Source organism: Saccopteryx leptura, chromosome 11 (assembly GCF_036850995.1).
Source record: "Saccopteryx leptura isolate mSacLep1 chromosome 11, mSacLep1_pri_phased_curated, whole genome shotgun sequence".
NCBI lineage: Eukaryota > Metazoa > Chordata > Mammalia > Chiroptera > Emballonuridae > Saccopteryx > Saccopteryx leptura.
The window spans coordinates 19591531-19847901 of NC_089513.1; the positions used below are offsets into that span (position 1 = coordinate 19591531).

General features: G+C 46.8%; 2 protein-coding genes and 1 pseudogene across 13 annotated transcripts; 1 reads left to right on the top strand and 2 right to left on the bottom strand.

Moving 5' to 3' along the window:
- The first annotated feature begins 10571 nt into the window (after positions 1–10571).
- Positions 10572–40309, top strand: MRO (maestro). Of its 6 annotated transcripts, none has more exons than XM_066352729.1 (8): positions 10572–10664; positions 15603–15725; positions 32400–32502; positions 33899–34045; positions 35066–35248; positions 37572–37727; positions 38823–38930; positions 39293–40309. In XM_066352729.1, the coding sequence occupies exons 2-8, from the start codon at positions 15613–15615 to the stop codon at positions 39344–39346; spliced, it is 864 nt and encodes a 287-aa protein (XP_066208826.1). In that variant the 5' UTR covers positions 10572–10664; positions 15603–15612; the 3' UTR covers positions 39347–40309. The 6 variants fall into 6 exon arrangements, with proteins under 6 accessions (XP_066208826.1, XP_066208831.1, XP_066208827.1 ...); XM_066352732.1 differs by lacking the exons at positions 10572–10664; positions 15603–15725 and adding exons at positions 27915–27945; positions 29970–30154; XM_066352731.1 differs by lacking the exons at positions 10572–10664; positions 15603–15725 and adding exons at positions 27917–27945; positions 29967–30154.
- Positions 40310–56774: 16465 nt separating this feature from the next.
- On the bottom strand, positions 56775–201851 carry MAPK4 (mitogen-activated protein kinase 4). 7 transcript variants are annotated; one of them, XM_066352787.1, is made up of 7 exons: positions 201519–201697; positions 97752–98016; positions 96577–97439; positions 67798–67942; positions 66206–66367; positions 61365–61566; positions 56775–58836 (listed from the first exon to the last, which is right to left on the bottom strand). In XM_066352787.1, the coding sequence occupies exons 3-7, from the start codon at positions 97120–97122 to the stop codon at positions 58140–58142; spliced, it is 1752 nt and encodes a 583-aa protein (XP_066208884.1). In that variant the 5' UTR covers positions 97123–97439; positions 97752–98016; positions 201519–201697; the 3' UTR covers positions 56775–58139. The 7 variants fall into 7 exon arrangements, with proteins under 7 accessions (XP_066208884.1, XP_066208879.1, XP_066208880.1 ...); XM_066352782.1 differs by adding an exon at positions 130252–130275 and having other exon boundaries at positions 96577–98016; XM_066352783.1 differs by adding an exon at positions 197595–197738 and having other exon boundaries at positions 96577–98016.
- LOC136383688 (U2 spliceosomal RNA) lies at positions 199532–199777 on the bottom strand (annotated as a pseudogene).
- Positions 201852–256371: the final 54520 nt, after the last annotated feature.

Consider the following 256371-nt stretch of genomic DNA (forward strand, 5'->3'; position numbering starts at 1 on the left):
GAAGCACAGGGGTGCACACTGGTGGGCTGGGAAAATCCTCAGAGCCCTGGTCCCAGCTAAAAAGGCCCAGGTGTGCACTCCCCTTTGGAGCAGGGAGGGAGAGAGAGGAGGGGCCTTTGAGAGTCTTGCACAACTCCCAGGTTGCTCACATTTACAGTGCCGTAAACTTCACTGGCTGCGAGTAGGTCAGAGACTGGCTTGGTGACCGCTGCATTGATAACCTGCCCTTAACCCCACGTGGCCTCCTTGTCCAAGGCAGGCAGAGAACTTGGGAGTGTGTCTGAGGACCTGCCACACACCGGCAGGGAGGAGGAGCAGATGGTGGTGGCCACACCAGGCTGGGCCCAGCTGCGGCAGGGTGCAGCCTCCTGGGCATAGCCCGGGACCTTCAGGGGCACATCCTGGGCACTAAGAACTGTGATGGCTCTGGACAGAGGGAGCTCCGCCCACTGAGGGACAGTGAGAATGTACGTGGCTTCCAGGAAAAACAAAGCCTCTGGTGGTAGTGCTGGTGGGGGTGGGTCACTATAATTCTAAAAAAGGAATGCTAGGGCCAGGAACCTGTCACATCATCTGGGCTGGAGGAAGGACACTGTGCAGACCTGCTCTGACCGACTGGGGGAGGGGTTTGGACCAGATTGGATGGAGATGCATCTGAAGGGTCTTTTTTGACCCATTGCAACTCATGCTTTCATAGATTTTTTATGTGGACACCATTTAGAGACCTTAGGCTCCATTCTATACAGCAGGTGGGGGTTAAGCCAAATTACAGATTATAAAGCAGGCCTGGCAAATGGAATGATTTATGCCTAAAAAGGAACATTGACTGAGCCCTGGCCGGTTGGCTCAGCGGTAGAGCGTCAGCCTGGTGTGTGAAAGTCCCGGGTTCCATTCCTGGCCAGGGCACACAGGAGAAGTGCCCATCTGCTTCTCCACCCCTCCCCCTCTCCTTCATTTCTATCTCTCTCTTCCCTTCCCGCAGCCAAGGCTCCATGGGAGCAAAGTTGGCCCAGGCTCTGAGGATGGCTGCATGGCCTCCTCTTCAGACACTAGAATGGCTCTGGCCACAACAGAGCAATGCCCTAGATGGGCAAAGCATCGACCCCTGGTAGGCATGCGGGGTGGATCCCAGTTGGGTGCATGCAGGAGTCAGTCTGACTGCCTCCTCGCTTCTAACTTCTGAAAAAGAAATACAAAGAAGAAAAAAAAGAGAACATTGACTGAATCTGATTAAGATTTTGAGAGCTTGCTAGTATCCTGTGTTTCACAAAATTTAAATGAGAGATTGCTCTGGTCAATGTAGCATACACAGTGAAACTTAGTAAATATTTATTGAGTAAACCCACAGACACATCAATTTCATTCAATTCAGCAAATATTTGCTAGAAGGCTAATTAATCAATGCCTTCTTGGGGATTACAATCTAGTTCAGTGGCCTACTTTTCTCACTGTGACACAGTAAGAAATACATTTTAGCCCTGGTTTAGCACAGTGGATAGAGTGTTGGCCTAGAGCACCAAGGTTCCCGGTTTGATCCAGGGGTCACTGATCCCAGGGTTGTCGATCCCAAGGGCACCAGACAGTTTCTCAAGACATAGCTTGTTACCAAGGGCTCTGGCTCTATCTTGAGGTTGCCAGTTCGAGCCCCAGTCAGGGCATATATGAGAAGCAATTAATGGGTGCACAACTAAGTGGAACAATTAGTTGATTCTTCTCCCTCACTTGCTCCTTTCCCCTTCTCAAAAAAAAAAGAAAGAAAGAAAGAGAAATACATATTACACTCAATATACACACACACACAAAACTACAACAAACTTTCACTAATTTTTGTCTTACTAGATGAAATTCATTTTGATATTTCCTATTCTATTTTGTTCTGCTTTACTTCTTTTTAAAATTTTTTGTTTCTCTGGGTACAAAATACTGCTTTACTGGGATGTAAGCTGCTAGTGCCCATTTGTGTTCAGTGTGGTAAAAAAGCTACTGTAAGTTTGCACTGAACTGAATTCATGACCTGTTCATGAATCACAATCTACAGTTTGGAAAACTGCAGTTGATAAAGTTGATAAATAAAGTCGCTGAATTTCTAATTTTATCTTCACTTAGTGAAAGGCTGAGGGAGTAAATTCAGAAGCTGGTGATCAGCAGTAGCTGCCCACTCTCTCCCTAGTGTCATGTACAAACGTGTATCAGGGGAGCCAAGTGGTGGACAGGAGGCAAAAAATATCCTTCTTCTTCTTTTTATTAACCATTTTTACCCATTTACCCCAACCTCCACTCCCTGCCTCTGGCAAACACCACCCTGTTCTCTGTTTCTTGAGTTACTGTATTTCCTCATGTATAAGACTCACCCTTTTTTGAAAATTTTGGGCTCTAAAAACTAGGTGCATCTTATACAGTGGTTGTAGATTTTTTTACTTGCATTTCCTGCTTTTTTGACAGTGATGAGGAGTTACATGAATTTTATGATGAATAAAACTTGAGTTCAATAACTTTATGTAATAATTTTTTTTTCAAATTTCAGGTCCCAAAATTAAGGTATGTCTTATACATGGAAGTGTCTTATACATGGGAAAATACGGTACTTTTTTTTTTAGATTCTACTGTAATATTTAAGTGAAATCAAACAGTGCTTGCCTTTCTCTGTCTCACTTATTCAATTTAACCTAAGCCTCAAGGTCCATCTATGTCATTGTAAATGGTGGGATTTTCTTCTTCATAGCTGAATAATCTTTTATACATGTATATGTATATACACATATGTTTGCTCTATCCATCTGTCCATTGACAGGTTGTTTCCATGTCTTCGCTATTGTGAATAATGCTGCAATAGATAGGAGGGTGAAGATATCTCTTCAAGACAATGATTTTGTTTCCTTCTAATACATTTCAGAAGTGGGATTTCTGGATCATATGGTAGTTCCTTTTCTAATATTTTGAGGAACCTCCATACTTTTAGAAAGCCCTAAAGTTAAAAACTTGGAAGCAGATAAAATTGATCCTTCATTTATATATCCTTTAAAACAACCAACTCCTCATTAACTAATTTTAAAATCTTATTGATTTTATAGAATTTTAGTCTTTACACATGTTTTTGGAAGCATATTTATTGAACAATGTAAGTTCCTCTTGATTTACTCCTAAGCTGCAAACTTGCTACATTGTAAGGCACATCTCCTGAACGAGATGATATTAGGAGGTGGGGGGCCTTTCGGCAGTCATTGGCTCATGAGGGTGGAGCCCTCAGGAATTAAATTAGTGCCGTTATAAGAAGAGACAAGAGAGAGCTCATGTTCTATCCCTGAGTTCTGCCATATGAAGACTCAGTGAGAAGGCAGAAGTCTGCAAACCAGGAATCTGGCTCTCACCAGTTACTGCATCTGCTGGCACCTTGATCTTGGACTTCCTGGCTTTCAGAACTGTGAGAAAGATATGTTTATTGTTAAGCCACCCAGTGTATGGCAGCCTGAAAGACTAAGACACCTATCACATGCAAAGCACTGTGCTGGGTGTCACGGGTTTGGAGTGAGGTCCCACAGAAACAAACACAGGCTGTGCTTTTCCCAGGCTCACAGCCTAGGGTTAGGGAGAGAACTTCCTGTGTAAGCATTTGAATACAAATCAGCTACTGATAAAGGCCCTTGTAAGAGTGCAAGGCTTGGGAGACACTGATAAAGCTATTAGGTGGAGGGAGACCTTTCAGTGTGAGGTTTGAACCGGGTCTGGAAAAAGTGATTCCAAGGAGGGTTGCATTCTCCCAGGCAGAAAAATAGACACGGAGTGCAGACCTTTCTGAGGAAGTGAGAGGAGCTGACTGCGCAGAGATACAGTCTGTTTACGAGTTGGGAGAAAGGCAGCAGGAGGGAAGAGGAGGCCCGTAGAGAGGCTGGGCAGCAGCGTGGCCTGGGTAGGTAGGGTGCTGGCAGCCAGGATGTGGGTGAAGGGAGGAGCCCCGGAGCTCCACATTTACAGAGGCCCTCTTACTTACTTAGGTGCCCACCCTGCACTGGCCTGAGAGTAAGTGCCTCCAACCTAAAGGACATCTCTTCTGTCTGCAACGAGAAGCCACTGAAGTGGTACGATGGTCTTAGCACTCCTGAAAGATGGCCCGGAAGAAGCAAGTTGGTGGCTCAGGAAAAGAGATGGGTTAGGAAACTTCTGCAGGGATTGCGTAAGGAAGGGCCAGCGCTGCAGGAGAGGTGGGGAGAGGAATGGACTCAAGTCATGATGGAACAGGCAAAATGGCAAATGGACATGCAAAGACGAGCCATTAAGAATGATTGTCCTCAAATCCACGTGATGGCCATGTTAATGCATTTTGTTCCACGAGAAGGACTCCTGCCAGCAGACTGCCTTTGGGCTTCAGCTCTCCCTTCAGCCTCCAGTCTGCCAGCTGACCCCATCCCAGTCAGAAGCTTCCTCCACTGTGAGCCAGTTTCTTAAAATAAAGCGCGCTCTCTCTCTCTCCACACACACACACACACACACACACACACACACACACACACACACACACACACTGTTGGTTCTGCTGCCTTGGGGAACCCTGAAGGATACATATAACATCACTGAAGAAGTTGGGAGCCAGTGTCTTAGGCTTCAGTCCAGTTTCTGCCACTTACTATCCATGTCAACCTAGTTAAGTCTCTGAGTCTCTGTTTTGTCCACAAGTAAAATGATACAAAATGTCCTTGTTTTTCCTGCCAGTGAAAACTACTGCATTCAGAGCCAGGGCCAGGGCGAAGCTAGGAGCCTCAGAGCTCAACATTTCCTGAGACCCTCACTCCCAGGTGCCCACCCACATGACATACCCCTGAGAGTCTCTCCTAAAACTTCAACCTCGGTGTCTTCTTTGTCTTTCTTTAGCCCTGGCCCTGACTGTACAGAGGAAACAGAATGGACATTGGACGGAAGAGCCCATGGGTCGCCAGCTTGGGACTTCTCTGAGGGCAGGGAGCATATAGTTTTTATCTGTATATTTATCTTTACATCCCCTGCACCCTAGTATTGGGAAAAGAGCCTGGCACTGAGGAGAATCAATAAACTGTTTATTGAATGACTAAATATTTGTTTAATGACACAGTCAAGGCAAACAAGGCAAATGTAGTAAGCAAATAAATACTGGGGCTCCAAATAATCAATGTCCACACAGAACTTCATCAAGGTGTGAAAGAGCACTTGTTATATGGCTGTGTGGCGAGAAGAATGAGTTCAGTAGGCAACAGCTATTTTGTACCGTGTAGGAGAAAGGAGTGCAAGTAACATAATCACAATGTGTATAACTTGTAAGCAAAATCAAGGTCTGACACCCTTGACCCTGAAACAAATGCGTGACTCAAAATGCAAACCCTCAAAGTAAGAAAAACATCCTGTAAAGGTTATAACATTTAGAATACTCACCTCCTACATTCCCTCCTGAAGGGAATTAAAACAACAACAAAACCCAACAACAAATAATTCTTTTTTAAAAAAGGATGGAAATGTCACTCTATTGCTAGATTTGGGGTTACTATGTTACTTAATTATATTAAATGTAATTTCTACTCATCCAAGAAAAATCTTTCTTTTCATCATCTTGTTTTTGGAAATAATGTATGTGTAATAATGAAATAAATATTCATTTGGGGAAGTAAATTATTAGTAAAAAATCTGTACTAAGGAATTCAGTTTTACTTTTATTCTCCCAGAGGTTCAATTTGTAGGAAAATAAAAAGCTAGAATTCTCTTTTCTCTGGGGATAAAAGTCAAAGAAAGAAGGTCAGCTAACCTCTTTCTTCGACACCCACTGCAACCCATCAAATGAAGGAACCACGCAATTAGCAGCTTTCTAACAGGTCCCTGGGTTTTTTAATAATTTTATTTTTTTTAATGGGGTGACATCAATAAATCAGGATACATATATTCAAAGATAACAAGTCCAGGTTATCTTGTCGTTCAATTATGTTGCATACCCACCACCCAAAGTCAGATTGTCCTCTGTCACCTTCTATCTTGTTTTCTTTGTGCCCCTCCCCACCCCCTTTCCCTCTCCCATTCCCCCCTCCCCCCCGTAACCACCACACTCTTATCAATGTCTCTTAGTTTCACTTTTATGTCCTACCTACGTATGGAATAATGCAGTTCCTGGTTTTTTCTGATTTACTTATTTCGCTTCGTATCATGTTATCAAGATCCCACCATTTTGCTGTAAATGTTCCGATGTCATCATTTCTTATGGCTGAGTAGTATTCCATAGTGTATATGTGCCACATCATCTATTGATGGGATTTTTGGTTGTTTCCATGTCCTGGCCACTGTGAACAATGCTGCAATAAACATGGTGCTGCATGTGTCTTTATGTAACAATGTTTCTGAGTTTTGGGGATATATACCCAGTAGAGGGATTGCTGGGTCATAAGGTAGTTCTATTTTCAGTTTTTTGAGGAACCACCATACTTTCTTCCATAATGGTTGTACTACTTTACATTCCCACCAACAGTGTATGAGGGTTCCTTTTTCTCCACAGCCTCTCCAACATTTGCTATTACCTGTCTTGCTAATAATAGCTAATCGAACAGGTGTGAGGTGGTATCTCATTGCCGTTTTGATTTGCATTTCTCTAATAGCTAAAGAAGATGAGCATCTTTTCATATATCTGTTGGCCATTTGTATTTCTTCCTGGGAGAAGTGTCTATTCATATCCTCTTCCCATTTTTTTATTGGATGTTTGTTTGTTTGTTGTTGAGTTTTATGAGTTCTTTGTATATTTTGGTCCCTGGGTTTTTAAATGATGGCAACTCTGGGGGCACTAACTTCACTCTCAACTAGAACTGCATTATTAAAAAAAATGAGATTGTTGATACTTTTATTCTACAAATAAATATATTAGTTGTCTAATAGATAAATAAATTTAGTATTTGTTTGACTTCAGAAGCAAGACTTGAGGGGAGGAAATGCCCTAAGAGAATAGAGACAGAGAGGTCTCTGCCTTCACACCCCCACTTCCTCCTTCCCCTCCTCTGCCTTGTTGCTACAAAACAAAACAAAACACAACACAATAAAACCTTACAGTCTGTTTTAAAATGTATATTGTGGCAGGATGTGCACAGCAATTAAAAAATATTTGATTTATTTTTATGCCTAAAAGTATAAAAAAACAAAGACTTACAACTTCCTGTTTTGGTAATAATCCCTATAAATCTTTTCAATTGAAACAGCAAGTGCCTTGGTAAGAACATTCAATCAATGCATAGAGGCATGCACTTGAACTAAAAGCTTCCCTCCTCACCCAATTTCTCTCCTCACTGGAAACGTTTTTTGATGATTTCTTGAATGTCTTTTAAGAAAATAAATGGCTATCTCAGCATATATTTCTTTTTAAAATTTACATACATTAAATTATATATATTCTTCCCTGCATCTTGTTTTTGTCATGTAACAATATACTTTGAACATCTCTTTGTATCAGCACATCTGCTGTAGTCTTTCTATAATGCTCCCTAGTATTCACTGTATGAAGGCACCCTAATTTATTTACTTAGCCTGTCCCCTGCCACTAGACCTTTGCAACAATATTTTGCTACCACAAATAATGTTTCAATGAGGACCTTTTTACATTTACCTTGGCATAGTCCTTCATATGTATTCGTAAGTTAACTGGGGCCAACCCAGACAGTTGTAGAGGTTGAACACTATACAGAGTGCCTCGGCTGTTTGTAGACATCATAACATCAAGTATATTATGATAACTCTTTGGCAGATAGACATAAAATGTCTTGAGGAAGGAATTACTTTTTATAATTTGCATAGAATTATCATAGGCCTGGGTAAAGACTATCAACAGAGCTACCGATCTAAAGGGTATAAACGCATGACTTTTGATAGATATTGTCAACTTTCCCTCCAAAATTATTGTACCCATACACACCAGTTTTGACAAAGATAGTGATTGACTCTAAGATCTAAAACCTACTGTGTTGTTTTAAGCCAGGTGTAGTCAACCTTTTTATACCTACCACCCACTTTTGTGTCTCTGTTAGTAGTAAAATTTTCTAACTGCTCACCGGTTCCACAGTAATGGTGATTTATAAAGTAGGGAAGTAACTTTACTTTATAAAATTTATAAAGCAGAGTTACAGCAAGTTAAAGCATATAATAATAATTACTTACCAAGTACTTTATGTCGGATTTTCGCTAAGTTTGGCAGAACCAATCTTTATAAAACAACTTACTGGCCCTGGCGGGTTGGCTCAGCGGTAGAGCGTCGGCCTGGCGTGCGGGGGACCCGGGTTCGATTCCCGGCCAGGGCACATAGGAGAAGCGCCCATTTGCTTCTCCACCCCCCCCCTCCTTCCTCTCTGTCTCTCTCTTCCCCTCCCGCAGCCAAGGCTCCATTGGAGCAAAAGATGGCCCGGGTGCTGGGGATGGCTTCTTGGCCTCTGCCCCAGGCGCTAGAGTGGCTCTGGTCTCGGCAGAGCGATGCCCCGGAGGGGCAGAGCATCGCCCCCTGGTGGGCAGAGCATCGCCCCCTGGTGGGCAGAGCGTTGCCCCTGGTGGGCGTGCCGGGTGGATCCCGGTCGGGCGCATGCGGGAGTCTGTCTGACTGTCTCTCCCTGTTTCCAGCTTCAGAAAAAAAAAAAATACAAAAAAAAACAAACAACTTACTATAGTTAAATCTATCTTTTTATTTATACTTTGGTTGCTCTGCTACCGCCCACCATGAAAGCTGGAACGCCCACTAGTGGGCGGTAGGGACCAGGTTGACTACCACTGTAAGCCATGGTCAACTTTCATTTACCTAAGGTTATAAGAAAGAGTGAGAACAGGAATATATGAAAACTATCAAAAATTTTCCCAATGGGTAAAACAGATTGGCTTGTTACCTTCTTTTTCTTTCTTTCAGGGACCATCTGACGCACAGCCCTATGAGGAGCGGAGACCAGCAAGAGAGGGAGAGCCTGCTCTAGCCCAGAGCACGTACAGCCTGCAGAGTTGACTCCTGAACACATATGTGTTGATAAAATTGGCTTCTTTTGTTCTTTTTCTGGAGAAATGAAATGAGCAATATTGGGAAAGGTGCAGTGATGTTATGGAGTTATGGTGGGGGCTGACATTATGGGATCAAAGATGGGATTGTTGATATCTCTTGTGGGCCTTAGAAAGAATACCTTAACCCTGGCCAGGTAGCTCAGCTGGTTAGAGCATCATCCCAATATGCCAAAGTTGCAGTTTCTATCTCTAGTCAGGGCACATATAAGAATCAACCAATGAATGCATAAATAAAAGGGAACAACAAATTGATGTTTCTTCCTCTATCTCTCTCTTCCTTCTACTTTCTCTAAAAATAAATTAATTTTTGTTTTAATTTTCTTTTTTTTGTATTTTTCTGAAATGAGAAGCGGGGTGGGGGAGGAGGCGGCAGACTCCCACATGCTCCAGACCAGGATCCACCCAGCATGCCCACTAGGAGGCAATGTTCTGCCCACTTAGGGTGTTGCTCCACTGCAATTGGAGCCATTCTAGCACCTGAGGTGGAGGCCATGGAGCCATCTTCAGTGCCCAGGCCAACTTTTCTCCCATAGAGCCTTGGCTGCAGGAGGGGAAGAAAGAGATACAGAGGATGGAGAGGGGGAAGGGTGGAAAAGCACATGGGTGCTTCTCCTGTGTGCCCTGGCTGGGAATTGAACCTGGGACTTCCACATGCTGGGCTCTACCGCTGAGCCAACTGGCCAGAGCCTTAAATATTTTTTAAAAAAGAATACCCTACTACTATAGTCTTCTTCGATTCCTCATGGAAGAGTCAACTGTCCCAATAGTAGACTGTATTTTTAATGGCAGTGGCACATATTGTAAAGCACTTTTAGACACAGGTGTCTTGTTCTATTGGTCTAATTACACCTGACATCGTGCTCATTACCATAGAATTTCTACATGTTTGTCACACAGTGGAATTCTAGTTAGATGGAGAGGAAGGAACATGTTATGCAATGTCCACACCAAACAAACTTAAACAGAGATGAGGATGGTGGGGGAGAGCCCAGAGAGGAAAACAAAGTGAGAGGAGATAAAAGGGATTGGAGAAAGGAAGGCACAGAGAGTACGCATGGCCTTCCAGGTGGGTGACAGAATCCACAGAATGACTCTGCTGGTCAGAGCAGGAGAGGAAGCAGACCACTGAGACACAGTCTCATCAACTCACTTTGAGACTTTAGGCAAATCTCCCACTTACTCTACCTACCCCTTAGGTCCCCTACTGGTCAAAGAGGCATGAGAGTGGCCCCTCCTCCTCTAAAGATGGGGAGGACAAGATGACCAAATGGCATAAAAATACCCTGGGATGTTTAAAGCAGGGACAAAATGACACAGGGCCATGTCTGTGGGGTTCTCACTGGGCCCTTGCAGAAATAGGAACCTACATGAGTCTCCAAAGTTGGCAACATGATCTGTAGTGTATCTCTAGCCATTATCCGGGCCAGATAGCCTGACAAGGTCTTATTATGTGTTTTCCCCCTGATGACACTCTAATCTGTTCTATGTTTCATCTTCAAGGACAAAATGCAGTTTACAGCCTGCTCCAGCTTGTTTAAAGGACAGTGATGTTCCCGGGACTAGTCACACGCGCCCTTCATCAGGGTGAGTTCTGAGGCAGAGGCCAGCCGGACCACAGTCCTCATCGCCTAGCTCAGGTAACAGCATGGAGCATTTTCCGGGTTCAACTGATTCTGTTAAACATTGTAGTTCACAGCAGTTCATTGGTTACTATCGTTGTAACCAGTGGGGCTGAAAATGTTTACATAAGTTTATGATTATTTTTTAGAAATAGGGTATTGGTGATGGTGTGGGAGTAATTCATGTCTCAGATAGGAAAGGTGTTTCAGCCTGCACGTTTAAAATGAAAACTAAACTTTGGTTTGCGTTTATTTTGTGCTGAATTTATTCCTGGGCCATACATTTTTGTTTCTTCAGCTTTGGGGGGGTTATCTTCTGGTCAACAGTCTGCTCTTTTTCAGTAAGGGTCATCTCAGGGTGGCAGGAGGGGTGCATGTCGGGGTTAATCTGACCCTGAGCTCTGTAAGTCTGGGGTGCATACTGGGAACTTTCTTCACCTGGATGAGCTCAATGATCAGAGAGTTGACATCTAAATATTTTAAAATTAATTATTTATTTGTGTATTCTTTGGGGGGGGGGTATCTAAACTCCTAAGCTCAGTACCACTCTGCATTTTTAAACACGTGCAGCAAAGACTCAGCACTCTTTGGGGCCATTGACCTTGTGTCCTGCCCCATTGTTTGTGTAAGGCCCCTGACCATTGTAACAATGGAGTGGCAGGCGTTGCTTCTGCAAAGTGACATCTCTCAGAATGTTGGTGTCTTTTCAGATATGCATACCTTTGATGGTCTGGGCAGTTTCCCAGATGTTCACAAAGTAAACATGGAGATTTGAACCCCTTGATTTGTATGATTTTGTGGGGTTTTCTGGGTCAAATGAATAACCAAACACTTTTAGAGATCATTTCAGGCTACTTGTGAAAGAACTTGAACTCATTCTTGCATTCCGGTGCTAATAATGTCTGTCAAGGAGTGAAGTCAGGGAAGTAGAAGGCCAGGCATCCCGATGATGGGTTGGACAAGGACCTGGCTTTTTGTTCACAGAGTGGCAGAACCAAAGACCCTGTGGTCAGCTTCCCCATCTGGGCATTGGGAGGTGAGTCCCCAGGGAGCTCCTGCTTCCCTGGGCCAGAGGGGATTTGAAGCCAACAGATAAACCGGGTGCTTCCCCATGTGGCATCTACTTTATTCAAAGATTTGAGGCCAAAGACCATTGCTTTTACATTCAGCCGAACCAGATGTGTAATGGAGTGGGAAACAAAGGGGACCTGACATTTGAGAAGAGGACTGTCCACCAAGTGCGGACAGCTCTGGGCTCTGCCATCAGTGTGGGTGGCTAGGGAAAGAGTTTGGGGGCCCTGAGGTTACTAGCTCATCTGGGGTCACCTGTCCTGTGTCTGCCTCCTGGAATACCTTACTTCTCTGTCACTCCCTGCGAAGCTCTGTTTCCGGTAGCCCCAGGTACAGACGTTCTTTCCTTCATGAAGGATTTCCTCGTGGACCACCTGTTGACCCTACACTCTGTCAGTTCCTCTCTATGGCACGCATCAGTTTTTATGGACACATGACACCATGTCACAACCAGTTCTCCTGGAGGGCACAGTCTGAGTGTTGGGCACTTTGCCCTGTTGCAAGTTGGATCTCAATAAACATTTCGAGAATGAAGTGTGGATGAATGAGAGTTGGTATTCCTAATTTGTGGCTGAGGAGGCCGCCAATTTTTAATTTCTTTTTAAAATTCATTTATTTATTTTAGAGAGAGAGGAAGAGAAAAAAAATCAACGCGTTGTTACACTTATTTATGCATTCATTGGTTGATTCCTGTATGTGCTCTGAGCAGGGATCTAACCTGCAACCTTGGCATATTGGGATGATGCTCTAACCAACTGAGCTACTTGGCCAGGGACTGATTTTATTTCTTTTTGGAAGTAAAAAACAAAAGAAGGTTTGGTCTGGCTAGGTGGTATATCCATAAAGAAGATGAGAGGAAGAAGCTAAAAAGCATCCCTTTTAGACAAGTTTCCCAATTAGACAATGACCAATCACAGTAGGAAGGTCTTCTGAAAATCCTGACACAGAATAGAAACCATTTTGATGGGTGACTGTCATTTGTCTTCCTTTCACAAGTCTAAATCGGAAGTGAATTGTTGATTGGTTGACCCCTGCCCTTTTCATCAGGAAGGCAGACTAGATAGTTACCCTTTAAGACTTTTCCTGTTGTATCAGCCCCAGTCTACTTCTGACAATAAGAAAATATTAATTGCGAATGAAGAATCATTAAACAATAAAATGCATAGTTATGGTGAGTGAAGGACATCAGGTCATCTGTATATGTTGCAGTCAAATCATCAAAGACACTTCCCTCTGATTCTCAGAAGAATTCCCTAAGGCCATGTAACAAGAATTTTTGTTCTCGTGGCCTTCGTGACCTGGCTTGGATGTTTTCCAGGTTTGTGCTGTATTGGAGACTCTCTGGGCCATGAGCTATTTCCATGGCCTTGGTGGAAAGTGTTAATAGAGGTGAAGTTGGGTCAGAATGGCTCCTGGGTATCAATTCTCATTCTGTCCTGGTTTTATTTGTAGCTTTGAACCAAACAGGAAAACTTGTCTGTACTGTAGTTTTCCCATTTGGAAAATGAGAAAGACTCTACTTTTTGTCCAATGTCTCAACACCTGCATACAAAGAAACTTCAGACATAGAAGTTCATTTGTCGTGAATGAGGTAGTCCCACTCTTGGCAGATAACCCACTTCTGGTTTTACTGAAAAGATTAAGGCTAATTTCAGCTTGCACTTGCTCAGCCTTCTCATTTTCTGTTGATGTATCTTTGGCTCTGTGGTCGTCTCCCTGTTTCAGATAAAAAGGAAGGCATCTCTCTCCTTCCTCTCCAGAGCGAACTCTTCCCCTAACCCCTTGATCCCGTCCTTGACCTCTTCCTACCTCCCTCTTCACTACTTGCACCACCACATCGTAGGTCTCCCTTGTCACGTTTTTCTAATATGCCCGAACTTCAGTCTGTTGGAAAAAGCACACAAGAAAACCAAAGTGCCTTTGCTTGACCTTGCTGTCTCTTCGAGTCCATTTATTACTCTCCTTTTGCAGCATGACATCTCAGTTTCCTCTTTTGACATTGCCCCTTAGATTTGCTAGCTTCCTTTTCCTGTTGCTACTGAAATTGCACGCACAGAGGTCACCAGGGGGGCCCTGTGGGCTCAGTCCAAAGAGGGTATTGTTTTACCTTTATTCATGTTTTCTCAGAAGCTTTCTTTCTTTTTTTTTTTCTTATTGAATTTTTATTTATTGATTTGAGCAAGAGAGGAAGGGAGAGAAAAAGGACAAGAACATTAAGCTGCTCCTGTATGTACCCTGACCAGGGACTGGACTGGCAACCTCTGCATTTCAGGATGATGCAAGCTATCCCACTAGGGTGAAGCATCGGGGTTTTTTCCATCCACTTTCTTCTTTCTACCTCCCTTTCTGATATACTTGTCCGCTTCTCTCCTAGACAGAGTTCCCAAATTTGCCCACTGCATAGCATTGTGAGGAAGAATCTAAGCTCTGATACCAGTCTGCCTGTGGATGAATTCCAGCTCTGCCACTAATTAAATGCGTGGCCTTTGGCAAGGTCATCTCTCTGTCTGTTTCCCCATTCTTAAAATGGGTGTCCGAATAAGAGTACTTATCTCACCTTAGTTGTGAGACTTGAACAAGATAGTATAGGTAAGGCCCTGGCCGGTTGGCTCAGCGGTAGAGCGTCGGCCTGGCTTGCGGGGAACCCGGGTTCGATTCCCAGCCGGGGTACATATGAGAGGCGCCCATTTGCTTCTCCACCCTCCCCCATCCTCTCTGTCTCTCTCTTCCCCTCCCGTAGCCAAGGCTTCATTGGAGCAGGGATGCCCCGGGCTCTGGGGATGGCTCCTTGGCCTCTGCCCCAGGCGCTAGAGTGGGTCTGGTCTCTGCAGAGCGACGCCCCGGAGGGGCAGAGCATCGCCCCCTGGTGGGCAGAGCGTCCGCCCCTGGTGGGCGTGCCGGGTGGATCCCGGTCGGGCGCATGCGGGAGTCTGTCTGACTGTCTCTCCCCGTTTCCAGCTTCAGAAAAATACGAAAAAATAAAATAAAATAAAAAAGATAGTATAGGTAATATTTATCCCAATGTCTGAAATATTTAATACATATTACTATTAGCATAACACTATGCTTCTAGAGCTTTAAAAATGTAACTTTTTCCCCCATTAGGACATATTACCCACTTTACCCAGAACAGTGCCAGACAATAAGTAATTATTGATAAATGGATTTATGCACGTGTTTGGAGAGTCTAAAGAAGGCGGAGTGATAGGGAGGTAGGCTCCCAAATTCTGTATGTACCAATACATTGAGGTTTTTAGTTTGTTTTGTTTTACTGGTAAATTATTTATGTTGTTGAGAGTTTAAATCAGTCCTTTTGGGGCCTGTGGTGTTTGGTGAGCAGAAAGGAGCATCAACAGTTAAAGTCGTAGTTGTTGGTGCACCGATCAGTCCCAATGAAGCTGCTCCGCCTGGAACACAGTGTCCCATCCTCAGATTAAATGCTACTCTAACAGGATTAAGGAAGCAAGAGGCACAGCTGCGCCTTTGCGTTGGCGCTGCCTGGAACCCGTCCATTGAGTGATGCCGCCACTTAGTGGCGACACGGGGAACGGTACTGGGCAGAGCCGTTTCATTTCGTGCAGAAGAGCCTCAGAATTTCAGTTCTTTCTTTAGAGAGTGTGGGTGAGACCTGGAATGGGAGAATAAGGGGATAGCACAGCAAGGGGAAGGAGCAAAAGCACCTCAGCATAGTTTGGGGTGTAAAGGGCACAGGTGATGCTTGTGTCGCCTAGAACAACCTTGTCGGTATCAGAGGACAATTCCCTCCCTGCCCCCATACAATCTAAACTTTGAATTTTTCCCCCCCCTTCACTTTCCAACACTGTGCTGACCCATTATCCTGAACAGATCCTGTTTCACCTTCTCATTTCCCTTCCTCTGTGTTAGCAACGCAGAGATGGGGAGAACGAGCCGAGTGATCCGGTCCGGCTACCGTCCCCGCCCCCGGAGCGGCTCCTGGAGCCCGGCTCCAGCTCCTCGCGCCAGCAGCTCACCACGTGCCGGCCTCAGGTAAGGACAGCGCCCCGGTCTTTTCTGGGCTGTCATTCTGGTGACTGATATCAGAGCGAGTTGGTGATCTCCGTAAAGCTGAAGTGGGTGATGTTGACCATTTAGCCTCCCTCCCTTTTTGTCCTGTACACAAGCTATGCCAATCATCCAATCTTTATCAGTCCACCTGTGATCAATACATGGATCGTAGATCATTAGATTAGGTCAGCAAAGAGCTTTAGGATGGAGGGACTGAAGGGAAGACACTGATGCGTCCAACTGAAGTGTCTCTGTGGTATGTCAGCACCCAGGACACGGTCTAAGAGCAGGACCTGTCTCAGTGTACAGTGACGGAAAGTGCAGATTTTGGAGTCTGGCACTCTGCCGCTGCTGGTTACCTGACTTTGGGTGAATTGTTTCTATTTCTCTAAGCCCCCATATAATTATGCATTATAACATGTGCATAATTAAACTTACTTCTCAACATTATAGTGAAGATTAAATCAATTAAGACCTCTTATTTGAGAGATTGGGACTGGGTTTTAGAGAGTTAATGAAGAAGTTGGTTAAAGCAGAGACTTATAAAAGATGATACCTCAAATGTTTGATTTCACCTTAAACTATAGACTTTCCCCATCTTTAATGTAGGGCCATGGCCTTTTCTTTGCACATGGATCCGCTGATTGGTGTTTTTTGAGTTGCGTTTCTTGCATAAGCCACACACACTACTCCATCAATGAGTTCTAGTTTCGGTTTCTTTCAATGTAGTGAGAATGTAAAGACATCTGGAAGGATGCTTGTAAAGTCACGTCCTGCAGAATCATGCTAATTCCAGTAATCATTACAGATTATTAAAACTTTCCCCAAACTTTTACTGTCCCTGCCTCATTAGATAGCTTTTTTTTTTTTTTTTTTTTTTTTTAACAGCTTCTCATTGTTGAACTTTTTCTGGAGTTTTGTTCTGATCTTTCATTTGGGACATATGTCTTTGTCTCCTCATTTTGGCTGCCTCCCTGTGTTTGTTTCTATGTATCCAGTAGAGCTGCTTTATCTCCTGGTCTTGAGGGGGTGGCCTTACGTAGTAGGTGTCCAGGAGGGCCTATTTGCACCGAAGCTGGGTCACCGAAGCTGGGTGCTCCAGGTGCGCACCCTGTGTGGGCTGTGCGCACCGACCTGTTGTAGGTGAGTGTTGGCTGCTGTTGGCATGTCAATGGGAGGGGTTTCCCCTCCATTCAGTCGGCTGCAGGGACTGGCCATGGTCACTGAGGAGGATCTGTTCTGCCGGGCCCACTCCGTGGAGCAGGACCTGCTTCAACAGGAGGATCTGTTCTGCCGGGCCCACTCCGTGGAGCAGGACCTGCTTCAACAGGAGGATCTGTTCTGCCGGGCCCACTCCGTGGAGCAGGACCTGCTTCAACAGGAGGATCTGTTCTGCCGGGCCCACTCCGTGGAGCAGGACCTGCTTCAACAGGAGGATCTGTTCTGCTGGGCCCACTCCGTGGAGCAGGACCTGCTTCAACAGGGCTCTGTTGTCTGTTGAGTCCCCCCTTTTGGGTGTTGCTCATAGAGGTGGTTGGGTGGTGCTTCGGTGTGGTCTGAAGCCGACTACCAAGTAGACTGGCTCTGTGGTATCCTGGGAGGTGCAGGCCAAGGTCAGCCTCTGCCTGTGCCGTGCCCAGGGCCACCTGGTATGAGTTACAGAGCAATATGCAGATGGTGCTACTTGGGCTGGGATTGTAAGTGCCCAGAGAGATCAAGCTGTGAGCCAAAGCTGGCTGCCACTAATGCCAGCTCTGTGGCCACTAAGCAAGAGCTTCAAGGCATTTGGAGGCCAGATGCTGCTTGTCTGAGAGATTTTAGGAAAGTCTGAAGCATGAACCATGACAGGCAATTTGTATGGAAACGCTGCTGGAAATGGGCAGGTTATGTGGGGCAGGGTCTCAGGAAATCCTCAGGGTGGGGTGAACAGTGATAGCCAGGTTGATAAGAGTCTCAGGTGCCGCCTCTGCTGGCTCTCTGGAGGGAGGGCTCAGGGCTCAGCGAAGAAACAGTGGCCTCTGCCAGCACTTCTGTCTGGGAAAAAGCTGCCCGCAGGTCTCCTGTTTATTCCAGACAATTCAGTTCCTCCCCATATGTCCGTGGTGCCTGTCAAGCTGCTGCCCTAGCGCTGGAGCTCAGAGGGAGTGAGTCCGATGAAGTCCATGCTGGGGCCCTTTAAGAGAATCACCCGGGACTCCAGCAGCCCTCCTCAGTCAGCCTCAATCCCTGCTGGTATTTACAGCCAGAAGTTATGGGGACTTCTCTTCCTGGCACTGGAACCCTGAGCTTGGGAGTCTGATGTGGGGCTGGGACCCCTCACTCCTCAGGGGCACCCCTGCAGCTGAGAGAGCCTCCCTGATTTTTACCTGTGACATGTGGGTGTGAGGCCAGCCCATTTGTGTTTCTCCCAGTCTCCATGTGGCTGCTTCTTTATATCCTTAGTCGTAGGACTTCTGTTCAGCTAGGTTTCAGGTGGTTCTGAATGATGGTTGTTGTGTAGTTTAACTGTAATTTTGATGTGGTTTTGGGTGGATGCTAGTACCATGTTTACCTACACTGCCATCTTGACCAGAAGCTATTTTGTTTGATTTTTTAAAGACTAGCAGCTTTTATCTAAGAAGAGCATCCCAGAAGAGTGCACATATCATAGTCGGTACAGCTCAATGTGATTTTCATTTTATTTTGAAAGTGAGATTCAGTGTGCTTCCCAAACACATGCCTTCAGTCCCTTGTTCTCTGCAAAGACCCTGATGCTGTCCCCTCGCTCACCCTAGGCCCTGGCCACGCCCCTGACTTTAGGGCCTCCCCTGATGCGTGGCCTCAGGCTCACGGAGCATGCCAGTTCTGGGGTTGTTTCATTTCCAGTGCAGAGGTTCTTCTGTACCAACGTGTATGTAGCATCATCAGGCACCTTGTAAAAGCATGCAGTGTTCAGGCCCTAGGCTCCCTGTGATTCAGGTCCAATAATTACGGGGTAGGCCTGGAGTGTATAACAAGCGCTCCAGGGGACTCCGATCTAGGCGGTCCAGCCAGTTGTGAGATAGGCTTTTCCTGCACCAAAGATCAAGATGAGCCTGACAACCTGAGAGGTTGAACTAGATCGCAGATTAAATCTTGCGATGGAGAGATGGCGAGGTGGGGAGGTGTTCACTAGCTGAGGTGGTGAGCTGGAGGGGAAACCTGTGTGTGTCCCCAACCACACACGGGTTCTCCATGCAGAGCGCTAGCTCTCGTCCACTTTGCCCTGCTTGACAGACTTCCATGACATTAAATTCCAGATATGCCGTAAGAAATGACAAGCCAGGGTGCTTGGCTTTTTTTTTTTCCCCAACCATCAGTGGTATTTTATTTAGGAAGTTTCTATATATTACATAGGTATTAACTTCCTTTCTCTCATCATCCCCCTCAAAGTCAGAAAGATGAAAAGAAAACTTAACATATAAACTCTCTTAGTTTCTCTAAAGTCTTAAGTTTAAAAAATAACTTTAAATGGTACCTCTCCTTCATGGGATACTGCTTCCTAAGGAGAATTCACATTCTGTCCTTATGCTCACTACAGATTTCTTCTTCCTGGGGAAAAAATGGTCCATGTTTCTGCTTCCTTTTACTAAATTCATTTCTCGATTATTATACATTATCATTCCCTACTTGAGACCTTCTTAGACACTTGATTGTCGGATGCATTTCTCACGCGGTGAGCATCCAGCGTGGCTTTGCGCGGGATGTCTAAGTGTCAGCAGTAGCAGTGCTGGTGTTCTGGCTTTGAGGGGGGAAATGTACAGAGATGCAGACATTCCTGGGAAGAGCAAATGCAGGAGACGGAAACAGGGTGCAGTCAGGGTTCAGAAGGCTGATGCATCCTACTTGGCTTTGAGTTCTGTGGCCGTCAGCCACCAAAGACTGCAGTGCAGGCCGGAACATAAACCTTCGCAGAAGAAGTTTGGTTTAGACACTGAAGTGATGGAGTTGGCTTCGTGTTGTTCCAAGCGTCTGAGAGCAGGTGCACACAAGAAGGAGCAGGAGGGTCATCTGCCGTGAGCAGTAACCTGTGTATGTTTGTGTGTGGGCGTCTCTGCAAATGCACTGTCCACCTTGGCTGGGCGTCTCTGCAAATGCGCTGTCCACTTGGCTGGGCGTCTCTGCAAATGCGCTGTCCACCTTGGCTGGGCGTCTCTGCAAATGCACTGTCCACCTTGGCTGGGCGTCTCTGCAAATGCGCTGTCCACTTGGCTGGGGAGAAGCAGGAAGAGGCATCTTTCTAAAATACACTTCCATTTCTGATGCACCCAGGACCGCATGCCTTCTTAGCACCGTGATTTGCAAGGCCAAAAGGAAGTTCAGAGTCATGTGTCATTCTAGGTCACCTGGAGGCTGGTTCACTGAGCCATCGTAGAACACCTGGTGTGCCCATGAGAGCAGCGAGACCACCCAGAAGGGTAGGCTTTGACGGTCTTCACATCGCCCACAGGGTGGTCCTGGGTTGGTTTCCACCATTCCCACTCAATCCACCATTACTATGCCTTGGGGTGTTTGTTGTCAAGCCACTGGCTGGGAGCTAGGCTCACAAAGAACTGGCTGCCTTCAGTTTTGGCCCTGCATTGGCCATTGCAAGGATCCCAGTCCCCGTCAACTTAAGTCTGGATGAAGTACATCTTTAAATAGCTCGCACAGATAGGTAAATGCACCACCTCCACCTGTCTGCGTCAGGTCACCTCCCTGGATCATACAGTCTTTGATGGGTCTGTGGATGTGGGTGCCATTGTAGTAACCTTGATGAGCCAACTCAGCAGACAGGACTGTGCTGCAGATCCCAGGGCAGCTACAGTACAGTGACCCCGTGCTGGTCTCCAGGTGTACGCTGGGCGGCGGTCAGAAGTCCAGTGCACTGCCGCCATACTGGAGATGACGGGATCTGTCTCCCTGGATGCTTGGCTTCTGAAGCGTGGAAAGCCGCCTTGGAAGCCTGCAGCCCTCAGCTGCTGCTGCTCTTGCAAGAGAGCCCAGCACACAGGACAGGAGCACACAGGACCCCAGCACACAGGACAGGAGCACACAGGAGCCCAGCACACAGGACAGGGGCACACAGGAGCCCAGCACACAGGACAGGAGCACACAGGAGCCCAGCACACAGGACAGGAGCACACAGGAGCCCAGCACACAGGACGGGGAGCACACAGGAGCCCAGCACACAGGACAGGAGCACACAGGAGCCCAGCACACAGGACAGGAGCACACAGGAGCCCAGCACACAGGACGGGGAGCACACAGGACCCCAGCACACAGGACGGGGAGCACACAGGAGCTCAGCACACAGGACGGGGAGCACACAGGAGCCCAGCACACAGGACGGGGAGCACACAGGAGCCCAGCACACAGGACAGGAGCACACAGGAGCCCAGCACACAGGACAGGAGCACACAGGAGCCCAGCACACAGGAACCCAGCACACAGGAACCCAGCACACAGGACAGGAGCACACAGGAGCCCAGCACACAGGACAGGAGCACACAGGAGCCCAGCACACAGGACAGGGAGCACACAGGAGCCCAGCACACAGGACGGGGAGCACACAGGAGCCCAGCACACAGGACGGGGAGCACACAGGAGTCCAGCACACAGGACAGGAGCACACAGGAGCCCAGCACACAGGACAGGGAGCACACAGGAGCCCAGCACACAGGACAGGAGCACACAGGAGCCCAGCATGAAGGACGGGGAGCACACAGGACCCCAGCACACAGGAGCCCAGCACACAGGAACCCAGCACACAGGACGGGGAGCACACAGGAGACCAGCACACAGGAACCCAGCACACAGGAACCCAGCACACAGGACAGGGAGCACACAGGACCCCAGCACACAGGACGGGGAGCACACAGGAGCGCAGCACACAGGACGGGGAGCACACAGAACCCCAGCACACAGGACGGGGAGCACACAGGAGCCCAGCACACAGGACAGGAGCACACAGGAGCCCAGCACACAGGACAGGAGCACACAGGAGCCCAGCATACAGGACGGGGAGCACACAGGACCCCAGCACACAGGAACCCAGCACACAGGACGGGGAGCACACAGGACCCCAGCACACAGGACAGGAGCACACTGGAGCCCAGCACACAGGACAGGGAGCACACAGGAGCCCAGCACACAGGACAGGAGCACACAGGATCCCAGCACACAGGACAGGAGCACACAGGAGCCCAGCACACAGGACAGGAGCACACAGGAGCCCAGCACACAGGACAGGAGCACACAGGAGCCCAGCACACAGGACAGGAGCACACAGGAGCCCAGCATGAAGGATGGGGAGCACACAGGAGCCCAGCACACAGGACAGGAGCACACAGGAGCCCAGCACACAGGACAGGAGCACACAGGAGCCCAGCACACAGGACAGGAGCACACAGGAGCCCAGCATGAAGGATGGGGAGCACACAGGAGCCCAGCACACAGGACAGGAGCACACAGGAGCCCAGCACACAGGACAGGAGCACACAGGAGCCCAGCACACAGGACAGGAGCACAAAGGAGCCCAGCACACAGGACAGGAGCACACAGGAGCCCAGCACACAGGACGGGGAGCACACAGAAGCCCAGCACACAGGACAGGAGCACACAGGAGCCCAGCACACAGGACAGCAGCACACAGGAGCCCAGCACACAGGACAGGGAGCACACAGGACCCCAGCACACAGGACGGGGAGCACACAGGAGCCCAGCACACAGGACGGGGAGCACACAGGAGCCCAGCACACAGGACGGGGAGCACACAGGAGCCCAGCACACAGGACGGGGAGCACACAGGAGCCCAGCACACAGGACGGGGAGCACACAGGAGCCCAGCACACAGGACGGGGAGCACACAGGAGCCCAGCACACAGGACGGGGAGCACACAGGACCCCAGCACACAGGACGGGGAGCACACAGGAGCCCAGCACACAGGACGGGGAGCACACAGGAGCCCAGCACACAGGACGGGGAGCACACAGGAGCCCAGCACACAGGACGGGGAACACACAGGACCCCAGCACACAGAAGGGGAGCTCACAGGAGCCCAGCACACAGGACAGGATCACACAGGAGCCCAGCATGAAGGACGGGGAGCACACAGGAGCCCAGCACACAGGAGCCCAGCACACAGGAACCCAGCACACAGGACGGGGAGCACACAGGAGACCAGCACACAGGAACCCAGCACACAGGAACCCAGCACACAGGACAGGGAGCACACAGGACCCCAGCACACAGGACGGGGAGCACACAGGACCCCAGCACACAGGACGGGGAGCACACAGGAGCCCAGCACACAGGACGGGATGCACACAGAACCCCAGCACACAGGACGGGGAGCACACAGGAGCCCAGCACACAGGACAGGAGCACACAGGAGCCCAGCACACAGGACAGGAGCACACAGGAGCCCAGCATACAGGACGGGGAGCACACAGGACCCCAGCACACAGGAACCCAGCACACAGGACGGGGAGCACACAGGAGCCCAGCACATAGGACGGGGAGCACACAGGAGCCCAGCACACAGGACAGGAGCACACTGGAGCCCAGCACACAGGACAGGGAGCACACAGGAGCCCAGCACACAGGACAGGAGCACACAGGAGCCCAGCACACAGGACAGGAGCACACAGGAGCCCAGCACACAGGACAGGAGCACACAGGAGCCCAGCACACAGGACAGGAGCACACAGGAGCCCAGCACACAGGACAGGAGCACACAGGAGCCCAGCATGAAGGACGGGGAGCACATAGGACTCCAGCACACAGGACAGGGAGCACACAGGACCCCAGCACAAGGGACGAGGAGCACACAGGAGCCCAGCACACAGGACGGGGAGCACACAGGACCCCAGCACACAGGACGGGGAGCACACAGGACCCCAGCACACAGGACGGGGAGCACACAGGAGTCCAGCACACAGGACGGGGAGCACACAGGACGAGGAGCACACAGGACCCCAGCACACAGGACGGGGAGCACACAGGAGCCCAGCACACAGGAACCCAGCACACAGGAACCCAGCACACAGGACAGGGAGCACACAGGACCCCAGCACACAGGACGGGGAGCACACAGGAGCCCAGCACACAGGACGGGGAGCACACAGAACCCCAGCACACAGGACGGGGAGCACACAGGAGCCCAGCACACAGGACAGGAGCACACAGGAGCCCAGCACACAGGAACCCAGCACACAGGACGGGGAGCACACAGGAGCCCAGCACACAGGACGGGGAGCACACAGGAGCCCAGCACACAGGAGCCCAGCACACAGGACCCCAGCACACAGGACAGGAGCACACAGGAGCCCAGCACACAGGACAGGAGCACACAGGAGCCCATCACACAGGACAGGAGCACACAGGAGCCCAGCACACAGGACAGAGAGCACACAGGACCCCAGCACACAGAACGGGGAGCACACAGGACCCCAGCACACAGGATGGGGAGCACACAGGAGCCCAGCACACAGGACAGGAGCACACAGGAGCCCAGCACACAGACGGGGAGCACACAGGAGCCCAGCACAAAGGACAGGAGCACACAGGAGCCCAGCACACAGGACAGGAGCACACAGGAGCCCAGCATGAAGGACGGGGAGCACACAGGACCCCAGCACACAGGAGCCCAGCACACAGACGGGGAGCACACAGGAGCCCAGCACACAGGACAGGAGCACACAGGAGCCCAGCACACAGGACGGGGAGCACACAGGAGCCCAGCACACAGGAGCCCAGCACACAGGAACCCAGCACACAGGACAGGGAGCACACAGGACCCCAGCACACAGGACCCCAGCACACAGGAGCCCAGCACACAGGACGGGGAGCACACAGGAGCCTAGCACACCGGACGGGGAGCACACAGAACCCCAGCACACAGGACTGGGAGCACACAGGACCCCAGCACACAGGACAGGAGCACACAGGACCCCAGCACACAGGACAAGAGCACACAGGAGCCCAGCATACAGGACAGGGAGCACACAGGAGCCCAGCACACAGGAACCCAGCACACAGGAGCCCAGCACACAGGAACCCAGCACACAGGACGGGGAGCACACAGGAGACCAGCACACAGGAACCCAGCACACAGGAACCCAGCACACAGGACAGGGAGCACACAGGACCCCAGCACACAGGACGGGGAGCACACAGGACCCCAGCACACAGGACGGGGAGCACACAGGAGCCCAGCACACAGGACGGGGAGCACACAGAACCCCAGCACACAGGACGGGGAGCACACAGGAGCCCAGCACACAGGACAGGAGCACACAGGAGCCCAGCACACAGGACAGGAGCACACAGGAGCCCAGCATACAGGACGGGGAGCACACAGGACCCCAGCACACAGGAACCCAGCACACAGGACGGGGAGCACACAGGAGCCCAGCACATAGGACGGGGAGCACACAGGAGCCCAGCACACAGGACAGGAGCACACAGGAGCCCAGCACACAGGACAGGGAGCACACAGGAGCCCAGCACACAGGACAGGAGCACACAGGAGCCCAGCACACAGGACAGGAGCACACAGGAGCCCAGCACACAGGACAGGAGCACACAGGAGCCCAGCACACAGGACAGGAGCACACAGGAGCCCAGCACACAGGACAGGAGCACACAGGAGCCCAGCATGAAGGACGGGGAGCATATAGGACTCCAGCACACAGGACAGGGAGCACACAGGACCCCAGCACAAGGGACGAGGAGCACACAGGAGCCCAGCACACAGGACGGGGAGCACACAGGACCCCAGCACACAGGACGGGGAGCACACAGGACCCCAGCACACAGGACGGGGAGCACACAGGAGCCCAGCACACAGGACGGGGAGCACACAGGACGGGAGCACACAGGACCCCAGCACACAGGACGGGGAGCACACAGGAGCCCAGCACACAGGAACCCAGCACACAGGAACCCAGCACACAGGACAGGGAGCACACAGGACCCCAGCACACAGGACGGGGAGCACACAGGAGCCCAGCACACAGGACGGGGAGCACACAGAACCCCAGCACACAGGACGGGGAGCACACAGGAGCCCAGCACACAGGACAGGAGCACACAGGAGCCCAGCACACAGGAACCCAGCACACAGGACGGGGAGCACACAGGAGCCCAGCACACAGGACGGGGAGCACACAGGAGCCCAGCACACAGGAGCCCAGCACACAGGAACCCAGCACACAGGACAGGAGCACACAGGAGCCCAGCACACAGGACAGGAGCACACAGGAGCCCATCACACAGGACAGGAGCACACAGGAGCCCAGCACACAGAACGGGGAGCACACAGGACCCCAGCACACAGGATGGGGAGCACACAGGAGCCCAGCACACAGGACAGGAGCACACAGGAGCCCAGCACACAGACGGGGAGCACACAGGAGCCCAGCACACAGGACAGGAGCACACAGGAGCCCAGCACACAGGACAGGAGCACACAGGAGCCCAGCATGAAGGACGGGGAGCACACAGGACCCCAGCACACAGGAGCCCAGCACACAGACGGGGAGCACACAGGAGCCCAGCACACAGGACGGGGAGCACACAGGAGCCCAGCACACAGGAGCCCAGCACACAGGAACCCAGCACACAGGACAGGGAGCACACAGGACCCCAGCACACAGGACCCCAGCACACAGGAGCCCAGCACACAGGACGGGGAGCACACAGGAGCCTAGCACACCGGACGGGGAGCACACAGAACCCCAGCACACAGGACTGGGAGCACACAGGACCCCAGCACACAGGACAGGAGCACACAGGACCCCAGCACACAGGACAGGAGCACACAGGAGCCCAGCATACAGGACAGGGAGCACACAGGAGCCCAGCACACAGGAACCCAGCACACAGGACGGGGAGCACACAGGAGCCCAGCACACAGGACGGGGAGCACACAGGAGCCCAGCACACAGGAGCCCAGCACACAGGAGCCCAGCACACAGGAACCCAGCACACAGGACGGGGAGCACACAGGAGCCCAGCACACAGGACGGGGAGCACACAGGAGCCCAGCACACAGGAGCCCAGCACACAGGAACCCAGCACACAGGACAGGAGCACACAGGAGCCCAGCACACAGGACAGGAGCACACAGGAGCCCAGCACACAGGACAGGAGCACACAGGAGCCCAGCACACAGGACAGAGAGCACACAGGACCCCAGCACACAGGACGGGGAGCACACAGGACCCCAGCACACAGGACGGGGAGCACACAGGAGCCCAGCACACAGGACAGGAGCACACAGGAGCCCAGCACACAGGACGGGGAGCACACAGGAGCCCAGCACACAGGACGGGGAGCACACAGGAGCCCAGCACACGGGACAGGAGCACACAGGAGCCCAGCACACAGGACGGGGAGCACACTGGAGCCCAGCACACAGGACGGGGAGCACACTGGAGCCCAGCACACAGGACGGGGAGCACACAGAACCCCAGCACACAGGACGGGGAGCACACAGGAGCCCAGCACACAGGACAGGAGCACACAGGAGCCCAGCATACAGGACGGGGAGCACACAGGACCCCAGCACAAGGGATGAGGAGCACACAGGACCCCAGCATACAGGACGGGGAGCACACAGGACCCCAGCACAAGGTATGAAGAGCACACAGGAGCCCAACATGAAGGACAGGCAGCCGGTTTTGCTTTCCTCCTGGTGGAAAGAAGTTTCAAGCATGACTTTCTTAGGCCTCAGAACAGAGACGGCAGCTGTTTTGTGATGAGGCCTGTGCCCTCCTTGGTGAGTGGCCATCAGCCCAAGGCAGCTGGCTTCTTCTAGCCTCCCCTCACCCTTTGTCCGGCACCTGTCAGCTCTGACCCAGAGAATCCTACCCGAGGAGCGGCACAGTCTATTGAAACGGAAGGTTGTGTGCAGAATACCCTTGGGAAAAAAACCCCTCCAAACATGTTTTGTTGTTTTGTTTTTGTTTTGGTGGTCAGTATGAATTGTTAAATCCCTTTCTTCTGGAGAGAAATGCCATTGCAATTCTGTGGTTGCATCCCTTTCACCCAGTGGTTCTTAAAGTGGGTGCTTGGACCAGCAGCCATTCAGCGTCACCTGGGAGCTTGTTATGCAAACACCAGGCCCTGCTTCAGAGGTACAGAGTCCAAAGCCCTGGGGACTGGGTCTGGATGGCTGTGCTGTAACAAGTCCTCCAGGTGAGTCTGCTGCACACGCAGGTGTGAGACCCTGGCGAACCGCAAAGCTACGGGAAGGCCCTCACTCAGATGAACAAAGTCTTGCTAACTGGTGGGGGTGTAACTTTTCTGGGGTTTTATTTGGGCCTCTCACTGTAGTGGTGAGAGGAGGTCTGCCGGCCAGAGGTAAAGAAGAAACAGAGACTGGGGGCGATGGGAGGAGAGGTATTTTCATGGACCTCTCCTGGGTCTTCTGACCAAGAGAGTGTCACCAAAATCACCTGGGGGCCAAAGATGGTGGAGAAACCAATCCCCCATGCACCTCCGGGTCAAGCAGAGTCAAATGTCCCAAAGCATGACTGTTTAACAGGGTTCTACCTGTTCCCTGTATTTAAATAAATTCAAGACTCAAGAATAATCAGTAGGGTGGCCAGCTTATTCTGGTTTGTCCAGGACTTTCCCAGGCTTAGCACTGTGAGTCCCATGTCCCAGCAAAGCCCTCAGGCCAGGGCAAACCAAGGTGGTTGGTCATTAGTTACCGTGGTTCAGTGACTGCCCATTGGAATTACTTGATGTGCTTTTAAAATTGCTGCTGCCTGGGTCTACCTCCGAGATGAGGATAGACTTTGTCTGGGGTGCAGCCAGGGCCTTGGCAGTTTTAAACTTTCCTCGGGGGTTGCAGTGCTGCCAGGTTTGAGAACCACTAAAGCTACTTGCCTGTCATTTCTCCTACTAATATATATATAAGTGTATAATTAATTTATTGATTGATTTTAGAGAGAGAGGATATGGAGAGAGAGAGAGAGAGAGAGAGAAACATTGGTTTGTTGTTTCATTTATCTATGCATTCACTGGCTGATTCTTGCAGGTGCCCTGACCAGGGATCAGACCCACAACTTTGGCATATTGGGATGATGCTCTAAACAACTGAGCTATCCAGCCAGGGCGGAAAAATATTTTAAACCAAAACAAACGAAAGTCAATGGTTCTGATGAAGTTGGACTCATACCACATGCTATATACAAAAATTGACTCAAAATGGATCAACAAATTAAATATAACAAAAACTATAAAAATCTTATAAGAAAACATAGGGATAAATCTTTATGACCTTGGATTTGGCAATGGCTTCTTAACCATAACACTAAAAGCATGAACAACAACACTGAAAATAGTTAAATTATACTTCCTTAAAATTAAAAATTATTATGTATCAGAAGACATGATTAAGAAAGTAAAAAAAAAAACAAATACATAGGAAAAAATATTTGTAAATCATGTATCTAATAAGGGTCTGCTATCCAGAATGTATAAAGAATTCTTCAACTCCAAAGCAAAAAGATCAACAACCCACTAAAAATGGGCAAAGGATTTGATTAGATATTTCTTTGAAAAAGAGAAATAAGCCTAGCCTTCACCTGTGGTGCAGTGGATAGGGTGTCATCCGATAGTGCTGAAGTCACCAGCTTCATCTGGGTCATTGGCTCAATCCCAAGGGCACTGGCTTGACCCCAAGTTTGCTGGTTTGAGCCCCAATCAGGGCATGTATAAGAAGCAATCAGTGGTTGCAGAACTAAGTGGAAAAACGAATTAATGCCTCTCTCTCCCTTCCTCTCTCTCAAAATCAATGGGGAAAAATATATATATACACAGATTACCAACAAGCACAAAAAGATGCCATTAGTTGTTAAGAAAGTACAAATCATTCCTACAATAACTTACCGGTACCACTTTATACCCACTAGGATGGAAATAGTAATAACTTAAAAACTAGAAAATAACAACCATTGGTGATGTTAAGAAATTGGAATCCTTGCACATTGCCGGTGCAAATATAAAATGGTGCAGCTATTGTGGAAAACAATTTGGTGGTTCCTCAAAAAGATAAACATAGAGTTACCATCTGACTCAGAATTTTCACTCCTAGGTTTATACCCCAAAAGAACTGAAAGCAGATTCTTAAACAAATCCTTGTATGCTAGTGTTCATAGCAGCACTACCCACAGTATCCAGAACGTGAAAACAACCCATGTGTCTGTCAGCAGATGAGTGGATAAACACAATGTGGTATATCCGTGTAATGGAATATCACCCAGACATGAGAAGGAATGAAGTACCAATGTATGCTCCAACATGGATGAACCTCAGAAACATTATATGAAGAGCAAGAAGCCAGACACAGAAAGTCACAATATTGAATGATTCTATTTATACAAAATATCCAGCACAGGTAAATTCATAGAGTACAGAAAGCAGATTAATGGTTACCAGGGGCTGGGGAGGCAGAATGGGAGTGACTTCTTCATGCGTATGGAGTTTCCTTGTGGGGTGAAGAAAAAGTTTAGAGCTAAACAGAGGTGGTGGTTATGTAACACTGCTAAAATAGTTGATTGTATGTCATGTGGATTTCACCTGAATAAAAAAATTAATGATTTACTCTTATCTAGGAAATACAATCAAAACCGAACTCTTTAGCTGCCAAAGTCCTTCACAGCTGGTCTTTACTTCCTGGGGACTTACCTTTTATCACTCTCCTATTTTAATTAGTGCCACAATACTAACTACCTGTTCATGGAATTCCACTGAAATCACAGCATGTCAAATGCCCTCTGCCTCTCGTAGAAAGCTCACCCATGTGCCGTGAGAGGTCTCTACCAGCCATTCTAGCTGTAGTCCTCTCTTGATTCTTGTAGCTCTTAACTTTACACCTTCACCCTCAAAGCATGGCCCTCAGACCAGAAGCCCTGTGTCCTGTGGGACATTATCAGAAAAGTAGAATCTGGTGCCTCCATCCCACACCCCCTGAGTCCAAATCTGCATTTTAACAAGATCCTCTGATGATCTGAGTGCACATTAGAGTCTGAGAGCACTGGTTTATACTACAGGACCTCACTGTAGGTTAAATCACTTTGTGAGCTGTACTTTTTTTTTTTTTTCCTGAAGCTGGAAACGGGGAGAGACAGTCAGACAGACTCCCGCATGCACCCGACCGGGATCCACCCGGTACGCCCACCAGGGACGACGCTCTGCCCCTCTGGGGCGTCGCTCTGCCGTGACCAGAGCTACTCTAGCGCCTGGGGCAGAGGCCAAGGAGCCATCCCCAGCGCCCGGGCCATCTTTGCTCCAATGGAGCCTTGGCTGCGGGAGGGGAAGAGAGAGACAGAGAGGAAGGAGGGGGTGGGGGTGGAGAAGCAAATGGGCGCTTCTCCTGTGTGCCCTGGCCGGGAATCGAACCCGGATCCCCCGCACGCCAGGCCGACGCTCTACCGCTGAGCCAACCGGCCAGGGCTGAGCTGTACTTTTTTATAATATATATTTAAAATAAGATATACACATGGTAACATTACAAACTCTATGTATTTTTCCTCATTGATTGGGGGTTGAGGGGGAGGGGGAGAGAGAGGAAAGTAGAGAGAGAAGAAAGAAGAGAGAGAGGAAAGGAGAGAGAGAGAGAGAGAGAGAGAACCATCAACTGGTTCCACTTAGCTGTGCACTCATTGATTGCTCCTCTTATGTGCTCTGACTGGAGATTGAACCAGCAACCTTGGCTTGCCAGGATGATACTTTATCCACTGAGCCACCTGGCCAGGGCCTCTTTGTAAAGTAGTGAAAAAAGTAAGTCCCCCTTCTAGCTTAATTGTTTAGATTTCTACCCCCAAGGCAACTTTTGTTCTAGTTTCTTGGCTATTCTTTCCTGTCCTATGTGTGCGCAAGCACACATGTACATATGGATTTCCCTCCCTCATTTTGTATTACACCAATGGTAGCACACCTACACACTGATTTGCACTTTTCACTCAACCGTATATTTTGGAGACCACTTTAGCATACATAGACTGTACAATACTTTTTTTAATTGGTTGCACTGTAGCCACTCTATAGTTGCATAGTTGTAGTGCAAATGTGTAATCTCTTTATGGTGCAGCTATTAAGGGACATTATATAGTTTACTGCAAAGCTACGGTGCCTATCCTTTGTGAAAACCTTTGAGCTATGATGTGTCAATGTATGAAAGACCTGCAGAAAGAGATGTGCATTCTACAATTGTAAGAGATACAAAAATCTCCTCTGAAGGAGAACCAACTCATTCTTGGGGAGCCTGAAAGGATATTTCAGCCTAGTTTTGACTTCAACTCTCAATGGGTAGAGCCCAGAGTCTGTATTTTATTTCTTGGTGATTCTGATACAGAAAGACCGTGGGATGGACCGGGAACCAGGGCAGACCGTCTTGAACCCTATATTGTGATTCCTCTTGCGCCACCTGGAATTGTTCCCCATCTCTGTTATGTGACTGTTTAATCCCTTCACCCACATGACAGGTTCCTAAGGACGGACCTCAGGGCTGTTGCTTCTTCATGGTCTTACCCTGGCACAGAGCTTTGTGTGACAATGCTTATTGATGCTGAGGCTTCAAAGAGTGTTATTGGCTCATATGATGATATATGATGACCTTTTTCTTTTTTTTCTTTTTTTAGTTCCATGGATCAAACACAGAGGAGCATCATGGGCCAGCCCCATTCCATCTCTACCACGCAGCCCAAGAAGAAAAGGACATCAGTGATGTCTTTCTTTTCCAAGGTCTGACACAAAATATTCTGAACGAATGTCCCTCCCCAGCCGCCTCTCTGTGGCCTGTGTGCCTGTCTGGGCTGCCTTTGTCCAGCGGGCTCCGCCAAGGTCCTTCTTCTGAAAAGTGTTGGATGGTAATTCTTTCAACGCGGACAGATGGTTAGAGAATAACGTGAAGAGGAGCTGAGGTGAATTTAGCTTGCTGTGAAATTAATAATAAAAATACCGACCAAACTGCAATGACTATTCAGAGATAATGACGAGACTTGTTAATCACCCAAACACCAAATAGGGCTGCCGATTAGTCTCCAGCTCCCCGCCCCACCCCGGTAGTAAGGACGGCGAAGAGGTGGCTTTTCCTTGGATCTTGTCTGCATCTTGCACCATCTTGGTTCTGACTCCAGTACACATTGTCATGTTCTGCGTTGTGCAGAACCCCAGGGCCTTCCTGGTATCAGGGTTCATAACACCACTGCAGAGGTACCCCGTCTCTTGCCTCCCAGTTACTTAGAGTTTAGTCCTTGAAGTACAGGTACCTGCATCAGCCACACAGAGTCCTTCAATTTTGCATTTTTTCTACATTTCTTTTCCTAATCTTCATTGCTCAGATGCATGCATTCTGGGGTGGGACATCCTTCAGGTCCCCTGAACTGTTTGTAGGTGTACTTTGCCATTGCATCAAATGCTCTTGAGAGGGTAAGTAATATTCGTACTAAGAACTGACCCTTGGATTTAGCAACACTGGGGACAGGTGTGGAGGAGGCCATGTACCTGATTGCAGAAGGTGCGAGAGAAAATGGGGAGAAATTGGAGAAAGCAAGTCTAGACCTGGCTTTCAAAGTGTTTAGTCACAAAGTAGAGCAGAAAAGTTGGAGGAGGAAGAGGGGTCCAGGAAGCTCTTTCCTTTGGGATGGGAGGGAGGCAGAGAACCTTGCCCCGTGGAAGGGCTCCTAGCCTCAGTTCACACCTGCTCTTCTACATACCCATCTCTTCCCAGTTCTATCAAACCCTCAGCTGCCCAGAGCGCCTCTGTTCATAATCCCCCCAGACCCCCACCAACTCCAGGTCTGTATTCTTTTTCCTTATCCCTTTTTACTTCCTCCATCAATTTCTTTCTTCTGTAGGTCAAACAAGGTGGGGAAGAACTAAGTTTATAGTTGTGAGTACATGGAACACAGAGTTCATTTTTGTATTATTATGTATTAGTTATTGAATTATTTTCCATATGAACAACTCTAAACCTACTTTTGCCCATCCTGTATTTCCGGCAGAAAAGCAGGTGTCTTTAGATGGGGAAAGAATTGAGCTGGCAACACTGGGCTTTTCTCTGGAGGGAGAGGCTGGGGTTGGGGTTGCGTATGGCTCTGAACACTCCCAAATCAGTACATTTTAACTCACCACCCAGGTCTCTTGGAAACTGAGGTTCCAAAAACGGGAGCCTCTGAAGAATGTGTTTTTCATCTTGGCAGAAAGAGCCCGAGACCCCAGTGCTAAAAAGCGTCACCTGGCAATGAGAGGCCTGGGAACCGTGGCCTGTGAGCACCCCGACAAGGTAGGAAGGAAAGATGGCCTGGAGTCCCCAACTGGGATGTGGTACCTCATGTATTAGTTACTACTGCTGTGTAGCAGGCCACCACAGACCTAGCATTTATCCGCTTGCAGTTTCCTTGGGGCAAGAGTTCAGATTCCAGCTCTGGCCTTTGTCTAGGATCTCACGAGGCTGCAGTCAAGGTGTGGGCCAGATTGCATTTCTTCCTGAAGCTCTGGGTTCTCTTCCTAGCTTACATGGCTGTTGGGAGAATTCAGTTCCCTCTAGTTGTAGGACCGGGAGCCACCCTTAGCTCCTAGAGGCTGCCACTCACAACATGGTAGCTTACTTCTTCATGGTCAGCAGCAGGGTGTCACCCACTCCTCTCACTAAGGAGGAATCTTACATAATGTTAAATAATCATGAGAATGACCTCCCTTGAGTGTTGTCGTACTCAATAGGCTAGAACAAGTCACTGGTTCCTCCCACACTCAGGGGAAGGAGATCGTCCAAGGACACGCCTCATTTGGGATCATCTTAGGGTCATCGCACTTCAACGTTAGCAGCCTTGGGAAACAGAGTTGCAGGCAGGATTAGCGCGCAGCCAGACATCACCCATTTTGGTGAATTCAATTTATTTTCTGATAATTTATGCTTGTTTGGTAAAATAAAATGTTTTCCTCGCCTCCTCCTTTAGCATCTGTCACCTTCAGTGACCATTTCCTCTTGTCCCAGTATGCCTCCGGAACGTAGATTGTCCAGTCCACCACCCTCCTTGACACGCCCTGCCTAGCCTCGTCCACCCATGGGCCACGCTCCCGACCGCTGTCCCGCTCTCTGCTCCCCTTCTGAGACTGACTTGGGCTCTGGGGTCAGCTCGGTGGAAGCATTTGTATCCTGAGAGTGCTGCTCTGGCAGATCCTGAAGAAAACCATTATCTCTTAGTTCAAGTCCTAGTTTATTGGACAACTAGAAGTGAAGTTGCTTTCCTACTCATGGGCAGCAATTCCTGTGCTCCTAATGTTTTATAAACCTTGATAACAGGTGAGAAAATATAAGAAAATGGTCCTAGACCTGCTGGTGCATGGGTTGTATGATCCCATGAGTTCTGAAGTCATCCATGAGAGTATGAAGACTCTGACCATCATCCTGGGCAAGATCCAAGGGAAAGGTTTGGGCTCCTTCTTCATAGACATCACTCTGCAGACCAGGACTCTGTTAGATGATGTAAGTGAGACACTCAGAAAAATTACGGGTTATGAAAATCAAAGTGGGATTAGAAATGTGAGCCCTGGGTGGGCTGTTGCTCAGGGAATAAGATCTCTATTATTGATTTATTTATTAACAATTTTTTAAAATTGAACTTATTGGGTGACACTAGTTAGTAAGATTATATAGGTTTCAAGCCTAAATTTCTTTTTTTTTCTTTTTTAGTTTGTAAGATTTACTTAGGAAACTAACTTTAACAGGGTGACATTGATCAATAAGAGTACATAGTTTTCAGGTGAACATCTTACAGCATTTGAACTGTTCATTATGTTGTATACCCATCACCCAAAGTCAAATCATCTTCTATCACCAAATATCCGGCCCTCTTTACCCTTTACTACTCCCTTACCCCCTTCCCTCTGGTCAGCACCATACTGTTGTCTGTGTCTGTGAGTTTCAGTTTTTATATCCCACATATGAGTGAAGTCATATGTTCTTAGCTTTTTCTGACTAACTTATTTTACTTAGCATAATATTCTCATGGTCTGTCTGTGTTGTCACAAATGGCAGTATTTCATTTTTTCTTATGGTTGAGTACTATTCCATTGTATATATGTACCACATCTTCTTTATCCAGTCATCTATCAAAAGACATTTTGGTTGTTTCTATGTCTTGACCACTGAGGATAATGCTGCAATGAACACAAGAGTGCATATATCTTTGCAAATAGCTGTTTTCAAAAAAAAAAAAAAAAAAAAGCCCTGGCCAGTTGGCTCAGTGGTAGAGCGTTGGCCTGGCGTGCAGGAGTCCCGGGTTCGATTCCCAGCCAGGGCACACAGGAGAGGCACCCATCTGCTTCTCCACCCCTCCCCCTTTCCTTCCTCTCTGTCTCTCTCTCTTCCCCTCCCGCAGCCAAGGCTCCATTGGAGCAAAGATGGCCCGGGCGCTGGGGATGGCTCTGTGGCCTCTGCCCCAGGCGCTAGAGTGGCTCTGGTCGCAACATGGCGACGCCCAGGATGGGCAGAGCATCGCCCCCTGGTGGGCAGAGCGTCGCCCCTGGTGGGCGTGCCGGGTGGATCCCGGTCGGGCGCATGCGGGAGTCTGTCTGACTGCCTCCCCGTTTCCAGCTTCAGAAAAATACAAAAAATAATAATAATAATAATAATAAATAGCTGTTTTTAAATTTTTCAGGTAGATACTCAGAAGAGGGATTGCTGAGTCATATGGTAACTCTATTCTTAATTTTTTGGAGAACCTCCATACTGTTTTCCATAGTGGCTGTACCAGCTTACCTTCCCACCAGCAGTGAATGAGGATTCTTTTTTCTCCACCTCTTCAACATCTGTTATTACTTGTCTTGATGATAATAGCCATTCTAACAGGTGTGAGATGATATTGCATTGTAGTTTTGGTTTGCATTTCCTTAATAGCTAGTGCAGTTGAGCATCTTTCCATATATCTGCTGGCCATTTGTATGTCTTCTTGAGAGAAGTGTGTGTTTGGGTCCTCTGCCCATTTTTTCTTTTCTTTCCTTTTTTTTAAATTGATTTTTGGAGAGGGTGGTGGGGGTGGGGAGAAGCAGGAAGCATCTACTCAAAGTAGTTGCTTCCTGTATGCGCCTTGACCGGGCAAGCCCAGGGGTTTGATCTGGCGACCTCAGAGTTCCAGGTCAATGCTTTACCCACTGCACCACCACAGGTCAGGCCATCTCCTCTGCCCATTTTTTAACTGGATAGTTTGTTTGGTGTTGAGTTGTATGAGTTCTTTATATATTTTGGATATTAACCCCTTTTTGGAGCTGTTGTTTGCAAATATCATCTCCCATTTGGTTGGTTTCCTTTTTGTTTTGTTTGTGGTTTCTTTTGCCTTGCAGAAGCTCTGTCTTAAATAGGTGGAAGAATCAACATAGCTAAAATTCTATATTACCTAAAGCAATATACAGATTTAATGCCATCCCCATTGGAATCCCAAGGTTAACTTGTGCAGAGGAAAATTTTGTGCCAAGTGAAGAGGGGTAGGAAAGGGAATTACTTTAATAAACATTTTGGTTGTTTTGAAATTTGAACCATGTAATGTATTTTGTCTCCAAAACAGTAAGCAATGGGGAAATAAGCTGGGAAGCTGGGGTAGCACTAGCGATTCCCAAGTCTGATTCTCTTGTCTGCTGGCGTCAGAGGTGCATTGAGGACCCAGTGCCTCGCCACCCACCTCCCACCCCCGCCAGCTACGTGCTGTGGCCTGGATCTGACAGCCCACCTGTAATATGCTGGGATTTTCTCTGATGCCGTTGCCTTTTCTTAATGGCCTGGGTTTTGTTGTTTTGCTTATGGGGAACCGCAGGAGAATGACAGCCTGAGATACTCAGCCTTTGTCTTGTTTGGGCAATTGGCTGCCTTTGCTGGGTGGAAATGGAAGAAATTTTTCACCAATCAAGTTAAGCAGACCGAAGTGACCCTCCTGATCCATTTACGGGATAGAAACCCCCAGGTTGCCAAGGTAAGTCCTTGACTCTTCAGCCAACTGCAAGAAATCTCCGGGCCATCCATAGCGGGAATTGTGATGCAGCCCCATTGAGTTGAGATGCCAGTCCCTCTGCTCCGTCCAGTCAGTGTAAACACTCAGCAGCATATCCATGGGAATCCTGGGAAAAGTGCCTCCTCAAGGTGTAACTGCTCTCTGAGCAGGAGTGGTATGTTCCCTCTGCTCCTGCCCTGCCTGCCAGGCCCAGCGCTGCCAGGGCTAGATGAGTTCCGGCTAACGGAGGGCAGGGGTGGCGGGGTGCAGGTTGAAGCCATGGCGCAGCAGTCCACATAGTGAGGATACTGATTCGCGCCTGTTAGCTTTTGTCATTGCACCTGGTGTAGACTTCCTACTCCTGGTACTCAATTCCCTAGGGAGCTTTTGTTTTTTTCTTGGAGAAAAATGTGTCCTAAGAGGGTTCGATCAACCTCAGGGCTGCTTTGCCGTGGGACCGGGTGAGTGTTTCAAAACCACTAGAGAAAAGGGTTTCACCAAACCATTTGTCTTCTGATAGACAGATAGATAGATAGAGATAGAGAGGAGGTTAAATAGGTTAGATTTAGGAACGGAGTACCCCATTTGATGGGACAGTAACAAAGGCTTGGTAAACTAGAAAGCTATGCTCTCCCCACCAGCCTCAAATTATAGACATGGCTGTTTTATAAGCATAAATCCTTTAAGGTTCAAGTTTTCAAACTCCCTGAAGTCACTTTCACATTCTCAGTGGCCCCCAGACCACAGATTGGGTGCAATCCTCTTCCTTGGTTGGGATTATATAATTCTCTAGTAAAGTGTGTGGTTGTCTAACCACTATGCTGTACACCTGAAACAAATACAAAATAAGATTGAATGTCAACTACTATTGAAAAAGAAAAGAATTCTCATATATATATATATATATATATATATATATATATATACACACATATATATATATATTATTTAGAAATTAAATTTAATGGAATGACATTGGTCCATAGGAACACTTAAGTTTCCAGTGTCCCTCTCCATGGCACATTCATTGCGTTGTATGCCCATTTGATCAAAATATGGTAATGTTACTTTTCTCAGGCTTGCAAAACCACCTTTCGGGCCTGTTCTCCCTACCTGAGACAGAGGAAGGAACACAGCTTCCAGGGTGAAGAGGATCAAAGGAACCCCAAGCTCTGCCGGCAGCTGGTGAGTGAGCGAGGGTAGGACAGGATCCCCCAGAGGTCCCTGCACTCCCAGTGTTAATGCATGGTGGCCAGGCATACCAGGGGTTAGCCCTCCCTAAAGGACTCAGATCAATTATGTTTAAACTGTTATTGATGCATAATGTAACGTAAATAACAAAATGCCTGGAAGATTATGCACAAAATATATTGGCAATTTCAGTCCAGATTATTTATTTGGTGGACGCAGGCAACGAAGCCTCCAACTCCGAGAGTCTGAAGATCGCTTGTCCTCATGCTCTGCACTGGACAGCTGTCTACTAATTCCGTAGTCGAGGAGGCTTGTGAACTCCCTCCCTCACGCGTACCTTTGCTGATTTCTTTCAGAGCCACTACCATCCAGAGCTCCTGCAGTACTTCTACGCAAATAAGATTCTGTAAACATGGAAATGCTTCCACGTGAGCACATCGCAAGAGGGCTGACACCCTCCCTCTTCTAAGTGTTCAGATGTGAAGTCGGCCTGCCTCCTGTGACTGTAGAAAGGGGATGTTGGGAGAGCAATCAGTGGCCAAAATAACACAGCGGAATTGTGTCATTACATCCAGAGTGAATTGAAATGGCTTTCGTACATCAGTTTCTCCCCATACGGATTTGGTGAGAAGGTACAATGTTCTTGAAAACATTTCAAGTCTGTGTCAATTTGGTGCTTATTTCTCAGCTTGTTTCTTAAGTGCTATCTCATCTCTATTTTTAATTTTATTTTAATTTCTGAGACTTAGAAGAGTAACTATTACCTTAAGTATGTTTTTAATCTGTTATTGATACTTTGCTACAGAAGTTCCCTGAGTTACAAACATCCGATTTACGTATAACTCATACTTATGAACAGAGCGCCATGAGGTCTATTTGTAATCAACCGCAGGTTGGACAGTGAAAATGGTATCATAGAGTCATTTGACTCCCACGGCAAAGAACTAACCAGTGAAGACCTTGTGAAACTAGAGCAGCAGATGATAGCATTTAGGGAAGAAAACAGACCTAGAAACTTCAGAACCGAAAAGGTTTTTTAGAGAAGAGTTAGCTGATGCTTTTCGTCTCATTGAAGCAGGAATGGCAAAGTTAGAGGAACAAGATCCTGGTACCGGGAGGTTTACCAAAGTTTACCAGACAGTTACCAAAGGCCCGAGTTGCTACAGGGCCATTTAAGATGAGAAAAAGGAAAGCTTTGTAACAAACCTCCCCAGATGCCTACACTTCAAGAAACTGGCTCTAGCAGCAGAATCAGACCCTGACTCATCCTCTCCAACAAGTCCATCATCTTCTGCATCATCCAAGATTGTTTAAGGTTGTATTTGAAAATGTTTAAGTATTTATATGCACAGAAAGGTAAAAATAAATACTATGCTAACACAAACATCTGTCTAAGTTGCATTTAATGGGTAAATGTACCTTTTCCAACTTACATACAAATTCAACTTAAGAGCAAACCTACAAAACCTATCTTGATGATAACCTGGGGGACTGCCTATGCTAAAAAATGACATCTAATTGCAGTTTTATTTTGCATTTCTCAGCAGTTGTGAGGCCGAGCATCTTTCTGATGGCTTATGGCTACACCAAGGCACAGTGATCAGTGAGTAAGGAAAATACCCTTGGGTGGGCAAGCTATTCATGATCTTGCCCATCACTCCGAGCAAGTAGCTCCTCATCTATGTGAAAGGCCAGGCCATCTTAGGTAGGGTGGACATTCTAGTGGACTGGGCAGCACCCCACTGAGTCTTCACACCTGTCCCCCAGTCAGATCTTTATCACTCTCCTGGGGAGAGGAGCCCTCTTGGGAGGAGTCCCTCTGAACCCCACTGTGCCTAGGAAAAATGTAGGACAGGGTGTGGAAGGGTTCCCTCCCAGGAACGGAAGCTGGGGTAGAAGCCCAATTTCTGCCCTTGAAAAGGAGGACATCAGCCTGACCAGGCGATAGCGCAGTGAATAGAGCGTCGGACTGGGATGTGAAAGGACCCAGGTTCGAGACCTCGAGGTCTCCAGCTTGAGCACAGGCTCCTCTGGCATGAGCACACAGCTCACCGGCTTGGACCCAAGGTCGCTGGCTCGAGCAAGGGGTTACTCGGTCTGCTGAAGGCCCGCGGTCAAGGCACATATGAGAAAGCAATCAATGAACAACTAAGGTGTCACAATGAAAAACTGATAATTGATGCTTCTCATCTCTCTCTGTTCCTGTCTGTCTGTCCCTATCTATCCCTCTCTCTGTCCCTGTAAAAAAAAAAAGAAAAGAAAAGGAGGACATCAGGCATTATAAATGGGGAGCATTATATCCTTGCAATTTCTGCAGGTTCTTGGTAGGAATTAGCAATGAATCTCTTACACGGAAAGGGCATAAACTTGTCTTTCAAGCAATGAGCAGAGTGATGTGGAGGTCAGCAGGGTCGTATGGGAGAGGGCAGGCTGGGACCCAGGAGCCAACTGTATGGGAGGAAAGTGGGTGCTGGACCCCAGTGTGTGTGTGGGTAAAGGGGCGAGGGGACAGCAAAGGGTGTGCTACCTTCATGACCCCTGGTACCTCCGCTCCTGAACACCTCAAGCCCCCAGTCCGGCCACGCAGCAAGGGGAGAGTGCCCAGCCAGCCCCACTGCAGCCGGCGGGTGGCATTCACCTTAGCCAGAGGGGGAAACCAAAGCTGCTCAGTGACCAGAGGAGGGCGACAACATCCCGCCTTTCACCTCCTAAGAGCCGTTCTCCAGGTCCGGGCAAAGATGGTTTAGGATTTCCAAGCCACCCTGGGAATTCTCACAGTGAGAGAGGCGTATTCTCCTGCTGCCGCTGAGGAACAGTCATACAGCAAGGGCAGGAAATTTCTCTCATTCCTGTCCCAGACTTTCAATAGAAATTTGATGAAGGCTTTTATGAGCTTAGCTGGTAATTGCCTAAAGGATCAACCTCTGCCTTGTTATGTGACAGTCCCAGGTGTGCCTCTGGCTGCTGAGCCGGCCCTGCCCTGACCACTCACAGTCCCAGGTGCGCCTCTGGCTGCTGAGCCGGCCCTGACCATTCACAGTCCCAGGTGCGCCTCTGGCTGCTGAGCGGGCCCTGACCTCACCATTCACAGTCCCAGGTGCGCCTCTGGCTGCTGAGCCGGCCCTGCCCTGACCATTCACAGTCCCAGGTGCACCTCTGGCTGCTGAGCCGGCCCTGACCATTCACAGTCCCAGGTGCGCCTCTGGCTGCTGAGCCGGCCCTGACCATTCACAGTCCCAGGTGCGCCTCTGGCTGCTGAGCCGGCCCTGCCCTGACCACTCACAGTCCCAGGTGCGCCTCTGGCTGCTGAGCAGGCCCTGACCATTCACAGTCACAGGTGCACCTCTGGCTGCTGAGCCGGCCCTGCCCTGACCACTCACAGTCCCAGGTGCACCTCTGGCTGCTGAGCAGGCCCTGCCCTGACCATTCACAGTCCCAGGTGCGCCTCTGGCTGCTGAGCAGGCCCTGCCCTGACCATTCACAGTCCCAGGTGCACCTCTGGCTGCTGAGCCGGCCCTGACCATTCACAGTCCCAGGTGCGCCTCTGGCTGCTGAGCCTGCCCTGACCATTCACAGTCCCAGGTGCGCCTCTGGCTGCTGAGCCGGCCCTGCCCTGACCATTCACAGTCCCAGGTGCACCTCTGGCTGCTGAGCCGGCCCTGACCATTCACAGTCCCAGGTGCGCCTCTGGCTGCTGAGCAGGCCCTGCCCTGACCATTCACAGTCCCAGGTGCACCTCTGGCTGCTGAGCGGGCCCTGACCATTCACAGTCCCAGGTGCGCCTCTGGCTGCTGAGCAGGCCCTGCCCTGACCACTCACAGTCCCAGGTGCACCTCTGGCTGCTGAGCAGGCCCTGACCATTCACAGTCCCAGGTGCGCCTCTGGCTGCTGAGCAGGCCCTGCCCTGACCATTCACAGTCCCAGGTGCACCTCTGGCTGCTGAGCAGGCCCTGACCATTCACAGTCCCAGGTGCGCCTCTGGCTGCTGAGCAGGCCCTGCCCTGACCATTCACAGTCCCAGGTGCACCTCTGGCTGCTGAGCCGGCCCTGCCCTGACCATTCACAGTCCCAGGTGCGCCTCTGGCTGCTGAGCCGGCCCTGCCCTGACCATTCACAGTCCCAGGTGCGCCTCTGGCTGCTGAGCCGGCCCTGCCCTGACCATTCACAGTCCCAGGTGCGCCTCTGGCTGCTGAGCCGGCCCTGCCCTGACCATTCACAGTCCCAGGTGCACCTCTGGCTGCTGAGCCGGCCCTGCCCTGACCATTCACAGTCCCAGGTGCACCTCTGGCTGCTGAGCCGGCCCTGCCCTGACCATTCACAGTCCCAGGTGCGCCTCTGGCTGCTGAGCCGGCCCTGCCCTGACCACTCACAGTCCCAGGTGCGCCTCTGGCTGCTGAGCCGGCCCTGCCCTGACCATTCACAGTCCCAGGTGCGCCTCTGGCTGCCCTGACCATTCACAGTCCCAGGTGCGCCTCTGGCTGCCCTGACCATTCACAGTCCCAGGTGCACCTCTGGCTGCTGAGCCGGCCCTGCCCTGACCATTCACAGTCCCAGGTGCACCTCTGGCTGCTGAGCCGGCCCTGACCATTCACAGTCCCAGGTGCACCTCTGGCTGCTGAGCAGGCCCTGCCCTGACCATTCACAGTCCCAGGTGCACCTCTGGCTGCTGAGCCGGCCCTGACCATTCACAGTCCCAGGTGCGCCTCTGGCTGCTGAGCCGGCCCTGCCCTGACCATTCACAGTCCCAGGTGCGCCTCTGGCTGCTGAGCCGGCCCTGCCCTGACCATTCACAGTCCCAGGTGCGCCTCTGGCTGCTGAGCCGGCCCTGCCCTGAACATTCACCTTGTCCTTGGGGAAGTGCCTCTTCTTGTGTTCTGGGGCTGGCTAATTCTTCCTCGTGTTCCAGAACCCCTCTCTTTCCTGAGGGTGGTTGGCAAAATTCATATGCCATAAAACACTATTTTAATCATTTGAAAATGTACAAATCAGTGACATTTATACACTCACAGTACTATGCAATCATCACCACTATCTAGTTCCAGAACTTCTTCATCTCCCCAAAAGAGAATGAATGAATAAACAAGCAATGGTACATCCAGAGAATGGAATATTATTCCCCAATAGAAGGAAACGAGCGATGACACCATGGGAAAACATGGAGAAAAATTAAAGGCATATTACCAAGTGAGAGAACCCAATCTGAAAGGCCACATACCGTGTGATTCCAACCATATGACATTCTGGGAAAGGCACAACTAGGGAGGCAGCCCTGAGGTCAGGGGCTTGAGGGGAGGGAGGAAGAAGAGAGCAGGGGATGTTTAGGGCACTAAAGCTATTCTCTATGATCCTGTAATGGTAGATATGGGTCACTATACACTTGTCATAATCCAGAGGACTATGCAAACCAAAGCATGAACCTGATGTAAACTATGGACTTTAGTTAATAATGATATATCAATATTGGTTCATCAATTTTAACAAATGTGCCACACCCAATGCAAGACATTAATAATAGGGGAGATGGGGGAGAGAGAATATGTGGGAATTTCATTTTCTCCGTAAATTTAAAATTGCTCTAAGAAATTGTTAACTTAAAATGTTAAACCTCAAGCCCCCCCCCCCCCCAAAAAAAAAAACGGTGATCTGGAGCATCTGTGCCCCAGTTATCTTTTTTTTTTTTATTTTCTGAAGCTGGAAACGGGGAGAGTCAGACAGACTCCCCGCATGCGCCCGACCGGGATCCACCCGGCACGCCCACCAGGGGGCGACGCTCTGCCCACCAGGGGGCGATGCTCTGCCCCTCTGGGGGGTCGCTCTGTCGGGACCAGAGCCCCTCTAGCGCCTGGGGCAGAGGCCGAGGAGCCATCCCCAGCGCCCGGGCCATCTTTGCTCCAATGGAGCCTCGGCTGTGGGAGGGGAAGAGAGAGACAGAGAGGAAGGAGAGGGGGAGGGGTGGAGAAGCAGATGGGCGCCTCTCCTGTGTGCCCTGGCCGGGAATCGAACCCGGGACTTCTGCATGCCAGGCCGACGCTCTACCACTGAGCCAACCGGCCAGGGCCTAGTTATCTTTTTTTTATTCGGATGCTGTTTGCATGTGGGTGGGAGGCTGAGAACCGCTGTATCTGCTTTGGAGCCGTGGAGGTAGAAGTCAGAACAACACCCAACAGCCTGAGGGGAACAGAACGAAAAATAATAAAATAAAGCCCTGTCTTTGAAGATAAGGAAGGGGAAGATGAACTAACCCCGAAACCACCCCGTCTCCAGATTTCCTGTTGTAAGAAAAATCTCTCTTTATGACTTTTACTTCGTCTTCATTTGTGTGCAGTTAAAAAACATCCTAAATGACATCTGAGGATAAATCCAGTCCATTTTATACAAAAGTAAACTGAAATTAGAAAAGATTTAGCTACTTGTCCAAGGTCGCCCAGCTAGAAGGTGGCGTGGCTGGGATCCAGCTGGTTTTCCTAACTCTTGGTGCTCCACAGTCTTTCCATTTATTGTGTACTTCCCTTGAGTGTGGGTGGGGCATGCGATATGTTTTTAACCAAAAGAATGTGGGAAAGGTGTTAGAGACCCCTGTTGCTGGCTTCATGAGGTAAGTGGCCATGTTGGAGAAGCAAAGAACCGCATGGAGTCTCTGGGACCCTCAGGTAGTCTCCAGCAGATAGCAAGCAAAAACTGGAGGACTTCGGTCATACAGCTCAAGGAAACTAATCCTGCCAACAACCGAAGGAACTTGGAAACAAATCCTACCCCCTACAGCCCAGTTACCACATTAATTACAAACTTGTGACCTTAGAGAACCCAACTAAGCTGTGCCCAAGCTTCTGACCCCTGACCCGAAGAGATTATGAGATCATCAGTGGGTAGTTTTTAAGCTATTAAGTTTGTGGGTAATTTGTTCAATGGCAAACTAATACACTGGCCCTTGCATGAGCCATATGTTGATTCTCCACAATTATCTAAATTGTGTTTGACAAATCTTGACATTGCTACAAATGTAGACCTATGTTTCGGCTGGACAAACACTGATTCTGGAAGGAAGCAAGTTGCTGGCAAGAGTTCTTATCTTCTTGTTCTGAATTGCAGGAGAACACAAAAGAAACGTGTGTGGTTTGAACAGAGCATAATTAAATTGTCTTTCCTGAGTCCTTGTGTCAATCTGATTAGCAAGCAAAGAATTTTTTCTCTCGGCTCCCTGGGTTGTCAATATTCTCTAGCTCTAAGTCCTTTTTCAAGAAGGAATTTATGACACTAAATAACAAAGTACTTTTGGGTTCAAATAATTTGCTTCATAGTTTCTTTTTCCATGAAAAGCTTATCCCATTTTAAAGAGACCCATGCTTCTGATTTTACATTTCTCTTTCTAAAATAGGGACTTATATACCCTAATGAAAGCAATTTCTGTTAATGGCACTTCACCAGACAAAGAATGAAGCCTTTTTCCTCATGGACCTGTGTCTGAGATTCCGCCTCGTGGGGACAATCACAGTTTCCTAGCCTGGTCACCCAGGCTTACAGGTTAGATTTACAAAGTTGGGATGCCGTTCAACTGAGGGACAGGGGGTGGACAGAATTCCAAGGTCAAGTCCAGGCCCAACTCTAGACCACAATACTAAAACTAGCCAAGCACTCCAGTTCTGAGTTACTAGCATGTGGGATTGGCTAGAAGTCTATCACAGTTTAAGGATGCTTTATTGCCAGAGAAATCCCAGAGCTGGCAGACCTCAAGTTGCTCTCAGAGAATGAATGGGCTGCTAAACCCATAGGGTGCCCAGAGAAGACATGCTTTCCAATGCCCACCTGGGAAGCAGCTGTGGAAGACAAGCTTTCCGGGAGATCCCTGCAGGGATCAAAACTGTGGGGAGCCCCTGGGCTGGGCTGACACCAGGGTAGAGAATCCTTGCTGCTTCTATTCCAGCGACTCCCATGTGTGCTTCACGATCGTCCCTTTTTCCAAGTGGGGGTGTGTACTGCAGTGCAATCCCGTTCTCTTTGCCACTGTCTTTCGGGCACGCTGGGCAAGACAGCTCATCCTCCAGCCTTTGACCCTGCCCTGTTCGGCCAAGGCCTTGTGAGGCTCATCTCTAGAAGATGCTGGATTTGGAGGTGGGCGAGCCAACAAGCTCAGCTTTTACCTGTTCAAGGGCTGTCGTATTTATTGGGTTCTCCAGCGCTGGGTAATCCTTACTCCATGTTTGTTCCCGGAGGGAATAACTGAAGCAATTTGTAATTGTCTTGGTTTTGCTGGTCAGGTAATAGCGGCATGGGAGGATGAGAGGCCTGACCTGAGTCCTGAGAGAACGTTTTGGACAATGCTTGCTGAATTGCCAACGGTCTCCTGGCCTCCAGATGTCCTCACTTCTCACTGTCCGCATCAGCTGGAACTATGAGGCCCACGGATCAAAAGTCAAAGCATGGCGGCAACAGAGCACAACCTTTATAAACTCAGCAATTCTCTCTCCTAAACCCAATTGGCTCCTGCTCATTCCCTGATTCTGACGGAGGTTGGGCTGCAGGTGCTGGGACTGCGAGTCGGGTCCTGGAGGCACATTGGGGTCGCTAGCCCGGTGGGCAGGGAGAAGCAGAGCCCGGCCCACTGGAGAGGCACTGGCGTGGGAGACAGAGGCACAGACTTCTCCTGCTGTGACCTTAATGCCCAGGGTACGAAAGCGTCGCTCCCTAGCTCTCTCGTGCCCTCTAGCTTCCCTGCTTGGGGGGGGGGGAGGGGTTGTGTTCTGCACGTGTCCAGATAAATGTTCTAGAAATTCGTGGCCTCCAGAAGGGCCAGCTGTGAGTGAGGGGAGCCGATGGGGGGGTCAGCTGTTAGAGATACTTATTAGAACAAATAGCTCATGAGGGTAAATACACAAAACCCAAACTGAGTAACATTCTACTCCATATGAAAACAAGCCCCCGGGCAGCGCATGCCAGATGAGCTAAGTGGAAAAACATGATGTCATCGCTCAGGCAGGAGTCTCTCCGTGCCCCCCCTCCCCATGTCCCATCTCTCTGTCACCCCCTGCTTGCCCTCCCACACACTTCTTTAATCTCAGAGTAAGCTTTCCTCTTTGCTTTCTCTCTCCACCACTTGGGGACATTTTATATCCTTCCTGTTCTAAAAAGACCCACGCAGGGTTATCTTCCCTCCTTAAAAATAAACTCATTAACAGAGAGGTGCCAACGACTGATGAGGCATGAAATCTGTTGATTTGCAAGGGCTCTATTTTGGCCTTTTGTCAGGTGACAAGCATCTCAAAACCACCACTTATTCTTTCTCAACCTGATGCATTTTTGGGACAAGCACCTCAAAAGACAAAGGGGTCTCTAATAGAACTTCCTCCCCCACCCTGTGGGTGCTTTGTGTTTGGGCCGACTTTGGAGTCCGCGAAATCATATCCTAGACCTCCAAGGCTGGCGGATTCAGCTGAGTAGAAGCCCAGGGGAGGTGGGACAGGGAGGAACAGGGTTAACTGGGCCCAGAGCCAGTCTGACTGGTACTGTGGGCCTGTGGGCCGCTCCCTGTCCTCTTCCAGCCTGGAGCAGGTGGTCAGCAGACACTGGACAGGCTGCCCTCCTGCCTGCTCCTTTGTTTCCGTGAAGCCATGTCGGATCTCATTATCCTCTCCTCCAGGGCCCTGCAGCTGCTGCCGGATGCTTGTTCCTCAGTCTCCCACCGGCCCTGTCTGCTGCCTACGTTCCTGCTCCTTCCAACGGCCCCGATATGCCTTGCGCTTCCTGGTAATTCTATCACCAGGTATTTGATTCAATTTGGGGTCCACAGCTTCCTGGGAGTGGCAGATGGACCGCATGAGTCCCAAGCTGCCTTGGGACTTTGCCTGAGTCAGATGGGCGATGCTAGAAGCATAGAAGCAGCCATAAACGCCAACTCCCCTTGCCTGGCTTCCAATTCTTTCCCCTAACACCGTCATTCTGCCTTTGGTTCAAGAAAGACCACTCACAGTGAACCTCAGTGGCCCAGGAAGCGGGACGGTGTGGTGAGATAACTTCAGGACTTAGTTACCTAGTAATTCCCCTCAGCTGGAAACCCTGTCAGGGGACCTGGATTCTGATCTCGCCACATGCACCCTTCCCTCTGGCAGTCTCCTCGGCCGTCTGCCTGGTTGGTAACCTGGTACTGAGTCAGCAGGGGAAGCCCTAGCCTTCTTGAGTGAGTTGACCACGCCTGGGCACTAGCCAGCACCCACAGGTGAGGCCCATTTGAAGGGAGCTAGGACTGAGTCAGCATTTCTGAGCTTGATTAGATTCTCACCTGTCAGCCAGGCCTATCCAGGAATCATCCCCCTAGAAGAGTGAATTCCTGAGATTTTCAGACCAAGAATATTGATGTCTGATCTGTCATCCCTGCTGGTCTGTGCAAACAAAGTGTCTCCCCTAGACTGGGCTGAAGCAGGTTGGGAAAGAATAAGTGATGGGAAGAAACTGAGGTGATTGATTTGGGCCAGTGGCCCCACAGTGGGTGTGAAAAGGTCAGGGAAAACAAAAGGCGACGCAAAGAACCGCTCTGAGCATGGAGACTGGACTCCGAAGCTAATGGGCAAGGGCGGCTGGAGCTGGCGGGCAAACAGCTGGCTGGCAAACAGCTGGCGGCTGCGGCATAATCCACCTTGCAGCCAGGCCCATGCTCATAAAATGTTAATAGTGGTTTCACAGAGCCTAATCCTATAACCCTAGCAGGCGTTCCCACCTCCTTCCTCCTATAAGTCAATAGACTTTTTTTCCACAAGAAAGGAACCATGGAGTGACCTGCTTGTCACTTGCAGAGCAGAGAGACTCTGGCGGGAGCTGGAGAGAGGGAAGCAGGTGTACCTGCTCAGAGGCTGCTAGGAGCTGTTGCTGCCAAGGACCTATCCACCCCACCCCACCCCCGCCCTCCCGCTGAGGGAAGGAGGTCTGGGAGCAGTAGGAAGGGGCGGGGGAAGGGAGAATGGCTGTATTTATAAGATTTAGGAGCACTTCTTGAAGCCAGAGGAAGGGGCTTTGAGTATGGCTTTCCCATAGTGTCCCCGCAGCGTCTGCCGCCAGGGTAGCTGCCACTTTGACGTTAGGAACCTCTGGTCTTGACAGTAAACATGGCCTTTCAGAGCCTGCGCTGCAGGGAGGACATGGTAGGTGTCACAGTGGCCAAGATGGTTTCTTTGGTGCATACAGGGAGAAGAAACGTCCAGCTAAGCCTGGAAGTCCTGCACTGTCAGGCTGGAAAAGAGACCAAGAAATGGCGTCCCTGCTGTTCTTGCTATTACAACGCTAGCCAAGCTCTCAGGCTGCTTGGCTGGGGAAATGTGGAAATAGACGATAGTTTTCAAAAGGATAAAGGATCAACTCAGGCTTCACTACCAAGGACGGATCCATGACAGGGCTTCAACCAGGCCAGCCTAGGGAGGCGACGTGAGCAGCACTGAACGCTCCCACTGCAGACGTCAAGGTCGAGCTCTGGGGCGCCTAGGTTCTTGGTGTTTCTGCTATGAACGTGCCTTAAAAAAAAAAAGACAGAAAAGGTGGGGGAGCACTTCCTGCATGTGTTGCTTCTTAATTGCCTTCAGCTCAAAATCATTTTTTCTGCCCAAGTGGCTTACATCGGGGTGGCTATTCTGCTACCCTTCGTTCTGCTGCAGGTTCGTGCCTCTCCTGCCCCTCTCATTTAAACTGCTGTGACTTGTGTCCCTTTCTCCTGGGCCTTGCTCTCTGTACAGCTGAGTGGTGAGGGATCTCAGGCTAGGGCATGATGTTGTGAGGGGTTTTCTCTGCAGGGGACATCTGCCACTGTCATGAGAGGTCTAGCCCTGGGTGCTTTTTTTTTTTTTAATCGACCAGGTTCTGTTAGATTTTTTAAAGGGTGAAATTTTATTTCCACCACTCTCCATATATGCAGATCTTTGTGATTATGTGTTATCATAAGGATATTCCAGCTTTCTTTGACCTAATTTTACAAGCAGAAAGCTGAGCTCCCTGAGAGTGAGGAGGCTCCCCCCACCCCATAAACTCAGTGGCCATCCTTGGAAGCAGCTCCTTCCACTTTCAGATTCAGATGGAAATTTCCTCTGTATGCACAAGGGAGACTCATCTCATTGTCAAGTCTAATAAGTAAATCACAGCCCAAAGTCACAGAACCCAAATGCAAAACTCAATGTCTGGCACCGGTGAAGATACAATAAGTTACCTGTAATCTGGTAAACAGGTCATCTTGAGCCTCTACTCTGCTCTGGTGACTTCAGTGGTCGATTTGGCTAAACTCAGATGGAGCAGAAGGATGGTCAGGTTCCTGGCTTCCAATGAAATGAAAGAGGTTGGGCCAAGATGAGATCCTAAAACCCTTTGCAAATAGAAATGAAGCAAAGAACCTTGAGTTGTGACTTCTTTTAAGGGCTTATGTTTTGTCACTGTGAGGCTCGATTCTGCTTTTTGCCTTCAGATTTCGAGAGACAGTATTATATTTGTTTAATAAACACTTCTTTTTCTGTTTAGGGCAGTTTAAGTGGATTTGCAAACAATGTTTAAGGCAAGAGGCCAACACTTTTAGGATTTGATTTGATTTGAAAAAGACCTGCCCCCAAAACTCTGCGTGGGGCTTGGAGGTCTCCTGTGAAGGTCACTCCTTCAGTTTGAGAAGATGAAGACCTTACTAAGAGGCAATATTATTGTAAAAGGGCTGTAGTCTTCATCAGCTCATAGAAGCATCCTAGAACTAGACTGTCAAATAGAAGTATAATGGGAGTCACCTATATAATTTAAAACTTTTGTCTTAGCCAGCCACACTAAAACAAGTAAAAAGAGACCAGTGAAGTTAGTTTTAATATATTTTATTTACTACAAGATGTCAAAATGTTATCATTTCAATATGTAATCAATATAAATAATTATGAATAAGATCTTTTATTTGTGTGTGTGTGGGGGGGGTGTTGGGGGAGGGTAATAAGCCTTGCAACCTGGTGTGTATTTGATACTTACAGGAAATCTCAATTCTGACTAGCCACATTTCAAGTTCTCAGGTGTGCAACTTCTAAGGAGGGAGCTAGACAAGGGGAAAGAAAGGGTGTTGGAAACGGCTTTTGAATAGCCGACCACACAGTGAATGCCTCTGGTCCCAGAAGAAGGCATCCTGCTGTAACAGGAAAAGCAGTTGGTTATGAGCCGGGAGCCACCAGCTTGGTATGTGACCTTGTCTCTGTCACCTGGCCTCTCTGAACTTACAAGTTTGTTTTTAAGGTGAGGAGTTGGATGCATTAGAATGTCTCTTTCTGCTCTAACACCTCTGATTTTATTTAAACTCCTTGAGAGCATTGAATGAGCTGTCCAGTGGTAATGTAATTAATGTAATGTGATCTGTTTGGTAAGGACAGCTGTGGCTCCCCTCCTTCCTATGGCCAGGGGATATTTGTTGACTGGAGAAACTCTTATGCTCACAGATTCTGATTGAAGTTTAATTATACCAATAACCAGGTGTCCTTGGTCTCTAGATTCCCAATGAGAATGTCCAACCCTGTGTATGTAAGCTAAAGGGACTTCTCTTGGCATTGACTGACCTCTGCCCTGCCCAGGTCAGACTAACCCCAGACAGAACTGTGAAGGAGGTGAGGTTGGCCGTCTGCAGTCCCTCCACAGCTTCCCCTTCCCCCTGGCATTCATTACTCTCATGGTTGGGTCCATCCATCTCGGGCCCAGATGGAACTACTCAGCTTCCTGGATTTTCTCAAAGCATTGCTCACAGGAGGCTGCTCCGATGAGCTACCTATGCCAAAGTGTCAGGGAAGGCTGGGGGGTAAAGCTCCCCCCACATCCAGGTCAGGTGTGGGTGCTCAGCACAGGCTCCTGCTGGCCAGGCCAGGCCAAAGGAAGGGATGGAGTCAGGGCTCTTCCCAGTTGCGAGTAACAGAGTCCACTCGAGGGAGATGCACATAACGGGGATTTAGACTAGGGTCACAGGGTGTCTGATGAGAATGAAGGATGGGATACAGTCTGGTCCCTGCAACAGATGAAAACAGAAAGAAACTTGACCAGCAGCATTAAAGCAGTTTCCTTCTCTCTCTCCCTCCCTTTCTCTCTCTCTTTCATTCTGCATTATTCTTCTCCTTCTGTGATTAAGGACACATGATAAGCTTGGTCACTCCACCGTTCCAAAGTTGGCTTGTACTCAGTTCAAGCAATAGCAAAGACTGACAAGCATCTCTGCATGATAAATCAATTCCCAGGAGAGAGAAGATGACTGGCTTAACTTGGGTCAGGTGTCCACTCTGGTCCAGCCACTATGGCGGGGGGGGGGAGAGGTGTGCAGATGTATGATCATCTTGGTATAAACCTGGATACAGGGACCTTTCCTGTGGGGGAGAGAACATACTGCTCAGAGAAGGAGGGTGTGGTCAGGGCAAATACTCCAAAGTCTAGAATTTTTCTTATTGATTTGGAAAGGGGGTTTTCCACTTTTTTTTTAAGTGAGAGTAGGAGAGATACAGAGACAGACTCCCACATGTACCCCGACTGGGATCCACCTGGCAACCCTCATCTGGGACCGATGCTCTGACCACCTGGGGCCATGCTTGCAACTGAGCTATTTTTAATGCCTGAGACACAGGCTTGATGGAGCCATCCTAAGCGCCTGGGACCAATGTGCTCAAACCAACCAAGCCATGGCTGCAGGAGAAAAAGGGGGGAGGGAGGAGGTGAGTAGAAGCAGATGGTCGCCTCTCCTGTGTGCCCTGACTTCCACATGCTGGGTCAACACTCTACCACTGATCCAACTGGCCAGGGCCTCCACATTTTTGATGCAGAGTAATGTAAAAACCCTGGAGAACACATAACATTGAAAGTGTTTTGTAGGTCTGAATTCTGGATCCATTATTTACTATTGGTATAATCTTATTTTAATTATTTATGAGACCTGAAAGTATTGGTCAAAGTGCTTTACATATTTTAACTTATTTAAACTTCATAATGATTCTATGAAATAGGTGGTAGTATTATTATTATCTCCATTTGACAAATGAGGAAACTGAGGCATAGAAAAGTTAAGTAACTTGTTCCAGGTCACACAGCTAGTGAATGGGAGAAGTGGAATTTCAGCCCAGGCTGTCCAGGTCTGTTATCTTTGCCTTCAACCCCTATGTTATGCTGACCTTGGGTAAGTTATTTAACTTCTCTGTGCCTTACTTTTCTCATTTGGGAAATGGGTATAATGACATCTGCCTCTTCAGCTGTTAGATTAAAATAGATGGCACATATGAAGGCCTGCCCATTTTGTATTACTCTGGGTTCTCCAGAGAAACACACACACACACACACACACACACACACACACACACACACACACACACAGATTTGTTTGAAAGAACTGGCTCACAGGATCATGGAGCCCGAAAAACCTAAACTCTGTAGAGTGGGAGGAAAGAGCTGATGTTGCAGTTGAAGTCTGAAGGTCCTCTGCTGCCAGAATTCCTTCCTGCTCAGGGATGTCAGTTTTTGTTCTGTTCAAGACTTCAACTGATGGGTCGAGGCCCACCCATATTATGAAAAGCAATCTGCTTTATTCAAAGCCCATGATTTAAATGTTAATCTCATCCAAACACACTATCACAGAAACGTCCAGGATAATGTTTGATCAAATATCCAGGCACCATGGCCCAAATTGGCATAGAAAATTTACCATCACACCTTCTAATCCTAACTAGTTGGAGCCTGTTAATGAGGAGTCTGACGTCGTCCTTCCTTCTCACCTCTAGAGCCCCCAGAGAACCATCTTCGAAGAGTTGGAGGAGGGGGTGGCTCAGCCGATGGTTGACGTTCTCGGTTCTCAACCTTGTCTCTTGGTTCATGTGGCCACCACATCTGCATAGCCAGAGAGCTCCCTCAGCCACGAACTCATAAGCCCTCAGTTTGGTGTTCCAATACAGCTCTGGGGTGGCTGGAAAAGATTGCTTCCTAAAGCAATCCATCACGCATGTGCCACTATTGCCCCAGTGGTAATAACCGTGCTGACAGAATGAGTAGTGAACTAGCTTGCAAATCTGTTGACAAATTAGGCTTTCATGGGCTATAAGAAAAGACATGTAAGGTATTAGATTGCCTGACACTTGCCTCAATATGTATGTTACTATTATTAATATTGTATTTTAATAATGCTGCATGTTCTTAAATATATGTAGGCATAGTCTAATAAATAGGATAGCTGTGTTGCCTCAGCTTTGCTGTAATGTTCACCTGAGACACACTCTCACACAACTTTAGAATTACGGGAAACACACTATATTCAAAGTCAGTAGAGGGTTAACTCTCAAACCTTGTTTATTCTAAAAGAAGCCTGATTTTCAGAAGACTGGCCCTTCACTGCTCATAGGAGATAACCTCTGACCCCTTGTAATATCCTGCCTAGGAAGAGTGCTTTTTGCAAGTCTGAGGCCCTGGGCCATGCTGTATCAGACCAGCCGCAGAGTCCTACATGGCTGATTCCCCCTAAAAACCCTGCACATCAGCCTTAAACTGAAGTTCCCCATTTGATAATCCTTAACACGTGTTTTCACCTATTGCTGCTGGGAGAATTAAGTATGTCCCTGTGGAACTCCTTTGGGAGGGGACACTTTTTGGTGCTGTTTGCTACTGAGGCTTCTCAACTCCTTCTGCCTCAAACCCCATTTTCTACATTCTAGCAGCTCCAGGCCTCAAGGCCTCTCACATATAAAATTTCAACTAGGACTCTGCCCTGGCTCCGGGCCATTTTTTTCATTCGCATCTGCCCAGCTGGGAGATAGTTCCTCTCAGCTGACACTTTGGAGCGAATCCCAATTGGCTTAATAGGATGCTCCTCTTGGCTCAGATGCATTTCAACAGTAGAAAGTTCCTTTAACCAGAAGGTCTTTCAGGAAAGTCAAAATAAACAGAAACAAAAATTAAAACCCCTCTCTATTGTTTATATTTATATTTGTTGAATAACGAATGAAGTTTCGGCTAATGCTTTGCCACAGGTATTACAAAACGGTGACCTTGAGATGGGTGGAATCTTGGGTGTCCGTAAGGTGTGGCTCAGGCAGGAAATTTTGGGTGGTTGGCTCCCCCAAATCTCACGATGTTTGTGACTAGAGGGAAGGATAAGCCTTGGTCAGAAGGTTTGGCACTGGCTCCTAGATATGATTGAAATCTACGATATAAACACCAGGCCAGGTCCATGTGACTCGGGAGTCACTTCCTGGACTACCAATCTATGTGGGTTCTCACCTCCCCTCGCCTCCAGCTATAGTCCCTGTGAGACACTGGCCTTCAGGGATGCAGGGAGAAGCCAGCCAGTCTCCAGTGAACCACCCACTGCTAAACAGAAGATCAAATGATACATAAATGACCGAGATAATATGTGAATTAACAAATGAATTCATGTTCCAATAAAACTTTATTTGGCCCATCCTGATCAAGTTTAATAACGCTTAATAGACTTTTTAAACATGAGTAGTAATAACAATTCCTCTGTAATAACAATTATATATGAACTTCTGGTCAAGGTCAGCAGCTTGTTCCTTTACCAGAAATGTAAAGCCGCCCTCTGAGGACAAATGGCACATGAGGAGCAGTGTACATTTCCTTTTCTTCAACATAAAAACAAAACAAAACAAATACTTCATATTTACATATTTTCCATTTAAAAATCAGTCAATGTGATTAATTCTGTTTTTAAATATAGATTTCTACTATGTTGCAGGTTTCAATGTACAAATCCTACTTAGCTGATTAGCTTTAAGGTGCTGTTGAGGTGAGGGTGAACACAGCCAAGACAAGACTGGGGGGTCCTCTGCTCAGAGTGGCTACACTTCCTGTGGGCATCTTTGGGCATGTTGGGGGGGGGGTGGGGTGGGGCTGAACACCAGTGGCGGAAACAGCACGGCACTTCAGGGGCCTGGGCTATGCCTCTGCAGAGGGGTGCTGTGCCCACACATCACCCAGGCTCCGTGTGCGAGGGCACCTCTGGGTCTGCGTGATCCACACTCACCCTGGCCTACTTAGGAGGGGCATGGCTGCTTGGAGGCCCTTCCTTGGCCATGAGGCCTGCACGCTGCTGCCTGACCCGAGTGCCCTCCCTGTTGGCACCCCACCTTTCCCACCTTCTTACCTTTCTGGATTCCTTGTCCCTCAGTCCACTTGCTCTCTGATGCCCTTTTTTAGGGCTTGCTCTTTGCCAGGGCTAAATGGATGATCAGAATCAAGGGCAATATTACTGAAGCCTGACAGGGCTCATCTTAAATCTTCTAACATATTTGCTTTATGGGTGGGGGTGAGGGGCTCTGGAGGGATTCATGGAATTGCTAGCTTCAGACTCCCTCATGTATGACATCCCCTTGGGAACTAGGGCTGCATCTGCGTCTGCGCAAGTGTCAGCAAAGTGCATGAGGAGCCGGGAGAAGTGTGTGCACAGGCCTGGGAGGATGTTATTTTACCCATAGACCCCCAACGGGTCTGATCTAAACAAAGAATTCAGATGGTGCGGGAGTGAGGCAAATACAGAGAACGTGGCAAATGACAATATTTATGTACTTGAGGCACCAGAAAAAATATGCTTGACTAGGGAAAAGAAACTGGCTCAGTTTCCCATGTTGGAATATCAGAAACATTGCTCTAAAACTAAATAATAGAACATGGAATAGGTCAGCTGGTAATGGACAGGGAAGATTCATCTAGGGCTAACTTTTCTGACTGGAAGGCCAGTGAGACCCCAGCAGAGGAAGACATTATGTAGTGGACAGACACTGGTCTGGGGGCCGGGGGACTGGGACTCAAGGCTTGCTCTGACACTGCTAGACTTTGCTTCTCGGGTTGCTTCTGGGGTTCTGTCAGTTTTGGAGGCTAGTTGGGCCAGACTGTTTCATCTTGGTGCCTGCCTCCACCCTGGGCCTGCCCACTCCTGTCTAAGACATGTTTCTTCCCTGCATTCGCCACTTATAAAACGTAAGAGCCTCCTCTTTGCTGGGAAAGTGATCAACCCCCAAACTAGGCTCCTGTTCCAACCCACTCCCAAAGGTTAAAGGCTAGTTATTAAGGCAGTTTAAGAAACGGACATTCCTCTCGCTCCTCGGATCCTTCTTGTGTTCTGCGACCCCTCAGGTGCAGAAGTGGCGGTGGAGGTGCCAAGGAGGGGGCCTCCTCCTGCCAGGCCCAGCTTTCCCGGGGGGCCTCCCGCGCGGGGAGGGTGCTGGAGCGGCCCCTCCACCCTCACCACCTTTCTTTGGAGAAGGCCTCGGTCTGCACAAGATCTCCAGGGTGCTCCGAGATGCACGTTCCGTTGAGGTCGCCCAGTTTATTGTCCGGCAGGTCTTCAGGCTTGGTGCAGAGTTTCAGGGCACGAGAGATGAACACGTCCAGGTCGAACTGGGGGCTGGCGCCACCGTCGATGACGGCCGGGCGGCCGGGCGGGGACGCAGACAGGGGGCGCTCAGGACCCTCGGGGGGCGGGCTGACGCGCTCTGGGCCGCCCTGCGTGCTCTGGACCCACTGCGCGATCTCCAGGAACAGGCTGGCCGGCTCGTCCTCGCGCGCCCCGGCGTCCGCGGCCACCGCAGCCGTCGGGGGCACGCCGGCCGCCTGCTTCCAGTGCGACAGGTCCAGGATGAGCTTGGGCTCCGAGTAGTGGTGGGGCTTGTTGTCGCGCCACAGCAGCTTGTCCAGGTAGGACGGCGACCCCACCTTATAGTCGCAGGAGTGCCCGTAGTCGGCCTCGAAGGCGCGCTCCATGGACGAGTGTGACTGCTCCAGGAAGCGCTCGGAGCTGCTGTGCGAGTCCTTGCGGGGGTCCACCTGCACGTCCTCCGCCAGCGGCGCCGAGCCCGCGCGCGGGTCGCGCTGCACCTCGCTCGCGTCCTGGCACCGGTCGGGCCTCCACTCCAGGTCGGATGACAGACTCACAGGGTATCTGCAAAGGTACAGATGGAACGAACGGCGTTGGATCCCCAGCCATGCCCTTCAGCTCCTGTCCCCATCCAGCTCCAGGGCGGGAGGATGACGGGACAAGGCAGTGGTGCGCCTCCAGGGCTCAGGTATAAAGGGATTGTTTGACTTAGCCCCTGTATTCTTTTGTATTCATGCAATACCCTACCAACATTTCCTGAGCACCCAGGCACGTTCTAGGCATTACCAGACTCAGCTGTGAACAAAACAACAAAAGCCCTGTCCTCATGAACTTACTTTCCAGTAGATGTACCTATGCAATGCTCCTTACGTTTGATGTGCCACAAATCCCCTTGTTAAAATGCAGGTCTCCAGCCAATAGCTCTGAGCTGGGGCCTTGGATTCTGCAGTTCCATCTTAACAGGCTCCCACATGCTGCTGCTGGTCCAGAGACCACGCCCGGAGTAGCAGGGCCCTACTGCGTGCTTCTTGGCCCTGGTTCATGGGAATCACCTGAGGGACTTAAAAATCAAATCCTATGCCTGCCCTGTACCTCCAATTCTGATTCCGTAGGTTTAGGATGGGGTCGTGCATCAGCAGATTTTTAAACCTCCCCCAGGGATTCTAAGGGACAGCCAGGGCTGAGAACTCCTGCCCTAGTGTGTCTGACTGGACGCCCTACAGCACTATGCGTAGATGCAGAGCAGGTGGGGCCTACGGAAGGGTTATGGACCCTCAGGGATGGCCAGAGATCCTTGGAATTCTGCCCTCTGTCAACTGCCTTGCAGCCATAGAAAGTGAGGTCAGCTGGCCAAGAGCAAACGAAGGGCAGGTGGGCGGGAGAGCCAGGCCCCAGCTCAGGCTGAGACCTCCCTTCCCTGAGCCAGGCACTCCATGCGGAACCTTCTGGGGGAGGGGAAGGTATGGAGAAGCCTAGAGGAGGCATCAGCCAGCAGCCAGCTGCTCACAGAACAGGGGACTGGCCCATTGTTTTCCCTCACCAGTGATGAGGGAACGGGTGTTCAGAGGTTAAGCAGTTTGCCCGTGCAGCAGGCCTAGATGAAGGAGTTTGCCCCATTGTTTCCCTCACCAGTGATGAGGGCGGGTGTTCAGAGGTTAAGCAGTTTGCCCATGCAGCAGGCCTAGATGAAGGAGTTTGCCACCGCCTTTGTCGTCTGCCTCCCTCACGCAGGGATAATGGGAACGTTTGGGAGCAGAGGTGCACCAGGTTAAAAGTGGTCAGAGCTGATGGACAGCAGCCAAAGAAGCCCTGCTACCGTTTTTCCTGGCAGCAACCCCATGTCACAGCCATGATTAGTATGGGATGAACCACCCTGAGCCCCCAAATGCTGTGGAGTGGAGGGGGAGGGACTTCAGAGACCACAGTCAAGGGCAGGCCAAGCACAGGAGGTGGCATAAGAGAGAATGTTCATTAATCTCCACTTGCTAGGAACTCTTGATAACAACAGTCAACATGGACAAACCAATAAACCTGTCTAAAAATAGCAACGTGGCCCCAACCCTCCCTGGGTGCCTCCTTAACCTGAAACCCATCATCTGTCAAATGACTGAAAAGGAGATACTGCTCATCTCTCACTGATCTAACTAGCTGTCCCATTCCCACAACAGCGAGGCTCCCACCTAGGCCCCTCGGAGTCCTCGCTGCTAAGCCCTCGACTTGACTTCTAAATTGAGCAGCTATGGCTGTGTCTCCCAGGAACAGCAGGTGGTGATGCCGAAAACATTTAGCTGCATGATCTAAGAACATCAGAACAGCAAGGGACCTAAGAGATTATTACATACCTTGCCTATGTGGGTAATGTTTAACGTATCTTTTTTAAAAAGTATCCTTTTAAAAAGCATCTTCTACCCAACTCTGACTTGTTGGGTAGAAGTCTGGGCACACTGTGTTGAGAAGGATTCTGATGAGCAGCCCAGTTTAGCAGGAAAGAGTCCTGGGATTGCTTAGCAGTGTCTGACATGGATGCAGATTGGGGAGGACCCCAGGTGGGCCAGATACTGGCTGTGTGACACAAAGCCAATCTCTAACCTCTCTGACCTGTAGCTTCCTCATATGCCAGTGGGCAATACCAGTGGTGGTACCTCCCCCTGGTGGCACTCTGTGGCGGTGCAAATGATGTGAACACATAAATGTGTTGTCTAGTGGTAAATTTCACACAGTTTTCTTGCCTTGTGTTGCTGCAGTTTGCTTTTCCAGAGCAAATTCCCAGCCTGCTAGAAGTCAGCTCCTGCAGTGGGTACTCATTTAAAGGCTTGTATACACCCAGTATACACGGGGTGGGAAGGGAAGCTGGTGGTGGCTGTGTTGCACAAAGGAAGGCCCCTGACAGCACATGTAAGACGAGCTGGTCCTATCCTGGGAGTGTCAGGGCACAGGGGAGAGAAGAGCAGGAAGGTACATTGGGGAAAGTGCCCTGGGCCATACAATGTGGGAGTTGGAGGGAAAGGTCACATAGGATCAGAGGCAATTTGGTAATGGAAGGGCAGGAATGTGGGCTCTGGACCCAGGGCTGGAAACTTCTGGAGCCACACCTGTCCCAGTTGGAGAGCTGGCTCTGGTTGGCGGCCATCAGCAGGATGTCATCAATCTCGTCCTCGATGTGGAAGGGGTGCTGTGAGATGGGCTCGTCCTCCGGGCACGAATACGGGCTCATGTAGGGGTGCTGCAGCCCCATCTCGGCTGTGAGGCGATCCATGGGGTTAAAGGTCAGGATCTTCTCCAGAAAGTCGATGGCTGTGGGGAGCAGAGCAGGACACGATGGTCATTTGTTGCTGTCGCCACCCAGAGGAGACTCCTTGTACATTTCCATTTGTAAAAGGGTGTTTAGCCATTTTCTCTCTCATGATCCTCACCATAATCCAGTGACAGGTTTGGAGTAGACGCTGCTTTTCTGACCTCACAAATCTAAGTAATAGGGGCCCAGAGGGAGAAAGGAAGGAAGGGGCTTGCTCAAGGTCACGGTTGGTTACAGGAGGTCCAAAGCTAGAACGCTGCCTCGAGGCTGGATTTCTCCAGAGACAAGGATTGGGGTGTAGGTAGTTATATGGCCCCCAGGAGTGCACTGAGAAGCCAGTCGAGGACGTGCCAATGCGCAGGTCCTCCTGTGGACACCTGGGGCTCGGTTCCACTGGGGTCTTCTAGGCGACAGTGTGGGACACACCTCAGAGGTGGCCTCCCTTAGAGGGAGTGCTGGGGTATCTCTTCACCTGCTCCCATTTGTCTTGGGTTGAACGCTGCTGGGGTGGGTGGGGGAGGCTCCCTGAGGTGCCGGCAGTAAATAGCACCGACGAGAAAGGTCCATGGAGGTGGGTGGGCGGGACAGGGCTGGGAGCCCAGAGCTCCTAGTTTAATTCCGGGCTCACTCTACCATCTGTTGCCCTGGGAGGTTTGACAAGTCAAGGCAGGCGGACTAGATCTGCTATTTCACCAGCAAACTGAAGCCCTCTGCTGTACCAGGCAGTAACCTGTCAGTGGCTAGACCAAGGGGAGGTACTAGCGTCTGGCACCTGGGGACAAGAGGGACTCTCAGAAGCCCTGAGCAGTAGTGACTTGCCAGCCAGCATGACAGGATATTGAGGCTTCAGTGGGTGTCCTGGGCGTGCCCTGGCTGAGCTGTTTCCTCAGCAGGACAGGGGTACCCATCTGCCCTGTGAACTTGATGCTGCATGACCGCGGTAAGGCCCAGCCTGAGGTCTGTATTACTGCTCAGTGCTCGAGGCTCCAGAGGACTCACAGCTGGGCTAGTTATGTTACAGCCCAAGTGCAGAGGGAGGAATGCAGCCAAACCCAAGGCCCAGGCTGCTGTCCCCTCGGAGAGGCTCCCCGGGGGCCTCAGCGGCACCATTACCCTGTTCCTCACACAGCCCTGGGTCTCTTCGGAGGAAAAGTCATCAATAACTCAGGAAATGGATGGATTCTGAAGGTGGCTAGCCTTCCAGGAGGACGTGGTGTGGCTTCGTAACCTTAGACCGAGAGGTCAGCAGTAACTGATCACCCCCAAAGGCACTGGGGCTGCTTCTGGACCAGGACTGCAGACCTTGAAAGAGGACTGGCCTCCAGGTTCCCGGGACTGGGAGGGACCGGCAAGCGTGCTCAGCTCGGCCCTGTCCGCGCCAGGCTGGGCAAGTCCTTCCCTCTGGCCCTCCAGCCTTCCCCCAGCCCCGCCCTGTGACACTGGACCTTCTGACTAGGAAATGGAAAGTTAAAACTTTAAACAGCAGGCACCATCACCGTTATCATCATTATTAAAAACCCTGAAGCTGGGCAGTGAGGACCCTGAAGGCCACTTACTGACTCTAGTAAGGACATGTCTCCTCTTTCCTCTTCCCGACAGCTGCTCTAGCAGGTGCCCAGACACTTCCAGGAAGCCCCAATGTCAGAAAACCCTCCCTTTGTCAAACCTACCTCTGTCCCCTTGGCCCTCCGCCCCTGAGCCCAGCTCTGCCCTCTGTGCTGCCCTCACATCTGCACATTCTCTCTCCCCGTGACTGCCCCCCTCATGCTTCAAGGTGGCAGTCGTGGCCGTGGAAGCCCCCTCTCTACCTGGCACACGCTGACGCGTGTCTCCCAGCCGCCCCTGCGGTTAGATGTGGCTGTTGTGACGGAGGCCACAGAATGGAGGTGGAAGGGAAGTGTACACCCTTCTTCCAGACCTGACCCATAAAATCCTCCTGCAGGAGTCTCTGCTCTCTCTTGCCTTGCCTCTAGCTGGAATTTGGTGCCTGGGGGGACTCTGAAAGCTCTGTGCTGAGGCTGGCGGCTGCTCTGATGACCTGGGCCACAGGCAGAGGGTCCAGGCTTCCCCACTCTGTCTGGGCTCGAGGTCAGCAGTGGATACACTGTGGCAGGGTACGCGTGGACATCCGCTACAGCACCGGCTTTACCTTAACTCAGGACCCACCATCCCGCCCTCCCCCAACACCTTTTTCTCCTGGGTTCAACCTCCCCAGGTGGTTTTAAGGTGTTTCTAGTATAATGACGCTCTGTTCCATCCTGTCACCCTCCTGTGCCCAGTGGATTCTCCTCCAGAGTTCTCAGACCACTCCTCTGGGCCAGCCTCTGTCCCTCTCAGCACGTGGTGGCTCTAACCCCTCCCCACGTGCCAGGAGCTCTCACCGGCCCCTTAAAAAGTGCTCCTGTTCTCCATTCGCATCTCTGATGGCTATTCCCTGTCCAGCTCATCTGTTTCTTTGTCCCTTCCCGGAACGGTTCTCTAGCCATAGTGGGTTAATAAACGTGGGCTGATGCTGCTGAAAACCATGAGGAACTTGGTCTTCTATCAGGCACCACTTTGCGGAGTCTGACTTTGCGGAGACTCAGCCCACTACTCTCAGAACCAAGTCACCAAGGGCTGCTGTGTGTGTGGTTGCTTGGGGAAGCACACATGGGTAACACATTGTTTTTTTTGTTGTTGTTTTTTTCCTGTATTTTTCTGAAGCCAGAAACGGGGAGAGACAGTCAGACAGACTCCCGCATGCGCCCGCCCAGGATCCACCCGGCACGCCCACCAGGGGGCGACACTCTGCCCACCAGGGGGCGATGCTCTGCCCCTCCAGGGTGTCGCTCCGTTGCAACCAGAGCCACTCTAGCGCCTGGGACAGAGGCCAAGGAGCCATCCCCAGCGCCCGGGCCATCCTTGCTTCAATGGGGCCTCGGCTGCGGGAGGGGAAGAGAGAGACAGAGAGGAAGGAGAGGGGGAGGGGTGGAGAAGCAGATGGGCGCTTCTCCTGTGTGCCCTGGCCGGGAATCGAACCCGGGACTTCTGCACGCCAGGCCGACGCTCTACCACTGAGCCAACCGGCCAGGGCCAGTAACACATTCTTGATCCAGAATTCCTGAGAGGTGAACATACCTCTCAGGAATAATAAATAAATACAGATGGCTGAGTCTTAGTTTGTGGGGAATCAAATAACCCCACCTCCCCTTTAATGATGGGGAAACTGAGGCAGTTTCCTGGTTGAATGGGGATCAGGCCCAAGACATTGTTAGTCCAAGCTCTTGGTTTCTTGATGGGAGGCATGTGGCAGAGACTGCTCTGTGTGCCCATGTCTGTTCTCCTCTCTCGCAATAACAAACACAAAGTGTCATGGGGATGAAAGGCCAATTCATAGCCTGAATTGAGGCGGGGCCCTGTGGCCAAGTTCTGGCCAACAGGACACGAAACAGAGGTGAGCTGTACAAAGTCTGGCTCATGGCCTGCCGGGCAAGGGGACCCACCCTCCTTTCTCACCTTTTTCCAGGTAATACCCTAAGGCAACGGTAGTTAACCTTTTTATACCTACTGCCCACTTTTGTATCTCTGTTAGTAGTAAAAATTTCTACCACCCACCGGTTCCACAGTAATTATGATTTATAAAGTAGGGAAGTCACTTTACTTTATAAAATTTATAAAGCAGAGTTACAGCAAGTTAAAGCATATAATAATAATTACTTACCAAGTACTTTATGTCGGATTTTCGCTGTTTGGTAGAATAAATCTTTATAAAGTAACTTACTATAGTTAAATCTATCTTTTTATTTATACTTTGGTTGCTCCGCTACCGCCACCATGAAAGTTGGAACACCCACTAGGGGGCAGTAGGGACCAGGTTGACTACCACTGCCCTAAGGTGACGAAGGGGCCCTGGGCCCCTGGATCACTGTGGAGCAGGCCCTTCGTATCAGCCTTGGACTGTCTGCTTTTGGATTATTTTATGAGAGAAATAAACTTCTTAATTTTTCTTAAGTGAGAATGAAATCTTATTAGAGCTTTTGAGAATTTGGATCTCTCTTACAGTTGGCTGTAGAAGCTTCCTAAGGAAGTCTCGGACAGGTATGAAGCCAATGATAATGTAATATCTAAGATGATAGAGCAACTTTCCTATGCCCAGGACTCTACTTGTCACAACAACCCTACGTGATACATATTATTATACCGATTTTACAGTTACGGAAACGGATGCAGAGAACTTAAGAAACTTGCCCATGGCCACTAGCTAGTCACTAGAGGAAGTAGGAACTGAGCCTGGCTTTGGCTCTCAAGCTGATCGAGTTCAAGTTCTCCGCATTACACCGCACCTTTCAAGAAGGAAAAAGCAAAGAGACCAAAGGAGAAGGAAGAAGGCAAGTGGGAAAGGCAAGAAAGAAAAATAAGCAAATCAGGCTTGGATATGGAGAACCATTCATGACAGCCTGAGGGTTGCCCACTGGCCAAACTCCAGGGGCCAAGCGCCCTCAGCCTGGAAGAAGCCAGGGCAGATGGTGGCCGCTAGGGGGCCTCACTTCTATGGCTAGAGACTACGCTAGGTCCTTTTGGAAGGAGACCCTCATCCTTGTCCCCCAGGTGACGCCAGAGTGCAGCCTCGATGCTGGCCTTGCCGTCGGGCGCGGGTACCTTCACTGTTCACTTCCGGGAGCAGCTTGCGCAGGGGCCGCTTCACCTCCCAGGTGCTGCTGACGAAGGAAGGCATCACCCTGAGCAGCTCGTCCTTGTCCTCCTCCCGGATCACGGGGATGGTCTCCAGTATGAGCTGCATCTGCTCCAGCTCGTGGGCCCCTGAGGAGGCAAATGCCAGACCGTTATGCGTGCTGCCCAAGCGACTGGGCGTGTGGAGGTCCTGCAGTGGCTCCGGGGGCCCTGGGAGGGGCAGCACAGGACAGTGGGGGCAGCCTGGGTGGGGAGCCGGGAGCCCTGGGCTCTGGTCTTCACTCTGCCACTGACTTGCTGTGTGACTGTGAGCAGATGGCCCGCTGTCTCTGGGGCTTGCTTTGTCGATGTCCCTGCCTCTGGAATGGAGTAGTCCGACAGAGCCCGACCCAGCCAGCACTAACAGGACGGGAACAGCCCGGCCCAACCAAGGCGTTCCGAGTGCTCCTTCCCCCACGCCTCTCTGCACGTCCCTTACCAGGCAGAGGAAGGAAGCGATGTCAAGGTTAGCTTTCCAATTAGGAGGGTTCCAGTTAGGAGGGGATAGATTTAGGAAGATCCCGTTGGGTTTGGGATGTGTCCTGAGCACGCTGCCTCTGGGCTCGTTTGGGCAGAGGGAGGAAGACAGGCTATGCCCGGTGTGTGGATCAGGATGGAGCCAAGCATTCATTCACTTAACCAGTCATTATTTATTGAGCACCTCCTCTGTGCCAGGCAGCACTGGATGCTGAGAATGAATATCTTTCTCCTCTGCAAGTTTCTGCGTCTCAGAAACTCAACTCACCTTCTGCACCCGTGCAACACTGGCCCTGGCACCGGAACTTGGGCCCTGCTGGTGTGGGCACGGTCTGTCCCCTGCTATCCCGCTCTGACCTCCCGGCTACTCTTAATTTCATTATTTCCATTTTCCCTCTTTTGCATGAGTGGCCTTTCCACTTCCTCTCCCAGGATGAATCCTGAACCGAGCCTCTCTTTGCTCAAGGAGTCCCCCTGACTATCCAGCTGCACAGGGTGAACCCCCCTTTCCACCTGGTGGCCCAGGATGGGGCTCTCCTGTGTGTCCCCACGATGCCCTGTGTGGCACTAAGCATATGTGAATGCTGTGAATGCCGACCCAGACAGAAAGTGCCTACAGCATCAGGGCCTGCTCTCAAGGGTCCCTTTGACCTCTCCCTGCAGTGGGATCATGAAGGTTTAGTTCAGGGCCTCTGGGAGTCCCTTGTGGGGTGCCCTCCCCCAATGAACACTCCAGACCAACTGCTCAGAGTGGCAGGGAGAGAGGAGGAAGGGGCTGAAAACGTAGGGTGGGTGTTTTGAGCAGTGAATCTCAAGGTGTTTGAATACCGGCGGTTACTTGGTTTTCAAAGTTCTGTCCTCAAAGATTATTTTATGCCTCTCTAGTACTTGGCCTAAAATGATAGTAAGGTGTCTCCAAGTAGTGCCATAAAAGCCACAGAGGTTATTTCAAAGAGAAAGTTTAGCATGTTTTGTGCACTCAGTTCTCCCTTTTTTTAGAATGACACCAGGGGAGAAGGTGGGGGGTATGGTTAGCAGTTTACCTGCAAAGAGCATTCTCCCTGTGAGCATCTCGGCCAGGATGCAGCCGGCGGCCCACATGTCGATGGCTTTGGTGTAGTTGTTAGGGGAGAGGAGCAGGCGTGGTGAGCGGTACCACTTTGTTACCAAGCCTTCAGACAGATAACCCTGGAAGACAAAATCCCGGGTTCCATCCATCAGGGGTGCGGATTCCCTCCCTCTTCCACACCTCTTCTCGGTTCTCTTCTCCTGGAAACAGGACCCCTCCGGGATCCTTTCACCTGTTGATCTGAAAGGAGCATTGGGGAACAGAGGTCTGATTATAGGGGGGTCAGGCTGGCCTGTGGGGCCTCAGGAGGCTCTGGGGTTCTGAGTAGAAAAGGATTCAGGATACCAGTATTTTAGAAGACACGAGATCCTAGGCCAGCTTGCTGTAACCACGCAAAACAAATCTGTCCTCATCTAGTAAGAAAATGGGTAAGTAGGAGCCATACTCAAGTTCATTACTGCCCTCAACAGAATAATGACGAGACACTGGAATTTCATTTATTCAGTGGCCGACTCCCAGAAATAGCCATTCATTTGAAATCAAGCCAGTTGATTTGTTGCTAATGGTTAGAAGGAAAGCAACTATGATGCCAGAGCCAGGCTCCTGCTCAGAATGGATCGGGCTAGCTTCATAATGGATGCAGGTGAAGGGCACATGAAAGCAGACCTAAATGGCAAAGTGGACACGGCTCTTGCCCAGATGATTACAGGAGTTCTACCTGGTGTCTTTATGGGGGGGACAGATGTTCTAGCTGATTTCAGCCATTGCTCAGTGATTTGTGGTCTGAGATGGAATCCCTCCCTGCAAGAAAACAGTGATGACATAGGATTTTTAGCGCAGATAAGAAAATACAGCCAGGCAATTTGGAAATTGTTCTCTATATAATTCAGAAAGCTAACCCAGCAGTGCAACCTGAAAACGTCCATTTGGACTAACTGAACAATCTCTCTAAAGTGAGAAAATAGACCCATTTATCCCTTGTCTTGTTCCAAAAAGGATTGGCCGACATAAGTAATTTTTTTCATTGCGCATTGTGACACCTTAGTTGTTCATTGATTGCTTTCTCATATGTGCCTTGACCGTGGGCCTTCAGCAGACTGAGTGACCCCTTGCTTGAGCCAGTGACCTTGGGTCCAAGCTGGTGAGCTTTTGCTCAAACCAGATGAGCCCACACTCAAGCTGGCGACCTCGGGGTCTTGAACCTGGGTCCTTGGCATCCCAGTCTGACCCTCTATCCACTGCGCCACCGCGTGGTCAGGCGACATAAGTCATTTTTGAAAAGTCAGGTGTGTTGAGGTATGCTTCGCATACAGTAAAATTGGTCCCTGTTAGTGTACAGTTCTGTGAGTTCTGACAAAAGCATAGAATCACAGAACCACCACCACAATCAAGGTAATATAACAATTCTATCATCTCAAGTAATGCCCTGTGTCCCTTCTTGTCAATCAGGTTGTGCCTTGTTCAGAATGCCATGTAAATGGCATCACAGTGAGAAGCCTTTTGAGTCTAAATTCCTCCATTTAGCATAATGCATTTAGACTCATCCATGTTGTATACACAGGAGTTTATTAGGGGTTGAAGTCTGATTCTAAAAATTACAGAGACAAGCTAGACTGTCTGTAGAAGGTCACTTCTGGGTGGGTAGGCTATAAATAAAGGATGGTCTGAAGTCACTTCCCAGTCCAAGGCTGAGACTGTCAGAGGAAGACTAAAGCAGGATCACCCAGAGAGAGCTGACTTAAGGGAAGTTTTCCCCGACATGTAAATAAACAGTCTGTTAGGGAATGGAATGCCCTATGATTAACACCTGTCTGTTTACATAGAGCAGCTGGGGCTGAAGAGAACTGGGGACATGGGGGGAGGGGGTGCTTCCTTCTGAAACACCTCTCAGCAAATGAAAGAAAGACGTTTATTTGGCCAGAACCACGGGCCAGAGCTTGATTACCAACCCCCACCCCCACCACTGCCCCAATTTTCCTTACCTTTGAATGAAAACCAAGAACCTGCTGTATTTTTGTGAGCTACTAGCTGCTTCCCTATGGTTACTTGTCCCTCAAGCCCTTTGGAAATAAAAGGGGGTTGCTGTGTTTCAGAAGCCACGGGACAGAGGAGGATGTGGGAAGGTACAGTGTCTCCTGCCTGGCTCTGAAGCAAGACAACCCTGGGAGGGGAGGGGGAGCGAGAAAGGAGTGGCTCCTTTCCTGGGTGGCTGGGGCAACTCTCTGGAGGCCAGGAGCCCTGGGTGTCTGAGCAAGAGAGGCACTGGGGTCCACAACACGATACTCATGATTAAATTCGAGAGTGGAGTTTCCGTTGAATAGATGGCGTTTTATTAGAAGGGCCCATAAATCAGCAAGTATATTGGCTCACAGATAATTCTAAATGATCTTCCTCCCGAGCCTGCAGAGAGGAGTTTCAGTTCCGTTTGAATGTGGAGGACTCTGTACCCAGGGATCAGAGGTCTCCAGGGGGCTCTCTCGTGGGCAGGCTGACAGAGCAGGGACTGACTGGGCAGGTCAGCAGGCACATGCAGGACACGTGTTCTGTGAGCTGTAAGAAAGACGTCACCGTTCCCAGGAGACAGAAGCCAACACTCTGCAATTCTCCGTGGCTCTTGTCTCGGCAGCCGGGAGGCAAGGCTGGCATTGTCCTGTGTCTTTCCTTTTACCCCCTGGCCCCTTGGCGGTCCTGATGAGAAGCTGGCTCTGGAGATGGCCGGAGAGGCAGTCAGACACCGCTTCCAGGCTAGACCCTGTCACAGGGATCTTTGGAGTTTTTTCAGCTATTGCTCCCACCTGCCCATTTTGCTGTCCTTTTAGAGTCCTGTATAGCCAATGGGAGGCTTTGAAAGCTTCAAAGGTGTTTGAGAAATAATAATCTAGCAGCAGCTGCCCTGAGATCAGGGTAATTAGGGGTCCACAACAGACCCGCAGGGAAGGTGCCATTAAAGTTCTGAGCATTCTTTTCTCAGAAGAGGCAGGGGACTGAAACTCCGTCCCAGATGCCTGCCAGGGAGTTCAGGAAAGCCTCCCTCCAACCCACCCCGGAAGGGTGGGCAGCCATCCTCTGCCTCTGCGAGCCAGCTCTGAGGGGCTCCAGTCTGTGGCTGGCCCTCTCTATGCCTCTGCCACCTAGATCCTGATCCTAGGGTCTGGGAGTTGGAAGTGGGGGAGAAGGCATGATCTCATGAGCTTCCGGCTTCGCCTGTTAATGATATTGTAGCTTCTGGACTCTCACAGCAATGGAGAGACTTTAAGTGGGTATAACATTCTCTCAAAAATAAAAGCCTAGTCAACTGTAGCTCTGCGCGTGTGTGTGTGGGGGTGACAGGGTGGCAAAGGTTGTTCCCCCTCATACTGAATGGATGCTTCCAGGCCAGGACGGTGCAGGGTCCCCGAGAGCCTCACCTCCCCAGCCTGAATTACTCTCTAGCATGTGTCCTGAGAGCCATGTGTCCCTCCCATGTGACCCAGAAATGAAGATGATTAAGATCATCCCTGACTTCACAGAGGTTCAAGAGATGAAGAGTTTGATATGAAAAGATGATCGGAAGGACCAGGAAATGATCTTGGTCAACATTTACGCAGGACTTGCTCTGTACTGATCACTGTGCTTGCAATTTACATGAATTTATTCAGCAATCTTTCCATCAGCCTCTTGAGACAGGCTCTTCACAGGGTAGGAACACAGCTTGCCCAAGGTCACGTGACTGGGCAGTGATCCCGGGTGTCTGGCTCCGGAGCCCATACTCTCCCCTGTGCGCCGGCAGACCTCACCACCATGCATATTATTAGGTAGGGTCACTGATAAGCAGCAAGGGGTAGAGTGTGCTCAGAGTGCAGAGGGGCCATATTTTGTCCTGAGGTGGGTCAGCGAAGGCTCTGTGGGCGTGGGATTTGAGTTGGTCTTGATGGATGGGGACATCTTAGATAGCCATGCTGGGGAACATTTTCGGTGGTGATACCGAGCCAGAGTGAGTACCGGTGATAGACGGGGGAAGACCTAGAATATACTCGGGACAGAGAGACACTGGGATGAATGGGGTGTGGGACAGGGGCTTAGAATGGGAGGTCCCCAAGGAACTCCTGCATCAGAACCAGGGGAACTGCTTGTCAGATATGCAGATTGCCCAAAGCTACTGCTCTCCATCTTAAATGAGCCCCCTCCCAGTCTGAGAAGATCAGGAAGAATAAAGGAAGCATGAAGGGTTGCAGAGTGGGGAAGGAGGGGCGGTGGGCAGGATGGGAGTTTCAGTGCAGGCTATGTAGGTCCCTGTGAGTCTTACCAGTGGGCGGGGTGTGTGTGTGCATCGAGGTGGCTGCAGGCTCTGCACTCACAGTGAGCCAGGCTGCCAGCAAAGATGCAGCTCTCTGGGTAGCAGGGACTGACTGGCTGAGGAACATCCCGGGCACCATGCTTCTTTGGAAAGGGATAGGAATTCGTATGTACCCCTGGGAATTCGTATGTACCCCTGTCTGATATAGAAGAAACTAGGTCAAGTAAAAAAGAAATCCGTCTTGGAAAAGTAAGACTTGTAGCCTAAGGGGGTGAATGGGGGCTGTCGCATGGTGCCGTGATTCCTGTGGGGAACTGCTGGTGGAAGTACGGTGAGAGCCAAAGCATGTCACACAAAGAAGGGTCGACACTGGGCAGTTCACCCTGGAAAACATGGGCAGGGGCCAGGAGAGCTGCCTTTAGACGTTGGCAAGGCTATCATACGGACAAGGAGTTAAGCTTGGTTTTGAAGGCTCTGGGGACAGATGAGAGGCAGAGTATGAGACGAATATCCATGCAGTATAATACTAATAGCTTCTCAAACTGCTCTAACTGCTTTATATGGATTAACTCATTTCATCCTTGCAACCCCATTAGGTAAAGACTCTCTCATTATAGTCATTTTACAGCAAGAAAGTGGAGGCACAGGGAGGAGAAGCAACCTATGGTGGTCACACGGGTTGAGTGGCACAGCGGGTTTCAGCCCCAGGCTATGCAGATGTAGCACCTTTGATTTGAATATGGGGCTCACATAAAACAGCCCTCTGAAGCCATCAGGGATGTCCAAGGGGAGGTGGGGGACTGGGTCCTAGACAGGAAGAAGCGTCCAATCACAGAATGAAGAACCTTGGTGGGGGGGTGCCAACACCCACCCTCCTGGTGAATGCCAGAGCTCAGCTTCTCAAACTTCGGGTGTGCTCCAGTACTCAGACTTGGATTCCATCAGATTCCATTTCATCCCGCGAACAAGATGAGGCACCTATAGCAACAGAGCGCCAGATCATCTTTAATGCCCTGCCCCAGGGATTTATGATCGCCTTGCTCGTGGGTGGATTTGTCCAAGCCGGCAGCAGCGGGCCTCTACCAGGGGTTGATTCTTTGTGTATAAACAGACACTCATCAAAATAGCATTTAGAAAAACAACAGCATCCCGGAGCCCAGTTTCAGCAGAACTATCTGGCCTCCCTCTCCGAGTCTTCTCCCTCTGAAGGTAGAATTCTTATTTGTGCCAATATCCCTATCAGGCACGGTTAGGAGCCCCTTCAAACAGAAAGAACACCAGCCAAATAGCCTTTCATATTGCTGACTCCAAACTCATTCTATTAAACTCATTTACATGAAAACATGCAGCAGGGACTCTCTGTAGCTGAGGGAAGGAACACACACTCTCAAAAGCCCCGCACAGTCGTTTGTAAGTCGTCTGGTACATTCTGTTTATGCAGCGAAAATACACAGGGGTGAAGAAACAGCACAGTTAAATCAGCAGCACTGAGTTTTCATTAACTTCTAAGGTGCCCTAAATGCTGATCGGCACCACACCCCCTCACTCCCTGCCCTGGGGATTCTGCCTGCTGAAATTCACCAGCTCCTCCCTGGTTTCCATGGAAACCAACCAAAAGCCTTATTAATTTCCTGCAGCCCGGTGTTTTACTTTTTAAAAAAGTGATGACAGAATTGCTTTTTAAAAAATAATTTATTTTAAAATGTGAAATACACATGATATTTACCATCTTCACAATTTTTATCTGTGCAGTGCAGAGGCATGAAGTACATTAGCATTGTTGTGTAACCATCATGACCACCCATCCTGACTTCATCTCACAAAACTGAGTGTGTACCCATGAAACAGCTCCCCATACTCCCTTCCCGCGGGCTCTGGCCACTAGCCTTCTGCTCTCTGTCTCTATGAATCTGAGCACTCTAGGTTCCTCAGGTAGGTGGAATCATACAGTATTTATTTGTCCTTTGGTGACAGGCTTACGTCACTCACACGATGTACTTCCCGTTACTTTTTAAATAGCAGGAAAGTTGAAGGAACAGAGTTGGGCTTCTTTTTAGAAAGCAGTTTCTTGAAATGTGGTTGTCTTCTAATTCAATGAGATCTCACCATCATAGATAGAAACTTTGGACATGATCCTTTTGGGATCCAAATCACGAACTCTGAATTCTCTTACAGTTCAGAGACACGACAGCGTTTTGTCTGTTTGGCGCTGTACCAGGATCACCAGCTTTAATCCACCATCCTCGCCAGGAGCAGCTGCTGGGTTGATCAGAAAGGTGGGTGGATGGAAGGCTTGGTTCAGCTGCTTCTGCCTCAGTTTCTCCATCTGCTTGTGTTGCTGGTCTCCCAGTTTTCCTCTATGGGGCACTAGAGTCCTAGGAAGCTGCATCACAATCAACAGCCATCTTTAAGTGATGGGCCCTGCTGGGCTGAGGTGATTAATTTTTAATGGACCGGTCAGTCTGTGAACAAAGTCTCCTTTTAGAAAGATGTATTAACTGCCAGGCCCTAAATAGACATTTGTCTTACTGACTTTTAAGGGTGGCACCCTGGAGCAGCAGCTTTCAAACCTGCTATACCTTGGAAGCACCTGGGGAACTTAGGAAAACTCTGATGCTCAGGACACCTGCTGTAAAAATTATATTAAAATCTCTGAGGGAAGATCCAGGTATCAGTAATTTTTTAAAATTTAATTAATTAGTTAATTAATTAATTTTTATTTAAACAAATTTGACATTGGTCAACCAGAGTACATAGATTTAGAGAAAACATCTCCATATCACTTGGACAGTTGATTATGCCATATACCTATCACCCAAAGTCAAATCATCTTCCGTCACCCTTTATTTTGTTTCTCTTTATGCCCCTCCCCTTCCTCGCACCCATCAGAAATTTCTAAAACTCCACAAGTCATGCCACTATGTAGCTGTGTTTATGAACCTGTGTCCTAGGGATCTTTAGTTCACCTGCTCTGGAAAGGTAAGCCTGGTTCCTCAATTAGTGCTGGTTTCTGTTTCTAGCTCCATTCAAGAGGAGATGAATCCTTGAATAGCCAGAGGTCTTCCCAGATGGCTGACCCACCGGATGTGAAAATTTACTGGAACAGAATCAATAACAGTAGCTGCCATTGACTGAGACCTTACGACATGCCAGGCACTGTGCCAAGTGCTGCTTTATTATTAGTGCATTTGATGATCAAAATGACCTTCTAAAAAAGGTAGAGAGGTCAATGACTTGACCATGGCCAAATGAGGTAATAAATGGCAAGGCTGAGGTTGGGCCTTGGATGGAAAGAAGACAAAGTCCCTGTAGCCACAGAGCACACATTTTAGTAGGAAAGACAGCTGACCATATAACTATTATGTCTGGTGGAGACAGGCCTCTATGATGAGTGCACTTGTGAGCAGAATGAATCAAGGGAGTGACCCATGTGACCTTGTGGGGGAGAAGGTGCTCTCTGAGCCCAAGCCTACCTTTCCAGTCCCCCATCCCTGTTCCCACAGGAGGACAGCATTCCCATCTTCCTCCTCCCACCTGGCAAACCTTCCTCTCAGACCCCCCATTAACATCCAGGTATAAATAACGGAGAACAGCTTTGAGTGGGGGAGGAATCTAATATTTGTTGAGCAGTATACATAAGAGATTTGCCAGCTTTAGCTCAGCTGACCTCATGACAACCCTGGCAGATAGGTATTTATTTTTTCATTTTAAATCTGGGGAGATTACTGCAGCTCCCCCTGCCCCCGCCTGGTTTGGCGGGTGAGTACCTTTGTGTTCCTGAACCCCTTCATCTGCAAATTCCCAGCTCTGTGGGGGGAGGGGGGCACTAAGGGTAGGGCCCAGCTGTTTTATCTCTATTTGCGGTGTACAGAGCAGGTGCTTACTTTAAATGCAGTGCACGAACTGCACAGAAACTATAAGTAAGAAGTGATTGCTATGCCTGTGCTGGAATTTCAGGAATTGACCATCAATCAAGAGGACATTCTTTTGAAGTTTGTTGGCCATGTTAAAGTCACAGGACAAAGGTGGTTGCCATGTTCAAGTCCAGTCCTCAGACATCTCAGGACTCCCCCAGGTGTGTGTGGTGTGGATTTCTTTTTGATGCGGTGGTGTGGTAACTGGGCCACCTGGGCTGCTAGTCTCGCCAGGGGTCAGCCTGGAGGTCAGACTCAGCAGCTCACTGCATCCCTCCCACCTCCGCTCTGAGAAGGAAAGGGAACAAGAATCCCAAAGCACTTCTGAGTTATGTGTGTAAGAATAACGTATATTTGCTGGGTGCTGACCACATGCCAGCTACCGCCTTGAGCTCACTCTCTTCTTTCCTTTGATTCTTGTGACACTTTCACGAGTGGGCACTGTTGCTGTCCCTGCTCCAGAGGAGGTCATGGGGGTAGGGGTGGAGGCTGAGACAGGGAGGTCACAGACGCAGTACCGAGGTCACCAAGTCCCCCAGCAGACAGTTCAGTTCCCAGAGTTCCTCTCCTGCCACAGGCCCCCCTGGTTCTGCTCTCTCCAGCTGCAGCACAGCCTGGGACCTCACCAGAGGGTCAGACTTCTCCCCTGCTCAGCTTGCAGAGCACGCTCAGAATGATAAAAGAAACTTCTTTGGGCTCCCCGTTCTCAGAAGGCTCTGGGGTCTAAACCACCACTAGGAAAAGTAAGAGAAAGGTGCATGTCACGGTCTTGCTTCTCCCCCTGATGCAGGGTCTGGCAGAAGCCAGAAGGGTGTGGCAGGTTTGGGAGCCTCCAGGTGGCTTAAGTATACAGAAGGCTTGTTACTAGATCCAAACTTGCCAGCCTAACTTCTCAGGTTCTTCCCGTGGCCCTCTCTCTCCCAGCCTTCTCGCTCTCCTCCCTCCTGGGGTCGCAGTGGATCATGTAGGGCATGGCCACCACCTTTGCCTCTCCTGAATGCCTAATCCCTCCCTTCCGATCTAGATCCCACCATCCCACAAGGTGCAATTCCTACCTCGCCTCTTCAGGACATCCTCTTTCCAAATGACCTCTAACTGACAGGGGGAAACGGCCAGAAAGGGAGGAAAGGAAAGAAAGGTTTTTGACAGATGACCCCATCTGCACCACTCATGCCCACTGGGTAGACACAAGCTTGTCTGATCCGCTCAGATTTCAGTCTGTGCTCTTTCTGCCTTTTTGGTCTGAGCACCCCCGACAAGTGGGAATAGCGGAAGAGTAAACACTGTCATCTGCCAAACATGTTTGATTCAGGCTGATTTCTTAGAGCGACCAGGAGAAGGAGTCGTATCATTTCCCTCTCACAGTGCTCAGCAAAGGGTTTTTCATCTTCAGTAAGTGTCTGGCGATGCTGACAGAGGTGATGCTAATGACCAACATCTGGAGGCTGCTGTCACACTCATCTGCAGCTCTCGGTGAGGGTGGTGTGGGTGCGGAGTGAAAGGAGGGAAGTGGAGCCAGAGGTTGGCAATGAGGAGAGAGGGGCCAGTTCTTCCCGGAGGAATTAATGGCCGCCTATTAGGTGTCACCAAAACCATCTCTATGCAAACAACTTGCAGGGAGTCAGGTGTGGGGCCTGATATTCCCACCTTCAGAGTAAATTATGTGGGGGAATAGTCTTGGTGTGCAGGAGGCCACTGTTAAAAGGCAGAAGGATACCTGTCACTCACTCATTGGGTATGAAGTGTTCACAGTTGGGGGCATACATACAGACATGAGCTCACTTTAAAGCAGTGGTCCCCAACCTTTTTTGGGCCACGGACCAGTTTAATGTCAGAAAATATTTTCACGGACCAGCCTTTAGGGTGGGACGGATAAATGTATCACGTGACTGAGACAAGCATCAAGAGTGAGTCTTAGACGGATGTAACAGAGGGAATCTGGTCATTTTTAAAAAATAAAACATTGTTCAGACTTAAATATAAATAAAACAGAAATAATGTAAGTTATTTATTCTTTCTCTGCGGACCGGTACCAAATGGTCCACAGACCGGTACTGGTCCGCGGCCTGGGGGTTGGGGACCACTGCTTTAAAGAGTTTACAACAGGGCTCTGTTGGAGAGAGGATACCACGTTAAATATGCTTTTTTGGTTGAGTATCACTTAGGAAATAGCCAGCTGTCTCTCAGTAGGACTTGCAGGAAACAGGACTCCAGAGGTGAACAGAGGAACGTACTTAGCCCATGGATAAAGATTGTAAAAGTCATTGATGGCCCTGGGTGGCCTGCGGACCCTAGGTGCCATGGGAGCTCCGGGGAACCCAATTTAAAAATGTCTGTGGTAGAAAGAGCATCAGACCTCAAGTCCTGAAGTAAAGGCCAGACTTTCAACTCACTAGTTACAGAAGCATGTGCAAGAGTCTCTGAGCCTTAGTTTCCTAACCTATAAAATGGAGACAATAATACAAACCCTACCTATATCGCAGGACTATCGTGGAATCAAAGGACAAACGGTCACACACATGGAGAGCAAATGCGTCAGAGCGCGCTCCCCCACCCAATGTTCTATTGCTGTTTACCAAACACAACTGGATGTGATTTCACATCCTTCTGCAGGGTCAACATTTTGAGCATCACGATCCCGAGTCATCACACGCACAGCTCTCAGAAATCAAAGGGAGGCAGAAACTCCTCTCCAGACAGAGCCTGATGGCTGTGACTCTTCATTAATTCTGCTGTCTGCCTTTATATTTTCTCTGCCTCTTGTCAGACTATCAGCTGTCACTTTTCTCTGCTCTAAGGGGGCCTGTCTGGTCCTGCTGTGGATTTGACAACCAGATAATGAAGTTTATTAGAATCGTGTGGAAAGTGAGGGTACCCTGGCTCAGGTGAAACAGAGCCACGTCCTGCGTGGGCTACCCACCATCTGTTTGGCAGCATAGGTTCTTTTTAACCTTCCATCTTGCCTGTGGCTCAGATGGACGAGGCCGAAAAACAGAGGGGTCACTGTCCTTATGAGTCCAAAACTTGTACTTCACTTGGGAGTCGCCAGCCAACCCTACTGAGTGCTGTCCCACATGGGACAGCAGAGAAGACCCCGGGTCAAATGTGAGTTGACAGAAACAGGTGTCTTTGCCCCAAGTTCTCCAAATCCAGCATCCAGCTGCCTTTGGTCCTTTTCTCTTTCCTCCCACATCCAGGCTCTGTGCTACCAGTAATAAGAAGGGCTCCCACCTGCTGAGAGCTTCCATCTTGCTAAGCACTGTACTAGGCACTTTGCATTCTTTATCTCATCTAGCTCTTAGAACCATCCTATAAAACAGATACCACTAAAGATTTATTACAGGTAAGAAAACTGAGCTTAGAGAGGATAAATACTTGTTCAAGGTCACACAAGTCTTTTTTTGTGTGACAGAGATAGAGAGAGGGACAGATAGGGACAGACAGACAGAAAGGGAGAGAGATGAGAAGCATCAATTCTTCCTTATGGCACCTCAGTTGTTCATTGATTGCTTTCTCATATGTGCTTGACTGGGGGGCTACAGGAGCGAGTAACTCTTTGCTAAAGCCAGCAACCTTGAGCTTCAAGCCAGTGACCTTTGGGCTCAAGCCAGCGACAATGGGGTCATGTCTATAATCCCATGCTCAAGCTGATGAGCCCACGCTCAAGTTGGATGAGCCCTTGCTCAAGCCAGTGACCTCAGGGTTTTGAACCTGGGTCCTCTGCATCCCAGTCCAATGCTCTATCCACTGCGCCACTGCCTGGTCAGGTGGTCACACAAGTCTTAAGGGATAGAATTAGGGCTTGTGCCCTGACAGCATTCTCCAAAGTTCTTTCTCTTCAGCTTTTTTTTTAGAGAAAAAGAGGAAGGAGGGTGGGGGAGGGAGAGAGAGAAGCATCAACTCGTTTCACTTAGTTGTGCACACATTGATTTCTTCTCATACATGCCCTGACCGAGGTTTGAACCAGTGACCTCGGGGTTGAGCCAGTGCCTTTGGGATTGAGCTGGCGACCCTGGGTTACAACTGGTGACCTTGGCACTCCAGGATAATACTCGTCAGCTCTCAATAGAAAATCTAAGAAAGGACACGTGGTTTCTGCAGACGTCTAGATTCTCTTCTATAAAAGGTGCAGTGGCCTGCACCAGAGACTTACATGTGCTGTCTAGTCCCTGGTGAACAGTGACAGGTTTCCTGCAGAGAGCAGAGGGGAGCCACCAAGACTGGGGGAGGTCCTGCACTGAGACTCCAAGACCTAGGTGACAGGTGGTGTGATTTCTGGAGCGACAGGAAGGCTGCTTGAAAAAGACTACGTCCACCTGCTGGTTGAAGCCTGAAAACTCCTTTTCTTGGAATTCAACCCAAGAGAAATGAAAATCTATCTCTGCACAAAACCTTGTATGTGAATGTCCATATTGGCATCATTCATAATAACCAAAGAGGAGAAGGAACCCACATGTCCATCAGCTAAGGAACAGATTAAACAAAATGTGGTACGCCCATAAATGGAATGTTACTTGGCAATAAAATGAAATCAAGTACTGATACCTTCTGCTGTGAGAATGAACCTTGAAAACATAGTAAGTGAAGGAAGTCAGTCACAAAGGACCACATATTACATGATTCCATTTCTGTGAAATGTCCAGAATAGGCAAATATGTAGACAAATCAAGTAGAGTAGTGGCTGCCTAGGACTGGAGGGGATGGAGACTTCGGGGACGCTGACTCAGGGGAGTGAACTTCGTGTTTGGGGTGATGAAGACGTTCTAAAATTGATTCCGGTGATACATATACAACTCTGAATGTGCTACAAGTTATTGGTTGTATACTTTAGGTAAATTGTAAGGTGTGTTGATTATATCTCAGTATAATTGCTATTTTAAAGAAAAAGTTTTAAGGCAAATATAAACCATTTTTCCACTGGAAGGAATCCCCTCACTCATAGCCCTTTCCAACTGGCTGCGCATTGAGGTGGTGAGCTCCTGGTCCCTCAGCAGGACCCTGTGTCCCCAAGAAGCAGGCCCGGAGCTGCAGCAAGTTCCCAGTGGGGAGAATGGAAGGAGAGAGGGGGTGGGGATGCTGGGGAGGACAGCAGGAGGGACCCGGGAAGGTGGGGGTGCAGTGGGTAGGAGGCAGGAGACTGTGGGGGACCCACAGAGAGACAGAGGGCCGGTCCCAGGGATGACAATTTCCTGTCCTGGCTCTATGGAGCCACAGACAGTCACAGAACAGCTCTGCTCTCCAATTTCCTCACGACTCTTTCCCTCTGCATCACAGAAGGGACCGGGGAGCCCCCCTCCTGGAGCCAAGCCAGGTCCCCACTCTGCCTCTCATCAGCAGCAGGGCCTTAGCTAGCTCTTTAACCCCGTGGCCCCTAGTCCTCAGCTATCAGGTACGGACAGTAATTAACCTTCCCTGCCTCCCTCAGATGGTTGGTATGAGGACCCAGAATTGACTGGCAGAACTCTCAGGGTGTATTATTACAGAATGAAGGGGAAATGTCAGGGTAGACGTGATGGTGTCCATCCTCTAGCTACGGGAACTACTGGCTGTTCCCGCTCTCTCATTAGCTTCTGACCCACACAACACTTGCAAATTGACTAGGGTCAAGGTTGAGGGCAGCTGCTGACCACAGCACAGAGCTGAGACAAAGGCCTTCAGAGAACCAGACACACAGCTCCGCCCTCCTGCCTCAGGCTCCTCTGAGCTCAGCTTGTGAGCTACTGACCACCTCCTCCCGACAGGGTGCTTCCTCGGGCTGGGACACCAGGCCTGGAGGTTGTTCTGCGCTTCTGGGCTTGTCCTCCTGCACAGGGAACGGCGACTCCAATTCCAAAACAAACGGCGTAGGGATTAAAAATGGGAAGAATTTACTCCCAAAAAGATGAGTCCTGCAGATCACGACTGCTTAATCGAGCTCAGCCCAGGAGGACACGTGGTTTCTGCAGAGGGCAGGAGTTCTGTGTAGAGGATACTGCAGTGGAATATCCATGACCACACCCTAGAGTCCCTACACCCCAGACACCTGCTGTCCAGGTCATCCGGGGACTCAGGAGGGGCCAGCGTGGTGCAGCAGGGCAGTAAGGATGGGTCCTCTTTTCCTGTGGCCTCAGACCACAGGGGGAGGGGGTCTTGTCAGGTGTGTGATGGACAGTCAAGGACATCATGACATCATGGAAGAGAGGAGCAGGCAACCAGGATAAGAGCATTGGGGCAGCAATGGGACAAGGGACTGCCTCTTCCCACACCGCTGTGCAGGGCAGGCCTCTCCGTCTGCTCCCCGTGCCTGAGCACGGAAGTCGCTGCTGGATGTTCAAATGAGCCTCTCTGGGGAGACCAGGCCCTGCTCTCTGTCTTGCAGGGTGAAGGGAGGAGGTGATAGGTGTTCATAACAGGGACCCATTCTGACTGACTGGTTACCACTGATGTCTATTCAGATTGGTTGGTTCCAAAGCTTACCAATTGTTAAATATGTTGACTATCACCCCTAGTATGTTACCTCACTCAGTACCAGAATTGGTCTTTGGTCAAAAATAAAAAGTGTCAAAATTTAAGGGGGCTCTCTAATCTGGTTTCCTTTGGGTTAAACACACTCCCCCAAGCCCAGTGCTTCCCGATGAGTTCATTTTGACAATTTCATTCAAATAAAGGTTTTCTTATTTGTTTCCACTCTTCTTCATGCCTTTATTTTGTACCTTGGAAGAGAAACAAAAGCATGGGCAACTGCTTCAATAAAATTGGCTGTTAGAGGTAGAATTTCAGATACCGGAGGACAGAGACATTCTCTCAGTAGTGATTAAGAATCATGGAGAAAAAAGAGCTAATATTCACTGAGTGCTTCCCGGATGCCCGACACCGCGCTCAGCGTTTCCCACACACCTCATCTACTCCTCGCACCGCTCTGGGAAGCAGAATGTGTTATTACGAGGGGATGGGGCCAGACCAAGGCAAGTTAAATAGCTTCCTGGGGGTCACTTGACACCAGTCCACACCTGCCCACCACACAGATGAAGAGGTGGCATGGCACGTCCAGACAAGCTTGTCCCACAGTCCCCATGGAGGCAACAGCCCAGGCAGTACTGCCACTCCGGGTTGGGAAGTGAGACATCTATGACCCGGGGACGCCACAAGGGGAATACACAAGAGTCAGTGTGCACATGTTCTGGTCCAGGCGCTGGAGCGCTTGCCCTTCTCTCTCAGGAACCGGAGAACTCAGGCTTAGCACATTTCTTTGTAATGCACATGTGCTTGGTAAACTTTCTCTTACAGCAATTTCCCCAACCTTCCACCTGAAAAGCTCACTGTGATAAAACTGTGAATGTTCACGGTGCACATTTTTGAGAATTATAGAAAAATAAAAAGAAGACACTGGGGGAGCTATGCATCGTCCAACCATTGTTAACATTTTGGAATTTTTTCTTCTAGTCTATTTTTCATATGTCATTTTTTTTCCTCCTTGTTTTAAACTGTTATGATCATACCATCTATACAATTCTGTATCTTGCTATTTAAACCTAATCATTATTGCATACACATTTGCTATGTTAATGTAAACTCTTCAAAAACACCATTAAAAATAGTTGTATAACCTTCTCTTTAGTGGATGAGCCATAGTTTACTTAATCATGATGACTGAATCCCCGACATGAATTTGGTAAGTTCTGATTTTCATATACTCGGTTTTCTCTAAATAAATATAGCGGTGGTGTTTGCCAACTTTTGAGTTCCAGGTATCTAGGAATGAAGGTGTCACAACTGGTCATGCAGTATGAATTGGGCTTTGTAAACTTTAAGTTGAGTTTAAAATTGTGTTGAGGTAGAATGAGAGAATTCTATAGACGATGTCCCTGAGTCTCAGTAGTGAGGTTTAGCTAACTCTCTTAGGACATCTGTGAGGACAATGAGGAAACTTGGGCCAGACAACTATATAATTATGTAAATTTGCAGCTGGTTAAACAACTAAGCTGAAGAGCATTAGCTTAGAGTCAGTGTCACCCTGGAGGGAGGTGTCTAGTAGCCATGAGTAGCCTTTTGCTTAATCTCTTTACACAAGTTTTAAATTAATGATATGGGTGAAATCCTAGAAGACAGGCTTAAAATTATAAAGCTGTAAGGGATAAGATTATGTGCTAGAACCAAGATCCAAAAAGATCTCATCAGGTTGGAATATTTGCCGGAAGCCAGTAAAATGAAATCTATCAGGGATAAGCACAAAGTCTTGTTCTTGGGCTAAAAAATGTCAACCATGTAAATGTAAACTAGAGAATACTGAACTTAACAGAAGTTAGTTGGCTACAAGGACAATATGAGCTAATAATGTGACACGGCTGCCAAAAAACCACCTGCAGCATGAACAGTGAGCCATGAGATGTCACCCTCCCACTGACTGCTGGTTAAATCACACAGCATCTGTTCTGGAAGACGCATTTTAGGAAAGGGTCTGACAAGTAGGAGGAGGTGAATGAAAGGGCAGTCAGGATGGTGTGAGCTCTGGAAACACTGTCACCTGAAAAGCCAACAAGGCAGTGTAGTTCAGTGGCTAAAAGCATGGCCCTTGGAGGTACTGCTGGGCTTGGAAACTCAACTCTACCATTTACTAGCTGGGTAACCTTGGCCAAGTTACTCTCTGTCTGTGCCTCAGTGTCTTCATCTGTGAAATGGGACAACACAGCACCTATTACATTAGGTTGTTATGAGGACTAGGTAGGTTAATACCTGTCATGCACTTAGACCAGTGCCTAAATATTATTGTGTGAAGACAAAGGGGTTCTGGGCTACAGAGATTGAAAAGGGCATGATAGATGGCTACAAATATTTGAAAGCTTTATCCTGAGATGCTCTTAAGGACCATGTGCTACTCAGTGTAAAGGCATGGTCCTGGCTTCTTCAGTCTCTAAGCATTTAATGAGCATGTATTATGGGCCAAATACTGTGTGAGGAGCTAGGGATGCAGAGATGAACGAGATCTATACTCTTTCCTCAGGGCCCCACTCTCTATGGGGAAGAAGCATGTCAACAGTATAAGGATAACTGCTTTGGTCAACTAACTCTCCCCTGGGGCACTGGGCAAAGCTTTGCAGAGGTGAGGCTTTTGAGGAGGATCTGCAGGGCTGAGTAGAAATTTTTGTGGGAGCAGCGAGAATAGTGTGTGGGATCAGAGCTGTCTCCACGCATGTTTTTTTCTAAGGAACGGTGACAAGTCAGTGACTTTACAGCACAAGGGGAGTGGGGTAGCAGTAAATGAAGATGGAGATAAGAGCTGCTCTCTCCAGCTCAGAAGTGTGGTACCGATGTGGAAGGTAGCCAGTCAAGTGAGGATAATCACAGCAATCTGACACTCCCCCTGAGCCTTCTGTTCTCACACCACCGTCTTCTCAATAGGCACCACGATAAAGGCTGAATAAAGGAACCACTTTGCAGGAGAAAACTGTAAATAATTTGACTCAATTTTCTAATCATCCTTCTTCAGTATAAACACAGGAATATCTGTCTGTAGAGTAAGACAGTGTCATGTTCCTGAGACATTTACAACCTGGGGGTACCCAGGTGGAGGGACTGTGGAGCAAAGGCTGGAGGTTGGGACTCTTCCCACCAAGACTGTAGATACTATCAAAAAGGGAGTTCCCTTACCAGCAAAGCTAGTTTATACAAAGGGAAGGAGGATCAAATTATTCAACATTTATTCCCTAGACTCTCCCATTTAATTCTGTTTAATAATATTCATTAGGCCCTGGCCGGTTGGCTCGGCGGTAGAGCGTCGGCCTGGCGTGCGGGGGACCCGGGTTCGATTCCCGGCCAGGGCACATAGGAGAAGCGCCCATTTGCTTCTCTACCCCCCCCCTCCTTCCTCTCTGTCTCTCTCTTCCCCTCCCGCAGCCAAGGCTCCATTGGAGCAAAGATGGCCTGGGCGCTGGGGATGGCTCCTTGGCCTCTGCCCCAGGTGCTAGAGTGGCTCTGGTCCCGGCAGAGCGACGCCCCGGAGGGGCAGAGCATCGCCCCCTGGTGGGCAGAGTGTCACCCCTGGTGGGCGTGCCGGGTGGATCCCGGTCGGGCACATGCGGGAGTCTGTCTGACTGTCTCTCCCCGTTTCCAGCTTCAGAAAAATACAAAATAATAATAATAATAATAATATTCATTAAGCATGCTATAGGGGATATAGAGTAAAGTAAGTTATCAATATTTCCTTCAGTTACTATCTAGCATTAAAGATCATTTGCTACATAGAGCATCACATTGTTAAATGACAGGGCTGGTCACTTCTGGTCATGATGGAGTAACTGGTACTGGATTTGCCCTCCTGTTGTAAGCAACTATAAAACTGGACAATCATATACAGCAGATGTTTTCAGGCACTGGACAATAGGCTATGTAGAATGCCTGACAGAAAGGAAGGAAACACATAAGGTGAACTTCATGTTCACCCTGACACTCTGTCTTGGTAGACTTCCCAACCATAGCACAGAGTGGTTGTATGGCCAGTAGTCACCGCCATCATCGTGGCCATGCACATGCAGTTCCCATTAGATTTGGACAGATGGTAAAGAAACAGTGGAGCCAAAAAATGGTGGGCCATTCCTTTATTCAAGTCTCATACTGACCAACAAGCAAACACACAGGGAATACACTTCCCTTTCACTCAGAGCTCACAAAGCTACTGACACATTCTCCAGTTCCACAACCAGGAGAATCTTCTCTGGTTTCTCCTAGAATCAAAGGCTCCCCCGGTCCCAAAGCCCCTCACCTCTGGTCCCCAGCTTCTTCAGCACTCTGCATTCTCTCTCTTTCCCTGCCATCTTGGCTTCTCTCTCCTCCAGCACACATTAGCAAGACAATGGCCCTTCCCAAGCAGGAAGGTAATTTGCAATTTCACAAATCACATACCTGACACTGCCCAGCACCATTTTTTAACACTAAAAGTGAGCAAACTCAAAAAATACAAATTTCACAAACTCATTTGCCCAGCAGTGGTAGAGCAAAGCAGAATAGCCTTGTCTACTGAGCTGAGAAAGCAGAGACTGTAGTCTGGGGCTGCTAAAGCATCTGGAGCTGGCCGGAGAATAACTCTTTCATGAACTTGCAGAAAATTTCTGGTGAACCAGCAGTTGAAAACCACTGCTGTAGAGCTCTAATAAGATCAAGGAGAAACATCAGTAAATGAACTGCTTGCCAAAACAAAATACAACCCTCATTATATAATTCAGGCTCCTTTTAGAGTATCAACTTCAGTGTCTACAAACAACCAAACATTGTTAGAACTGTGGAGGAACAAGAAAATGTGTCCTAAATTAAAATAAAAAAGTAGCCTGACCAGGCGGTGGCACAATGGATAGAGTGTCCGACTGGGATGCACAGGACCCAGGTTCGAGACCCCGAGGTCACCAACTTGAGCGCGAGTTTATCTGCCTTGAGAAAAAAAAAAAAAAAGAAAAGAAGCTCACCAGCTTGGACCTAAGGTCGCTGGCTCGAGCAAGGGGTTACTCAGTCTGCTGAAGGCCCGCGGTCAAGGCACGTATGAGAAAGCAATCAATGAACAACTAAGGTGTCGCAATAAAAAACTGATGATTGATGCTTCTCATCTCTCTCCATTCCTGTCTGTCTGTCCCTATCTATCCCTCTCTCTGACTCTCTCTGTGTCCCTGTAAAAAAAAAAAAAAGTAGTCAATAGTAAAACAGACTCTGAGATGTTAAAGATGTTGGAATTATCAAAGACTTTAAAGCAGCTATTATAAATATGCTAAAAAATTTAAAGGAAAACATGTTCTCAGTGAGTGAAGAGATGGAGAATCTCAGCACATAAATGAAAACTATGGGCTGAGTTTCCCTTTAGAAGACACAAGATGACCAATTAACATATGAAAAGACACTCAATGTCACTAATCATCAGAGAAATGCAAATTAAAACCACAATGAGATATCACCTCACACCATCAAAATGGCTATCATCAATAAATCAACAAACACGTGCTGGCCAGGATGTGCAACAGAGGGAACCCTTGTGCACTGCTGGTGGAAATGCAGACCAGTGCAGGCACTGTGGGAAGTATAAAGTTTCATCAAAATTAAATATGGAAATGCTTTATGACACAGCGATTCTACTTCTGGAAATATATCCAAAGACACTCAAAACACTAATTTGAAAGAATATATATATCTCTATGTTCATTGTAGTGTTATTTACAATAGCCAAGATTTGGAAGCAGCCAGAGTGCCCATCAATAGATGAATGAGTAAAAACAGCTGTGGTAACATTTACACCATGGAATACTGTTCAGCCATAAAAAGACGGAAATCTTACCTTTGGCAACAGCACGGATGGACCTGGAGAGCATTGTGCTAAGTGAAATAAGCCAGGCAGAGGAAGACAAGTACCAGATGGTATTATAGGTGGACTCCAATGAACAACAACAACAACAGAAACAAACAAAATAAAAACAGACCCATAGATACAGAAAACAGACTGACAGCTGTCAGAATGGAAGGGAGTTGGAGAGCTGGTTAAAAAAGGTGAAGGGATTAAGTAAAAAAAACAATCCCAAAACTCGTGGACCCAGACAACAGTATGATGATTACAAAAAGGGAAGGGGTGGGGGAGATAGACTAGGATAAAGGACGATAAATGGGATGGAAGAAGACTTGGCTTTGGATGTTGAACACACAGTACAATATATAGATAATGTCTTACAGAATTGTACACTTGAAACCTATACATTTTACTAACCAATAAATTCAAAAAAATTTTAAAAATATTTTTTAAAAAACCAAATAAAAATTCTAGGAGGAAAATGTATATTCTCCAAAGTGAAAATTCACCAAATGAGAGCAAATTAGAATGGAAGAAAAAAGGGTCAGTGAAATTAAAGACAGAGCCATTGAATTTATTCATTCTGAAAAAAGAAGAGAAAAAATATTGGATGATCTTTTGCAACAATCCTCAACTGAGTTAACATATGATTAACTCTCCTCCTCTGGAAACCCAAAGGAGAAGAGAGAAAGTCGGGCAGAAAAACAAATAATTGTCCTTGCTCTAGTTTTTTTACCTGGGTACTCCCAGTTTGTAAATATCTCAGGAACATGACACTGTCTTACTCTTTAGACAGATATTCCTGTGTTTCTAATTTGATGAGGAAAAAATATCAACTTACAGATCCAAGAAACTCAATGAATCTCAAAGATGGTATATATAAAGAAAACCACATCTGGGTACTACACAGTCAAGCTGCTAAAGTTAAAAATCTATTTAATCAACTACTCTGAGTGATCAACCACTCACTCCCAGCTGAGAACAAACCCACAGGCACATGCAAAAGGGTGAGCTTTGCTATGAAGAGGAGGGCAGCAAAGCATGACTGGTATGCACTGGTACAGTTAGGCCAGTTGTTAGAATAATGAAATACCTGCAAACTGGTTGGAAAAGAGCCACTGCTCCAAACCCCTGATTTCTTCACTTATCACCTTGGCCTCATTTCCAGATCCTCCCAGACTTCCCTATGACCCCACAATGAAGAGTCAATTCCTGGCAAGGCCGGCACCTCCAGGACCCTGCCTTGGGATTCTCGCTGGATTATTTTCTGATTAGTGTCTTAGTGTCTGGGCTATGCCAGTTGTTCAAGTTTTATAATATTGCCCCTCAAACTAAGTGGGGTTGCTTCCAAGGAAGGGGATGTGCTGTTTGGGGAGTAAACAGAAGCGGACCCCAGGAGGCCTGGGGACAGCATGAAGACTTTGTTCCCGGGGACGAGGCTAGTGAGAAGGGGGTGAAGGGAGGTGGTGAAAACCAACAAAATTAGCTTTCCAGCTCTGCCTCAGTGTTCAGGGACACCTGATCTCTTTACAACCTCTGTTCTAATCCCCTAGGTCAAATTTTCCTTTTTAAAAAGGGATATTTCATAGCCCTTTAAATAAATCTTTTCAGCTCCACTGATTTGGAATAACACGCTTAGCGGCTTAAGAACTTCTAGCTAGACCCTGAGCAAGTTGTCCTTCCACAAGTCCATTTTCTCATGAAACCCTGGGCTCCGAGTATGGCTGGGCCTCTTTTAGTGCCAGCACTGTGGTCTCCAATCCTATTCTGAGGTCCTGGGAAGTCCTTTCTCACTCCTTCCACCTTGAGATTTTTCACCTGCAACGTGGAGACCATCCAGAATAGAAGCACGTAGAACACCAAATGGACACTCCCTTGATCACTAGCAAAGACACTAGTTAAGCCACAGAAAAGAGCATTCCTCCCCCTAGGTTCAGTTTCAAGGGAATCTGTGTGTCTTCCTAGCTGGACAGGGGAGGTTATCCTGGTGCAGATGGACTAGAGGCGTCAAAGGAAGGCAGAGTGGCCAGGAGAGGGAAGAAAGAGGTGAGGTTGATCAACATAATTAAACCAGCATAAACGCTGCCGACTAAAACTTCCACGCCAAGCCTTTGGAAGCTGGCTGTATGGGTTCAACATCATGTACCTCTTTGTATCCTTTGGGACCTTGAATTGAACCACAAGCCTTAACAAACTACAATATCTTGTGAGACCTCAATCAAACAGAATCGCTCAATTGTGAAAACCAATGCCTCTGTTTTTAAATAACATCTAGTGAAGTTTTTTACACCAGAATTACTGGTATATGTTTTCTAATATCACTGTTTATATCAGGGGTCGGGAACCTATGGCTCGCGAGCCAGATGTGTCTCTTTTGATGGCTGCATCTGGTTCACAGACAAATCTTTAATAAAAAAAAAAATAACATTAAAAATATAAAACATTCTCATGTATTACAATCCATTCATTTCCTACCGCTCATGTTCATGGTTGTGGGTGGCTGGAGCCAATCACAGCTGCCCTCGGGGACAACACCAAATTTTTGTCGGATAATGCAAAACCTACATGGGTCGTTGTATGGCTCTCACGGAATTACATTTTAAAATATGTGGCGTTCATGGCTCTCTCAGCCAAAAAGGTTCCTGACCCCTGGTTTACATCATCTAACGTTCTAACCATTGTTAAAATCAAACCGAACTGGAAACAACACTCCCTTTGGTTTAGGTCGTTGGTGTGTGCAGCTTTCTGCCAAACCTGTGTGATAGTTGACCAACCAGGCAGTGTGCAATGTGACTGAGATCCTAAAAGTCATCCTTCCTAAAACAATCTTCACAGTTCCCTGTCCCAGTGCTGGATATCCCCACCATTAACTACCCCTTTTAGTTAAGGTACCTGCTTCAAATACACCTGTTTTATCCGGGAGGTGTTCTTCACCTTCTTCATTGCACGGAAGTCTGAGAACGATAAGCATCAGCAAGCACACCAGGAGCAGCTTTCTGTCCACGCAAGCTACGCCCCGTCTTCAGGTCAGTTGTTCTGAAGCATCAGAAGCACCTGGAGGCTTGTTAGAACACAGCTCGCTGGGCCCCGCCCTGAGCTCCTGGTTCAGTGGGTCTGAGATGGAACCTGAGAGTTTGCATCTCAAACAGGTTCCCAGGTGAAGCAGATGACACTGGCCCAGCACCCACTTTGAGAAGCCCTGCGCTAGCTGATGTCTAAGGCATCTTCATGAGATACGGAGGCCAAGTGGGAAAGCATTCTGACTGTGACTAATGTGAGAGAACAGAGGGCTCTGAAGTAGAGAGGGGTCAGGACCCCAAGGCAGACTGGACTTCCTCAAATGATCCACCAAAACATAGGAGCTTTTGGTTGCCCAAATTCTGATGGGCCTCCGATTTTGCTTTCTTTCCTGCGTATTTTCTGTCTACTGCTCCCCGGAAAGGCAAGTCTGCTGGCAGAATCCTGGCCCCCCATCAAGGATGAATGATGGTTCCCTTCCCCCGACCAGCGATGGCCCCTTCCTGGAGGAGGATGTTCACACAGCTAATCAGGGTGTCAACATGCTACTCAGTCCTCTGCGCAGTTTCCAGGGGGCTCCTGACATTTCCTGGCATTTGCACAAGGCTCAGTGAAGTCTTAAACAACATTCCTTTTCTCTTTTGAGATCATCTACTTCCTAACAGGGTAAATTCAAAGGAAAACATGCTCTGATCCTTCGTCTGCCTCTTCTCAACACAAACAAGAAAGAGTTAGCAGTCCTGCAAGGAGACACGCAGAAGGGGTTCCTCTCACAACCACAGGCTGGGGAGCCACCCTTCAGGTCGGGCCTCATGACTTTGGTCATTGTGTTAGGAGGTGGCTCCATATTTCAGTGGGGGGAGGGGAGTGACACTGGGGTGGGTGTCTGCCTTTCCCCTACCCTGTAGCCTGGCATTCATTGGGCAAACAGTTCTGCTAGTGAGTTAGCTGACATCTGAAAGCACTTTGCCATCCACACTTTCATTTGACTCTTGTAACAAGAGTCCTGTGAAATAATCAGAAGGGAAGCGATGACCTCATTTGGCAGACAGGACAACTGAGAAGAGGCTCAGCAGGATCAGTGGCCATGAAGCTGAAGCACAGGCATGGCATTTCTGACTAAGCCACTCGTGTGACCTGGAGCAGGCCTCCTTTCCTGTCTGGGCCTCGGTTTTATCATCTGTGAGATGAAGGGAATGAATCAGATGATCATGAGGTCCTCTTACAGAACTCTTATTCTAGGAATAAGCTACACAAGGGAAAGGACTCACCTGCGGCCATGCAATTAGTAAGGTGAGTAATAATGACACAGAGAAAACTGTGCTCCCCAAATTGTCTCACATGATGGTAAGCTACCGCCACCACTGTCATCTCCCTGTCAGTGTGGGCTACTGGGGCCTCTGTTTGCGCCCTGGACCTCACAAAGATCAAGACCGCTAGGGGTGAGATGGCAGAGGGCTACATGCCTAGAATGCCCCCTGACTGTGACTGGCAATTCAGTGCTCTAAGCTGCTCATTAGAGAAAAGAAGACAGCTTCCTCTGACACCTCTTCACCAGGCAAACATGATGGCACCTGCCCCATGCAGACCCCATGCTGGATGAAACGATGTGGAGGTCCAGGAGACTTCCTGCTCCCCATCCCCACATGAGAAAGTCACGCTAAGGAGACTGAGATCACAGCTGCTGCTTAGTGTTAGGTGGGCTGAGGTCGGCCAAGGGGCTGAGTTCAGCCCCCTGTTGGATCACAAGCTGAATGCAACAGCCTTGAAAAGGGGGCACCTTTTTGAAACTCACACCAAGACATACTACCTGCAGCCCAGGTGAACATGATCTCTTCAAGGTGAGTGCAGGACCCATAAAACTTTAGGAGGGGTGCCTAACCGGGCAGTGGCACAGTGGATAGAGCATCGGACTGGGATGCAGAAGACCCAGGTTCGAGACCCCAAGGTCGCTAGCTTGAGCGAGCGCTCATCTGGTTTGAGCAAAAGCTCACCAGCTTGAGCCCAAGGTCGCTGACTCGAGCAAGGGGTTACTCAGTCTGCTGAAGGCCCGCGGTCAAGGCACGTATGAGAAGGCAATCAATGAACAATTAAGGTGTTGCAATGCGCAACAAAAAACTAATGATTGATGCTTCTCATCTCTCCGTTCCTGTCTGTCTGTCCCTGTCTGTCCCTCTCTCTGACTCTCTCTCTGTCTCTGTAAAAAAAACAAAAACAAAAACAAAAAAACAAAAAACTTTAGGAGGGGGTCAAATTTAGAGCAGTTTACATGTAAACATCCTCCTCCATACACACCACACCAGGGAGAGTAGATGCCCACATCTGACCCTTACCAATCCACTGGCTCGAGAACCAGTGCTCTTTCTTTTCTTACCCCGTCTGATCCTATTACGATGGTTTCATATATTAGCTTTCATTATACGTGCATAAATTGCACCCTATTTTTTCATCTATTTCAGTTTTGAAGGCATACATTTCAATGTCTCTCCCTTGTATGTGCTCTCTTTCTGAGAGTCAAACCTTTTACCCACATGGAATCAATGAACTCAGCTAGCTTCTGTCTGTAATGTGCTGGTAGATGACTAGTCTTCCATCTGTTTGTGACAACCAACCAAATCAACGGGCCCTGTCCCAGGCACAGTGAGTACACGCCCTGGAGGAAAACAAGATGACCATGAGATGACCTGCAAGGAACCACGGGCTCTCAGCCGAGGAGAGCACAGAGGACACACACAAATGCACATAAGACAGAGCAGAGAAGAGCCGTTGGTTCTAGAAGATCCGGGTTAGGGGACGAAGCAAAAGCAACATGGAAATTCAGAGGAAGGAAAGATGAATTGCAACAGGGGATCCAGGAAGCCTTCACGAAGGAGATAGCCATGGAAAGACCATCCATAAAGACACAGGAGGCCCAAGTGCCAGGCCCCTTCGGCCACTACTGGTCAAATAATCGTGAGAAAGCCAGTTCTCTTTTAAAATGGACCATGTCTCCCAGGGTAATGAAGATGAAATGAAAACTGATTTAAATGCACTTCAGATAAATAAAAGCACCAAATATAAAGCCCTCTGTCATCACTCTGGGAAGAGCAGGGAGGAAGCTAAAAGCAGAAGGTATGTGAGGGAGGAAGTGGGCGGGGTGGGTGCACTTGCCAAACGCAGGCTGATGTGAACACCTACTGGCTTTGTCACCGGCGCCAATGACTTTTTTAAACCTCCAATAGCTAATTATTGAAGAGAGCTCCAAAAGAGCAAGTCAGAGCGTTACAATTCCTCTGCACCAGGAAAATGGAAGTCCCGTTTGGAGAAGTGGCTTCCTGCCCCAAGTAATGAGGTGACAGCCACTTACCATCAGTGGTCAGTGAAGCGCCCCAGCTCTAAGCACCAGGCCTGGGCCCAGTGTGCACTCAGGAAACACTCAAGAAATGAATGCACGAGGTCCCCACTACTCTGCAAGGGGCTTTACATTCATGCTGCATTTTGATTCATAACCAGTGGGACAGAGGGGGCACGTATTAGCATCCCTGTGAAAGGTGGGGAAACTGAGGCTCCCAGATGGGGGGCATCCATGTCCCAAGTTAGCATCGTCAGATAAACAGCCCAGGTCTCTGCACCTCACATGGTGAGTACTTCCCCTCACCATGTACCTCCCAGGAGATTGCGACACCCACACTTTGCCCCAGTAAATTCCCTTTCCTGCCTTCCCCGAAGGACTGTTCTGAGCACTCTCCCTGTAATACTTCACTTAATCAGATTCTGTAATCGAGGAAGGTCTTATTATTATTCCCAATGCACTGGTTTATTCCAATTCAGAAGAAGGGTTTGTGCATGCCAGAAATAAGTGTCACAGACTCTCTTATTACCAAATTAAAAACCGATTTGAGTTAAAATCTTTGGTTCAGTTGTTTGGAGTCACTGCTCCTTAGAGGAAAGAGAAGGTAGAAATAGCACAGGGCATGAGGACAACAGGAAGACATGGCTTTTTTAAAATCACGGACACTGCTGTCTACGGAGTCGGCTGTCAGTTCTGACAGATGGCCTGGCTGCAGGAGGGGAGCAGAGGCCAGTCTCAGGGTTAAAGCGGCTCCAAGGAGCTGGAGCCGGCTGAGCTGATTTGGGCTCTGAAATCTGGGCTGGAGCCCAAGCTGCTGCAGCTGAGGGTGGGACCAGCAGCCCTGCCTCCCCCTCCCCTACACACCCTCGCCACACGGCTACACCAGACAGGGCAGTGCCTCTCTGGCTGCAGGCAAAGAGGGTGCTGAAACATGGTCAAGGTCAGAGCTACCTTTCCCTTCTGTGGCCTCTTGGCTGATAACAGTGTATGGCATGCCTGCTTCCTAGGGAATGTTTTCATTCTAATAAAAATCTGTGGCACAAAGTTTTGGCAGGAGGCTGGAATTGACATCCAGCCAGTCCCCAGCTCTGGTGAGGGGTACCTGGTGACACGTGCTCAGGCTGAGCTGCTCAGAGGCTCCCCTAAAGTGGCAGAAACCAGGGGGTGAGGGGAGTAGAATTTCAGAGGACTCCCGGCTCCTGAAGGCAGCAGTGGATTAGGTCAGAGGAGGTCCGCAGGACTGCTGTTATCTCCACCGGCACGGCTGGGTCAGCTCTGATCTCAGCAGCGGGTGAAGCACTTAGCCACCCACCACGTGGGGTCTCACTATACCATCCAGACTCCCACACTGTGATCACACTCAGGGGCCAGGGCACTGTGGGACCCGGGAGATCTGAGCCAGTTGCTGGATAATGGACGCCGAGGATGCGTTGATCAGATGAACTGTTTGTGCTCCTTGTCCACCAACAGAGCATGAGACATAGAGTGGGTCGGCCTTGACGGAAGGAGGAGACAGGATGAACTGGAGCCTAAGGCTGGGATGGCAGGAAGCCCTATCAGGAGTCCTGAGCAGGCAGCAGGGAGAGGAGGTGGTTAGAGGATGCTAGAAGCCAGTTCACCAACTGCACAATATTAAAGCCATAGAGTTTGGAGCTGGAAGGAATCTTAGCGATAATCTAGTCCAACACCCTCTTGCACAACCTGGAGTTATCATTCATAGCCCTATGGCAGAGCCAAGAACCAGAACCCCTTCCCCAACAACGTTTCAGGCCAGTGATCTTTCTAGCACCCTAAAGTCTCCCCAGACCCAGCTCCCAGCCCCCAGATCCCCACGGAGCTAGGAGTGCACTCTTGAACACTGAGCATTCCTGAGGGTCCCACGGGCCACCCCTATCAGCCATTCCAGCCAGACCTACCTTGTGTGAATAATGCTGGTCAACGATCCTCGCCAACCCGAAGTCCCCAATCTTGAGCACGAGGTCCTCCGTGCTGATGAAGATGTTGGCGGGCTTCAGGTCCCTGTGCAGCACGTTGGCGGAGTGGATGTACTTGAGCCCGCGGAGCAGCTGGTACATGAACAGCTTCGCGTGCTCCTCCGTCAGCGTGCCCTGCTCCAGCAGGCGGGCCAGGTCGGTCTCCATGTGCTCCTGCACGATGTAGGCCACGCTGCACTTGAACAGCTTGCCCTGCAGGGTGGCCCCCTTGGGCCCCAGCACCTCGTACACCTTCACGATGTTGTCGTGGTCCAGGCGCCGGATGATCTTGATCTCCCGGAGTGCGTGCTTCATGCTGCGGGTGTCGCTCAGCGTGACCTTCTTCACAGCCACCTTCTGGCAGGTCCTGCTGTCCGTGGCTGACAGCACCAGCCCATTGACGCCAAAGCCCAGGGGTTGGAAGTCGACGAAGCGCCCACCGAGGTCATACCCGTAGACACTGGCGATGCAATCGCCCTTCTCGGCCATTGTTGGCTCAGTGATGGTCCGGGGCTGCCCGTGTGACAAAGGGGCAGTCAGGAAAGGCCAGGTCCCAGCTAGTGGCTTCCCCAGCACAACTCATTCTGTCAAGTTCCAAAGCTGAGGGATGCTTTTTTTCGTAGTGATGTCACTGTCACCAGCTCTCTGGAGACAAGAGTGGCACATGTCCACACTTGCTGAGCTGCAGAAGTTGGAGGCTCACGCTGTTTTCTTAACCTGCATGGGGAGGGCTGTCCACCTACTGCAGCGTATCCCAAGCCCTCCTCCACACTCAGAATGGCTCATGCTTCTCTCAAATGTAGCATCTTAAAAAGAAAAACTAGTCTCATTATCTATGTGAACGTCAAGTTTTCGACCATAGCGGACCCCAAAGTAAAGCTGCAAAAACTCTCTCCTTTAAATCCTTTGTTAACAGAGGTTCCTTCAGGCCAAAATGCCTTTGCTGAGCTGTGTTCCTTACTGACGTTCCACAGCTCACTTATATCACAGCCTCTAGAAGCTTGGTAGCTGCTCTTTGTGTTCCAAGCAGAAAGAAGGGATCCCAAAAATGAATTCTATTCTGGAGGCTTCTAGGGGCTTCTTTCCACCCCTGCCAGCTCCCCTTTCTACCAGCTCACCTTGTTTCTGCAACCCAAACCAGCCTGGTGGGCATCAGTGAAGAAAGCCGGAGAAACCCAAGCACCTTCCATGAGCTCTCAGCCAAGTTACATCTGAAGTCCCAAGTCCGAGGGGAGCTCAGCGGCCAGGCCGGGCTCCTCTGGAGGCTTCAGTGGGGGCAGCATCCTGTCACCCCCTCATCCATGCCACCTCGAACGAGACTGTGCTCTGCTGGACTCAGAGAGGCTGCAGGAATGAGGCATCTTTCAGAGCGAGTCTCCTTTCCTGTCAAAAAAATAATGTTGGGTAAATTTCCACACTCCGGCTTCCAACACCTTCCCACTTGCGTGTCTTTTGTTAACCAGTCCAAGTGTTATTTGATCTGTCCAGCCAGCTGAAACACTGCTTGCTCAGGGGATTCCAGGCTTTGCACTGCCTGGACACCCCTCCTGCTGTGTGGAGCCCTCCCCTGGAAGACAGAGATGATGGATTGATTTGATAACATCATCAAATGGTGTGTGCCTTTTATGTAAATGCCTGCTCCCCAAAGGTTAACACTCACAAATTGGAGGCGAGAATGATCAGCTATGACCTTTGCAAAATTCATTCTTTAAGCTCTGCAACCACACACATCAGCATTAGCTGGCTAGCTGGGAAGGGTAACAGTCAAAAGTAACTAGTTGCAGACAGAAAATAAAGGATCAATAATCTTGTTTGTCCACTTGGACTCTTCTTCCTTCTTTTGCAGATGTCTTTCAGTATTTTAATAATTTAATATTCAAATTAGCAATGTAATTACAATCGCATCTCTTGCTTTCCATGTAGGTGGCAAAAGCAAACATATCAAATTACAAGGAAATTCTATTGCCACCCTATTAAAAGGACTCTCTGCCCAGCAAACCAGAGCACAGACTTCTTCACATGCCAGGATTGGCATGGTGAACTGTATTCCTTTTGATGATGGGGACCTAGCTCTTCAAAGTAGTAGGTCAAATCCAATCCTGACTGCTCTCTGGTGACTTCTGATTCCAATTACAGGCATAGGACCCAAGTGGGGAGAAAAAAACTGCAAAACTAGCAATGTAGATTCAGACCACTGAAGCAAAGGCAGTAATATCATAGCTTCTAAGGACGTTGCAGGTTTTATAAGTCGATTAACTCCACAGACACACAAAGAACAAACACTGCATTCAGAAACAAGGAGTGAATCTGGCCGGGGTTGCTGCTTTATTCCCATCATACTGTAGGGTCCCTTGTAGGGACATTTGCATATCTGAACTATATGCAACTCCGCAAATGATAAAGGAAGCAAAACAATAGCAATGCTCTGAAATTAAGCAGGCAAATTAGGGGGCACAGATGTACAGAATAGCAAATAATCAGAGCCCCTCTAAAAACTTGTAATGAAAGAGCTTTGCCAATGGTCTGGAACATAGTACTTGCTCAATAGATATTACCTATTGTTGCTATAGTTGAAAATTCTTTTATACTGACATAAGAGGCACCTATTATGCTAGGGTTTCATCAAAGCTTTTGCAGTTCTACTCTGCATGTTTCTATTGGGCCCAGCAGCAAAATAATCATAGACTTGCAGAGTTTCATACTGGGAAGTAACCGTAGCCAACAAGTCCAATGGGCCTCAACTGGGGACCGTCCTGCCCTCCTTGGCTCATTTGAGGAGGAGTCCCTACGGGCCTACAATGGGCGGGGCCAGTCTGCTAACCATCCCGCTGAGCATCTCCATCAGTGAATAACTGATAGCCACCTGCAATGCCAGCACCTCCCCTGGAAGACAAAGTTCTCACTTTGCACTTGTGGGCACTGAGGCTTGGAGAACACCAGCTCAGTGTTTCTCACACAGACAGGGTCAATAAACATTTGATGAAATGATAAATGAATACCATTAACTCTGTTTGAGGGTTCCCAGCCCATTAGAGTCAGTGCTGGGACCACCCACTGAGCTACGGTCTAACCTTTGTGCTGGTGAAGTCCACCTGGATATCTAATTCAGGGGAACTAAAGAGGCACCCCAGTGCCCCGTTCCATCCCTCCTCTGATGCCTGCTGCCCAAGCCAGGGAACAGAAACTAAGTTGGAGCTTCTTTCCCTGTCCACCCATATGCCTGACCTGGTTCCCAAGCGCACAGCAAACAGAGGCAATTATGTGTTGTATTTTATGAGGAGAGACTTAAGCCTTCTTCCCTTTCCTGCTCTCACGGGGTTGTAAACAGAGACGGGAATGAGCACCTAAGCAGAGAGATGACATCACCAGCAAGCTGAAAGCAGGATTTGCTTGAGATCAGCTGCAATGCAGATAATCTGTGAATAATTAAGAGGTGCTTTATGTATTTTTAAAAACTCTTTCCTTTTCCTCTCACAGTGGCGAGGGACTATATCCCCCGCATGTGTGTGCGTGCACGCATGTGTGTGTGTCTCAGTGGTCTGCCCAACGCACCGTCAGCTTCCGCGGGCAGGCGCCACGGCACCTTGCATGGCCACTCTGCCTTCCCTGTGGGCCTCCACACCCCTTTCAGTTCCTGCCTTGCTTCTCTGCTTGCACCTTCCGGCTCCTGCAATGTTCCCCTGCTCCAGCCCCACTTGTTGAAACCCTGCCCCTCATTGAGAATCCAGGGGAAGTCTCACTTCCTCTGTGAAGCATCCACCCCAGCCCTCAGTGACATTTCCCCCCTTTCCAAACTCCCTAGTGTTTGTGTGACACTCACCATGCACTCATTTGGGCTGTGTTTTAGCTTTTTATACATGTCTGTCTCCCAACTAGACTTTCAGTTTAAGCCCACGACTCAGCATCCGTAGACTGGAAGTAACAGAAAACAGTAGCTACGTCTCCATAACCATGATGCCCATGTTTATTGACAATCAGCCTCCCCATCCTATGCTCGCTACTCCAGTGTGGCTCGTTCAACAGGACACTTCTCACAAGCCCAACCACTCAGACAAACCATTATTTCTGAACTTCAACCCACTTAGCATCATCTTCCGCTTCAATGCTGCCTCTCTTAGAATTTCAGCACCAACCAGGCAGCCCTCACCGACCGTTTCTCTGTTCTCGCTTGAGTTTGCTGTTATTTGTCTCTTCTCAAACCTCCTTATTTTCTAAGTTGCTTTCTATAATTCCTCTACAATTTCCACAGTCAACACTTTGTCTTTTTCTACAGGTAGACTGATGGCAAAGCACCCGCTACCTGAGATGTCTTGCATTAGTGGTTCATTGCTTGTCCCAGCTAGGGGCAGACCTGGCACCTGGATATGTCCACCTGGGCAAAGGATTGAGTAGGACAGCTTTTGGCATGAAGCAGCTTCGGGGGGAGCGCAATCAGCCTCTATTTGGACTTAGTGTCTCCGAGCTGCTCTGAATCATGAGTGTGACTTCCAACCAGGGACTTGGCATTCCCCTTGGGAGAAAGGAAGGTCACCAGGTCAGCTGTGCTTGAATAGCACCCACAAGAAGAAGGCACATCACGCTTTCAAGGGCAGCCCCAGCTCCCACGACTTCACGGCGCACGTCGGAATCGAACACGGGAATGGAAATATCTACCCTGGGACTCCTAACAGTGCTGCTTCATCTCCACACCGATTCCTCACTGCCTCTCCAGAAATATCCTATTTGCGGCCAATTAATTATCCTTTCATGCATCCAACCTTTTACCATGCGGAGGCAAACCAGAGATGAGGTGGTGTGTGCCAGCTGTCCCTTTCTGGGATTCCTGAGGCTCTGGTTTACAAAGCACCTTTGGGAAGTCTAAATTTAGCCTCACCTCCTCTGCCTGCTCAGATCCTCCCCAGCCTCATGCTGCTAACTCTCAGCAGGAGCCACGGCCCTCGGTGAGGTGCTGACATTTCCCAGGCGCTGCCTTCTTCCCTCTCCTGAGCACCCAAAAACTTGCAGGAAACCCTTGTCACACAGGGCTGATGTTTACTTACAGCTGAACAGCCTGTATGTACACTGCACAGTTCTAGATGGCACCATTCATACCATAGTCAAGTCTAAGGTTTGTGATCCTAGTCACCACAGTCTATGCGAATCAAGTACACTAGACCAGAGATCAGCAAATTTTTCTATAAAGAGCCAGAGAATAAATATTTTAGGCTTTACAGAACATACAGTCTCTTTTTCAACTACTCAACCCAACCACACAACCCTGCCTTTGAGGCACGAATGCAGCCACAGACAATACCCAAATGAAGGCCATGGCTGAGTTTTAATAAAACTTTATTTACAAAAATAGGTGGAGGGCTGGATTTGGCCTAGGGGCTGTAGTCTGCCAGGCTCTGCTCTGGATTGTATAGGAACTTCCCCTGGCTTGTTCCTGAGTAGGCACTGTAGTGTGTTATAACCCAGGCTCCTTTTCAGCTCTTGTGGACTGTCTCCTCCCTCCTGAACTCAGTGCTCCTTTTGCTCCTTACAGTGTCACTGTCCCAAGAGTGTCCCCCCAAGGAGGTACCCTGAACGTGGGACCCATGGGTTTCATGCAGTCAGGGCCCGGCTCTCTGTTTTCCACAAGGCACCTTCTAGATCTGTAAGTCTATGGTACTATTGATGCACCTCATTCCTAAACCATTCCTGGATTTTAACAGAGGCTTTCTGGACAGGTGGGAAAGACGGCAGGCTAAAGATGGGGTAGGTACACTAATTCAGGGCTTAACACGGGCAAGGGGCCTTGCCTGATTACATCAGTTGGATCTCACAAGAACCCAATCGGGTTGTTATTCTCCCATGAAGCCTTCAGTGGGGAGTGACTTGCCCAAAGCCATGCCACTAGCTGGGATATAAAACTCAGGCCTGTCTAACTCCGAAGCCCACACTTTTCATCATCATAATACATGATCTGAGCCCCTGTTAATAATTCTCACCATGAACCATCTAGGCCCAGTGTGAATTCCCAGGCCTAGCAAAGGAAAGATTTTGGGATAGCACACCTGTGGTACTTCTCAAATTGAAGCAGAAACAGCCACCTTGCAGCATGTATTCAGTTCCAGTGTGAAGGCCATGGTTAATAAGAGTTGAAAAATAAAACAACAGATAACACCAATTTCCAACAACCGTATCCCTGCCTGCTCACCCTTTCTTGACTTCTCCGGCTGTAAACTTCAGATACACAGGTGTCTGTGGTTGCAGGGACTGGCCGTTCTAGAGGCGAGCTGAGTTGACCTGAGCACCCACCCAGCTGGCTGACTCTCAGAGGCCCTCCAGCGGACCCTAGCCACCCACCTAGGAATCATTCCCCCTTCCTCTGAAAGAACAGAAACCAGGTCTGGGACGGCCATCAAGTAGCGAAGCCCAACTCAGGGATGGGTCTAAACCAGGGGTTCTCAACTTCAGCACCACTGACAATTTGAGCAAGATCAGTCTTAGCTGCAGGGCTGTCCTGTGTACTGTAGAATGTTTAGCAGCCTTGCCTGACCTGTGGTGGCGTAGTGGATAAACTGTTGCTCTGGAACGCTGAGGTCACCAGTTTGAAACCCCGGCATGCCCGACTAAGGCACATACGAGAAGCAATCAATGAACAACTACAGTGAAGCAACTACAATCTCTCTCCCTCTCTCTCCCTCCTTCTCTCCCTCTCTCTCTCAAATCAATAAATGAAATCTTAAAAAGGAAAAGAACGTCTAGCTGCCTCCTTGGCCTTTACCTATTAGACACCAGTAGTAACCCCTAGTCATGATAACCAGAATACCTCTAAACTTTGAAAGCTGCCACCAGTGGAGGAGGTACAATGTCATCCTTGGTTTCTGGTCTAAATCAGCAGTTTCCAGCAGAGACAGTACTGGCGTCTGAGCAGAAGAGTAATTGGTTTTTGGAGCTGTGTAGTATACTATCGTTGAAAGTTGAAGCAGCCCTGATCCCAAATTACTAAATGCCAACAGCACTTCCTGGTTTCCGTGACAGCCTCACACCTTTCCAAAATCCTAGAGGCCAGTGATATCTCCCACACCTGTCTCTGCTGAGGGCCATGAGTCTAAGCCAATCGTGGTAATTCAATTCCCCTCTGGCAACGGGTGGTTTAGGGGTGGTCACTTGATCCAGTTCTAGACAATAAGCCTTAAAGGAATGCCCTCTGGAAGGTCTCAGGGGAAGTTTTCCTCCTCTACTCCCTGTCTTCGAATGCAGTTGTGGGAGCAGTGGTGTTGGTGCTGCAGCCACCACCTTGAGACCATGTGGGGACAAACCTGGGGACAAAGACCAGCACACTGCTGTTGGCAGATGAGCCTGGAGTCTTGTTGACATTGTTGAGTTGCTGAGCCAAGCCTGGAAATGCTACCTTCAGCTTTCTTGCCAAGTGAGATCATCAAGCCCAATTGTTAAGACATTTTTACTGTCTTTTTTTAACCTGAGGCTGAATTATCTAGCAATAGTAACTAGCTAGGGTGCATGGATGGTCTACACGGGGAATAAAGAGATGAGAACACATGGCTCCTGAACTCTAGGAGCCTTTATTCCTACAGGGAGAGAAGAACCACAACAATGACAATCACAGAAGCAAGAATATTCAGGAGCTACAACCTGACTCCCACTGTGTGTGAAGCAGGAGGTAGGACTGGGCTAGTCAGGGGAAGCGCCTGAGGATGTGGAAGGCAGCCTCTGAGACGGCCACAGAGATCGCCCCTCCTGGCTCTGCCATGTGTAAGTTCCTCCCCTTAAGAGAATACTTATTGGCCCTGGCCGGTTGGCTCAGCGGTAGAGCGTTGGCCTGGCGTGCGGGGGACCCAGGTTCGATTCCCGGCCAGGGCACATAGGAGAAGCGCCCATTTGCTTCTCCACCCCGCCCCCTTCTTCCTCTCTGTCTCTCTCTTCCCCTCCCGCAGCCGAGGCTTCATTGGAGCAAAGATGGCCTGGGCGCTGGGGATGGCTCCTTGGCCTCTGCCCCAGGCACTGGAGTGGCTCTGGTCTCGGCAGAGCGACGCCCCGGGGGGGGGGGGGGGCAGAGCATCGCCCCCTGGTGGGCGTGCCGGGTGGATCCCGGTCGGGCGCATGTGGGAGTCTGTCTGACTGTCTCTCCCCGTTTCCAGCTTCAGAAAAATACAAAAAAAAAAAAAATTAATTAAAAAAAAAAAGAGAATACTTACTGACTCACTTCTAAGGAAGAGAATATGGCAGAGGTAATAGGATGTCTCTTTTGAAAAAGGGTTATTAAAAGACTGTGGCTTCCATCTTGGGTGATCTCTCTGGGGGAAGCAGGTGGCCATGTTATGAAGCAGCCCTGTGGGGAGACCCATGTAAGTTGTTGGAAGCAGATATTCTGACACCCATGGCCACCATGTGAGTGATCTTGGAAGCAGACCTTCCCTGAGGTGAGCTTTCAGAAGACTACAGCCCTGGCCACTGCCTGACTGAAGTCTCACAGGAGACCGTATGGCATGGGCACCTGGGTAAGCTGTACCCAAATTCCCAACCCACAGAAACCATGTGACAATAAATGCTGTTTAAGCTGTGAAATTGGGTGTGTTTGTTACACAGCAGTAGATAACTGATGGGGAGGAGGGGCTCGGAGACCTGTAGTTCTTGTTGGTTCCAAGATGGCAAAGTGGCAAACTTGGACTGAACCCTTGGAAAATCATTGGGCTAGGGTCCTGGGTCTCACCTGGCTTGGATCCAATTCCAGAACCAGACAGAACCTCAGGGAGGGGAGGTACCTTACCCTTTTTTCCTCACTGATGCAGCCCCAGGGTCTCGCCTGCTGTCTGCAATATAGGAGGGACTCAATAAATAAATACCAGGGGACTTAGGAATGGCTACATGTTTGCAGAGAGAGTTTGGTTATGACAAAGCATAACCCAAGTGGAAAGAGAAATTAAAATGTGTTTAGAAGTGAAAGTTTATGACTCTCCAGAGTAATGAGGGTAGAAGAGGCGGGTCCAGTGAGGATGTCACACGGGTCCCAAAAGAACATAGTGATTGTAAGGTATTTCTTTACCAAGGAAGGAACTGCTGGTCCCGAGGCCATTCTCATTGTGTTATGTCTGATTTTCAGCATTGAGACTCAGCTGGGTTTGTGTTCAGCAATGGTGGTGCTCTCAGGGATGAGGAGAAACAATTCTTCCTGCTCTTCTAGTTTTTGTAAGGAAGTATCACCCCCTCTCCCCAGGAGGGAAATGGCTGCAGTTCATGCAGAATAACCTGCCCATGCCTGGTAGCCCTTTCTTTTTGGGCAAACCCAGGTGCATGGGCAGATGGCTGCTCCTCATGTGCTCAGGTGGCACTTCCTGTGCCCCGTGCCTCTCATGCCCGGTACCTCTCCCAGCCCAGGTCCTGGGTAACTCTTCCCATACCAGCTGGCAGGACGGCCGCAGACTCAAGCCAAGAGCACTGCTTAGTCTAAAATGAATGTCTTGAGCAGGGAGCCACTGATGGGCACTGAAGCCCCAGGCCCCAGTGAGCACGCACCCCCAGGATGTGCAAACATCTCTCCGGTCCTGCGAGGCAGGGATGGCACCCACCCTGGCTCGTTTTCCTCACACGTGTCCTCCAGAACATGCTGGTGGGGACGCTGCAGAGTAAGAAATGGGAGGGAACCCTGTTGCTTTGATCTAGCCATGAAGGGACACAAGAGAGTTACTGAAGGCGGAAGGATAAGTGAGCAGAATGAATATATGGCCCCAGGGAGGGGGTGTTAACTCCTCCCCATAAAAGCAAACTCTAGGATCATTCAGTTTAGTTTTTGCTCTGCTTTTTTCCTACAATGTTACATAACCAACCAGGGAGAACAAAGACTTCCCAGGCCTCCCAACAATACTGAAATAGCACAGAGAAATGCCGGCAGCCTCACTGGAGCTGGGGAGACAGGGCAGTCCGGGCCCTGCCTGTGAAGTGTGGGTGCTGGTCGCCATGGGAACAGCACAGGCTGCAGAGGCTGCACCTGCCTGCCTGACCTCCAGATCACAGGTGTACGAGGGAGTGTGTGCACGCCAGCACTTCAATCCCTCTGAGCTTAGACAACTCCTACATTCAACCTTTGTAGATTCAAGGGGGAAACTTCTCATTCCCTCTTTTTTAAGGAAGGACACCTGGGATCGCGTATGTTGGCCTCTTTCAAAATCTAAATCAGGACCCTTATGACTTCGGTAGCTAAATAAGGTGAGGCCCCACCGGGGCTTGTTTTGTTTGGACTGTGTTCTAAAGGGCAGAGATCCCAGCCAGGGGCTAGGCTTCTCAAAAGCAGAGCCCGCATCTTTAATTTCTCCCCCACTGTGTGGTGCCCACAGGCCCTGTGCCTTCCCTGAATGTGGAGATTCCTCCTGTGAGCCCAGACCTAACAAGCTATCGTGGGAAAGCACAGCTGCCGACCCTTCAGGAGCTCAGTGTCGGGACCTGACCTTTCCTGCCAAATCTGGGAACCCTTACATGGGACCACTTGCTCCCTATCTGCAGGGTGAGCTCATGGCAGCAACGCTGAAAGATCCCAGCTTGGTAACTAAAGGACACAGCATGAAGTTATCTTGCTTTTAGAACAAGAATGGCAAATGTGTGTCATAGGCACTACTATCGACCCGTCTTGCACTCATGGCAGACACTGATAGTCAGTCTTCACCTTTCCTGTCCTGGTGAACTGGAAAACCAGAACCCTTCTCCAACAGCGTCCCCAGAGCCTCGGCCAATCACCTGTAGCAGGCACTGGGGGCGGGGCCTATTTGCATCCACAGTGGCTCCTTCTGACCTCAGGCTTCCCTTGCTACAACTGGGCTCTTGCCTTGCTCCAGGAACCAAGCCCCAGCCTTAGTCCAACTCAGCTGCCATTTACTGAGGGCCTACTATGTGCTGGGCATGGTCACAAATACCCAACAGTCTTTCATGACTTAAGTTTCACAACACTGCAAGGTAGGTGTAACTATTCCCCATGTGAGTAAACACAGCACATGTGAATAGCAGGCACCTGCTTCTTCCTTGTCCTTCCATTTTGCAGAACTGAAGTGACTCACAAAAAGGGGTAGAGCCTGGGTCTTCATCCAGCCTTGGTTCCCCCTTTCCCTCTGTCATCTTCTGCAGTGGCTTCCTATTGCAGACCCCCACCTGACCCCATCCCTCCCACACTTGAGTACCCGCCTTTTCTTTTTTTAAGTTTTCCCAATTCCTCAGAGACGATTACATTGCTCCCTTAAGTTTTCTTGGGAATTGACATCCCTTCTAAACTTCAGCCTCTGATCTCACGGTTTCCTTGACTACTCACCAGCCACCCAGAACGGCTTTCAGTCACTGAGTGGCGTGCTCTCCCTTGCCTCTGGGCCTCCAAACATGCTATTCCCTCTCATCTTCCCCTGGCTGATTCTTACTTATTCTTAGATCTCAGTTTAAATGCCCCTTTATCCAGGAAGCCTTCCTTGATGCCCTTCCCTCCCCAGACTAGCTTATCCAGCCTGTCTCCCTGTCCTCCCATCTTGTGTCACTTTTCTCCCTTTTCGTTTCAGCTTTAATTGCTTGTCTCCAGTGTGTGACTCAGAAGGGACTCCAGCAAGGGCAAGAACTCCTTAGAGACCCAGAACTCAATTCTTAACCTACTCAATAATAAACAATAGCCTGACTGGTGGAAGCACAGTGGATAGAGCATTGGCTTGGGATGCTGAGGTCCTAGGTTCGAGGCCCTGAGGTTGCCGGCTTGAGCGCAAACCTGCATTCAGTCACTTTAAATTTCATAGAGTCCTTGACTTCCTTTCAGCAGCCCTGCTTCTCACCTAGTCACCTGGCCCATCACCCAGTGAATGTGCACGAGGCTCCCTCCTCCTATTCCCATGGAGGCTAATCATTTACCGGGGCTGTGTGCAGAGGTAGAAGGAAATCATTTGCAGGTTGGAAAAAAATGTCCCTCTCCTGGTGACTGTATTTCCTTGTTTACAAATGATAGAAGTGGTATTTCAACAGCGCAGGTGACAGCAACAATCCCTGGACCTTATGGGGCTGTCAGGGCTGAGGAGGAAACCCATGGACTGGGAGCCAGGAGGCCAGCGTTCCAGTCCTGCCGCTGCCTGTGAGCCCTCAGACAAGAGGTTTCAAATCTGTGAAGCGGGAATGACCACACTTCCCCAATCGCCCACGGAGAAAAGAACAGACAGAGGCTGGTGATACGGCTATACCTTCAAAACTATAAGGCTCAGATTGAAGGTAAAGTCATGACTACAACCCAAGTATACTAAAATTAATAATTCAAAAATGAACACAGTGACATTAGCAGCCTCTAGGGGGTTGGAATTGGTTTCTTTTCCACCTCTCAGACTCTCCTATCACATTCCCCTACGTGGAAGGTATTGGCCCACCAGCCATCATGTGTGCTTTGATTTTTTATTTTTTGGCAGGGGAAGGACTGGGGGAACTTTAGGTTAATTAGGTAATGAGAATGGAGCCCTCCTGAATGGGATTAGTGCCCTGGAAACAGGGACCCTGGGCAGCTCTCACCCTCTTTCTGCTACATGAGGATTCAATGAGAAGTCGGCCCTCTGCAACCCGGAAGAGGGCTTTCACCAGAATCTGACCACGCTGGCACTGATCATGGAGCCTCCAGAACCATAAGAATAAATTTCTGTTATTTATATGTCACCCAGTCTACTCTTTCCCAAACTAACTAAGACACTAACCAAGTCCACAATGGCAAGGCCGTCGCTCTGATCTAACTTACTGGACTCTGCCACCGTGTGTCCAGGGTTCTCTCTCTTCTGCTCTCCTTGAGAATGCCTCCTTCACTGAAAGGTTATTAGACCCCGAGCCAGAACCATGTATATAGAGATCACATGGCCCATCGGAGGGGCCGCGTGTGCTGTTGGGTGCTTACTTTTTTACTCTCCTTCTTGCTCTAGCAGGAGACGTACAGGGATTGTCTCTATATCCCAGGCAAGCCTGTGAGGGATTCCACACACCAATACATCTCTTAAGTCTTGATGGTCGTGGACCCATAGGAGGCCACCAAACACCCCACCAGGCATGGAAATGGGAGGAAGTGACCAGCCTTCAGCTTATGAGCTCTCTGGGGAAGGAAACAGCTGGCTCCCCAGCCTGGAAGGAAAGTGCAGGAACACTGGAAGGAAAAGCAGTAGAAGCAACAGAGAAAGAGGAACCAGGGAGGCGGGTAATAGACTCACAAACCTGCCCCTCCTACACCCAGGGTCCCCACCAGCTGGCATGTGCATTCTTAGCTGGTTTTGATTCCATCTGGAGAAAGTGACCATCGTGGCCTTTGGGTCTCATATCAGTCCCAGGTCAGTTCATGCTAATTGTAGTAGGGACCAATACTCCTCCCACTTCCAGATGAGGAAACCGAGGCCCGGAAAAGGGAAATGACTCTTCCAAGGTCCCTGAGAGAGGCAGCGACCAGGGTTTGTAGAATGCAAGGGGGTCCTGACCCAGCAGCAAAGAGTTGTGCAAGGCAGGGACTGGCTAGCTGCAAAGAGCAGCTCTTCATCCTCAAATAATCAATTATTCTGTATCAGGGACAAAAAAAGCCACATCTGCACCATGTGGCGGCAGCTACCAGGCTATATCCTGTCCCTTCTTTGAGCAGAGCTGGGAGCCAGGCTGCCCTGGGCGGGGTGGGGGTGGAGGAAGGAGGGCATTGTGAATCAGTTCCTGTGCCCACTAAAGATGAGCGCAGCTGGTGCCTAGCACAGTGCCCAGGTTTCAGGGGCCAAGCCAGTGTTTGCTGCATAAGGACAGCCCCACTTTCATTTAGTCCGAGGAAAGCCAGGCACGCCACTAAGGCCAGGAGCAAGAGACACCTCCGTCCATTCAGGTGTAACAGAGACAGTGAATGAATCACAGGAACATGGACAGTCTTGCGCTTACTCATCGGTGGGAAGCCAAACTCTTAGAATCCTGATGCTACAAGGCAAGGTTCAGGCCCCAGTTGGGGAGCAGGGTTGTGGAGGAGGAACTAGGGAGAGGAGAAGGAGGGAGATCAGGAAGGAGGAGTGAGGAGAGAGAACGGGAATGAGGAGAGAGTCATGGGAAGAAAGAGGGACCTCACCTTCCTCCCCAGAGGCGACTTCCTTTTTCTTTGAGTTGCGGGGCTATTGTTAGCCCTTGGCACCCACAGACTACCCTCAGTGTCCAGGAGCCTTAGCCACACATATCGATAAAGTCATTGCAGAAAACGCTGGAGCCTTGACAACTGCGGCTGCATGCCCAACACAGTGCAGTGCATTAGCCTGACAAATGGAACCGTGGGGGCAGCCAAGAACTCCACAGTTCTCCCAGGCTCGGCAGTCCTGGGCCAGGAACTGGATTTTACCTGCACAGAGTAGTTGGCTGGGGGCCTTCCCCCCCCCCACCCCCCCGCCCAGCGCAGCAGGAGTGCTTAGGCTAAACAGTGATGCAGTGAAGCATTCCTTTGCCTCTCCACACACTCCAGATAAAAAAGAAACAAACCTCAGGGGCTAAGGAGTTCTGAAAAAACAGCCCAAACCAGGCTCTGTCTCCTTGTTTTGACCTGGAGTTCTGATGGGCCTGGGTCTGGGCGGCGGGCTGCCCGGGGAAGGTCCCAGCTGCTCCCAGGCTCCTGTGCAGACCCAGTCTCCAAGTCTCCCTTTGGGACGAAGGCTACTTGATAGATGGTGCCATCAGTATCTATCAGTGCCAGGGGCCAGGGCAAATCCAGGCTCAAAGGAATACTGTATTTTCCCACATATTAGATGCTCCCATGTATAAGACACACCTTAATTTTAGGGCCTGAAATTTAAAAAAATGCATAACATAAAGTTATTGGACTCAAATTTTATTCATCATAAAATTCATACAACTCCTCATCTGCGCAAAAAAGCGGGAAATGCAAGTAAAAAAAATCTACAACCACAGTATAAGATGCACCCAGTTTTTAGACCCCAAATACATGGGGAAATATGGTAGACAAGGCAGCTGACCGGCTATGCAGCAAGGACAGAGCTGCCCTCTAGAACACGGGGAAGAGGCAAAGGCTGGAGGGTGAGTGAGAAGGTGGGTCGGAAGGAGCTGCCCCCTCCTGCACTGCTCACCTCCCACGGAGCAAACCGAGGGAGACTACTGCTCACCAAGTGTGGCGGTAGGGGACAGAACCCCTGCCCTTGTAGGTGAGAACCTTCTTGGTGGGAAGAAAGTTGCTCTTAGAGTAGGGCTTTATACGCAGCAACAAAATCACTTGCCTTTTTCAAGTTGCAATGTGAAGTGTTTTTAGCTCTGAATCTGTTTCAACTGCTTAAGTTGCAAATGAGGATCCCAAGTATGAGCAGATAGAGTCCTGGGACAATTCAGGAGGCTTGACCTCAGAGAGCCTGGAAAATACAGTGTGGGTCTCATTGGGATTGCGCCAGAGTTCCTTCCAAAGTTCTGATCAGCGAGAACTGAGGTGGAGGGCTGGGACCCGCGGCTGCGCCCCCTCCATCGCCATCCCTTTGTTTAGTTTTAGGAGGCAAGTATTTCTTAGAAATAAAACAAAAAGCAAAACAAAACACTAGCTTTGGTAGGAATTGCTTTGGACTCTGTGGATCAATTTTTTTCTTTCTTTGACACAACCGCAGAAATAGGTGAAAGGCCAGCTTCCACGCTATACTTACGGCTCAAGGGTTTGCTCTGATATCTTCTGAATTGTCAGAAAAGGTGATTGGGACTAAAGTCTGGGAAAGTCTAGGTGACGTTTCACCCCTGTGCCTATACTCAGGACGTTCTCTCAGGCTGGACTTGTTCCTTCTCTTTCACCCCCTTCCAAAGCCTTGCTGTGAGACCAGGCCTTGGGGACGCGTGGTCAGGGCTGTGACCAGAATGAATGGGATCAAGATGGTGACACAGGAGGGAGGTAAGACTCTGTCCTAGAAATATTGCAACCTGTCCCCTTTTCTTCACCCACACTGCCTTAGTTTAGGTGCTGGATATCTCTCCGGTCTGCATCCTCCTCGTTCCAAGCAGCAGCAGGGCAGAGAACCATGGCCTCTGAGGGATCCCTCAATAAACATGCTTACAGTGAATGAATGAATGAAGTCCCAGCAGCCTCAAATGCTCTCTCTGCCACCTTCCTGCATCTTCTCCAATCCATCCTCCTGCCAGTATTTCTAAAACACACCTGGTCATTTTATTCTTCTGTCTTAAAAACATTAAAAAAAAATTATTGATTGATTTTAGCGAGAGAGGAGTGGAGAGAGAGAAAGAGAGAGGGAACATCAATTTGTTCCTGTGTGTGCCCTGACTGGGGATTAAACATGCAACCTCTGTGCTTCAGGATGATGCTCTAATCAACAGCCATCCGGCCAAGGTTTAAAAACATTTTTAAATACCCCTCTACTGCCCCAAAATTAAAGCCTAAGCTCCTCACGCAGCCCCCACATCCGACCTGCACCTGGAACCACTCCCATAAACAGCACTCTGCACTGCAGCCTCACAGATTGGGGTGATCACCCAGTTCGCCATGTCTCCAGCACATGCAGTCTGTCTGCTGGCAATCCTGTCTTCTCTGTGTTCCTGGGGCAACCCTACCCATGCTGTGCTGAAGTGTCACCTGCCATCTTCAGAGTGAACTCTTCTCCGAGCTCACGGAGCACCGTGTATCCACCTGTAGCAGTGACCTCAGGGGACTGTAACTCTCTGTGGGTCCTCCTTCCAATCAACTGGGAAACCCAGGAGCAAAGCACAGCAGCTGACTCTTCCTATATCCCCAGCCTTATACCCTTCTTGGCAGACAGCAGGTGCCCAATAAAAAGTTGACAAACCAATGGGAATAGTGGAAGATGTTTAGAAGAGGTGCTTGGCAGAAGTGATCCATAAAGGTGCATTTCCCTGGAGGAGTGACCTGCTGGAGGTAGGGTAGTCAGCTCCCTGGCACAAGAGAGGGGTGTTCCGGGGGGTGACGCAGGAAGCAGCTGAATGGGCGAGCACTGGGGACCAGGCTGGGCTTACAGAGAGCAGAGGGACAGCACCCACAATCATGGTACAGGTGTGGGTGACAGTGAGGTCAGGTAGGAGTTGAGCAGAGGGGTGGAAACAGATAGTGGGTTTGGTAGGAGTGGTGGAGAGAGTCCAGCAGAATTGAAAGAAACTGGGATCAGAGAAGGGATTCTTCCGGTAGAATCCTGGTAACTGCACGCTCTCCTGAGCTCACTCCAAAGGCAGGCATCACCAACACGGCAGCAACAGACTAACTTACGCGAAAACAAACCCAGAGAACCATCCCCGGGTGTTCATTCCTCTGGTAGGATCCTGGTAACTGCCCGCTCTCCTGAGCTGGTAGAATCCTGGTAACTGCACGCTCTCCTGAGCACACTCCAAAGGCAGGCGTCACCAACACGGCGGCAATAGACTCACTTACCCAAAAACAAACCCAGAGAACCACCCCCTCGGGTGTTCATTCCTCTGGTAGAATCCTGGTACCTGCACGCTCTCCTGAGCACACTCCAAAGGCAGGCGTCACCAACACGGCGGCAACAGACTCACTTACGCAAAGACAAACCCAGAGAACCAGCCCCTCGGGTGTTCATTCCTCTTTTCATTTTTCCCCTCCCGGCTTTCAGAACATCACACTGACAATCTCAGGATGCTACACTCAGGTTGTTTATCAAGACGGAGTACAAGCTACCTCCTCGGGCTCATCTGTCTACTTCCCTCCTCCAGGAACAGCCAGACTGCAAGATACCGCAAAGCTGAGACTTCTCCTTAGGACCCGTGCTGCCTGACTCTTCTGGAAGCCTCAGCTGCCATAGACAGTTCTTTCATTACTCGGTAGCCCCTTAGACAGCAATAAAATTAAGATGAAAATACATTTGCAAAGCAACTTTCCACTAGCCGAATCATATATGTGCAATATTATTTAATATTTAATACTTTCATGTAATATTTACTGAGCACTATTATGAACCAGGCTGTGGGGACCAGGGGCAAATAAAGCAGACACAGTCCCTGGCCCCATGCAACTCATGGTCCAGGGTGAAGGAGCAGATGTGACACAAAGAAGGGCATAGATAGCACGTATGCGTGATGACAATTGTGATACATGTGTGAGGGAAAGTCCAGGATGCTATGAGCCAGGGTGTCAGAGACAACTACTTTGTGGGGAAGAAGGCAGATTCCCTGAAGACAGGAAGAGTGAGCAGAGGCGACGGAGGGCGGGGTGGGAGACGGAGAGCCCTCTGGGCCGCGGGGTCGGAACCATGAGAACCTGAGGAGTCTGATGCTGAGGACAGACAGTCGGTGGGACGGTTCCGCGGGGCCACGGGAGCACGGAGGAAAGTGAGGCCGGTGGGGCCATGGGTGCACGGAGGAAAGTGAGGCGGAGAGGAAGGCGAGGCTGGGCTGGGAGCACTCACTGCTGGTACAGAGCCTGAGCAGCAGGGTCTTCCCCCTCTACCCTACGGGAGGAGAGTGAGGCGGAGAGGAAGGCGAGGCTGGGCTGGGAGCACTCACTGCTGGTACAGAGCCTGAGCAGCAGGGTCTTCCCCCTCTACCCTACGGGAGGAGAGTGAAGCTGGGCTGGGAGCACTGTCACTGCTGCTGTGAGAGCCTGAGCAGCAGGGTCTTCCCCTCTACCCTACGGGAGGGAAGTGAGGCTGGGCTGGGAGCACTGTCACTGCTGCTGCTGCTGCTGCGAGAGCCTGAGCAGCAGGGTCTTCCCCTCTACCCTACGGGAGGGAAGTGAGGCGGAGAGGAAGGCGAGGCTGGGCTGCGAGCACTTTCGCTGCTGCTGTGAGAGCCTGAGCAGCAGGGTCTTCCCCTCTACCCTACGGGAGGGAAGTGAGGCGGAGAGGAAGGCGAGGCTGGGCTGGGAGCACTCACTGCTGCTACTACAAGAGCCTGAGCAGCAGGCGTCTTCCCCTCTACCCTACGGGAGGACGAGGCTCCAGGCAGCCTTCTGCCAGGTGCTGCCCACCGTCTGCCCTCTCCGGGTGGTTCTCCTTGCTAATCCTCAAACCATCCCTTTTTCTCCACTGCAACTTGGAACACTATCCCCTCAGGACAGCCAATCACAGACAAATGGTGAAGAAACATCTATCCAGACAGTCCCAAGGTCATTTTCTGTCCCTTTTCTTTCTCTGCAGTATCCTCTCCTGCCTCTTCAAACACATACTCCTCCTCATTAGCATCTATACAAGGGTTTGGCTCCAGCCGTCTGTACTCCTGAGTAACCGAGATACCAGGTTCCCCCTCTCCCGGGGGATGTGTATGTAAGCTTTATCTCTAACCATGGAATAAAAATTCGAGTCCTGGTTAGAAGCAGTCAGACATCACCTTGGCTACTGAGGGAGTTGTAAGTTAACATCACGGAGGTCATTTCCTGGGATGCTGAGAGACGGAGAAGCGGAGAGGGTAAAGGAAAACATAACTAAAGCAGTAGCCCATGCCCCAAAGCACTGCTGTCTGTTCTCCCACTCAAGTAACCCCCAGTCCTTTGTCTGCATGACCGAGCAGGTTTGGGGCCCTCCAGACACCACTGGCAGGTGTAACTTTGTTCCCAGTTACCTAGCTGATCCTAGCCACTGAGTGGTTCCAGTCTGGTGACTGCCTTCCTTTCTCCCCTCAACCCCCCTGTCAGACTAGCTGACAGCAGCTCTCTGCTCCTTCAGCCTCCTTAGGTGTTATTTACAGAGGGAAGCTGTTACCAAGACAACCAAACGTGGACCTTATTTCACACTCTCATATCCTGTCCTCCCCTCCCATCTCCCCACTGACCCAAATGAGAAGTTAGCTAACAAGGTCCCCTCTCCAGTGTAGACGTCCCAAATCTCCGTGCATTCAGTCCTCTTGGGAGGCAGAGGGAAGGGGAAGCCATGCAGGTGCTGTACTGAGGTGTGGACCAAGCGGGCTCCCACCCAGAGGGCCCTGAAAGGAGAGTATGAAGGTTTTAAAATCAATATAAACCCACAACAATGAAGAGAACAGGAGGGAAACGACCAGAAGACGAAGGATTTCAACATGTTCCTGAAAAGTTGCGAATTTGAAAGTCTCATCCCAGAATGCACAGTGGGATGGGGGATGGGGGCAAGAGCAGGGGCAGCTGAGGGGAAGGCATGGCTTCGCTGACACCTGGCAAGGCCCCAGGTGGAGGTCAGCAGGCACGTGGGCGGGGAATTAACCGAGGGTTTGCCTGAGAAGCCACCGGAAGCCCTTCCGCAGGTACAAAAGCAGGCAGTGCCTGTCTCCCTCCCCTTCCCATCCTCTTCCTTAACCCCAAGTTCTTTAGCCCTTCACTCTCTCCTCTCTCTCTTTTTTTAAAAAGATTTTATTTATTCATTTTAGAGAGGAAGAGAGAGAGAGAGAGAGAAAGAGAAAGAGAGAGAAGGGAGGAGGAGCAGGAACCATCAACTCGCATATGTGCCTTGACCGGGCAAGCCCATAATTTTGAACTGGTGACCTCAGCATTCCAGGTCGTTGCTTTATCCACTGCGCCAGCACAGGTCAGGCTTAACTCTCTTCTTATACCCCACGTTCTGAAGGGGCACACTGAGAGTTGCAATGGAGAATCAGGGATGTGCTGACAGTGAGCAAGGGGAAGTTGTTTTTTCTTTCTTGTTTTATGTACAGATTCATAGAGGAAACGCTATTTAGTAGTTTTCAACTTTGAGAACCAATCTATAGATAACTATGTCACAAACAAAATGTAAATGTCATCGACTTTGACATGTGAAAGATTCGGTAGAAAAAGCTATTGGGGAGGTGGAAGAGAAGGGAGTGAAGAGCAGGCTTCTCAGACTGGGTTGGGAGCCACCGCTGAAAGTCGATGGACTGAGAAAGAAAAGGAATGAATACAAGCACTTGAGGCTAAAGATAGTAAATATAAGCTCTTTAAAACGTGGTAATTTCTATTAAAAGAAATAAAGATGCTGGTCATGATGCTCACATCCTAGTGAGGGAGGTACTGAGGAGTCACCGAATATAAAAAACATGATATAATATCAGCTTGTTTAATGGGCAAGCAGATTCGCCCTTTCTAATTAAAGACTCATTTCTCTCTCATTCCTTTTTTCTTAAACAGCAATGGAAAAAAGAAACAACAATAACAGGCACTAATAAGCCAGTCAAGAATATCATTTAGAGATATAGAACTAACCAACAACCAACTAAAGAAAAAAAAATGCTTGAAAGTTGAGGGTCAGGAATGGACAGGGATGATAGCTTTTCATTATTAAACCTCTTTTGAAACCTCTTTTTAAAGCCATGTGTTGCACTGCCTAAAATTAGACAGACCTGCAAGTCATTCACTTATTGTCAACCTCCTGGTCACCAGTGCAAAGCAGGAAGGCTGCTCCAGCAATGCGAGGCTCACTCTGTCCCATGGGACAAGACGTTGGAAAGGGCGCCGTTCAGGTCCTGCTGCTGGGGAGGAGAGAAGGCACTCAGTGACAGTGGCCTGGGGACCCGTTTTGCAGAGCCTGTGACTGGGCTTTTCCCTCACAGACTCCTCCTCATCCCTACTTCCTCAGGCGCCCTGGATATTTTCACCCACTGATTTTCAAACTCAGTGGCTATTTGAACCATTTGGGAAGTTTTAAAATCCCAAAGCCTGAAGATAGTAAGGTAAGCCAGAGACTGGGAGAAAATTATTTGCAAAAACCATCTCTGAAAATGAACTATTGCCCAAAATATTCAAAGGACTCTTAAAACTCAACAATCAGAAGACAAACAACTCAATTAAAAAATGAGCCAAAGACCTTAATGGACACCTCACTAAAGAAAGATATACAGATGGCAAATAAGCATGGAAAGATGCTCCACATCATGCCATCAGGGAAATGCAAATTAAAACAACCACAACCCACGTTGCTGTAATGTGAACTGCGGGCTTGGAGTGATTATGAAGTCAAGGGAGGTCCATCAGTTGTAACAATTGCACCACTTGTCTAGGGGATGTTGGTAATGGGGGAGGCTATGCATGTGTACAAGCTGTGGGTATATGGGAAATCTCTTGACCTTCCTCCCAATTTCCCTGTGAACCTAAAACTGCTCTAAAAAAAGTCATAATGGAAAAATAATCCCAATGGCCAGCCTGCACCCTGATCATTAAATCAGACTTTCCAGGGAGCGGGGATCCCCAGGTGACTAATGTGCAGTTAAGTTTGAAGACCACGCAGAAGATGAAGACTGGCTTGCAAAATGGTCATAGTGAGAGGACCTATTCTTTCACGATTACAGACAATCATCAAGTGCCCTGGTCAGTGTGTGTGTGTGTGTGTGTGTGTGTGTGTGTGTGTGTGTGTGTGTAAAGGCTCCTTTGGCAAAATCATCCATATCATTATTTTGTCAGCAAGAAGGGGAGAACTGTCCAGAACCAGAGCCAAATGAAGTTAGGGTCTAAGACCAAGTGTCCAGTTGGTATGACATCAACAGAAGTCTCCAGATATGGGCCCTGAATGGCCACCCTGTCCATTTGAGTCCCAGAGCAGTGGCGCTAAAACTTGAGTGAGCATCTGAAATACCTAGAAGGCTCATTCAAACACAACTAACTGGCCCCAACCCCAGCGTGCCTGATTCAGGAGGTTTGGGGTGAGACTCGAAATCTGATTTCTAACAATTTCCCAGGTGGTGCTGCTGCTACTGGTTCTGAAACCAGACTTTGAGAACCACTGACCTAGAGAGACTTGGCAGGAAGGTGAGTACAGATACCCCCTTTCCCAAGGCAAAATGGCAGCCATCAAGAAGACAATGGCGCCTGACCAGGCAGTGGTACAGTGAATAGAGTGTCAACTGGGATGTGGAAGACCCAGGTTTGAGACCCCGAGGTTGCCAGATTAAGCACGGGCTCATCTGATTTGAGCAAGGCTCGCCAACTTGAGCCCAAGGTCGCTGGCTCGAGCAAGGGATCACTTGTTCTTCTGTAGCCCCATGGTCAAGACACATATGAGAAAGCAATCAATGAATAACTAAGGAGCCGCAACAAAGAATTGATGTTTCTCATCTCTCTCCCTTTCTGTCTGTCTGTCCTATCTGTCCCTCTCTCTGACTCTGTCTCTGTCACCACACACACAAAAAAAGAAGACATTGGCACAACAGCCCCTCTAAGTCTCACTGTGAAGGCTGAACACTGGGGAACAATTTTTTTTTCCATTTTCTGTTGCACGAGGTTTTAGAACTGTTTCTGCATCGCTAATTCCAAATCTGAAATTCATTTTTTGGTGCATGTTCTAATTTTTATGCAATTTTAATTTCTTTTTGTTACAGTTAATGTCATGCATTGGTTTTTAAATTGGAGTTAAAGGGCAACAGCTCTTAGATTGAACATAACTACAAGGCAATTAATGTTTTACAAACATCACTTTTACATAATTGTAGTTGTTTTTAAATGTAAAAAAAATTATTATCTGATAAAAACACCCTTTTTTTTTTGTATTTTTCTGAAGTTGGAAACAGGGAGGCAGTCAGACAGAATCCCGCATGTGCCCGACCAGGATCCACCCGGCACGCCCACCAGGGGGCAATGCTCTGCCCATTGGGGGCATCGCTCTGTTGCAACCAGAGCCATTCTAGCACCTGAGGCAGAGGCCATAGAGCCATCCTTAGCACCCAGGCCAACTTTGCTCCAATGGAGCCTTGGCTGCGGGAGGGGAAGAGAGAGACAGAGAGGAAGGAGAGGGGGAGGGGTGGAGAAGCAGATGGGCGCTTCTCCTGTGTGCCCTGGCCGGGAATCGAACCGGGAATCAAACCCGGGACTCCTGCACGCCAGGCTGACACTCTACCACTGAGCCAACTGGCCAGGGCCAAAAATACCCTCTTACTTTGTTTTAAGATTGAATCATGGCTTCTTCAAGTAGGTGTGAATGTGAGAATAGTCCTGACACCTTCTGTTATATATGTGGCTGTTACTCACTTCAACGTCAAAAGCACAATATTTCATCATTTGTGACACGTGCATATATTGCCTATTTTCAAGTTCCCCTTGGCGATCAAGACAAGAATTGGGCTCCTCATATTGTGCCATAATTGTGAGGAAATGATTCGTGACTGGACAAAAGGAAAACGCAAAGGAATGCCTTTTGGTATTCCCATGGTTTGGCGTGAGCCTAAGGATCACAGCAGTGACTGTTATTTCTGTATGATCCATACAAAGGGCATCGGCAAGAAAAAACAGCATATGATCACATATACTAATAACCTTCAGCAATATGACCTAACCCACACTCTGAGACACTCCCAGTTCCAGTTTTCAATGGTTTTATTTCTTCTAAGGACGAAGAAAGTGAACATGGTGATCAAGTGTATTTTGATAAGATGCATGAGGAAATGGTTGTAGAATCTGAAGGGTCTTTTTCTGATGCCAAGCAGTCATTAACCCCTCAGCAGTTTAGCCAACCTGAATTGAATGACGTAGTAAGAGTGACATAAAAATTGTTCTCGAATTTCTGAAGTATGAGGAGCATAACTGGATCATTTGTGTGGATCTTAAAATGGTAAATTTCCTGCTAGGACAACAGAGAGGATTCACGAAGTATCCTTGCTTTCTGTGTTTGTGGGACTGCCGAGCTCGGGAGAAACACTGGACACAGAAGGAGTGGCCAAAACGTGAAGCTCTGGAAGTAGGGATGCAAAATATTGTGAATGAACCTGTAGTTAATCGAGACAGGATCATTTTTCCCCCACTTCACATCAAACTTGGCTTAATGAAGCAGTTTGTTCAGGCTTTGAATAGAGAAAGTGAATGCTTTCAACATATTATTTCTGCTTTTCCTTCCTTGTCTTTCAAGAAGATAAAAGCAGGTGTATTCGTTGGACCTCAAATTCGAACCCTCATACGTAATGAAGATTTTGCCAGGAAGATGAATAAAGAGGAGAAAGCAGCATGGCAGTCTTTTGTGGCAATTACAAAGAACTTCCTTGGCAACAAAAATGCAGAAAACTATGAACTGGCTTAAAGGATGCTGTTGGCTTTCCGCGACATTGGATGTAACATGAGCGTTAAGATTCACCTTCCTGAACCGTCACCTTGATAAGTTTCCTGAAAATCTTGGAACTGTTAGTGATGAGCAGACTACTGCTGGAGCATCAAACGAGATTGTCCTCAACAAGCACACAAATGCAAGAGCTACAAACACAAATTTTTGCCTGAATAGAATTTAAATAAGTTTTACGCAAATTTTATGATCAAAATAAGTGTTTTAATATGTTCTATTTCAAAATTGTAGACAAATTCTGATGCAATTATATCTTTTAGTATATTAGTGTATTTACTGCATTATTTAAATTATTACATTTTCACAAAGATGATGCCCAAGAAGACATTCTACTTCATTATGTTAAACTAAATGTTGAAAATTTTACAATAATATGAAAACCTAAAATCTTGAATTGCAAAAAAACTGTATCTTATAGAGAAAAACTAATGTCAGATTTGAGATCAGCACACTTGAATTAGGTAAGAACAAGTATTTCTGTGGACACAACAAAAATTTTGTTCCCCAGTGTTACCAACAACCCCCTGCAGGGTATTAATCACAGAGGGACCACTGGGCTTTGAACACTATATCACTATATGTTGAACCCAGTTACAATGTTCTCTGTTTAGATGTGTGAAGTTAAGTCACCTGCCCCAGTATTATTTGTATGATTTGACCTCTTATAAAAAAGGTTATCAACTGAGGGGCATCTGTTTTGTCCAGAGATGTCAGCCTTAAAAAGGAACTTGACTTAATGCTTCCCTGTATTTACAGTATAGGACAAAACTGCTCTTGGAAACAACTTCCAGATAGTCCTGACTACTTGAGATTAGACAATATCTTGACGTTTTTATTCACTAAGTATGTTGAGTGGTTGTTGTATAAAATAAGATAAAGAAAGAAAGGCAAAATGCATATACCAGCAAACTTGATCTAAATCTGGAGTCAGTATTTAGTAATTTAATTCAGAATGATTAGTTGAGCAATTACCCCAAACCTATTTCCTAAAATCCTCTGGGTGGGATTCTTGAGCGCTGGTCTGTAGACTAGCTAGCTCTGCAGTCTTCAATAAATTTCCTCTTCCCAAATATTCAATAATGTGTTTCATCTGACAGCCAAACAGTAGGGGAAATAATTAGCAAATTTATTAATTCTTTTATAATGGTTATCACTCATTCCTTTTAATTAATTATTCTAATTTCCTGCCTTCTACTGCAACCATTAATGGTCATTAGAATATACTATTATATGTGATGGGAGCCCACAATATATACTGCTCACAAAAATTAGGGGATCAAGGAACGTGCAGATACTCCAGTACTTTCAGCCTTTTGTACAGTGCATTTTCACCAATGAAATAAAAGATGGTTTTGTATCTCATTTGCATAATTGAACTTTCTTTGACTTGTCATTTGCTTTTCTGATGTTCTTGTTTAATAAAAAATAAAAATAAAAAAAATCAAATGCTTCTTTTTTTTAATCACTTCATTTTGAAATATCCCCTAATTTTTGTGAGCAGTATATTTTGTTTTATGGGTAAAATGTATTGTAATTGATAGTAGAATGTCAGATCTGAAGTGTTCTCAGAGGTAATGTTGCAGAACAATTTTTAAAAGAAACCAAATTTTACAGGAAACCAAATATATACAATGAAGAACTGCTAACAGAGACGGACCACTTACTACAGGGCAAGGCTATTTAATTTACTCAATTTTAGTGTAAATTCTAACCACTTAATTATAGACAATCAATGAAAACAGTAAACCTGACGCTTATGCAATACTTCCCCAGTCTATTTTTAAATTTTGCTTAACTGTATATTATTGAGAAAACGCTGATTCACAGAGATAAACGAAGGCAAATGTGTAATAGCTTTTTTAAAAAAAATAGTTCATGTTGAATGTAGTTTTTTGGGTGTAATTCTTAAAAGAAATTAAAAATATATTTTAAAAGATGTTCACATCAAACATCAATGGAACACCAAGCACCTGTCAAACATAAGTTAAAAACTACTACAAATCTATACAAACTTTTTTTTAACAGATGAGAAAGTCGAGGCCCAAGAAAGGTGGTGAGGTTTGTCCAAATCCCACATTTAGTGGGGGTTTAGTTACAAGGTGAGATTAGAACCAACTTCTGACAATACATCCAGGCCATAAAAGATGTTCCAGGTTTCAGAAAGGGAACGCTTTAACGGAATTTTTTAATGAAAAGTCACTCCCCTAGGTCTTCAGTGAACTAGTGAGAAGACGAGAATGAAGCCTGATTTTGTGTCACTCAACCAACATTATTTTTCAGATGGCTGCTTATATGGTTGTCTTGAAATCGACAAAGAGTGATCTTGGACAATTGTAAAGTTAAAGAACACAATACTGATAAGTGAATTTGCAAATAATTTTTCTTTGTTACAGAACATGAACTTTCTTTCCTTATATTTTGAGATGTAGTGTGTGTGTGTGTGTGTGTGTGTGTGTGTGTGTGTGTGTGTGTGTGAAGGCCAATGAATGGGATGAAAATAGCCACAATTCCTGCTACTATGGCAAGGCCATTCATATGACTTTTTTGTAAGCAAAAAGAAAAATGTCCTAGGAACCAGAATCAGTGAGATTGGGTATAAACCCAAGTTTCCTTGGCACAACACCCCTGAAAGGCTAAACTGCTATGGACCCCAAGGGGGTAGAAAGCCCATTCCTTAGTATGTCTTTGATTGTCCATTTCCTACAAAACACCTCCTTTTTACAGGAACTTTTCTGTTTCCAGTGTGGAGGGCTTTGCTACTTACCCTTTTGTTCTTATATATATGCATATGTAAATATCACCTATGGGCATGACTGTATATAAGTGACATTGGGCTGTGCCCCCAAGTTCCCAAGGTGAACCATCTTTCTCTAACACTCACTTCCAGGAATAAAAGGTTTATGACATTTTAACTGTTTCTGTTAGGAGGAAGAAAGAATGTGAAGTGGCTATAAATACCAGATACGGACACTAGCTCAGACCTCTGTTAGTTGATATTAGAGATAATCATTAACAGAGTGAATTATACATAAATAGCATAGATTTCCTAAAATAGACACCTGTTCGGCTGTTGGGAGGTTCCTAATGGGGTATCTTACCAGGTAAACTAATCAAGGCAGGGAACTCTCAACCATCCCCATGCCCAACAGAGAAGGATTCATTTAATTATGGTACATCACCTAATGAAGGAGAGAAAGTTCTGTTTGAAAAGGACATTGATAGATACTGGAAAACATGCGTGCTATAGCACTAAGTGATGAAGGTTATGCAATGATGCAAAGTATGACCCCCTCTTGGTTTTAAAAGTACTGTATAGAAAAGAGGCTGGAGAGGAGTCTATTGAAATTTTGATGGTTATCTGCAAGTAGTAGTTTACAGAAATTTTTTTTCCTTTAACTTTGTGTTTTTCTCCCTAATTTTCTGCAATGACCATAATTTTACACCAGGAAATAAAAACTGAATAAAGGAAGCATGATCTGATGTTAGGATTGCAGCCTTTTCCCCATTTCCTCCCAACCTTCCTTAACGGAACACCAAACTCTCAGAACCTGCTCACCGTTCAGGGTGCAAACCACACCTAGGAAAAGCAGATGACAAAGTTCTGTCTTAGAACTTAGCTAATTTGGCTCAAGTGTAGAGATTTCTGTTTTTCCGGCTCACGTCCATTTCCAGTCACCAAGCGTGGCACCAGCGCTAAGGGAATTACTTTGGTTTCTGTAAGGCTGCTCTACCCATAGGCGGGGGTTGAAAGTGCATTACTCCATTTCAAGATATCTGAAGAGCAAGGTCATGTCAGGTCTGGGCCCCAGGTCCTTCTTTCCTGATTTAGGTAACAGCTGTTCTCCCCCACCCACGCGGTCGCCTCCATGACTTTTCCAGGCTGTGCCCACGGGAGCCCCTGAGCAGTGAGCTGTTTAGCATTTCTGAGCCTCAGTTCCTCTCTGAAGATCGGGGATCATTACACCTCCTCTCAGGGCGGCCTAAAGGCTAGAGATGAGGTACCTAAAGGGCTCTGCTTAGCGTCTGCGTCTGGCATGTACCAGGCAGGCAGTTAGGCGCCAGCAGCTGCTGTTAGTGTAACGATGCTGCTGCTGGTTCTCGAGTCTCTCTTCCAGCACTTGATCTTTCTCTAAAAAGGCTCCTACGTTTCTTTTCATGTTTGCTTCACCATGCATCTTCATTAACTCAAGTGCTAAATTATATTTTGACTCTCCTGGCTCCTCTTGGGAAGTTCACCTCGAACCCGCTGTGGCTTTGGAAGGGAGGGCTCCCAGGAGGGGAAGTGAGGCCCGAAGTAAACACGGCAACCTTCAGGGCACAGCAGCCTCTGGCGGCTCGAAGATACCTGTTGTTGTTGGTATGAATAATGCCCGGGCTATGCAGCCGCGAGGGGAAGGAGAGGCTGCCTTACTTGGGGCAGAAGGATGAATCCACATTTAAAAGGCAAGCTAACATCCCTGGATAAAGTATGTCATGCAAGTTGGCAGGACTGGGATTCATCATAATATTTTTCTAAGACTTCAAGACCTCCAGTGTTAACTCTAGGACTGTAAACCCTGCCATCAGGGATATAAAATGAAAGAGAGTTATTTTTTTCCCACTCTGGAAATAGCAGCCACACAGATTCCACCCAACGCTCACTCACGTGCTGCCAACAGAGGAACAGATCTCATTGTTACCCAGGAGAAAAAGGGATGGCTACGAAGTCCGACTGGCAGGGAGAGAGAGAGGACCTGGTGTTATCTGAATGCCGACACTGTGGCAGGCACTTCGTACAACATGATGGACTTGAAGGTGGACAAAACTCTCTTGTTACGGGCTGAATTGTGTCCCAGCACCTCCAGTTCATATGTGGAAGTCCTATCTCCCAGTACCTTGGACTGTGGTTATGTTTGGAGATAGAGTTAATGATAGGTAAGTCTTTCAAGAGTTGATTAAGGTAAAATGAAGTCCTAGGAGTGGGCATTAATCCAACATGACTGGTGTCCTTACAAGAAGAGTTTAGGACACAGATAGGTATGACTACAGTGGAAAGACCCTGTGAAGACTCAGGCAGAAGGTGGCCACCTGCAAGCCAAGGGGAGAAACCAAACCTGCTGACATTTTGATCTTGAAGTTGTAGCCTCCAGATCTGTGAGAAAATAAATGTCTGTTGTCGAAACCCCCCATTCTGTGGTATTTTGTAGCAAATGGATACACCCCAATGCAGGTATTATTCTGATTTTACAGATGGGAAAACAGGTGCACAGAGTAGCCTGGCTGGAGTCACATCGCTGGGAAGTGGCAGAGTCAGTCCTGAAACCAGGCCTGTGGGACTTCAGAGCCCACGCCCTGTCTTCTACACCAGCTGGGGGAGAGTGGGGCTCTGGAGCCACGCCCTGTCTTCTACACCTTCTGGGGGAGAGTGGGGCTCTGGAGCCACGCCCTGTCTTCTACACCAGCTGGGGGAGAGTGGGGCTCTGGAGCCACGCCCTGTCTTCTACACCAGCTGGGGGAGAGTGGGGCTCTGGAGCCACGCCCTGTCTTCTACACCAGCTGGGGGAGAGTGGGGCTCTGGAGCCACGCCCTGTCTTCTACACCAGCTGGGGAAGCGTGGGGCTCTGGAGCCCGTGCTGCCGGGCTGGAATCTCAGCTCTGCCACTTATTGGCTCTGAATCTTTGAACAAGTTGCTTAATTTCACTGTGCCTGAGTTTCAACATCTGTAAAATGGAACCCCAGAAATCCCTACTTTATATGCTTATAAAAAGGAATAATGAATTTTATTTGTTTATTTATTTTTGAAGGAGAGAGAGAAAGGAAGGGAGAATCATCAACTTGTTCTACTTAGTGTGGCATTGATTGCTTCTCATATGTGCCCTGACCAGGGCTCAAACCAGCAACCTTGGGGGTTGAGACTGCACCCTTGGATCAAGCCAGCAACTCCAAGATCGAGCTGGCAACCCCAAACTTGAGCCAGTAACCCTGGGATTGAACCAGTGACCTCCATGCTCCAGGACAACGTTCTATCCACTGCTCCACTGGCCTGGGAGACGGAGAATAATGAATATTAAAATGAGCTAATATGTTTATATAAAATGTACAGCTGACCCCTGAACAATGTTAGGAGCACCAACCCCATCGCACAGTCAACAATCCAGGTATGATTTAAGTCAGACCTCCACAGAGGTCAATTCCCAACCAGGAATTGAAAATACTCGATGAAATAATAAGAAGTACATATAGGGGTCTGTGCACCCAGTTCTTGTGAATATTTGGTCTTTGGTCCTGGTTCCTGACATAGAACTCCTGGGGCCTGTGTGGTTTCCTGAGTGACAGGCATGTCTGCCACAGAGCTGCTGATCTCTGGAATTTCCCAGGTGACAGGAGCCTCTTTTGTTCTAATGAAGTGACTCTTGGATGGATCACACCATGGTTGGAAGCTTGGCACTCTCAGCCCCACCTCTCGTTCTCTGGAGAGGGGAGAGAGGCTGGAGGCGGAGTTAATAATCTATCACGCCCACGTGACGAAGACTCCACAAAAATGTCAAAAGTGTGGATGGGTTTGAGAGAGCTTCCAGCTGATGAACAAGAATGTATCCACGTGCTGGGAGGGTGTCACACCCCAACTCCAAGAGACAGAAGTTTCTGTACTTGGGACCCTTCTGGACCCCACCCTGCATCTCTCTTCATCTGTCTGTCCGTTCATATTCTTTGTAACAGATCAGGAATCCAGTGAGTAAACAGTTTTCTTGGGTTCTGTGAGCCACTCTAGTGAATTAATTGAACCTGAGTGGGGGGCTATGGGAATTTCTGATTTATGGCCAGTCGCCAGAAGCACGGGTGATGACCTAGATTTGCGACTGGCAGCTGAGGTGGGGTGGGTGGCGGTTTGCGGAACTGAGCCCTTAATCTGTGGGCTCTGATGCTAACTTCAGGTAGACAGTGTCAGAGCTGAATCGAACCGTCGGACACTCAGTCCTGTGCCACAGAAATGGCTGGTGTGAGAGACACACCCCCACACGTCTGGAGTTGCAGGTGAGAGTATGAGAAATCACTGCGTCTCTCCTAGATGATGAATTGTACTTAATGCTCGACACATGGTATGTGCCCAATAAATGTTAGCTAACATTATTACCCACTATTATTATTGCTATCATTTTATCATTATTATTGCTGAGGATCCTTAATAATCTGGTCCAAACTTCTCATTTCACAAAATCAATAAATTGAGGCCCAGATACGGGAAATGTCTTAGAAGGTCTGAAAACCAGGTGACTGAAGTTCTATCCATTGTTCTGGGGAGGCTCACAGAAAAAAGGTCTGCATGCGGAGTTTTGTTTCTAGTGGCTCTGAAGAAGAGGGAAGGGTGTGCCATGAAAGCAAGGCCCCAGAGGCTGCTGGGAGTTGGGAGGCTGTGACACTGGGCCCATGTTCTCACACACACCCCCATCCACCCCTGAGCATTACTGTGAGACCACAAACACTAACACGTGAGAGCACCTGGATGACACAGGACTCTGTCATATGGCGTTCGACACAAAAAAGTGCAACTCCTAAAAATCCTTGTGGGCCAACAGGCAGAATAGAGGATAGACCTCAGATCAAGACCCGAAAAATTAAGATTTGGGAAAGTTCTAAGGAGATGAAGAAACACCAAAGATTCCCATAGAAAAGCAACTGATGGACATGGATCTTTAGGAGGTTGTTCAAAACAGAGCAAAGCTGATGTGTCTGTCATGTGAGCTGTTCCACGTAACTGTGCTGTCCGGAACCACGGGGCTCTCGGAAAGGCAGCCTCCGCCTGAGAGAAGGGGGCCAAGAGAAGCCAGTGCTACACACGGGGCAAGTAACCCCCCAGAGGGAGGGGGAGCTGCCAACCGAGGTAACTACCCACAGAAAAGCGAGCCTGATGCCACAAGAGGACAGGACAGAGGAGTGTTTGTCTGGGGCCAGAGGAGCCTTTATCAAATAAGGGCTCTTCAGCTGAGAACTGAAGGTTCAGCAGCAATTAACAAGTCAATGAGGCAGTGGGAGGCGGGGAGAGTGTTCCAGACCAAGGGAAATGCGTGTGCAAAGGCCCCAAGGCTGGATGGAGTGTGGAATTCCAGGAAATGAGAGCAAGGGAGAAGGACTGGGTGCAAAGAACATGGCAGAGACTGAGAAAACAGGTCAGACCACAGGGCTGGAGGACCAGACGAGGGAGGCCCGAGGACCAGACCAGGGGGCTCTGTCAAACAGATTAAGGAGTCTGATCTCCTAAGAGCAAAGGGAAGTCACTGATGGGTTTAAATCAATAGATCACAAGATCATGTTTGTATTTTATACAGATGATTCTAACTATGGCACACAGGAGGGATTGGTGGCGCTGGGCTGTACAAAGGCCACCTGGCTAAGGAGCTTTTGAGGAAGTTGGGGGGATGAATGCTAATAGCTTAGATGAGAATGGTGCTAGCGAGTATGGAAACGAAGGCCCAGATATGAAAAATATTTATATGTAAAATTTATATGAAGACCTGGAACATGGCAGGGGTTGGGGGGAGAGCAAAGACGAATCCTGACTTAGATGGACGGGAATGCAAACACTGAGGTGGGGAGTGCTGGGAGAGAGACAGCTCCAGGCTTGATCGCAGAACCAAGTTGTGTGAAGTTATGTGACATTCACGAAGAGGCGTTGATAGAAGGCACCGACATCTGCCGAATACTCACTCTGTTCCAGTACTCCACGAGGCCCTGGAGAGAAAATGATTAATAAAATAGACTGTCCGCAAAGAGCTCATGCTCAGCCCTGGCTGCACACGGGCATCACCTGGAAAGCCGACAAGGACGGATGCCCGGATCCTGCCCACAGGGAGTCTCAGTTAATTGGGCGTCAGGGTGTTTAGGGGCTCCACTGCCGCTTCTCAGTGCAGTTAGGGTGGAGAATCCCAGCTCTAGAGCGTGCAATACCCAGTGTGGCCTGCGTCTAATCACATGGAAAGAGAATGTAGCAAAATGCCTCATAATCTTGGGCCTTAAGGATTTAGACCAGAAATACTAAAGCACATGGGTGTAATGGGAACAATATTATTTGGATATTAAACCAATATATTTTCATCCTTAGTAATTCCTGGTTCCTAGTTGTCCCCGGCTCCCTTATTAAGAACAGAGCCTGGTCGTCTCAGCCTGTAGAGCTTCTACCATGACAAATAGAAAAACACCTATGGGAGAATGAACCATGGATGACAGCTGATCCCTCCTCTAAAAGAGTTGGTGCTCTAATAAGATACAAGTCAAGTTATCGCCCAGGCAGGCTGTGGTCCGTGCCAATGACCAAGGAACAGCATCAGTGCCGATGTCAGAGGGGCCAGGGGCATGTGTTTTACTCTTTCCAAGTCACCACAAGGGACAGACCACTCAGGTTTCCCTCTCCTGGAACTGAGCTCACCTTGCCCTTGAACTCGCTCTGAGAGCACGCATTCCTCTCTATTCCTGGAAAGAAAAAAAACCTGACAGCCAGGCTGAACAGAGGCTGCGTGTGCCAGGCAAACGACACGTCAATGCTGTTGTGCCAGGTGCTCGCATCACGGCCCCTGTAGGACCGGCACCCAGCACTGTGCAGAACATCCCCACTCCTCTGCTGCAGACTGAGGGGCAGGGAGGCGGCGGTTCTCACTGAGCCCATTAGGAAAGGAGAGAAAGGAGGCCCCTGGGAGTGTATTTGGGAGTGGCAGGGATCTGGAAATAACAAATCCTGGACTTCAACCTCCAACTAAACCACAGCTCTCCCACCCCACCACCTCAAACTCAAACTGGATGTTTACTGCCCAGTGTTCCTCAAATCCTGTCTAACACCCCCTCCTAATTATCAGCAGAGCAACAGCGTGAACGCGGTGGACTGCGCTTTCTATTTTAGGATGGAGTTCTATAGTCCCGCAATTCTCCGGAAGTGACTGTAGATAAGAATCAAAGTAACACTTAGCATTTCATCACGGGCTGTTTCAGCTCCCCCAAAGGAGACCAGTAAGGAGTATCAGATGGAGCCCTGACCTCAACGACCTTAGAGTAAGATGGAAGGAGTTGAGATTTTGTCCCTTAGTCAGTGTAAGCCACTTAGGGTTTCAGGTGGTAGGATCCAGGCGTTTTAGGGAGGTTAATCTGGCAGCATCGTGCCCAAGTGGCTTGGCCTGGAGAGCCACTAAACGAAGGGAGGCTGCCCACAAGAATCAGACCCTCAGAAGCCCAGACTGTTGTTACATAAGTTAGAGATTCACTTGGACATTCCCTGAGCCAGTATGTGCTACGTTTAAATCAGCTTAGGGAACAGCCAAAAGGAGCCTTGTTGGACTTTTCTGCCACAACTCAGGCCTGGACTCCTCTGATGGCCCAGCTGTGGCTACGTGAGAACAGGCGGGTCCTTGTTTCCAGGCAACCATTCTTGACAGATGGCTGTCACTTTTGCTCAAGATTTCCAGTGAAAGGCATCCCCCAGTGATCTTGAGAAATTTCCAGACTAGAGACAAACTTCCTTGTGTTCTTGCCACCTCTCTCCTGCCACAACCAGCCTCTCACCTCCCCGCAGAGTGGAGACGCGTTGGACGGGTCTTCCCTGTCACACAGACATCTGGGACAGAGGAGGACTGTGAGTCAGGCACGCCCTTACTGCCCCTGGGACCCAGATGTGGACCCTTAACCTTTGTTTAGGTGGTCATTAAAGTACTCCATCAGTAGTTATATGATGATGATGATGATGATGATGATGATGATAAACCTATGACATCCTGGGCATGGTACCAGGCAAAGTGGTTCTGAAAAAGAAACAAACCAGACACGGTCTCTGTCTTCAAGGGATGATGAGAATCCAGAAGGTGCTTAATACTATTCACAAATATCCATCACATGAGACAGACTATGACAGACGTCAAGGAACCCGAGACTAACAGTTGAGGGAAATGCCATAGGCAGAGGGGACACTAAGTGACTCATTCCCAAAGGAAAGATGGGGGACTGTAGATTCGACAACACACAAAGAAAAACCTTGCAAACCCAATCACTCCAAAAACAAACAGGAAAAATGGACTTCTCCGGACTGCAGGGAAGAAACACAGGCATGTGAGCTCTGCAGCCGACCTGGGCCACCCACCGGGTCTCGAGTACCCTCGCGGATGGGCAGTGGAGCCCTCACCCCCCATCTCTCCAGCTACACGAAGGGTGGATGGCCCCTGCCAGGGAGGGGGCGGTCCCAGCGGGCAGCTGTCAGGGGCCATCTGAAACTGCGTTCCCCACTCAGCAGTGTGAAACACTTGGCAGCCATGAGCCTGTGGGGTCCTGGCTGGGAAAGTGCCGAGTAAGCCTTTCCAAGCCACACTGGGGCCCCCTCAGCCCGGCCAGGGAGCACCGGCTGGTGATCCATTCCTTGGGCCCACCCACAGATGTCAACAGCAAAGAACATCTAACACTCACGTGGCCCCTTCAAGGTTTGCTTTGTGCTTTTATAAACATCTCTGATTCTAACAACAGCCCTGAGGGGGAGGCGCTCTGAAGTTACTCTGCTGATAAAGGTTCTGTTGTATTATTTCCTACTGTGTCTAGTATCTGCCCACCAGCACATTCCACTCAAACCATTTCTCCACCTTTGGTTTCAGCATGCCTTCATCGTCTACCTCAGTGTTTTTCAACCAGTGTGCCGTGAGACATGGTCAGGTGTGCTGTGGGGAAATTACATATGGGTCCCCAAAATACGGCCCACCTGCTGGATACAGCCCGCCGCCAGCCGCCTCCAACCGAACATAAACATTCCCCTCACAATCCCTCCAGCTACCAGCGACAGGAAGACTGGAGGCACAGGGAACGCTCACTGACCAATCACCTTCTAGGATTCATCCCGACCACTAGCAATGAGCCAATAGTAGGCCGCCTCTCATCCACACTCAGGAAGGTCCCCGCTCATGGCCACAGCGAGTAGTTGAAGCTGCTACTCCTCCCCATGGTCCCGATTTCCAATCCTGGTCAGGACTGGAGGTAAATGTTGCCACCACTAGATGAAGCCTCAGCCTCAGCTGGTTATGTCTATCCTGATGGTGTATATAGATATTTGACCTATTTCTTTTTAAAAGAGGTCCCCGCAGAGGGTGATATACAATGCATCACAATGTTATCTATATTGTATATGGCCTCCTGAAGGGTCATCTTCTTAAAGAGCTCAAATCTCTATATACACCATCAAAACAGACTAACCAAGGCCCCTGCACCCAGATGACCATGGGATTTGAACCCACAACCTCAGGGAGAACTCTAGTATTTATCAGAATCCTTACCTAGAAAGCAAACTTCGCAATCTGACAGTAGAGATGCTCTGAGGACTTATATGTTACACAAATACCCAACATTTTCTAAAATTGATTTTGTCCAGTCTCTATATGGAGTATTTGCCAAATTGATTTGAACCCACAACCTTGATGAAAGCTCCAGTATCTATTAGCGGGACTGTATATATGAGGGGATACATGGGACTGTATATATGAGGTTACATGGGACTGTATATATGAGGGGATACATAGGACTGTATATATGAGGTTACATGGGACTGTATATATGAGGGATGTTACATGGGACTGTATACATGAGGGGTTACATGGGACTGTATATGAGGGGTTACATGGGACTGTATATATGAGGGATGTTACATGGGACTGTATACATGAAGGGTTACATGGGACTGTATATATGAGGGGATGTTACGTGGGATTGTATATGAGGGATGTTATGTGGGACTGTATATATGAGGGATGTTACATGGGACTGTATAAGGGGATGTTACATGGGACTGTATATATGAGGGGTTACGTGGGACTGTATATATGAGGGATGTTACATGGGACTGTATATATGAGGGGTTACGTGGGACTGTATATATGAGGGATGTTACATGGGACTATATATATGAGGGGGTTATCCTTTTTTATTTAACTTTTTTTTAATAAATGTAATTTATTTAAACTTTAAATAAATTCTAACAGTTAGAGTGTCATTTTGTGTCATTTTGGTAGGTGGTGTGCCCCAGGATTTTGTAAATGTAAAAAATGTGCCGTGGCTCAAAAAAGGTTGAAAATCACTGGTCTACCTCCCGGGAAGGACATGTGAAGGCCAACGGTTCTTTTGCCCAAACAAGACTTGCAGTCCATCCGCAGGTCACAGCTGGAAAGTTAACAATTAAGGGGCATCAAATAAAATGAACAGACACTGATGTACAATGAGCTTACAGGACAGAGAAAGCAGTGGCCTGGACCGAGCAGGAAGCCACAGAGTCCCAGGGGGGTTTGACTGATTTGTGACACTTAATAGAAACCCACCCACACTTGGGGCCTTGCACTTGGTTTAACACTCTGCTGTGCTCATCCTGAGATTCTTAACAATTTTCAAAAATTGATCTTTATTATCTTTGGTAGCTATGTTCTATAAACTCACCATTAATACTGAATTAGTGACTACTGGACCATGGCTCCCAAGGGAAATAGAAGGTTAGGTTCCTTGAGCCCCTGGCCAAACAATGGAGTAGCCTCACATACATTTTGACAAATTTCTTCATTCTTTTTCTGAACTAGTTGTTGATTCATTAACATTGAACTCAGGGTCAACAGCACTGTAACACATGCCTGAATGAAGTTTATCTAACACAACTATTTCTCCACGAGGCACATCACAGCCTTCTTGTGCTCGGGAACACTAGAGAGCATTTTAGTTCTATCCTTAGAGGCATTTAAAACAGAGAAATCAGCAACAAAAAGCACTAATATGCACAGAAGTGGCATTCAACAGACCACAGAAAGGATGCATGCTTATCACACGAGAGCTGAAACCAGAGGCAGAGTGTGGCCTCCCTGGATCTCGGCTGGGAACTTGCACGTGGGCGACTCGAGTTTCTGATGGTTCTGCTCTGCACATGTCAGCAAATAGCAGTGAAAGCATCATGAGGATTGATCTGGGGGTTAAACATAAATATTAACGGATTGGCAAATATAGAATCCATTAATAATGAGATGGACTGAAATTTGCTCCAGAAGGGGTGTAAGGAGAGGAACTGGGTCCATGTCTGTGGAACTGAATTAAAACTCAGGCGGGTGGAGAAAATGAATGTGGAAGCTGAGCTGGAGAGGGTGAGAAGCTGGTTCTGTGCAACAGAGAGACGGAAGGAAGTGTGGACAGGCGGGAGGTGTGGTCAGATGGGGGAGGGCTGGGACTATCAGGACAAGGGAGTATGAGCTTCACCCCACAGCTTGCTGAGAACCTGGCAAGTGCAGAGCCAGAGGAGACCAGAAATTCAGGACCTTGAAAGATGAGTCAGGAGAGGACACTGTGGATAGCAGGGTCCCTACATCCAGGGCACTCCTGTATCCCCAAGACGGCGATAAAAGGCTGGTCTACAGGAAGTGAGAAGAGGAAATGGCTTTGTTGTGTAAGAGCCCCAGGTCTCAGTGTTCATCCAAAAGGAACGGCACCAGGATCCACGCAGAGTGAATGCTCTCCAAGGGCATTCCCCACCCTGTCCACTGGCTTTCTGTGCACCGCTCCTGTGCACCACACAGCTGTTCACCTGCCTGTCTTCTTCCCTAACATTCACTAAAGCCTTGCCTCTGCTGTGCCAGACACTTGCACATGCCTGTTAATATGCTTAGCCCTCACAACAGAGGTTGGCGTTGTTATTACGCAGCCCATCTACAGACAGGACACAGACAAGGTAAGGTGGAGCTCTTAAAATTCTCTTGGAGCCGGCCATCTAAAACCCAAGCCCAAGCCAGAACCACGGACAGGGCACTTGCTTGCTCACTGCTGAATCCCTGCACTTGGAATAGAGCTGGGCATCTAAGTGACTCCAGAACTATAAGCTGAATGATTTTCATCTCTAACCTTCCAGGCGAGTGGCATTTGGTGCACCCAGAACCCCACAGTCCTGGGCTCATATCCTTCTTTCTCCAGTGACTTCAACCAGGGCCCACTTGAAGGTCCTATGAACTATGCAGTCCCACAGTGCCCCACCCACACTTGGGGCCTTGCACTTGGTTTAACACTCTGCTGTGCTCATCCTGAGATTCTTAACAATTTTCAAACAAGGGGCCCACATTTTCATTTTGCATTGGGCCCCTCACATTCTGTAGCCAGTCCTGCTCCTGACTCTCCAACCTTCTCTCCCACAGAGCGTTTTGCTGTTGGCCAAACCTGAGGACCAGAGTCAAGTCTGTGCAAGCAGCCATGGCTTTGCAAATTAACACGTACATTTCTATTCTGGTTACAGAGCCAGCTAATGCATGTAACTTAATCACAATGTTGTTTGCTCAATCCGGCTGTAAACCTGTAAACATCATCCTCTGGGGAGCTCTCCTGGCTGGCAGGGGAATTAACAACACACGTCAGGCTCCTTAGGTGACTCTCCAGTGCTCTGCTCTGATCTCTGCTCTCAGACTTTCTAACCCTGAGCATGCTGCATTTTAGCCCTGAGCGATGCCCTCCCTTGAATTACTGAATGTAAGCACCTACTCTTTTAAGAAGTCCCCACAGATCAGAAAGAACAAAGCCAAACAATGAAACTCTGATCACATATTGTTTCTATCCTTCCAGTGGACTGAATCAGTCCTGAAATCACTTTCTACAAAGTACTTTCCAAAAGATAAAGAAAATGGGTCCTTTTCTCCTCCCCTGTTTAATCTGAGTATCACATGAAGTTAAAATCAACAAATAGGCAACTACTCCTAAGCCATAGTTTATTAATCAAACAAATGGGTTAAAGACATATCTAAATTTGGCCCTGGCCGGTTGGCTCAGTGGTAGAGCGTCGGCCTGGCGCGCAGAGGTCCCGGGTTTGATTCCCGGCCAGGGCACACAGGAGAAGCGCCCATCTGCTTCTCCACCCCTCCCCCTCTCCTTCCTCTCTGTCTCTCTCTTCCCCTCCCACAGCCGAGGCTCCATTGGAGCAAAGATGGCCCGGGCGCTGGGGATGGCTCCTTGGCCTCTGCCCCAGGCGCTAGAGTGGCTCTGGTCGAGGCAGAGCGACACCCGGAGGGGCAGAGCATCGCCCCCTGGTGGGCAGAGCGTCGCCCCCTGGTGGGCATGCCGGGTGGATCCCGGTTGGGCGCATATGGGAGTCTGACTGTCTCTCCCTGTTTCCAGCTTCAGAAAAATACACACACACAAAAAAAAAGACATATCTAAATTTAATACCATGGAAAAGAGAACAGCAGTTGGCTGTTAGCCATAAGAATTGTGAGATACAAGTGTCAGTACTACTGGGAAATACAGCAGGGCCCAAAGGGACAATAAGTGGCAGAGAGCTTGGAGGGATTGTCAGGAGACCCTGGTTCTAGCCCTAGATCTGCTACTCATTAGCTCTCCGAGTTGGTTTATTATATCAATTCACTCTCTGGGCCTTGGTTTCCTTCTCCAAAAAATGCTGACAAAAATATTTGGTGATATTGAGATTAAATAAGACCATGGGTCCAAAAAAATAACAAAAAACACTTTGTGAAACTTTCAAGTTTTCTTCTGAAATATAAGATGCTCCTGGGACGAGATGTTGCACATGCCTAATGGTCCTTCGAAAGGCCCATGTTTGATTCTAGCAGCTCCCAGGGAAACTGCCAGGACCCTGAAAGGATTTCAAGAAGCCCAGGCGCCAGGGAGGCAAGATCACGATGCAGTGGAAAGAATTTCTACTCCCCGTGGCCTGCCAGCCCTCAGTCTCCTAAAGCCATCAGATGCTGGGTTTGGAAACAGCCAACCCGATTGAATTCTTCACACATCTAATTACTTCATGATTTGTACACATTTTGGCGGTTGCTTCAAGGCTGTTATATTAGTTCACAGATTTTCACTATTTTTGCTTTTCCTCTTCTTGCCAATTAGCTGAGCTAGCTGCAGCCTGGCATCTGGAGAGAGCTACAACGGGGACCAAGCCCCCCTCCCAACTGCCACCCCCTGGGACCTCTGTGGAGTGAGGCTCAGAAATCACTGCAGGAAACAGATGGGTGGGGGTGACCTGGTGGGAGCTTATTCCCCAGGGACTGAGTGGCTGCTTGTTCTGCTTTGAGAGACCACCCTGGACCACCTCCCACTATCTGATGCAGACACCGCACATACTCCCGACCCTGGGACTCACACTCAGAACCGAACACCTCAGGGAGGATGCTGCTATCACCAGGCCTAGTCCACTAACCTCATGAAGATTCTCCCATTAGGCCTCAGAAAATGGGAAGGGAGCACCCAATGTGGCCAGGTCTTTGGTGTGGCCTATAAACACCATCCAAACTCATGGCCAAGTGAGACCCCACTCTTCACATCATTCCTGAGCAGGCAGCACTGGGCAGGGGATTGGGTGCAGTTCTGGTACACGTGGTCCTCACCTCACCTCACCTCTCTAGAATGAGGATGGTGACGTGGTCTGTCCTCCTTGTCAGGTTACTGCCAGGAAGAGTGTTGAAAGCTATAAATGCTAAATGCAGGCAAGGGACCATGATGGGCAGACAACTTTGGTTCAAGGGACCATGACAAGCAGACAACTTTGGTGTGAATACATCCTAGTGGTACGGTGTTTTCAGATCAGAGGATCTCAAGGCTGGGTTTTGGCATGCTGTAGGAAACATGTCTGAGGCTTTCCTTTCCCTAAGACCCAGGCCGACTCTGAAGCTAGTAGTAGGGAGCAGGAAGGAATGTTCTGGAAGGTAGTGTCTATGGCTTCACCGGGTCATTGCTATCTATTGTACCCCACTCTGATGATTTTTGTCAGCTTCCTGCTTTCAGAATCTCCTTTTAGAGGGAGGTCTGGGTGGGACCCAGCTCAAGAAACACAACAGGAGCTGAAATGGAGGTCGCTTGGCCAAGAGGAGAGCGGGAAATGCATAAATGCTGAATGGGAATAGCAACGCTCTCCGTCCCTCTCTTAGCTATAGGGCTAATGCAAAAACCCATTTGGCGGGCTGATTTGATGGGGGGCTGGGAAGAGCCAGGAGGTTGGCTTCCCTGTGCACAGAGCAGAGAGAAGCCCCCTTCAATGACAAATTATACCTACATGAAGAACAACATCACACACAGATTAGTGTTAGCGAAGAGCCACTTGGGCGCACGGTCAGGGAATACGGAAAGGGACAGAGCACAGCTTCCTTCTGAACATCGCTGAGACCCGGGTGCATGAACACCATGGACTGAGGCTATGGCTCATCCTGTGAATGTGAATGCAGCTCATTTTCTGGAGGCTCTCGGAACCTCCAGTGAGACAGACAGACCTTGTCTGGCCTGAGGTTTAAACTGAGGGAGGAGGGCAAAGTCAGGAAAAGTGTGAGGATTAGGAGAGGGAGGGGAAATAGGACAAGAAAAAGGAAAACAGGTTTCCATGGTGAGATGATATGGGGACAAGTAGGCCAAAAGTAATGGCCTTCATGACCACTTAGAACAAAGACTATCAATCTATTAGCCATCCTAGAATCCTTCCAGCCTCTAGTGAGGCACTTGGCAGAGAGCCATGGGACACAGACTCCTTAGTCTCTCTTGTGGCTCAATATGCAAGAACAGTGGACACCATAAAGCCCAATCCATACACAAATACTGGCTCAAGGCCACCTCTCCCAAGAAGCCTTTGCTGTCAACTTGGCCCATAGCATTCTCTCCTCTCACTAACTCCATATTTAGAGGGTGCTTTACCAGGTGTGATGGTTAATTTTCTGTTACCTTGACTTGGGCATGGTCCTTAGATATTTGGTCAAACATTATTCTGGATGTTTCTATGAGGGTGTTTTGGGGTGAGATTTTAAATCAGAAGGCTTTAAGTCAGGCACATTGCCTCCATAATGTGGGTGGGCCTCATCCAATCAGTTGAAGGCTTGAATAGAAATACTGAGCTCTGAGCAAGAGAAAATTCTGCCAGGAAATGGCCTTTGGACTTTAACTACAATATTGGCTCTTCCCAGGTCTCCAGTCCGCCTACACTCCCTACAGACTTTGAAGTTGCCAACTTCCATAATTGTATGAACCAATTCTCTGGAAAACCCTGACTGATGTGCCAGGAGACTAATAAAGCTCAAACTGAATGCTTCTCATGTGCAAGAACCCTTCCAAGATCCTGGGAGGCCCTGGCAGTTTTGTATTCCTTCTTTTTAGAGGGCCTCCAATATGGTACAACCCTCAGACCTCACCTATCTGGCATGTAGTCTGGATTCTTACATAGGCATTGACTGTCTCGTGTCCACCCTGGTGTCTGTGCCTTATACTTTATCTTGCCCACCACAGCCTATCTCCCCTCTCTAAATCAGGTGGAAGCCCCACGAAGGGACTGTTCTACTCCTTGGCCTCTTTTGCCCTCTCTGTCACAACCTGCTAAGAGCCTAATGCACATCTGTTTGCAGAACATTGGTTCTTGACTCCTATAGGTCTTAAGGGGAGGAAGCTAGACAGAGGTTCTCAAAGGACAATGCTGGAGGCCCAGGAAAGGGGAAAAATTGGAGGCAAGGGCAAGTGAAGAAGGAGAAGAAGCTAGCCATATTTCACCTTTGCTGGGATTCTGATCACCTGAGGCAAGGCCTCCTGAGGTCATGGTGACCAGCCATCCCTGACACGGGCCACACTCCTCCTCCAGCACCGTCCCTGTGCCCCAACTCCACTCCAGGGGCACCACACTGGCGGAGTCCTCAGGGCACCTTGCACTTGGGCTGCACAAACCAACCAGGATGTGAATTTCATTTCCAGGGATTTTTCATCTGCCAGGTACCTCAGAGAGTGCATTCACATAGGATCTAGTGCCACAGACCGAGGGAGAAGATGTGGCTGTCTGGCCCGGCCAAGGGCTTTGACAAAACTTAGAGCTGACTCAACACTCCTCAAGTGGATGCTCAAGTGTCGTTTTCTGAACATATCCAGTTCCCTGAAGACCCCAAGGCAGCCAGAGCTTCCCAGGAGCCTGCACCAGGAGGGCGTACCAGGCGGGCCCTCCAGGAAGGACACTGTTTATCTTGGAAGAGATGTGTCTTAAAACAATATTATCTCCAATGGTACCTCCACACCCCCACAAAACTAACTCAGAGCTTATTTATAAAAAGCAAGTAAACCAAGGTATAAAAAATTGGGTTTTGGCAAGAGACAAAGGTGGTACTTTTTCTTTACTCCACAAATGCAGTCACCATTGGTATGTTCAAAAACAAAAACAATGGCTGCTTTTTAAAAAATTACAAATTTACTATATAAAAATCAGATAAAGAAAAATCAGAAAGAATAACCCTAAGACCCCAGACAGTACTGGCTAACACTTTGGTAACATCCTTCTAGCTTTTCCTGTATATATATGATAACATTTTATAAAAGAAAAAATAGGATCATACCTATACACTGTTTTATAAGCAACACAGTATAAAAATTCTGTGCATGAGGCGACTGCTCCATCATTTAATAGCTCCATGGTGTCACCACCATTTACTCATGTGTTGACTTCCTTTAAATAATGTACTCTTCTAGAACCATGAATAAAATATTTGCAAATTAAAACAATGTACAAGTCTCTAGGACGGTAATTTTGAAATCATAATTTGGCTGGTGCTCCTGTGCTCTGTTTCCATTTGTACAACAGGCCCTAAAACACCAGTATACTCATATAATCATTCATTCTTTCACCATATGCCGATTACACACTTATTATGTTCCCAATATTGTGTTAGTCCTGAGATATGACAGTAAACCAGTAGACAGATCCTTACTCTGGTGGAATACTACAGGGAGAGAAGACAGATAATACATAAGAACACAGAGATAAACAAAATGAAATCAAATTTTGATAAGGGTCAAGAAGGAAATAAGTAGAGATAGGTGGTAGAACAGCACCTCTCAGGGGAGATTACTATTTTAGCTAGAATCCCTCTCTGAAAAGACATCATTAGGGTTGAGACCTGAAAGATAAGAAGGAACCACTTATGTAAACAGCTGGAGGAAGAGTAATACAGGTGGAGAAAAGAGCAAGTGCAAAGGCCCTGAGGCAGGAAAGAGCTTGGTATATTGAAGAAAGAGAGTAGTGGAGCTGAAGCAAGAAAAGCAGTAAGGTACAAGGCTGAACAGGAAGATCACACAGAGCCTTACATGACACAATAAGGAGTTTTAACTTTATTCTATGTACTAAGAAGCCATGAAGTGTTCCCAGTAGGGGAGTAATGTGATCTAATTTGCATGTTTACAAGTTCCCTCTGGGTGATTTCTGAAATGTGAAAAATGTACTCTGGGGGAAGCAAGAGTGCAAACAGGGAAATCAGTAAGGAGGCCACGAGGTGACCCAGGTGGGTGAGATGCTGGCTTGAACTTGGATGTCAGAGTCAAGGTGGAGGGGTGAAGAGAGGTGTGAAATGCCTTCTGGAAGTAAAACAAATAAGATTTGCTGACAGTTCAGCCATAAGGAACAAGAACAGGAGAAATTAAAAAAAAAATCCTAATTATTTAGCTTGACTGACCTGGTATTTGTGGTCCCACTTACACAGATGGGAAAGTCTGGGGCCCAACAGATTTTAGGAGGAATCTAAATGAGTTTTTTGTAACTCTACACTGCTGCACAATGTCTGTGGTTTTTTTCGAGGTCCAGTGACGCCCTACTCCAAGAACTCTGGTACTTCAGTCACTGAGACCTACTGGTCCAGGTTCTGTCTGGGGATTATTCACTTCCTGACCCGAGACTTCAGGGAACTGACCTCACTCCATGGAGATTTTCCCTATCTCCGACCAAATGAGTAGAATGAATGCCCCCTTATTAACTCCTACCACTTTCTTAAAGGCTAAGAAATGGTGCCCACAGAGCTATTTCAGCTCCTGGAAAAGAGGAATGCTATCAATTATTTTGTTTCCTTAGCTGTCTCCCGAAAAACTAATAGTTGTACACACAGGAGATATTCATCTTACTCCAAAGGCTTTGTCTCTGAACAAAGATCTTCGGGGAGCAGTATCTGAAGTGATACCATTTACGTGACTCCTCAGTCACGGACTCCTCCCCAGGGATCAGTACTTGGCTTGGCGACACTGGCGTTCACGCTCCCTACGAATGATGCTGGTTTCATAAAGCCTGAAACCCACCTACGTAGCAGTTTGTGGTGGCTGCTACTCAACAATTCACAAAACAGTCTTTCTTGGCCTGGAAAATTATTGATTTTTAAACAAACGCTGCTGTTCCAAATCTACTCTGCTGTGTTGCAGCCACAAGTCAGGCACCTGGTGCCATCGCCGTGAGCTGTTCGCAGTCACGTCACTCCCTCTGTGCTGCTCAAGTGCCCCTTCAGGGAGAGAGGACTTAGAGGACTTACTGCCACAGCCACAGGAAGGCTGCCCCCACTCAGAACCGCCCTGGCTGAACAGACCCGAGGTCCTGCCTTCCCAGGGCAGCCCACATGCAAGGACAACCTGGCACGAGAGCATCAAGGCCTGCAACCTGGGGCAGCTCTGAAGGACCATTTCAGCCGCAGAAGTCCCCAGAGTGTCAGCCAAGGCCATCCGTGGGACTGCCTCACAGCCCAAGGGTATCCTCAAATCCCTTCCCGCTTACTCCTTTCCCAAGAGGCCTCTCTAACAAATGCCCTTTACACTGGTCTTGTCACAGAGCCTGCTTCCCAAGCAATGCCACTGGCCACTCCACACAGGGCAGGCCCCCGGGAGAGTGGTCGGATCCTGGGGTTGGACCCGGGGCTCCTCCCACAGGCAATGGTGTAGACAAGGAGAGGCCTGCTTGAAGTACCCTCGCTGCCCATCTTGCATAAATAACTCCATCCTCTGGCAAAGCCTCCTCTCAAGGCCAGCCTTCCCTGGCAGACACGTCCCTCACACCCGGGGCCACACCCGGGGCCACACCCGGGCTCATGGCCTCTCCCGCCTCCTACTCTTTGGCTCACCTTTGTTCTCTCCTCTTAATTTGGGGCCTCCCTTACAATAAAGCCCACTGAGATCACAGCGAACTATAGGGCTGTTAATTGGTATTATGGATGAGGCCTCTCTCCCCAAACGGCTGTAAAGACCAACGACAGAGTTCAGTGTCTTCCATGCCTAGCTCAGTGCAGGGCACGAGTCATATATGCCAGCTGGCATCTCTGACAGCGATGACTAGCACATGAAACAATGCCATGTGTTCACACGAAGTGGCAAATGAACCATGAATACTTGGAGAAGAAGACTTTGAAGAAACTCCAGAGAAATCGTAAGAAAAACTTTTTTAATTTATTTATTAAATTTAATGCAGTGACATTGATAAATCAGGGTACATATGTTGAGAGAAAACATCTCTAGATTATTTTGACATTTGATTGTGCTGTATACCCCTCCCCCAAAGTTAAATTGTCTTCTGTCACCTTCTATCTGGTTTTCTCTGTGCCCTTCCCCTCCCCCAACCCCTCTCTCCTTCTTCACCCCATCCCCCCTCCCCCCACCCCCACCCCTGTTGCCATCACATTCTTGTTCATGTCTCTGAGTCTCATTTTTATGTCCCTTCTATGTATGGATTCATATAGTTCTTAGTTTTTTTTCTGATTTACTTATTTCACTCCATATAATGTTATCAAGGTCCATCCATGTTATTGTAAAGGATCCGATGTCATCATTTCTTATGGCTGAGTAGTATTCCATAGTATATATGTACCAAAGCTTTTTAATCCACTCGTCCTCTGATGGACACTTGGGCTGTTTCCAGATCTTCGCTATTGTGAACAATGCTGCCACAAAAAGAAAAACTTTTAAAATAACTCATTGGGGTCAACGGAGACTGCATCGCTGGGGACAATTTTGTCCTTGGTAGCTCCTATACTCTGACTTGTTAAGAGCTTACTTCTCCAGCTCATGATTCCCTTTTCCTACCACTGGGGTCCTGTCTGTGCCAATCAACAGCTCTGGAAAGAAAGAAGAGTCAAATCTCAAATCTTAGTGACTCCGGCAAAGGGTCTATTTGGGGAGTCAGCCAAAATTGATGGCTTCCTGCAGACCAGAGCTCTCTGTGACTTCATTTCACTGAATAACTAACTCCCTTGCCCCAAACCAATCCTTGCTCCTCTGCCACGAGGAAAATGACCCATTTTCCTCCCTTGCATTAAAGGCTTCCAGCTCACACAGGTATTTCCTCCTTTACTCCCTACACTCCCATGTATCTTCAACACACGTGTTAGAATTCAAGGACACTTGTTATTTTTGTCCTCTAGATGTGTCCTGCTTAGGTCTCCTTTCTCCAGGTGAGGACCTGAAGGTCAGGCAGCTTCTGTCTTTTGTCTGCGTGTCTGGGAGGCAGTGTGGTGAGGAAGAATGTATGCTGTAAAGTTAGAGGGTTTGAATCTCAACTTGACTGCTTATTAGCCATTAAATTTGGTTCAAGCTAGTTAGCCTTTCCATACCTCCGTTTCCTTAATTGGAAAATGGGGATAACAGGACCTTCCTCATAAGGTTGATGGGACTCAATGAGTGAATGTGTGTAAAACATTGGGCATAGTGCCCAGTAACGTAACAGACACTCAATGCAACACTGTTAGACACTATATTTCCTCTTTCATAGTTTTCAAGGGCCCTATTTCCTAGAAAATCAAATGATAACGAGGCTATTTGGCTCAAAAAAAAAAAAAAAAAAAAAAAGCAAAAGTAATGCCAAATAATTATTAGGTTGACAGCTACCTACATACATATGTAACCTTTCCAAAGATGGAAGAGAGGGTAAATGGATGGTTTTTGGGGGCTGGGCACTCGCAGAATTTTTTCTTTCTGTATGTTACTGTAACATTCTTGGTACTGCAATTTTTAAAAAATAAATAAAAGTATACAATATTTAACTGCATAGCTGGACTTCCTTCCTTAGGTGAATACAAGCAGACAGGAAATGTGGATAAGCTGGAGGAACCCAGTCCACGCAGGCGTCTCAGAACCTGGGCCACAGGATGGTGCAAGTCCAACAGGCAGGTCTCGTGTCCGACTTTCTAGAAAGGGAGGGGGGGGGGTCTACGAATTTGCATTTTATTCATCAGTTCTTCAGGTAATTATATGCTCCCAGAAGTTTGATAAATTCTAGAAAGAACCCAGATTTGGAATCAGGAGATGCAAGTTCTAGTCTGAGCGCTGCAGCTGTCTTAGCAAGTCCCGTGTCCTCCTAGGTCCCATTCTGCTTTCCTACTATTACGCTTCCAACTGGATGATTGTGAAGGTCCCTTGTGAAAGGAGAGGGGTCGGTCACATTCCCCACTGGGAAGCCATGCCAAAGGGAAAATGTTGGCCGGAGAGCCTGGATTCCTGAGGATAACTAAATAATCTTTGGGACAAATAAATATTCAGCAAGTGATTGGGCCTCAGCAAAAGCAAAGGGCACAAGTCCTGTTGCCAACCCAAATAAAGAAGCTGCACGGCCTGCATTTCCCTGGGAGAGCCAACACCCCAGTTCTGTTTGTGGTTGGCGGCTCTGTGGCACAGCCCAGGGTCCTCGCTCACGCCAAGCTCCTCATGGTCCGGCCTGAAGTTGTGTCTCTTCTGTCACCAACAAGGCGGACAGAAAGGACTGGAGAGGGGAAGGGGAGAGACATCTGGACTGTGATTCTCAGCTTTGCCAAAATGATGAAGTGGTTTAGAATAATGCCTACAGGAGGTTTCCATGAGTAGGAGAATGTCATTGCGTTGGGGAAGGAAAGATTACTGAAAACACCCAGGAAGACAGGGGTGTTCATCAGTGACAATTGAGATTTGATTGTCTCATTGGGTGAGTCAAGTATACTAAGTCCAGTTTAATGAAAATGCCTGGATTTTGATGAGGCAGTTCATGTGCCAGGTAAATATAATGACTCACAGAAAAATAAATCATGGCTGGTCATTTCATTTTCCTGATGAAGGAATGTCAGACATCAAAACTGTAGATCATTAGTATCTAATACAGGATATCATATGCCTTCAGCTAGGATTCTCTGGCTGGATCACATTAACCCAGATTTATACAAACTTGAGTCTTCACAATAGATTCTTCAATAATTCTCTCTTTTGCAGGGGGATGGGCAGGTAGGTCAGAAGTATCACAATACATGAAGGACGACAAGAGAACTGAGCATGTTAAGACTGAAGATAGATGTGAGTTGGCTTCAAATATTTGAAAGGTTGCTGTGGAAGAGGGATCAGATTGATATGAGTTTGATCTGGAGGGTAAAAAGGGATGTCGGGTACAGATATAGGTATGCCATAGATGCCATATATATGTATATATACTTATACACACACACACACTCACACACATCAGAAAAGCAAGTTTCAGGGCAAAAGAAGAAAGTTATCAGGTGTGTTGGCACTCTTCTCCAAAGGAATGGCTAACTCCCGATAAAGCAGTGAGCTCCCTGCCTCAGGACGTGTTCAAGAAGGAACAGTGATAATTTGTCAAGGGTGATATGAAGTCTGGCATCAGAGAAACTCTGAGCATCACTTCAGTGTGGAGATTTAAGGACAGTTACAGAGCTAGAAAACAAGATGGATGAGGAGTGGCTAAAGGTCTGTGGTGATGAGTTGGGGTAAAGATAACAGGAAGGCTCTAGAGAGGATTTTAAGTCATAAGATGAGTGAGTGGATCAGAAGTCCTGTCACATGTCTTCCATTTGATTTGTAGTGTGTAACAACCAGTTGACCCACAAGAATAGTTGCAATCAATGACCCCCAGGCATTCTCAGCTCCAGGATCACAGAGTTCGGAAAAATAACTTCATCAGCTCTGCAACGGACTTTGTCAAGGTTTAACTAACTGGAACAAACAGGAGGCTGAAAATCAAAGGCAGTGTAATCCCTGGAAAGTCAAGTTTGACAAAAAGTAATATCATGGGGTTTTCCGTGGGCTTATCCTTCTCTTTAACTGTATAAAGTGCTTTAAACGCTGTGCTTTATTTCCTGCCATGTGCAGCATTTAAAAATTTGAATCATTTTTCTCCTTGATTTAAAAGACTGGAGTTGTGTTCTTTGTGCAAAAATGGCTCTTTCAATGTTGTCTCTGAAATGACAGAAACTACACATTAGTTATGTTTAAACTGTTTTGCCCAGAACAGGCTGACTCTAGTGTGCCTCACCTCAAGAGCAACTGCAAACATCCAGGAGCAAAGAAAAAAACCCACTGATCATCACTGTTATAGTAAACATAAAATCAAATTAATATAAAATGTAAAAAGGAAACTAAGAGTGAGTTAGGTGTAACCAGTTACTCCCTTTTGAGATAACTCCCTGTTTCAACTGCATGCCTATACCACGTGTAAAAGCCCACGTTATGAGGCCTGATTACCAGGGTGTAACGAGTTTACTCCCTTTTCTGATAACTTTATCCATCAACCTCATCAAGCCCAGGTATGACTTAAGTTTGAAGTGTGATAATGTAACCCTATAGTGTGACGAGTGGCCAATCAGATAAGAGTAGCTGGGAAGATCAAGGCAGGCTCCTAAGACTCCACGCAGACTCCACGTCGCCCACTGAGTTGCCTTGGCAACGGCCACGGAGCCCTCTGCCTCTCCAAGCCAGTTCGTTCAGGGCCCCGCCGAGGCAAGCACCTAGACTTAGCAGGCCACTCTCTAAACCGTGAGTGAATTCAAGTCTCTGTTATTTAGCATGCTATGAGTGTCTTTGCCTATTCAATTGACTCCTAATTACTTTATGTCATGAAGTATTGGAAACAAACCCAGCTAGAATGAAAATAATATTTTATCCCAACAATTATTCACTTTATAAAACGGTCCTTCATTTGGCATGATACACAGCAACACAAAGCCTTATGGCTGAAACCTCAGAGCTGAGGTTGACGGTGGCGACCGTGATAATAATTATCCCCATTTATTAAACATGCCCTCACACCAGACTCACCAGTATAAGCCCTCTTAACTATATTATCTCGTGTAAGCCCCGAGACAATTCCAAGAGGTAAATAATAGTAGCAATATTTTATAAAAGAGGAATCAAATTTCAGCGATGAGGCTCAGGAGAGGTAAGTACTGCAGCTTGACCTGTCACGGAGGGTAAGCGACAGAGCTGGGGTTAACGGGTCGGGGCATTTTCAAACTTCCTTTTTAGCTGAAACAGCCCTCTTCTGTTCCCCTCACCCACAACCAATAAAAATAGAGGTGCCATGACTAACCCAGAGGTAAGAAGAGTTCAGAACCAACCGTCAGCCTGTGCACTGACCCTACAGAACCCAGTTTGTAAACCAGCAGTCTAGCCCAAAGCCCTCCTTTTACTGAAAGTGAAAAGAAGAAGCCAGGAGAAGTACTATAACCAGCTTAAGCTCACTTTATTAGGTTGTGGCTGGCTGTGGATCTGAACCCAGGTCAGTCCCCACCCCCAGCCCGGTGTCTTGAAGGAGTTAGGAACCTCAGTTGAACATTTCAGGTAGCATCCAGCCTGCAATGTGTTTTAACCACACAAAGCTTTCTATCGTTTTTATGAATAACAACTGAATGTGGGCACTGTATCCTTGAATAGAAATTAGCATCCTTCCTTACAAATTTATATAAAAAAATATATGCTTGTGGTCGAGATTACTGGTTATCACTCAAATTATGCCCTCCCTTTCTCTTATACAAATATCATTCTTTGCTGAACACAAGGACACACAGGGGAAGACTACATTTCTCAGCCATCTGTGGACAGTGGGATGTGAGCAGAATTGATATGTGCAACTTCAGGGTCAGAACCTTAAAGAAGGGCATTTTCTGCTTAGACACCTTTTCCCTTCCTGCTGGCTGAAATGCACATACAATGGGAACCATTTTGAGCCATTCGGATGAGGGCAACATGTTACGATAGGTGAGCAACAAGATAGGAGAGCCTGGGTTGTCGAGGCCCAAGAGCTGACATAACTTCATGGACTACTTATGCCTGCAAGGTTACCTGAGAAGGAAATAAACTTCTATATTGTTTAAACCATATCATGAGGGGGGACAGCAAACACCCCCTTAGACTCGAACAAGAAGGGCATGTGCATGGAGCCCCACTTCAGAAAGTTCTGGCGCACGCGCGCGCGCGCACACACACACACACACACACACACACACACAATTATTAAAGAATATGTGGGCCCTCTGGTCACTCAGGACCCAGTGCTGAGCACAGACACGGTGTGAACCATTACCTTGAACAGTACCTAGTATTTAAGCCCCAGGGAAACACTTCTCATCTCTTGTCTTAATCTCCAAACAAAAGGCCACTGTGTCCAAATGCTGTGAGACTGGGGACTTTGCCATTGGCAGAATCAGGGACAGATGCAGTTTCAGAGCTCAGGGAGAATTTGAGTGGTGCTGGCACTTGCGTACTAACTCATCAAACCCTTCTCCAGCAGCAGCAATGCAGCAGATTTCCGCATAATGAACTATTATTTCCCAGAAGGCAAAAATCTCAATCTCTCTCTCTCTCTCTTGTATCTCTTCATCTTTCAATTCTTGGTCCCAGCAGCACCACTGGATTAGTGTGGCATTTACAAGACTTGCACATGGAAGTGGAGAAATAGTCTACACTGTTCACAGAACGCTTATTTACACACTAGAGGTAATATATGTGAAATGCAACCCTGATTCACTTTTATAACAATGTTCAGTATGATTTTAAACTCAATGTTCAAGAAATTAAATAACAATTTAGCCTTGTTTAAATTATTTAAATTTAAATTTTTATCTGGTCACATAGTGTATACATGGGTAAAAATTAAATTCACCAAGCTGTATGTTTAAGATTCATGAGCTTTACTTTACATAGCATACTTCAATCTTTAAAAATCCAAACTAGGCCCTGGCCGGTTGGCTCAGCGGTAGAGCGTCGGCCTGGCGTGCGGGGGACCTGGGTTCGATTCCCGGCCAGGGCACATAGGAGAAGCGCCCATTTGCTTCTCCACCCCCACCCCCTCCTTCCTCTCTGTCTCTCTCTTCCCCTCCCGCAGCCAAGGCTCCATTGGAGCAAAGATGGCCCGGGCGCTGGGGATGGCTCCTTGGCCTCTGCCCCAGATGCTAGAGTGGCTCTGGTCGCAGCAGAGTGACCCCCCGGAGGGGCAGAGCATCGCCCCCTGGTGGGCAGAGCCTCGCCCCTGGTGGGCGTGCCGGGTGGATCCCGGTCGGGCGCATGCGGGAGTCTGTCTGATTGTCTCTCCCCGTTTCCAGCTTCAGAAAAAAAAAAAAAAATCAAAACTAAAAAGAGAGGATGAAAGAAGTGGGCATCCCTGCACTAGGAGCCTGTGTGCTAATCTGGGGGAGGTGATGTGGACCCTGTGATCATCTGAAGTATCCAGCAATAGAGTCCTCCTTGGCTGTTCAATCAGTGTCCCCATATCTTGCTGATGTGGACAGGTGCTGCTAGAGGAATGTTACTATTTCCTCTGGGCCACTTTATTCTTCTCTGCTGACCCTGAGGATTAACTACCACTTCATTGAATGGTGCTCTGAAGTCTTCCTTGAGGACAGGGGACAATGTCCCAGGTATCAAAAATATGTGCCACCTCACATAGGGCAGCATCTGCAAGGTCACGCTCTGTCCCAGGCCTGGATAAGGAGCTCAGTGACACCTTGCTCAGTTGATGAGAGCATCGTTCTACTATGCAAAGGTTGCCAGTTCAATCCCTGGTCAGGGCACATACAGAAACAAATGGATGTTTCTGTCTCTTTCTCTCTCTCCCTCCCTTCCTCTCTCTCTAAAATCAATCAATAAAAAAAATAGAAAACAATTTTAAAGCTGAAGAAAAGGAAAGGTCCACACTGCTCACTCACCTGGTAGAGGTCAATGAGGAGGCCCCAAGAGCTGCTCCAGAGGGCTTATCATTGTTGCAAACTGTCTGCAGCCACCAAGAAGTCACTATGCTGAAAGTTCTCTTACAATCTCCACATTCACTTAAAAAACTGTAGGAAGCTGACATTATTGGGCTCACTGTGGGAATATGCAGAGGAGAAGTACAACATCGGAGATGCCCAAGATGGCAGAATCAGTGGCTTCTCTCACGCACACGTCCCTGGAGAAACCGTGTCTCCAGGTTAGTACCCAGGGCATTGGTAAGAAGCCCCTCCTCCTAGGCACCTCCCGCTCCAGGCAATGTGGAGTTCTCCCCCTTCCTTGACCTCTCACTGGGAGGCTCAGGTGAAATGGGAAACAAGATTGCTTATGTAAGTCTCACTTTTGATTAGACAAAGGCATCACTTTCATGAGGGAAAAAATCTTCCAAGACACCAAATGAAGAAATTTAATTAAGTGGGACTTGGAATAGAGAATATGGAATGATGCGACACACGGTCTCTTCAGTGGAAGCTCTTCAGCCGTCACGAGAACGCACTGTGCGGCTGCTTATACTGCTGGATCAAATAGAGTTAGGCTATGGCAACACAAGACTGGTCACTTATCTGCAAAACCATCAGAAATGACAGTCAGAGCTTGTCCAGTCAGTGCTTCGCCAGGCCAGGGACGGGAGTAACACAATTTCTCAAGACAGCTCCTGAATGCAAATGACTTCTTCCCTTCAGAGAACAGGGCTGAGAATGGAAGGCTGACAACAGGGCTGGCACGTGACTGGTGGAAATACACAAATTCTTGAAGGAGAGCGATTCCTGAGACCTGCCAGTGTTTCCTAAGTGGCCATCTTCCTTTGTGTGTCTGAGCTGTCACTCCAATTCATCCCTCAGGCTATTTCCATCTGCCTCCTCCGTTGCTCAGACCAGCACTTTTCTGGGAGCAAGACTCTTCATTCTCACCCTGTTGACAGGGCCACTGTGGGTCGTGTCAAAGGAGCACGCACAGCCAAGACCAGTGTTCAAAGGAGTGAAGGGATAAAAAAAATAATAATAATCCAAAGATTTAAACCCAAGGCAGGATACACAGAGGTTAAGAAGTTAGGGTTCAAAATCAGAAGACCCTGGCTCAAGCCCCAGTTCCAACACTTAACCATTCATGACACTGTGGGCAACTTATCTCACCTTTCTAAACTTCCCTCTCCTGTTCCTGTAAAAACGGGCATCTTCACAGTACTCAGGTCCCATACTTGTGGGAAGGAATTATTGACACAGAGTTGGTAAAGGCCTCTACATAGTGCTAGGCACAGAGTTAAGTGTTTAGCAAATGTTGACTGTGATGATGAGAACTAAGAGAATGCTGACAGCGGTGCTTTGTGTGTCTAGATGACACAGTATCATGCAGCAGAGACAGGTTATGCTACAGGAAGTAACGACATCAGAATCTCAGTGGCTTAACACTGCCAAGTTCCTATCTTATTCACGTCATGTGTTTACCTGGGGTCCCACACCGCGAGAGGCTTCACTTCCACACGTCCCTCCATAGTCACTGCACACCATGACCAGAGCTTCTGTCTGAAAGCATCACTACAGCTCACAGTGTGCTGGTCCAGGGGTCCGCAAACTATTGCCCGAGAGCCAGCCAGCTGCTTTTCTAAATGACATTTTGTGGGCTCATGGCTGCACTCTCTCCTCTGCATCTCATCGGGGCTGCTTCCACACGAGGACCACAGAGATGAGCACTTGCAGGAGAGACAATGGGGGCCCTGAGCTGAAATTATTTGCTATCTAGCCCTTTAAGAAAAAGCTCCAGCATTGGTCTAAGCAAGTCACATGGTCACACCTAACTTTGACAAAGATAGGAAAATGTAATCCACTGCATTCCTGAGAGGCAGAGAGCTAGAAATACATGGTGGACAGCACTAAAGACAACCATGGACTATCAACAGGGCAGCGTTTCGACAAGGTCATTTTCCAGGAGCAACATAGGCTTGGACATATGCTGATCTTGCTGGGCTCAGCTCACTGAAGCACTATTTCATCAGGTGAGATCTCTGCTCAGGAACCATGGATGGATCCCTAGTGTGTAAAAGACAAAAAGCCAACCCCCCTGCTTGGCACTCAAGACCCTCAAAACATTGGCCCCTGTACCTGTCCTACAGTATTTCCCCGCTATCCCCTGTACCTGTCCTACAGTATTTCCCCGCTATCCCTCGTACCTGTCCTACAGTATTTCCCCGCTATCCCTCGTACCTGTCCTACAGTATTTCCCCGCTATCCCTCGTACCTGTCCTACAGTATTTCCCCGCTATCCCTCGTACCTGTCCTACAGTATTTCCCCGCTGTCCCTCGTACCTGTCCTACAGTATCTCCCCGCTGTCCCTCGTACCTGTCCTACAGTATCTCCCCGCTATCCCTCGTACCTGTCCTACAGTATCTCCCCGCTGTCCCTCGTACCTGTCCTACAGTATCTCCCCGCTATCCCTCGTACCTGTCCTACAGTATCTCCCCGCTATCCCTCGTACCTGTCCTACAGTATCTCCCCGCTGTCCCTCGTACCTGTCCTACAGTATCTCCCCGCTGTCCCTCGTACCTGTCCTACAGTATTTCCCCGCATCTCCCCGCTGTCCCTCGTACCTGTCCTACAGTATTTCCCCGCTGTCCCTCATACCTGTCCTACAGTATTTCCCCGCTGTCCCTCGTACCTGTCCTACAGTATTTCCCCGCTATCCCTCGTACCTGTCCTACAGTATTTCCCCGCTATCCCTCGTGCCTGTCCTACAGTATTTCCCCGCTGTCCCTCGTACCTGTCCTACAGTATTTCCCCGCTGTCCCTCATACCTGTCCTACAGTATTTCCCCGCTGTCCCTCGTACCTGTCCTACAGTATTTCCCCGCTGTCCCTGTACCTGTCCTACAGTATTTCCCCGCTATCCCTGTACCTGTCCTACAGTATTTCCCCGCTATCCCCCGTACCTGTCCTACAGTATTTCCCCGCTATCCCCCGTACCTGTCCTACAGTATTTCCCCGCTATCCCCCGTACCTGTCCTACAGTATTTCCCCGCTGTCCCCCGTACCTGTCCTACAGTATTTCCCCGCTGTCCCCCGTACCTGTCCTACAGTATTTCCCCGCTGTCCCCCGTACCTGTCCTACAGTATTTCCCCGCTATCCCCCGTACCTGTCCTACAGTATTTCCCCACTGTCCCTCGTACCTGTCCTACAGTATTTCCCCGCTGTCCCCCGTACCTGTCCTACAGTACTTCCCCGCTATCCCCCGTACCTGTCCTACAGTATTTCCCCGCTGTCCCCCGTACCTGTCCTACAGTATTTCCCCGCTATCCCCCGTACCTGTCCTACAGTATTTCCCCGCTATCCCCTGTACCTGTCCTACAGTATTTCCCCGCTATCCCCCGTACCTGTCCTACAGTATTTCCCCGCTATCCCCCGTACCTGTCCTACAGTATTTCCCCGCTGTCCCTTGCCAGGATCCCTTTGCTTCTATCTGTCTAATCCCCTAAAAAAAAAAAAAAAAACACTATGAAAATGTCATGGCCCCACAGTGACCTCTTTCTCCCTTTTCTTGTTCTTGGACCCTATGAGGAACATAGCCCAGAACTCCAGGTCCCTCGGGATGCCTGACAGAGCATTGGGACTAAGCGATCATCTGCTCACACCACTCTTCCCCTTTGAGATCATGACCCCAAACCACCCTAGGATCTTTCACTCCGACTGCCACTTACCTGAAGGTCAGGAAGACCTGGAAGAACCGGAACCAGGCTAAGGCAATGGACCGCCTGCCATGTCCCCTGGGGAAGCAGAGCAGCAGCCAAGTCAGCTGAAAGCAGAACAGAGGGCCAGGTCCTGCCGGGAGAGCAGGTCCTGCTGTGGGTGGATGGACGGCCTCCAGAAGGGAGTGGGGCTGCAGGGCCTCCGCTCCACCTCCTGGGAGGCAGGGCAGCTGAGCTGCCCCGGCAGACGTCCCCAACAAAAACAACCTCAACCTTGTCCTGTATATCTAAAGAAATCAGCAAATTGCCGGGTTAGAAGTGACCCTGAGAGAGCCTGAGTCAGGACACATCAGCCACGAAAGCAGGGGCACAGAGAGCTTCCCTCGCATGCTGGGAGGGGTCGTGCTTGCTGCTGCCATGTTTTGTTCTGGCCAGCAGAGCAGACGACCCAGTCTGGGAGATGTGCTCTGCCCAGGCAGAATTTCATCAGTGCCCCATCTAAACAGATCTATATCACTGTCTCTGGCATTTTCTCTGGGAGCCCTCTCTGGGTGCTTTTCTCAGCACAAAGACCAGGGTTGGGCAGGTCCTGCAGGAAAGGAGATAGCATGTGGTGCTCACCTCATGGTTTAAAGCCTGGACCTTGGAACCTGACCAGGCAGGGGCGCAGTGGATAGAGCATCAGCCTGGGATGCTAAGGACCCAGGTTTGAAACCCCGAGGTTGCCGGCTTGAGTGCAGGCTCACCAGTTTGAGCGCTGGCTCGCCAGCTTGAGCGTGGGGTCATAGACATGACCCCATGGTCACTGGGTTGAGCCCAAAGGTCACTGGCTTGAAGCTCAAGGTCGCTGGCTTGAGTCTAAGGTCTTTGGCTTGAGCAAGGGGTCATTTGCTCTGCTGAAGCCCCCCTTCAAGGCACATATGAGAAAGCAATCAATGAACAACTAATGTGCTGCAACGAAGAATTGATGTTTCTTATATCTCTCCCTTCCCGTCTGTCCCCCCACCTTGCTAAAAAAGAAAGAAAGAAAGAAAGAAAGAAAGAAAGAAAGAAAGAAAGAAAGAAAGAAAGAAAGAAAGAAAGAAAGAAAGAAAGAAAAAAAGAAAAGCATGACCCTTGGAAGCAGACAGATCTGGGTTTCAACTTCCACTCTTTCTCTAGTTAGCTGTGTGGTTTTCGATAAGTCACTTAACCTCTCTGAGCCTTGATCCTCTCATCTGAGCTAAAGCATTGATGTGTACACAGTACCTGGTACATAGTAAGAGCTTAATAAATGGCAGTGGCTACAACAGTCATGTCAGGCTGTAATTACCATCCTCCTTCTTAATGCGGAGACATGTGTGGGAATTTAAGGCTCAGTCTCCTGCTAGACTATTTGTCACAGACCTTCAAATCTGTTACCCATTTACCAACTATGTATCTCGGTGAAAGATTCAAATCAAAATACAGTCCGGGTTGTGTCTGAGTCACTGGTGGGGCAAAGCCCCCACGCCAGGGCACTCTACCCTCAAGACTGGCTGCTGCCAAAAAGCCCAGGCAAACTTGAGCATAGGTTCCCCTGGTGACAGTGTTTGCCACCCAAAGCAAAATATTCCACAGGCCCTTCCGTGGTACCCCTAAAACATATCCACTCCCAACTTAGCAAAACATAACAGTGGATAAGGCCTTCTAGGGCAAGATGAGAAGCAGACGGTAAAAATAGAAACGGCTGCCTCCCTTACAGGCCTCAGCTTCTTCCTAAGCTCCATGTGCCCCGGGCTCTGTGTGTGTGTGCCCACGTGTGTCTGTGGAACTCCTGCAGCACCAGCAGGACTCAGATTTGGGAGCTATTTCTCACAGTGTAAACGAGCTTGCATTTCATGGATTAGGAGGTATCTTACAAACATTAGCTTCTGTAACCATGTGAAGTGATGCTTGTTTACCCCGTATGAGCTGGGCACTGGGTCTGGTAGATAAATTGCCTTAACAAATGACAGGAGGGTGATTTATCACTTTCAGCATCCCAAGTTTAACATGCAGCACTTTGTTGGAAGTTCTAAAGCGTATCACATACATTCCTGCCTCATTAAACAAAGCATGCTAAAAATCATTTGATCGTCTCTCAATAATTCAGGGTCATTATTATAAACATCAACCATCATACCGGGCTTTAGAACAATGTCACTGTTGAAGAACTACTAAGGTATGGGACTATTTTGTCTCTTTTTTCCTACCCAAATGGCCCCAGAATTTACACGTTCTCTTGCCTGATGTTTATACTTTTATGACTTCCTTCACAACCAGCAGTCACATCTTGCTGTTTTGAGTACGCTCTCTCTCTCCACAGATCCTTTTTATTTGGTGTTTCTAATCTTCTGCAAAGTAGGAGAGCAAATCAAACTTATTATAACTCCATGTAAACCAAGAGCAAATAAACTCTAAGTGAGGGCTGGAGAGGCTCTTTATGAATAAAAACCTGAGTAGAACATCAGAATAACGAAACTGCCTGTCAGGATGGAGCTCTGAAAGCGCGCGCGCGAGAGGGGGGGGGGAATAACGAACATGATCAGTGCTTACACGATGCTTTTGCATGTATGAACTAGTTTCCTCCATGACAGGCCCATAAAAAGGGCAATATCATTATATCCACTCTGCGTCTCAGTCTCCGAGACACAGGGAGCCGGAGTGGAAGACTGGGTTCTGGAGGAGTGACTGTGTGGCACTGGCTGGTCGGGTCATGGCTCCTGCAAGAACCCCAGGAATGAGGGTGGTGGGGTGAGCAGGAGGGAAAGGAGGCACAGCAGAAACCTGGCATGTGGTGGCCTAGCACATAGTCCCCTCTTTGTGGTGGTTGTAGGGGGAGAGATGCCCCTTAACCAAGTGCCTTGGTTGCTAAGAAGCCCCTAAGGCAGGTGTTTTTACTCCATGGCACAGAGAGGAGATGGGGAATGAGAGCCCACTGAGCGGGCAGAGCTCTGCAGTGGCTGATTCACTGCCCCGGTCAGCACCACCTTGAGAACTAGGGGCCAGGATAGGGACTGAGCCTGCTGACACCACCTGTGGGGGACTGACCGCTCTGCTTTCTGGCCACATTGTCTGCCAGGTTCTTCCGAGAACTATCAGCGGCCTCTGGGTTAGCTGAGGACTAATAGCCCCTCTGAGCTGCCTCCCTCCCAGGTGTATGATAGGATTTAAGCACATCTTAGATGAAACTCAGCCAACTGTTTAATGTAGGCATGGCCAACATACGGCCCGCAGGCTGGATCCGACCCGCATAATGAGTTTATGCAGCCCGCGATTAAATGTTTAATATTCTCCGCACGATGCACTGTGGAAATGAAATAAGTGGTACTTTTAAATCGTTATAGGTAAACTACAATATCTAACCATTGTACAACAATGAAAGTTAAAATCTCAGCTACTCAGAAGTGGAAGCGTCTTTGATTATTGGAAATCGAGATATTTACAATAAGAAGATGGTGACACGTGGAAAAGAATTCCGCGTGTGACTAATCTAGGGTTAGCTTCCAATAATTGGTCGAATGGATTCACGATACTTCTTTATTTTTTAAAAAAATTCCATTATAAAGATTTACAACTTTTGTATTCGTTTGTGCAATTTTTATAAGCAATTGAATAATGGAAAATATGGAAATTTAAAAAAACTTGCCAAGGAATATTTAGTAATCTTCAGCTCAACTTATATTTGTGAACAAACTTTTTCTTTAATGAATCTAAATAAAAGTACAACAAGATCAAGATTGAATGATTTACATTTGGAGGCTGTGTTAAGAATAGTTACTACAAGTATAGAGCCAGATATTAAAAAAATAATAGGCAATGCAAAGCGCCTCAACAGTCACATTAGTTTTTTTGTTAATTTGTTGTACTAAATTACTTACATTTATTCATAAACAAATTACATAATAAAATTTTGTTTACTTAAACAAATCGTTTTTGTATTTAACATTTTTTATTTTAATATTTCATCCAGCCAGTGAAAAAAGTTTTCTTTCTAATCTGGCCCAGGAGCAAAAACTGTTGGCCATGCCTGGTTTAGTGTGTACTAGCAAGCCTGTAAACACAGCCCCCACCCCAACAGTTCTCGTAGCTCAGGAAAGTGCTCGTCCTGGCCCTCTGGCACCTCGGCAGGTCCCTTCCTTCTGTCTGGGACACAGGGAGCAGGGGTCCTAGGACTCCACGGCACTCAATGCCTGGGCTTGCAGCTTCTTCTTGCAGGAAGTGTGACCTGGACAATCTTTCTAACCAATCGCTGACTGCCACTCATTACAGGGTGAAAAGTCATTTCTCACATACCTTATTCTAATTAACCCTCAGGTGTAGATTTCAAGTATATCTGCAAGGCTGAGTAAGTACCTCTAGAATGCTGGTTCCTGTCAAATGCTAAGCACTTAACTGTAGGGTATAAAGTGGAGTTGTCTACTCTCCTGCTGCTACTTTCATATGGAAATATTTTAAAGTAAAGTGTCACATAGACACCCCTGGGCACTAGGCTCAGGGGCAGGGCTGGCCAGTCTGATACAAAGACAGAGAGTGGGGTTTCGGGTGAGGAACCTCGACACAGAGACATTAAGATACAAAACTCAAACATGGGTTCAGGGAATTTTAAGTTCTGCTAGGTAGGTTTCAGGCTATTTGAATAGACCTTGTGGAGGAGGGAGCAGAGGTGAGGGGAGTTATGATCAAATAAGTTAAACAGTTGTCTTTTGTCTTTAACCAGGGCTATCGGGACCTATATAATGTGCTAGTGTGCACGGTGACTCTCTGGGGAAGTCTGCAGCATTTTTCAAATGACTCAGTCTATGGAATCATTTTTCTACAGAACACCTTAAGGAACTCTATTCTGAGAAAGATAACTAAAGAAACACAGTATTAAAAAATATCGGAGATAAAACTAGATCACACCTGCTAGGAAATATTGGGTTGTTGGCTGAGGAGAAAAATATTTTCATACTAGGTTAGGGTTTAAGATACCAAGTTAATGGGCCTTTTCCTCGGGATGGAGGGAAAACCAACCGCAGAGTCCTCGGAAATGAAGAGAACGTTCCCGAAAACCCCCACAGTGAGTGATTGGGGGCAGCAGGGAGAGGAGGACCGCGAAGAGTGCTCGATGACCAAGCAGATGATGGGAAAGCCAAGAAGCCACACTCCTGGGCTTGACTGAATTCCCACAGGTGTCAGCATGCAGTCTGGATGAGAAATAAACTCATCATCCGTTAATGTTATAAAGCAGTAAACAGGATCCTGGAGAAATAGTGGGGGAGCTCAAGAACAGGTGCTAGCAGTTGAGGGGTCTGTCCCGTTCTGGGACAGAGGCTAGTCCTGCATCTGGGGAGACAGCTCAGTGCGCACCCACCCATAGGAAGACACCCAGAAGATTGGGGAAGAAAGGGGATGTGGCAGTGGAAGGGCAGGAAGAACTGAGACAAAACAACGTTGGAGAAGAGACTTGCACGTGTTTCAAAGGAGGCTCCAATCTTGATGGTTTCATGACCCCAGAGCCCATGTTATTGGCACAGCAGACCAATCTACTACATCCCAATTTTTAAACTTTATATCCTTCAAACATGCACAGTACCAATGTTTAAGATAACATTTAATGAATATGTTTATGAGAAAGGAATAGAGAGGAATAAAAACTATGCATTCTTTAAAAATTTCTAACTAATACGTAATTACTTTCCAAATCCATGTGAACTAGTGCTTTTTATTTCATTTTAATCTCTTCTTCCAAAGAGGTCCTTTGGCACTAAAATCAGTAAAAAATGTTTGATGAAAATTCTGTATCACTCAGGATGCCTTTGGCTGCAAGTAACCAGACACTTATCCTCAAAATGGCTTCAACAGTAAGAATAGTTATGGCTTCAATGGAAGCCACAGCCAGGTCCTGAGACTCTCCTGGCTTCATGCTCCAGCTGGAGGTGGGGTGCTCCTGAAACTCTGATCTTCGTAGCTACAAATGACAATGTCCACAGGCAGAGGGACCGCAATGTCCACAGGCAGAGGGACTGCAATGTCCACAGGCAGAGGGACTGCAATGTCCACAGGAGGAGGGACCGCAATGTCCACAGGCGGAGGGACCGCAATGTCCACAGGCGGAGGGACTGCCTCGTCTCTCTCTGTTGTTTATTTTCTTGAAAGGAACTCTTTTCAGAAGCTCCCAGCAAGGCCTGCTCAGATGGTCACTGTGGGGTTCTGTGTACATTCCTAAGTTGAACATCAGCCAGGATGAGCGACCTAAAATCAACCAGATCCAGGCCTACAGCTAAGGGTGGGTCAGTTTCTCTGGAGAAACCGGGTGGAGGACGAGAAGTAGGTGTGAATCAATTGAGATTCTGTTGAATAGAAGGAAAGATGCAAATGGATGTGGGATAGACAACCAACATCTACTACAAATGCCACATTCTAGTCACTATGGGAGGCAAAACTAAGACACAGACTATTCTCTCAAAAACAATTCGAGTGTGGTCAGGGAAAAGCACATATATGGAAAATAATTATAGCACACAAGGCAATGTGTATTAAGTTCCAAATACAATGCATTCCACTGGACAGAATCCAAGACTGATTCATCTTAAACCAAACTCTGTTCTATTGGAAACCAAGTCATGAGGACACCAATTTTTTGAGAATGCAGATATTACCTAATTATATACCGTAATCGGCTTTGCAGTCCTTAGAGAAACGTGTTCCAATTAGAGGTTGTAATATAATAAGTAGATTTAAATTCAAGGCTATTTTTAACAAACATATTCTTTGAAATGACTTAGGATAATGCTCCACAGGAAAGCAGAAAACACAAAGTAAAATATCTATGGAAAGTTACTCATGCTGAGGCTCTGGAAATAAGCTCTTTAGAAACACATTCATGGATAATGGACTTCATTGATACCTCCACTCTTAGCTATATAAATCTCAACTTGGAAGTGAAGTGAAGACTGATGGTTTTTTAGGAAAACTGTTCTATTTACAGATCAGGGAAGTGTGAATTATTGAAATTCTCCTATAATATCTAATTAGGATTAATTAGCTAATGTCCTCAAAGCACAGAACGAGGATGAAATGTAGTACAAAATTGGATTGTACTATAGTAGAGAGACTGAATATTAACTCTGTTTAAAAAAGATTCATCCAAATAAAACATGCAGACACTCTGCTCAATTGGGGTGAAGTTTAGGGTATGCTAGTGGAAAAACCTGGAGAACACCTCCTTAACCAAGTGATCAAGGTTGACATCATCTGTGATGTCTGTGGACATCATGTACCCACTGAGAGGATGTAATGAGGACACTGCACCTCTTTATGGGGTTCTTTCTAGAAACCCCTCACCCCAGTCTGACCATGAGAAAAACAGCAGGCAAACCCAGATCCAGAGACACGCTACAGGATACTAGACTGCCAAGGTCATGATAAAACAAGGAAAAACCAAGACACTGTCACAGACCACAGGAGAGACATGACAACTAAGCGTGATGCCATGCCCAGGATTGAATCCTGGAACAGAAAGAGAACATTAAGTACAATCCAAATAAATTGTGGTGTTTATTTTTTTAAAAAAAAGAAAAGAAGAGTCAGCTTATGGCATGAATTATGAAGATAAAGGGGTGTGGCAATTTTTAAGACAAAAACCATCCATAAATTGAGAACACAATATTGAGTTTACTCATGACTCTTTCAAAAGATACAATACTTAATTGATTTTCTTCTTTGGTCTCATCTTAGGAGTTCATGAAAAGATTCTTTCCTGGCGGGGCCATTGCTCACCGTAGAGAGAAAACTCAGGAATGTGAAAAATATGGGAAAAAGCAGAGACTGGACAAATCAAGATACCCTCGTAAGAAGACCAGGAGGATGGGTTAGTGCACAAAACTGGAGGGCACAATGTGTGTGGGATTCTTCTCCTGAAATAAGTGATGTGAGCAAGTTGTAAATTCCTGGAGGCTGGGAGCTATTTCCTACTAATCTTTATACCCGGCAGAGTGCTTCACACACTGTAGATGTTTAATATTAAAGTCAGTTAACTCAATTCAGAAAATCAAGTTTCAAGGTCTAATATTTCTCAGGAGGTTTAGACCAGGAAGGGAGGGGCCCTGCAGGATGAATGACTAAAGGTAAATTTATAAACACAGAAGGACTGAGAAAGTTGTGGGGTTTTTTTAAAAAAAAATTGTTGATTTTAGCAAGAGAGGAAGGCAGGGGAGAAGAACATCAATGTGTTCTCATATGTTCCCTGACCATGGATCGAACTAGCAACCTCTGTGCCTCAGGTCAATGCCCTAGCCCAGTTTTTTCAACCAGTGTACCATGAGACATGGTCAGATGTGCCGTGGGGAAATTAAACATGGGTCCCCAAACTACGGCCCTTGTGCCGGATATAGCCCGTAGAGGCTGTTTATCCAGCCCGCTGCCAGCCGCCTCCAACTGAAAATAAACATTCCCCTCACAATTCCTCCAGCTATCAGCGACAGGAAGAGTGGAGGCACAGGGAACACTCACTGACCAATCACCTTCTAGGATTCATCACAACCACTAGCGATGAACCAATAGTAGGCCACCTCTCATCCACACTCAGGAAGGTCCCCGCTTGTGGCCACGGCGAGTAGTTGAAGCTGCTACTCCTCCCCATGGTCCCAATTTCTAATCCTGGTCAGGACTGGAGGTAAATGTTGCCACCACTAGATGAAGCCTCAGCCTCAGCTGGTTATGTCTATCCTGATGGTGTATATAGATATTTGACCTTTTTCTTTTTAAAAGAGGCCCCCGCAGAAGGTGATATACAATGCATCACAATGCATCACAATGTTATCTAACTTTAAAGCTAAAGTTTGCTGATCTTCCTCTGGACAGTTTTTGGTTATCTGTTGCCTAGGAGTTCCCCTTTCTGGCCAACAAAGCTATTTTGACATTGCTCCCGTTTTCAACCACATATCTATGTGAGCTGAGCTTCTCAAGCTTGACTGCAATAAAAACTAAAAATAGAGAGAGACTGAGAACTGTTGAGGAAGAGCTTCGTGTGTGTCTTTCTACCATTCCTGCCAGGATATCCCTTTTGTGTTCATCGAAACAGGCCCAGGTTTCACACTAAGTATAAATACATTTAGAAACTATATTTTTAACTATATGTATAATATGTACTGTGTTAGAGTGTCATTTTGTGTCATCTTGGTAGGTGGTGTGCCCCAGGATTTTGTAAATGTAAAAAATGTGCCGCGGCTCAAAAAAGGTTGAAACTCACTGCTCCAACCAAGCTATCCAGCCAGGGCTGAGAAAGTTGTTTTACGGCCTCAAATCCCACTATGGAATGCGGAGATGACATCAGAGTAATGGCGTGGTAGGAAGCGATACCGATAAATCTCCCCCAAAACTCAACAAGATCTTCAACCAAAAACAGAAAAACCTATCCTTGGAGCCTCCAGATGTTTCGCAATACACCCGAAGGTATGGTCGAGTGAAAAATTGGCTAAATATATAATCAAACCCCGAAGGAAATAGGGAGTAAGAAATGCTCCGCCTTCCTCACTAACCTAAACAGGGCGGCTTTCACTGGGAACTGAGAATATAGAAACTAAGGCGGGCAAAGGGGGTGAATAGATTCAGGCCGCGGCACAAACGGCCGAACCAGGCTGTGGCACGGAGATCCAAGCCGAGAAAAAACTGTTCCTGTGGCAACCCGGGCAATACAAGCTAACACTCGCGCCAAACCCAGACAAAGAAAGACAAGTGGGGCAGCCATTTTCCCCAATCTCCGGATCGACGCGCGCAGATAGTGGGCGAGAGATTCCTTCCAAAGCCCCGGGAGTGGGTGCCCATGTTACCCCACAGAGGGGCAGAGTCAGAGGCCTTTGTGTGGGCCAAAAGCGGAATCTCCGGACCACCCCAGCGCCCTGGGAAAGCCGCGCACGGGGACGGAGCAAGAGTCAATTCCAACGCTGGAACTTTTCCGTGCGGGAGGGGTTTCACTCAGAGTGTGAGGCGGCAGGCCTGATATCCTGGTCAGCGCGCATGGAGAGTGGGCAAGAGATTCCTCCGAGCACCTCAGGAGTGGGCGCCCGTGTTACCCCACAGAGGGGCAGTGTCAGAGGCCTCTGTGTGGGCCAAAAGCGGAATCTCCAGACCGCCTCAGCACCCTGGGAAAGCCGCGCACGGGGACGGAGCGAGAACTAATTCCAACGCTGGAATTTTCCGTGCGGGTGGGGGTTTCACTCAGAGGGTGAGGTGGCCGGCCTGATATCCTGGTCTGCGTGCGCAGATAGTGAGCGAGAGATTCCTCCTAGTGCCTCGGCAGTGTGCGCCCGTGTAATCCCACAGAGGAGCAGAGTCAGGGGCCTTTGTGTGGACCAAAAGCAGAATCTCGGGCCGCCCCAGCGCCTTGAAAAAGCCGCACACGGGGACAGAGCGAGAGCCATTTCCAACACTGGAACTTTTCTGTGTGGGTGGGGGTTTCACTCAGAGTGTGAGACTGCCGGCCTGATATCCTGGTCTGCGCGCGCAGATAGTGGGCGAGAGATTCCTCCAAGTGCCTCAGCAGTGCGCGCCCATGTTATCCCACAGAGTGGCAGAGCCAGAGGTCTTTGAGTGGGCGGAAGCCCCGCCTGATTATGCTAGCAGCTCTGACTGACTGAGCCTTACCCAGAGCCCTGTGCTGAGAGGGAATAGAGTGGGGAGTTGCCAGCTCTTTGAGCCTCTTACTATCCAGGCAGAGGCAGCAGCAACCCCATAGCTGGATCATCAGGCTACTAATTGAGGAAGGAAAGACTAGGAGAAAGGCTCCAGGAACATGAACTCTCTCACTGGTGCAGCCTATAAATGTTAATGAGCCTCAACTGCCAACGAGACTAAAGCACAATAGCACAATACATGACATCGCCATAGAGACTTATCAACTGCAAACCTCTATCTGAGCGTGCCAAAGGGGCAGAACCCGGGGTACAGAGTCACCGACCAAGAAGAGGAAGAGAAAAGAAAAAGCAAGAAAATAACCTCTCAAAATCAAGAATAATATGCAGACTTTATAACCTATCCCATTTTATTTGTTCGTTTCTTTCTCTTATCTTCATTCTTGATATATTTTTTTCCTTCTCCAATTTGGTCGTTTAACTCTCTGCCAGTCTTACTCTCTCCTCTCCTTGAACTACACTACCCATAAGTGTTACTCCTCCCATTATCTTTTCTTTCCTCTTCCTTTCTCTCTATGAGGGTTGCACTCCAAAACTCTTAACTCGCTCTCTCTCTCTCTCTCTCCTCTTTTTTCTTCTTTTAGTGGTTCCCTCTTTTTTTTCTCTCTCTCTCTCTTTCTTTTCTCCCTCTATATTAGTTTCTTCCTTTCTCCTTTGCGTCTCCTCTCATTCAAACCTCAATAACGAACAATATCTTATCTGGGACTCAAACTTATGTTTGTGGCATTTTGGGGGGTTTTTACTTCACCTTTTTAACACACTAGCAGTGCTCCCATCCCTGGCTCTCCATTTTATTTAGTTCTTGTTCCACTAAATACAATAGTAATTTTTTAATTTGTCACCCCATTTTCCTGTTTCCCTCTTATTCCTCTCATCATAACTCTTAGTCAACCAACACCTAAAAGCAAATCATTTTATTCTTGACCCAAATTTTTTTCTTATTTGCTTTTTGTGGGTCCATACCCCCTTTTTTTTCTTTTTGCCCCTTTATTACTTCTCCCCAATTCAGGCCCTCCATTACAGGCATTGTTTGTTCTATTTAGTCTCAAGAAAGAGTCTCCCACTTCCAGCCCAAACCCACCAACCTACCAAGAACACTGGTCACTTATTTTCTACCAAATCCTTCCCTTGGGAACCCCGAATTAGGTGTTTCCATTCCGTAGGGATTCTTTCATCTGTGCCCTGCTGAGGAAGGATTCTTTTAGTTCAAGTGGAGGAGGATGGAGTCAAAGGCCAGGACGTCTCCATTCAGAGGTTAGGCAGTGCAGGCTCTGCAGAAACCACACTGTCAGGCCCCCTCCTGGAGCCTGTGCAGGCCATCCTTGCTCAAGTGAGGATTAGAAAATCAACTGGGTACTGAAGAAGCCGTCTTTAAAGAAATCTGAGTATCACCTGTGTTGGAATCTGGGAATCTCTGTGAAAGATGCAGATGCCCGGGCCCCATCTTCAGCCTGGAGGGCAGAGCCCAGGCAGGGCAGGCCTCTGGGAATGTGACCTGTGGCTCACATAGAGCCCCACACTTAGAAGGACCCCGTGCTGGGTTTGAATCACACATGCTGTGGTCACCATGACGTTCTTAATTTTCTGGACAAGGTGCTGTTTCACTCCAACAGTAGAGCAGGTGGAGAGTATGGTACCCTGAAGACTGTCCGCCTGGGGCATTACAAGGCCTTCTACATCACTGGTGGAGCAGCAGCCTGTAATGGGAGTGTGGGGCCTGCGCAGTGTCACGAGCCTCCCCTTGTTTTTAATCTGGAAGATGATGTTGCTAAAGCTGTGCCTCTAGACACAGGTAGTGCTGAATACTGGAGTGTCCTGCCCATGGAAAAAAATTTTTTTATAAAAAAAAAGAGGGGAGAGGAGAGGAGAGGAAAAAAGGAGGGGGGGAATAATTTCCTTTTTTTTAATTTTTTTTTATTTTATTTTTCTTTATTTCATTATTAATTTTTTTTTAAAAACTCTTTTTGATTTTATATTTTTTTAACTTTTTATTCTTTATTAAATCTCATTAATACTATCAACAAAACCACCCTCAGATGCCATTAAGGAAGAGAAAATTGAATATCATGGATACAAAAGAAAGAGAGGTAACAGCTAGATGAGGAAAAATCTATGGAGAAAAAATTTAATATATTGGAAACCTTGGAACTAAATGACAGAGAATTCAAGATAGAAATCCTAAAAATCCTCCGAGATATACAAGAAAACACAGAAAGGCAATTTAGGGAGCTCAGAAAACAACTCAATGAACACAAAGAATATATTTCCAAGGAAATTGAAACTGGAAAAACAAATCAAACAGAGATGAAAAACTCAATTCACGAGCTGAAAAACGAGGTAACAAGCTTAGCTAATAGAACAGACCAGATAGAAGAGAGGATTAGTGAAATAGAAGACAAGCAACTTGAGGCACAACAGAGAGAAGAAGAAAGAGACTCAAAAATTTAAAAAAAAATGAGATAGCCCTACAAGAATTATCTGACTCCATTAAAAAGAATAACATAAGAATAATAGGTATATCAGAGGGAGAAAAGAGAGAAAATGGAATGGAGAACATACTCAAACAAATAATAGATGAGAACTTCCCAAGCCTGTGGAAAGAACTAAAGCCTCAAATTCAAGAAGCAAACAGAACTCCGAGTTTTCTTAACCCCAACAAACCTACTCCAAGGCACATCATAATGAAATTGGCACAAACCAATGGCAAAGAAAAAACTCTCAAGGCAGCCAGGGAAAAGAATACAACATATAAAGGAAGGCCCATTAGATTATCAAACTAGAAGAGAGTAGACCCCAATATTTAAAGTCCTGAAAGAGAGAAACTGTCAGCCACAAATACTATACCCATCAAAGCTATCCTTCAAATATGAAGGAGAAATAAAAACATTCACAGATAGAGAAAAGATGAGGGAATTTATCATCAGAAAATCCCCACTCCAGGAATTACTAAAGGGGGTTCTCCAATCAGATACAAAGAACAAAAAAAAAACAAAGCCACAAGTAAAAGCTCCAAGAAGAACACAATAAAACCAAATTTAAACTGTGACAACAACAAAAAGAAAAGGGGGGAGAGGATGGAGATTAACAGTAGCAAAGGACGATGGAGTGCAAAAGTATTCACAAAATAGTGCACTACAATGAACAGGGTAGGAACCCTTTTCATTACTTAAAGGTAACCACCATTGAAAAAACCACCACAAAAGCACATGAGATAAAAAAGATAGCAACAGAGGAAAGATGTATGGAATACAACCAAATAAAAACAAAAGATAGAAAAACGAAAGAGAAGGATCAAACAAGACACAAAACTAACAGAAAGCAATATATAAAATGGCAATAGGGAACTCACAAGTGTCAATAATTACACTAAATATAAACGAATTAAACTCACCAATAAAAAGGCACAGAGTAGCAGAATGGATTAAAAAAGAAAATCCAACTGTATGCTACCTACAGGAAACTCATCTAAGTAACAAGGATAAAAACAAATTCAAAGTGAAAGGCTAGAAAACAATACTCCAAGCAAATAACATCCAAAAAAAAAGCAGGTGTAGCAATACTCATATCTGATAATGCTGACTACAAGACAGAAAAAGTACTCAGAGACAAAAATGGCCATTTCATAATGGCTAAGGGGACACTGAATCAAGAAGACATAACTATTCTTAATATATATGCACCAAACCAAGGAGCACCAAAATATATAAGACAGCTACTTATTGACCTTAAAACAAAAACTGACAAAAATACAATCATACTTGGAGACCTCAATACACCGCTGACGGCTCTAGATCGGTCATCCAAACAGAGAATCAACAAAGATATAGTGATCTTAAACAAAACACTAGAGCACTTGGATATGATAGACATCTACAGGACATTTCATCCCAAAGTGACTGAGTATACATTTTTCTCCAGTGTACATGGATCATTCTCAAGAATTGACCATATGTTGGGCCACAAAAACAACATCAGCAAATTCAGAAAAATCGAAGTTGTACCAAGCATATTTTCTGATCATAAAGCCTTGAAACTAGAATTCAACTGCAAAAAGGAGGAAAAAAATCCCACAAAAATGTGAAAACTAAACAACACACTTTTAAAAAATGTATGGATCAAAGAAAACATAAGTGCAGTGAACAAAAGATATATACAGACAAATGAAAATGACAATACAACATATCAGAATCTATGGGATGCAGCAAAAGGAGTGATAAGAGGGAAGTTCACATCACTTCAGGCATATATGAACAAACAAGAGAGAGCCCAAGTGAACCACTTAACTTCCCACCTTAAGGAACTAGAAAAAGAAGAACAAAGACAACCCAAAACCAGCCGAAGAAATGAGATAATAACAATCAGAGCAGAAATAAATGAAATAGAGAACAGAAAAACTATAGAAAAAATTAATAGAACAAGGAGCTGGCTCTTTGAAAAGATCAACAAAATTGACAAACCCTTGGCAAGACTTACCAAGGAAAAAAGAGAAAGAACTCATATAAACAAAATCCAAAATGAAAGAGGAGAAATCACCACGGACACCGTAGATATACAAAGAATTATTGTAGAATACTATGAAAAACTTTATGCCACTAAATTCAACAACCTAGAAGAAATGGATAAATTCCTAGAACAATACAACCTTCCTAGACTGAGTCAAGAAGAAGCAGAAAGCCTAAACAGACCTATCAGTAGAGAAGAAATAGAAAAAACCATTAAAAACCTCCCCAAAAATAAAAGTCCAGGCCCTGACGGCTATACCAGCGAATTTTATCAAACATTCAAAGAAGACTTGGTTCCTATTCTACTCCAAAGTCTTCCAAAAAACTGAAGAAGAAGCAATACTTCAAAACACATTTTATGAGGCCAACATAACCCTCATACCAAAACCAGGCAAGGATGGCACAAAAAAAGAAAACTACAGACCAATATCTCTAATGAATACAGATGCTAAAATACTAAACAAAATACTAGCAAATCGAATACAATAACATATTAAAAAAATATATACATCATGATCAAGTGGGATTCATCCCAGAATCTCAAGGATGGTTCAACATACATAAAACGGTTAACATAATACACCATATCAACAAAACAAAGAACAAAAACCACATGATCTTATCAATAGATGCAGAAAAGGCTTTCGATAAAATACAACACAATTTTATGTTTAAGACTCTCAACAAAATGGGTATAGAAGGAAAATATCTCAACATGATAAAGGCCATATATGATAAACCATCAGCTAACATCATATTAAATGGCACTAAACTGAAGGCTTTCCCCCTTAAATCAGGAACAAGACAGGGTTGTCCACTCTCTCCACTCTTATTTAATGTGGTACTAGAGGTTCTAGCCAGAGCAATCAGACAAGACAAAGAAATAAAAGGCATCCATATCGGAAAAGAAGAAGTAAAGGTATCACTTTTTGCAGATGATATGATCCTATACATCGAAAACCCCAAAGAATCCACAAAATTACTACTATTGTAGAAACAATAAGCCAATACAGTAAGGTCGCAGGATACAAAATTAACATACAGAAGTCAATAGCCTTTCTATATGCCAACAATGAAACATTTGAGAACGAACTCAAAAGAATAATCCCCTTCACGATTGCAACAAAAAAAAATAAAATACTTAGGAATAAACATAACAAAGAATGTAAAGGACTTATATAATGAAAACCATTGTTAAGGGAAATCGAAAAAGATATAATGAGATGGAAGAATATTCCTTGTTCTTGGTTAGGAAGAATAAATATAATCAAGATGGCCATATTACCCGAAGCAATATACAAATTTAATGCAATTCCCATCAAAATTCCAATGACATTTTTTAAAGAAATGGAGCAAAAAATCATCAGATTTATATGGAACTATAAAAAACCCCGAATAGCCAAAGCAATCCTAAAGAAAAAGAATGAAGCTGGGGGCATTACAATACCTGACTTCAAACTATATTATAGGGCCACGACAATCAAAACAGCATGGTATTGGCAGAGAAATAGACACTCAGACCAATGGAACAGAATAGAAAGTCCGGAAATAAAACCACATATATATAGTCAAATAATTTTTGATAAAGGGGCCAACAACACACAATGGAGAAAAGAAAGCCTCTTCAATAAATGGTGCTGGGAAAACTGGAAAGCCACATGCAAAAGAATGAAACTGGACTACAGTCTCTCCCCCTGTACTAAAATTAACTCAAAATGGATCAAAGATCTAAACATAAGACCTGAAACAATTAAGTACATAGAAGAAGACAGAGGTACTAAACTCATGGACCTGGGTTTTAAAGAGCATTTTATGAATTTGACTCCAAAGGCAAGAGAAGTGAAGGCAAAAATTAATGAATAGGACTACATCAGACTAAGAAGTTTTTGCTCAGCAAGAGAAACTGATAACAAAATAAACAGACAGCCAACTAAATGGGAAATGATATTTTCAAACAACAGCTCAGATAAGATGTACATCCAAATATACAAAGAACTCATAAAACTCAACAACAAGCAAACAATCCAATAAAAAAATGGGAAGAGGACATGAACAGACACTTCTCCCAGGAAGAAATACAAATGGCCAACAGATATATGAAAAGATGCTCATCTTCTTTAGCTGTTAGAGAAATGCAAATCAAAACTGCAATGAGATACCACCTCACACCTGTTAGATTAGCTATTATTAACAAGACAGGTAATAGCAAATGTTGGAGAGGCTGTGGAGAAAAAGGAACCCTCATACACTGTTGGTGGGAATGTAAAGTAGTACAACCATTATGGAAGAAAGTATGGTGGTTCCTCATAAAACTGAAAATAGAATTACCTTATGACCCAGCAATCCCTCTACTGGGTATATACCCCAAAAACTCAGAAGCATTGATACGTAAAGACACATGCAGCCCCATGTTCACTGCAGCATTGTTCACAGTGGCCAGGACATGGAAACAACCAAAAAGCCCTTCAATAGATGACTGGATAAAGAAGATGTGGCATATATACACTATGGGATACTACTCAGCCATAAGAAATGATGACATCGGATCATTAACAGCAAAATGGTGGGATCTTGATAACATTATACGAAGTGAAATAAGTAAATCAGAAAAAAACAGGAACTGCATTATTCCATACATAGGTGGGACATAAAAGTGAAACTAAGAGACATTGATAAGAGTGTGGTGGTTACGGGGCGAGGGGGGAGAGGGAGAGGGAAAGGGGGAGGGGGAGGGGCACAAAGAAAACTAGATAGAAGGTGACAGAGGACAATCTGACTTTGGGTGATGGGTATGCAACATAAGTGAACGACAAGATAACCTTACTTGTTATCTTTGAATATATGTATCCTGATTTATTGATGTCGCCCCATTAAAAATAAAATTATTTAAAAAAATCCCACTATGTTTTTTTCCCCTACCAGCTCAGCTTCTTCAAGGAGTCATAGCGATGGCTTTAATTACAATGCTCTAATGTCACATCACTTTCATACGTTTTTCAGATCTCTGACTACTTATTATATCATTTAATATTATAGATAATCTTGAGATCGAGAAACAGCATTAACCTAAGCTTTCAAATGAGGATTTCACAGCCCAAAGAAGTAAAGTGTCCATACAGAGCTGGACTCAGATAGAGTCCCTGGGAAAACCTATGTATGCCTTCTCAAACAAGCATATGTATATAGGTGTTAGACGCCATCTTTATTAGTTTTTAACAGGTAGAATTTATACAGATCTCAAGTATTTAATGTAATGACTATGTTCACCTATGTAACCATCACGCCAACCAAGTACAGACTGTTTCTGTTACCCCAGAACGTTTTCTCATGCCCTCCTTCCAGTCGATTCCCATCCACTCCTGACAAGGGCACCACTGTTCTGATTTCTATCAGCACGTGTTAGTTTTGTTTATTCTTGAACTTCATATAAACAGAATCACTGAGGAAGCAGTCTTTTTTTCTCTCACCATTATGTTTTTGAGATTCTGTTGCATGCATTGGTAGTTCATTCTTTTTTTTTTTTTTGTATTTTTTTTTTTGTATTTTTCTGAAGTTGAAAACGGGGAGGCAATCAGACAGACTCCCACATGTGCCCGACCGGGATCCACCCGGCATGCCCACCAGGGGGCGATGCTCCGCCCATCTGGGCCGTTGCTCTGCTGCATCCAGAGCCATTCTAGTGCCTGAGGCAGAGGCCATAGAGCCATCCTCAGCGCCCGGGCCATCTTTGCTCCACAGGAGCCTTGGCTGCGGGAGGGGAAGAGAGAGAGAGGAAGGAGAGGGGAAGGGGTGGAGAAGCATATGGGCGCTTCTCCTGTGTGCCCTGGTTGGGAATCGAACCCGCACACCAGGCCGACGCTCTACCACTGAGCCAACCAGCCAGGGCCAGTTCATTCTTTCTTATTGCCAAGTATTATTCCATGTTCCATGATCATACCACAACATGCTTACCCATCCCTGGTTGATAGAGTTGACGCCAGTCTGGGACTGTAGTGAATAAAAAAGCTGCTATGAACAGTCAGTCCCATACGAATCTTTTATGGGCATTTTGTTTTTCCTTCTGTTATGTAAGAGTCTAAGACTGAAATAGCTGGGTCATGGGGCAGATGTATGCTTAACTTTATAAGGAGTGCCAAACAGTCCTCCAAGATGGCTGTATCATTTTACACTCCATCAGTATTGTACGAGTATCCCAGTTCCTCCATACTCTTGCCAACATTTGGTATTGCTGGTCTTTCTGATTTTAGCTCTTCAAGTGACTGTGAATAGTTTTAATTTGCATTTCTCTTAGGACAAATGATGTAAATGCCTTACTGGCAATTTGTATATCTTCTTTTGTCAAATAATCTGTTCAAGTCTTTTGTCCACATTTTTCACTGGGTTGTCTTTTATTATTGATTTGTAGGAGTCCTTTATTACATTTCAAGTCTTACTTAATTCTGTGTTACAAATATTTTCTCCCAGTCTGTAGATTGCCTTCATTTTCTTCATCAACAGCATCTCTTAATGAATAAAAAAATCTGATTTTGATAAAGTCAAATATATCCTTTTATGCTTTTTTGGTTAGTGCTTTTTGTGGCCTAGTCTTTGACTTGCAAACAGATACCCATTTTTTCCAACACCATCTGTTAAAAAGCCTTTTTTGTTGAATTGACTTTGCATCTTTGTCAAAAATCATTTAATTGTACATGTGTGGGTCTATTTCTAGATTCAATTGTGTTTCATTGATCTATTTGTCTATCTTTATGCCAGTATCATACTATCCTTGTTCCTGTAGCTTTAAGGTAAATCTTAAAATCAGGTATTATGAGTCCTCCAACTTGGTTTCTCATTTTCAATATTGTTTTGTGAATTATTCAACCTGTGAATTATCACATAATTTTTAGATCATCTTCAAATTAACCTGCTAAGGTTTTGACTAGGATTTACGAATGTACATGTCAGTTTGGAGGGAATGAATATCATTGTCATTGTAGGTAGTTACACAGCTACAACAAGAATAACAGTTAACTTTTATGGAACTCATGCTATGAAGCCTGCCATTTGCTCATCTTTACAGTGACCCAAAGAGCTTAGACTTAGTGCCATTTCACAAATGCAGGATCTTCTGCTCAAAAGACTGATCAAGTATCTGCTCAAGTATGTACAGCTTGTAAATACAGAGGCTGAGATTCCAGCCCAGGTGGATTTGACCTTGAGTCGGGTGCTTTTGGCCAGCCTATCTGAAACAGACATGCAACCAGAGGAAGCACCGGGAGCATGGACATCAGGCCACATGAGAAACTGTGACAGAACTGAAGATGGCCACCTGGAAAAGGAAAGACGATAGGAAGACATGACAGTTCGTCTGAAAGTACTTGATGAATCATCACATGAAGACACTGGGGTAGAAATTACAAGGGACCAATTTTGATTCAAAATAAGAAAAAAACAGTAATTACTAGAGATGTCTTAACAGAGAGGGAGCAGAGCTGGTGGCTCAGTGAACAGACTGCAGAGGCAGGCTGCCTGGGTTCTAATCCTGTCTCTGTCACTTGCTAGCTATGTGGCCTTGGGCAAGTCACTTCTCTGTATCACAAGTTCTTCATCTATAAGATAGGGATAAAGGTCATGTTGGATCAATAACTTAGCAATGGTAAAGGACTCGTACAATGTATGTCTGGACCAGAGCAAGTGCTCTATAAGGATTAATAGGTAAAAAACTTAGAAAAGGAATGGGCAGTCTCCTGAGACAGTAAATTCTTCTCTCTGAAAGTGTTCTAAAAACACCTGAATTGCTATCTATTCATGGGGCTGCAGAAAAGACTCTGCCTTAGGTGAAGAATTGGACTGCACAGTCTCTAATGTTCCTCTTTTCAGTTCCAAGGTCCAGTTCTTCTAAGTCAGCTCCTTCAGGAGTTATGAAGAAAACCCCAGGCGTGACGTTGAGGCCTTCTCACCCAATCAGTCCGTGTACATTCTCATTTTATTCAATCAATAAATCCCAACTTGCTTGGAAACAAAAGCCACTAACTAGTGTAAGAAAACCTAAGTCAGTCTGTGCCCTCAGTCTCACAAGGGCGATGGGAAAGAAAAGAGGAAGACAAGAAAGACAGATGCCAAGAGGAGTTACAAGTAACTTGCTCACATGAGCCGGTGGCTTCCCTGTCCATATGAGCCAGTAGTGTCCAACTGTCTTGAGATCTATCAAAGTAGGAATGGCATTATTCTAACTCAGAGGAAATGGGTATTTTTGCCCTCAGCTCCACACTGGAGACTGATTCTTCCCCAGCTCTGGTCTTAACAGATTTGTATCTGTCTAAAACTTCTCAACCTTCAAATCCTCCTTGCTCCAAATAAAGAACCACACAGTTTCCATATAGAACGAGCCATTTGCCCATGTCTGTTTGAACCCTTTCTGGGCCCTTCTTTATCTTTTTTTTTTTTTTGTATTTTTCTGAAGCTGGAAACGGGGAGAGACAGTCAGACAGACTCCCGCATGCACCCGACCGGGATCCACCTGGCACGCCCACCAGGGGCGACGCTCTGTCCGCCAGGGGGCCATGCTCTGCCCCTCTGGGGCGTCACTCTGCCGCGACCAGAGCCACTCTAGCGCCTGGGGCAGAGGCCAAGGAGCCATCCCCAGTGCCCGGGCCATCTTTGCTCCAATGGAGCCTTGGCTGCGGGAGGGGAAGAGAGAGACAGAGAGGAAGGAGAGGGGGGTGGAGAAGCAAATGGGCGCTTCTCCTATGTGCCCTGGCCGGGAATCGAACCCGGGTCCCCCGCACGCCAGGCCGACGCTCTACCGCTGAGCCAACCAGCCAGGGCCCCTTCTTTATCTTTTTTAACCCCCTCGTGGGCCTCTAGCTTTCCCAACAGTGTATGTTATTCATGACAGGCAGGGTCTGCACTCCTTAAAAACACTCTTACTCCTAAGTCCTTTGCCCTTCTCTGATTGCTTTCTGTCCACTTGGCTCCATTTGAAAATGAGCTGCTTAATTAACTTCTCAGGCCCTTTAGGTCAATTAAAATCATTCATGCCCTGGCCTCACCAGGCAGTGGCGCAGTGGATAAAGCATCAGACTGGGATGCGGAGGACCCAGGTTCGAGACCCTGAGGTCGCCAGCTTGAGCGCGGGCTCATCTGGTTTGAGCAAGGCTCACCAGCTTGGACCCAAGGTCACTGGTTTGAGCAAAGGGTTACTCGGTCTGCTGTAGCCCCACGGTCAAGGCACATATGAGAAAGCAATCAATGAACAACTAACGTGTCACAATGAAAAACTGATGATTGATGCTTCTCATCTCTCTCCGTTCCTATCTGTCTGTCCCTATCTATCCCTCTCTCTGACTCTGTCTCTGTAAAAAAAAAAAAAAAAAAAAAAAAATCATTCATGCCCTGGAAGAGGCTGAGGTATTTCTCACCACTGGGGCAGTCGGGGATTCTACTTGTCCCTCTTCATAGAGGGGAATCAATCTCAGCATTGTGTGAGGTGCTGCCCTAGGATCAAACACCTCTCCCAAGCCTGACAACTTGCTGAAATCTACTGAGGGGCCAAGGGAGGGCCAAGTATCAGAGGTGCTGGTGCTCCGAGTTTCGTGCTGTTGTTTACTAGCTGTGTCACCTTGAACAATCCACTTAATCTTTCTGAGCTTCTTTCCTCCTCTGTTAGGAAAAGAAATGGTAATACCAAGACCTCTGACAGGTACCTGTGCCTTACGCTTCCCATGCATCAAACTGATGCTGCAAAGAGACACTGCAGATAAAATGCTTTGTAAACCAGAAAAGCACTACACAAATATAAGGGTTGTTTAATGAGGGGGCTCCTTGGCCACACTAAATGAATAAACTAGCAACAGTGCATATCCTTGAGTAACCAAATTCTGTATTGTCACTTAGGTCAGCATGCTACATCTTCATCAATTTCACTAGGTCCTAAACTTTACTAAACATTTACTTGACATTTAAGATGTTAAAAGAAACATCTTAAATCAACATGGCTATGGCCAGATACAGCAATGGGAACATCTACAAGAGGCAGGATTATAGGAAGGATGCAGAATCAAAAGGTGGGAAGCCTAGGTTCATTAAAGCATAAAATATGGCTTCTGTGGTTACTTCTTTGCAGATATTACTGGTTTGTCCAGGAAGGGGACCTTTCCTGGGTGCCTACGCAGCGCTCAGCTTCATTCTTCAGAGGACCATATAACTTACCATCCAAACCTGAACCTTTATGAGAGTAAAAGGAGACATTAATAGTTATTCAAGGACAACAAACTGTACTGTTCCCAGCAAACCAGAACACATCGTCCAAAAACTCCAAGGAAAACAGAATGGCTAATCCACAGTAGAATTTTCCCACATGGTATAACATTATTACTCCACTCCAATGATATATCTGTGTGTACTTTTCAGCTCTAATTTTAGCACAACAAGAAAGCCCATTAGTTGCTATTGAGAAAATTTCTTCATTAACTTGAGTGAGGTGCTCTGAACTGGTTGGACAGGTGCACATGACTGCTAATGGGGCCCTAAACCGTCCCACTCCTAACCAGCTCTGACACAAGTGGACATCATAGAAGTGCTTCAGCAGCTGATGTGAGTGCTGCCCTTACCCTTCTACGAGATGCTCAGATCCATGAATGAATGATCTCAAAGCCCCTCGAAAGAGAAAGCTACTACCTGGGCTGGGCAAAAACACGTTTCCTGGCAGTCCATCCACTGGCTGCAAATAACAAGTTTCTATACCACTAACTGAAATTCAAGTTGAAAATGCCTATCTTTGCATCTCATCTTCATGACTAAGGCCATTGTTAAGGTACTAAAAGGTGCTTTAGTACCAAGAATTGCTCCTTCCTCATCACAACCTGTCACCCTTCCCTGGGCATTAGGATAGGCATATTATAAGCTGGAAGTGTGCAAAGGTCAAAACACTGATATAGAGGATGTAAGTTCTGGCTTTGCCGTTCCTTGACCAAATTCTTAACATTCTTGGATTCCCATTTCTTTCTTTCTACAAAAGAGCAATCTTACTCAGTGTTACCTTAGAAAGCTGCCATGAAAATGAAATGTAACAATGCATCTGAAAGCTCTTTGAACAAACAAAGAGCTCTACAAATATATTGGCAATGCAAATTTGCAGATGATAGGGCAACCACACAGAAAAATGGAAACTCCAGCTGTGAGTTCTCTCTGTTAATTGCAATTTGAATTCCTGTATCCAATTCTCTCAATGCATGTAGAAGTGTTTTCTCTCTCTCTCTCTCTCTCTCTCTCTCTCTCAGACACACACACACACACACACACACACAAAAGCTTGCTTGGGAAGAATGTGGTTGGATGGATGGACTGAAACTAAAAGAGAGGACCACTTTCTAGTCACAAATAACTGAAGAAGTTTATATTTGACCCCATATTATTTGGATTTAAAACACATTTGGCTGCAAAAGGCTCTGGACACACCATTATTTAGAATTCATATTTTTCTGTCACCTAATAGACTAACTCTTGGGCCATTTCTCTAATTTGTTTTTCTCTATTCATAAGTGTATCTGAATTGAGTTTGGGTTAGATGCATAAAATAATCATTAGGACCAAGGCCATGATTTCTGGAGCTATGGACCATCACAAAGAGGAGCCCAAACAGGGCCTGGACTGTTACCAGGCAGAGGACCCAGGTTCCCGGGACATTCCTCCACTTTATTCTCACACGGGGCTGAACTTTCTGTTCCTGAATTTTCACAAATGCTTCATGTGCAGTTGGTGGATTTAACAGTTTTCTTTGTATATAGATGGTACATAGTAGTAAACATGTCTGAGTTTCAGCGGGTAGACAAATGAATGTTATTGTGGTAGGATTCCTAATTCAGCCACCGTTGTATGGGCATGCCACCCCACCCATCAAGAGGTGGAGTCCTTTTATCCTTCCTGTCAGTCTTGGCTAGCCTTGTGACTTGCTTTGACCAAGAGAAGGTGGCGGAGGTGATGTTTATTCTGGGACTTTTGAGTCTGGGTCTTAAGAGAACTGGCAACTTCTGCTTACTCCCTCAGAAGCCAGTTTCTATCTAAGAAGTTCAGCTACCCTATGGCCACGATGCTGTGAGGAAGTCCAAGCCAGACACAGAGAGACCACACAGAAGAGCATGGAGGCATGAGACATGTGAGCAAAGCCTTGGACCTCTGCCCAACCCAGTCAGCTGCTGAGAGCAGCCGTATGAGAATTCCCACTTGATGCCACATGGAGTAGAAGAGTCCCGCAACCAAACACTGTCCAGATTACACAATTATGAGACATCATAAGTCATTTTGTTAAGACACCAACTTTGGGAGTGGGATGTTATGCAGCAGTAAGGGGAATAGCTATGTCTCTTCATCCTACTGCAAAAGAGTACTCAGAAATACTAGTATAAATGACATCATCAGCCATCTAGACAGAGAATTCCAAACCCTTCTGTGCTGCAAATAGCTAAAATCTTGCATTCGGCAATAGTCTTGGTAAGTTCAAGAGTCACTAATGTGCACCTACTTCCTCTACTTCCTACTGTACTTGATAAACACTCTTTGAAAGCATCTACCACATCTTCGCACAGGGGCTACACCTAATGGGAGGGGAGAGAAGCTCTGGTGCTGTGGACTTGGAGGCCTACGCTCCAGCTCTTACTCTTGCCCTTTTGACTTATTCCAAATTTGGGGCAAGGCATTCTATCTCTTTTGCCTGTTTCCCACCTACAGGATGGAGATAACCCCACCCTATGTACTGAAAAGAACACTGCAACTTGAAGGTATCGCCAGATGGTAATGGCATATAAACAGAGCCATCAAAATCCCAAAATTAAGATCAAATGAAAAAAATGAAGAGTAAATTTCTATTCCCATGAGCATATATAAGTACTTGGCTAGAGTTAACTGTACTGAACATTTTGAGGTGTATATAATATCTTAGTAACACTTGTCAGACGAGGTTCTATAACTGAAGATCTCACCCCTTTGCCACCCTCAACCCACAGGCTCATGGAGTTTCCCGGAGAGGCCGGAGCCCACCCAGGGCAGGGAGTCCTTGGCCGAGCCTGAACTCAGCCAGCTCTGCTCATCCACAGTCAGACCCAGGAGGTAGGTACACTTCATGTAATGGTTTAAAATATGCTCAAAATGTATCTGACACTCCTGTCCCCTTGAGTGTGAGTTGGACCTCGTGGCCCACTTCTAATAAACAGAAAAAATGGGGACAGATAGCATGCAATTTCAGAGCTCGGTCATCGAAGGCACCGCAACTTCCTGGTTGCTCTCTCTTGGATCACTTGCTCTGGGGGAAGCCAGCTGTCATGATGTAGGCCAGGGGTCCCCAAACTTTTTACGCAGAGGGCCAGTTCACTGTCCCTCAGACCGTTGGAGAGCCGGACTATAAAAAAAAACACTATGAACAAATCCCTATGCACACTGCACATATCTTATTTTAAAGTAAAAAAAACAAAACAGGAACAAATACAATATTTAAAATAAAGAACAAGTAAATTTAAATCAACAAACTGACCAGTATTTCAATGGGAACTATGCTCCTCTCACTGACCATCAATGAAAGAGGTGCCCCTTCTGGAAGTGCGGCGGGGGCCGGATAAATGGCCTCAGGGGGCCGCATGTGGCCTGCGGGCCGTAGTTTGGGGACCCCTGCTGTAGGCCCTCTGGAGAGGGAGCTACCCAGAGAGGGAGCAGGGCCTCCAGCCAACAGCCATACAAGTGGACCTGGGAGCAGACCCTCCTGCCCAAGGCCGCCTTCAGAGGTCTGAGGCCCTAGCAACATCTTGACTGCAACCTCATGAGACACCTTAAACTAGAACCACCCAGCCAAGCTGCTTCCAAATTCCTGACCCATAGAAACTAAAGATAACAAATGTTTGCTATTTTAAGCTTTTAAATTGTAGAGTAGTGTGTTACACAGCAATAGTTAATACATCTTGTTCACTCACTTTTTAAAAATTTTTGATTGAGTTTAGAGAGAGAGGAAGTAACAGACAGACAGACAGAAACTTTGATCTGTTTCAGTATGTGCCCCGACCCATACAGACAACTGGTAACCAAGTGAGCTATCCAGCCCAGGGCCTGTTACCTCATTTTTAAAGGAAAAACACTAGTGCGTTTTTGGAACACTGAGGACCCACAATGAATATGCAACCTTTAACCCTTATTACTTATGAAGTGAAAAATGAATAAATGCCATCTGGTAGTCCTAGTGGATGAGAATAAGGCGAAAGGTCCCATGAGCAGTCCTCGATGAACATGGCAAGGTGGATATGTTTAGATAATGACAACTCGAAGCCAAGGGAAATTCAGGCACCTCAATCAATCATCCAGTTATACAACAGCTACTGCAAACAGTAAGCAAAACAGAAAGCAAGAGGGTAGTCTGAAAGAAGTTCTGTAATCAATTTACATTCCTGTCCTTATTACTGTGAGTCTCAGGAGACAAGACTAGCACAGTCAACATTATCAAGAATAAGGCAGTTTATAGTCTAGTGCTGGTCCACTGAGCAGGGCTGACAGTATACACCATGAAAGAGAGAGACAGAGGAGGCAGAGTGCCCCTCAAATGACCCAAGAACAGACTTCCAAGATGGCACCCACCGTATGGCACACTTCAGAGACAAACAGCAGATGGGGTCAGGAGAAAAGCACCTCTGCCATGGCCAGCCGAAGGTCAATGAAAATCTCCTTGGACGTTTGGCTAAACATTGTTAACAACTGTAGTAAGAGAATCCTGGCTGGGCCATGTCAGCAAAATGCCTGCACAGTCCTCAGTGAAGCATCCAGGTTGTGTCTCTTCAGAGAGCGTCTCTCTTCCCCTAACCAGCCGCCAGGGCAAACATCGACCATGCCCATTGCTTTCTCCTGCTCTTACCCATACTTCCAGGCTGAGGCAGGTGGCCTGTGTCCCATCCTGCACTCTCCTCACACATCTATGGTGCTAGTTTGAAGCCACAAAGTCACCTTGACATAGGTGACCTATCAATCTTGCTGCCACTGCCTCAGAACACAGACTGCTCACTGACACTGGTCATCCATTCTTTTCAGGGATACACCTGTTCCCCAACAGCAGCCCAGTCAGGCTCCTGAGGAAGCCCTACCTCAGCCACAGGTGAAGCCCCACAGCCTGAAGGAGGAAGGGGAGTGACAGGAGACATGGAGCCTGCAAAAATCCCCGGGAGGCTCTCTGGGTGCTGGCTGATGAGACTTGTTGGAAGCGAGTTTCTCAAGAGCCACTTGTTGGAGATGTAGCAATCACAGTGTGATGAAGAGCCCTTGAGGGGAACCACAGATCACATTTTCATTTCCAGGTGAAGTGGGAGGTGGCATAAGTGAAATCCATCACTGTTGATTTCTTTTAAAGATGGGCTAGGATCGCCCTGGCCGGTTGGCTCAGCGGTAGAGCGTCGGCCTAGACGGCGGAGGACCCGGGTTCGATTCCCGGCCAGGAGAAGCGCCCATTTGCTTCTCCACCCCTCCGCCGCGCTTTCCTCTCTGTCTCTCTCTTCCTCTCCTGCAGCCAAGGCTCCATTGGAGCAAAGATGGCCCGGGCGCTGGGGATGGCTCTGTGGCCTCTGCCTCAGGCGCTAGAGTGGCTCTGGTCGCAACATGGCGACGCCCAGGATGGGCAGAGCATCGCCCCCTGGTGGGCAGAGCGTCGCCCCTGGTGGGCGTGCCAGGTGGATCCCAGTCGGGCGCATGCAGGAGTCTGTCTGTCTCTCCCTGTTTCCAGCTTCAGAAAAATGGAAAAAAAAAAAAAAGATGGGCTAGGAGCAGAGGAGAGCTCAGTCCTCCGACTACTTTTGCACTGTTAACTCACTGACCCTCTTCACGATCTTGTCCATGCACAACTCACCCATGGCTGCCATGGGTGAGGAGTGGGACTCATCTGCTTTGGGCATTCCTCACCCTCCATAAAGCCCAGTACTAGAGCCATCTTGAGGGCACCGTGAATCTAGGAGACTGCCCTGGGTAAGAGTGACCCACAAACTGGAGGGCTGGGAGGGAGGGAAGTGCTGGACTATGACCTAGGGTCTGTAATCTCTTCTCAAGGCAGGAGCAGGAGAGGGAAGCGTGATTCCCAGCTAGAACCAAAAAATAAAAATACAAAAATACAGGTACTGGCTGGTCGGCTCAGCGGTAGAGCATCGGCCCAGCATGTGGAAGTCCCGGGTTCAATTCCCAGCCAGGGCACACAGGAAAAGTGCCCATCTGCACCCTTCCTCTTCTCCTTTCTCTATATCTCTCTCTTCCCCTCCCACAGCCAAGGCTCCACTGGAGCAAAGTTGGCCCGGGCGCTGAGGATGGCTCCATGGCCTCCACCTCAGTACTAGAATGGCTCCAGTTGCAATGGAGCAATGCCCCAGATAGGCAAAGCATCACCCATTGGTGGGCATGCCAGGTGGATCCCAGTCAGGTGCATGCGGGAGTCTGTCTCTCTGCCTCCTCGCTTCTCACTTCAGAAAAATACAAAAAAAAAATACACAGATACATAAATATATAAAATGTAAAAGCCAAAACTATACAACAGATAATACAACTTGCAGAGAACATGCCTCCCCAGCCTCATCCAGGCTGAGTAGGTGGACCTGCCCCATTCCCTTCTACACAGGCCCATCTTGTGTTGCCTTTTTGAGGTTTGCTTGCTCCAAGGTTGCCCCAGACATTCATCTTCACTTAATTGTCCTTGGAAAATAATATGTGTAGGGGAAGCACAGGAATGATAGTCTGGTTCCACTCTAAAGGCACACGCGGCGATGCTCAAAAAGCTAGTCAATGCACCTAAAGGGAATGGCTTTGGAAAGTTTGAAAGACTGAGCAGAGGTAGGGGTTGACACAAGGACAAGATGACGTAAAGTCCACATTCCCCCATGCCTCATCACGTCCCAAGGAGCCTCCAGTAACCGTCTCCTGTGTCCCCTGCAGGAGCATGCTCTCTATAGCCTACTTTTCAACTTGCAAAAAGATCTGATGATGTTTCTCACCTGCTTACAATCCCGCAATGACTTCCCCTGCCTCTCAGATCAGTTCAGGCTCCTCTACGTGCAGTACAGGCCCCCGGGACCCGGCTGTCTGTCCACACAAAACTCCCTCTCCTCATCAAACTCTTCACTCCTGACCCTAAACCACACGTGGCTCCCACACCAGGCTTGCTCATGTTCTATGTCACCTTTGCCCTGGAACACTGCCTGCTTTCTTCAACTTGCAAACCCCTAGTCATACTCTGAGATTCTGCCCTGGTATCCCCTGCTCCTGGAAGACTCCTCTGAGCCACTCTCCTTCCTGCCCATGTGTGCCCCACGGAAGCCAGGGTGTTCCCTCTACAAAGCACTAAGGGACAGGTATTGTGACTGTTCCATTACTGGTCCATCACCCACCCACCCCCAGACTAGGTGCTTAGTGAGAAACTGCATCTTCCTCCTCCTCATAGCAACAAAGCTTGCATGACACCTAGCATGTAATAGGTGTTTTATAATTTTTTTTTAAAGAAAAAAATCTATTAATCTATCAGTGTTACAGTTGGCTGGGAAGTCATTTCAATTCCTGGCCTTGTGACCATTAGGTAGATTTACAGCAATCAGATCATGTCCTTTCCCTAAACAACACGGGTGCCATCTGCGTCCCTCCTCCTTGAGCAGTGGTTCTCAAAGGACAGTCTCTGGACTGTCAGCATCAAGCATCACCTAGGAAGATGTTAGATATGCAAATTCTTGGGCCCCACCCAGTCCTACTGAATCAGAAACTCGGGGCCCTGACCCGGCAAGCTATAGTTTAACATGCCTCCAAGGGTTTGCATGCACACTCAAGTTTGAGAACCAGAGCCCTAGACTTCAAAGACCACTAGAAGCAGTTCAGATTCTGCTCTGTAAGCAGCTGCAGTGAACTCTTTGCCTGGCAAGATCCCCTTTTCCAAGCTGGAGGAACCTTTTCATGGCTGAAAGCAGCTGCCTCCACTGGGCCAGATGCAGAAACACTTCCCCTCCTAGTACCCTTCGGAATAAACAAGAATCACCTAGGAACAAAGGAAACTAGGCAACACGTGTGCTCCGTGCTCCAGGGAGTTCTCACTGACCTTGGGCAGCGGGTGGGCGCACTCTCTCAGAGGCTTGCTGCACCGGGATAGAGTTCACCTCGGGCCAAATCCATCACCTTGATCTTAGAGAAGCAGCTTTCTGGTTATTTTTCTCCAAAGAACTATGTGACAGACAGATCTGCCACTTCTGTCACAGGCAGATACAATGGAACAAGGCAATTAGGATGATCTTGGCTGTCAGTTCGGCTGAAAGTTCCGCTGGTAGTCACAGTTAAAGCAATGGTCATGAGCTGAATTCGGCTTTGCAGCACACCCCGCCCCAAATCACAGCATCATATTAGAGCCTACAGAAGTGCCCAAAGAACCAGGAACGTACAACTTTTTAGTGTCGATGTTTCTTATAAACCCTTCCTCCTAGCTTTCATTTCATATTTAATTTTCATTAAGCTCCTATTATGTGCAAAATAAGCCAGGTTTTGCTTACTTACCTGATGGATTGCAACCATGGCTGCATATTAGAATCACATAAAGAGCTTTGAAAAAATTCTGATGCCCAGACCAGATCCAAAACTAATTAAACCAGAATTTCTGGAGCGGGGCCCAGGCATCAGCATTATTTAAACTCTCCAGATGATTCCAATGTGCTGCCAATTTGGAGAACCATGGTTTTAAATAATATTGATTTCTGGACCCCATCCCAAATGACATAGATCATTCTCTAGGACTACAGCCTGGGCATGTATGTATAACATGTGCATGTGCATGCATGTGGTACACATAGGCATATGTACATGGCTGTGCACATGCATGTATGCATGTATAAATGGGAGCATGTGTATGTATATATACATGCATGCATGCACATGCATGTATATGCACACATATATTCATATGCATAAATATTTACACATACCTCTATACATATATAGTCTCCAGGTGATTCTAATACAGCCAAAGTTGAGAACCACTCCACTGACCATTGCTTTCCAAACTTGTGTGCACTTTAGAACTATTTCTAAAAATTCGGAAGCTCAGGCCATACACCAGACCAAGCAGCTCTGGGGTGGCAGGCTGGGTACAGCCATCAGCGTTTTTTGAGGGTCCCTGGATGATTCCAACACGCAGAGGAGTTTGGAAAGTGCAGAACAGATGCCAAGCTCCGGGATAGTCTTCTACTACTTTACTGTAACTGTCCTACAGTATCTACCTCACATATTTGTTAAACCAAACTGAATTTCTAGAGACATCCTTTATCACAGTGTCCTTTAAAACTATGCCCAGTTGCCTGACCAGGAGGTGGTGCAGTGGACAGAGCATCGGACTGGGATGCGGAGGACCCAGGTTCAAGATCCCGAGGTCGCCAGCTTGAGTGCGGGCTCATCTGGTCTGAGCAAAAGCTCACCAGCTTGGATCCAAGGTCACTGGCTTGAGCAAAGGATTACTCGGTCTGCTGAAGGCCCATGGTCAAGGCACATATAAGAAAGCAATCAATGAACAACTAAGGTGTCACAACGAAAAACTGATTATTAATGCTTCTCATCTCTCTCCATTCCTGTCTGTCTGTCCCTATCTATCCCTCTCTCTGACTCTCTGTTTCTGTAAAAAACAACAACAACAAAAACAAAACAAAAACTATGCCCAGTAGATAGTACTTTACAACTGGGGTTGGTCCAAAAGGTACTTATTTAATGAAAATGCATTCTGCCTCCTCACTAGTAAATCTTGTCCAGGATACCCTTGTCCCACACTTTGGGAACTGTCTCCCTCTTTGAAATGTCTTCTGTTGCTCCTTTGGGTGGCTTCAGCCAAAACTATCTTTCCAGCTCTCTTCTCATCAGGTTTGGAAACTGGAAGTGGTTTGGGGGTGCTCAGGTGCCCAGGGGTAAATTTAGGAACTGGAGGGCTCGCCACACCCTGCTGAAGAGGGGGGTGGCTGGCTCCTTCACTAGGCCAGATACGGGTCACATTTTAAGAAGCCAGCAAGTAAGATAAAACACTATTAATTCCTCCTTTCACAACTTTGATGCTGTACACCTTGATCTGCCCAACAAGTGAGGATAATTTTACTCTATAACAAAAGTACACAGTGAGGTATTTCTCATCTCAAGGACTCCTACTGCCAGTCCTTGTGTAGAAACGCTGACATTTATATGGCAAGTTTGCTTTAACGAGGCTCACCTGAAAAATCATTCGTTAAAACATAGAAAACTAAGCTCAATCCCTCTTCTCTTACAGTTGAAGTTTTAATTCAGTGTGACCTATTTCTTGTTAGTATTGACCATTCACCTATAGGTCTGATGACCAAGAGACCTGTTTTCTGCAATGATTACTACAGCAGGAGATGGGCTGGGCTGGCAGTTAGGAGAACTGGGCTCTGTATACCAACTCTAATTTCCTGTGTGATCTTGAGCAAGTTATTTGATCTTTGGGTTCCTCATTTATAAAACAAGAGAATAAATACTTGTAAAGACAGTTTCCTTCCAGCATGTGTTTCTAATTTTTTTGTGGGCAATGACATTAGTCTTCTGGAAATTGCTAAGTTTATTAGTTTGTTTTCCTAAAAATGGATAATTATTTGGGAGAAAGTATCCTGAGTATCCAGTTTTCATAAAACAAAGATGAAGTCACTAATATATGCACCATGATGTACTGAGACACAGTATGGACACAAAAAGAAGAGAGACAGCCTGTGCTGGTAGAATTAATGAGGAAAACAGTCAGATGGCTAACTATGATTTAAGACAGAATGAAATAGATACTATGGCAGGGAATCAGAGAAGAGGCAGCTTGCAGTGTTTAAAAAGGAATGTCCAGAATAAATAGTAAATTTCTTTCTATCAGCATTAAGAGAATGAAACTTGGAGTCAAACTTGAGTTCTAGTTCTGGGACATTCAGACTGTGCGTAGGTCACCTCTCTGCAGGCCATCTTCCCCAGGTTTACATCCTCCCAACCCCATGAAGTGCGAATCACCTAATACTTACCCGACATACTGGCGAGTGCCACTAGGAGGCTCAAAGAAGACATTGGCATGCTGCAGCGTGGAAGTTACATAAGACCATGGAGGATATACATAACGTATGCTGAACATGTGTTCCTATAGATTCGGATCTGATGATTTATAAAACCCAGAATTTCCACTGCGAAAGGCTCCCAGAGGTTAAATTCAGAACTGTGGGATCTTGGACACAGTGGTTTCTTTTCTTTTTTCTGCACCTTCTTAAGTTCTCCCCTTAATTACTTACTAAATAAAAAGATGTGCTTATTTTTAAAAAATGAAATGGTATAGAAAGGTATAAAATAAAAAACAAAAACCCTTTCCTTCATCTCAATAGCTAACTACGTCCTACTTTACCATTGCTAACAATGTCTCTTGCGTCCTTCCAGAAAAAAAGCTTAATCAAAACCGAGTATGTTTATGCTCCTGTGTCTACAGCTATACACTTGCTTTTCTAGGGGTCCATTACTGGAGAGGAAGGATCTTATTACAAATAATCTCAGTTTAAGGCAATGTAGTTTTAGATTACTGAAATCTGACATTGCTTGTAGTGGTGATAATTAAATAATAATGCTCTGATGATTTTTTTACCAATAGGAAAGGTGGAAAAGAAAACAAGAGGTTATTTACTATATTATGGAAACCAAATCCTGAACTCAGGAGTATAGAGCATAACTCCGTTTTGTTCGTTGATTAAGTAACAGAAAGTAACAGTTAAAGGATGAAGAGGTCTTTGATTCTAGGGCCCTGCTTCTGAATCAACTGGAGAGAGAAGCCAAAGGATCTTGACTGTCTCTTGTTGCATAAGTGCATTTCAGGTTCACTTTCAAAAACTGCTCATGAAAAGGAGGGTGTTCAGGATTAACAAATTCATTTAATAACTTTTGAGGAATGCACACATATTTGGAATCAAGACTTGAACCTTTTATTTTTTTCTTTTCCTAGTGAGAAGGGAGATAAAGAGACAGACTGTCATGCGCCCCGACCACGATCCACCCAGCAAGCCGTCTTGGACCAATGCTCTGCCTATCTGGGGCCATGCTCACAACTGAGCCATTCCCAGTGCCTGATGTGGGGCTCCACACAGCTATCCTCAGTGCAGGGGCGCACGAACCAATCAAGCCATGACTGCAGGAGAGGAAGAGAGAGAAGGGGGGGGTTAGAGAAGCAGATGGTCGCCTCTCCTATTTGTCCTGACTGGTAATCGAACCCAGGACATCCACACACCAGGCCAGCGCTCTACTACTGAGCTAGCCAGCCAGGACCAACTTAAACCTTTTAACTAAAACACTCATAAACTAAGAGCATTTTCATGTTGGACTCATGTTCCCTTGTCATTCGTCATTCAGAGACCCCACAAAATAAGGATTTAAGTCTTTGGTTGGTTTTCAATGTCCATTCAGCTCAAGAAAACAGTAAAGTATAGAAAAGTGAACAGTTACTTAGGTTACAACATGCCCAGAACTATTTGTCAGACATATTCTCCTCACAGTGTAAAAAAAAAGGTCTCTTTGCTCTGTGTGTCCTAAAGTACTCTGCCATTTGATAGTACAGGTTTCACTGGCTTTATTACACAGGAGATGGGGGGATTATTAAAACCGTCTTTGAGTCCTATAAGGCGGATAATGGAACTCTGTAACAACCTGTCAAAACTTCTTCATTTTCTCCCCTCCAGTCTGGAAAGCTCAAAGCAGTTCACTGCAGTTATTCCACTGTAATATACTTTTCACCTCCTCTTCCTAAGTGGCTTTACTGCAATCATCTTCCTTATTTTTCTCTTACAAACACAATTATATCAGATTTCTGAACTCTTCTGTCGCCGTTCCCTTTTCTTTTCCTGTTAAATGCGCTGTAATTCTTTCCTGTTCTCAGTCCTCTAAACAGCTCTGCAGGCTTGGTAAAAAGTATCACTGCCATCCCGTCCTGAAGGCAAGGTCCCGGTCTCTGTGACAAGTACAGGAATTTGCTCAGCTAACTTTGTCTGAACTCCTCGTGGCTCTCACATGTTACCAAAACCACAGTGTATTCTATCTTATTAGCATACGAAATGGTCCCAAAAAGGCTGGAAAAAAACTTCAAATTCAATTAAATGCAAAAATTTGCCAGTAAAAGTAAAAATGGCTTTGATCTCAAAATAACTATACCTCGTTAGAAAAATCAGCATCAGAGCCTAAGTTACTGATAAAGAAGTTTGGCTTATACCTAAAGTGAATCATGCTGGAGGAATTAATTTGCTTTGTTTCAGGCTGAAGAGTTTTCAGATATCACAGTCCATAAATTCTTGTGGCTGGTGGGGCTTTCTAGTAATTCTGTCTCCAAAAATAATCACAGATTCTTGGAGAATAAAACATTTGCTTTTTCAAAGTCAATCAAGTCATGTATCAATTTATCATTTTTCCAAAGGGCATCAGTCACAATCTAGAATGACCTTGAGTAGAGGGGCAGATTTGTGCTTGTAAGGACAGTTGTTATTAAAACCTAACTGGAAGATTTCTGACAATAGGTGTACAATACAGTCTTTCCTACATGTGCAATATTATAAAAAATAAAACTAATCTGGATAAATCCTCATGGAATACACAAAAGGCTCCATGGTCTGAGTTAGTCTCCAAAAAGTTGGTGGAGATGCATCTCCCAAAAGCCCTTTCCAGAGGATAGATCCCTGCTGCCCCCTTCCGTCACTTTACCCAAAGACTTCATTCACATCTGAAGGGTGAGAAAGAACCTATGGTTCCCTATGCAGATAGCAATTTTCTAAGACAGCAGCTCTAAGGTTGCCAGGGAGAAAAGTACCCGAAAATAAAAGTAAGAGCCCTCCTCAAAAAAGCCAATGAAGGCCCTGGTAAGGTGGTAGAGGAGGGAGGGTTTTCCACCATTCCATGTCCCTTTCCCAACCTCTTCAAACCCAGCGGATGCACTTTTCTTACTGTAAATTTCTCTGGCTTCCTGACAGTTGCGGGAAAACATCTATGAGAGCTGGAGCAATCTAGGGGCAAGTACATTTGCCTGCTGATCCTGAGAACACATGGACAAGTATGTGCTTTCTAAAAGTTGGAAAGGATCAGAAAGCTTCTTTTGAAACATTTGATTCAAGAAGAGTCCCCTGGGAAGGCCACCCTAACTCCTGAGCCTGAACATAATATATAACAAGTCCACTCCACTACAAGTGGACTTAGTTAGTGAAGGTGACTTTTAGAAAACACCTAAGGCCTGACCAGGTAGTGGCGCAGTGGGTAGAGCGTTGGACTGGGACACAGGGGACAAAGGTTTGAAACCCCAAGGTCACCAGCTTGAGCACGGGGTTGCTGGCTTGAGTGTGGGATCATAGACATGACCCCATGGTCGCTGGCTTGAGCCCAAAGTTGCTGGCTTGGGCTAGGGGTCATTCGCTCTGCTATAGACCTTTGGGTCAAGGCACATATGAGAAAGCAATCAATGAACAACTAAGGTGCTGCAACAAAGAATTGATGCTTTTTATCTTTGTCTCCATCTGTCCCTGCCTCCGTCTCTCTGTCTGTCTCACACACACACACACACACACACACACACACACACACACAAGGCACCTACGGATGGGCCTGGTTGCAAAAGAAGCCAAATTTGAACCTTCAGCCCCACCCCGACTTCCAGGGAGGAGAGAGGGGCTAGAGGTCAAAATCAATCACCAGTGACTAACAAGTTTATTAATCAGGCTTATGTAATGGAAGCTTCCTTAAAAACCCAAAAGGAGGGGCTCCAAAGTGCGTCCAGGTTGGGGAATCATAATGCTTCCATATGCTGGGACCCAAACTCGACAAGGACAGAAATTCCTTTGTTAGGAACTAAGTATCTTTTCATTTGGCTGTTGATTTGTATCCTTTGTAATAAATTGGTGATTAGTGAGTAAACAGGTTTCCTGAGTTCTGTAAGCCATTGTAGCAAATTTTAAAATTAAACCCACAAAGGAGGATATGGGCAACTCTGATGTAGAACCAGTGGGTCAGAAGCACAGGTGACAACATGGGCTTGTGATTGGCATCTGAAGCAGAGGCCTGGCCGCCTTGTGGAACTGAGCCCTTCAGCTGTGGAACTTGATGCTATCTCCAGGTAAATAATACCAGAATTAAGGTGACTTGTAGGACACCCAGCTGGTGTCTAAGAATCACATTGGAATTGGCGATTAGAACCCTTCTAAAAGTATATGTGACTGTGGAGATTTTAGCTTTATGTGTACCAATAGCCTCATATGTAAATGGACATAGTAAAACAGTACCCACTTCATAAGCTGTGAACCACTGAAGAAATGCTCACTGGACGTTGGCTGATACTAAAGGGTAGTGCTCCCAGTGCATCTAAACTTGCCTCTGAGACTGAACAGGCAACTCCACTAGGAACAAAAAAAAAAAACTTGAGCCTGAAACACAGTGCTTGAAACGCTGGAATTCCGGAACATTAGGTTTGGATAGAACACTTCATAAACTATTCAAGAGAGCAGAGATTTATTATAGTTTTCTTTTTAAAAAATGGATTTTCTACATGCAGATCTTTTTCAAAAAACACTTAAATAGGAAAAGAGATAATTAACAAAAAATTAAATAGGTAACCGAGAAATGTTTAGCCATCCTAGTAACCAAAATACGAATGAAAGCAACAATGACATTTTTCAGCTTATCTAATTCTTTTAAAATAAAATACCCTATGCTATGAATGATGTGGTGAAGTCATTTCCAGTTTTGGAACCAATTTGTTAAAATGGTGCATTCTACTATCCTTGGGTGAGTAATTTCACTATCTGTATATGTATACTAAGAAAACAATCCAAAATGTGGAAAAAAGTGGACTCAAAAGTGGCTCACTACAATGACACAGGAGTGAGAAACTGGGAGCAAACCATGCCCACTAACACCAGAATATTGTAAGTTAACAGGCTTCCGAACTATTCAGTTAGGTAGTCTTTAAAAATTATGTTTACAAAGATTTATAATAACATGGAAATTGTCATAATAGTAACTAAAAAAAAGCAAGAAAAAAATTAATATGTATGACTGAAAATAGGTTTTTAAATGAGCTGAGAAAACACTAAAACATAGCAAAATATAATCTGGTCAATCTATCATAGATAGGATTCTTAAATTCTTCTACTTTTCATAATGAAGATGTATTACTTTCCCAAAGTTAGACAAATAAATGTTTTCAATCTAATTATTTACTGTAAAGACAATATAAAAGATTATCATATAAAATACAGCCCAGCCTCAGTGCTGACCTCTGTGCAACCTTGGCAAACTACCTAACTTCTCTCAGCCTCAGTTTCCCCATTTAGACAATGAGGCAAGGAGAGCTGCTATTAATCTCCAAGATCCCTTGCAGATCTAATCTCTGTGACTGTGTATAGATTTGCCCCAAAATCTCCAAATAGGTCTTGACTCTTGAAAAGTTACATAAAAATCAAATTGGTTTAAATGTAAATAAAAAACTAGCTTTAAAAAAAAAAACCTGGCCTGGATGGTTGGCTCTGGATAGAGTATCAGCCTGTGCAGACGTCCCATGTTCGATCCCCAGTCAGGGCACACATGAGAAGCAACCATCTGCTTCCCTTCCCCTCCCTCACCCCCTTCTCTCTCTCTTCCTCTTGCACAATCAGTGGCTCGATTGGTTCGAGCCTCGACCCCAGATGGGGGTTGCCCGGTAGATCCCAGTTGGGGTGCACATGGGAGTCTATCTCCCCTTCTCTCACTTAAAAAAAAAAAAAAGCCTATAGCAAATCTTCCTGTAGGAAGTCTTTTCATTGTTGTTCAGTCTACACCCTGACATACTGACAGATCAGTCTCACGTACAGCCAGGCACATTTAGATTCTAAAACAATAATCATAGCACTTTCTCTTCTTCATTGAAGAAAGGTCAATTTAGATTAAGGAAAAAGACTGTGAATGAATGAAAAGTCTAACAAACAGGGTTTTTCTTACATTTTATTCTTTAAAGTGTTTAAGTACTGGAATTCCTTGCCCACCCGGCACCCCCTCCCCCAAAGGTATTTCCTATCTGGCCTATTTCAATGCAAGGGAAAATCTCATCCCGGGCTGGGTGTTCCAAAATAGAAATCTGAATCAATGAAATCTTATTGGAAACTTTTCAAATACCATTATTGTGACCTGAATAAAGAGTTTCATTCAGTTTCTGAAGCAATAACTTGGGCCCGGGGCCAATCTCGCCTACAGTGTGCATTCAGTTACTCCTGTCCACTAGTGGACCTCACGGATCCCCCTGAACAGCTTGAACTAACCTTGCTCCTCATTCCATGCTACAAAGATGCCGCTGACACTGATGATGCTGACCTAGAATTGCTGAAGATTCCGAAGTTCTGACTTTTTTTTTTTAAGTTCTGATTTTTTATGGCAGATATTCACAGACATACAGGCTACCCTGTACTTGATCCATGCTCTCTATTTAAGTCAAGTGTTTGAGAAGCTTCTTAGCTCTTGCTAGAAGACCCTTTCTTCTTCCTACTCTCAGAGTCCAAAGTGCTAACCATTACACTATGGGACCTTCCTCCTACTTTCCTCTTCCTGCAGCCACAGCTGCTCCCTCACTCCTCAAAACCTTTCAAGAAGCAACGTTACTTGCAGCTAATAAAAATGGAAAGCTCAGAGCCCCTCTCTTATACAGGGCTCTTCCAGGTCTGGGAGGAACCCTAGCAACATGCTCACCTGGTCATTTTATCTTTATCTTTAAGGACCCCTCAAGTGACAGAGCATCTTGTCCCACCACAACTGGGTCCTCCCCTGCCACTTCCCTCACCCACTATTGCCCACCAGCTACTGCCCCCGCCGTGAACTGAGATGACCCTGTGGGCATACTTCTGGTATGTAAATCAGCCACAAGCTAGGGGAAGAATTTGAGATTCCTTTTTTTTTTTTTTTTGCCTCAATAAGACTGACTTAATATGATGGCCAGATTAGAATATATGCCCCCCCAAAAAGATGTTTATTCTGATTTAGAAAATTATTCATATGGAAAGTTCTACAATGTTAATTAAACATTTTCTAAGTCAACTTTATTAATAAGAACCAAGTTACATTAAATAAGACCTCTCCCAGAAAAAGTGAGAATAGCTATATAGCATAATACATAATAGCCAATATCCCTGAGAACAGGGGTTCTCAGTGACCAGTGATTTTGCTCCCCTGAAGATATCTGGCAATAACTGGACACAGTGTTGGTTGTCACAACTTAGGGAGGGGGTGTAGAGGTGCTACTGGCATCTACTGGGTAAAGGCTGGGGATGCTGCTAAACATTCTACAATGCACAGGACAGGTCCCCATGCAAAGAATTATCCAGCCCACATCAATAGGCTCATGCTGAGAATCCCTGCCTTAAAGTAATGAGCGCAGTAGGTAGAGACGCTAGGATTCCGGCTGGAAAACGACTCACCTTTAAGAGTAGAGTGCAAGGTAACAGGTAGCTCATGCAGACCCGCTGTCTCACATCAACCACCACACCACTTTAAAAAACAAAGAAGGCTCCAGACGTTTATGGGTCATGGGACTTGCAAGGACACTTGCCAAGAGTGACTACCTGAGGAGGTGGTAGCGTAATTTCAGGAACACCAGGAAAGGCACTTTTTCCTCCCCAAGTACCTCCAACACCCATTTGTCCATGTTTAAAAGCCTTTCCTGTTGGATAAAGCCTTTCATTCCATAATGAGGCCTAAAGTGGGAAGACATCCCACCCCACCCCCTGGAAGAGAGAACAGTGACCTACATTCATATTCAAGAGGAAGTGACTGATGACAGATTGTTGTTGGGGTTTATTTTCCCTGAGTTTTCACACAGTGAAAGGCTCTGAGCAGAGGAAAGTAGTCGAGAGGAAGAGAGGACAGGCCTGATGAGGCAGGGAACGGGTGATGAAATGGACATACAGGGTTCTGAAATAAATGTCACTAACTCCACAGCTGCAGGGAGGGAAGGACACAGAGGAATAGAAAAAGTCACATTCTTGTCCTTCTAGGAGGTTAAAATCAAGTTCAACTCAGGTGAAAAAAACTCCAAGAATGCTCGAGAAACGCTAAGGATGCAGTGCTATCATTGCAGCTGGAACAGGAGACAAGGGTTCTTGCTGGCTGGGGGAATCACAATGAACCCCAAACTGTGCTGGATGAAGCCCCCAGCTGACAGCTAAAAAAGTCAAGGACACAGTAAAATGCTCAGGCAGGGCCTCTGTGTTGATGAATGGCAACTATGATGAAGTGTTCTAATGACGGTCTGTTTCTTCCTTCACACCTCTGCTTATACCATTTCCTCAGTCGCGGAGGGAAGTCTTCCTCATCCTCTGCCTAGCTGAATCCTATTGCCTCTTGCAAGACTAGTTCATGTTTACTCTGCACATTCCTGCTTTGGGCCTCTGTTGTTTTTGTCCTCCCTCTTCTTATAAGTAAAAGGCCTCCAAGTCACTCATCTCGTGCCTGCCATATTTCCTATGTATCTTTCATAATGGACCAACTTCCAGGAAAGATTTGAGGGGGACTTTCAAGTTTATAACAAAAAATCATATGTCATTTTAAAATAATTTAAAAGGGAGATCAGAAATACTTTCGGAAGAGAAAGATCGTTGTACCAAGAAGCTAGGAAAAAGCAGTTACCAGGAATTGTTGGAGGCCAAGGTAATGAGATAAACAGGCTAGACCTCACTCTCTGATAAAAGAAAAGCCAAAATTCAATGAGAGCAGAATTTTTTTTTTTTTTACATTGAATTCTAGGCGGAGCCTGACCAGGTGGTGGTGCAGTGGACAGAGCATTGGATTGGGATGCGGAGGACCCAGGTTCGAGACCCCGAGGTTGCCAGATTGAGCGCGGGCTCATCTGGTTTGAGCAAAGCTAACCAGCTTGGACCCAAGGTCGCTGGCTTGAGCAAGGGGCTACTTGGTCTGCTGTAGCCCCATGGTCAAGGTGCATATGAGAAAGCAATCAATGAACAACTAAAGTGCCACAAAAAACAAACAAACAAACAAAACTGATGATTGATGCTTCTCATCTCTCTCCGTTCCCGTCTGTCTGTTTCTATCTATCCCTCTCTCTGACTCTCTATCTCTGTAAAAATAAATAAATAAATAAATAAATAAATAAATAAATAAAATTCTAGGAGGAACTTGCTCCTGGCTTTTCATGAATGCTGCACAATCATTTCATGTGTTTATCTCAAGAATTTTGTTATATCCTTTAGGACAAAGACCATGTCTTAAACTACATACCCCTAATAGCAGCCTATATATAACATTATAAGTGCTCAAATATTTGCCAGTAGGCTATGGATCCACAGTTCTCTTATCAATCGAGATATTCCAGCATGTCTCAGGACCACAGGATTATTAGAGTAATAGAGCCCTCAAATCTATTAGTAGGAAGAACCTTCAGACCACTTCATTTTGCCTCTAGGTCCCCAGTCATTTCAACAACGAGATTTTAAAAAAACATTCTTACCCCAACTGCTGTCACCAGTTTGTGGCCAGGGGCCGGAAGGTCCATGCTGACCCTCTCCTCATGCTTAGCCCCCCCCCTGATTTAAACTGATAAGAACAGATACTACCCTTGATCTTAGCCAAAAGGCCCAGAAGCGATCCCCTCCTGATGTAGTTGATTGTCCTTTACCTGCCTTTCTGTACCCAGTACAGATTCTCCATCCCTTTGAGTGGCATAGCTTTGCCTTATTAACCTTTGATTCCCTGCAATACTAGCACAGTGCTTTGTACAAAGGAACTCCCTTCTTTTTTTTTCAATGTTAGGAAACTGAATTGGAAAGATGTCCCAGAGTAGGCCTTTCATTATTCTGCCCTGCTCCCCACTGACAAACCGTAGAGCCAAAGAGTAGAAGCTCTCCTACATCACATAAACAGTCCAGGAAGGTTAAAATGCAGGTCACTAAGGGAACTGAAGACTCAAGAGTCCAGGGACATACTCTCTCACCCTTGTCTCCAAAAGTACACTGGGCAACCCTTCAGAAAACAAAGCTAAAAAACCCTGTACTCAATAGCTGCTCGGTAAACATCTATTAAAATAAGGTTATAGCAAAGCTATCTTGAACATACTAAGTACTCAATATCTTTTAAATTGAAAAGTTTGTAGCATCTACTTGACACATAGTAGGTGCTCGGATAAATATTTTTTAAATTAAGATAATGGTAGGACTGCTGTCTTGCACATAGTAGGCCCTCTGTAATGCCTATTACATTGAATAGTGGCAGACACTCGCTCTTTAGAGAATCTGGGCAGAGGTGACATTAATCAAATCCCAGGCGCAGTTCCATGAATGAAAATGCGCGTCTGGAGCCGGCGCTTTCGAGAGTGCTGGCGAGGATCGTGACAGTGCACGGCCTCGGTGGGCACCGCGCTCCACCCGAGCGGCGCACCCACGGCCGAGCCCGGCATTGATTAGCTATCGGGACGTCCCCCTTTCCCACCGAGGCGGGAAACGGTCGCTGCCTCCAATTATCACTTCGGGGCCGCACCTGGGGCTTCCGCCACGGCTCCCTCCTGAGGAAACCGCCCACCCAGGCTTCCCCTGGGATTCCGGAGAGTTGAGAGCAGAACAAAAGCAAAAACCAGCCGGGCTTCCCAGGGCTGTTCTGTTGGAGAGCAACCTGGACAGAGGGAGGCTGGAGAAGCCGGCCCGGCCCGGGCAGCGATGTCAGACCCGATCCCCTGCGAGCCCTCCAGAGCAGGCTGGGGCTCGGGATTGCCCAGCCGTGGAAAGCAGCGGGGCTCCCTCCGTCCCCACTCTCCTGGGCCCCTACCCCGAGCCCCCGCCCTAGGTCAGCAGAGGGGCAGAGTGGGCGACCCCGCCAAGTGGGGCGTGGGAGGCGCTACATTAACCCTTGAACCAGAAGAGAAGGAGCTTGGAGGGGAAGACAGGGGCAGACCCCACACCCGAGATCCGAATCTGAACTCGCAGTGCGAACCGCCCTCGGCGTCCCCAAAACGCACCGACTGTCCCCGGGGGTGGGGTCCCCTCGCAGCACCTTGCCCCTAGATTCTCCTTCACTAAACACTCCCCGCTGGGGAGTCCAGCGGCAACCTTCCCATCCAGACCTCCGACCCAGGACAACACCCGCGCGCGATCCGCAGAGCGAGGGGTCACAGAGGGCGGCCGGCCCGGTCCGCGGGAGACTCCCACCGCTCGGAAACTCGCTAGTTTGCTATTTGCTTGGTGTTTTTCTTTTCTGTTTCTGTAAGGTGGGATGGGGGTTCCAGAAAGCGGGGAAGTATCATTTCTCCATTTCTCCCCGGCTTCTCCGGAGCCGGTGGAACTCCGAGAGGAGCAGGCAGCGGGGAGAAGAAAGAAAGCGAAGGGGGAGCCACTTACCCACGGCGGAGCCCGAGAGCGCGGCGGCCGGGCGCGAGCAGCGCCTTTGTCTGCGGTCGCGGCGCCGGCGCGCTCGGCCAGACCGGTCCCAGCCCCGGCGCGCGGCGAGCTCCCGCGGGCGCCCGGACAGCCCCGCTCCGGCTCCCGCTCCGGCTGCGGCTCCGGCTCCGGCCCCCGCCCGCGCCCGCGCCGCCCCGCGCCGCCCCGCGCTCGCCGCCTCTGCGGCCCCGCCCCGAGCCGGGCCCCGCCCCTGGCCCGCCGGGCCCCCACCTGCTGCGGCGGCGGGCGCGGGGGTGCCGGGCCCTGGGCGGCCGCTCCCCTCGTGCGCCCCGCTCCCCCTTCCCACCGTCTCTGGACCGCTCGGCTGCGCGGTTCCGGGGCGGGGCGCGCGCGGTGTGGACAGACGGGCCTTCCCAGACCCAGCCCTTCAGAGGCAACCTCACCTGCGGGGGCCCCCGTCCCGGGGCAGCCTCGCCTTCCAGCCTGGGCGAACGCTCTCCGGAGACTTCTTTCACCTTAGAAGCCCTTGCTCACTCCTGCGGGAGAAAGGCACCCTCTCGGGCTGGGCCCCGGAGGGAGGAGGGCGGCGGGAAGCGGGGTCCTCCTCGGCTCGGGATGAAACCCGGCCTCCCTGCGGGGTCAGAACCGCGCTTCTGCAGCGGCCGGGGCGAGGGGCGAGGGGCAGTGAAGGAGCTGGCGGGCACCGGGTGGCCGCTTTGGTACCATGCCGTCGCCATCCGCTACCTGGCGCGGGGAGACTTGGGGGGGGGGCGGGAACCCGGCGCAGGGACCTCGGCGGAGGGTTGAGCGGGCGCAGAACACACGTGCATGGGCCCAGAGCTTGCCGCCCGGGCTGCGAATCTGTTTATTTGCACGACCGGAATAAAGCAAAACAGAAGGAAACCAACACTTTGGAAGTCAGAGAAAAGAAAAGCAGAAGCCACTAACCCCAAAACACTGGTAATGCCTAGCGTTTAGGTGGTGCCTTTCAGCAAATCCAAAGTGGTCCATACCAACTAGTTGCGTGCACCCCAGTGCAGTGGTTGAGGAGCCGCTTTTCTAGGTAGAAAAAAACACAGTAACCTAAATATTGTCCTACTTTCTCCTAACTCCCAAAACATTCAGAGAACCTCATTTTGACACTTCATAGAGCCTACTTCATTCCCCCACCACCAATACCACCACCTCCAGAGCCTAGCACAATTCCAGGTGTATTTTAGGTGCTCAACAACTATTGCAAAAATTAACCCATGAATCCTATAACTGTGCTAATTGTAACGTGGGCAAAAACAAAACAATTTTACCGTAAATTGTGAGCTCATACACATCAAGTGGGTAGAACAGTGATTAATGACCATAGAAAAAGCAATGAATGTTAGCTGTTATTATTATGTAGATACAATTGCTATTAGTCATATTATGTATCTAGTAGGTTAAAGAATTCATGCTAAATTAGAGATAGTTATCAAAGCTTCATCGAGCTTTTAAAAGAATGGGTAGGGATAGGACAGAGTGGGTAACATGCAAATGTGTGTACCCGCCCTGGCCGGTTGGCTCAGTGGTAGAGCGTCGGCCTGGTGTACAGGAGTCCCGGGTTCGATTCCCAGCCAGGGCACACAGGAGAAGCGCCCATCTGCTTCTCCACCCTTCCCCCTTTCCTCCCTCTCTGTCTCTCTCTTCCCCTCCAGCAGCCAAGGCTCCATTGGAGCAAAGTTGGCCTGGGCACTGAGGATGGCTGTATGGCCTCTGCCTCAGGCGCTAGAATGGCTCTGGTTGCAACAGAGCAACGCCCCAGATGGGCAGAGCATCGCCCCCTGGTGGGCATGCCAGGTGGATCCCAGTCGGGCACATGCGGGAGTCTGTCTGACTGCCTCCCTGTGTCCAACTTCAGAAAAATACAAAAAAAAAAAAAAAAAAATGTGTGTACCTCCATGACTAAGGCGTTCCAGTGCATCTTCCCTAAAGGGAACATTTTAACATTTTGCTTCTTTAATTTTCATTACAAATAAGTATCATCAACTGAGTGGGTATGCATAAATATGAAATGTTCTGTGTTAATGTATTCCTTTTTATAACATCTTTTCTAGAAAGGAAGAACAAAAGGCCCCAAGGATGCTCACTTTAGCCAAACCAGCAAGAAAGGCAATTGTCCCCCCACATTAAGCCCACTAGAGTGAGGGTCTGGTGGCTGGAATGGAGGACATCAGGAAAGCTCCAGACTCACTCTTGGGTGTTTTAGATCAGTGCCTTGGGCCTGTGAAGCTGCTCTTGGCAACAATGTGCTTGTCCACGTGAGATAATTTATCTCTTCCATTTGCCAACTGGGAAAATGTAATTTTCTCCATGTGATGCGTTTGAGTGAAAGGCTCATGCATAGTGAATGGCCATCCTCTAAATTGTGGGACAAGGGTATGAAACATGCATTTTAATATTGGAGTTCATTACAGCACAATGCCAGGGGAAATGAATAGGCACCCTCCATCACATGTGTATTGCATGGGGTTGGTTTCCTGTGGATGTTCCTTATCAGGAAACACGGGTTATTTCTTATTTCTACCAAAGGGAAGATTTCTAAAGAAAGAGCTGGCCTGGGTAGGGGTCAGTCATCAAAAAATACAGAGTCCAGAGGTTGGGAGGGTCAAGGTCATTTTAGGACTTCTTTTATTCTGGGGGGGAAGGGGGACCGTACCAACATTTCCCTACTGCCTGTGACTAGATACCACAAGCTGTACCTCAGTGGCTAGGCCAGGGGTGCCAACATCTGTGGTGGTCCTGGGGGACACCAGGGCAGGGAGTTGCTGCATTGAGCGGGAAAGTACCATGCCTGCTTTGCTTAGGATTTTAGATCCCATTTTTAAAAAATTGTTGAAATGTTTGTGTTTCCCAAAACGTCGTATGTTGAAACCTAATCCCCATTGTGATGGTATTTGAGGGTTGTCCCTTTGGGAGATGATTAAATCGTTAGGGTAGAGCCCTCAGGAATGGAATTAGTACCTTATGACAGGCACGGCTGAAGACAGTGGTCCAAGAACCAGGAAGCCAGCTTTTACCAGACACTAAATCTTCCAATACCTTGATCTTGGACGTCCCAGCCTCCAGAACTGTAAGAAATAAATGTGTGTTTAAGCCACCCAGTCTACATCATCAGCCTGGACAGAACAAGATAACTATGCTAGCCAAATTCATTTTTCATGACAACCATTTTTTACTTGGGTCTAGGTGGAGGAGTGGAGGCAACTTAGATTTATTAAACATAGTTTTTCCCCACCCCACCTCTTCTACTCCAAGGAGGACTTCGCATCAGGGCCAATGACTGTGCATATGGCTTCTCTCCCAGTGGTAAGGACAGGTCTGAACCTTTAAGGAACCAACTGAACCATAGCGTCTAGAAAATGGAGTCATCTCAGCAGGGGCATATAAATAAGACTGTGCTGAGTCAGGTGTCCTCCTCCCTCTCTTATGTGGCTCCCTTTGGGGAGAGGTTTGATCTTTCTCCCTCTCTCTCTCTACGCATTAGCTCTTATTGTTTGACTATCTAATTCTCCCCCTTCCCTTTCTCTCTCTTCTCTCTCTCTCTCTCTCTCTCTCTCTCTTTTTTTTTTAGGTGCAGTCTGTCTGACTAGGAAGGGGCTATTCTCACAGCCTTGGTCCTAGGGTCGAAAAATTAGAGGTAACTCCCTCTTCACTTTCACCCAAGGAAGCTCTAGAAATGCTTTTTCTTACCAGCAGGGAGATGAGATCTAAGATGCAGGCATAGACTTGGGAAGGAAACAACAGGCTGTCTGAGTTGCTTGGTTTTAACTATGGGCCAGTGACTCAAACCTACACATTCACTAGAATCACAGAGGAAATCTTAAGTACACTGAGAAGAAGAAGCAATAGTTGATAACAATGACCTGCTTACCAACGTCTATCCCCATTTATCATACTCTGGCTTTCCTCCTCTTGTAGCAGATAAACTGTCCCTGCTGTATTGGAAGACATCCTCCACTTGTGTGCAAGATCCTATCCCCTCTCACTATTCAAGGACATCACTCTATAAATGTTCTACCTTCCTTTTGCTCATCAGTTTTTCCTCATTACTGGGTCATGAGCAGCAACTTTTACATATGGTTTAATGTCTCTCATCTTTAAAAACAAAACAATAACAATCTCTTTTGACTCCATTCCTTCTCTTCCAAATCTCTTCTCCACTTTACAACAAACCAGAAAAACAAAACTTGCCTTCTTTCTCACTGTGTCCAATTCCTCACCTCCATTTTCTCTTTACTCCATTCCAGTCCTCTCATTATAGAAACTGCTCTAGTTAAGGTTATCAGTCACCTCCATGTTTTTAAATCTAATGATCAGTTCTCAGGCTTTATCTTACTTGACCTACCCAGCATTTGACATAGTGATTAGTTAATCACTCTTTTCTTCTTGAAATACTTTTTTCACTTGGCTCCCAGGACATTTCTGGTTTTTATTCAACCTTAATGGCTCCTCAAAGAACAATAAACGTTAGCTACTCAAAACAACACAGCAAACAGCATATAAAATGGAAATGTACTAAAGCCATTTTCCACCATAGTTAGAAACAAGGCAGAGATACTGGCTATCATAACTATTATTAACAATCTTTTAGAGGATAAAATGAAGGAATATGACATGAAAATGTAATAGTAGATACAAGTCTTCAAAGGGAAGATACATAAAAGTCTTTACAGGTGCTATAATTGTACAACTGAAAACGTTAGGACTCGAGTTCTTTTTCCTTTTAAAAAACTACTAAAATTAATAAGAATGTGGTAAGGTAGCTAGAAATAGTAGAAAGAATAAATAAAACCAAAAGCTAGTTCTCTAAGGGAAAAAGAACAATAAAATAGGTAAATTCCTCAAAAGCTTGATTAAGGAAAAAGAAAAGAAAAAATAAATAGTATCAATGAAAAGAGTAATATAAGCATAGACTTGAGACAGTCTAAAAATTATCAAAGAAAATCAAATGTAATTCTCTAGTAAGACATTTAAAATTAGTTGTTCTTCTGTTTTATTATCAGACACTGTTCTTACTTTCATGAAGTGCATAGTCTAGTAGGAAGACATATATTAAATAAAATCATGTGCCACATAATGACATTTAGTTCAAGGCAGACCACATATACAATGGTAATCCCACAAGATTATAATGGACCTGAAAAATTCCTACCCCTTAGAGATATCATAGCTGTCATAAGGTCATAAAACAACCCACCTTGTGTTTGCGGTGATGCTGGTATGGACAAGCCTACTGTGCTGCCAATCGTAAATGGTGGCACATACAATTATGTACAGTACATATACCTGATAATGTAATACGTGACTAAATTACTGATTTATGCATTCACTGTACTATATCTCTTATCATTGTTTTAGAGTGTACTCTTTTTTTTATAAGTTTATTTATTTTTAATTTACTTTTATTTTATTTATACATTTTTAGAGAGGAGAGAGAGAGAGAGAGAGAGACAGAGAGAGAAGGGGGGAGGAGCTGGAAGCATCAACTCCCATATGTGCCTTGACCAGGCGAGCCCAGGGTTTTGAACTGGCGACCTTAGCATTCCCAGGTCGACGCTTTATCCACTGCAAGTGTACTCTTTTTAATTATAAAAAAATAATTGTTACAACAGCAGCAGCCTCTACATCTCACATCCACAGCATCTCTTGATAGCATCGTTTTCTCTTGTGTTTGATTTAACCTTGTGTTGTTTTGGGCAGTAACCTGATGTCCAGGCTTGTAGCCTAGGAGCAAAAGGCTGTAATATCATATAGCCTAGATGCATAGTAGGTTAAACCATCTGGGTTTGTGTACACGCACTCTGTGATGTTTGCACAACAACAACATCACTCAATAGCTCATTTCTCAGAATGTCTCCTTGTCATTAGAGCAGTGCATGGCTGCACATGCTTACACAAATCATTGATTTTCCTTGTATGAAAGGTCTGACTGCCAGACCTAATCTCATTTGTGGAGAACAGCGGAAGGGGGTGGTGGGAAAGGCTTCATTTTGGGGAAGCAAAAATTCAGTTGCATGTGGAACAGCAAAAGAGAGGCTCAAGCAGGGCAAACGGTGTGAAAAAATAGGCCAAGGAAAAGGTGGGAGCGTTTGGAAGTGTCACGGGCTAGAGGGAAGGGTGGGCTTAAGAAAGCAGCCAGAGAGAGAGAGTGGCCCATGGCAAGAATTTCAGCCTTATTCCTGTGTCATGAGAAGTCCTTTTGACATTTTAAACAAGGAAAAGTTGAGCCCCTACCGTGTAATTTTTCTGAAAGGTCTGCAAAAATTGTAACCATGTAGCAAGACAGCATTTTCCACAAATTCGGTGATACTGGCCGCCAGCACTGCTCTCTCCCTGTGACCCTTCGAGCACTTTCTGTCTTAGAGGTTTCGTGGAAATTCTGCAGCACTTCCAAGGCGAATCAATCCAGGTATTAGGTATCGAGAGTGGTTTGGCCAGATCTTAACTCTCACTTGATTCCCACAAACAGAGCCAACCTCTCAGCCTGCTAACTTCCCAGAAGTTTTCTTGGCTGCTTCGGACCATCCAGCATTCTCTCTTTTCAACCTGTGATAAGACCTAACTGAAATTCTAACTACATGTTCCCTGCTCTGTCCTCACCTCACCCAGTCCTATGTTTTTCAAACTGTAGGGCATAAACCACTGTAGGCTGTGAAATCAATTTAGCAGACCTCGCCAACATTTTTGAAACACTTAAATGGAATAAAATAGAAAATACCAAAGTTCCTTGTGTGTGGTAGGAGTATCACTTGATTACTTTTTATTACAGACACATATGTACACATGTGTGGAGATTAGGATGTGTGCGTGCACATGCAACATAGATCATTAAATGGTTTTCTGAATGACATGTCATGATCAAAAGAAGTTTGAGCTTCACAATTCCATTTCCTCCCATCCCTTGCTCTGGGTAGAAACTCAAACTTACTGAGATCTAACTCTTCTGCCTTAACTCACTGAATTTCTCTAAGGCATTTTTATTTATCTCCTAACATGCGAAAATATCCTCTCATACAAACAACCCACTTATTGAAATATATTTGAATTTTTCTCCTAATCATGGAGCTTTCCTGACAGTGGTTTATACTTACAAAGGTGACCCATGGTTTGATGAGTTGTTTATACCTATCAGCACTGTCACAGCCCAGGGCAGTCTGCACCAGGATATCCCACAGTAGCATATTGATTATTTTGAATTAAAACCACTTGAGCCTGACCAAGTGTTGGCACAGTGGACAGAACATCGACATGGGATGCCGAGGACCCAGGTTCAAAACCCTGAAGTCGCCAGCTTGAGCACAGGGTTGCTGGCTTGAGCATGGGATTATAGTCATGACGCCATGGTCAGTGGCTTGAGCAAGGGGTCACTCGCTCTGCTGTAGCCCCCCTCCCTTATCTAGGCACATATGAGAAGGTAATCAATGAACAACTAAGGTGCAGCAATGAACAAATGATGCTTCTCATTTCTCTCCCTTCTTGTCTGTCTGCCCCTCTCTCTCTCACACACAAAAAAATTAATAATAATGAAACCACTTGAATGTAAGAAATAGAAGCAGCAAATATAGACAGTTCTTTCAAGAAGTTTTGCCTGTGTACAGATCAAAAGCCTTTAAATGTTGCTGAGTTTTGACCTAGATCTTTCTCTTCTGGAAATCTCCCAAAGGAAATAATAATTAGAGATACAAAGATTTAGGCACAAAGATGATAATTGCAGCTTAGCTATAACAAAGAGATGTTGGTAACAATGTAAGTACCAGACAACAGAAAAATTGTTAAATAAATTTTTATATGCCTTCATGATGGACTACTGTTCTAGCCAATAAGCATGATATCTTGAAAGAATTTTATCATGGCGTGCAATAATAGTCATAATGGGCCAAATAAAAATAATCAGACTATAAAAATATGATTTATAAATTTGTTATGTACAACATATTATTCCTATGCAAAGAAAAAGGCAGGAATGAAAATCAAAAATATCTGGCCCTGGCCGGTTGGCTCAGCGGTAGAGCGTCGGCCTGGCGTGCAGGAGTCCCGGGTTCAATTCCCGGCCAGGGCACACAGGAGAGGTGCCCATCTGCTTCTCCACCCCTCCCCCTCTCTCTTCCCCTCCTGCAGCCAGGCTCCATTGGAGCAAAGATGGCCCGGGCGCTGGGGATGGCTCTGTGGCCTCTGCCTCAGGCGCTAGAATGGCTCTGGATGCAACAGAGTGATGCCCCAGAGGGGCAGAACATTGCCCCCCTGGTGGGCATGCTGGGTGGATCCTGGTCGGGCGCATACGGGAGTCTGTCTGACTGCTTCCCCGTTTCCAGCTTCGGAAAAATGAAAAAAAATATATCAAAAATATCAAAAGTTATAAGAGAACCTCTTAAATTTTTGTTTGCCTCTGGCCTGACCCGGCGGTGGTGCAGTGAATAGAGCATGGGACTGGGACGCAGAGGACCTAGGTTCAAAACCCCAATGTTGCTGGTTTCAGCACAGCTAATCCAGCTTGAGCGCAAGCTCACTGGCTTGAGCATAGGGTCGCTGACTTGAGCATGGGATCATAGACAGGACCCCATGGTCACTGGCTTGAGCCCAAGGTTGCTGACTTGAGCAAGAAGTCACTCATTCTGCTGGTAGCCCTCTGGTCAAGGCACATATGAAAAAGCAATCAATGAACAACTAAGAGGCCACAACAAAGAATTGATTCTTCTCATCTCTCTCCCTTCCTGTCTGTCTGTCCCTGTCAGTCCCTCTGTCTCTCTCACTGTCTGTCACAAAAATAAAAAAAAATTGTTTTCCTGTTTCTTTTTCATTTTTTAAAAATATTTTATTTATTCATTTTAGAGAGAAAAGTGAGAGAGAGAGAAAGAGAGAAGGGGGAGGAGCAGCAAACATCAACTCCCATATGTGCCTTGACCAGGCAAGCCCGAAGTTTCAAGCCAGAGACCTCGGCATTCCAGGTCAACACTTTATCCACTGCGCCACCGCAGGTCAGGCTCCATGTTTCAAAATTAGCATTTATTATTTTCATAATGAGGAACCTTTATTTTTAAAAAACAGTGAAATTTGCTCTGAAGGAAAAGAAACAGAGTAGTGACTGGGAGTTGGCCCTAGAAAGACATACCTGAGAACCGGATGTCTAGACAGCCTATCTTGTTTCCCTCTTAGTCCAGCAGCCAGGAACCTCGGCAACAGGTTTGATGTTTAGTCACAAGAGTATTATTTTCTTTTCTTTACATATTTGGTTTATCCCCTTTCTTGAGTCCAGCTTCCTCATCTGCAAAGATAAGAAGAGACACGTTGAATAATTTAGCCCAGTGGGAAGTGTCAAAGCCTCCCACTTTTGGCCAAAAGACACAAATAAGAGAGAGCAAATATAAGACTCAGATCAGAGACTTTTATGTGAACTGCAAACAATATATAGCAGATGGGCTGTTAATCCCCATCTACTCAGACCACATTGTGTGATATCAGATTGGGAAGAAGAGAGGTAAGACCCTCTTATTACTGGTACCCAGGTGACTGCTCTCGTTACATCTGTGGCAGCATCATGACAGCCCAACTAAGGAGAACCATTGTGAATTTATAAGCCTTAGAAGAACAGGTCTGAGGGACAGCCTCTTGGAAAACCCAAAGTTTCCCCTTCCCTTGATACCCTTCACTCTCAGAAGGGTTCTTCTGTTCCAGGTGACACCTCTAGCCATCATGAGACTGAGGAAGACCTCCAGGGAGTCCGTGTCACAATAAAGACATAATCTAGACCCAGCAGAGCACGTATTTCATTCTAGTCTTTTATGGTTCATGGCCGCGGTATATGCTTTTGTTCAAGGAGCTTTAAGTTTCTCAGAAGAAATAAATTGCCTTCTGAGTTGGTTTCCGTACTGTCCAACAGAGCGTTCTGCAAAGACAGAACTTACTGTCCAACACAGGAGCCATTAGCCACAAGCAGCAATTGAACACTTGAAATGTGACCATTGTGACTGAAAATCTGAACTTCCTATTTTACTTCATTTTAACTCATCTAGCTTTAAAATTATAAAGAACCCATGTAGCTAGTTCCCACACTGGACAGTATAGGTCTAGTCCTTACAAACCCTAAAGCAGTCCCTGCAAATCCCAATGTTAATCATATTACAGCGACATACGTCCACCTCCCCTGAATTAATTCTAGCACTCTTTAAGGCAAGCAGATGCTATCTCATCAGCAAAATTAAGCATTTTTTATGGGCCCAGATGAGGTTGACTCTTTCTTTTGACTCCCAAACAGCGCCTAGCACAATTAGTCGTGCCATATTTAACCATTATCACTTATTAAGGTAAACAGTGTAAAGGGAAATATTTGATCCCTGTTGGATCTTCCTGTCTTCATCATCTTCACCCTACTGACTGTGTCTGCTCAGCAGGTCTACTCTCCTGTCCTCTAGTCATAGCACGTGGACATTGCTAGTCTGGAGGAAGCTAATGACAATAGTTAGCTTAGAAAATCTCCGTGGCATTTGAGCTTCTCCGGGCCCCATTCTCCCGTCCCTGCATCAGAGCAGTCTTGAAGGTGGAGCCTGCAGTGCTGGTGTGGGTTCCTGGTGCTGGAGGAAATAGAGCAGACCTTGTGTTCAGACTGTTGTGCTTGTTTGGTTTGACCTATCTGGTGGCTTCCCAAACTGACACAAAGAGCTTGCTTTCACCTTGCTTAGCTGCTTAGAACGCTCCCAGAGCAGAAAGATAGCTGGGGGAGGATTTTTCAGAAACATTTAAAGGCAAATGTATTAGCCACTGCTGCCAGAGCAAGGGGTCATAGGTGAGGTACGCAGTGCACAGACCAAAAAGCTTGTGAGGAAGCTTATGCTTCCGGAATAAGGCATTTGGAAAGCTCCCACATATTCCTGGGAATCTAGAAGACCCCACCACCACCACACACACACACCCAGGGCAGAACATATGCGTGGAAAAGACCCGAGAAGGCTCTAAGCTTCCCCCTCTGGCTGCACAAGCAGGAAGTGATGACTAAACTGCCCAGCTGAGTGTCGAAGGCGTGCTGCACACACGTGCCATCTGCAAAGACTTGACAAACTTTATGGTTTTGGTTCCAGGCATTTCAGGAAATTTTTGTTGAATTACTAGCTGACTATTAAGTTAATCAAACAGACACTTAATTGGGCACAATGACAAAGAATGCAGATTATTTTAAGTTAGTCTAAAACAGTTACTAAACAAAGAAACAGTAACTACCAGCATCAACAACAAACCCTGGGGAGGGAAGAGTGTCTGACTCCAGAGTGGGCGCATTATAACATTCTGAGAGTCTGGTTTTCAACAAAAGAAAATTATGAAGCATGCAAATAAGCACGGGGGCAGAGGAAACAGGGAGTGACTGCTTAATGGGTACAGGGTTTCCTTTAGGGGTGAGGAAATGTTCTGGAATTAGATAATGGTGATGGTTGCCCAACATTGCATACATAGTGGAAACACTGCATTGTATACTTTCAAATGGTTAATATGGTGAATAATATCTTCTGTGAATTCCACCTAAAAAAAAAAAAAAGACTCGCTGTAAAATGGATATTTAAGCAGTATGCTGGGGCTTTGCTTCAATACAGTTTTAAAATGTCATTTTGCAACTTTTCTCAGTCATTTCTCTTTTGCCTTTAGACACCTACCTCAGAAATTCCAGGTCACCAAGTTCATTATATGCGCTGGTCTGTAATTGGAGACCTGTTTCTGGGTGGCGTTTACCATGGGTCCTGATAGCAGGTTCAGATTGTCACATGAAGCATATGTTTTTTTTTTCAATATCCCCCAAAATACAACATTTCCAAAGCACAACCCTGATTTCTTCCCATACTGCCTCCTTCCACCATCAAAAGGGCATTTCCCCTGGCCATTTTGACAGCTCCCTTCTACCATATCCAATTAATCCCATGTCCAGATATTAAGCTCCTACCTAGCTTTCAGATCCATTCACTTCTCTTCTTCATCACTGCCACCACCTTTGTGCAACATGCCACCATTGCTCATTTGTACTATCGCAAGAGATTCCCAACTGATCTCACTCACCATGTGCTCTCTTGACCATGTTCCGTCTATTTTCCATACTCAGCCATTTGCATTTTTAAAATGCAAATTTAACTATTTTACTCTCCCATGTGATTCCTTTAATTGGCTTCACCTTGTTCTTAGAGTAAATCCTCGAGTGTTGAAATGGTCTGCAAGGCCCTGTCTGACCTGGCTCCTCTCCAGCCTCCCTACTGACTCATGACACTCCTGTCACGGAAGCTTTGCACATGAAAGAGCTTTCTCTGTTTTTCTCTGCCTCAGGGCAGTCCTATACATGCTCATCTCTTTATAGAATGTTCTATGCCCTCTCGTCTCTGAACTCACCCAGTCAGTCCTACTTGTTTTCAGAGCTTGGAGGAAATGTCATTTCCTGGAGGAAGTCTTCCTGACCCTCCCTGGCTAAGTTCCCCTGTGTGGGCTTAGTGACCAGGGCTCTCTCTTATGTACACTTTCCTCTTATAGTTTCTATGATCAATTGGCCAATGTTTGACTCCCCCATTAAAAGGTGAGGTCCAGCCTGACCTGTGGTGGCACAGTGGATAAAGTGTTGACCTGGAATGCTGAGGTCGCCGGTTCGAAACCCTGTACTTGTCTGGTCAAGGCACATATGGGAGTTGATGCTTCCTGCTCCTCTCCCTTCCTCATTCTCTCCTCTCTAAAATGAATAAAAAAAGAAAGTGAGGTCCATGAGGGCAGGTACTGTCTGGTTCAGTGCCAATCACAGTGCCATGTGCACTGCTGGGCGGTTAATGCATATTTGTGGGCTTAAGGTTATGGAATGCAGTTAGGTCTCACAGATAGCACCTCACTACTCGTTTGGCATCTTAGTAAGGATGAGTTGACAACCTGTCAGAGAAAGAATGCAGCCCAGGTGCACTTTGAGCTCTATGTTCCTTATCTCAGCAGCAGGGTGGGGCGATGGGAGTGGGGGGAGTACAGCCATTGCCAAGGAGCTGCTTTGAGCCAGCCAGTGCCTTCCGCCTCCCAGAAGAACTATGTGTGAGCAGTCCTTCAGCCCCGTTTCAGTGTCCAGTGCCACACCCCGTGTCCAGTGCCACACCCAGTGTCCAGTGCCACACCCAGTGTCCAGTGCCACACCCCGTGTCCAGTGCCACACCCAGTGTCCAGTGCCACACCCCGTGTCCAGTGCCACACCCCGTGTCCAGTGCCACACCCAGTGTCCAGTGCCACACCCTGTGTCCAGTGCCACACCCCGTGTCCAGTGCCACACCCCGTGTCCAGTGCCACACCCAGTGTCCAGTGCCACACCCAGTGTCCAGTGCCACACCCCGCAGTCCCAAACAGTGGACTGTAGGAAGTGAATTATCCATTCTGGCTCAACTTGAACTTCCAGACTGTTCAATCAATTCAGGGTCTTTTCTCTAAGCTCTCACATGCTCCAAATGGCCAACCCCTTGCAGGGGGTTAGAGAAAGTTCTGGTTCTGGAGTTCTCCCTGTTTCTCTCTTACCACCTTTCCCACAGCCTCTGAGCCATTTTTAATTGCTTTGTTCCTTCCATGGTCTCTACCTGTCCCAGTCCACCTCAGAGCCCCATGCCTTCTTGTGGTAGGTTGCCAGTTGTCAATGTTCAATCATTCAGCTTCATGCAATTTCAGCGCTCAGTGGGGTCCAGCAGTGGGGATGAAAGAGGGGACAGACCCTCATAGTGGTCTGACCTCAGGGAGAGAGATGGGTAAACAATCAGATTTTTCATCCTGCCAACATTAAGTCCCTGTCAACTTATTTTCTGGACATTGTAATGCTAAAGAAAACATGTTTTCTACTCTGCCTCTAGTCCTATTACCAAAGACCTTCTCTGTTATTTTAGCTTCAGGGTATGCCAGGCAGGATTCCCCAAAGGTGAGACCGAACACCCATAGAGATGGGGGGGCTGTCATAGGAGATAGAGGGAGGTCAAGACAAGGTTCATCAATCTCACAGACTTTCTGACAGTCTGACATTATTCTGTATTTCTTGCAGAAAACAGGCATCAAAGAGGGACACTACAAAGCTATTTCTGTAAACTGTCTGAAACTAAGAACGATGTGCTGGGAATGACATTGAGCAAATAGACTCCTAACACCTTCCTTATGGGCTTCAGCTTTCTCCATCAGACTGCAAACCCCAGACTGCAGGGCCGAACAAACCTGGGCTGGGCCAGGTGGTCAGTAATGCGTGAAAAGTACGTCTGAAAAGGGATGAGTTGTTCCAAGTGCCTGAGCCTCCCAGCCAACGTAGGCTGTATCCTGGGGTAATGAGAGGACCCATGTACAGATGCATCAACCCAGACCGTAACTTCAGAGGACCTTGGAGAAGGGGAAAGGTGCCTGAACACTAGAAACAGGCTGAGGCTGATGTCAGTTCAGATGATTAAGGTCATGTTTGTGGGCACTGGATGTAAAGAAAGAAATAATCCTAGGACCTGCATGGAAACTCCAACCCCACTTCCTTCTGGGATTCTTAGATGGGAAACAGGATTCCACAGCAGGTAGTGCATCTGGGTTTCTGCAAAGCATGGCACACTATGAACACCTAAGAGCATCCATGCAAAAACATCTGCACCAGCAACACCTGAAGACAGACGTCTCTGGAGACATAGCTTGGGGCTCTTGCTTTACCCCGCTCCTGTCCTCAAACTATCACCGTTAAATTTAGTTGTCCTTGCCCTGAGCCCACATTAGTTTATATTTCCCAAAGGGAAAAATTTAACATTAAACAATGGTAAATATAAGGTCCTGTACTTTGGTCTAAAAAATCAGCTGTTGGCCCTGGCTGGTTGGCTCAGTGGTAGAGCGTCGGCCTGGCGTGCAGGAGTCCCAGGTTTCGATTCCTGGCCAGGGCACACAGGAGAAGCGCCCATCTGCTTCTCCACCCCTCCCCCTCTCCTTCCTCTCTGTCTCTCTCTTCCCCTCCCGCAGCGAGGCTCCATTGGAGCAAAGATGGCCCGGGCACTGAGGATGGCTCTGTGGCCTCTGCCTCAGGTGCTAGAATGGCTCTGGATGCAACAGAGCAACGCCCCAGATGGGCAGAGCATCGCCCCCTGGTGGGCATGCCGGGTGGATCCCGGTCGGGCGCATGCAGGAGTCTGTCTGACTGCCTCCCCTTTTCCAGCTTTGGAAAAATGGAAAAAAAATAAATAAAAATAAATAAAAAATCAGCTGCACATCTATAACAAGAAAGATATGGTTTAGTTAGAGTGGCATACGAATCTCTTAAGAGTTGATAATGACTTGCCTCATTCCAGAAGGACCCTCATAGCAAGTGCTGCTGTTTGATGACTATCTCTGTGTTGCACAACCCATGCTCCTCCTTTGATATGAATCTATTAATTTTATCATTGGATATCAAGAGATCTGCCCCTTGATCTTAGTTCCACTACGGATTGTTTCCCTGAAGAGCTTCAAGGTGAGTTGATTTCCTTTCTCAAGGAGAGGGCAGGGGTACCTCTGTCCTATGTGTTTGTCATCCAGTGACTGAATCAACATTGAATAGCCAAGAATTCATATCAAAGGGAACAATGGAGAGAAGTCACATCTAGAGAAGCCCTTGTATTCGTAGCATTCCTAAGAGTTTAAAAGCACTTTTCACCCATCTCACTTGATCCTCTTCTGAACACTCCCATGAGATAAGCCAGGCAGCTGTCTCCAGGTGACTGGTGGGGAATCATATGACCTGAGAGAAGCCAAGCTTCCCCTGCTTCTCAGTGTTAGAGCTGAGCCCAGAAGCCAAATTGCAACTTCAGGTTCAGCTCATGCTACTCATGGAACCATAGGGCATGTATGTGTGCATAAAATAAATAGTTTAAAATCAGATAGTGTTATGAAAAAGAGTCCCCTGTGTATTTCTTTAATTCAGCAACTATTAGTTATTAATATTTAATACCTGTTAACTCTGTAAAAGAACCTATTATGTGGAAAATATTGCTCCCATTGTGGAGGTTGGGCAAGGGGGTGGCAAGATACAAAATTAGGAATAATCTCAGCCCCCAAAGCCAGCACATAAATCAGGCGCTTAGCCGATAACAATGAGGGTATGAGCTGACGGCGGCAGAATCCACCAGTACACAGTGGAATTGGGCTGGAACAAGGATTTAGAAGGAAACTACCTACTCTGTTTGATTTTGTTACAAGTTCAGAGGAAAGTGCCTGGAGGTTTTGTTGTTGTTTTAAATGGAACCATAATATTGCATTTCAGACACATGTCACAAGGCAAGGGAAGAAATCTCTGATTTCAGGGGCCTTTTCCCAGACTGCATCTGCACAGCAGACCGTCTGTGTCTGCCTGGTCTTCCCAGGGAGCTGAGGATCCTTCTCTCTGGTCCTTTTCTCTCTGCTTCTCAAGTTAGTCTGGGGTTTGGATCTCTTGGCTCCTTCCTCCCCTAGTACCGTCCTGGTTTGTGACCTCTTCTTCTTTCTGTCCCTGACCAAGCTTAACTCTGGTCCTTCTGAGAACACAGGTGGCCAAGTTTGCAAAATAAAACCTCAAACTCGCCTGACCTGTGGTAGCACAGTGGGATAGAGCGTCGACCTGGAACACTGAGGTTGCCGGTTCGGGACCTTGGGCTTGCCTGGTCAAGGCACATATGGGAGTTGATGCTTCCAGCTCCTCCCCCTTCTCTCTCTCTCTCCCCTTTCTCTAAAAATAAATAAATAAAATATAAAAAAAAACCTCAAACTCTTCCTTTACTTTAGATCAGTGATCCTCAGAGTATGATCCCCAGGCCAGCGACACTATGGTCATCTGGGAATGAGTTAGAAATGCAAATTCTCAGGCCTGGCCTACATCTATATCAGAAAGTCTGGGGCTGGAGCCCAGAAGTCTGTCTAATGGGAGCAGAGTTTGCCACTCCTTGGCCCCCTTGGCGATATCGACTACATTCAGCCAGATATTCTTAAGAAATAAAAGACTCAAGAAAAACCTTTGACCTTCCCCCTAATTGCTTAAAAGCATTTAGCTAGAGAACTTCCTCCAGAAAGGGAGATATCATCATAGATATCTGTAGTTGAATATTAGTGAGTGTGTGATAGACAGGGAGGGACCTAGCAAGGGGAGAAATCCACCCCAACACACAGTTTTAACAAGTCCTCCAGGTAATGCTGATACATGTTCAAGTTCAAGACCCACTCATTTAGAGAATTAAAACATCAAACAGAATGACATTCTTTTCTTTGCCCATTTTCCTGACAGATCACATGCTGCCGCCTCTCGCCACTCGTCCTGCCCGCTCCTCTGGCCTCACGCTCCGTACACCGTGCACTGGATCTGATCCTGCTTGGTACTGTTTCTTCTTCCTTATCTCCGTGTTTGTTTGTCTTGGCTCTTGTGGCCAAAGCTACCTGGCTGGACACTGACACTCTAGTATAAAAACCCAATGTTCACCCTGCTCCCAGAACATCCAGCAGGAGCACACACACACACACACACACACACACACACACACACCCCTCTTTTTATTTCTATGACATCATCAGGTTACAATGTATGCTGGGCGTTTCTGTAGCCAGGGACACACCATCTATTTCAAGACTGTTCTTGTCATACTGCAGAGTTGGGAGTCTTAACTCTGCTCTTCCTCTCACTCGTCCCCCTTTCTCCCAAGGAAGTGTTCGTCATTCTCCTGCATATTACAGCCTTGGCAGCAAGCCCATCTTCCTGTTCTGCTTAAGGCACAGATTAGTCTTGATTTTGCTGGAGGCATCATCTCAATGTATTACCTAACCACTCCTGACCGCATTTCCCAACCAAGTGTTCTAGCTACTTCTCCAACATCCCTTTTTTAAATCTAACTCATACTCTGTTAATGTTTAATTCTATCTCCTGTCTCTGCCAAAATTCAAGATATGTATTCCAAACAGATACAGATCCCATTCTCGTAATTTGAATCCTTCCTTTTTCATCAGTTCATAGCCTCTGCCTGGGCATCACTGTCAGAATGTCCTCCTCGATGGACGTTACTGGGCTCTCCCTTTCTGGTCACTCTAGTAAGCCACTGACGACTGTAGAGATGTGTGATCTGCCCTGGCCGGTTGGCTCAGCGGTAGAGCGTCGGCCTAGCGTGCGGAGGACCCGGGTTCGATTCCCGGCCAGGGCACACAGGAGAAGCGCCCATTTGCTTCTCCACCCCTCCGCCGCGCTTTCCTCTCTGTCTCTCTCTTCCCCTCCCGCAGCCGAGGCTCTATTGGAGCAAAGATGGCCCGGGCACTGGGGATGGCTCTGTGGCCTCTGCCCCAGGCGCTAGAGTGGCTCTGGTCGCAACATGGCGACGCCCAGGATGGGCAGAGCATCGCCCCCTGGTGGGCAGAGCGTCGCCCCTGGTGGGTGTGCCGGGTGGATCCCGGTCGGGCGCATGCGGGAGTCTGTCTGACTGTCTCTCCCTGTTTCCAGCTTCAGAAAAATGAAAAAAAAAAAAAAAAAAAAGAGAGATGTGTGATCACCTGTGGTTAGTCTGTTCAATTTCTTTCTGTTATCTCCATCAAGGCAAATCCACTCATCTGTAGACCCAGGATACTGAGAAGTGATGCTGCCTATTCTGGACAAGATGCTGTTATAAGAGCTTTGCATATATTTTAATAACATTAAGTAAATAATCCTTAGTAATACAGACTTTTTAAGGGGTGCCAATTGCCTATTTTATCCACTCCAGGCATAGTATTGTGACTGTGATCAGGATCACCAAGTCTAGACAGCTCACACAACAGTCCTGACTGGTTTCTTAAACTTGACATCAAAGACTGAGCACCATACTCTTTGAAGAACATGTTTGTGGATAGAGAGATCGATACGTAGATTTTCATATGGCTATATGCAAAGCGCTTATGAAGGGAACCATGAGTTCTGACCCCACTGTCCCTCGCTTTCTCACAAGGGACTGTAGATAAGCTTTGATCAGTGTGGCCAAGACCAGGTCTGTCTGTTGTCTGATGCTATGTGTGTTTACTACACCACTATATCAAAATGCCTACTTCATGCGTTAGACCAAGCCCTCTATAATAAGTTTCCCACTAAAACATGAATAAATTTCCCTTTAAGCTCAGCCTTTATCAAGTGGTTTCCACAAAGGCTGCTGCCACCAATACCTTCTGGAAGATGCTGGCTGCCTGCTCCCATAACAGACAAATGCACAGTGAGTACCTCTCCGGTTGTCTGAAATGGATGATTTGTGTCTGTTTTCTCTGCTGGCTGCATCCTCTCTGCAGGGCCAGCATTTTTCTGCATGTGGTGGCAATGGGTGGAATGTTTTAAATCTTTCTTGGGAAGAATAATTTCCCCAGGTTGGAGAGGGGTCCCCTATTACTCAATCTATGACACTTTCTGAGAAATACCATAGAGCAGTAGTCCCCATCCCCTGGGCTGCGGACCGGTACCGGTCTGTGGGCCATTTGGTACCGGTTTGCAGAGAAAGAATAAATAACTTACATTATTTCCATTTTATTTATGTTTAAGTCTGAACAATGTTTTATTTTTTTAAAATGACCAGATTCCCTGTTACATCTGTCTAAGACTCACTCTTGACGCTTGTCTCGGTCACGTGATACATTTATCTGTCCCACCCTAAAGGCCCCTCCGTGAAAATATTTTCTGACATTAAACTGGTCTGTGGCCCAAAAAAGGTTGGGGACCACTGCCATAGAGTATCCTTGGGAGTAGCAACAGGGCAATATTGCTTAATTACTACTTGCCCAATATTATAAGGATTCTGTTGAATTCGTCACTAAGAGGTATTACTGACTCTATTATTTAGATGGAGAACTAAAAATGTTATGTGATTTGCCCAAGATGGCCCAGCTCATGTGAGACAGAGCAGGTTTCAAATCCATGCTCCTTCTACTCAGACACACTCGCTCCTAGTCTTGGATGAGGGGAGGCATCACTCTGCTCTTCCACCAGCTGAGTGCATCCTGTACTGCTACTCATTGACAGTCAGCTCCTGGCCTCATAAACCTCAGTGTTTCTTCTACATGTGACTTCTCACTTGGGAGAGCTAGAGTAACATAGAGGTTAAGTGCACAGAGTGAAACCCAATTTTATAGGTTCAAATCCAAGTTCTGCTATTTACTGGCAGGATGACCGAGCAATGTGACTTTGAGTAGGCTAATTGCCTTCTCTTTGCTTTGGTTTCCTCACTTATAAAATGACAATAAAAAATAAAATTAAAAAGTAATAATAATAATAATTGCCCACCTGTCTCCCCAGATTATGAAATGTAAATAGCTCATACAGTTAAAGCACTTGGAAGAGTGCCTACTACAAAGGTGGATGCGCTATTATTGTACTCACCATTTTCCTCATTTCTCCTCTTTGCCTTCCCGCTCCCGTTCCAGGCCACTCTATTTCCTTCTCTTTGTGCTCTCATTTACCTGCTCAATCCATAGCATCTTCAATAACTCTTGAAAGGGCTTGATTCTAATCCTCTTCTTAACTGTGAACCCAGGAATCAATTCCTTTCTCTTGCCTGTTTACTTCTGTATCAAAACACTCTTTGCGACATGACAGTGGAGTGGTGTGAACCACAGATGGGATGCGGATGCGGAGACAGAAGAGCTCAGCTTAGGTCTGAGCTCTGCCATTTCAAGCTGCTGATCTTAGGTAAGATATTTAACATCTTCAGCCTCTGACTGCAGGAGAGGAAAAAATGTCTCCTGACCATGTGCTGGATTGCTCAGCCTCTGCTCCAAGACCCTTCCTTCTTGCACACCAGTTTAACCAACATTAATAGTGGTTCTCTACATAGCATGCCTTGGCCCACCCTCTCCCCATGATGTATCTGCTCGGCTCCGTGAAGACCCTGAGACACGGCAGTGAGAGAGTCTGGAGGACAACAGGAGAGAGCCTGTTAGCATTTTGCTGCTGTAATCCTGCACGCCAATGCCGCTTCTCCCATGGCCTTGTCTGTTAGGAGTATATTACAGTTCTTTATCCCTGACCTCCATCGGGCTCCCAGCAGGGACTCACAGGCATGGTATTTGAGAGGTAGAGAGGAAACCAGAACTCCGTATTAAATTGCCTACCATGCTTACATCCCTGAAGGAGTTCATTCTAATTTCCATTTCTTTAATAGCCAGCTAAAATGTGAAATCGGCATTCACTGCACTTTCCATGGAGGTAAGGTGCTATTCTTGTTATCTGGGAGGGCTGCCGGCTGCAGTTCCAGTTAGGGAACCATTTCCTTCTGTTCTTAGCTCCTGACTTCATGGGGCCACTTGCCTCCGCCTTCAGACAAGCTGAGAATGAGCTCCTGGGGGCCCGTAGCCGAGAGCTGGGTCACTCTCTGCCTCCACGGCTGGCTGGTGCAGCTCTTGCTCCTTTGCCCTTTATTTATTGCCATGGGTATTTTTTAATTAAGCTTCCCCCATGGAATTACACCATGACCTCTTGAGTTTCCCAGAAAACAAAAAGAAAAACCTTCTCTTTCTTGAGAATGTATCTATCAGACTCCTCAGTTTGAAGATGTAATTTGATTTTTTAAATAGCATTTTCTGGCGATTTTAGAATTGAGCCACGCCGTTTGGTACCAGGTCACATAATCAGTCACTGCCAGCATGCATGGCCACATGTAGAGCCGGAAGTGAGGTGCTGAAGCATGTACCTGACCACTCAGCCTTGGTGCTCTGCGCTACCGTGGGGCCAGTTGGAGGAGGACACGGATGAGAAGAGGCAATTTGAAAACTTCAGTTTGGTGGTTTTCTTTAGTAGCCAAGAGAGGTGTGACAATGTGGTCATTGTTCAGAGACAGTATAGGAGGCTGCGGTGACAGGCAAGGGGGAGGAATGGGGAGTGGGAAACTGTGTCAGAGACACCAGCTTTCACGAGTGGAAATAGGGCACCAAGTTCCCACCAAGGTGATCAAACAAAGGCCTCCAAACTTTGCGTCTGGGCCTTCATAATCTCAACAAAATGTCTCATTCAGCTGCAATTAGCCACGTAGTTGGATGGCTATGTTCGGGGAGCTTGGAATGAAAGGTACGAAATAGTCACAGAACATTCTGGCTATAGTGTATTTCAAACTGTTCACAGGGCTCCCCATTACTGAATCTAGTTACTGTTCCTTAGTCCTTCTTTTTCTTCCTAGCTAAATTTGTCTCATAATCATGTAATTCATTTCTGTAGTCTGGTCTCACTGGTCTTAGCTCAACAAACTTAGACTAATTTTACCCCTAAAAACAATGTCTTATTAATAACACAGAGAATAAGGTTTTATATGACTAACATATGATATTACTCAACAAATGGATTTCTTTTTAATTTTTATTTAGTTATTTTGAGACATAGAGGAAAGGAGAAAGAGAAACTTCAGTGTGTTGTTTCACTGATTTGTGCATTTATTGGTTGGTTCTTGTATGTGCCCTGATCAGGGATTGAACCCCCTGCAACCTTGGCTTATTGGGACAATGCTCTAAACAGCTGAGCTATCCCGCCAAGGCCTCTTTTTCTTGTTTAATCATGAAACTCATGCAGAATACGCATGACTGCATCAGCTAAGTTTGTGGTTCTCCAGTGTGGCTCCTGGACCAGCAGTATCAGCATCATCTGGAAACTGGTTGATCTCACCCAAGACCTCCAGCATCCAAAACCGTGAAGTGGGACCCAGCAATGTCTGAAACACTCCCGATGATTCTGATGCACGCTGGAGTCTGGGAACCTCTGTTTTAAATGATCTTCAAAGTATGCTCTGTTGCACTAAGCTGATTGGCAACACAGAAAGCCCTCACTGTGATGCTGTAGCCTAAGAGAGGTGTGGAGGGGCATTGACTGAACATGAGACCATCTCCTTAGGATTTTGTTCTTCAAAGATTCACAGGTTGGATTTTTTTTAACTAATTGAGAGGTGGGGAGGCAGAGACAGACTCCCACATGCGCTCCAACCAGGATCCACCTGGCAAGCCCCCTACCAGGCAATGCTTTGCCCATCTGGGGCTACTGCCGTGTTGCTCAGCAACTGAGCTATTTTAGCAACTGAAGCAAGGCCATCAAGCCATCTTCAGCGCCCAGGGCCAACTTGCTCAAACCATTTGAGCCATGGCTGCAGGAGGAGAAGTGAGAGAGAGAGAAGGGGGAGGAGTGGAGAAACAGATCTTCACTTCTCCTGTGTGCCCTGACTGGGAATTGATCCATGACTTCCACACACCAGGCCGACACTCTACCACTAAGCCAACGAGCCAGGGCCAGATTCTTTTTTTTTTTTTAATGTCATATACTGTGGTGTGTCAGAAGGGGCTCTGGGAGTTATCCACTCTGAGTTCTAGACTCAACTCAGTCACTCAACGGCTGTGGAACTTTGAGCAAGTCACAACTTCTGTCTACCAGCTTCTCATCTGTAAGAATCAGGACATTGAAATGGATCATTCTTTCTTATGCTTACAACCTTTCAGTCCTATCTCTTTTTGAATGTAGAGATGCCAGATTTAGCAAATAAAAGTATACCCAGTGTTTAAAAAAATATATACCCAGTGAAATTTGAATGTTAACTAAAAAAATTTTAGTGTACATATATACATTAAATATAAGGTCTACCGAAAGTTCTATCCATTTCTATCACAAGTTTCGACACGTAAGCACGTTTATTTGGCGCACGTGTGCCTATTTTTATCACTTAATGTATATATATACTGATGTAGCAAATTAACTAAAACAAAGTTGATTCACGGTAGTCTTATGTGTGAAGTGATAGTGTACCCATGGCTACTGATAAAGTTCATTTACGCCACTGTAATTTTTACGAATTTCAACAAGGAAGAAATGTTACAGAAGCATGTCTGTCGCATCCACCATATTCCCTGGACTTAGCACCCTCTGACTATCACTTGTTTTTGTCCTTACAAAATTTTTTGAAGGGCAAAAAATTCAAAAATGAAGAAGATATCAAACAAGCACTGGTTCAATTTTTCGCATCAAAAGATAAAACATTTTTCAAAAATGGGATATACAAATTGCCCTCATGCTGGCAAGAAATCATTAATAATAATGGCAATTATGTTATTTAATAAAGTTTATTGACGGTAAGAAAAATTTGTATTTTGTTTTATTCCAAAAACAGACAGAACTTTCCGGTAGACCTTATATATATATTCATATACTAATATATATGTTATAAATATATAAACAAATACATTTTAGTATATATGTATATATACACACATACATATAGAACATACTTGTACTAAAATATTTTTGTTGTTTTTCTGATAGATTTTACTGGGCATCTTGTATTCATATTTGCTGAATTGAGCAACTCTATTTGGGTGCCAATTTTAATCAGAGATTATGTCAATTGAAAGGATCTAATCCAGGCCCTGGCTGGTTGGCTCAGCGGTAGAGCGTCGGCCTGGCGTGCAGGAGTCCCGGGTTCGATTCCCGGCCAGGGCACACAGGAGAAGCGCCCATCTGCTTCTCCACCCCTCCCCCTCTCCTTCCTCTCTGTCTCTCTCTTCCCCTCCCGCAGCCGAAGCTCCATTGGAGCAAAGATGGCCCGGGCGCTGGGGATGGCTCTGTGGCCTCTGCCCCAGGCGCTAGAGTGACTCTGGATGCAACAGAGCGATGCCCCGGAGGGGCAGAGCATCGCCCCCTGGTGGGCATGCCGGGTGGATCCTGGTCGGGCGCATGCGAGAGTCTGTCTGACTGCCTCCTCGTTTCCAGCTTCGGAAAAATGAAAAAATAAAAAGAAAAAATGAAAGGATCTAATCCAAATTCCTGTCAGGATGACAAGGACCCTGCAGTCTCAAAAAGGGGCAGCAGAAGGAGCCCTGCGTTGGAACAAAGGAAAGAAACAAGATTCTGGTCCTGAACTCATCCTAAGTAAGTCACCTCCTTTCACTGGGACTCGGTTTTATTCTCTGGACAATGACAGATATCGGACTACACTATTTCTAACGTCCTGTCCAGCTCAGAATGTCTGTGAGTATTATTTTTGGCTTTTTCTTTGGGTTTGTGAAAGGTATTGCACTATCTTTTTCTTGATGCTTTAATTGTGGGGGAAAATAGATTAATCATGCAAAATTTAGAATATTAAGTATTCTTGAGCTACAAGATGAACTCCTTGAAAATGGCTTTGACATAATAAAATGGCTTCACTAGGGTGATGACCCTAACTTAATATGCTAAAAGCCTTTATTTAACATATCTACTTTAAAAGCCTCATAATTTAGTTGTCAGAATTTATTTAACACTCAACACCTGAATTACTTTAAATGCCATGAGTAATGCCGTAATGACCATTCATCAGGTAAAGCTTTACACGTGCACCTAATTATTTCCTTAGATAGACTTCCTGGAGTGAGGCTGTAGTGTTAAAGATGATGCCATCTCTTGGTTCTTGACTTTGTGCAAGAAAGATTTCACTACACGAGTCCAGGTGATTTTGAGAGTACATCTTTTTGTTTTGTATTTTTCTGAAGTTAGAAACGGGGAGGCAGTCAGACAGACTCCTGCATGCGCCTGACCGGCATGCCCACCAGGGGTAGCGCCTGGGGCAGAGGCCAAGGAGCCATCCTCAGCGCCTGGGCCATCTTTGCTCCAATGGAGCCTTGGCTGCGGGAGGGGAAGAGAGAGACAGGGAGGAAGGAGAGGGGGAGGGGTGGAGAAGCAGATGGGCGCTTCTCCTGTGTGCCCTGGCCAGGAACCGAACCCAGGACTCCTGCACGCCAGGCCGACGCTCTACCACTGAGCCCACCGGCCAGGGCCGAGAGTACATCTTTTAAAGCTGGGGACAGTGATACAAAGGAAGGGCTTAAGATAGGAGAGGCAAGATTATAGCAACAGGAGTGAGCCTAGGTGGAGCTGCCTTGGCCCTTTGGAAAGAAAGTCAGAGAGAGAGAAGTGAGCCAGCTGGGCTGCATGGACTCAAACAGGTAACAGAGGTAAAAGGAGGGCCCTTTGAACTTACGAGAAAGCAAAGATACACACCAGAGAAAAAAGGTGAAGGCATGCATTGATCCTTTGTTTCGAGAGTTTTTATCTGTTTTCTAAAGGTGAGAGTTTTAGGGGAGGATCTCAATAGAATATTCATCAGCTTTCCAGGTGTGTCCTTTCAGGGTTGTGGACCCGACAGATTGGTTGGCACTACGGTAGGGGGTCACTGGTCATTGCATCTGATGTCAGCCATGGTGTCACTTCATCTGGTTTGCTGCTTTTCTGGACCTGTAGTCAACAAGCTCAAAGCTTTGTTCCTAAGATCCTTTGATGCTGATCAGACCTGGATTGTCCTGAGGGCTTAATGCTTAAGGAAGTGGTCGTCAGTGGAGAAGGTCAACAAGGGAGAACGGGGCAGGTGGGTCAGGGTGCTGAATGAGGTCGTTTGAATCAGCTGTCTCGCTTTCCTCATTTCACTTTCCAAGGAATTTTCCTGGCTTCTTACTAGTCTGCCTCAGTAGGGTCAAAGGTGAAGGTCTCTGGGGGAAGCATGCTTCTCCCATTATCTCCTCACCTCCATGCTTCCCTCATCACACCCAAGAAGGTCAAGGGGGATCTGCACCTGTCAGATTTAGAGTCATGGAGGGACCTTGTTTTCTGAGCCAGTACACATGGCTGGGGAGGGATGCCCACCCAACTGCTGACCCAGCTCTCACCTTTTCCAAAAACTCTTCTCTCCATCTAAAACTGGGCTCAAATCAGACAAGACAAAGAAATAAAAGGCATCCATATCGGAAAAGAAGAAGTAAAGGTATCACTTTTTGCAGATGATATGATACTATACATCGAAAACCCCAAAGAATCCACAAAAAGACTACTAGAAACAATAAGCCGATACAGTAAGGTCGCAGGATACAAAATTAACATACAGAAGTCAATAGCCTTTCTATATGCCAACAATGAAACAACTGAGAAGGAACTCAAAAGAATAATCCCCTTCACGATTGCAACAAAAAAAATAAAATACTTAGGAATAAACATAACAAAGAATGTAAAGGACTTATATAATGAAAACTATAAACCATTGTTAAGGGAAATTGAAAAAGATATAATGAGATGGAAGAATATACCTTGTTCTTGGCTAGGAAGAATAAATATAATCAAGATGGCTATATTACCCAAAGCAATATACAAATTTAATGCAATTCCCATCAAACTTCCAATGACATTTTTTAAAGAAATAGAGCAAAAAATCATCAGATTTATATGGAACTATAAAATACCCCGAATAGCCAAAGCAATCCTAAAGAAAAAGAATGAAGCTGGGGGCATTACAATACCTGACTTCAAACTATATTATAGGGCCACGACAATCAAAACAGCATGGTATTGGCAGAAAAATAGACAATCAGACCAATGGAACAGAATAGAAAGTCCAGAAATAAAACCACATATATATAGTCAAATAATTTTTGATAAAGGGGCCAACAACACACAATGGAGAAAAGAAAGCCTCTTCAATAAATGGTGCTGAGAAAACTGGAAAGCCACATGCAAAAGAATGAAACTGGACTACAGTCTCTCCCCCTGTACAAAAATTAACTCAAAATGGATCAAAGATCTAAACATAAGACCTGAAACAATTAAGTACATAGAAGAAGACATAGGTACTCAACTCATGGACCTGGGTTTTAAAGAGCATTTTATGAATTTGACTCCACAGGCAAGAGAAGTGAAGGCAAAAATTAATGAATGGGACTACATCAGACTAAGAAGTTTTTGCTCAGCAAGAGAAACTGATAACAAAATAAACAGAAAGCCAACTAAATGGGAAATGATATTTTCAAACAACAGCTCAGATAAGGGCCTAATATCCAAAATATACAAAGAACTCATAAAACTCAACAACAAACAAACAAACAATCCAATAAAAAAATGGGAAGAGGATATGAATAGACACTTCTCCCAGGAAGAAATACAAATGGCCAACAGATATATGAAAAGATGCTCATCTTCTTTAGCTATTAGAGAAATGCAAATCAAAACGGCAATGAGATACCACCTCACACCTGTTCGATTAGCTGTTATTAGCAAGACAGGTAATAGCAAATGTTGGAGAGGCTGTGGAGAAAAAGGAACCCTCATACACTGTTGGTGGGAATGTAAAGTAGTACAACCATTATGGAAGAAAGTATGGTGGTTCCTCAAAAAACTGAAAATAGAACTACCTTATGACCCAGCAATCTCCCTACTGGGTATATATCCCAAAAACTCAGAAACATTGATACGTAAAGACACATGCAGCCCCATGTTTATTGCAGCATTGTTCACAGTGGCCAGGACATGGAAACAACCAAAAAGCCCATCAATAGATGACTGGATAAAGAAGATGTGGCACATATACACTATGGAATACTACTCAGCCATAAGAAATGATGACATCGGAACATTTACAGCAAAATGGTGGGATCTTGATAACATGATACGAAGCGAAATAAGTAAATCAGAAAAAAACAGGAACTGTATTATTCCATACGTAGGTGGGACATAATAGTGAAACTAAGAGACATTGATAAGAGTGTGGTAGTTATGGGGGGGAGGGGGGAATGGGAGAGGGAAAGGGGGTGGGGAGGGGCACAAAGAAAACAAGATAGAAGGTGACAGAGGACAATCTGACTTTGGGTGATGGGTATGCAACATAATTGAACGACAAGATAACCTGGACTTGTTATCTTTGAATATATGTATCCTGATTTATTGATGTCACCCCATTAAAAAAAAATAAAATAAATAAAAAAATAAAAATAAAACTGGGCTCAGGGCTACTGCGACCAAAAAAATGGCTAGAATAGGGTCCAGGTGGCCCCTGTTCTGACTGCTCGCTCCTTTGGCTCTAATAGAGGCAGTGGTCATGTGCCTTGGGCTTAGGATAGACTTGGAGTTCCCCGCTGGAGCAGCTTACAGCCTCTTTGGTTCAAGGCCATTTAAGCCAAATTAATTTTAGGGGGGAAAAAAGCACTCCATGTAATCTAGCACAGATATGGGCATTCTAATATTGAACTTGGATCCAAAGCCCCTTCTAATAGTGAGGACTCACCTTTCCTTGCCTTGCTTGCAGTTTTCTTCTGTGGGCTGTGAAGAATGAGATTTTCTAAGCTAAGGCAACATTTGTCTACATCTGGGTCCCATGACCAAATGCACAATCGGACATGTATAGCTACATGTATCCATCGTGATAATATCATACAGAATATTTTTCCTGCCCTAATTACTTTATGTTTTTACTCTGTCATGATATGGTGATTTCTCCATTCTACTATAAAAAGATCTGCCCCAGTTACCTAAGTCTGAAAAATACCCATGGTTGAGCCCTGGAGGAGAATTCAACCAGAGTGATGACTCTGAGAAAGGTAACTTAAGGGGTGTGGAGCAGTAGGAGGTCTGGAAGACACTGTGGGGTAAGATGTTTCTCTTCTGTGTTGAAGCACTATAGCCCTGGGGCTATTTAATTGAGCTGCCCTCTCTACAGCTCTGGTTCTTGGCTTACAGAGCAAGTCCTCTGTTCTGTCAAGAGCCTCAGGCTAGTAACTGCTGAAGTAAGTTTGGCTGAAGTTCTTTGTGCAGAGTTAGTTCATAGGACAGAAACTGGAAGTTAGTTGAGTTGTTGGCTCCTTTGAATGCTTGAAGGAAAATTAACAACCAAAAATGTTTAAAGGGGTTACCAATTCTGTGTTTGCTTAGACCAGCAATTTTCAACCAGTGTGCTGCAAGAATTTTTAAAACATGCAATACCTGACTATTTAGTCAGGGCCACTGGCCGCTTTTTCCTTAGATTGTCAAATTAAAAAATGGCAACTACCAATACAACAATAGCCGTCCAGTGTGAATAAATCAAAATTATACCTAAAATGATGACTGGCAAAGACTTGACTTGGGGGGGGGTGATCTGTACATGTCAGTGTCAGATGATGTGTTATAGAGTTGTGTAGCTGAAACCTATATAATTTTGCTAACCAGTGTCATCCCAATAAATTCAATAAAAAGGAAAAAAATGATACCTAATTTTTAGTCAAATCAGCAAAAAATATATTTTAGTGTGTGCTGCAGAATTTTAGTAATTAGTTTACATGTGCCATGAGATGAAAAATGTTGAAAATCGCTGGGTTAGACCATTGCCAGATAACCCACTGAGGACTAAAGAACATTCAGGGTTCAGTAATTCTTTTCTCAGGTACACTGCTAAATCAAATAGTTGTTAAAAAAAAAGAAAGAAATACATTTCTTTATTGTCTAAATATTATCAGCCCAATTATGAACATTTGTTTGCATAATGCTGTACTCTCAATCAGATCACTGATCTAAGTTACCCCTTTTAATCTTCTCAATAGTCTTACGAGGTGAGCAATAAAAGTTTGTCATCCTATTTGCAGACAAAAAAATTGAGGGTTCAAGGTTACCCTGCAAGTTAACTGGCAGAGCTGAGACCTGAACGTGAAACATCACACTTGTGGTCAGAAGTCCTCTGCATTGCTAAGGTGACCAAATCTAGGACACACTGCATTCTCGTCATTGTTAGAGGCACTGAACTTGGATAATATTTGTTTTAAACACAGGCTTACACGAGAAATGTCATAACAGAAATGAATCAGAGAAGTTCAACTAAAACGCTTTGGAGACTGAACCACTGTCATACCAGGATAGACTGAAATGATTATAAGTATGTAGGCTCAAGGGGAACAGATTGAACAGGACTAATGAAGAGAACATAGTTTTCATTTCGACATCAGAAACTAGAAATAACCTCTTAAAGTTTGGGCAATGTTGTTTTAGGACAAGCACAAACAGCAGGGCCATGAGGTTCATTGTTGGCTGTGGTAACCTTGCCTCTTACGAGCTAGAGAAGGTTTTTCAAATGCTCACTCTGCAGAGTGCACAAAGCTTAAGCTCTTACCCCCAAATTTTGCGACTGTCCCAGAGCCTTGTGTTTTTATGTTCACCTCTGGCTCTAATTTCTTGCTTCTGATGAATTACTTGAGTTTGTGAAGTTCACACTATTTCATACTAGATCCACCTTAATAGGACACTTAACCTATTTCTTTGATTTCCTTCACCCATTTTTTACAAAAAAAAAATAATAATAATAATAAGATATATATATATATATATATGAAATAAACACAGTCTGTTTATAAAGGACTTTGTATAGAAATGTCTGGGGAAACCAAAGATATTTACATTGCAGAAACACAATTTTAAATTGTGTAATAGAACCTTCCTCTTCTGAAGGGTCACTTTGGCCACTGTGCCACCAGATGTTTGACTGTCCAGACTCCTTACATGCAGGACTTTGTGCCAACTAGCTGGCGTCAGCCTCTTTTTCTTACCCCCTCCCCCAATACTGCCCCTAGGATCTACAAATTCTTATTTACTGAACTTCAATTCTCTCCAGCCTCTATTTGCCAGCACCAGGCCCACTCAAAAGTCACCATGATGCTCAGTTGAAAAATAGGGCTCATTAGCATATTAGCCCAGAAGACTGGCAAAGACTCTGCTATGTCTGACTTTCAAGGCATCTACATTCCTTGAAGGCTGCTGTAATTTTGAAAAACATTCCTTTCCTTTCTTACAGTATTATCTTCTCAAAATATCAAGGAGTACCAAAGGTCTTAGATTCAAAATGTTGGAAGCCAATGATTACCTTGAGCACCTCTAAGGTTGCCCCGTTCACATAGGCCCCCCGGGACACAGCCAGTTGAAGGTATTTCCAGAGACTGCATCTGGGATCAGTGGACCATTGGGTTATCTCAACATGGCATCTTTATCCTAACTGTGTTATAGGTTCCACCTGTGAGGAGAAAAAATACAGAGTGGCTTCTTTTTGCCTTGGATGGGAAGTGGTCCTCAAAATGTAATGAACCCTCCTAACCTATTAAGGACTAATCAGAAGTTAATTGTATGTTGGGAGAGTATGTGTCAAAGGAGCCTAAAAGAGTGGGAAAAAATTAGACCTCATATCCATTTATTACACAAGACATTTCACTTTTCATTTCCTAATAGTACTTGAAAAGAAAATTCTTGTTGTTTCATTTTCTTTCTTTATGCTGAGCTTTGAAAGTGTGAGAATATTAATGAGAAAATGGAAGAAGTTATTTAAGAAGGAAATGCCAAGAATGAGCTGTCATCTAGAAATATTAAACCAAGGACTTAAACTGCTAACTTGAAATTTTTATTTTTTCAGTTTCTTAATCACAGTCCAAGAACTTATTTTTATGCAGCATTTGAGACATTAAGTAAATATGCTAAATTGGGAGTCAGAGTCTTTCCTTATTCCTGTCTGTTTCTCCCAGTTGAGGCATGCAATAACACAAATCATATTAGTGTTATCAACTTCAATGTCTCTTATCGACTTTGTCAGTAAAAATTAAGAATTTTTTCTAATGTTCTATGCTTGCGATTATTGTGATCATAGCTAAAATGTTTGAGTGCTTCCTAGAAGAGATGGATACTTACCATAGGTATGTTTTTTTGTTTTTTAACTTTTCATTATGGAAAATTTCAAACACACACAAATGTAGAATACCCTCTTGTACAAAAGCATCAAATTTGTGTTATTCTTTTTTCATACATTCCCCTTAACATTTTTGATGAAATATTTTAAAGTAAATCCTATAAATACTTCAGTGTGTATCTCTAAGAAGTAAAGACTCTTTTTTTTTTTTTTTTTAGCGAGCGAGAAAGAGAGGGACAAACCCCGGGGGGGAGGGAGATGAGAAGCATCAACTCATAGTTACAGCACCTTAGTTGTTCATTGATTGCTTTCTCATATGTGCCTTGACCAGGGGGCTCCACCCAAACCAATGACCCCTTGCTCAAGCCAGCAACCTTGGGTCAGGCCAGCGACCTTGGGCTTCAAGCCAGTGATCTTTGGGCTCAAACCAGTGACCATGGAGTCATGTCTGTGATCCCACACTCAAGCTGGTGACCCCGTGCTTAAGCTGGATGAGCACGCACGTAAGCCGGCAACCTCGGAGTTTTGAACCTCAGTCCTCAGTGCCCCACTGTGCCACTGCCTGGGCAGGCTAAGGATCTTGGCTGTAAAACCATATCACAACCAATGAAATGCACAATAATTCCTCAATATTATCTATTTCTCAGTCCATATTCAAGTATCCCTCATTGAGGCAAAAATGACTTTCACACAGTTTGTTCAATGCAGGATCCAAATTAAGTCCCTACATTACATTTTGCTATTATATCTTGTCTGTTTTCATCCACACCAATTTCTTCTCTTTGTGTGTGCCACTTGGTGTTTTAAAGTGGGAAATTTTGAGTAGAAATTACAACTTCCCACTTTGACCTTGGTTGCTGAACATGTACTATTATCTCTTGTATTTCTCTGGTAGATCTAGAACTAGTCTGCGAATTAGGCTCAAATTGGGAGGGGCAAGAACACTTTACAGGAAGTGCTCTGTATTTCTTCTCGTGCCCAATTAGGAGACTCCTAATGACAGAATGCTCCACTGTTAGTAATGATAAGATTGACGAGAGTGTTCAGGTGAAGCCAGCCTTGTCTCATATTTTTGCACACTTAACTCTTGAATTCATGTGAAAGTTATTTAACTGTAAAGAGTAAGGTAGGGATCTGATTTTAAACCATCACTGGTTAAGAAATCCATCTTTTTTCCAGTGCTATGAAATGACACATTATTATACACTATTTGTATGACATAAAGACTCAGAAAGTTTTACCTCACAAACCCTCACTGAGAGAACTACCAGAGAATGTTCTCTAATAAGAAGGAAAGTGAACTCAGAAAGAAATAAAGAGATGGAAGAAGTCATGATACACAAACAAAAAAGTAAACCATATACTAAGTATTGCTTATAAAAATATTATTTAAAAATAATTAGGCCTAAAATTCTGGATAATAACAACGTAGGTGGGTATGCATAAGGTTGCAGGGCTGGCAAGGGAACAGTGGGAAGTAAAAGTACACTAATATTCTTATGTCCCTGGAAAATATATGCTGATTAATTTGAGTTTTTGAGAATAATGCAAACTTATATATGCATGTGGCAACATTAGGGTAATCATACCTACCACATTGGCTAAAATTTTAAAATCTGACCATACCAAGAGTTGGAAATCATGTGGAGGACCAAGAATGCTCAAACACTTTTAGGGGTAGTAAACTTATTACAAATCAATTTGAACAGCAGTGTGGTATTATCTACTAAAATTGAAGATTTTCATACCCCGTTACTGAGCACTTTCATGCCTAGGTGTGTATATAAAGAGACACTTGAGCACAGAAGCACCAAGACACATATATAAGAAGGTTCATAGTAGGAATGTTCTTAATATCCACACCATATGTGCCCACACATATGATAGGCACAACAGAATAATAGTCAATAGTAAAGCAGAAAACACATCACATTATATTTAAACAATAGAATACTAAACAGCAATAAATGTGAACTACAGCAACATGCCTACAGCATAGACAAATCCTAAAAACAATTTTGAGCAAAAGAAGCCAGACATAAAGAATATATACTATTTCATTCCATTCATATTAACTTCAAAAACAGGCAAAGCAAAACTATTTTACTTAGATCTACAAATCAAGTTCTAGGAATTGATTACAATGAAAGTTTGGATGGTAGCTGCATTGGGGAGAGGAAGAAGGTTGTGGCTGGGAAGGCAAAAAGCAAAGGTAAAACATAATGCATTATGACAAAGGAAAGGCCCCAGCACCATGTGAAATCATAGAAAAAATAGATACACTAGTCTCTGCCCCAGTTTCTGACACCGAGCTCCTAAGTTTCTTCAAATTTCCTGAGTGATGGAGTGCATTTTGTTCTAATGAGGCTACTCTTGGTGGGCTCACAAATAGCTTCAGGATGAGGGCTGGTCACCAGAAAGACAGCCATGATTAAACACTGGGAATTTTCAGCCCCACCCCCATCATCTGGAAAAGGGGAGAGGGGCTAGAGATGGAGCTGATGATGATTACCATGCCTCTGTGACGAAGCCTCTATAAAATCCCCAAAGCACAGGGTTTGAAGAGCTTCCGGGTCGGTGAACATGTCCACATGCTGGGAGAAGGACACACCTGAACTCTACAGAAACAGAAGCTCCTGCTCTTGGGACCCTTCCATATCTTGCCCTAAGTGTCTCTTCATTTGTCTATCTGTATCCTCCATCACATCCTATATGATATAATAAGCCTAGAAACATAAGTATTTCCTTGGATTTCGTGAGCTGTTCTAACAAATTATCAAACCCAAGTGGTGATTTGTGGGAACCCCGATGTATAGCTAGTCAAGCAGAAGAAGTACAGATGACACCCTGGGACTTGCTATTGGCATATAAAGTGTGTGGGGGTACAGTCTTGTGGGACTGTGCTCATAACTTGTAGGAGCTCCAGGTAGGTAGTATCAGAATTGAGCTAAATGGGAGGGACACCCTGCTGGCGTTGGAGAACTGCTTGGTGTGTGGAAACCCACATACCTAATGTCAGAAGTGAAGTGTGATAGCAGAGCGAGGGTAAAGGAGAAACAGAAGCATTTTTCTCTCTCTACACCACCATCCAGGTCCATGAATAGAGCACTGCCGATACCCAGGAAGCCCCACTGCTCCCTTCTAATTAAAAGAGCCAGCAGAAAGAATGCCAAACATATCAGCGATTCCCCAAAATATAAACGCGCTAAACTCATTTATTAAAACAGCTATTGTTTGAAGGAGAATCGACATCTTTATGACATTGAGACTTCCTGGGAATGAATTAGGTATATTCTTTGTTTAATCAAGTCTTCCTTTTGATCTCCAGCAAAGCCCTAAGATTTTCTTCCTTCTCCCATGTCATTCTCATGGGGTTCCTTGTCTTGAATTTGATTGTTTGTTTGGTGTGGTTTTTTTTAAAGGCTAAATAGAATAGTTGGCATTTACTGCTGTTAAATTTCAAGCTCTTGATTTAATTCCAGTCTGGGCTTGCTTCACATCCATCTCTGTTCTCACACAAATCACTGCTATAAAAGCAGCGGCCAGCACAGCTTCAGCTCTGTAGCATGCTGCCAAAGGTTCCCTTCAAGAACGACGCACGACCTATTCATCAAAAGTATTTAAGAATAGTTGTACAAACGTCTGTCGCTTTATCTAACTACACTGCTTATATGGTATTTCTCACTTTTGTCTTCAAGAATATCATCAGGCCCTGGCCAGTGGCTCAGTGGATGGAGCATCTGCCCAGCGTATGGATGTCCCAGGTTCAATCACCTGTCAGGGCACACAGGAGAAGCAACCATCTGCTTCTCTCCACCTCCCTTCTCACCCTCTTCCCCTCCCATAGCTAGGGGCTCGATTGGTTTTAGCACGGACCTGGGCACTGAAGATAACTCAGTTAGTTGTAGTCTGTCAGCCTCAGGTGCTTAAAATATTGATTTGAGCATCAGCCCCAGATAGGGTTGCTGAGTAGATCCTGGTTGGGGTGCATGAGGAGTCTGTCTCACTATCTCCCCTCCTCTCACCTTAAAAGAAAAAATAAATAAAAAGAATATCCTGGGAAAAACTTAAAGTGCCTTTCTAAAATCCAAGTAAAGTATGGCTGCCGTATTCCCCTGATTTAGTTATAAAGTAAACAAGGGACAAAAAAAATCTGAAATTAGACTGACCTGATTTATTCTTAATGAAGTTATACTAGCTCCTTATAGCCATCATTTTCTTTTCAAAGTACCCAGGAACCATTCATTAAATCTCTTTTGGAACTTACTGAAGATCAACTCCCCTGTATTTTCAATGATTAACTCTTACCTGTATTAGAATAATATATTCTTTTCTTTCACTGTGTGACACGCAGGAGTCCCACTGGAGCTGGCGGATTCTGTTTCCCTGCAGCATTGACATTGGACTTGACCATGTGGTTGCTCTGGCCAATGGAAAGAAGGCAAGAAGAAGAGACTGTGGTAGGTGCAAGCCCACAGCTTAAAAGATATTATATGTCCACACACTCTTCAGATACTTCCATCCACCATGAAAATCACCAATCAAGGGATTACTGGTCCAAGAGAATAAAAGACACATAGAGCTGACCTGAACCAGACCCACACAGCCTGAAGTAGAGCTGCTCCAGCGAGAGAGGAAAATAAATATTTGTTGTTGTAAGCCACTGAGATTCTGAGTGTTTGCTGTGCAGCAAAAACTAACACACTCTCCTTTTTGAAAATGAGAGAAAATTAGCCCATCCACAGCCTTTCAGTGTTTCCAGGGCTCTTCATGAGTTCTTAAAGATTATAAATAGTATATACATACAATGGAGTATTATTCATCTTTAAAAAGGAATGAAATTCTTTCTGATATTAGCCATCCTAATAGGTCTCCGGTGGTATCTGATCATCGGTTTGATTTGCATTTACCTAATTAATAGTGATGCTGAGCATCTTTTTATATACCTCTTGGACATTTGAACACAGTGGGACTTTTTGAGGTGATGAAATGTTCTAAGCCTTGACTTATGGTGGCAGCTCCACAACTGTGTCCATTTGTCAAAACCTCAAATGGGTGAATGCTACTATATGCAAATCGTACCTCAATAAATCTGAGGTTTCTTTTTAAAAAGGATGCATTTCTGATACATGCTACAACTTGGATGAATTTTAAAGACATCATTGTGAGTGAAATAAGCCAGGCACAAAAAGACAAATATTGTATAATTCCACTTATATGAGGTATGACAGTAGTTAAATTCACAGAGACAGTCGTAGACCGGTGACTGCCGGGGCTAGAGGGAGGGGAAAGGGGGAATTGTTTAATGGGTACATATACTGCTCACAAAAATTAGCGGATATTTCAAAATGAAAATGAAGCAATAAAATATCCCCTAATTTTTGTGAGCAGTATAGTGTCAGTTTGGGAAGGTAAAAAGTTCTAGAGATGAATGTTCATGATGATTGCACAATTTAAATGTAGTTAATACCACTGAACTGTACAGTTAAAATAGTTATAAAAATAAATGTTATATTATTTATTTTTTAATCACATATTAATATGCAGTGGAGCATTCGTTTGCGTTCTCAGAAAAGCAGATTTTTAAGACAAGGACTTAGGTTTAGATCGTTTGTTTAGGAGACGAAGCCAGAAAGCTCAAGTGTGGAAACGGGGACAGTGAGTCAGGGAAAGTAGACCGCCCATGCCAGGGGACGCTAATGGGCAGGCTCCAGCAGTGGGCATCTGTGTCCTGATCCTGAGCAGCTGAGTGACCATGACTTACAAGCATCTCCTGAGAGGACGGGCAGGTGGAGGCATCTATCACTGACTCCCATTCTGGAGGCATTAATTCCCCTCCCACTTTCTGGGTTGTATCTGAGAGCCGTCAAGTGACGTCCAGCAGTGACAGAGAAAGCCATCACACAGAGAAGAAGAGAGGGTTGGGGACTTGAGCAGCGAGTCCAGCAGCATGCCAGGACTGTACACTTTAGCTGCAAACTCAGGTTGCTCCCTGGGTTTGGGGCAAGGCATCAACATCTGTCACGATATGACAATCTTAGCTACCTGGGGGTGGGAGGGTAATTCAGCTGGACAACTAGGAGCTCTAACTACTCACCTATCTTGGGCTTTAGGCATCAAGGTATTGTTTATTCCACTTGTTCTGATTTGATTTTTCCATCTCCTTCATAAGAATGGTGAAAGGAGGAAGAGTTATGTTTTATTCCCATCATTTGCTCATATGAAGTCATCCACCTCAAGCAACTGGATCCTACTCTCCCACTCACTTATACTAGGAAGTTTGAAATGCTTCATATTTCTGTGGCTTTTCTTATCCCTCTCAATTTCACCACCCCATCACTGCCACTTGTTTCCATAAGCAAGAGAGACCATTTAGAAAGTTCAAGTTGCTAATTCAGTCTGTTTGGACAGCAACGGTCAAAGCCTATGTGTATGCCAGAAAATACTAAAAGTTCCTGAGAATCCTCAACTCTTACCATTAGATAGCCTTGGCTCCATAGAATCGTAAAATTTGGAACATGAGTTCACTGACCTAGTAGGTGAGGGGAAGGTCCTCACTTTGGAAGGAGGTTCTGCGGTTGCACTCTCTTTTGGGGGGTTCATTGTGCAGGGGGGGGTCACTAATGGGGACAGGGTTGGGACAAACATTTTATAATTAACCTCCCACCAGAACAACTTGTTCTTTAAATTCAGAAGCCAAGAAACTTTGAATAGAATCAGTTTAGAGGAACCAGGTTATTTTTGTTGTTGTTTGTGTGTGTGTGTGTGTTTTTTTAATTCAAGTGGAGCAATTCTTATTCAGTCAGAACCAAAATCCTGTCTTACTTTATTTGCATCACACTGTTGGCACAAATCGCCTGGTGATGAAAATAAAAGAGCCTGTGTAAAGGTCTGGGCATGAAAACAACAGACAAAAGAGAAAAGGAAAGAGAAGAGTGAAGGGAAACAGCAAGGGGAAGGAGGGCAAGAGGGGGAAATGGAGGAGGAAGAGGGAGGGAGAGAGTATCCTTAGAGAATATTTGCACTGGAAGTCACCTTAAAGAACAGCTCATTTAACCCTTATTTTAATGAATTTATTGAGACACAGAGAACCTACCCAGCATCATGTCACCCAAATAGTTAATGGTGCAGCCTATAGCCATGATCTCTCAACCCTTGTTTACTTTTCTTTCCTTGCCCCGCCCCCCATAAGGCTCATTACTTTTTTTTCTAACATTTATTAATTTTTTTTTTTTTTCTGAAGCTGGAAACAGGGAGAGACAGTCAGACAGACTCCCGCATGCGCCCGACCGGGATCCACCCGGCACGCCCACCATGGGACGACGCTCTGCCCACCAGGGGGCGATGCTCTGCCCATCCTGGGCGTCGCCATGTTGCGACCAGAGCCACTCTAGCGCCTGAGGCAGAGGCCACAGAGCCATCCCCAGCGCCCGGGCCATCTTTGCTCCAGTGGAGCCTTGGCTGCGGGAGGGGAAGAGAGAGACAGAGAAGAAGGCACGGCGGAGGGGTGGAGAAGCAAATGGGCGCTTCTCCTGTGTGCCCTGGCCGGGAATCGAACCCGGGTCCTCCGCACGCTAGGCCGACGCTCTACCGCTGAGCCAACTGGCCAGGGCCCATTTATTAATTTTTAAATTGAGTTCACTTTTGATAGAAACATCAGCCCTCTGGAAAGGTCCAAGGGAAAGATTTGGATTTAGAGGACTAGAAAAAAATCAGAAAATTTTCAGTTGAGCATCTAACTGACATTTATCTGTCCAAACATAGTTATTTGCCTACATGAAAACTAAACTCTGCGTTTTCTTCTGGTTGGAAGCTGTTCCCTCAACATAGTCAATGTATCTAGCACAGAAACTCCTGCAGGGCAGAGTCCAAAGCTCCATCCGGTTGCTCCGGAAACGGGTTACTGTCCTTAGCCATCCTGCCATGATCCATCTCCAGCCTACGCCTGAGGCATGCTGGGATTCCCGAACGGGAAAGAGTGAATCTGACCGGCTTTTATTCTGATCTTCTAATCTTGTGCTAAGGTACACGAGGGTCAACACACACACACAGAGTCAGAGTCACGTAAAACACAACTTGCTCAAGGGTTCTTGCCTGTTAGACCTCTTTACCCATAACTGGTACCCCTTGTGCCAGTTAACATATTGTAGGGCAGGAGGAGAGTGGGTACCATTCTAGCTAACAAGGAGTTGGAGATCCCTGTCCTAAAGGAAAAACTCATTTTCCAGAATTATTTCAATAAGGTGTCCCAGCTGTCTCTGACCACCTATGACAAATATTCAGAACTAGTTGTACCTAACGAACTATGGGGCAGTGACACCCAGACATCCTTTTGCACCAGTTGCTATGCTTTGAGGTAATGGTCAGTCTATGGAGAAGTTGGAAGTATAAGGTCAAGGGAAGATTTGGAAAGAGACAGCTTTGGGGTGCTGTTTTCATAAGGGAAAACACAAAGTTTGGGACACAGGCATTGCTGCGAAAGGGCCTGGGAACCCGAGCCAGGGTAGGTCTGAGGTGGAGAGTTCCGCCTGGGAGGCAGTGTGGCTGTCACAGTGTGGGGACCGGGATGGAAGGGAGCAGGGACAGCAGTGTGGACATCTGAAGGGCTCTGCTGCCCTTGGCCCAGGAAGCAGCAGCCTGGGGGTGGGGTAAAGGGGGGATGGAGGAGGGTGGTCACTGCTCTTAAAAGAGCAGGCCCAGCAGCAGCTGTGGTAAGACACTGCCCTCAAGTGGCTTGTGAGCTGGGGATTCCAGTGAGAAGGCAACACCAGCTTGGTCTGGGACATACCTGAGGCCGAATTAAATGGGGGATATTGGAAATCCTAGGTCATACAGCTGGCAACTGTGAGATAGCAAATTCATATGTTACTGTTAACACGGTGTGCCTGCATGTGGACCGGCCTGGGAGGAGGCCGTTCTCGCATTCCTCCTCCCACACCCATGCTCCGGCTCTCTGCAGCGCCCCCCATTCCAGCTCCCCAGATCAGAAGCATCACTTCCCCATAGCACGCCTGCTTGCTGGGATTTGGACATTAGAGCTGGAGCTGGAGCTGCCATCTCAGACCTGAGTTGCTATGCCAAGGACAGTTGGTCAGCAACCTATGAGCCCAGATTCCTGGTGACTGTGGACCTACCATATGAACTCTGGAGTGCTTAACTCAGGACTACATTTCATTTGTGAGAGAAATAAACTTCTATTTATTTAAGCCACTGTTTTCTTTCTGTCGCATGCAGCCAGACTTGATTATCATACAATATTGAATTATCTTATGTATCGCAGAATTGCAGTAAACATTTGTAGAAGGAAGGATAAAGAGAAGGAGGGAGGGAGGCAGGCACTGGTTGAGAACAAAAAGTGCTATACTTGATAAACATGTGAACAAACACCTATGAGAGTCCAGAAGACAGAAAAATTGACCCCAGTGAAAGTAATCTGGGAAATTCTTGAATTTGGATATGGTGACTTATTTCTGTTACTTCCATAACTCTCTGTATGTATCTCTTTGATGGCACTGCCAACTTATGTTATTGTTTTAGTACGAGAGTAATCTATGCTCGTGTACAAGGATTATTTTTTTTTGAACATACAGAAGATACAAAGTAGAAAGTAAAAATCTCCCTCATTGCCTGTTTTCCCGAAGCCAAGCCTCCAGAAATAACCAGTTATCTTGTATGCTTCCAGAAATGTTCTCTGTATATATTCATATATGTCTTATATCTCTCGATATGTATAAATAACTCTTGTTACTTCCACGGGATTAGGTATTACTGAGGCTGGTACACTCCTTGCTTATTTCTCTTGACCGTGAGTCTCTAGCTACCCCCAGGCTGCTTACAGTGGTCTGTTTTGGAGTTCATCAGGTACTAGACAACAAGCCCCATTAGACATGAGCCCTGTGCTTGCTCATCTTTGACTGTCTTGGAAACTACAACAGGTGCTTGACAAAAATGTCGTTGAGCAAATGCTGAGGAAAGCATTGGTCCTTGAAGGAGATGCGAGGCAAGTGGCAGAGGTGGAATTTTCCTCACTGATAAGCTGTTCTTTGAAAGACAGCTTTAGGGTCATTGGCACTTCCTCATTATGCCCGAGTCTCCTGGGGACTTTTCAATGCGACCCAAGCTGATGTGTCAGATAGGGGGAGAGGAGGGGTTTGGAGTGTTAAATGAGCTAAACTCTCAGTTGGAGCTCTCAGTGCTATCCAAGACCCAGAATGGAAAAAATAAAATAGAAAATTCTAGGATCTTAAATTAAACCAAAGTGCTGTGTTGGCTCCCTGAGTCCCCAGAGCCATCCCTTGGGGTCTCATTAAAATACAGCTCCAGAGAAAAGGAAGGAGGAGGACCCTTCCAGGCCAGTCTGAAAAAAACAACTGAGATTTTCTTTTTTAAAACTATGAACAGGGTGCTAAAAAAAGATTCATGGCAGATCTCAGACCTTTGAGCTGTGGGCAATTCCACCAAAAAAAAAAACTGTGTCTGATTTTAGGATACAACCTTAAAGGCTCCAACACCCCAAAGGGGTCTCATAGGATGCCATCTGGGTCCTGCTTCAATAGTGGAAAGGAAGGTCATTGAGCTAAAGCCTGCCAGGCTTACACGCCTCTGCTGCGAGGAAACAGGGACACTGGAAGGTGGGCTTCCCCCTCGCTCCTCTAAGGGAGGGTTCAGTCTCTTCCAGCCCTGCTCCAGCCACCTATGACCTAACCTTGCCCAGAAAGCTGGGGTTTGCCACTGAAGGCTGAAGGTGCCCTGGGCCGTCGGCCCCATCTACGACACTGTGGACGAGCCTAGGGTATTTCTTCCAAGAAGCAGGTAAACTGATCTCATTTGCACAAGGGCCACTTAACTATGTTTTGCCTGAATAGTCAGGTTTTTTATTCTTCCCTCAAAGATCTCTGTTGTGGGTGTTGATAGTCCTATTTTCTGCTGCTTTGCTTAATATATAGTGTTTCCTTTATCCCTCCTACTTCAATGCCCCACTCATATTTCAGGCTGGGACGTACTCCTAATTTAGAGCTCTCTTTCCTCCTTTTGCCAACTTGTATTATGAATTTACCTTTGCCACCCAGCTTAGTGTATCCCAAGGTTCTCTTTACCAGGCCACAGTCACAGAGCTCCAGGAAAAAGCAACCTGGTCTCAACTCTCCAGGCAGAGGAGAACAGAAGCTTCATATCCACGCATGCTGCAAATGGCTTTTTCCAGTCTACCTGAATCATTACCAGCTAGAAGCAGCGGTCACTGGGACTTGGACATGAGCTGCAAAGTATAGAATGGTGACAACAATTCCAGTGCCATGCGGACTTTTCCTGTGGGGAACTTTCCTGGACTCCTGCTCCCTGTGGCAGCTCCTAACAGACTGAACTGTGGTTGGGTTGCATTTTTCAGGGATGTGGCATGGTGATGGGGCCAACTTGGACTTGGGGAACATGTTAAGGACACTACTCTTTTAGGGATTCTTGCTGTATTGGCCAAGAGTTTGCTTAAAGGCTTTTAATCACTGTAAAAAAAATAGAGGACTGGATGAAGAAGATGGGGCACATATACTCCATGGTATATTATTCAGCTAGGAGAAATGGTGACATTGGATCACTTATAGAGGAATGGTGGAGTCTTGGTAGCATTGTGCGGGGTGAAATAAGCGAATCAGAAAAAAACAGGAACTGCAGGATTCCATACATTGGTGGGACATAAAAGCGAGACTAAGAGGCATGGACAGGAGTGTGGTGGCTATGGGGGGGTGGGGGGAGGGAAGGAGGGAGAGGGGGAGGGGGAGGGGGAGGGGTACAGAGAGAACTGGATGGAGGGTGGCGGAGGATGATCTCTCTTCGGGTGATGGGTATGCAACAGAACTAAATGACAAGATAACCTGGAAATGTTTTCTTTGAATGTATGTACCCTGATTTATTGATGTCACCCCATTAAAATAAAAATTTATTAAAAAAACAAAAAACAAAAAAAACTGTGTCTGAAAATAAAACTTCAGACACAATAAAAGGAAGAATACAGCTACTCCTAGTCCCCTTTTCCAAAATTTTTATCATTTTTAGGTTTTGCCCACTCTTAGTTTTCATGTATTGGTTAAGCCAATTTTAACAAACCTGACAAAACATCAGGTTTGCTTCATGAAATTTGTAAAGTTTTGAATAGAAGTCTGTTGCTACCGTGTACACTGGCAGCGTTAGTAACAACCTTGCTGGTCTGGCCCCTCCTTTTCCCTCGCCGCCATCCTCAGCGCACCCCACCCCAACCCCTACTCTGAAGCTCTGACACCAATGCTGCCCTTAGGCAGGAAGAATTGAAGGCAGCTCTCCTCTAGTTGAACATAAAGTCAAACCCTGCCCTTTGACATTCTCCTATTTTTTGCCCAATTGTAGCTACCTTCTGAGAGAGGCAACTGGAGTTTGTTAAGTTCTGGCTGAGTGCTATAAGGGAGAATGTGCTATGGGAAAACTGCATTATCTAGACCACTGGTAGTCAACCTGGTCCCTACCGCCCACTAGTGGGCGTTCCACCATGAGGTGGGCAGTAGCGGAGCAACCAAATTATAAATAAAAAGATAGATTTAACTATAGTAAGTTGTTTTATAAAGATTTATTCTGCCAAACTTAGCGAAAATCTGACATAAAGTACTTGGTAAGTAATTATTATTATATGTAAATAATAAATTATTATATTTAACTTGCTGTAACTCTGCTTTATAAATTTTATAAAGTAAAGTGACTTCCCTACTTTATAAATCACCATTACTGTGGAACCGGAGTGGGGTTAGAAAATTTTACTACTAACAGAGATACAAAAGTGGGCGGTAGGTATAAAAAGGTTGACTACCCCTGATCTAGACACTAAAGGATACCCTTGGGGTAATCTGCTTCAATGGAAGCGATTTTACTTCTTTCAAAAAAATGGTAGATAACTGATAGCAATAAAGAATAATTTTTTTGTCGATTGACATGTAAAGTTAGCCCTGTCTGGGAGAAGTTCAACTGACATTCAATTGAAACCACCATTTTATGCAAACAGTGAGCAATACTACCCTTTGTCCAGGAGGAATACATCATCAAGGTTGCATGATACAAACACAATCCTGGGAAAGTCCCTTGCATTTTTGGCATAACCAGAAAGGCATGTAGGAGCACAAGAGACCCGTGGAAAATTCTCTCCCCCAACTATGACATGATTGAGTGAGGAAAGCAGGCCATAGAGCTATGTGTATGGTAAGTTCCATTTTTTTTTTTTTCATATGTTTCTGAAGTTGGAAACGGGGAGGCAGTCAGACAGACTCCCGCATGCGCCGACCGGGATCCACCCGGCATGCCCACCAGGGAGCGATGCTCCGCCCATCTGGGGCGTTGCTCTGTTGCAACCAGAGCCATTCTAGCACCTGAGGCAGAGGCCATACAGCCATCCTCAGCGCCCAGGCCAACTTTGCTCCAATGGAGCCTCAGCTTTGGGAGGGGAAGAGAGAGACAGAGAGGAAGGAGAGGGGGAAGGGTGGAGAAGCAGATGGGCACTTCTCCTGTGTGCCCTGGCTGGGAATCGAACCCGGGACTCCTGCACACCAGGCCGACGCTCTACCACTGAGCCAACCGGCCAGGGCGGTAAGTTTCATTTTTATAACATCGGAGAATATATATATGTAGACATCTGAAAGGATGTTTACCAAGACGTTAACAGCAGTTATCTCTGAGGGGTGGTAGAAAGTCATGTGATTTTAAATTTTTTTTCTTGGTATCTCTATAAACTTTTTTTCTTGGTATCTTTTTGTCTGAATTCATTTCAATGGAATATATCACTTTTATACAAACCATAGAGTTATTCTTTTAAAAACAACAACTCAGTGGGATCACAGTTCAAAGTGAATTGAAAGATTAATTCACACACAGGAACCTATGTCGATAAAATGTAGATGCAAAACACAGAAAAGAGATTGGACAGCCATCAGAATGTGGGGACGAGAGGTAACCAGGAAGCTGGGAGCTGACACACAATTGCTGGTCATTATGCCAAAGACGAGAACACCCAAGACCATGATCAAATTCATTTTGACATTTGGGAAGCTTGACTCCACAGTGAAAATCCAAGAATAACCAGGCTCATGTGGACCATAGCTCTGACATCATCTTAGCCCTTCCAAACAACAAGTCCAAATCAAGCAGAGACAGGATAAAATAAGGTTTTCCCCATTAAGTCACCATCTTTCTACATCTCTGGGCTAAATGCAGTCACTTTTCAAATATAGTAGTACCACCCTGTTACAGTACAGCTTGTTAGGGTATTCATGAGTTATAACATGAGCTATGAGATACAATGGCAAAAGCATTATGATTCCTGATGAATGTTAAGAATTTCACTGTAATATCTGGTGCTTTTTAAATGATTGGTATCAGGTTTACTAGAAAAAAAAATTGAATTGTAATCATTTGCATTGTTAAGAATAGGTTCACCTGCTTTGCAAATGACATTTCAGTCAGTGGCACCCTTTTTTTGGAGTCCTGGCTTTCAAGGGATCAAAGTTGCTTTCCTAGTTGCTCCCGAGTGTGGCAATCATCAAGAAAAGGTTTCCAGAAGGCTAACTCTCAGCCTTGTCCCAGGAAAGTAATTGCTGCTAACTCTGAGCTGGGTCACAAATGAACCATTGGTGGGTTCAGGGGGGCTGGAGCTGGAGTCTGCCCTCTGTGTTCCCTAGCTACCAGATTTTGAAAGAAGCAGCTGGACTTGGAGTGGTGGGGAGGGTTGTTTGTGGACAGTTGGACGGCAATCCAGCAGACAGGGAGCCAGAGGAGGGGCCCAGGAGCCAGCAGGAAAGCTGGAAATGAGCGCCAGTTCCAGGAGCCAAGGTGCAGGTGCAGCTGGGTACACAGCACAGTCGGCCGGCAGAGAGGCAGCGTCCTCAGACAGGTGCCGTGCCAGCCACAGGCTCTGCTCCTGGCCTGCTGGGCCTCCCAGTGGCCCTGGGCCTGGCAGCACCGGCTCCCTGAGCTCCGGGCCCTGGTCAGCAGCTCGCGGAGGGATGGGACCAGCTCTCACATTCATCCACGTCATCTTGTCACTGAGGCTCCTCCACGAGTAACCGCCAGGGAGCATCCCTGGGGGTGGGGCGGGGGGATGACTGTGGAGCAGGGCAGATCCCTGGCAGCTGCTGCTCCCTGTCCAGAACACACAGGACACACCCAGTCCACTCGGGAAATAAGTGAGCCGGAGGCTCCACCACCACTGCTGCTCTGCTGCTTAGTTAGGGAAGGCTGTCCTTCTGTTTCCATGGTCAACTGAAAAATGCAAAATGTCCCATGAAAACCAAAGAAATCCTGATTTTCTTTCTTCCCAGTTTTAGTTTTGTTTTAATCATGAAAGTATACATTTATTCCCACTATTACCCTGTTCTTTGACAAATGTCTTTTTTACAGGAGAAGCTTATTCAGACAAGAACCGATCCAGGAACCCACAGCTCCTTCCACAGCGGACACACTGACATCTGCTCTGTGGGCTGAACAGTTGAAACATCCGGTGCGGATCAGTCAGAAGTGTCCCCTTCTCCCTTAGTGTGGCCAGGAGAATTAACAATCCTTAGACCACCTGTCTTTCGCAAGGAGGATACCTGCCCATCAAATTGTCCTTGACTAAAAGCATCAATCATCAGCTAGAACTTCTATTTCAAAAGAAAGGAGAAGACACATTTCAAATGCTTTTGTGTTTTAGGTATGTAAAAGCCTCCCACGGAGATAGATGGCTCTGCCCGGCAAAACACTGAAGTGGTCCTTATTTCTTAGATGCCACTGGCCCTCTCTGAGCATCATCTATAAGCAGGAAACAGTACCCTAAAACTGTTCCGCTTAGTAACAGAAAGGGCATTATGGGAAAGAGGGGTTGGGACAGATTATGCTTTATGCACTCACACAAAAACTTGCTCTTTCCTAAAGTGGCTTAATACTATGCAGTCTCTAGTAATTGTTGGCTCACTGGAAGAGTGTGTGTGCATGCACATGCATTTTTCTTATTGCATTGAGACATTTTGGGGGTTTTGCCTTTTATTTAACTTCTAAGATGTTTGTGTCTTATTTCCCCAGCTAGAACCGTGAAAACAGGACTGGGCTTAAATCTCTGCACCTCTATGGTCAAGTGAACAGAAACAAATAACAAACGACAAATAAAAGTTAATGTTCCAAAACAAGCCTTGTTTTGCCTGCCCTATTCTGATTAGAGCAACAGTTTGACTGATAAGAGCAAAAGGCGTTCTTGTCAGGAAAGCCGGACTTAGAAATGAATCACATAACTGTTCCCATCAAATGCTGATTTGCTGCAGTCCAGTGGGTCCAGGAGGCAAAAGTAAAAGTGACTGTCAGCCCCACTCCAAGTCACTTCGAGCTTGACTTTTATTTTTATTTATTTATTTTATTTATTTTTTTTTACAGAGACAGAGAGAGTCAGAGAGAGGGATAGATAGGGACAGATAGACAAGAATGGAGAGAGATGAGAAGCATCAATCATCAGTTTTTTGTTGCGACACCTTAGTTGTTCACTGATTGCTTTCTCATATGTGCCTTGACCGTGGGGCTACAGCAGACCGAGTAACCCCTTGCTCAAGCCAGTGACCTTGGGTCCAAGCTGGTGAGCTTTGCTCAAACCATATGAGCCCGTGCTCAAGCTGGCGACCTCAGGGTCTAGAACCTGGGTCCTCAGAATCTTAGTCTGACGCTCTATCCACTGCACCACCACCTGGTCAGGCCGAGCTTGACTTTTAGAAGCAAGGCAACTCAGAGTGACTGATAAATCTCCCTTTTCTAAAATTTCCTATTAAATAAGATGAAAGAGGTTTTATTTTTTAAATCCTCTTTCTTTTCTCTTCTCTGGACCTAAGAGCATACATTTTCCCACTGTTTGGAATCATCAGTGAGAATAGTAGGTGTAGTTTGAGAACAGCAGATATGTTATAAAAACAGTAGGAGGCAGCATTGCTCCCTGTTGTGAAATTGTACTATTCAAGGGTCAAGAGACCTGGACTGGAATTTCAGCCTCAGTCATCAGCTGTGATGTTGGGTAAGTCATCATGCACATTTGCCAATGACTGATCCAAGGAATGACCCAATAAGTCAACTTGTAGTCTCAGAGAATCTCTGAATGTGGAATCCTAGACCAGACATATGGCAAACTACATACAACAATGCACCAAGTCCAGCCCACCACCTATTTTTGTAAATAAGTTTGGCCCCAGCCATCACCAGCATCTACATATTCTTTCATGCTATAATAGCCAAGTTGGGTAGTTGCTACAGAAACCATGTGGCTCGAAAGCCAGAAATATTTACTAGTTAGCCTTTTATTGAAAAAAGTTGGTGGCTCAGTGGTAGAGCGTCGGCCTGGCGTGCGGAAGTCCGGGGTTCAATTCCCGGCCAGGGCACACAGGAGAGGCGCCCATCTGCTTCTCCACCCCTCCCCCTCTCCTTCCTCTCTGTCTCTCTCTTCCCCTCCCACAGCCAAGGCTCCATTGGAGCAAAAGATGGCCCGGGCGCTGGGGATGGGTCCTTGGCCTCTGCCCCAGGCGCTAGAGTGGCTCTGGTCGCGACAGAGCGATGCCCCAGAGGGGCAGAGCATCGCCCCCTGGTGGGCAGGGCGTTGCCCCCTGGTGGGCGTGCCGGGTGGATCCCGGTCGGGCGCATGCGGGAGTCTGTCTGACTGCCTCCCCATTTCCAGCTTCGGAAAAATCCAAAAAAAAAAAGAAAAGAAAAAGAAAAAAGTTGGTGCACCCTGGTCTAAATTCATGTACTGACACCTGCTGACCTTGAATTCCTGCCTCCGCACATGGTTTTATCAGCAAAGCCTGGGGTGCTACAGAGAATACTAGTCATCAAATGCTTTTGAAATAGAATGCCAAATAAGGGCACCATCTCCCCTCGGGGCGCTAAGGAGCTTCCTTCACCAGAAACCCTGCACTCCCTCAGCCTCTCGGAGCAGACAGTGGGCACCTGCCCACAAGTCTGAACGTTCCTCTTCTATTACCAATGCTACTGCAGAGCCAGCGCCGAGGTAGTCTTCTCTGCCACCTGTTTCTTACTGTTTTGTTTCTCTAAATTTGAAGAAATCCACTAATGTGATAATGTGCCTGAAGGGCAGCAAGTGTGCAAGGATCCCTCTGGTATTGACAGGAATGAGACACTTTCTCTGTGGGACCTAAACAATTGGAAAAGATTTATTTACTAGTTCGTGGCGTGTTACTGATTGCTGGGAGAGGCCGTTCCCAGTTTCAATTCTCTCATTTTATGATGAGGAACCGGAGTGACTGGGTCAAGGACGCCCCACTGATTAAGGACAGAGCCAGGCTAGAGTCCGATTTGCTCACTTACCAAGCCAATACTCTTTCCATCATAGAAAGCTGGAGCTCCCCGCTCCTGCTGTCTTCGCCGCTGGTCTTTCTCATTTCTCTAAGCCCACGTGCACCAACCAGGTGTTGTAAAGCCACTGAGAAACCTCACAGAGCATGCGCCAGCCTCCCCCACCCGGAAGTGGCTCCCTGGCCTGCTGCCTCCCTGGGAATTTCAGGACTGTGGGTGAGGATGAATTTCAGTTCAGATAACGACAGGGAACTGCGTGAATGTGCCCGGTGACGGGAGCTCCTGCTGCTCGCCCACCCCTGCCTGCCTCCCTCAGCCTCAGCCAGTACCAGGAGGCATCACCACCGCCCTGTTGGCCCAGCCGGGCTGCCAGGGCACCACCTCCTCCTGCCTGCTCATCCCACAGCGCCTGGCCTTGCCTCTCCGTCATCTGGCTCTTGTGGGACCAGTGCCAGTGACTGAGTGATGAATTGCGGGTGGAGCTCTGTTAGCTGTCTCCAAAAGTATCGGCCCCTGTGTTTCGACTTCCTCTGTCATTTGTCATCCTCCCTGCTCATTTAGCTTAGGAGGCCTGAGGTGTTGGGTTGAATTCACAGCACCATGTCCTGTCTCTCTAACTAGAGGGCAAAGTCCTGGGAAAGCAAGCCTGTGTCACCTGGGTCGTTTTTCTCCTACAGAGAGGTCTGTACCCGGTGCTATGAGGAGAACAGGCCTTAGGCCTTCACTACCTACTGGCTTGCCAAAGGCTTGCTTGGGTCTCCAAAAATTTCAGGATTTCCAGAATCCCATACTGTCTTGTAACTCATTTCTTGGAATTGTGCTCTGGTAGACTTAGACTCAAGATAGCCAAGTGGAAGGGAGAAGGGAGAAGTTAGGAATAAGGAGGCCGTTGGCTACAAGGGTCCCAGGCATGCCAGCAATCCAACTAGAAGACTGTGGTAAAGTGGACATCATCTTGGATAATTGACATCCAAGCGGACAGGGGCCTCTAGCCAAGAATGACAAATGGCTCTGATCTTGATAGTCAATACTAATCCTTAAGAGTGGTTACCTGGAGTACTAGGTAGGAAAAGATCCCGAGGCTGCAGCAGGACAGTGGAAAAGACTCATGGGCCGTGGGGAGAGGAGAGAGCGCGCACTGGCCATTCTCCTCTGGACAGTGCTGGGCGTTCCAAGCTGGGTGGCTGGCAGAATTTGTGATTCTGGCAGCTCCTTCTGAGAGGAGCAGAACCATGTCCAGAAGTGAAGATGAAGAGTGGTCTGGACTCTATGCCACAGTGAGCCAGTCTAGTGCAGGCAACTGGTCACAGAGTAGACAGCTCAGGATGGCTCCCCTATTGGGACACCTTCGACACATATCAGGAAATAGAGATAGTGGTGTGCACAGTCATGAGACACAGCAAAAGGAGACGTGCCAAGGGAAGGCTTGGGCGCCTGGTTTACCTCACATACCCCAGATACTAAGCTCTTGGCAACCATACCAATTCCAGGCCCCACTCATTAGTGGAGCTGAACATTTTAATATAATGGCAGCCTATTCAGATTTGCATGTGCGTTCTGGGGCTCGGTGGGACACAGTGCTGCCAAGGATAGAAATTAGTATGCATTTACTTTCAATTTGCATCTCTAACCTAGATAAGTACAATGGCCTCCCAGCCACCAAGTTTATTCCACTCCAATTCATTATCACCAATGCTGCCAGGAAGTTCTGTCTGAAGCACACATTATTTCCTAGTAGCCCCTTGTTAAGATTCTTCAATGATCCTTCTCCATCTACAGAATAAAACCTAAGATCTCCAATGTGCCATGACAGAACCTCCATAATGTACACCCTCTGTCAGCCTCTCTCTCTAGCCTGATTAGAGTATTTTGTTTACCTGGGGACTTTGAGCCATGCTGGATACTCTTTGCTAACAACGTGATTTATGGCGTGAAGGCTTTGGGTCACAATGTCAGCTCAGCCTCCAGAGGGGCTGATGACTAAAGTGGGCCATGAAGGTGGTCAGCCATTCCTATGTGACTAAGCACCAATAAGAAAACTCTGGGCACCAAAGTTCAGATCCACTTCACTGGTTGGCAATCTCCTATACATACTGTCCCATTGATGCTGTGTGCTGTCCCTGGAGAAGAGGTTGGAAGAAAACATCTGGAAACTGTATGTGGTATCTCCCGGACTCTGCCCTATGTGCCTCTCCCCTGGACTAATTTTAACCTGTGTTCTTCTGCTATAATAAATGTTAACTTTGAATGTAATGGCTTTGCTGAGTTCTCTGAGTTCTTCCAGCAAATTATTAAAACTGAAGATGATCTTGGGGCCCTCTGAATATGCGGTTGGTATCAGAGCAAAGGGTAGAACTGGGAAATCTTGAATTTGCAATTTTGCACTCTAATAAACACTGTAGCAAAGAACATCCTTATTTATACATGTTTGGACAGTGATGTGTTTCTTCAGAATAAACACCTAGAAGATAGTCACTGAGTCATTATTTTTTAACATTTTCAATTAGGATAGATAATATTACACTGCCCTGTGCCCCCAAATAGTCCACCCAATTGTTACCCCTCCTGAAGGTTAAGAAAATCTTTTTCTCTTGGTAACAATCTTTTTATCCCAATCCAATAGGGTTTTTTTTTTTTTCTGAAAAGATAATCCATAAAATAACATCTATTGTGTGGATTTGTATTTTAAAAATTATTAGTGGGGCTGAGTCTCTTTTCATATTGTTTTTTGATCATTTCTATTTCTTTGGTTAATTTTTTATTCTTGTTCTTTTCCTGATTTTCTACTGCATTTCCATTTTTTATCTTGCTGGTAAAAGCTCTGTGTATATCAAAGATCTTAACCTTTTATCTTTGATCTGAAATGTTTAAAATCAGAAATCATACTTGCCTTTGGAGAACTGCTCTTTTCAACTAGCAAAGGGCGTTTCTGCCTGGGTGAAAAGTTACCAACACATTTTTCCAAAGGTAAAACTCTATCTATGTTCAGTCTTAAAGCTCCAACTTGTATTGCCTAGCAGGGTTTAGACAGACTGACAAGAGAAGTCAATTGTTCTGTCTGGGTTTAGGGATAAATAATTTCATGCCAAATGGTGATTTAACAACTGAATTACTACAGCAAAAATGAGGTCAAACCACAAACTCAGTTTAAAGCTTTATTGTGGCTTCATCTAAATTCATCACACCAAAGTCACAGTAAGTTGCCTTTTATAAAGAGGATACTGTTTAAGTCAGAGTAAGATTTCTGCTAGACCATCCCCAATGTCCCTTGAAGCCAGTGCCACCCTTAGACCTGAAGGTGTGGGGAAGAGGGACAGCCCTGGGCCTGTGCTTTCAAGGACCCACACAGATCACACACACAGTCAAAACTATGTGTCTCAATCACCCAACTTACAATCATTAGACATAGCTTTACACATTGAGGAGTGGGGGGGGGGGGTCTGTCACTAAATGTGGGTTTTTCAAACACCCACAACCAATTCTCCAAGACCAAACAGATATCCTACAATGCAATTCAATTCTGACACTAACTGTCCTGAATTAGTGCAGACCTCACAGGTTCAGGGCTCAGTCCCCTCAGACTGCCTTCACTTCAGTTACACGTCCCAGAGCCCACCTGCATTTCTGGCTGATGAACTGCTAATTCAGGGTGTCCCATAATACCCTCCTCAGGTTCCATAATTTGCTGCGGGGAATCGATCTTAAGACATGCCTCCCCTAGGAATGTCCACTGTGCAGAAAATGAAGCACTTTTCATTTTCACTATCTTCAGCTGTCATCATGTCACTAGGTTCTGGTCTCACCTTTCTTACCTCAATGCTGGGCAACACCTTGATCCAGACTCTCACCCACACACACTTTGATTACTGTTGTAAACTCTGGGATCTAAATGAAACGAAGAGGGGTCGTAAGTGTTCCTCTTACAAGCTGGCAACAAAGAGCATTTAATTCACTGATCATTGCTGTAGAACAAGTCAAAAGCTCTGGTTGTCTAGAATCAGTTGAACATTTTCTGGGGAAAAGACAGGGTAGGGATCCCAACCCCCTTCTGCACAACCCCTCCTAAACCACACCCCTAGGGCCCTAGCTGAAGAGTCGCACTA

Bases quoted from the DNA above. Each gene is read 5' to 3' on its own strand.
- MRO (XM_066352729.1), top strand. From the start codon at position 15,613: ATGGGGAGAACGAGCCGAGTGATCCGGTCCGGCTACCGTCCCCGCCCC. The intron at 35,249-37,571 runs GTAAGTGAGACA...GGGGAACCGCAG, and splicing joins CCAGGACTCTGTTAGATGAT to GAGAATGACAGCCTGAGATA. The intron at 38,931-39,292 runs GTGAGTGAGCGA...GATTTCTTTCAG, and splicing joins CCAAGCTCTGCCGGCAGCTG to AGCCACTACCATCCAGAGCT.
- MAPK4 (XM_066352785.1), bottom strand. From the start codon at position 97,122: ATGGCCGAGAAGGGCGATTGCATCGCCAGTGTCTACGGGTATGACCTC. The intron at 66,368-67,797 runs GTAAACTGCTAA...TTGCCTCCTCAG, and splicing joins AGGGAGAATGCTCTTTGCAG to GGGCCCACGAGCTGGAGCAG. The intron at 61,567-66,205 runs GTACCCGCGCCC...TGCTCCCCACAG, and splicing joins CCCGGAAGTGAACAGTGAAG to CCATCGACTTTCTGGAGAAG.